Source organism: Cervus elaphus, chromosome 26 (assembly GCF_910594005.1).
Source record: "Cervus elaphus chromosome 26, mCerEla1.1, whole genome shotgun sequence".
NCBI classification, from domain to species: Eukaryota; Metazoa; Chordata; class Mammalia; order Artiodactyla; family Cervidae; genus Cervus; species Cervus elaphus.
Window position 1 is genome coordinate 17,957,235 of NC_057840.1, and position 288,358 is coordinate 18,245,592.

General features: G+C 39.3%; 10 protein-coding genes, 3 non-coding genes and 3 pseudogenes across 22 annotated transcripts; 4 read left to right on the top strand and 12 right to left on the bottom strand.

Annotated features, from left to right (window-relative positions):
* Positions 1-527: 527 nt before the first annotated feature.
* On the bottom strand, positions 528-1,568 carry LOC122684399 (trace amine-associated receptor 7a-like). The gene has a single exon (XM_043888490.1). The coding sequence runs from the start codon at positions 1,557-1,559 to the stop codon at positions 528-530; it is 1,032 nt and encodes a 343-aa protein (XP_043744425.1). The 5' UTR covers positions 1,560-1,568.
* A 6,828-nt stretch (positions 1,569-8,396) lies between these two features.
* On the bottom strand, positions 8,397-9,439 carry LOC122684393 (annotated as a pseudogene).
* A 3,748-nt stretch (positions 9,440-13,187) lies between these two features.
* Positions 13,188-14,234, bottom strand: TAAR5 (trace amine associated receptor 5). Its single transcript, XM_043888633.1, has one exon. The coding sequence runs from the start codon at positions 14,199-14,201 to the stop codon at positions 13,188-13,190; it is 1,014 nt and encodes a 337-aa protein (XP_043744568.1). The 5' UTR covers positions 14,202-14,234.
* A 9,068-nt stretch (positions 14,235-23,302) lies between these two features.
* Positions 23,303-26,011, bottom strand: LOC122684288 (trace amine-associated receptor 4-like). The gene has a single exon (XM_043888295.1). The coding sequence runs from the start codon at positions 24,429-24,431 to the stop codon at positions 23,388-23,390; it is 1,044 nt and encodes a 347-aa protein (XP_043744230.1). The 5' UTR covers positions 24,432-26,011; the 3' UTR covers positions 23,303-23,387.
* Positions 26,012-32,194: 6,183 nt separating this feature from the next.
* Positions 32,195-33,259, bottom strand: LOC122684289 (trace amine-associated receptor 3). The gene has a single exon (XM_043888296.1). The coding sequence runs from the start codon at positions 33,231-33,233 to the stop codon at positions 32,202-32,204; it is 1,032 nt and encodes a 343-aa protein (XP_043744231.1). The 5' UTR covers positions 33,234-33,259; the 3' UTR covers positions 32,195-32,201.
* Positions 33,260-41,451: 8,192 nt separating this feature from the next.
* On the bottom strand, positions 41,452-43,197 carry LOC122684290 (trace amine-associated receptor 2). Its single transcript, XM_043888297.1, has one exon. The coding sequence runs from the start codon at positions 43,116-43,118 to the stop codon at positions 42,198-42,200; it is 921 nt and encodes a 306-aa protein (XP_043744232.1). The 5' UTR covers positions 43,119-43,197; the 3' UTR covers positions 41,452-42,197.
* Positions 43,198-61,002: 17,805 nt separating this feature from the next.
* TAAR1 (trace amine associated receptor 1) lies at positions 61,003-62,188 on the bottom strand. The gene has a single exon (XM_043888376.1). The coding sequence runs from the start codon at positions 62,186-62,188 to the stop codon at positions 61,178-61,180; it is 1,011 nt and encodes a 336-aa protein (XP_043744311.1). The 3' UTR covers positions 61,003-61,177.
* Positions 62,175-107,504, bottom strand: VNN1 (vanin 1). Of its 6 annotated transcripts, none has more exons than XM_043888374.1 (10): positions 103,257-103,366; positions 102,640-102,819; positions 99,865-100,095; positions 98,443-98,573; positions 93,592-93,784; positions 92,342-92,633; positions 91,545-91,906; positions 86,429-86,599; positions 85,107-85,241; positions 62,175-62,305 (listed from the first exon to the last, which is right to left on the bottom strand). In XM_043888374.1, the coding sequence occupies exons 3-10, from the start codon at positions 100,075-100,077 to the stop codon at positions 62,297-62,299; spliced, it is 1,506 nt and encodes a 501-aa protein (XP_043744309.1). In that variant the 5' UTR covers positions 100,078-100,095; positions 102,640-102,819; positions 103,257-103,366; the 3' UTR covers positions 62,175-62,296. The 6 variants fall into 6 exon arrangements, with proteins under 6 accessions (XP_043744309.1, XP_043744310.1, XP_043744307.1 ...); XM_043888375.1 differs by lacking the exon at positions 62,175-62,305 and adding an exon at positions 83,220-83,391 and having other exon boundaries at positions 99,865-100,021; XM_043888372.1 differs by lacking the exon at positions 62,175-62,305 and adding an exon at positions 83,220-83,391.
* LOC122684555 lies at positions 94,564-94,661 on the bottom strand (annotated as a pseudogene).
* A 2,716-nt stretch (positions 107,505-110,220) lies between the features above and the next one.
* LOC122684319 lies at positions 110,221-116,654 on the bottom strand (annotated as a pseudogene).
* A 9,275-nt stretch (positions 116,655-125,929) lies between these two features.
* Positions 125,930-146,006, bottom strand: LOC122684316 (vascular non-inflammatory molecule 2-like). Of its 3 annotated transcripts, XM_043888367.1 has the most exons (8): positions 145,773-146,000; positions 145,522-145,652; positions 139,497-139,689; positions 135,546-135,834; positions 133,453-133,826; positions 131,789-131,959; positions 131,376-131,444; positions 126,515-126,540 (listed from the first exon to the last, which is right to left on the bottom strand). In XM_043888367.1, exons 1-7 carry the CDS (start codon positions 145,983-145,985, stop codon positions 131,415-131,417), a joined length of 1,401 nt encoding a protein of 466 aa, XP_043744302.1. In that variant the 5' UTR covers positions 145,986-146,000; the 3' UTR covers positions 126,515-126,540; positions 131,376-131,414. The 3 variants fall into 3 exon arrangements, with proteins under 3 accessions (XP_043744301.1, XP_043744303.1, XP_043744302.1); XM_043888366.1 differs by lacking the exon at positions 131,376-131,444 and having other exon boundaries at positions 125,930-126,540; positions 145,773-146,006; XM_043888368.1 differs by lacking the exon at positions 131,376-131,444 and having other exon boundaries at positions 125,930-126,540; positions 145,844-145,929.
* Positions 146,007-162,338: 16,332 nt separating this feature from the next.
* SLC18B1 (solute carrier family 18 member B1) lies at positions 162,339-193,242 on the bottom strand. Of its 3 annotated transcripts, none has more exons than XM_043888422.1 (14): positions 193,025-193,242; positions 191,287-191,426; positions 180,970-181,065; positions 180,580-180,653; positions 179,708-179,855; positions 177,996-178,152; positions 171,586-171,722; positions 169,532-169,633; positions 168,152-168,243; positions 166,785-166,880; positions 165,015-165,089; positions 163,457-163,550; positions 163,309-163,361; positions 162,339-163,081 (listed from the first exon to the last, which is right to left on the bottom strand). In XM_043888422.1, the coding sequence occupies exons 1-14, from the start codon at positions 193,065-193,067 to the stop codon at positions 163,015-163,017; spliced, it is 1,374 nt and encodes a 457-aa protein (XP_043744357.1). In that variant the 5' UTR covers positions 193,068-193,242; the 3' UTR covers positions 162,339-163,014. The 3 variants fall into 3 exon arrangements, 2 of the variants coding, with proteins under 2 accessions (XP_043744357.1, XP_043744358.1); XM_043888423.1 differs by having other exon boundaries at positions 191,287-191,442; XR_006338009.1 differs by lacking the exons at positions 162,339-163,081; positions 163,309-163,361 and adding an exon at positions 166,244-166,350 and having other exon boundaries at positions 163,491-163,550.
* A 10,028-nt stretch (positions 193,243-203,270) lies between these two features.
* RPS12 (ribosomal protein S12) lies at positions 203,271-206,314 on the top strand. Its single transcript, XM_043888086.1, has 6 exons — positions 203,271-203,363; positions 203,489-203,539; positions 203,713-203,829; positions 204,561-204,663; positions 205,105-205,206; positions 206,222-206,314. The coding sequence occupies exons 2-6, from the start codon at positions 203,526-203,528 to the stop codon at positions 206,282-206,284; spliced, it is 399 nt and encodes a 132-aa protein (XP_043744021.1). The 5' UTR covers positions 203,271-203,363; positions 203,489-203,525; the 3' UTR covers positions 206,285-206,314.
* On the top strand, positions 204,051-204,123 carry LOC122684561. The gene has a single exon (XR_006338099.1). It is a non-coding gene; the product is annotated as a small nucleolar RNA SNORD101 (small nucleolar RNA).
* LOC122684567 lies at positions 204,948-205,024 on the top strand. Its single transcript, XR_006338104.1, has one exon. It is a non-coding gene; the product is annotated as a small nucleolar RNA SNORD100 (small nucleolar RNA).
* On the top strand, positions 205,953-206,082 carry LOC122684565. The gene has a single exon (XR_006338103.1). It is a non-coding gene; the product is annotated as a small nucleolar RNA SNORA33 (small nucleolar RNA).
* Positions 206,315-288,358: the final 82,044 nt, after the last annotated feature.

The following is a 288,358-nucleotide window of genomic DNA, read 5'->3' on the forward strand; positions in this document are numbered from 1 at the left end:
CACCTAACAGAGCAGACCCGCTGCTTTGCCCTCCCTGGGCAAGGAGGCACCACGTCACTAAGTGGCTGTATTTACATTTTAATAGAAAAATAATGCAAAGGAAGAAGCAGAAGATTTAGGCAGAGGTTGAACTAATATAAGGTAACTGAAAGAAGGATTTATATTAACAAATATGTATTAGGTCCTTCACTTGTATTCTCCTAAATTTGGTTGTGACTACTACGAGGGGGCAGAGAAATACCATGAATTTCAGAAAGAGCCAAGATCACCCAAGTGTTCCAATGGCAGAATGGGTATTGCCTTCCAGGCATTTCTGGCTCCAAAGCTGTGTTGTCCCCATTACAAATAGGTTTTGATGTTATATTTACCAAAGAATTACGAACTTGAATTTAAGCATATGAGTCAGGGTTGAACTACAATTTAGTTATTTTATATTACAAAAATTTCACTTTTACTATCAGCTTTTTTCTCCTCATTATCTGTCCAACGTGAGTCTATTTTCAGTTCTCCCAAACTAAGAACAGAACCTACTCAGAAAACAAACTTATTGTTGAGGAATTCTCTCTTAAGACTTTGCCTGTGACGATGAGGTTGATGGCTTTTCGAAACCAGGGATAAAAGAAAGCATAAATCAAGGGGTTCATAGCTGAGTTATAATAAGCAATCCAAACCAGTATTTCATAAACATACGTGGGAGTGATGAAACCTAGGAAGGCATCAATGATGGAGTCTAGGAAGTAAGGCAGCCAGGAGACCAGAAACGCCAGCGCCACGACGCCCAACGTTCTTGCAGCCTTTCTCTCCCTCTTGGCCACTCTGTCCTGGTAGCTGTCTGAGCATTGCCCAGTCTCATTGCTCAGACTCTCAATTTGTCTAGCCTGCTGTTTAGCAATGAGGAAAATCTTGGAGTACAGAACTACCATCACAAGGGTGGGAATGAAAAATAATAGAAAATTCACCAATACCCAACTCTGATTGACTGCAATTTGACAGCCTCCCACACAGGTGAGAGCACTTACTAGATCCTCCAGGCCAGCTGCATTTGCTCCTGTGCCAAGAAGGGGAAAAGTGTAAATAATGGGAAAGAGCCAGGAGAAGGCAATACACAAGCCAGAAACAGACACAGTGACCCTGGCTGGATAGACCAGGGGGTCAGAGACGGCAGTGTACCTGTCCAGAGAGATAAAGCACAAGTGGTAGATGGATGCATAACAGAATGACCCATTGAAACAAGAGTGGAGTTGACAGTAACGCTCCCCAAAGTACCAGCAGCTCTCCACGGACCTCACTGTGCTGAAGGGCATCACGGTCACTCCCACCAAGAAGTCCGCACAGGCCAGGGAGGCGATCAAGAAGTTGGTAGGAGAATGCAGCTGCTTGAAGTGGAGAATGGAAATCATCACCAGGAGATTTCCAAATACAGTCAGCACAGATCCAAAGATGAACACGGTGTACAGGATGAGGCGGGGACCTGGCGAGTAGGGGGTTTTCACACAGGATCCGTTCAGGTGCTCGTAGCAGAGCGGCATAGCTGCGGCAGAAGGAGACGGACTGCTCATGATTCTCTTCTCATGATTTGATACCTGGAAACCTGTCACCCTCTATGGCCCAGGATGTCATTCCAGTTTTCAAAGTCCTTAAAAAAAAAGAGAGAGAAATACAATATGTTAGTAATTGCCAGCACATTCTGTCTCCATATCTTTGCAAGTGCCCGCCTTTATTTTCTTCTTTAATAAATATATTTATTTACTTGCTGTGAAGCGTCTTGGTTGCATCATGTGGGACTTTTTGTCGCAGTGCATGGACTCTCTGGTTGTGGCCTGAGGACTCAGCATTTGCAGTGCATGGGTTTAGTTGCCCTGAAGCATGTGGGATCTTAGTTCTCCCACGAGGGATCAAACCCGTATCTCCTGCATTGCAAGGCAGATTCATAACCACTAGAACACTAGCGAAGTCCTCAAATCCTTATTTTCATGTTTAGAGAGTGATTCATACCATCTTGTAAAATAATTCACTTCCAAATGCATAAACAGTTAACTTTCATCATTAAATTATTTAAGTTAAAAAAATGTATTCCTTTGCATTACCTGGTACTTTATGTCTGAGAAGTGCTGGTCTTCAAGAAGCTGTTATATGATGCTTATTCAAATGCTACTTTTTATAGGACTCTTTTCCTAATTTATCAGAGCAAGGATAATGCCCAAAACACTCTATCCCCTTAGGAAAGGAGCCAAATGATTCCAATACCCAAAGCACTTAAGAATGTATCCCCATAGTGAAAGGTGTAGAAAGAAAGGAAAATTTTAAATCATGATTGTGTTTATGCTAAAAATAATTTTATGCCCTACTAATTTCCTGATGACATTTGACCTTTTCATGAAATAGGAATGGGAATAGTCTCCTTAAAAACTTGCTCAAGATTTGAAAACCACGTTGTTTATTCTGACTAATTATGGGTGACTCAATTTTCATTTTGTAAGGACTACAGGTTGTTGATTCCTGTTTGTCACTAGAAGTCTTTCAAAGAAGTTCTTAAGCTCTTACATTTCTAGTTTTTATAAAGAGATTAAATACAGAATTATATTAAAATCTAGACTGTTTCAGGTTTAGTTTTAATAATTTTGATTTGGAAAACTGAGCGTGGAGAATCCAAAATGTTTCCTCATGAAATGTATGAAGGAAGAGTAAGTACACCTAAAAAGCAGTTCCTGCTAAGGTTTTTATTTTGGAGAGGGAGGGATTTTGTTGTTTCTAAATGGGAACTGTTAGGAATATATTAAAGAAATAATATGAAAAATGTATTTTTGGAATGTGAATATTCCTATGTTATACTCTGAATTTTACCGTTGACAAATTCTCCTCTTAGAGCTCTAGAACAGAACTCAGCTTAGACTTGGAAAAAAATTTTTTTCTGAAGAGTGACTTCTAGTCATTTTACAAAATCAGCTTTCTGAATCTGAGGTATATTTTATATTTGGAACTTTCACACTTTTAAAGTGAACAGGTTGTGGAATTATGGTAACTGTATCCACCCATGTAGCCACCCCTGCAATCAAGGTATTGAATAGACTGTTTCCAATGCCCCAGTTCATTGTCTGTGCAATATCCATCCGTTTATTGGCTATATTAGGAATGCATTCCCAATTATTTGCTAAGGAGTGATCTATTGTAGGAACATACCACAACTGTTTCATTTATATATATTTTGATGTTCATCTGGACTCTTGCTCACTTTAGGGCTGTTATTAGGTGTTGCTGAGAACACTCATATATAATTATTTGCATAGACATGTGTTTCATTTCTTTCAGGTAAATTGCTGGCCCTAATGGGAAATATACGTTTAACTGTACAAGAAAATACAAACTATCTTCTAAAGTAATTGTAGCCTTTTATACTCCCACCAGCAATCGATGAGTGTTCTTCAAGTCTTCTTCAACACTTGCTATTGACATGTTTTTAAATTTAACCATTCTAGATGGTGTATAGTCACATCTCATGTTTTTAATTTAATGAATGGTGGTATTGAGAATCTGTTCATGTTATTATTGGCTATTAATGTATCCACTTTTGGTGACATGTCCATTAAAAATTTTGCCTATTTTTACTTGAGTTCTAAAATTTCTTATTATTGAGTTTACTGGGTACAAGTTTGTTGGGGTCCAGCCCCATCAGGATCCAGGGGAACCCTCAGGATGAACGGCATCGGTGAGAGAGAGACACAGTGAGACAAAGCTCGGGCACTGAGTCTGAAGTTTATTTTTGCACTGCCCGTTTATGCCCTTAAAAACATCTTTTTTGGGGTGAGTGCATATTGCTTACACACAGGTCATCTCAAAACATTACAGCAACTTGACCTTAAACAGAAACAGGATGTCATCCACATATTTCTCGTTTACAAGAGTCTTCTTTATCATTTGGCCTTCAGGCCTGCTAACATTTTATGGCTTGCACCTGGTGTGACTTAAGAAATGTCTGTTTTTCTTGGAATTAATCTATTTTCTTTCTAATAGGCGTTATCTCCATGGGAACTAGATAGGATTACATTTTTACAGAACAGAAATGCAAAGGGCTGCAAAAACAGCAGATATAGCACAAAACAGGCTCTTAGTCTAAAAGTTAACTACCTGGAAGAAGTCACCAGCTAACCTCTATCTAAAGTATTTTCTATTAGGCACATTTGTGACTATTATTTGTGGAGCTTTTCTCACCCTGTGGAGGGACCTATGCTTAATAGTTTCTGTTGTTAGCGTACTGTGCTTAGGATGTCTAGAACAATCATGAACATTTTTTGCAATGGGAGCATACATTTATCAAACAAGCCAGAATGCCAGCAAAAGGGTTTGAATTGAAGCATCTCCTTCATCCCTGGCCCCTTCATAGGGTACCAGCATCTAGGAGATTTATTAATTAGGGTTTTAATTTGGTCTTTATTCAGTGAAAGAGGAGCAGAAGAGCTCTCGGCAGGCAACACAAGAATCTGCAACAGAGAGAACGAGAACAACAGCAGAAAAGCGGGGAGGATACAGGGTGGGGTAGAGGCTGGGGCCAGCCTGGAGGGTCCCTTGTATCCTGAACGGCGTTGCGTGTCAGGTCTTTTTATCATGACCTCGTCATGGGTGGGATCTCCCATAATGGCTCCCGGCACAAGTTCTTTTGGCATATGTCTTCTGAATATTTGACTTTTCAGTTTCCTGAGAGTGTCTTTTGAAGATTAGAAGGTTTTATTTTTAATGAAGTCCCACTTACTATTTTTTTATTTTTTTTTTTCCACTTACTATTTTTTTAATGGCTAGTGTTTTTTTTTTTCTAGTCTAAGAAAATTGTCTAACACAGTCACAACTATTTTCTTCTATGCTTCTTCTAGAATCTTTATAATTTTACTGCTAGTGTTTTATGACTCACATCATATTAATTTTAAATATGTTATGAGGAGGAGTCTGAGATTTATTGGGAGAATGAGTAGTAGTATAAGGATATTCAGTAGTTCCAGCAGCATTTCTTGAAATGACTATCTTTCTCCAGTGAATGACATTTGCTTGTGTCAAAAATCAATCAACCATATGTGTGCAGATTTATTTCTGGATTCTCTTCTATTCTGTTGATCTCTATTTCTATATTTAGGTCAATACACTTCTGTCTTGACTGAAACTTTACCTTAAATCTTAAAGCCAAGTTGTGTAAACCTTTTACTTTTTTGTCCTTTCCAAAATTGTTTTGGCCATCTTATGTCTTTATTTTTTATAAAACTTTTAAAACCACCTTGTCAAAAAAGAAAAAAAAAAAAAAACACCACACACACACACACACACAAAAACCCAAAAAACCCCCCAGCAGTGTTCATTGTTATAAAATTTGAGTCTTTAAAACAATTATGAAGAGGGGCACTGGAATATTTGACTGGGACAGTAAAATTTCTCATTTCCCCATTTAATTACATCATGTATGGTTTTCTGACTCATTGGAAAAGAGCCTGATACTGGGAAAGATTGAGGGCAGGAGGGGAGGGGGTGACAGAGGGTGAGATGGTTGGATGGCATCACTGACTCCATGGGTCATGGGTTTCAGCAAACTCCAGGAGATGGTGAAGGACAGGGAAGCCTGGTGTGCTGTGGTCCATGGGGTTGCAGAGAGTTGACATGATTTAGTGACTGAGCAACAGCCACCCCAACAATGATTTATGAATTTAGATGCTTTGCAAATAGCTGCAAAGCATCTAAACTTTAAATTGCTATGGTTTCCTCACATTGAAGGATCGTACATCTTAATAATATTGAGCCTACCTAGCCAAATGCATATTTTGTCTTTCCATGGTTAGAAAACCAAAAGGGGAAAAAAATGAAACTAAAAGTGTTATTTTAGCAAAAAGAAAGAAAGAATAGAGAAACAAAATATAAGGAGCACAGCTAGAAAGAAGTATCAAGAGAACAGAATCAGGTCAAATACGGAAAATCATTTATCCAAATTAGCATCTGTAGACACCTGTAATCAAGTGCCTACAGAAGAAAGGGCTCTGGGTGGCCAAAGGTTCTTGCTGCTTTAAACATTTTGGTAAAAATGAGCAGTATCTTGTGTTGATTAGTTTCTTTTAACTGCTCTGAAGAACTTGGGGGGAAAATTAGCTTAAAGGCTTTAAAGTGCCAGCTCAACATTTCTATAAGAGGCCTGAAAGCTTTGATGAAAACTCTGAAAGAACTCTTCATATCCTAGAGTCACAGAACTGAGTTTCTGAAAACCAAACTCCAAGCTGAAATCTGTAGGGCCCCGAATTACAAGGCAAACAGAATTCTCAAATTTCTAGAGCCTCTTTCACTAAAAGTCTGGCATTGATTAGCAAGGAAAGGGATTCTCGAAATTAGGATGGTGATATTAAGGCAGGTCCTAATGAAACTGGTTACCTCCATCCTCTGATTCTGCCAAGTCTTCTCTGGCAGAAGCAATAGCCCTCCCCTCACTGCCTCATGCATTCAGTTTTCCTTTGTCTGAAGGAGCGGTGGAGTCCTCCTCTGAGGTAATTGCCATAACAACGCACCTGGACCCTCCTCAGGGCGACCCCTCACACCTGTCCTCATCTTCTCCCCATCATCAGGACCCAGTCCTAGCAGGACCCAAAAGGAACGGTAGGAAGTGAGACTCATGAAGACATGCAACTCCAAACAGAAGCATGTAGGATTCTGCCCATCTATGTTGACAGAAACCCAAGGAATATATATGAGAATGGATCTCAAGTGTGTGATATCAGTGTGGAGGTTGAGTAAAGCAGGATCAGGCTTAATGTATTAATAAAGACCCACCATGCAACACATGATCTTTAGTGAAGGAAGAGTTGAGGAATCTTAAAGACATGCTCATGCTCAGTTATGTCCAACTCTTTGCAATCCCAGGGACTGTAGCCTGCCAGGCTCCTCTGTCCATGGGATTTTCCAGACAAGAATACTGGAGGGGATTGCCATTTCCTTCTCTGGGGGATCTTCGGAACCCAGGGGTGAAAATCATGTGTCTTGAGTCTTCTGCTTGGGCAGGTGGATTCTTTACCACTGAGCCACCTTGGAAGCTTTAAAGACATGCTGCAAAACAATATTAAACTACTTTAATACAGTAAGATATAATAATTCCTGAGATGTTTTAATCACTTTAAGAGGTAGTCCCCAAAATATTGGGCTTCCCAGGTGGCTCAGTGATAAAGAATCTGCCTGCCAAGGAGGGGGCGTGAGTTTGAACCCTGGTTCAGCAAGATTCCCTAGAGAAGGAAATGGCAACCCGCTCTAGTATTCTTGCCTGGAAAATTCCATTGATAAAGGAGTCAGTCAGGCTACAGTCTATGGGGTCGCAAAAGAGTTGGACACGGCTTAGAGACTAAACAACAACAACCCTAAAATGTACCAACACTGTTACATTTTATTTTCATTACGTAAGAAAAATATATACTAGGAATATGCACACAAAATGTATTTTTATTAAATTAAAAGAAGCAAACATCTTTTGAGATCAACACATACACACTGCTCTATTTTAAATGGATAACCAATAAGAACATATACAGTGTATGGAACTATAGTTATACATGCAAGAACATGTATAGTGCAGGGAACTCTGCTCAATGTCATATGGCAGCCTGGATGGGAGGGAACTTCAGGGGTGAATGAATACATGTATATGTGTGACTAAGTCACTTTGCCGTGAACCTGAAACTATCACAACATTGTTAACTGGCTGTACTCCAATATTATACTTTGGATAGTGTTTATAGAAAAAAATTGCCCTGTCATAACTGGAAGGTAAAATAACACACTTGATGGGATGAGAAAAATAATCACAAAAAGATAATCTCTCTTGTGGAAATAGCACCACCTGTTCATGGCTATTCCCACATTTACAGAAATCCCCAAATGATATAAGTCCAACCCTGAGTCCGAAATGGCTTATGCATATGACTCAGGGACCTCTTAAGGTCCCTGACTTGACTCAAGGACCAAAAGACCTTTCCCCAAGATACAAGCCTCTGAAAATGAGAACGAAGTTAACTGAGTTCAGAAAAAAAGACAGGGAACACAAGACTTTCATGGGACATGGAACTAAGAAACTTTTGAAAGTGAAGGAAAGGTCAGCCTGAAAGAGAGGCCCAGAAAAGGAAAACCATTAACAATGAAGCAAGGAAGCGTGCAGATTTGAGGAAACAAGAAAACATCAACTTGTGTCAAATATTTTTATTGAATATATTTCTGTTAGATGATTAAAAATGTTCACTCATCAGAAAAGTAAGAGCATGAAGGTAATGCTGCTGAAATTGAGGTATCGTTTCTCCTCCTCAGCTGAATGGAACACTTTTACACAATGTATTGTATGCCACGGTTACTGAGAAATTCCAAATAAATCATTAAATTCCTCGGTTTGAAAATTAGCTCTCTTTAGAAAATAAGTTAATGGTTGATGAGCTGTCTGTTAACACTTGGCCTGTTATGATAACTTTTATTGCTTTCCTAAACCAAGAGTAAAATAAAGCATAAATCAAAGGATTTAGAGCAGAACTATAAAACCAAACCAGCAAAATATCTCATAAACATATGAAGGCGTTGTAAACCTCCCCGCCAAAAAAATCAATAAATGAATCAATCATATATGGTAACCATGAGATCAAAAATGCTATCACCAAAAATGCTATACTTAGAGTTTTAGCAGCTTTTCTCTCTCTCTTAGTCACTCTGGTTTTGTATATGCCTGATAATCCTTCTACTTAGCTAGGAATATGTTCAATCTTTATAGCCTGTTGTCTAGCCACAAGAAATATATTACTATACAGAATTATCATGACAAAAGTAGGTACAAAAATAATATAAAGTCTATTAAAATCCAAAATTGATTTACAACAAGCTGACAAGGTCCAGTGCAGCTGAGGGCATTTACTAATTCCTCCATCCCGTTCTCGTGAACACCTGTGAGGAACACAGCTCTGCTGCACAGGAGGGCAGGATCCGGGAGATGCTGATGCAGACCCCTGACACAGACACCCTGAACTCGGTGGGAGAGACCAGGGGGTCAGTAACAGCAACAGACCTGTCGATGACGACGAAGGACAGTGGAAGAGAGAAGAGTAACAAATGCCACATCACAACACGTGTGAAAAGTGCAGAGAGTTCACCCAAAGTACCAGCAGCTCTCCACGGACCTGACCATGCTGAAGGGCATCACAGTCACTCCCACTAGAAAGTCTGCACAGGCCAGAGAGGTGATGAGAAAACTGGTTGGTGAGTGCAGCTGCTTAAAATGCAGGATGGCAGTCATCACCAGGAGGTTCCCAAACACGGCCAGCACGGCCCCAAAGCCAAACACCGTGTACAGAATCACCCAGGATGCGGGCGAGTAAGGGGTTTTCACACAGGATCCGTTCAGGTCCTCGTAGCAGAGCGGGACAGCTGTGGGGGTGGATGAACTGCTATTCATGATGCTGCTGTTAATAGCATGTAAACATCTGGAGATGTTCTGCCCTTTCCAATTACATAAAATAGAGCAGTTTTCTATCTCTTTAACTAAATACCCGTGTTACAGTTACCAGATATTATCATAATGCCCTGTCATATATCTATTTTAATTTTAAACTCAGAACATATAAAATAATAATATACGCAAGTTAAATTCTCAATAAATACCACTATTAATAATTACTTTTTTATTTTTATTCTTTAGAATATAGTTGAAAACAACTTTCCATATCCAATAAGAATTTAAGCAAATCTGTGGCAAATTTGCTTTTGCCACAATACATTTCTTGCATTGTAATTTATGAAAAAAATTTTTTACCTGGACTGGATATTGGATTTATTCCTCATTGTCAAAGTTAGTGAGATATATGTGATTTGTTATTTATTAGTTACCTTTACTACCCTCACCCTCACAAGAACGTCTGAGGAGTTAATGACAAAACCCCCCAGGAAACAGCCAGAGCCCATATCAAAATATCTACGGGGGAGTCCCTGTATTGCAAGGTGTGAGCAGAGAGAAGAAACTTATATTTAATAATCTCCAGTGAAAACGTATTGTTTGATGTAGAATGGCCTCACAGCAGGGGTGCAGAAAAATGAAAATGAGAGGATATCTCACTTGTATACAAAGATGCAAATATCCTAAACAGAATGCTTGTAAACCAAACATATCAACATATAAAAAGATGATGCGTTTGATTCAATCAATGCTAAGAATGGAAATTGCGTTAACATTAGGAAATCAATTAATATAATTCACCATATTATCAAACTAGGATTTGTGATTATTTGATTAAATGCAATAATAGCAGGCATTTTTTCCCCCACTCTTTTTCTGGCATAATTGCATCAGCATTCCAGGATGCTAAGCAGATGACCTGGTGAGTACATTGGGATTGTCTTTGTATGTTCTATCTGGTAGAGATAGACATTTCTCAAAATGGGAAAAAAGATGTCCACAGTACCCTCAGCTTGAATAACAATAATCCACTCCAGATCTGTGAGTCTGGTGACCCTCTGTATGTGCTTCAGACCATTCATGTGTGGCTCATGATGTAGTATGCTGCTTAGGCTTGTTTAGATTTCAGAGCTAATGTACCATAATCGGTTTTCCCTCTATCTGTGGGAAAAGGTTCCACTTTTCAAGAAACTATAGACTTATCAGGGAATCTAGTTCTGCTTTTGAAATCCCTTCCTTTTTAGTGTCTTCAGTCAGGATTTTAGTCAGTCAGGATTTTAGTTATGTCGGAGTACTTGGTCAGTTTTCTGTTTTCTTATCTTCCTTCTTCCATCTCTCCTTCTCTCCTAGTCTCTTACTAATTACCCCGTATCTGTCTGGAAATGTGAAAATATTCTGAAGTTCTTCTTCAAATTCTCTCATCACAGTCACGTACTTCCTGAACTGAATATAACTTCAGAAAGCCTACTGTACATCTTCACACCAGTTTTCTTAGAATTTGAGTCACAGCCCTTAGTTAATAACTTTTAATCAGTAGGCATACAGATGTGTGCATCCTAAAACATGATGGATATTCCAGACACACCCACAAGTATCTTCTGTGACTCACAGAGAATAGATTAAGGTGTGCAAGACATGTTACTTTAATGCAGCCATCGTTATAATGGTAGCAAGCAGCAAACAGTATATATAAGTGGTTTGGTTTACATGTATTAAGTCACAAAATGGTTATGTGCAAAAAAAACGAAGTCAGAAGTATTATTATCCTTATTTTATAATCCTAATGGATTGGGAATGGGTATGGATATATTCTAGGAAGGGAAGAGGAAAATGTGTTTTTAAAAATAATGACTGACATACTTTGCAAATTATATTTATTGCTACATCTAAGACACAGTGTTCCAAGCTCCTTAAAGTTTCAAAACTGTAGTACTAAGATAACTTGAATTTGTAATTCACTTGTAATTTATCTCATAATGCTTGAGCTAAATGCAAAAGAAAAAATAATTACTCTCAAAGAAGTATTAAGTGTTAAAAAATACATCGAATATAGCAGTGTGTACATGAACACTGCTATGGTTTAAATGGATAACCAACAAAAACCTATTGTATAGCACATGGAACTCTGCTCAATGTTATTTGCCAGCCTGGATGAGAAGGGGATTTGAGGGAGAATGGATACATGTGTGTGTATGGCTGAGTCCCTTCACTGTTCACCTGAAACTATCACAACATTGTTAATACAGTGTTGTTAATACATTATTGTTAATATTGTTAATACAATGATCAGCTATACCCCAATACAAAATGCTTTTGTTGTTAAAAAATAAAATAAAAACATTAAAAATATATTGGAAAATATTTTTACAACAAATGTATTTTTTAATTACGAAAGAGTGGGATCAATAAACGTTATCCTTCCATCAAAAATTAAAAGAAATAAATCCATTTTAGCTAACTTCATTGCCAAAATATGACTTTTACTTCTTTATTTATTGATTGCTATGTCTCCGTCTGTATCTGCATCTGTATATCATCTGTATATCTGTACTCCAGACACTTAAATTTAATTTACAAATAGTTTTCCAAGTAAGTAATTATTAATCTGAAAAAGTCACTAAGAAATATGGAATTAGACTGACTAGAGACCTGTAGGGAAAGATTTAGGAAGAAAACAGGAACAATATGTACTTAAAAGACACATCCTTCCTAGTAATAGCTCCTGTAAAGAATGATTCAATTCTGAGCAAGCATGTGGCATAAATAACTTATTTTTTGGAAGAAAATCCACACACCAGTGTCTCTGGAAAAATAGGTCTAACTTGTATGATTTTTTAAAAGGAGAAAATATTAAAATGATGAGATGTGGAGCATCATTAATTTACAAACATGCCACACATTTTCATTTTTCAATTATTAAAGAAAAAAGAAGAAAACATTCACCCAAGAATATAATACATTTACTCAATGAGCATTGAAACAAACCTGACTTATCATCGACCTGTTTAGCAACTGGGTTTCAGAGAGACAGCATTTTTAAAGGGACCATTTTTAAAAAGAGACAGTCTGAACACTTGATCTGATTATGAAAAGTGATGCAAAATTAGGATGCAAACAATATTTCCCAAAGTTCAATTATACAAAGCTCAAATATTTGAACTTAAGGACATCTTAGAGAGCGAAGAGTATAAACCCCTGATTTTTTTTGATGGGGAAACTGATGAGGGGAGGGGTAAGATATTGTCAAAATAGCTTGACCTGGTGCTACCAGCTTACAGGACCAGGTCAGGATCTCAGAAAACTGCCCTCTGGGTTTCTTTCCCTCACCTCTGCATCTTAATTGTCTCAGGGAAGTAATACATGAGGAGATCAATATTTGCACAGAGTTTTGAATTATCCAATAAACATTTAGAGGATGGCACGCTCTCCTTTCCCTACATTCTGTAGAAACCTGGAAGGAGAAGAATGTTGTATCTCTTCCCAGAATAAGAGGTTTGTCTTTTTCCCCCCTGCTCAAACCCTGGAAGCCTGCCACAAACTTCCAGCACAACACAGCCCACCCTCACAGTTCCACTCCTGCTTTTTGCAAAACCCTATCCCTAGATGGTTAGATGGCATCGCCGACTCAATGAACATGAGTTTGAGTAAAGTGTGTGAGATAATCGAGGACAGGGAGGCCTGGGGTGCTGCAGTTCATGGGGTCACAAAGAGTCAGACATGACTTAGTGACTGAAAACAAGCTTGCATTCAGTCAGTCTTGGTACAAATCAATTGCGGGAGTCCGTGGTGAGAAGATCTCCCGACTCAGGAGAAGTTTCAGCGCCTTCCTGAACCACCGGTAGGAAAAGACATAGATGATGGGGTTGCAGGCCGAGTTGAAGTAAGCAAGCCAGATAAACGTGTCGAAGACCAGCGGTGGCGTGATGAAGCTAAGGAGGCTGTCGACCATCGTGTCGACGGTGAAGGGAAGCCAGCACAAGAGGTACACACCCACGGCGATGCCCAGGGTCTTGGCAGCTTTTCTTTCACGCTTGGCAGCTCCAGCCAGGCTTTTGCTTAAGTTGTTGATCTGCTGAGCCTGCCTGGTTGCAACCACAAAGATCTTCACGTATAAGCTGATCATGATGAAGCAGGGGAAAAAGAACACAGGGAAGTTTAGCCAGCCCCAAAACTTATTGAACAGCAGCTGGCAACTGCCCACACATGGCATCTGTGCCAGCCACGGGTGGAGCCCTCTCTCTACCACGTCTGTGTAGAGCAAGAAGGCAGTGTAAGCTGCTGGCACCCCCCAGCCTGCCAGGATGTACCCGAGGGCCACCCTGACCGTGAACTTAGACGGATAGAGCAGGGGCTCACAGATAGCACAGTGGCGGTCGATGGAAATGAAACAGAGATGGAAGATGGAGGTGAGGCAGAAGAGGGTGTCCAGGTAGGTGTGCAGGCGGCAGAGAGGGTCTCCGAAGAACCAGCAGCTCTCCACGGAGCGGACAGCGCTGAGGGGCAGCACCAGCAGACCCAGGGACATGTCGGCCAGGGCCAGCGAGAGCAGCAAGAGGTTGGTGGGAGTGTGAAGCGCTCTGAAGTAGGTCACAGCGAACACCACAAACAAATTTCCTAGGACCGTGATCAGCACGCCTGCCGCACAGGACAGGTAGATGGTGAGCCGGATGCCCAGGGGATGGACTGTCCTGGGGCAAGACCCATTCACCTGGTAACAGAATGTCTCGGGGCGCTCTTCAGCATCTTGGTTGAGGACCACACTCATTTATGGTTTCTCTTCCTCTTCTCTTTCTGGGAAGGGTTGCCTGTCCCCAACAACAACAACAACAAAATTTATCTGATAGACGACTAGACAGTGAGATCTATAGGAAGAACTAGAGGAAGATTTAAAACTGTGCCTTGAAAATCAACTACAGCATGGGACTCAAGGTCCCAGAAGAGCTACTTCTGTTAGCCCTGGTTTTTCTGACTAAGCACTCTTAAAAGTACTGGAGACAACATCCTTAAGGAAAGAGAAGAAGGATGTAAGTACATATTTCCTCAAAGAAAAAGCTAGTTATATCACAATAAGTAAGTAAGTAAGTAAGTAGGTAAAGTCGCTTGGTCGTGTTCGACTCTTTGCGACCTCACACCTACCAGGCTCCTCTGTCCATGGGATTTTCCAGGCAAGAGTACTGGAGTGGGTTGCCATTTATGTCACAGTCGGGAGTATAAAATTATTAAGAAGTGTCTCTTCCATTTTGAAAACGTACCTGCTGTCAAATGTAAACTGAGATATAAGTGATGAGGGGGAATTGGATGAAAATAATCAAAAAGATACAAGCTTTCAGTTATAAGATGAATAAGTACCTGGGATATAAAATAGAACATAATAAATGTAATGAACACTGCTGTATGTTATACATGGAAATTCTTAGGAGAGCAAATCCTAAGAGTTCTCCTCACAAGGAAAAAATTTTAAATTATACAGTACTTCAACCTATACAGCACTGTAAGTCAATTATATCTCAATAAAACTGGAGAAAAAACAAAATTATTTTTGAGTCTGAACCAGGGAAGAATTAATTCTTGTTAATAAATCATTACTTGGGGAGATGTAACTTCTGGCTCCACCTTCTAAGAATTAAATAAGCCGACAGTAAAATCAACTGAGTAAGCTGTTTTTAATTTATTTACTTATATTGAGGTATCATGACATATGGGACTTCCCTGGTTGCTCAGTCAGTAAAGAATCTGCCTGCAGTGCAGGAGACCCAGGTTCGATCCCCCTGGGTCAGGAAGATCCCCTGGAAAAGGAAATGACAAACCACTCCAGTATCTTTGCCTGAAAATCCCATGGACAGAGGAGCCTGGTGGGCTGCAGTCCATGGGGTCACAAAGAGCCGGGCACGATGGAGCGACTAACATGCACATAATGACATGTAACCTTAACCTAGTTTCAAGAACAACATAATGTTTTGATATTTATATATATTTATGTTATGAAATGATCTGCACACTAAGTTTAGTTAGCATTCAACACTGCACAATTTTTCTTATGATGAAAACTTTTAAGATCTACTCTCTTAGCAACTTTCAGATATGCAGTACAGTAATATTAACTTCAGTCATCATCCCCATGACTTAATTATTTTATAAACAGATGTGTGAATCTTTTGACACCCTTCACCCATTCACTCAATTCCAGTCTCTGGCAGCTTCCAGTCTGTTCTCTGTATCTGTGGGCTTGTTTTTTTAAATTCTACATATAAAAAGTGAGATCACACAGTATTTATTTTTCTCTGTCTGATTTATTTCACTTAGCATAATGCCCTCAAGGTCCATCAATATCGTCTCAGATTGCAAGATTAAATTTTTTATGACTAAAATATATTCCATTCAATTTATTATTTATTTTTTAATTGGAGGGTAACTACTGCTTTACAATTTTGCACTGGTTTCTGCTGCCCAACACCACAAACCAGTCATAAGTATAACTCCCTCCCTCTTGAACCTTCCTTATGCCTGCCCACCTTCCTGCCTGTCTAGGTCATCACAGAACACCAGGCTGGGCTCCCTGTGTTATATGGCAACTTCCCACTGGTTATGATAGTGGGTATATGTCAATGATGCTTTCTCAATTTGTCCCATCCTCACCATCCCCTGCTACATCCACAAGTCTGTTATCTCCATCTGTGTCTCCATCCCTTCCCTGCAAAGAGTAAGCTTTTTGAATTACATGTCAACCCTCCTCAGGAAAAGAATTCAGCATACAAATAATTAAATGAATAGAATTGCCCTATTTTACTTTTGTGAGCTACACAATTTCTAAAGATAACACAATGTTTACACACCCTGGGGGAACTGTCACAAATAAAAAAAGCATTTTATCTATCTAGTCTAGTCACTAGTCTGTGAAATTTTAAACAAAGTCTGATAAAATTGTATTCTGAGCTTTTAAGCTACTTACAGAAGAGTCAGAATCACTTCATGGAAAGGAGTTCTTCTTTTAGCAGGTGACATAAGGTACATAGCATTCACTTCCTTTAGCAAAGATGGCAGATGTACAAGCAGGTAATGATTTTATACTCCAAGTAGAAACTGCTCCTCTATTTTGGGATGTGAAACAAATTAGTACTGAAGGAATACCCAGGGACCTAGTTTGCACAGTTCACAAGTCTCAGTAGTTTAAGGCTCATTCTCAATATAGGATCACTTATCCTGCTAATTAATTAGAGATGAAATTTAAAGACACTGGATTTACATTTTATTTTGCTTAATTTTACTTTAAGTGTGTTCCATATATCCCTTCTGCTTTAAGATTGTGTATTTTTCTCCCAGCATGAGAAATAATTGAGAATAATCGATCATAAGCCCTTTGGTTTGTGACTCCTACATGGGATTCATCATGGATTCTTTTTAAGCTCTACATTTTGTGCTGGTTAAAGAAATCACAGAAGGTGAAACAGTTCACCTGGACATAGCAAAGTTAGATTCTTGTTCTGCCACTTCCTAGGTCATCACTGATCCTCTTCCTCCCTTTGTTTCCCCATTAATAAGATGACCTATGATTAGACTCATATGCTGTATATCACAGAGATAATATCGAGGAAAATAACGTGTTCAATCATACTCTGCTTGTTCTGTTTCTTGGTACCAAACCTCCAGAGGATGGAATGTGTCTTTTCAGCCTTGGAGAAATCATTCCACAGTGCAAATTAAACTGATGTCACAAAAATGACAGAATTCTAAAGGGAACAATAGATTACATCTAGCAGCAGGGGTGTAGGGCAAGGTGGGAAGTCCAAAAAGAAAGGAAGGAATTTGGCATGTACCTCCCCCTTCTCTGCAAAGTCAGGGACACACCCAGTGTTGACTGTCAGAAACTTGCCTTGTGCATGGTTTTAAAGTGACGGACTAAGACAGAAAAGACAAGCACAAGAAGATACACAATCCATTTGTTTTGCGAATTGGAGGTTCAACTATTAACATCATATGAATACACTCACCTCTAAAACAATGCACATTAAAAAAAAAATAAGCTTTTCCTAGTCAATACAGATTTAAGGACAAGTGTAGGCTATTTCCATGAAGTAGATCCTATAATTTCTCCTGAACCGAGGCCACAAAACAGACTGTTCAGGAATACCAGCTCCTAGTTTTACATCTTTTCTTCCATCTCCTTCTTCTAAACAAGCCACATCTGGTATCCCAAAGGCCATTCAAGAGTCCACATGGATTATTTTGACTAGTGTGTAATGAGAGACAGGAGTAGCTAAGACAGCTTATATGTAACCACTTCCTAGCTCAGCAATAATCCTGGAAAGGTGGTATTATATATAATATTTATCCTGAATTGTCTCTAATTTGCATCCTTTCATTCCTATATATATTAAAACCAAAACATAATATGATGCGGAGTAAACAGTTAAAATCTAGTATTGGAAATTTCAATCTATTTCAATGCCTCCCCCTCACCTAAAGGGTGAAATTCACCCTTTATCCGGCGTAGAAGGTCCTCCCAGTTCACTCCCAACATCTCTGCAGTTTCATCTCCCTATATCACGTGGCCAAACTGGTTTTCACACAAATATCTGGCTGCTTTTTTCTTTTGCTTGTTTTATTCCTCGTGATGAATTATGCTCTGCCAGCCTGAGAAATGTGTTTCCCAGAATCTCTTTATGTATATGATTCCAAGTTAGAGGAACTTTGGGGAGATTTGGAAAGCAGAAATGAAGCTGCAGTCATTATTCTGCTGGTTTTTCCTGGCAGACACAGAAGTTGAGATGTTTGGATGGCATCACTGGCTCAATGGACACAAGTCTAAGCAAACTTCGGGAGCTGGTGAAGGACAGGGGAGCCTGGCATGCTGCAGTCCACAGGGTCACAAAGAGTTGGACACGACTTAGTGACTAAACAACAACAGTGGTAGACAGACAGAGGTAAGAGGTTCCAGCTTGGCCTCACTCCTGTCTGCTGGCACCGCTGACCAACGGTAGCCTCAGATATCCCACCAAATTCCTGCAAAATGCACCAAGGCAGCAGTCAGCCAGAGACAACAGCTAACCATCGACTTCTCTATAAGCGCTGACTTTGCAGTCCTGAGTCTGACTGGTGGAGAAGGAGATGGCAGCCCTCTCCAGTGTTCTTGCCTGGAGAATCCCTGGGACAGAGGAGCCTGGTGGGCTGCCGTCTATGGGGTCACACAGAGTCAGACACGACTGAAGCAACTTAGCAGCAGCAGCAGTGATTGGAAGTGAGTTCTTTAATGAACCTGATGATACAATCCTTTGGCCTAAAACACAGGCTGCTGCTCCTGCTGCTAAGTCACTTCAGTCGTGTCCAACTCTTTGTGGCCCTATGGACTGTAGCCCAGAAGGCTCCTCTGTCCATGAGATTCTCCAGGCAAGAATGCTGGAGTGGGTTGCCATTTCCTTCTCCAAAATGCAGGCCATCTTCTCTAAATCCCAAACCTGGCTAAATTTTCCTCCTTCATGCTGCCTTAGCTTCCTGCAGTAGAACTGAGTGGTTACGGATCACAAGCTTCTTAAGGCCAGGATTTGTTTTATTCATCTCGGATCCACACGCACTCAGAGCAGATCTCGGCACACAGCAGATGGCCAATAAATGTTTAATGAACTGAGTGGTTTTTAGTAAAGAGAACAAAGTGTCCATGGTAGTCACCATGCTCTTGAGAAAATGACTACTCTGTTCATCCTAGATAATACCTAGATAGAAGATCTATTTTGGATTAGAAATAAGGATGGGATGATTCACTTTTTCTATGGACTGGCCTGGGAAGAGCATGTGGAGCTGTTTTGTGAAACAACTGAACTAACATCCATGGACACCCTTTGAAAACTACAAAAGTCCTCCATTGAGGTAAGAAGAGATTGTGACTGTGGTAGAAGCTTCTACCTTCTCCTTAATTTCTTCTCTATTTAGCTCAGCTCCTAGTGGGCAAAAAAAAAAAAAAAGCTAGGTGGTATGGAAAAAGGACCACCCCATGGCCTCAGACCCCACTTTCTTGATGTTAGGTAACACATTTTATGTGATCTTAATAAGAAAAGAACTATGTGCTGAACGAATGGCTCCCCATCCTACTCAGTCCCTCAGATTCAGCAACCCAAACATCTGTGCTGAATTCCCAAAGAGGAACAGAGGCTCATCATGGGATGTGGATTATAAAGTGCTCCTGTCCTCATAAAGTGGTCTATTGCCCATCAGGCCCTGGAAGGAGGTCTAACTTGGCCTGAAGTCTGAGGAACTATTCCTGTTCTTTTGATTTTCCAAAACAAGTGCCTTTCCCTCCAAATACTGCCTTCAGGATTATGGGTGGAGAAAATGTCCTCCTGAAGGACTACATTACTGCTCTCAGAACAGAATAAACTAATTCTCTATTAAGCATCTTAATGCCCAGTTTTGATTTCATATACCGTACTGTGATAACAGTAATTTGCTGAAACATCTCAGTACTTAAATATGCTGTATTCAAACTACTGAATTATAAGTACTAACTTTGGGAAGCTATGAATGTTCAGCAGAACACAGATCAAGAGGGTCTTGAGGATTTCCAACTGAATAGAGATGTTGTTAAAGGTGTTTTAAAATAATGAGTAGTTTTCTCAATAGATACACTGAAGCAAGGATAGATTTTTTTAAAAAGCAAAAAGTTTCATGAAAGCCTTGGGATTTACCTATATGAATATTGGAAACCTTAGGATTAGCTGTGCTGCATAGATGTGTGATGTTATTTTACCAGGTCAGAGAATCAGATATTCTGATATCACTGTAAGAATTACTACAATCAAATACACACTTATTTGTAGCAAATACATACATGCTAAAGGTAACTAGTTTTCTTTTTGCAATTTGCCAGTGACTTTTGGTTATTGTTATGAAAAACAACCTTACTTTCTGCAAAAAAACACTAAGGTTGATGAATATGTTGCTCTAGCTACATGTGAACAGATTCTAAGTTTGTGACTATATTCCATTTGGGCTGGAAGAATGAGCCTATTAATGATTTACATTTTTTAAAAAAATCTCAGTCTGCTGTGGTTGATTCATGTTGATGTATGTTAAAAACCAACACAGTATGGTAAAGCAATTATCCTTCAATTAAAAATAAATTTTAAAACCTCAACCTGTTAATACATAGAGTAGTGAACAATATTTCTGTACAACCACACTTTTCTATAAAGCACTTGTACTACTGAGACATTAGGAAAGGAGAGACTTAATTTCTATCCTCAGGAAGTTCACCGTGTGAGCATGAAAATTGTAGTCTGAATGTTGCACGTGTTCTGAGCTGGTCAGTCATTTTCCACCGTGTGCCTCTTCTGGCCTTGTCCTCAAGTTTCCCAGCACAACTTTGTACACATATGACCAAAGCCCATTAGAACATGTTTCAAATTCAGTTCAATTCCTTCTTTACAAGTGGACTTTCCCCCCATCTTCCTTGCCAAGAGAATGAGCCCCCAATGTCCAATATCTTTTATCATTGTTTCTTTCTGTGAATTTGAGGAACTCCCTCCCACTGTCCTCAAAGTTTCTGTTTTGGTTATCCAGTGAATGCCTCCAGTGATTTTTATTGGAAAAGAACTATATCAATCACTGTGGGATACAAAGATGAATAATATAAAGAGTCTTGCACACAAGAAACTCATGATCTACATGAGCAACCAACACATTTGTGCATACTTAACTCCAGTACTGGTGGCTCAGATGGTAAAGAATCCACCTCCGGTGCAAGAGACCCAGGTTTGATCCCTGGGTCAAGAAGATCCCCTAGAGAAAGAAAAGGCTACCCTCTCCAGTACTCTTGCCTGGAAAACCCCATGGACAGAGATGCATGGCAAGCTACAGTCCCTGGGGTCGCAAAGAGTTGGACGCAACTGAATGAATTAAAAAGCAGAGACATTACTTTGCCAACAAAGGTCCATCTTGTCAAAGCTATGGTTTTTCCAGGGGTCATGTATGGATGTCAGAGTTGGACTATAAAGAAAGCTGAGCGCCAAAGAATTGATGCTTCTGAACTGTGGTGTTGGAGAAGACTCTTGAGAGTCCCTTGGACTGCAAGGAGATCCAACCAGTCCATCCTAAAGGAGATCAGTCCTGGGTGTTCATTGGAAGTACAGATGTTGAAGCTGAAACTCCAATACTTTGGCCACCTGATGTGAATGAGTGACTCATTTGAAAAGACCCTGATGATGGGAAAGATTGAAGGCAGGAGAAGAAGGGGATGACAGAGGATGAGATGGTTGGATGGCATCACTGACTCAGTGGACATGAGTTTGGGTGGACTCTGGGAGTTGGTGATGGACAGGGAGGCCTGGCGTGCTGCGGTTCATGGGGTTGCAAAGAGCCGGACACAGCTGAGTGACTGAACTGAACTGAACTGAACTGAATGACTAATCATGCAACTCTAGCACAAAGCCGGAGGCAGAAGAGACAGGATTGGGGTGGTGAAGGGGGGCAGGGAACACAGAAGGAAGATGTCAGTTATATCGAATTTAAGATCTTATTGGGGCACCAAAAAGATCCTCCTCTGGTAGTAAGAAATAAGAAGCTCAAATTTGGGGGAAATAATAGGACTGAAAATAAATACATTTGAGAGAAATACATGGAGACTGTGAGGCTAAATAAGGTTAGAGCAGAATTTCTCAACCATGGCGCTATTGAAGTTTGGGGCCAGATAATCCTTTGTTGTCAGGGAGGCTGTTCCATGCACTGTATGATTTTTGTCAGTATCCTTTACCTCTGCCCTTGAAATGTCAGTAGAACTCCCTCCCTGGCTATAAGAACCCAAAATGTCTCTAGACTTTGCCAAATGCACTCAAGGGGCAAAACTGTGCCAGGCTAAAGACCACTGGGTGAGAGAGACAGAGTAACCGTGTGAAGGGTGAAAAGATCATAAAGGACGCAGTTTGGTGAAATAGGTTTCTAGGGCAGGAGAAGGAGGAGAAAAGCAAAACACGGAGAAGAGACAATCACTGAGGAAGTAAATATCAACCAAAACACTAGGGAGGGAAAGAACTGCAGTTCTGTGAATGAAGCTTAATCTTGGTGAATAAAATGTGCACACACAGCCAAAGAGATGTTCACAGCACTTGCATGTATACACGTAGGCCATGTGACTCTATAGATCAAAAACATATGTTAGAGAAAGAATACATTCCTAAAAATCCATTCTGCTTATTTAATGAGACAGTCCGATTTTATCAAACTATTGCAAAAGTCACTTGAATTCTTTTTTAAGAGATTAATCAGCAACCGCAGCTGCTTCCTTCTCCCTTCCCGTGTCCTCACATGCTCTGTAATTCAGCCTCACAGTGTTCTCAAGTTCTCCCCACGCTCCCAAAATGTAGTAATCTCAGGGAAGACTTAGATAAACTCTACATGGCTATTAAAAGTGTGAAGTCCAACTGTCTCCTCTTTTGATGTTTACAGGATAAAAAGAAGATCCCCATCTGACATGCCAAAGGTGTGAAAAGCTAAATCTCTCATTTTGGAAATTTGGGAATCAACAAGTCTTGGGAGAGAGTTTCTTTTTACCGGAGGTATCTCCCCCAGAACCCCAGAAATTGACCACTTTGGGAACTCTGGTATAACCAGAGGCTAGATCTATTGATTCCACCTAGGTGTCTATTACACCAGCTGGTGGCTCAGATGGTAAAGAATCGACTTGCAATGCAGGGTTTGATTCCTGGGTCAGGAAGATCTCCTGGAGAAGGGAATGGCAACCCACTCCAGTATCCTTGCCTGGAGAATTCCATGGACAGAGGAGTCTGGTGGGCTATAATCTATGGTGTCACAAGGAGTCTGACACAACTGGGTGACTAATACACAGGTGTCTATTACACCAACTGGAAGAATATCCTTGTCTAGTCAATCCACTCCTTCACCTCTAGAGGGAAAGAGCATCCAGTTTCCTTAGCAGGAAAGAATTGTAGAGAATGGAGAGCATTCCCTAAGCACATGCAGGAAATATGTTTAGGCTGGAAGAGTCAGGGTGGAAGATTGTTCCTGAGACAATTGTCCTCAATGCTTTGCGAAACCAAGGATAAAACATACCATATATAATGGGATTGAAAGTGGAATTAAAATAGCCCAACCAGAGAAAGACATTGTACAAATCTTCAGGCGTTGTAAAATTAATGAAAGGGTCTGTGATTGTCAAGACAAAAAAGGGCAGCCAACACAACACAAATACTCCCATGACGATGCTCAAAGTCTTGGTGGCCTTGCTTTCTGTTTTGGTTGATGCCTTCATTTTGCTTTCTGACCCAATGTGTTTCATCATAGAACCTGTGCCAATTTGCTTAGCGTGCTTCCTGGCTACTGTGAAAATATGTATGTAAATTCCCACCATTACTGTCCCAGGGAGAAAGAAGGCTATAAAGGAGGCCAGCACCCCCCAGAGCTTGTTAAATATTAGCACACATAAACCTGTACAGTCAATGGCTGCCACAAAGTCTTCTGCACCAATTATGTTTAATTCTGAGAATACCAGGCCGAAAGCAAAAAAGATGGGAATGGACCAACTGATGAGTAGAAAGACTCCTACGAGAGAGACGGTAATTTTGGTGACATAATGTAAAGGGTCACAGACAGCATAGTAGCGGTCCACTGAGATGAAGCAGAGGTGGAAGATGGAGGTGGTACAGAGCATGATGTCACAGCAGCTGTGGACTTTGCAAAAGAGATCTCCAAAGTACCAGCAGGACTCAATGGACCGGATCATACTGAAGGGCATGAACACACAGCTCAGCAAGAAGTCAGTGGTGGCCATGGAGAGGATCAGGAAGTTGGTGGGGGAGTGGAGCTGCTTGAAGTGGGCAATGGAAATGATCACAACCAGGTTGCCCAGCATGGTCATTACTATGGCACCGATCATGACCACATACATGGCACAGGCACTCAGCCTAGACCTCATGTTTTTAGGGCATGAATTGTTCACCAGAGCAAAGCAGGATTGTGCTTCTGAAGGGTTCCAAAGATTCAGTGCATTCATTGTCTTTGTCTTGTGGGTACTATGAGTCTTTTGCAGAAATACTGTGTTTTTCTCTTTCCTGTGAAAGAAAGAGGAAAAACAATAAAAATAGTGCAGCTTTTAAGAGAGGCCCAACTAACTGCACTTTTGATCCTGGAATAAGCTCCCTACTGACCGTGAGTGATGCTTCATAACTTTAATGTGCATATGAATCAGTTAGAGATCTTTTCAAAACACAGATTCTAGTTCTGGGGTGGGGACTAAGAATCTGCTTTTCTCACCCGCTCTTGGGAAATGCCAGTGCTATTAGTCAAAAGACCATCCCTTGATTAGAAAGGGACTAAATGCAACTAAATGAATATTGTCACCCAACATCTAAATAACCCAGTTAAAACCATCTAAATAATCCAGGTAAATGCATGTTCTGATTGTACCAATATGTTGTCCTTACTCAGGATTCTGAAAACATGGGCAGATCAGGAGTTTTCCCTGTCCCACTTTTATTAATCAATTTGATTTACTGGATAATTCCTCTCAAGAATTATCAGGACCTCAGGAACTATTGTTTAATGCTGAGTTTAAACAAGAATTGTGATCTAAAGATTGTGCATCTTCTTTTTTTTAAATTTCTCTTGTGAATATTTGCAAATGTTTTGGATCTTGCCATTTAATACATACTATTCAATTAAGAAAATATTTTTCTCTTCAGAGTGGTCAATTTAGATTTCAGAGTTTAGAACTACATACATAACTAAAAATACTCTAAATCCTACAAGATTATACAGGAATTGCCTCAAAAGAGGGGTCGGAAATATCTCAAATGATAGATTGTGAAATTCTCTGGGTTGTCTCCTTCCATTTGGCAGCCACATTCATTCATAAGCTCACATTCAAATTGACGTCATCTTGTCCACAGATTTTAAGTCTCGCATTGGTAATGAATTTGACAGATAGGGTGCTCATTTATTTTATATGTAATTTACGCTGTTGTACTTAAAATGTGAAAATAATGGGACTGACTCATCTGGAGTATGACAAGGGTTTGACTTGTTTTTCCTTGTTTGACTTGCGCTAGGACTGGATGTGTAACTCTGATGACAAATGACAAGCATTCATGAGATCTAAGGCCAAGTTGGAGAATGGAGCTTAGCCTGAGAATAGATTAACATTCACTGGTCCATTGGGAAAATGAACCCACCAGCAAGTCCTTGCCAGGTTTACTTGGAAAAAATGCTAGTGAGAATACATGTAACTTTGAAAATAATATTTACATTTACAATACTTGCTGCCATAGCTTAACAAAATTTTTGCAATGTGCATTATTTGAAACCTTAACATTATGGCACATTTTATTTGCTCTGGGTATACTGAATTAATTTCTTAGACTAGTATTTTTTTTAAGATATATTTTAACTAAACTGTTCCAATATTATGCAACTGAGTTGAACTTGAGAAACCAAAATGTAGAGAGTAAAATATGAGAGACAAAGATTTATTCAACTGTTTTTTAAACTGCAGAGTATCCAGCACTAATTATTTGATTACTTATCATTTTGGTTCCTAAACTCTGATACTGGATATAATAAAATCTTAAATGTCTAATCACCTTCTTTAATAAATGAACTTTTAAAAAATTATTTTTATCCTTTTTACTCTTGTGAATTAAAGTTTTTTCTTTAATTATTTTAAAAATTATCTTGAAAGATATCTAATAATTACTGCAAAATAACTTATACATTTGTCACTAATGGGCTTCCCTACAGGTAAAGGATGGCAACCCATTCCAGTATTCTTGCCTGGAAAATTCCGTGAACAAAGGATTGATATAGTTTAACCTCATAGGTTTGTAAAGTGAATTTTGTTTCTTTTATTTTGGAAGACAAGTTATGAAACAGCTGCTAGAAATTAATAGTATTATTTCATGTTTCTGATGAATGGTTGTGTATATTAGAGAAATATTTCAACATTTAAGTTATCATATAAAAGGATAGAATAAGACACATTTATTTTCAAAGGTAATACATGGAAGATTTGTTAAGATAATATCAAAGATAATTAAACCTTCATCTTAAGTTCTGAGTTAAAAGTTGCAAAATGAGTAAGCAAATGCAAGTGTAACTACTACTAGTCTACTGCTTTGTTAAAAAATAAAATAGTCCAAAAAAAAAAAGGAAATTATTAAGCGCATGGGATTTTGTTTAAAAACTTAACAAAGTAAAGATTCCTTTTCATTGAAGAGTTACCTCCAGAAAAGAATTTTTTAATAACAGTAATTTTTAACAATGTAAAGTTAAATCCTCTATGGCATCTGACTTCTATCATAGGACATTGTTGTTACACCTATTTTTTTTTTTTATTACTGACATTTCAAAAAAGGATCAAATTAATGACAACACTGCAAAGAATGGCCTAAGGAAAGTATAGAACATTGTTAATTTTACCAGGAGGTAAAAAGAAATATTTACTAGCAGTTCTGGAGAGAAGCAAAAACTGTATTACTTTTTAGTTCAAATTTCTTTCTTTCAGGGAAAAAATTACCGAATGGATAAACAGACTCAAGGACACTGAAATAATAATTTTGAAAAATGTAAAAGTTCCTCAGAATTTTAAGGAAAATATGAAAAAGAAATTATATAATAATTTCCCTCAAGTATTGAATATTTAAAATTCTATTAATATATATGTATCTTCCTCAAATAAGAAGGAAAATATTCAGCAAGCTCAATAATATATTGCAAATGAAATGGAAGAAATAAAAAGAGAACTTATATTTGCTTTATCAGGAATGATTTTTCTCCTCTTACTGGTTATGAGGCTTAAACACTCCACCTCTGAGACTGTTTTTCTGAAAACAATGATTTTATCTTGCTTTGCTCTATCTCACTCAAACAATAATTTCCTAGGTAAGAGAGAGTACTTGTGAATTAGATGTGAGAAATGACTGCTGTGGGTCTTTAGAATTGCCTCTTTAGAATTCCAGTGATTTTTAAAAATGATCCAAATTTATTTTTATAGATCTTATGCTTTGTAGAATTTATTGATTAATATTTTAAGTTTGGTTCTTTGAACTTGAAATAAATAAACACATACATACATACACATATCTGATCTTTTCTCTCTCTTAGGATACTCCTCTTTTGCTTATAAGAATTTGTTTGGCTAAGTGATTTATTTGTTGTGCGAAGCTGTCTTACCATGCAAATGAGCCTTATGCTTCACCACTCTCTTCCTTACTGATTTTCCCCCAGAAAAGACCCTTAGGCCTGAGATATTGGTAGGCTCCTGGCAGTCTGTGTTGTCATCAGTATTTATACACAAAATATGCCTCCTGTGGCTGCGTTACCCGGATTCTGCTTTTAACAGGAGTGTTCTTTAACAACTTCGGCGTGTTGTCAGCAGAAATGCTATACTGAGTCACCAGAGAATTGGCTGGCTCTGGGAGAATAAAAGTTTTGTGCTATCATCTCCATGACTCCGAAGGGGCACCAAGAACTAGCCTCACACAGGGCAAAAGTGGAGAAGATTGAAAGGGGGAGGGGAAAGGTGGGAAGGAGGAAGGAAGGAAGGAGTTAAAATCCAACAAATGTTCACTCTACTTATTACCAAATGCTACATGTTTTCAAATGGTGAGTTTTTTAATTCCTGTGAAAATTTGACTAAGTTATATATCTTTTCCTTTTGCTGCCATGTACAGATCAGTGATACTCATTCACCCTGCAGTGCTTTGTCTATAATTTTCTGAGCCCAAACAAAAGGCAATAAGAACCATGCTTCAAACCAACCAAGTGGAAAGGGGAAACTTCCATCATCATGTGGGTATTTTCATACTCACTGGGAGAAGGTGTATCCATTAGTGCACCATAATTCCAATGGTACACTAAGCTTCAGGGAGTTTATGATGGCAATTTTATTACCCATCAAACCACAGAATTGTTATATTTCAAATACTCAATGCTTAGAGGGTATTAAAGCTTATTTATAAAAAATAGAATCAAATTATCTATGTTTAAATTAATTGATCAAAATTAACTTTTACAGCCTCTAAGGATTTTCATCATAAAATGAATAGGAATGATCGGAAAATACTGTTTTTCTTTACATGTTCATCTGGGTTTACAAAACTTCTCTTTAGAAATTTCTTCCCAGGTACATGACGCAAATCAATCACATAGTATTAATATAGTTTGTGCTCAGTTTAAAAGTAATCTTTGTACATTTGTCATTTTCAGTATTTGTAATGTTTAAAGGAATTTAGCATTTACTACAATAGCTTTATGATTCCCACTTAAAAATATGTCATTAAATCATTGATCTAGCTATGATTTTTAAGTTGAGAGCTGGAAGCCAAGTTTGCTAGGTTTACTAAAGTTATTATAATTGTTAAGAGTTTTAAATTTACCATATTTGTAAGTCATAAAATTTGCAAGAGTTAGGTACTGGGGAATGTTTCATGTATATTCGAGAATTAAATTTTCAAAAAGTGACCTTGAAATTTTAATTTGATAAAAGTAAATAAAATATTGAAGGAATTCAATTACCTAAGTCTCTAACTGCTTCTTAAAAGATGTTGTTAAAATTTACTAAGTGTAGAATAACTTATATTCTAAGTTAAATAAAGTTCAATAGAAATTATAAGTTAAATAAATTTTAAAAGAAGAGCTAATTTCTTCAATATTGTTTTCTAATTGAAATATTAATTCTAAAAGCCAAAATTATCTTAAATAGTCTTTTTTATACACAAAAGGACACCAGAAGTCTCAAGATGACAACTGATCTTCAAAAGAAAATAAGTTTGCCAAGTGGAGGAGGGTGAATCGCCCCCAGGGAGGGCCAACGCAGGGGGAATGACTTATTAGGGGGCCAGGGATTCCTTTAGAGGAGGGTAGACTTCAGAAGAGTGACTAAGTGTAGTTTCTACACAGAGAGTTAATTTTTGTAGAAACACAAAGAAAGGCCCAGTCAGGCTTATACAGACCTGATGTCTTTGAGGAGAATTTCAAAATTTTATTTCAGAACAATGAAAAGCTACATTTGTTCTTGGTTCAGCAGGAAACAGATGGTGCAATCAGCCTGTATGATTGAGGAGAGTTTAATTAAAAAAACAGAAACAAAAAAACAAAGAAAGAAACTATTTACAAAGACGTGGGCAGTGCTTAAGGAAACCAGGCAGAAAATTCTAGCACCCAGGGACAGCAATAGCAGGAAAATCCTATGGACAGAGGAGCCTCGTGGGCTATAGTCCATCAGGTCGCAAAGAGGCAGACATGATGAGCACGGGAGCATTACCTTGGCTGGGCCCAAACTGATAGAAGATGAGGATGGTTCCAGGAGTACTAGAGGATGGCTCTACGGAAAAGGAGTCTGAATGGCCTTTCCTGAAGGACTCAGCCAGCCCCAGGGTAACTGGGCAGGGAGGTGGCCTGTGTTAAGCACCCTGATTGCCCCTCCTTCCATCCTCACATCTCCTGCAGGTGTTTCTGTTGGTAAAATGCCATCCATCAGACACTCCAGGGCAAGAGACCTTGTAAATCCTAATCCGAATCTGTGCTTTCTACACAGAGTTCGTGGAGAAGGCTTGGACAAACAGAAGGGATTTAGCTTGGAAACCATGTAAGATATTTAAGAGGAAAGTGTCAACTTGGGATAATTGTGCAGAGTAGATTGCAAAGCTGTGAAATGGGAGGCAAGAACACTAGCTAACATGGTGGGAGAAGAGGCGTGTGCTGAGGATCAATTCTAAGTAAATATTCTTATCCCTTACTGAGTATGCAACATCTACCTCAGTGAATGTAGACAATTTTCCTGTAGCCTCTTGGCTATATTTGCTCAGTCATGTCCGACTCTTTGAGACCCTGTGGACTGTAGCCCACCGGGCTCTCTGTCCATGGGATTCTCCAGGCAAGAAGACTGGAGTGGGTTGCCATTTCCTTCTCCAGTATATTTCATACAGCCAGCTAAGTCCATTCTAATAGATTGTCCCATTTATATTTAGATAGATTTATATGTTCTGTCTAATAATCACATGCTAATGTTCCACATACTAAAGCTGGCCATCCCTACACTGCTCCCTTCCCACTTTGAAAATTCCTAATCCTGCTTCCGTGAGAAGCACATGGGCATAAACATACAGACACAGACACACACACACACAGACACACAAACAGAGGACAAAGACTCTCTCCTTTGATCAAATTTTAATCAAGCTCCTATGATTCCTCTGCTTGCCTAAGCCAAACTTGGACTTCCCTCTTTGCCGTGGTAGACTCTAGATTGAGCAAGAATCCTGCTAAGTCAGTTTATCAAAAATCCCCCACTCTTGGTATCTGACTAGCCTCACTATCTTATCACTCTGCCCTGCGTTCAGCAAGAATTCTGATGAGTCAGTCTAGCAAGAATGCTCCTTGATATTTCCTCTTAATAATTTTCCATCCACTACTCACAACCCAGTCCCATGGGAGCAAATCCCCACTGCACCTTGTTAGAGTTAAATTCTCTCTATTTTACTATAAAAACCCTATTGTAGAAGCTGTCCTTGAATAAAGTCTGCCTTACAGTCTTTAACAAATGTCATGAATAATTTTTTTTTTCTCTAACACACAGAACATGAAGCTTTTAAGAGTAAAGAAATTGTTCAGAAATAGAGAAACAGATGAGAATTTTAAAAGTTGAAGGAAGCCAAACAGAGCAGACCCATCACTGGATGTGAAGTGTATGTACTCCTGAAGGGGTGTAAGTCTATTTTAATGTCCTCATCTGTGAAGGGAGTGGCATAATAGGATCATGTTCATGGTCACGTGAGACTCTCAGGAAGAAGGATCCTGGCCTTGCCCTCACAACCTAATATGGCTTTTCCTGGACAAAGCTTAAAATGTTCACCTTAAGACCAGCAGTCAGATTGGGTTAATAAATGCTCTTTGGTAAACATAAAAACATTCACTGGCTACCAATTATACATTTATTATGCACATTTGCTTTTCTACCAAGAAGTTGTTGTTCAGCTGCTAAGTTGTGTCCAACTCTTTGCGACCCCACGGACAGCAGCACACCAGGCTCCTCTGTCCTCCACTATCTCCCAGAGTTTGCTCAAATTCATGTCCATTGTGTCGTTGATGCTATCTAACCATCTCATCCTCTGCCAACCCTTCTCCTCCTGCCCCCTCAATCTTTCCCAGCATCAGGGTCTTTTCTAATGAGTGCAATGAGTCAGCTCTTCCCCTAAGGCAGCCAAAGTATGGGAGCTTCAGTTTCAGCACAAGTCCTTCTGATGAATATTCAGGATTGATTTCTTTCAGGATGGACTGGTTGGATCTCCTTGCAGTCCAAGGGACTCTCAAGAGTCTTCTCTAACACCACAGTTCAAAAATATCAACTCTTCAGCATTCAGCTTTCTTTATGATTCAACTCTCACATCCATACATGATTACTGGAAAAACCATAGCTTTGACTATACGGATTTTTGTCACCAAAGTGATGTCTCTGCTTTTTAATATGCTATCTAGGTTTGTCATAGCTTTCCTTCAAAGAGCAAATGTCTTAATTTCATGGTGCATGTAACAAGTACAGGGAATAAAAACTGTAATGAATGAAGTAGTCCTTACTGAATATTATGCTTTAAGACACAAGTTGAACCTATATATTTGAATTATATTATTAAATTATTCTTGGATCTAGAATTATTGAAATTTAATAAAATAATATTTGCAGTGACCTGGGGATGTAATGTACATGCTTCAGGTCGAAATAATAATCATCTCACTTTCAATACTCTGTTCACTTGTAATGGCCTTTTTCTTAATGTGCTTCAGGAAACAGATTTGCACTTTCTGAATGGGAGCTAAATATTTTTCCCGACACTATGTATTTAAGAGCTTTCCGAAACCATGGATAAAAGAAGCCATGAATGAGAGGATTGCAAGTGGAATTGAAGTACCCAAGCCACACTAAAAGATCAAGTACTATCATGGGAGTGGAGTAGCCTAGATATGGGTCAATCAAAACAGCAAAAAAACAAGGCAACCAGCAAGCTAGAAACACTCCCATTACTATGCCCAGGGTCTTGGCTGCTTTGCGATCCTTTTTCTTGGATAAGTTTTTTCTCACTTCCCCCTTTGTGTTTTCAGGCATGTTGTCCATAACTCTAGCATGCCGTTTGGAAACAATAAAGATTTTGCCATAAATACCAACCATAATGGAGCCAGGAGTAAAAAAACATGTAGTGAATAATATCGTCCCCCAAAATTTGTTGAAAGCAAGGGCACAGAAATTGAAGCAAGCAACGAGAATCTCATAGTTCTGCATACCAGAAACATTGGCCTTGGATAGAACTAAACCAAAAGAAAAAAGAGCAGGGGCTGACCAGCAGAAAGCCAGCAGCCACTTTATCATGGAGATGGTCATTGTGGTTGTGTAGTGTAGAGGGTAACACACAGCATAAAATCTGTCAATAGCAATGGAGCAGAGGTGGAAAATGGAGGCCAGACTTAGCATCATGTCAAAGCTTGTGTGGAATTTACAAAAGCCATCCCCAAAATACCAGCAGCTCTCTACTGATCGCACCATGCTATACGGCATGATGACCAAACCCAGCAGAAAGTCTGTGGTTGCCATGGAGAGGATCAGAAAGTTTGTGGGAGAGTGAAGCTGCTTGAAATGAGATATGGAAATGATTATGACCAAGTTTCCAAAGATAGTGATGAACATGGCTCCGATCATAATTGAGTACATTATTACTCGAATATGAAAATGGCGGTTGGTGGGAGGACAGGACTTATTTCCAAATTTTGGACAACTGGATAAATCTTCAGGAATATGAGTTAGATCCATGGTGCTTTATCTCTTTAAGCTCCTTTTTTGGAAGGTAAGTCAACGTTTCTTCTCCTCTTAAAACGATTCCAGGAAATTTCAGCCCTGAAAGTACAATGAAGTCACCTGTCATTAATTCAATTATAATATATTTAAATATTTAAAATTACATCAGTGGTGCTTACTTTCTGAGTTGCTGGCTGCTCGCTCTTTCCTGTTCTAGTCCATTTTCTTCTATTTCATCCTTCTCTTTATTCATTCAAGGTGGGCTTATCTATTGGCTGTTTTATTCCCCATAATATATCGGAAGCTTTTTAAAGATTTACTCCACTTACACGAGACATCTAAAATAGTCAGATTCGTGAAGTAGATAATACAGCAGTGGTTACTGGGAGAATTGGGTGGTGGTTGTTCAATGTGTTTAAAGTTTCAGTTATGCTAGATGATTAAGGTCTAGAAGTCTGCAAGCCATAATGCCTATAATTAATAAGATGAAATTGTGCACTTGAAAATTCATTAAGATGGTGTATCTCATGGTAAGTGTACCACAAAGAAACAAGCAAATCAGAGAAACACAAGAAAACCTTGGGACATGTTGGATATGCCCAGTACCTTGATTGTGGTGATGGTGTCACAGGTATTTGCGTATGTTCAAACTCATCAAATTCTGTAGTTCTCAGCATATTAATTATACTGCAGTGAAGCTGTTTTTTTAGAAAAAAGGGTCAACTTTCACCTTAAACAGTCACTTCCCTGGAAACTCCTTTGAATTGCAATATAAAAATACTTAATCCACAAAAGCTAAGTGAAATCACAATGTTTTTGCTTCTGCATTCTTTCAATAATTTGAAATCTTTTGTAAAAAGTCTACAGATGTTTCAAGAGTTGTAAGTGGCATGTGGTTACTGAAATGCACAGAAGACCAGGCACCTCCTATGGGTTAAACCATAGCTTCTATAGTCTGCTCCCTTCCTCTCCTCTGCTGTCTTCTACTCTTCATTTCCCTTCCTTGTCTTCCTTGAGTCTTCTTTCTTATCTGAGATTCTAACTGGTGCAGCCGTGTCACATCTTGCATCACTGACTGACTCAGTACAGTCACAGATTTCCCACTCACAGACTTTGGCCAATCAAATCTCACATGACTCATATTGATCATAGGCATGCCTTTCTCTCATTCTACTGAAGGCAAAGAACTAGTCTGTCTTGTTTTCCCTGAAATCTCGGTACTTAGGTTAATGCTTGTAGCAGGCACTAGATGCATATTTATGAATAAGTATACACATAAATGTGAAATTATGGCTGTTTTAAAATACTTGCACTGTTCCAATAAAAGCAACTGTTTCAATACACTTATAACTTTGCTGGAAAGAATCAAATAATTTCAGGAGCTCAGTTCATGAAAGTATCTTTCTATATTAAATTGCTTCTGATACTGCTATAAAAGAATCACTCCCAGAGTAGCATTAGAGAGGCACACGTCAGAGATTTTCTCTAAACATATTTTACTGATCCTTTAGGCTAGTGAGATAAGACCTAAGGATTCTGAGTCCAGATATGGATATGAAGGTATTAGTAAAAGGAAAACAAACAAACAAACAAAAAATGCTGCAGGACTTTCAGCTAAGTGCCTTTGGGAGATGGTGGCAGGGGTGGCATAAGAACCCACTCAGTGCTCCATGACCCTGTTAGGATGGAGTGATATGTGTGCTCAGTCATATCCAACTCTTTGCAAACCTATGGACTGTAGCCCGCCAGGCTACTCTGTTCATGAGATTTTCCAGGCAAGAATACTGGAGTGAGTTGCCATTTCCTGCTCCAGGGGATCATCCCGACCTGGGGAACGAACTTACATCTGCTGTGTCTTCTGCATTGCTGGTGGATTCCTTACCCGCTAAGTCATCGGGGAAGCCAGGATGGGGTTATGCTGGCTTTAATGTCCCTTATGCATTGTTTGGTGCCTTACCTTTGCAGAGTTGGAAGTGTTCTTCTTGCTGACTCACATACTCTGAAAAATTAAAGAAAATACTGTGTTGGAGACTTACAGCTTACAACTACACTTACATACTTCTAAGTTCATGAACATGCAGGCAAAGTACACTATTATCCAAATTTAGTTTTTCCTCCTTTTTATCTGCTGAAAAAAATCAGACGGATTAGCAAAGGAAAATAAACATTAGTGTTGTTAGTTCTTTAATATACTAACTCAAATTAAATGTTTTAATTTTTTATTTGTTTGATAAGGTTGATAAATAATGTGCTTTCTCTTTCTCCTTTAACTTTTGATTGTTCCATGCTTCCTGGCATCTAAGGCTGAAGCCTAAAGTATTTCAGCTGTTAGAAAACTGCTTAAGAGAACTATATAAAGTTTCAAATCCACTTCTCAAAATGTAGACTTTTCTGAATGTCTCTGCTTATGTCTTTCAGTTAGGAGAAAGAGACTTTTACTGAAAGTAGGACCAACTTAAAGACCTGGAACTAACACCAATAATAACTGTTTCACTTCTCTCTCCATTGGTCAGAAAGTAATGTCAATGTTTATAGTATCTATTAAAAAAAAAAAGATCTTAAACTCCAAGTCTCAAATATAAATTCTATTTTTTAAAGCTCCAAAATCATTCTAAATTATTCTAAATAAATAATTCATCTAAATAATAAATCATTCTAAATTAGCCTAAAAAGCAGATGCCATTCAAATAACAGATTTCTGTTAATTTTTTAATTAAATAAAGATAAAAGTATGATTTTATGAGTAATTTCAAAATTTGAACTAGTATCTATAGTGCAACAGTGTAAATGGTATATGTAGTATAACAGGAAAGATAAGCAAAGGTTTGAAATTTATGAAAATCCATGATGTTGGATCTTTTCTGTAAGTTCTCTAACATCTTACATAGACCATAATGAATATTTGAAGACTACAATAACAGAAACTGCTTGGAAACCGTCCCAGGGATGACAATAAGTAGACTGCATTCAAATGCTGTGCTGAAAAGTAAGATTAAGAGAAGAAAAAAATTTTTTTTCTGTGACTGATTTCTATGACAAATGATTAATTTATTCCAAATAAATGGAATCACAGTCTGTAAGCAAGCTTCATAAAACCATATGGCAGTTGGCAATGGGCAGAGACAACCCCTTGAAAACAGTCTTCTTAAAAACATCTGGGAGCAGGAAAAACATTTTAACTGATAGTAAATACGTACCAGAAACAGGCAGAGAGAACTCCATGTCAGAGAGCGGGGAGAGAAAGGAGAGTGAAAATTAAAACCATAGTAAATATCTTTCTCATAAATAGCCATAAACTACAGCATTATTGAAAAACAAACAGAAGAGAGAAATCTTTACTACAACTATCAAAGAAGTATGAGGTCCAAAGGAAATTGATCTAAATAAATGTTTTATCAAATATATGTGTACTTTTTTTGGTGGATACCTGAAAACGGTCTGGAAAAACATGCCTTGGCTAGAACATCAGAGCACTAGTTTGCCTGTGATAAATGATAAATCTTTTCAGCATCTGTTGGCATGGAAACCCCGGTTGTAATCCTTCCTCCCTTCAATCTATAATACTCCAGCAAACTTTGGTCATGTAGTCTCTATGTTCCCTGCAAACACCTGTGGTTTGGGCAATCCCCTTTTCTCCAGCTGACCCTTCATCTCTTGAAAATCTCAAGGCTCAGCTCAAATATCATTTCCTTCTAGAAACCTTTTTTCACTCTCCCAGTTGGACTACTAGGATGACTAAAGGTCTTAGAGTTATGTTGTCTTCCTCGTTTTTCCAGCTGACTTTGATTTCAAATGCCTTTTATTTCCTTTTCCTAGCACAACACTTAAAAAATATGCCTTATGCTAATTTACAATTCAAATTTTTGAGAAATTTACAGTTAATGAGATAAAATTAACCATCTAAGGCTGGCAACACTTAGTACAGAGCCGTGTTCATCTCAGGCAAGCAGGAATGGCTTGCTGAATTAAATGGAAAGAAATCAATTCCAACACATTAAGAAACCTACAGAATAGGCACTTTGTCTCATGGTATTAGAGACATTTGGTTTGAGAAAGATTAAATCACTAGGGAAAAAATAAATTTTGTTTAAATATTTAAAAAAAAAATTTTATGATGTTGTGTTGGCTTCTGCCATACAACAGCTCAGATCAGCCATAATTATCCATACATCCCCTCCCTCACTAACCTCCCTCCCCTCCCCTCGTCCCATCCCTCCAGGTCATCACAGAGCCGCAGGCTGGGGGCCAGGTGCTACCCAGGAACTTCCCACCAGCTACCCATCTTACATCCGATAGTGTGTATATGCTGATACTACTTTCTCCATTCGTCCACACTCTCCCTCCCACACTGTGTCCGCAAGTCCAATCTCTACATCTGCATCTCCAGTCCTTCCCTGCAAATAGGTTCATCAATATAATTTTTCATATATATGCATTAATACACTATATTTGTTTTTCTCCTTCTGACTTACTTCATCCACCTCACTAGAGCTTACTCAGATTTGTTCTTTTTTACGGCTTATTTAGAAAGTACCTAATAAATCCTCTCCCTAGACATACTGAACTGAACTAAACATACAATATTCCAAATGAAACCCAGTCAACAAAAATTCTGGATATTTTAAAGTTTTTGAATTACTTGAAAGGCACATTTCCACTGCCTTTCCCCAACTTTTTCATGTATAGAATGTAACTAAGGTCTTGAGGGAGAGTTGCTACTAAATGCTGTAACTAACATTACAATCCAGGTCTTTTGGTTCCTGCTGCAATAAGCTTCCCATGATTGCTTACTATCTAAGAATGGGAAATAATAATAATATCAATAAGAAAGTCTCTGGCTTCATCTGTTCATATTTCTTTCATACAGTCCTTGCTTATTAAATTATGGCTCATAATCGGCTATGGATGACATCATCTCCTGGGAACATTCTTGGAAATGAAAAATCTCAGACCCCTCCCCAAATGCACTTTTGGCAGGATATTTTCTTTTGGCATGGTTATTTACATAACCATTGGATTCTGGAAAAATTGTTCTAGATAGGAAAGAAACTGTATTTTAGTTTGAATATGAAATGAGTGGATAATCTTGAGGAATAAAGAGTGACAGACTAACTTAAGTAAATGTTGCTTGCAAGAGAAAAAATACCAAAAGTGAAATGTATAGTGTCTGGCAGTGAATTAAATAGTATATATCAAGAATTTTTTTATATTATCAAAGAGGAGAGTGCATTTTAACATTATTAAAATACATATGTAACATATTTACTATAAATTATGTCTTATATGGTTCCTGTTATCTGCAAAAACATTTTAAAAATGCCACTACATAGACTTTAAACCTTGCCATTTTGATGGAAAATTTAAGGCATTTTTTAATAATAATTTTTTTGCAGCTAGAAAAAAATGCTGCCTTTCCTCTTGCATGCTATTGGTAACAATTTTTGGTTCTTTATAAAATTTAACTACTGTTATTCAGTTATTTTGGAGAAGAGAATAAATCAGGTTTTAAAAAAACAGGATAGTACATTTCTAATTCTTTTTATTGACTCAGTACCTTCCCTCTCTTGATAAGTTAGTTGTGAATCATTGTGTCTCTTCTGCTGGCTTTGCAGGCATCGGGTCAGGATCGTAGAGAGTGTAGTGTCAAGGACTGAGATATCTGACTCATATAAGTTTACCTCTTCCCTCCAGAGGACTGGAGTGAAGAACACAGATTCAGGAGTTCCTAGAGGGAAACTAAGTGCACAGTCCTGGTGGAATTGCTCTTTTAACTCTCTTTCCTGAGGGATATTGATCTATTCTGTCTATTTTTAATATCCCAGATAGTTTTCAGTGCTTTTTTTTTTTCCAAATAAAAGATGACAACTTCATATCAATTTCTTGATCATTTGGGCTTCATTCTGGCAAAATAGGGTAGCAAAATTTCTATATCTTAAAAACATATAGACTTATGATGCTAAATTAAGTGTTGGCTGATATCCAAAGTAGAAATAATTATCTGAATCATAAAAGGCCTCAGTTTACACTTTGATTCCTGGATGAAATAAGAAGATATTGGGATGGGAGAAAAGTTTTTATTTTTGCTTCAGTGATTTGCACCAGTTTAATAGAATCCTTAGTTAAAAAAGCAAAAGTAGACAATCCCATTAAATCTTGATAAAAACTAGTGTAGTAAATCAGGAACACTGAACAAGAAGTCCAGAAAGCTAAGTTCTAGTTCTGCTTCTACAGAAAATTGTATCAGTTCAGTTCCATTCAGCTGCTCAGTCATATTTGACTCTTTGCAACCCTACGGACTGCAGCACGCCAGGCTTCCCTCTCCATCACCAACTCCCAGAGCCTGCTCAAACCCATGTTCATCGTGTTGGTGATGCCATTCAACCATCTCATTCTCTGTTGTCCCCTTCTCCTCCTGCTTTCAATCTTTCCCAGCATCAGAGTCTTTTCCAATGAGTCAGTTCTTCGCATCAGGTGGCCAAAGTATTGGAGTTTCAGCTTCAATACAATAGAAAATTGTATAATCTGGGGCAAATAATTCAATCTCCCTGGGTTCAGCTTTCTCATCTATAATGATCTATAAAATTTGAGTGTGAGGGGAAACAGTACTGACTTTGGGAATGAATGGAGGATGAACAGTGGAAGAAGAAAGGTAGATGGGATGCTTTCAACTAGTAAACAAGCCAGGATGACCACATTCTGAAACTGAAAAGTGCCTCATAGAGTCACAGAGAACAAATGTGCGGATACCAAGGCGGGATGGAGGAGTGGGATGCATTGGGAGATAGGATTGACATGTGTACCCTACTATGTATGAAGTAGATGGCTGGTGAGGGCCTGTTGCATATGATTCCACTTCTCTGAGATCCTAGAATAGTCGAATTCATAGAGTTCCAAAGTACTTTGGTAGCTGCCAGGGGTTGGGGAGTAGAGGGTAGTAGGGTGGGGAAGGGGCATAGGGAGTTTTTAACGGGAACACAGTCTAGTTGAGGAAGGTGAAAAGTTTGAGGGATGGATATTGGTCAGAGGTGCACAACGATGTGAATGTACTTACTGCCTCTGCACCGCACAGTTAAATATGATTAAAATAATTTTTAAAAAGTGCAAAGAAAATTATGTTTCAGTGAAAAGGGGAATAAATTAGAATGTTTAGCTACTTGAATGATTTTTAAAATATGAGGAGGATTCTCTTAAAGACGAAGCATCATGAGAAACTTTTGGACCACATAGGACCGACGAATTGTGACTTCATCCGTAAATACCAGAATAAACCACCACCACCATCACAAACACTATCATTCTGTAAAAAGAACACTATTGCAAAGACGCTGCACTGTTCCACCTCAACCTTACCAGCTAGAGGGTGAGACCCACCTATCATTAGGACAGCAAGGATGGAAGAGACATAGAAGGTCTGGAGAACATGGGTCAGCCCATCTTCAGGCAGCCAGGCAAGACTACCACTTAAGCTGGCTGCTGGGCATCACTATTCCCTTGTCATCTGTGCGATGAACTAAGATCAAAGCACATTTGTGGGGAGTTATGTAAACATTTCCAAAAAGAGAAAAAATTTGCTCATTGATACAATGTAATGGAAAAATCAAACAAACAAAAATTTCAGTGAAACACAGTGTCCTCACACACACACAAAACACATATACAGACATCCTTGTATATATACAACTAAAATGAAGACTTCATAAGGCAATCTTTACCCTCAATGCAGGTCATGTATTCTGAAACTATCTACTTCCTTCTATTCTGGTTTGCTTTTCATTAAAAATGTTTTTTGCAGTCAGTGGTAAACTAGAACCTCTCATGTCCACGTGCAGGAGTAGGTTAACTTTTGAGGAATTTTAGAACCTGTTGACATTACATTCATAGCTTGAAATCAGCTCAATGGGGAAAAAAAATCAGATTCTACAAATCTTGGCTTTTTTCTTTCTTTTCAGAGCCAGATGTTAAACATTTTCTAGCACACCACTGGTTATAGACTTCTAAGTGGATTTTACAAATTACTAATGGGTCACAGCTTATAGTTTAAAAGTCATTGAATAGCAAATGCTGTATAAAGTTTGTTGTACCCACCACCATAAATAGAAGCTTTCTTCTTTGCTTCCTCCTCCTGCTACTCTATTATTCAAAGATATATGTACACGTGTTAAGCAAAAAGGAGTGATTGAGTCAAAACACAACCTTTTTTTGGTATGTACTTCACATTTATTAAAAACCAGAACACCAAATAGCCATACAAAGTATGAATGAGCCTGAGAAAGAAAGGAAGGTGCTGGCTGGAATTCTCTGGCTAGTAAAATAGAAAAATAGAAAAAAAAAAAAAAGAAAAAACACCAACTGTATGATTAAGATGATATTTGGATGGAAATGTGGAGGGAATCTGGGACCTCAGTTACACCGTGTCCATTTCTTATTTTATTAAAAAAAAAAGTTCAATCTCACAACTGTAAAATCTAGTAAAGGCTTACATTTCAGCTATCAATTGACTGACTCTTGACAGCATATGGTTTCTTGAAATTGTTATTTCCATATTTACTTACCTATAATTTTTAGTGGTTGATGTTTCAAAATACCTCTGATCAGACTCTGAGGAAGAAAATGTAAATGAAATATCACACAAGATGCGTGTGATGGTGAGGATGGGGAGAGCCATAGTTGAGCTCAGCTTGCGTTCTGCTTCCTTCCAAATGGTACAAAACTGTGTGTGTGTTCTCTTCTTCCCCTTTCTGGCTTTTCCAACCTTCTCTTCACCTCTCTGAGTTTCTGTCTTCTCTAACTGTAAGCAGTAAGAACTATTCTGAAAAGACAGGATTTGGGGTTCAAAGAAAAAGTTCTTTTTTCCTCTCAAGTTTTAGAAACTAAAAACTTTCCATGGTAGCCAAAGTCACACACGCATGCACACAGTTTAAGTAACTTCATTCTTCTAGATTCCAGTCCTTTGCTTCTATCCACTCACACAGAATAAGTCTAATCAGTTTCTTTTTCTGTAAACAAATTAGCATTATGAAAATGTGAGCTGAAAATTTTACCCAGGAAAATGTACTTCAGGGCTCTGCGAAACCAGGGATAGAAGAAACCATATATTAAGGGATTACATGTGGAGTTAAAATAGCCAAACCATGTCAAAGCATCAAACAAAACCACAGGAGTAGAGAAGCTCAGAAAGGGATCCAATAAAATCGTGAAAAAACAGGGAAACCAACATAATAGAAAAACACCCATCACTATCCCTAAAGTCTTGGCTGCTTTCTTGTCTTTCCTCATTTGATTATTTTGATTTTCTGGTAAGTTATTGATTGCACGAGCATGCTTTCTAGACACTGCAAAAATCTTGCCGTAAATCCCGACCATCACAGACCCAGGAGCGAAGAAACCTGCCATAAACAAGGTGGTCCCCCATAGCTTGTTGAACATCACCGGGCAGGAGCTAGAGCAAGCAACCAGGATATCATAGCCTTCTATTCCATCCGCGTAGGCCTCAGAGAAGACCAGTCCGAAGGCAAATGTCCCGGGGACTGACCAGCAGAGAACCAGCAACTGTTTAATGACTGGAATCGTCATTTTGGTTGAATACTGTAAAGGGTAACAGATAGCATAAAATCTATCAATGGCCACCGAGCAAAGATGGAAAATGGATGTTATGCTGAGCATCAGATCAAAGCTATAATGAATCTTGCAAAACGTCAGCCCAAAATACCAGCAGTTCTCCACTGATCTTATCATACTGTATGGCATGATGGTGAATCCCAGCAGGAAATCAGTGACCGCCATGGAGAGGATGAGGAAGTTGGTTGGTGTGTGAAGCTGCTTGAAGTAGGAAATGGAGAGGATCACGGCGAGATTACCAAACACTGTGAGGAATATGGCTCCAGCCATGAAGGAATACATGGCAGCTCGCACGCCTACCGGCCTTTCGTTTTCTGGGCAAGACCCACTTCCATATTCAGAGCAATTCAGTAGTTTCTTAGGAAAAAGCAAGAACATATGGGATTGTGTCAGTTAATAGATAATATATCATATTTTTAATATACTTTCATAGAAAAATTCAAAAAAGACTTAAAGAAGATCATTTATGATGAATTATTATAATCTTTCTTATCTTAATCTGTATTTTATCTTAACCTGTAAATTTGCAATTCATAGAATTCTAGCTTAAAGAATTTAAGTGATCATTGTTTACTTTACTCTTGCCTTTATTCAAATTAAGGCTTCCCTGCTAGCTCAGTTGGTAAAGAATCCACCTGCAATGCAGGAGACCCTGATTCAATTCCTGGGTCGGGAAGATCTGCTGGAGAAGGGAAAGGCTACCCACTCTGACTTGGAATGTTCTGACCTGGAGAATTCCATGGACTGTATAGTCCACGGGGTGGCAAAGAGTCGGACATGACTGAGCGATTTTCACTTTTCACTTATTCAAATTATACCACTGACATTCAGTAAGCTCTTAATTTAGGCCAGGGCCTGAAATCAGAAGGAGGAGGAGGAGGAGGGGAGTCAGGAAAAGATTGAGGGGAGGAAGAAAAGAGGAGGGGGTAGATGGAAAAAAGGAGAAGAAGAAAAGTTTATTATTGAACTTAATATAATTGTTCTTCCCTGGGTACACAGGAAGAATAGATACTGATACTTATTAGACAATACATTCACTTCTTCCTCAAATGAGTCAGGAACATGTAACCAGACTTTGTTTGATTGGAATCTATTGGCTTATGGGACCAGGAGTTTACTAAGCGAAAAACAGATTTCTGTATATGTTCTATCACTCTCACTGTGCTTCTATTTCTTTCATGCCAAGCTCATTTGAAAGAGGAAGAATCACTTAAGGAAGTCTAATGATCTGGAAAAATCATCCTCTTCAGCTAGTCATGGAACTTTGATAAGCATCTCACCATCAGAGCAGCTAAATCAGAGGAGGGCAAAGGCCAAAGCCAACCATCCCCACTTCTTTATGAAGAGTAAGGGATCCGCTGCAGTACGTCTCCTCAAGCCCCGTGCAATGATAACAGTCTGGCAAGTTTCAGCGTGTGGGTCACACAGAGAGCGAGGAGCTGGGCATTAGCGAGTTTTAGGAAAGAAAGCCAGTTCTAAGCTGTACATGCTCTCCATGCAAGGACCCAGCATCTTTATTTCGCATATAAAAATCTGCATGTTACCATTTACATGTATACTTCGGATGGAACATGTTTATGAATTAAGATAACTTTTTTCTTTTTTCTAATATATACTATTTATTTATTTTGCTTTGCTGGATCTTAGTTGCAGTGTGGAATCTAGTTCCCCATCAGGGATCCAGCCTGGGCCCCCTGCATTGGACATGTGGATTCTCAGGCATAGAACCACCAGAGAAGTCTTAGGATAACTTTCTTCTTTAAATGTACATTAGGGGGAAAAAAAAACACTATCTAAATACAAATACATGCCCACAATCCATGAGACACAATGAAAGGAACGAGAAAGCATGAACTAATCCCTGGCAGTGGACAGTCTATAAAACAGCTAAAAAGACAAAACACATCAATGCTTAAAACCCAAATGATTTTGGACCACAGATTAAAAGCAACTGTGGTGATGAGCTGACCAAAGAAAAGTCTAAGTGATATGTGCATTCAAAGATCAAAAGTGGACAAGAGGCTTTCAGGCTGGGTCAACAAGATGCCCCAGTGAGGATAAGACTTTTGCTTGGTTCTCACTGGGTGCATAATATTTGAACAGAAAAACAAAAACTCTATTTTAAGCAGGAAGAGTGAAGAAATGGCATAAGGTTATCCAGAGACCGTTGAAAGTCATTCTCAGGGTCTCTGAAACACGACATAGAAAACTGGGTGTGGAGGAGAGGATGGAACGGGAGAAGGGAGAATTTCTAGTGTCAAGTTCCCTCAAGCCGCTGTTCTTAGTCTGCATTCAGTCAAAGGAGCTTTCCCACCCTGTTCTCATATTTAGGCAGTTATATCTGAACTGTCTTCTACTCAAGTGTTAAAAGTGATTGCTGCATTCCCTAAGAAAGTGATTAAACTGTAGGAGCAGACCATAATAATAAAGAATTTTCTGATTATTCTAATATGATCTCATTTCTTTTTATCTTGTCATTAAATTTTTGTGCTTCCATTTTAAATATTCCACTGCTTTAGAAGGCACTCTTTAAGGGTTTTAAGAGGCTTTTAAAAGTACTTTGTTCTGATAATCATTCTTTCTACTTTCGTTGAATTATTCTGACCTTACCCAAGCAATTGTTTCCTTTCAGTTGCTTAATTTCTATCAGAAACTCATGTTAATGAATCTTAACATATTAAATAATACATGTGAACAGTCTTATCACAATGCCTGATGTATAAAGAACACTATCAAAGGTGACTGCTCTCTTGTTATTCTTCCTTTCCTTCCTTCCCTCTTTCCTGGTTGGGATGAACACCACATTCAACATTCAAGGATACATTTCACCAGAAAAGATGCCTCCCAAGAAAGCAAAGGAATGGGACTGTATGTAAAAACCCAGGTAACTGCCTTAACCCTCTGCCTCACACAGGTGAACACTTGTGGTAAATGATTTGCTCAGCAGCTTATAAACAAATAACCCTTTCCATGATTCTATCTTCTTCCTAGGAAACACACTGCACTGCCAAAAGGCAGCACATTTTCCTGTTAGCATAGTTGAAAACCTCTGCATTTTATTACAAATTTATATTAAGTCCTGCATCTGTAATCTTCTGCATTCCTACATATCTCTTTATACTGGACCAAAATTTAAAAAAAAATCAATCTGCTAGTAATACCACTGTATTATTAGAGTGACAATTTGCTTCTTGAGAAAACCCAAGGAAAAGAAAGTGCAGATCTGTCCTTCTCAATCTCTTCTCCACATACCTGTTGTACTGCAGAAGATGACATTGCTAATTAAACTCCTTACTAGAGGAACTGTATTTCTTTGTTTCTTTTCCATCTAAGTGAATGCTTTTATGGAACTGAACAAGCTGAACTATGTACGTTGCTCTGTTCTGCAACTTAACAATTAGTCTCAAGGGAATTGGGTCTGAAAATTAAAAAAAAAAAGCAGAGCAAAACCTTGCCTTTCTAAAGTTTAACAGCTAAATGAGCTTAAACCGTTCTCCATCCTCCCAGGACTCTGCTTTCCGAAGTTTTCATCACCTCCAGCACTGGCAGCTCTAAATCCACTATTTTATGACAAATGCAAAAGTAACTCTAAACCTTCCAGTTATGGGTGACCCTAAGGAACCTGATTCAATTACACATGAATGAGATTGGTAGTTGGAGTAGAAGGATGATTATATGTCCTCCATCTCTTTAGGAAAATCCAACTGTCACAGTCCATGCATTGTTTCACATTTCAGTCACTAAGAAGGGCTCTTACCACCTAACATTTTTGTCTTTTTCCTTTGTTTAAAGGTGACTAAAAGAGCAAGTCTTATCAACCCTCTTAGATCTGGAGGAACGGAGCATAATTATTATCTCTTTAAGGAACTCAAGTAATGATGCCAAAATCTCAGATGTTACCGATCTAAATCTGTTCACATGTTGAAGAACCTACCTTTTCGTTTTATCCTTTTAAAATGTGAAAGCTCCTTTTGCACTACTGGGGACAATGTTGGGAGGCAACACATTCTAGATGTAGAGAAACTATAATATTGGTCACTAAAAAGCATCAGGGTCTGTCAACAAGGACCTATTGTCCTTGTTGGAACTCTGCTCAATGCTATGTGGCAGCCTGGATGGGAGGGGAGTTTGGGGGAGAATGGGTACATATATTAATGTATGTACGGCTGAGTCCCTTCACTGTTCACCTAAAACTATCATGGTATTGTTAACTGGCTATACCTCAATGCAAAATAAAAACTTCAAAAGAAGACAGAAAAAAATCAGGGTCTGCTTGCCTGAATTAAAATTATAGCTATTCTGTGATTTGTCAGCTCATCGTAGGGCTGTTGCTTAGATATGCCACTGTGCAGTCGCATGGGGTCACATGAAGTCCTGAGCTTCAGAGGGTCCACGCTTGGCTCAATGGCTCCGCTAATGCCCTTTTGGAATGCTTAATACATTTTAGGAAAGAAACTGCAGGGCTTCCCTGGTGGTCCAGTGGGTCAAGAATCTGCTTGCCAATGCAGTATTCTTGCCTGGAGAATCCCATGGACAGAGGAGCCTGGCGGGCTAAGATCCATCGAATTGCAGAGTCGGACACGACTGAAGAGACTTAGTGTAGCACAGTGCAGGGGAGATGGGTTCAATCCCAGGTCCGGGAGGATTCCACATGTCATGCGGCAACTACGCCCGTGCGGGGCAGCTGCTGAGCGGGCGCGCCAGAGCCTGCGTGCCGCAGTGACTGAGCCCTCGTTCTGCACCCACAGAGCCCACACATCCGGAGCACATGCTCCACAAGAGAAGCCACTGCAATGAGAGGCCTGCACATCACAACTAGAGAGTAGCCTTCCCTCCCTGAAAGGAGAGAGAGCCCATGTGCAGCATCAAAGAGCCAGCACAAAAAAAATAAAGGAACAACAACAACAAAAAAAAAAACCCTGCATTTTCAGTTTGCTGTGGGTTCCCTAAATTACATATCTGGTCCTGCTTAATCTCTCTTGGGAGCTCTTCTTGAAGAGAAATAAGAAAAAATAAAAATCTCTTATTTCAGAATTATGAAAGAATAAATTCAGAATATGAATTTATATTCATATTTATGATAGTTGAGAAAATGTATATGAAGGTATTTTTTAAAGAAAACTTTACAATGAGCATAGTTCTTGCCAAGAAGGTAGGACTTATTTTAAAAGCAGAAGGCATTACTACTCCAAGGTTGCCAGCAACTACTCTGTCTTCTGGGGGAAGACAGTAAGTCATTTTAGATAAATCTTCCTGGTTCTGTAAAGAATTAGTTAAACATTCTCTTTTAATTATGTAGATGGGAGACATTTAGCAGAGGTAGGTTAGAATGTAAATTGTTGCTTTTAAAGAGCTAAGGAGCCAAAGGAATGAGTTTTGTCCTCTTCTTTTCCAAGGTTCACTGCCATAGAATATATCTAATAAACTAAAATATATCATCTTGATACACACTAGCTTAATAAACGAGCCTCATATCCCAGCTGGCAAGAAAGAACTCTAGGACTTTCCTGAGCAGGACTGACCGTGACGGAGGGCAGATAGACAATCGACCCTTGAAAACTCCTCTGAACCAGCATCTTTAATCCCAATGAAAAGATTTGAAAGTAAGAGAACTCTTTGGTGAACGTAAGTGCAGCGAGCGTCAGCTCAGGCCTCTCCTTTCTAAGCCCCTGGAATCTAGAGTGTCCCCTCTCAGCCCCGTTATCACATCACTGCAGACGGAGTACCACCAGCCCGGGGGCTCCCTGGCGATGCTTTCGACAGTGACGCCTTGTGGCAACTTGGGAGAACTGAGCCTTCGGATTCAGTCCTTCGAGAACGTATCAAAAGATCAGAAAGAATATAAGAAAGGTGGTTAATTTAAGTAAAACAAAGGCATATGATCTTGTTTGGTACCTCAAGCTGGAGAAAATGGATGTATCACTCATATAACTGTTCACATTTTTAATGAAACCCAGACGTGCAGAATTAATTACAAGGAATCAGGCCATAGGGCTTCCCAGGTGGTGCTAATGGTAAAAAACTCCGCCAGTGCAGTCAGGCATAAGAGACACCGGTTTGATTCCTGGGTCCCGAAGATCCCCTGGAGAAGGGAATGGCTACCCACTCCAGTGTTCTTGCCTGGAGAATCCCATGGACAGAGGAGCCTGGCGGGCTACAGTCCATGGGGTCGCAAAGAGTCGGACACGGCTAAAGGAACTTAAGGACGACCCGGTCACAATCATGCCAGACGTCTTGCTTTATTGCTTCGTTTGTAACATAATGAGCACCCATGACTGTGAACTAGCCTGACAATAGTGTCCTTATTTCTGTATTCTGCTATCACCTCAGATAATTGCTACACTGAATTTTGTGTTTATCAGTTTTTGTGTTCTTTTAATAGATTTATCATGTTATGGTTCATGATGAAATCAAAGTGTTGATGAGTGTCGTTTTTCAAATTTCTTATAAAATGGGTATCATGCAATTTGTCTTTTAGAATTAGTTTTGCTCTTATTTTTTCACTTAATTTTATACTATATGTAACTGTAGTTCATTCATTTTTATTGCTATGTAATAATCTTTTCTCCTATCAAAAGATATTTGAATTATTTCTAATTCCTTTGCTAGTAAGAATGGTGCTATTTTGAATATTCTTGTGTAAGTTTCTTGATACTAATAGTCAAAAGATTTTCTTGTAAATATACATGAGAAAGTAATTACGGAGTAAAAGAATGTGAATATTCAGTTTCACATCACTAAACAAATTTTATTCCAAAGTGGCTGTACTATTCTACATTCTCACAATCAATATGTAGAAATTCTATTGACTTATAATACAGGCAACACATGATATTAACACAGTTAAATGTTTAACAATTTAATGAGTGAAGAGTTGTATTTTATTGTAGACTTGATTTGCATTTTCCTGATTTCCAATGAGGGACAGCATTTATTTGTGTGTTTATTGTTGTTTCCCTTCTGTGAAATCCTATCATTTCTTTTTATTTACATTTTCCTTTTCTTCTTGATTTATACAAGCTATTTTTATATCCTTAATAATAACCTTTAATCAGTTATTATATATGTAGCAAATATATTCTCCCCATGGATAACTTGCCCTTTCCTTTCAGGTAGGTTTTTGATAAATGAAAGTTCTTTCATATAGCTAAATTTATCAATCATTTATGTTTTGTAACTTTATTTTTAAAAAAATCCTTCCCTAGTTCCAAGTGAGAAAAATTGCCGTCTAAATTTTCTAGTGAAAATTTAAGCATTTTGCCTTTAATATTTGTTTTTAATTTATCTTTAATTGTGTATGATGTGAAGTAAGAAAAAACTTTTTTTTTCACATAAACCATCTTTTTCCAGCTCCAATTACTGAGTAGAATTTCCTTTCCCCAACGCAGATGTCATGTATCAAAGTCCACACATATCTCTGAGCTCTGCATACAATTCCATCCACTCACTCATTTAATGCTGCACAAATACCACATTGGCCTAGTTACCATGGCTTGTGATGACTCTTGATATTTAATAGAATAAGTCCTTTCCCCCTCCTCTTCCCCTCCTCCTCCTCCTCCTTCTTCCTTCCTTCAAAGATGTTAATTATCTTTCCAAGATCCGTAAAAATTATGTTGGATTTTGAGGGAATAACATTAATATCGCCTCACTATTATATCTCATTCATGAGCATGGGGTAGATCCACATTTATTTGGCCTTCTGTAATGCTCTATTAAGTAAACTTTCTTAATAGTCTACAAATGTGTCGTGCACACCTGATAATTTCATTCCTGAGTAACTCAGTTTTAAATTGGTGTATTTTTAAATCCATAGTTTCATTGTTGCTTATTACTGGTGCACACATTCAACTGAATTTTGTATTCAGGCAACTTGCTCAATTTTCCTATTATTTGAAAAATTTTCTCTGTAGACTCTTGGATTTTCTATGTGGTTAATAATACTACCTGCAAATTATTATGGTTCTATTTCCTCCTCTAATCCTTGAGGCCTTCAATTTCTGATTCTTAATATACTGTACTAAGATCTTTAGGACAATGTTGATTGAGGCATTGTTATAAAATGATTAAGCTACTTTTAAAATGAAACAGTTGCTTCTTATGACATTTAAAAAGTCTATTAGGCAATGTATGGCAAAAACCACTACAATATTGTAAAGTAATTAGCCTCCAACTAATAAAAAATAAAGGAAAAAAAAAGCCTCTATTAGGGACTTCCTTGGAAGTCCAGCGGTTAAGACTCCATGCTTCCATTACAGGTTGCTCGGGTTTGATTCATGGTAGGGGAACTAAGATCCCACCTGCCTTATGGCCAAAAACAAAAGTCTTTTAAAGATGACATAGTTCAAAATCTTTGGGGGCTCCTTTCTGCCAATTTTAAATTCAGCACACAAAATTTATCTTTTTATTGTAAGCTTATGTCCATTTCTAGAAAATAAGGACCACAGCTTATCACCCAATCAAAACATTGAGATTTTGCTTGAAATGTTTCTTATTGTTTCTGAAAATTCAATTCACATTAAGGGTTTTTTAAGTCACTTTAATCTGAAAAAAAACAAAAAAACAGTACTGGTTCTACCTGAGTCTGATAATGACTGCTTATTCATCTGAATCACTAAAGCTTCCACTGTGGTGGCTCTCGTTGACACTCAGATGCTTCCCATTGAGATTTTCAGTTTACACTGCACTGCTATTACCCTGTTCCTACTTTGTGTTTACCCCTATCCTCCCCTACCCCATGAAAAAAATCTATTTTAAACAAGTAATTTTTGCACTGCAAGAAAGAGAGAAACTAAGGAAGGAAAGAAAGATGGGAGGGAGGAACACATGCATGATGATTTGCTGTATCGGCTAAACAGAAAGAGTGATGCAATGCTGTGATCTAAGCTTAAAATTGATAGTCTGAGTTGTATTTTTAAATTTCGTCTCTGCACCTATGAACCAGGTTGACAATGGCAATGTTAACTATAAATAATAATAATTTGAATTTCTTGATCTTGTACTATCTCATTTTCAAAAACCTCATTTCATTTCCATGAAAATTTCAGAGAGGTTGAGAACATATTGATATTATTCAGTGCCGGGAGCCAGCACATGAGATCCCACCCATGACAAGGTCACGAGGAGAAGACCTGACAAGCAAGGCAGATCAGGACCTCAGGAATTTTGAAAAGCTGCCCCGGCGCTCACCTTAAAGATGATCTCTGTCTTTCTGATGCTTGCTATATTAGACTACTCCCTAATTTCTGTGACACAGGTAGACGGCCTTCCCCGATCTCTCTCCAAACAGAATCAGCTTAGAACTTTAATCAGTATGTCCCCCGGCCGGTGGTATCCTATAAGATTATCCAGGATGAAAGGAGTGTTTCAGTTTAGACCCCTTTGCTGGCATTCTAGCCTGCTTGGCAAATGCCTACTAATGCACATGGCTGCTCACAACACCTTAATCATGAACAGCATAAAGAACCTGATCACATAAAGGCCCTAATAGGCACAGAGCCCTTCGGGGGTGAGGAAGCCCTATTAGAGAACACAAAAATATTATTCTAAAAGTGGTTATACTTAAAGATTTAGAAAAATAAGAGTTTAGAATTGTTCATTTTAACCAGGAATGCTAAACAGGGGCTGCCTCACCTGCGCTGCAGAGTCTTTGTGTGGTAAACCTTTTAGATAAATTTAACTGATAACTTCTGCAAAAGGACTGACCTTTGTGTTCATTAAAGAATAGATTACGAAAAACAGCTTTCCATTCACCTAGGTCATAAAATGTCAATAGGCCCCAAGGCCAGAAGATTATGTATAAGACTCTCACAATGAAGTATGCAGAAAACACCCTGGTTTCGTGAAAGATAAGCCAATGGAATATTAAACTATCTTCCCCTTGAAAATGTACTAACTTAGAAAAAAAAGCTACAGTGAAAAATAAAGATTTGCCAGACTCTGCTGCACACCCCCAGTCTGGTCTCTCTCTCTTTCTCGCCGACGCCGTTCATCCTGAGGGTACCCCTGGATCCTGCTGAGGCTGGAACCCAGCAATTCAGGTCTCTATCCTTAGCTTTTAGCTGACACAAAGACTGTTATATGTCAGGTGCTCAATAAATTTGTTATGTGAGTGAATAAATGATTTAATGAATGAGTCAGTCTTCACTACAACTCTGAAAGTTACATGTTACCCATTTACAAACAAGGAAACTGAAATTTAAGGTTTGGTTAATTGCTTTCTGTTGTCAAACATGGCTGAATAGCTACTAATAACCCATGTTTAAGTATAAACTCAAGCCGAAATATTTCCAGGGTTCATCCCAGCAATGATTCTGGTTTCTTTTGTTTGTAGTCTTATTTGATGGTTGTTACAGGGGTGGGAAGAAGAGAATTTAGATGACTCAATTACCTGGGTAATGACTACCATTTTTCACTTCTTTTTTAATTAGAACAAACATTAATCTAGTTATACATATTCAAATTTAGCATTGTGGTAATTGCCTCTCTAGTCTACTACATGTAAAGCAGGTGTTAGTATGGTATTTTGTTGTATTATATTTTGTTTTATTGTTCTTGCAACATGAACCATGGAAGAAAAATCAATGGATTATCTGTGTGTTTTTCCTTATTCTCCCAACTTTTAATAATTTTCTGCACTTGGGAGAATATACAGACAAAATGAAACTGCTAGGCCACTTAAAAATAAAGTTATTAGCACATTTCAAACTTATGATATCACTGTTTTCAAACTCTTCTGTTTATTAAAAGTAAAGTCTTATGAGAATTGCTAATAACAGTAATTAAATGTGTTGATTGGATATTTACCAATGTCCACAGTACTTCATTTACAGTTTGACACTTGGAACCTGCAATTGGAGCTCATAGTCCAAAGAAACCAGCATAAGCAGCATTTCTCTCTTTACTCTCATTTGCTAAACTTTTGAGTAAATGGAGACCAGAGGGCATCATTAACACATTGGCTGTTCTGCCTTGATTGTGATGGGAAATAATTTCACACTATTATTCATTGGGGAAGTAGTTGTACTTAGTGGAGACAGGAAAACATTTATCACAGAACTCTATTTGAAGAACCAAATGTTTGGGGAATTCTACAGATTATTAAGCAAAGTGCAAATCTGAGAAAGAAAACTTCAGCTGATGCAAGAGAGGCAAAATAGTGACCTCTGTCTAGTCTATCTTCTTATTTGATGTAAATGTGTTTACAGAGATGGTATGAACAAAAAACAAAGAATCACTTATCTGGAAGATTTCAGAAATTTCAGAAAAACCATTCAGCTAACATTACATTTCAACTCTGGTTGGAGATAAAAGAAAACTCTTAACTATATACTCATTTTGTTTGTCCCTTAATGATTTTAGATTTGTCCCTTAATGATTCCAGATTTTAGAATTGTTAAGTAAATTACATGCATTGAGTAAATTAAGATTCTGTGTCAAAAAAGGGTATAACATGACAAAGACAACTTTTGTCTCAGTAGCAAGAATTTTTTTGCTTGTGTTTGGTTGTGGCCTTTGTCATCTATTTTCACTGAATTTTAAGCATAGGTTATAAGTGGTCCTTACAACTTTAATTTCTTCAATGATTGGAGCTAACCTGATGCCTCCATGGTATGCTGCAGGCTCACCATCAACTCTTATTGCCAAAACACCTTTCTTGCTTCAAGGGATACTAACAATAGTGGAATAGTTAACAGAATAGTGGGTTTGGGGATTTCATAAAAAGAAAGTTTTAAACGTGGGCAAACATGCTGCCGCGCTGCGCTATGCTGTCGCTTCTGTTGTGTCTGACTCTGTGCGACCCCATGGACTGTATGTAGCCCACCAGGATCCTCTGTCCAGAGGGGTTCTCCAGGCAAGACTACTGAGTGGGTTGCCATGCCCTCCTCCAAGGGATCTTCCCAACCCAGGGATCAAACATAAGCTTGTCAAATAAGATCCTTGTCAAAATCTTTTGTCTGTTATTACCACATTTTCTTTCATGAAAAGAACATCCTAATCCTGGAAATTTAGTAAGGGATGCTCTTAGACAAGAGACAGTCTATTCAATTCAATGCATATTCCATAATGAAAAAGTCTTAGACTGTGTTGATTTTCTCACTTCATAACGACCAGTAAAAAGTGTGTCCCAGCCAACACTAGTCTTCAGACTGGGAAAATTTGAGAATCCCTGAGTTAGATGGTCAAGGCATCATTCGTTTGACAAAATAACATTAAAAGGCTTAAATTTCAAAACATAACTTCAGAAATAGTTTTCCCCAAAAGGCACTCTACTTGATGCCCTGAGGTGACCTCAATGGGGGAGGAGGGGATACATGTATCAGTGTAGCCCATTAACTCTGCTAGGCAGCAGAGACTAGCAACACTGTGGAGCAAGCATGCTCCACCGAAAATTAATTTAATAAATAAATACTTACTTAAAATTAAAAAAATTAAAATGTTGCCCTTAAATCAGTTAGTCATCTTTCTTTTCTCCCTTCCTTGGACAAATATTCCTGGAGCAACTATTCTGGCCCAGGCCCTGTGGCAGATGCTGGAGAAAACTGAGTCCCTACTCACAGGAGCTCATAGCCAGGGCTTTGAGCTCATTTTTAAATACATTGTGCTGTTCATTATTCCCCTAAATTTTCACTGTACAATATAAACATTTTTTTTTTCATTCCTTTTCCTTAACATCCAAGGAAATGGTGCTTAGAAGAAATGTGATCCAAGGAGCATGGTCTGCTGTTTGAAACTGCAGATTTCTGAATCTCAGTCCAATCAACCCTAAATAATTCCAAGCAGTTAGGAATCCAACATCAGCCTTGGTAGTAGCTCATACGCTAAATCTAGTTAGCAGTTTCAGAACCAGTTTTTTTAAATAATTTAACCATTAAAATCTTTTTCTATACATAAATAATACATATTTATTGCCAAAATTAAAGCCATACAGGCACATCTGCTTAAACTTGACTGGAGATAAAACTATGAGTCCCCATAGTTGCTTCATATTTGCCCTGAAGTAGGAGAGAGGGTGGAGTTTGTGGCCGGACAGACTTGGACTCCAATCTGTCTAACTTTCATTAACATTATCCCCTTGGATTTCTTATTTCCCCTGATTCATCTATTCCCCTTAAAAATGTGCTTTGAGTGACTTCACTGTCCCAGGTGTGGTGCTGAGTACGGACTACAAGAAAGAATAAGAAACAGTCTTTAACCTCTGCAGTTCACACTCCAGTGGGGACAGAGGGCATTTGAAAAATAACCAGGGAGTGTACTGATGACGGACTTCCCCAGTGGCTCCGGGCTTAAAGAATCCACCTGCAATGCAGGAGATGTAGGTTCGATCCCTGGCTCGGGAAGATCCCCTGGAGCAGGGCATGGCAACCCACTCCACTGCTCTTGCCTGGAGAATCCCATGGACAGAGGAGCCTGGTGAGCTGCAGTCCATGGGATCACACAGAGTCTGAAGTGACTGAGCGTGCACATACAGATGAGAACTGCAGGGCACATTGGGAGGCTTTTTGGTTTTGTTTTTGTATTTTTTCTTTTGATGTGGACCATTTTTAAAGTCTCTATTGAATTTGTTACAATATTGCTCCTGTTTTCTGTTTGGGTTTTTAGGTTGTGCAGCATGTGGGATCTTAGCTCCCTGATCAGGAATTGATTGCATTGGAAGTCGAAGTCTTAACCACTGGATCACCAAGGAAGTCCCCACATTGCGGGGTTTAGAGAAGATCCCTACCTGATCTTAGAGAATGTAGATGGATTCCTGGAGAGGTAATCCTCAAGATGAGTTTTTTAAAATGAGTAAAATCAGGGAGGTGGAAGAGGGGAAGGAGGCATTTCAGGCATGGAGGCTACGGGAGCAAAGACATAAGTAGGGAAAGCATAGGAACCATGAGGAAAATGGACTTGACCTCAGACTTGTCTGGTTTCAAAGCCTGAGGCCATCCCTCTGTGCGGGGAACTTCAGAAATCTGGTTCTACACCAGCAAGCTTCAGAGCTTATACAAGGTGTTCATCCAAATTCATTAACTAGGTGGACAATAAGTAGGTATTTTGCAGGTAAATATCAATACTATATATGTAGATAGAAATATAGTTATTTTCATATATGTCTTCTATAGAAATCATTTTTAAAAAAATAAAAATTCCCAATATGCCGAACTGTCACAGACTAATGCAGAAATGTATCACCAGGTTAACTTTCTTCTGCATAGAACTTGGAATAAATCTGATATTCTTTTCCATAATTTTAATTGTGGAATTTATTGGGAAACAGGATGATGTAACGCTGCTCTAGTCTTTAAAAAAAAAAAGATATGTAATATCTGCCAGGTCAATGCTCCATGTGTACTAAGCATATTCTGAATGAACACCAGCATAGCACATACCAATAAAATGACAGAGAATAATGCTAATAAAATGTATTTGCTGAGTATTTTTATGTGCAAGGCCCCATGCTAGGCAGTATCTCTCATGTAATGATTAGTGGTCTAGTGAGACAATATTATTGTCCTTATTTTGCAGGTGAGTAATTCACTGGGAGCTTACAGACTTCATAAAGGGATATTAGGAGGAGGAGGAATATGGAACAGAAGGTCAGGACCTGTCAAAGACAAATTTACCTTCTCTAAATGCTTGTTTACAGTTGGCCATATACTCAATGACCTGTTTGGAACACTTTGGGAAATGCATATATACTTTATCTTAAAAAAAAAATCTTCAATTTGATTCTTACATTACTTAGATTATTTGAGTGCAACACTCAAAATATCTCTCAATACTTTTTTTGTATACTTTATAGTTTGCTAAATTTAAAAACATAAATCACTGTTCATGAATCTTTAAACATTTAAGTTAATATTCACACTCTGGTTGACAGTATACGACAAACTGATTCACCAAAATCCACAATTTATGGGAGTTTATATGGTTTGCTTTACTTTTTTGGCAAAAATTATAACTCTCCAAAAATTGGATTATTGACTTCAAGAACCAAGTTGAAAATCAGGCTGGAACTTCCATTGCACTGATCTCTTAAGATGGCAATATTATTATTACAAAAAAAATCAGTTCCAAAAAGTTCCTTGCTAGTACATTTTAATTTTTATCTCTTCTTGAGTGGAAACTTATTTGAATACTTCTTTTTGAGAAGGGAGTGGAATATGACACTTTTTTGAATGGACATTTTCTGGACTAGGAAAGGAGTGTTATATTGTGTTGTTACAACTGCTTTCTTTATGTTTACCATAATATTGTATGTCAAGTTCAAGTTCTTCTCTTGCATGCAACCAAAAGTTATGCCTACTGTGAATTGATTAGAAGACTATCTGGGAGTCATGAAATTCATGAGAGAATGGAGAACTCAGTTTGGAAATGAATACTTGGGTATCTCTGGAATCTAGGAGGCATGAACTCCAACAACACCAAGCGCAGTCAGGTCACAGTCTTACCATATGAACAGAATGGAAATCCACATTTTATTGTTTTCTGCTAATGATTCTGGTAAAAATAATTGTCTTTTTCCCTTCTTTTAAGGTTCAGTTTCTAAAGAAAGACCTTCTGAAATTTTTAGTGTAGGTTTTCCACCCATCTGTTTAGTTAAGGGAAAAGGCAGAAGACCACTCTCTTCATTACAGTTCCAATAAATTGTATCTAGTTGGGATGAGAAATTTCCCAAAGCTAATTGAATTCCAGTTGAGAAGCAGATTCTGGACAACCAAAAGACTAAATACCTCTGCATAGAGGAATGGAAACTAGAATAAAGCTGCCAATAGGGAAAGACGAGGTGAGCCTTTCTTCTTGTTTGCTGAAAGGATGGGTTACTGGTTGTTTTTTTTCATTAAGAGTTTTAAAAACAGAGGCTACAAAGAGAAATAGGCTATAGGGGATTTAGTACTAAGTCTAAAAGGTAGAATTATCTGAGTCATAAACTTGTCCCAAGAAAAACGTGATCTCAATAGCCATTTAAAATAGATGTAAGACAAAGATGACTTATATCAACATTATCAATGCTTAGTTGCTTAGTTGTGTCCGACTCTTCGTGACCCACTGGACTATAGCATATTACTCTAGAAATTCTGACTAATGAAGTACAGCAAAGACTGTAGATAAGAATAACTATTAAAAAAGAGATAAAGTTTAGGATTTTTTGAGGATAATATGACTGCATAATGAAAATCCAAGCAAGTCAACTGAAAAGCTGGAATAAGTTTTACTATACACAAGCAATAATAATTATATAGAAAATATAATGACTTTAAAAAAGATATATTCATAACCATCAAGACACACAAACACAAAAGTATAAAACATCTGAGAATGTGTGGGAGCAAATGAAGAAAACCACAGAAACGCTATAAGGTACAGAAAACTATCTAAATTATTTTGTTCCCTTTTTAAAATTTAACAAAAATAGTTTCACAAGTAGAAAAGTTAAGATAGTTTATGAAACCAGGAGTGATTAGGGGCAACTTTCTTACCATATACTAAATGAAAAAGGTTTTAAAACTGCTTTTAAAATCTACGAGAGCAAAATCTAGTCGGAGCAAGGAAACTAAATATACAGTCCTGAAAGAGACTGCAATAGATAGAAGGGTGTGAACAGAAATGTATATACAGGAACATGCATTTAAAAATTTTATTTAAAATTAACTACTGCCTCACCCTAACTTACCCATGAGAGTAAATCACAATTATGAAACAAATAAATTCAAATCCGTGGTGCTGCTTAACATGATACAAAGTACATGAAGTCTAGATTAGAAACAGTTCAAATGCAAATTGATATTTATGATTAAGAATGCTTTCCCACTTCTACTAGGGGATCTTACTTGAAACCACTATTTCTCCTTATTTTTCTTTTGTAAATGCCATCGTAATAGACATGGGATATACTGTATCCGATTATATATCTTCTTTACCTCATGTTTAGCTGCTCTGATGAATACCTGCTTCTCTTTCAGTGTAGCCTGGCACCCAACAAGTGAATTTGCTTTACTTCCTACAGCTTGCATTTTGAGTCCTATCACACCAGGCATGACCTTGAAATAGGATGAAATCCTCCCAGACATCTTTGTGAGCTTCAGTAACAGGTGCTGTGTGCTTAGTTATGTGTCTGACTCTTTGCCACCCCATGGTCTTTAGCCCACCAGGCTCCTCTGTCCATGGACAAGAATACTGGAGTGGGTTGCCATGCCCTCCTTCAGGGGATCTTCCTAACCTGGGGGTCGAACCAAGGTCTCCTGCATTGCAGGCAGAATCTTTACTGTCTGAGCCACTAGGGAAGCCCCGGTAACAGGCATTTAATTTAGGCTGCTCAAAAAAAAAAAAAAAAGAAAGAAAGAAACAAAATGAACTAAGTGGTCAACAATGGGAAAATGGTTAGAAAAATATTTGTGCATCCATACAATTTAACATTTTGCAGTCATTACAAAATGATGTTTTTAAGAACTTTGAGTGATATGGTTCTTAAGTGAGCTATGAATGAGATTTTAATTTTTATTTTGTTTCTATACATTATTTTTATTTTCCTTTTCCAAATTTCCTACAAGTATGAAAATAAAAAAATTTTTTTAATGTAAACATTAATAGATTTAAAAATCAGAATATGTATTAATAATTAGTAACAAATAGCAAATTATGTGTAAACAATAGTAATATTTAATGCACACTTTTAATTGACTTTTTAAAAAGGCATATATATTCTAGCAAATGAATGACAAAGTCCTTCTAATTTCCATCTCCAAATGTAGCCTGTTAGTTTCCACCACTGAACGACTGAGTAAGGTACCACTGTCAATTTCATGGCAGTTCATGTAAGGGTAGGAAGTGTTCTTTAAAATTTTAAGTTCTTAATTTCTGGACTTGTAAAACTTCAACATACATAATATAAATGGCAAATAAGAAGCAAGATGTAAGCATCATCTCTCACTATACAATCTTTGACCCAAATATTTGATAAAAGTCCCTGCAATTGGTGCATGTGGTTGATATTATGCATGTTCATAAATATGATCACCAACTGTTTTCTAAAACACTAGAAATCAGTCCTGAATATTCATTGGAATGACTGATGCTAAAGCTGAAACGCCGATATTTTGGCTACCTGATACGAAGAACTGACTCACTAGAAAAGACCCTGATGCTGGGAAAGATTGAAGGCAGGGGGAGAAGGGGACAACAGAGGATGAGATAGTTGGATGGAATCACTGACTCGATGGACATGAGTCTGAGTAAGCTCCAGGAGTTGGTGATGGACAGGGAAGCCTGGCGTGCTGCAGTCCATGGGGTCGCAGAGAGTTGAACATAAGTAAGCAACTGAACTGACTGATTGAAAGCATAATATTTCTATGGATTTATTCTGAAAATAATTTACTCCTAGATGAATCTTTTTGGAAAATTTTACCAACTAAAATCATCTTTAGTGCTCTTCTGAACCAGGGATAGAAAAATGCGTAAACCATTGGATTAAAAGTAGAATTCAAATAGCCAAACCAAATCAATGCATCGTTCAAAGTGGGTGGGATAGCATAGTCCAGGAAAGGGTCCATGACCATGCAGACAAAGAAAGGACACCAGCATGTTAGGAAAACTCCCATCACAATCCCTAAAGTCTTCGCAGCTTTCCTTTCTCTGCTTCGTGGAATTCCATTTCTCTCTTTCAGCCCTATTTGAACCTTCTGCTTTGCATCGTGAATTGATCTTGCCTGGCCTTTTGCTATGAAATATATTCTACAATAGATGCACAACATAATAGAGCCAGGTATATAGAAAGAAGTCATAAAGGCCAGAACCCCAGATGTTTTGCTGAAGAAGACAGAGCAACTCGCTAGGCAGTGACTGTGTTTGTAATACATCTCTTCAGCTCCTTTGAAGTTTAGCTCCAGAAAGATCATCCCAAATGCAAAAAGAGCAGGAATACTCCAACTAATGAAGATCATCAGAGAAATAACCAAGATGTTGATCTTGGTTTTGTATCTCAGTGGGTCACACACAGCATAGTAGCGATCAACAGAAATGAAGGACAAGTGAAAAATGGATGCTGAACTCAGCATAATGTCAGTGCTGGTGTGAATTTTACAGAAGACTTCTCCAAAAGACCAGCGGTGCTCAACGGATCTCACCATGCTATAAGGCATGACCAGGCACCCCAGAAGAAAGTCCACAGTAGCCATGGACTGGATGAGCCAATTATTTAGGGTATGCAGTTGCTTGAAGTGTGATATGGAAATAATAACTAGCAGATTGCCAACCACGGTGGTCAGAATTATGAGCACCATTAAACTATACAGGGAAGCCCGGATGTCGTTGGACCAGCTGCTTTTCACACAGGAAATATTAATTTTATTGTGGCAAAAGGACATCATTTCTAAGGACTATGCCCTGGTTGTTATCTTCTCCTTAGTGTGTTGAAGAGTCTCTCTTCGAAATCCATGATCAGGTTAGAGTTCCTTCTCTTACTTCCATATATATATTCAAGAAACCTGTGGGGTGGGGGGGGAAAGGAAATTATTAACAATTTGATTCTTCTCACTTTTAATGCATTTACCTATTACTTCTTGCTGAAAAATGATTATTATGGAAAGAGATTTTATTTCCAAGTTCAGTTCAGTAAATTCAGTTCCTATAAGTTTTTTTAACATCTACTTCATGTTAGTCATTGTGTTGGAGATGTAAAGCTGAATTATTAGTTTGAAATATATGATTCCATAATTCTGTAATACTCAGCTAAATTGTGGGGAACTTGCAAAACATTTTGCAATATATGTTTAACATATATTATGTGTAATATTTAACATTATGTTATATAGTTATATATTATAAAGATAAAAAGATGAGGGGAGAGAGTTCAGAGGAACAAAGTAAATTCTGGTGAATAAGCTGTCATTATATTGGGAAAATGCTAGAAAATAGCAACAAGTCTTAGAATTCTAGGAAACTACCCTCCTTTTGAAGAAAGTAGGGAAAACCACTAGACCATTCAGGTATGACCTAAATGAAATCCCTTATGACTATATAGTGGAAGTGAGAAATAGATTTAAGGGACTAGATCTTATAGACAGAGTGCCTGATGAACTATGGATGGAGGTTCGTGACATTGTACAGGAGACAGGGATCAAGACCATCCCCATGGAAAAGAAATGCAAAAAGGCAAAATGGATGCCTGAGGAGGCCTTACAAATAGCTGTGAAAAGAAGAGAAGCGAAAAGCAAAGGAGAAAAGGAAAGATATTCCCATTTGAATGCAGAGTTCCAAAGAATAGCAAGGAGACATAAGAAAGCCTTCCTCAGTGATCAATGCAAAGAAATAGAGGAAAACAATAGAATGGGAAAGACTAGAGATCTTTTCAAGAAAATTAGAGATACCAAGGGAACATTTCATGCAAAGATGGGTTCGATAAAGGACAGAAATGGTATGGACCTAACAGAAGCAGAAGATATTAAGAAGAGGCGGCAAGAATATACAGAAGAACTATACAAAAAAGATCTTCATGATCCAGATAATCACGATGGTGTGATCACTCACCTAGAGCCAGACATCCTGGAATGTGAAGTCAAGTGGGCCTTAGGAAGCATCACTACGAACAAAGCTAGTGGATGTGATGAATTCCAGTTGAGCTATTTCAAATCCTAAAAGATGATGCTGTGAAAGTGCTGCACACAATATGCCAGCAAATTTGGAGAACTCAGCAGTGGCCACAGGACTGGAAAAGGTCAGTTTTCATTCCTATCCTTACTAAAGGCAATCCCAAAGAATGCTCAGACTACCGCACAACTGCACTCATCTCACAGGCTAGTAAAGTAATGCTCAAAATTCTCCAAGCCAGGCTTCAGAAATATGTGAACCGTGAACTTCCAGATGTTCAAGCTGGTTTTAGAAAAGGCAGAGGAACCAGAGATCAAATTGCCAACATCCATTGGATCATCGAAAAAGCAAAAGAGTTCTAGAAAAACATCTATTTCTGCTTTATTGAGTATGCCAAAGCCTTTGACTGTGTGGATCACAATAAACTGTGGAAAATTCTGAAAGAGATGGACATACCAGACAACCTGACCTGCCTCTAGAGAAATCTGTATGCAGGTCAGGAAGTAACAGTTAGAACTGGACATGGAACAACAGACTGGTTCCAAATAGGAAAAGGAGTACGTCAAGGCTGTATATTGTCACCCTGCTTATTTAACTTATATGCAGAGTACATCATGAGAAACGCTGGGCTGGATGAAGCACAAGCTGGAATCAAGATTGCTGGGAGAAATATCAATAACCTCAGATATGCAGATGACACCACCCTTATGGCAGAGAGTGAAGAAGAACTAAAAAGCCTCTTGAAGAAAGTGAAAGAAGAGAGTGAAAAAGTTGGCTTAAAGCTCAACATTCAGAAAACTAAGATCATGGCATGAAGTCCCATCACTTCATGGGAAATAGATGGGGAAACAGTGGAAACAGTGGCTGACTTTACTTTTTTGGGCTCTAAAATCACTGCAGATGGTGATTGCAGCCATTAAATTAAAATATGCTTACTCCTTGGAAGGAAAGTTATGATCAACCTAGAGAGCATATTAAAAAGCAGAGACATTACTTTGCCAACAAAGGTCCATCTAGTCAAGGCTATAATTTTTCCAGTAATCACGTATGGATGTGAGAGTTGGATGGTGAAGAAAGCTGAGCACCAAAGAATTGATGCTTTTGAACTATGGTGTTGGAGAAGACTCTTGAGAGTCCCTTGGACCTCAAGGAGATCCAACCAGTCCATCCTAAAGGAGATCAGTCCTGGGTGTTCATTGGAAGGACAGATGTTGTAGCTGAAACTCCAATACTTTGGCCACCTGATGCGAAGTGTTGACTCATTGGAAAAGACCCTGATGCTGGGAGGGATTGGGGGCAGGAGGAGAAGGGGACGACAGAGGGTGAGATGGCTGGATGGCATCACCGACTCGATGGACATGGGTTTGGATAAACTCCAGGAGTTTGTGATGGACAGGGAGGCCTGGCGTGCTGAGATTCATGAGGTCGCAAAGAGTCAGACACGACTGAGTGACCGAACTGAACTGACTGACCCTCCTTTTTATCTCTTCTCATTCCCTCTGGGCTGACAGTTTAGATCAAGACCACATAGGAATCAAAATTTATCCAATTTCTCGAATTGGAGGAACAAAATATTTAGCAATTAAAATGCATATTTTAATAAACTTGAAACATCTCTGCCCCTAGTCCCTTTCAGCCTTCTATTCCCAGGAGGAAACATATCAAATGCATCTGTAAGATTTATTTTAGTAGACACCCTGTCCCACTTTATGACAGAACAAACAGCAGACTAAATATATTTATATTACTTGAATTGTGTAATGTTTGAATTATAATTGAAACTTCACTAAACAAATGATGGATTTTTTTTACTACAAAATTTATGTGCTCTCAACTAAACTAAAATTTAAAGTTTTTTTTCTCACCATTGCCCCCTTTTCCTTCTTTCTTTTACTTTTGTTGTTGATATATTAAAGGAATCAAACAGTGTTTAGAAGTGTTTGCTAATAATTTCTACCGATCAAGAAAATATCCCTGGCTGGTATCACATTGAGCAGCTTCACTCAGCAGGAACTAGGGTCCAAATATAAGTAAGTGAAGGTGGGGGGGAAAAACTGATTGCTCAGTTTCAGAAGACTATATTAATAGATGATGAAAACGTTATCTGACAATTCTGTATGCCTTGTGCTTGGTTACCAGATAAAAACCCAATGGCTTCCTCCTCATAATGATACATCTTGTTATCAGAGAAATAAAGCCTGAAGCATTGTATCCAAGAAATTATTGATAATATCAATGACACTTCAGACGAATAATCTGTCTGGTCAACTTTAGAACTTTACACATAATTTTTGTGCAAGCATTTTTAAATGTTATAATTTATTTTTTAAATAGATTTACTTAAATAAATGTTCTATGATGATATTATGAGTTGAACACTTATCTAAGAACATGACATAATAGTGGTTTCTTTCCTTCCAGCTTTAAGAATTTTGCTAACTAGTAATGATTACTCTGAGTTTACAAATTACCAAGTTGAACATACTATAGCAATACAGAGGGTTAATAAATATCTATGATATCTAGCTAGGCTTCCCAGGTGGCGCTAATGGTAAAGAATGTGCCTGCCAGTTGAGGAAACATAAGAGACTCTGGCTGGATCACTGGGTCAGGAAGATCTCCTGGAGGAGGGCATGGCCACCCACTCCAGTATTCTTGCCTGGAGAATCCCAGGGACAGAGGAGCCTGGTGGGCTCTTTACAACCATGGGGTTGTAAAGAGTCAGACACTACTGAAGTGACTTAGCATGAATGCTCTGATACCTAGTTAAGTCAACAGTTCTGTGTAAATGATCTAATTACCTAATGTCTGAAAATGACACTTGATTTAAAAATATATTGTTAGGCATTATAGTTTGAAGTAGATCTGTCTAGCAGGACAAGACTTCCCTGGTAGAGTGTCCCCAACTTCCCAATAAAAGGCCATCAGTGCTCATTTCACCATGCCATTTGTCCCTGGTTCCTTCAACTACCCAAGTCTAATGGCTCTGACTTTCAATCCCATACTAGTCCGTACAGTTACTGACGTGAACCTATCTCCTAATCGACTCACCCACTACCCACCCACAAACCCTTCCATGTGTTCCCTCTGGAGCTCAGGGTCATCACCCTACTTCCTCAGGCTCTTTTTAAAACTTCCCTCTCTTTGTTCCAAATGCAACTTTCTTTCCCCTGAGGTTATCTCTTTCCCTACAGCCTTATCAAAGGTAATTGTTTCCTCTCCTGCATCCTTGGCTATCCTTTCTATTGCAGGACTTGGAGGAAGAACGTGTCCTCTTGTGCTTATTGACAGTGCAAATCATTGTCCCTTCTTCCTTCCTAACCTTCCATCCCTTGCAAACTTTGAAGCTCTGTGTTCAGACTATACCTCCTTTTGCTGCAGACTTCAGACTTCAAGTCATTTTTCTATATCTTAAAGATGGCCTACTCTCACTTTCTCCAAAGCTACTTCTGCCAAAATTCTTCATAATTTTCTTGTCCACATAAATGATTCAGTAATGGACTTTCAGCTCCTTACTCCTCTGTCCTCCAACAAGCATGTCCTCCACATGTTTGCTCTGCATGGCTATCTCACTTTCTTCTTTAACTAAAGACACTAGATATGTACTTACCTTCACGTTAATACAATGCAGAGTTTAACTTTACATTAGACATAATTTGGTCTCTTCCTATAAATCCAAAACCTCAAATTAACTTAAGAATCTCTTAGTTTTGATGAGCTAAATCTGATGCACTATTATATTCTATGTAACATAGCAGAGACACTCTCAGATATAGAGTGTTTACCTTATCATAATATTGCTGGAGATGATTTTCTCTCTTATCTATCAGTCTATTCTGATGTCTCCACAAACAAATGGATTTTTCCATGCTTCCTATTACTTAAAGATGGAAACAATTTGCTTGCAAGGATGTCCCATCTGGACATTCCATGCTGCATCTGCTAAGTCACTTCAGTCGTGTCTGACTCTTTGTGACCCCATGGACTGTAGCCCACCAGGCTCCTCTGTCCATGGAATTCTCCAAGCAAGAGTACTGGAGTGGGTGGCCATGCCCTTCTCCAGATGATCTTCTCGACCCAGGGATCGAACTCAGGTCTCCTGTGTTGCTGGCGGATTCTTTACCATCTGAGGCACCAGGGAAGCCCAATGAGTCATAATTTAAATATTTGGAAATTATGTCCATGACTAAAGACTGAATCACTGACCTTGTGAATCAAGCAGAGGAATATTACATACACTAAGCTAAAAGACAGACAGAAAGGCAGTCAATCTTTTTCAAGATATTTCAGTTGAATGCCTTCCTCCTGTTAGGCACTATGTGCTGGGGCAAGAGTGGTGAGCAGACACAATGAAACTCCCTGCTCTTCTGGAACTTACATTCCAGTTGAAGGGTAGTGGTAGGCAATGCTAAAATTTGGGCTTCCCTGGTGGCTCAGTTGGTAAAGTTTCTGCAGTGAAGAAAGCTCGGGTTCAATCTCTGGGTCAGGAAGATCCTCTGAAGAAGGAAAATTCCATGAACAGACTAGCCTGGCAGGCTCCAGTCCATGGGGTCACAAGAGTCAGACACAACTTTAGCAACCAAACCACCGTCACCAAGAATAAAAGCAAAAATAGTGAATAATATTATCTAAATTAAGATTAGGTTATATCAAAAAGAATTATGATAATGTGACACAATATAATGTTTTCTAAAAAAATTGAAATAGAAAAAAGTAAATTTCAAGAAAACACTTAATATTGAAATTCAAATTTTCAACTATTTCAGTAATCTATAGTTGTAATCAGAGTTAGTGAGTAGCTGACACTTCTTGACTGGATCTTAAGATGCAAAATTAATCATTTAATTTTGGAAAATGTCTCCAGCTGCATGTTTTAAATTTTAAAGTTTCAAATTGCTTTACCCAGCAAATGTTCAATGTGATAGTTTTCATAACAGCAACAAAAGTAAAAAGTGAAATTGTCTAAACTTATATTAGACACATAATGTTCATACATGTTCATTACATGTACATATACATACATGTTCAAAAAGATGTCAAATTGGAGGAGCTGACTCTTTTTATAAGACATAGAGAGATGTTCATGAGATCTTGTCAAGTAAAGGAAAAAATGCAGAGTGTTTTAAAGTACCATGTACATGAACACAAACATATCTATAAAAGCATGAAGAACGGGTAAGGAATAATAGCTCCAACTGCTCAAAGATGGTAACTTTGAAATTCATTAAATAAATAACAAAAAGGGAAATAATATCAATTTTAGCATTAATTTTTACTAGGTGAAACAATGGATGAGTTTTATTTTCTTCCCTATAATTTTTACATATTCCAAGTTTTCTACTATGAAAATGTTTCATTTCCATTTTCAGAAAAAAATATTTAATAAAATTAAGTAGGTTGTGAATTGTTTCAAATGAAACTTTAGATGAAACTTTCAAAAATCTATTGATAAATGATTATTAATAAATTATATTATTTGTGCTTCATGTGTTTGTATAATTCTTCACCTGAGTAAAGAATTTATCATGAAAAATCACACTTTTGCTAAATTTCTTAACTGACCCATATGCTGTTCTTGTTCTATTATACAAAATTTGGACTCAAAATTAGAAATGGACTTGATAATAATGTTACTCACAAATATGTTTGCAGCTCTGTAATTTATTTAGTGTTTTTTTAAATAATGGAAGTATTTTTGAAAAATATTTATTTTAAAAGAGGGAAAGAGATAAAGGACAGGATTTCCAAATATTTAAGTCATAACTAATGGGATGTTCAGGTGGAACATCCCTGGAAGCAAATTGTTTCTTTCTTTAAGTGACAAGAAACATGGCAAAATCCATTTGTTTGCTTAAGCATCAGCATAGACCAATAGATAAGACAGAAAACAATCTCCGCGATATTATGATAAGGTAAACACACTATACCTAAGAGCGTCTCTGCTATGTTACACAAAAGATGATAGTGCATCAGATTCAGGTCATCAAAACTAAGAGATTCTTAAGCTAATGGATCTAATATATGGTACATATAAACACACACACACAGGCACACATATTAAAACACATCATTCAGAAATGCACCGCTATTTTTCCCACCAAGCAATATTTACCACAAATAAGATTTTAGTTCTGTAGTTTCATATATAGTAACAATAAGATACAATTTAATTTCTAAACCTGAAAAATTTCCATGAAGACTCCATTATTACATTAAGACTAGCCAAACACAACATGGAATTTCCTTCATTTTACAAGGAAAGAACATTAAAAAAAAACTTGTTTTGAATTTTCTAGCCACCCACAGGTGAATTTTTAATCAAGGTGAAATATTTTGAAAAGCTCACATAAAGTAAGCTATTTAAAAGATATATAACTATTTTTATCCTCTCCTACTAAAATGACAGAAGCCTTGTGAATCTTCCCATCATATAACCCTAAATGTTAGCATATTTGTAAGTACCAAACCATTGATAACTCTTACTCCCTTGAGCATTCTCCCTGTAAAAGATCACCCGGGCCTCCTGGCTAATCTCTGTGGTTTGCAAGGCTATTCATTGTGTTCAGACCTACCTTCTCAGGAAGGGGTCACAGAGCAAGTGGATAAGCAGAAACACTACCTTTGGGAGGAGGCCGTCCTCACTCGTGTCCTATACCCTTGCTGCTGGCTCGAGCCACTGCTGATCAATGATAGACGGCAGTTAATGCAGACAGAATGACGCAAATATTAACATCTGGAAAAGATAAGCTGGTAATAAATCTTTCTGGAACAAGATAACAGTGTACGATCAAGAAAAATAGGTGAGAGGTGTGTTTATTCTAAATGAGCACCAGGAAGCTAGCAGTGAGCAAACTAAATAGAGAAGGTAAAAGCACTGTTACTTTAAAAATAATCTCAAGCGTGAGCCACCAGCAACCACAGTCATGGGTGTTAACAGCATATAAATGAAAACAAATGTCCATTAAGACTGACTTAATTGTTGATTGATTTGAAAGAAAAATACTCCTGTATTAGGCATCAGTACAAAGAAGATAACTAGAACTAAAAAGCAAAAACAAAACCCCTCACTTTCAAAATTGATGACTTGTACTTGATAAAGGGATATTTTTAAAGATTAGACTCTTTTTAAACCTAATAACATAGCTAGAAAATAATTTGATTTTTGAATCATGGTAGGAAAAAATGCATTTTAGCTCATGACTCAATACATATATAAATATGCATTCATAACAGAAACAATGTTGTCATTCAAAATACCCTTACCTCATTCAATTCACTCTAATATTCTATTTTATTCGATTTCACTTTTTTAGATGAGTAGGGTTTGTACCTCAATAATGTTACTAATCACAATTTTAAGAAAACTGCTTTAGAGATGATATGCATTTAGCCCACCAATTTTTAAATTCTTATATATAAAACTTCCTTCTTTCAAAACAAGGAGCCAGTGCCTTCAACGTGGCAAAATAAATGGGTGAACAAGTGTAGTTTCTCATCTATTTCTATCAGTCTGTTATTCTGCCATAGGAAATCATAGAATCATTATGACAGCTTGATTGTTGGTTCCAATTCTCATTCTCCTTGCATCTACACCTTTGTCTGTGCTTCATTGGGAGTGGAAGGTGCTTCCTTGTCCTCTGAACTTGAACTTTGCCATTTAGCTTGTTTTGGCCAAAAGAACGTAGGCCGAAATAAAAGGGCGCCGGTTCCCAGCCTAGTCATTAAGGGGCCTCAGCTGTTTCTGAGTGCCCTCTGCGTCATCCCCATGAGGAGAACATACCCCAGCAGAGGCCACTTGTCCAAGGAGGTTGAGGGGCATGTAGAGCAAACTGGGACATGCAGCTACCCAGCATTTGCAGAGCCATCCTTGCTGACCCTACTGATTCATGCACTTAAGTGGCTATTATTTTAAGCTACTGAGTTTGGGGGTTGTTTTTCCCACAGCATTGTCATAGGAATAACTGAGTTAAGTTGTATTTCTGAAAGAAGCTACTGAGATCTATTACCCATTCTCTTGCCGGGAGAAACACGGACACCAGAGAAGTATACTGACATCATGCAATGGGCCACCTGTGACCTAAACAGCCATTAACAAAAGCTGCAACCACACCAAGAAAGAAAGCGTAAAATGAAAATTACCCTTTACTAGATGAAGACGGCCTTTTACTAAGTAAATGTAACTCCATCTTCAGAAATTCCTGTATATTAAAGGTTAGTTTAGGAAATAACAAGTTTACTTCTTATTAACAGTACACAGAAAATATTATTCGTAGTTCCAAAACTATGGTCAGTGTGTGCCTAACTCACATATATACCTGTCATTTTGTGAATAAGCAAGAAAGTACAATGTCTCATGTATTGGAATTTATTAACTTCCAGGAAATTAAAGATCTTATCTGCTTTGTTCATTATGGTCTCTACATTGTCTAAAATAGTGCCTTCACACCATAAACACTCAATGCACATTTGTTCTGTGAATATCAGCTTCCTAATTTTAAAACGAAGGGTTGGTTGATTGCAGTTCCACCACTGAATGACTCACAGGGAAGACACGATCCGAGTCTTTGGACCCGCAGACTGTCTGCTGATCTTTCGAGTGGGGCATTCCTAGAGGATTCATGAGCTCCCTGAAGACAGGGAACATACATGCTCTTTTCACTGCTTTATCCTTAGGACCCAGCACACAGTAGGTGCTCAATAATTACTGATCAGTTGACTGTCTGAGATTTCTAGCAGATTAGATGAATATTCACACTGATAGCACTAGAAAAGTCAGAGCATGTGATATTGCTTTGGAAGGCATCAACCCAGTGGTAATAGTTGAAGCTGAATCTGTGGTGGAGGATTAAAAGGAGAGACAGAGAGGAAGAGGGAGGAAATGAGCTGGAAATAAGGTGATAGGTTAAAGAATGTGCCATTCGTGATTTTGAAGCAATACCAGTGGATTATTGTGGACTAGAGGGAGGAGGTCAAAGGAAAGCTAGATGCATGAGATTAGAAAGATAGTGCATAACTGTTTATAATAGCCAGGACATGGAAGCAACCTAGATGCCCATCAGCAGATGAATGGATAAGGAAGCTGTGGTACATATACACCATGGAATATTACTCAGCCGTTAAAAAGAATTCATTTGAACCAGTTCTAATGAGATGGATGAAACTGGAGCCCCTTATACTGAGTGAAGTAAGCCAGAAAGATAAAGAACATTACAGCATACTAATACATATATATGGAATTTAGAAAGATGGTAACGACAACCCTTTATGCAAAACAGAAAAAGAGACACAGAAGTACAGAACAGACTTTTGAACTCTGTGGGAGAAGGTGAGGGTGGGATGTTGTGAAAGAACAGCATGCATATTATCTATGGTGAAACAGGTCACCAGCCCAGGTGGGGTGCATGAGACAAGTGCTCGGGCCTGGTGCACTGGGAAGACCCAGAGGAATCGGGTGGAGAGGGAGGTGGGAGGGGGGATCGGGATGGGGAATACGTGTAAATCTATTGCTGATTCATGTCAATGTATGACAAAACCCACTGAAAAAATAAATAAATAAATAAATAAATAAAAGAAAGTGCATAGTGAAAAAATAGAAGTAGCTGGGTTAAAATTTTTTTTGAGACATATGACAGTGAAAAGAAGATGAAATAGAATATTACTTTGAAGAATGAAAAGTTCAGGGAAGTATAAGGGCAACTACAAATTCAAAATAAAAGACTTAATTCTCCTTTTTGAAAATCAGGGAAGAGGCTCCCTTCTCTCCATTTTCTTAGAGCACTTACTTTAGAAAATGTTTAAGTTCTTTCTCTGTCTCTATGAAATATATGTAAATCTTTCTAAAAACAAAATAAGCTGACTCTTGCCAGCTTTATGTCCCAAGAATGCCTTGCCCAAGGACCTAGGAATCACTCTTTGAAACATAATTAAAGAAGATGATGCCACTGGCCCTTAGTTTCTGTGGACTGGTAGGAGCCTAACCTCAACGAACACTTCACTCTGAAGATGTAGAACTAACTTTTGTCATAAAGAAGAGTTTATAATTCCTCTGGATAAAGCCAATTAGTTAGCACAGATGGTCACCCCAACCACCAAGTGAATTTGAATAAACTATGCATGACAAAGGTCTGCCTGGTCAAGGCTATGGTTTTTCCAGTGGTCATGTGTGGATGTGAGACTTGGACTATAAAGAAAGCTGAGCACCGAAGAATTGATGCTTTTGAACTGTGGTGTTGGAGAAGACTCTTGATAGTCCCTTGGACTGCAAGGAGATCCAACCAGTCCATCCTAAAGGAGATCAGTCCTGAGTGTTCATTGGAAGGATTGATACTGAAGCTGAAACTAAAATACTTTGGCCACCTGATGTGAAGAGGTGACTCATTGGAAAAGACCCTGATGCTGGGAGGGATTGGGAGCAGGAGGAAAAGGGGATGACAGAGGATGAGATGGTTGAAGGGCATCACCGACTTAATGGACATGGGTTTGGGTGGACTCCGGGAGTTGGTGATGGACAGGGAGGCCTGGTGTGCTGCGGTTCATGGGGTCGCAAAGAGTGGGACACGACTGAGCGATTGAACTGCCTGACTGATGCATGGCAAATGATGCTTTCAGTCCTCTTTCTTGAGGACTGTTATTGTTATCTTGAGAACATGTATGTATTAGTCAGTGTTCTCAGAAAAACCAAAGCAGCAGGTTGTATATACATATACGGACAGATTTATCATACAGCATGTGTGCGCTTAGTCACTCAGTCATGTCCAACTCTTCGCGACCCCATGTACTGCAGCCCGCCAGGTTCCTCTGTCCATGGGGATTCTCCAGGCAAGAATACCGGAGTGGGTTGCCATTTTCTCCTCCAGGGATTATATAGCATTCACTCCTGTAATTATGGATACTGACAAGTCTCTGGATCTGCAGGGTGAGTTGGAAATTTGGAGACTGAGGAGAGTCAGTAGGGTAGTTCTAGTCCGAAGGATGACAGGCTTGAGACCCAAAAAGGGTCAATACTGCAGTTTGAATCCAAAGGCAGAAAAAAGCCACTGTCCTAGTTCAAAACCAGCCAGGCAGGAGGAATTCTCTCTTACTTAATAAAGGTTAACTTTTTGATTTTGTTTAGTCCCTCGACAGATTTGTGGTTACCAAGGTTGGGGGAGGGGAATTGGATGAAAGTGGTCAAAACTAAAAAACTTACAGTTATAAAATAAGTAAGTTCTTGGGATATAATGGACAATGTGATAAATATAATTAACACTGCTGTAGGTATGGGCTTACCAGGTGGCTCAGATGTAAAAAATCTGCCTGCCAATGCATGAGACACAGGAGGTACCGGTTCAATCCCTGAGTCAGGAAGATCCCCTGGAGCAGGAAATGGCACCCCACTACAGTATTCTTGACTGGAGGATCCCATTGACAGAAGAGCTTGGTGGGCTACAGTCCATGGAATTGCAAAGAGTTGGACATGACTGAGCACCCATGCATGTGTGTTATATATGAAAATTGAGAAAATCCTAAGAGTTCTCACCTCAAGAAAAAAAAATTAATTCTATTTCTTTAATTTTGTACCTATATGAGATGATGAATATGTACGAAATTTATGGTGAAAAGCACTTCATAATATATGTAAGTCATATGATTATGTTGTACATCTTAAACTTACAGTACTGTGTGTCAGTTATATCTCGACAAAACTGGAGTTAAAAAATAAAGTCAGTTCATCATACACACACACACACAAATAATGTGGAGGCTGAGGAACAAAGTGGTAATTCAAACACATATCAGTTCAGAGCCTTGAGGATAGACCAAATGTTAGCAGGTTTCATAAATATCTTAAAACTCCATTCAGACAATAGATTGACTCATAAATAAAATTATTCTGATGCAACTAACTGAATATCTTCATGAACATTGTAGGAAGGATCTTTGGAGGGTTGTTAGGATATATATTCTTTGGCTACCACAAATAGAAGAATGAAAATATAATGGGGCATGTGGCTTATACACTTTAGAAAGGATACTTTCTCTTTCTTAACTGACCTTAAGACACTACACCTTGAGTGTTCATTTCTTACTAAACTTGAATTTCTGACCCAGATATTATATTCACATGGACCTATAGAGGGCAGCCTTTTGCAAATTTTTGTAGGATATAGGTTTTTTATACTGAATCCTTCCTCTTGCTTCCCAAAGACCCTAGAATAGAGTGACCCAGTATGAAACAATTTCAACCTTCTCATTTTTCCCTCTCAGAGGAGAGGGGAGGAGGAATAAACTAGGACCCTGTGGATTTCCCACGTAATAGTGGATTTCCCACAGTGTGCTGCTCTGGACTTTCCCTTGCATCTTAGGACCTCTTGAAGACAAACCATAAACATATTGCTTCTGTGGGCACAGCCTAAGCTTGGTCACTCTCAATAATAATAATAATAATAAAAAGGAAATAATAAGAAGAGGAGGAGCAAGAAGAGAGATGAAGAAGGAAGAGGAGAAAATGACAGTGGAAGAAGAGGAGAAAAAAAGAGTCACAGGAGGGAGCGAAGAAAGAACGGGGAGGAGAAACAACATTTGCTGAAACAGTACCAGTCAATGGGTGAAGAGCCTTATGAGAAAGCTCTAGTTTATTTCCATAACAACTCTACAGTAATAGATACTATCTTAATAATTGCTTCACAAAGGAAGGTAATGAGAATTAGATACTTTAATTTAATACTAAGGGGCAGCAGAGGATTTTGATTCCAGATTTGTCTGACTCCAGAGTTTCAGCTGCTAATCACTATGAAGAATTTCGAGGGAAAAAAGTTTGAGTGAAAGGATCTCTTATCTATAGCTGATTTCTCCTTCAGGCCCTTCAAACAGCTAGATAGCAAAAACTGAGATAACTACCCTATTGAGAACTTTGCTTAACATTCATAAGTGTTATGAATAAGTGGGCAAGAGAATCATATTATTTACAAGTTAGGAGAGCTTATGTTGCAACAAGTTCAATAAAGACTTTAAAAATGATCATCATAAAAAAAATGTTAGGTGAGATGATAACACACTAACAGTAATTTCAGGGCTTCCCTGGTAGATCAGACAGTAAAGAATCTGCCTGCAATGTGTGACACTTGAGTTTGATCCCTGGGCTGGGAAGATCCCCTGGAGAAGGGACTAGCAACCTACTCCAGTAGTCTTGCCTGGAGAATCAGTCCATCCTACAGGAAATCAACCCTGAATATTCATTGGAAGGACTGATGTTGAAGCTGAAGTTCCAATACTTTGGCCACCTGATGCGAAGAGCTGACTCATTGGAAAAGACCCTGATGCTGGGAAAGACTGAGGGCAGGAGGAGAAGGGGTGATAGAGGATGAGATGGTTGGATGGCATCACCGACTCGATGGACATGAGTCCATTTGTGCAAACTCCTGAAAATAGTGAGGTCCATGGGTGACAGAGTCAGACATGACTGAGCAACTAAACAATAGTAATAGTATAGTAACAATAGTAATTTCAAAATATTTTCAAAATACTATTTGTAATTTTTTTAGTCACTAAAATTATTATATTTTTCTCAGAAGTCTCTATAGATAACTTTCACATATTTCAGGTAAAATTGAATTATAAATATTTTTAGGCTAATAGTTTTATTTTCTTGCTATAATGCTTTTATAATTTATCTCTACAACAACTAGTTTCCTAGTACTAAGTACACACAATATCAGGCATTTCAAATTTTTTTTTTTTTTTTTTTACTCATACTGCTCTGGCAATAAATCCTCAGTTGTCTTTGACAGAGCAAGATGAAATTTTATCATAGACAGGAAGAAAAGAAATCAACTGGTTCATAAATTCAGCTAAATCAACATCATAACCCATTAAAACAGTATTTTTGATACTAATATGTTCATAACTCAAAGTTCATCCTGTCTACAAAGCATATTGCCCAAATATTAACTATTTATCAGATAATCTACCACTATGCTGACAGGTGGCTTTTCTTTGCTTTGGCAGGAGTTCAAAGTTTCTAGAATATATTGATGGCTAAATAGCTATTAACACTGATAAGAGCTCTTGCTATATTTCTGCAACTGGACAACCATACAGAGCTGATTTCAAAACAGAAAGATTAAAAGAGCTCACTCTTAACACACATAAGGGAGCACAATGAACACATTGTCACTTATCCTTCTAAATTTACCTCCCAAGTCCAAAAAACTTCCACTCTTAATGTTGGCAGTCCTCTCTCAGTGTCTCAAGGAAAATGTATATTCTCTATGCCATGTTAGCAGAGATGATCAACTGAGTTCAATCTTTCCTCAGGGTAGGTATATATATTTAATATTAGTTGTGTACCTCCACCTGAGCCCTCTACCTACGATCTACCAAACTCTGCGATCTACCAAACTGATCTACCAAACTCTGCGATCTACCAAACTCTGCGGCTATAAAAGCTACAAAATGGACTGTGAGGAATGTAGTGTGTGTGTTGCTCTTATAAAGGTAGTGAAAGTGTGAGAAAGTTAGTCTCTCAGTCATGTCCGAATCTTAGTGACCACATGGACTGTAGGTCACTACAGTCCTCTGTCCACGAGGCTCCTCTGTCCATGAAAGTCTCCAGGCAATAACACTGGAGTGGATTGCCATTCCCTTCTCCAAGGCATCTTCCCAACCCAGGAGTTGAACCTGGGTCTCCTGCACTGCAGGTGGACCCTTAAAAATGCAATTAAAATCTAGCTTTAATAATCATTAAGTAAAACATCAGTACCCACCACTTTAATCAAACAGGATTAACAGTGAGTCCCTCAGGAAGCTGCAGTCTAGCATGGCTATCTAAGAAAACACTGATAACCCAGAAAGCTAAAGAATACATTGGACATGAAGCTCAACGATTCATTTTTGAGAATCTGATACACCCGAGTTAGGAGATATGAACACAACACTTTGTGAAATAAAAGAAAATGTACATTAAAATGTTTTTTAAACTACAAAATGCTGTACACAAAACATCAGTGATGCCTTTTACATACTCCTGGCAAGTACAGGTAAAATTGCCTTTAGATCAATGAAAGATCAATGGAAAGTTTGAGCAACTGTTGGTATTGGCTTGCAATTAGCATGTTCATGGGATTAACAACAAAGTAATGGGGCAAGAGGCAAGTATAGTGTAACTATAGGTTAAAAAATAAAAGAAGGGTTTAAAACTCAACGTTCAAAAATGAAGATCATGGCATCCAGTCCCTTCACTTCATGGCAAATAGATGGGGAAACAGTGGAAACAGTGACAGCCTTTATTTTCTTGGGCTCCAAAATCACTGGAGATGGTGACTGCAGCCATGAAGTTAAAAGACGCTTGCTCCTTGGAAGAAAAGCTATGACCAACCTAGACAGCATATTAAAAAGCAGAGACATTACTTTGCCAAAAAAGGTCCATCTTAGTCAAAGCTATGGTTTTTCCAGTAGTCATGTATGGAAGTGAGAGTTGGACTATAAAGAAAGCTGAGCACTGACGAATTGATGCTTTTGAACTGTGGTATTGGAGAAGACTCTTGAGAGTCCCTTGTACTGCGAGGAGATCAAACCAGTAAATCCTAAAGGAAATCAGTCCTGAATATTCATTGAAAGGACTGATGCTAAAGCTGAAACTCTAATACTTTGGCCACCTGATGCAAAGAACTAACTCATTGGAAAGCACGTTGATGCTAGGGAAGATTTAAGGCAGGAGAAGGGGATGACAGAGAATAAGATGGTTGGATGGCATTACCGACTTGATGGACATGAGTTTGAACAAGTTCCAGGAGTTGGTTATGGACAGGGAAGCCTAGCATACTGCAATCCAGAGTCCGAGAAGACTGAGTGACTGAACTGAACTGAACTAGCAGCTCTGGTGACTCACGGCAGACATTAATCATTTATTAAGTGATGTTTATATGCTCAAGTTGAAGAAGAATGTAAGACACACCTTTTTGAAGATCTTATATTCAATGAGTGATATTACTAGTGTTAGCCAATATTTATAAATCTCTTCCCTTTCCTGAACATGCAGGGGAATTACACTGCTTATTTATTTAAATTTGGCACGGCCATATGACTTTCTCTGGTCAATAAAATATGGAGGAAATGGCATTTTTCATGCTGGGTGAAAGCATTTATAAGGCATTGTACAATTTTTTCATATTCTTTTCTCATGCTCTAGAAATTATGGGAGCACAGTTGATAAGGAAATGATACAAGGTGAAAAGAGCCCAGAGTTCTGATCTATGACATAAAGGCTAGCTTCCCTAGAATAGACTCTAAATGAATAAGAAATAAACTTTTGCTTTAATGAGCCAGGATGTTTTTGATATTATTTACTACTGTACCATTCCCTAGCCTTTCCTGACTAAAATGCATTCTAAAGAGAGAGAAAGTGTAACATCATGAAAGAGTAAACCTCTTCCTCAGTATCCAAGGGGGATTGATCTCAGGACCTCCTGTGGATACTAAACTTCTCAAATGCTCAAGCCCCTTACACAAAATGGTATAGTATTTGAATATAACCTATGCACATCCTCTAGTGCACTTTAAATCATCTGTAAATTGCTTATAATACCTTTATAATACCTAATACAATATAAGTGGATTTCCCAGGTGGTGCTAGTGGTAAAGAACGCTCCTGCCAATGCAGGAGATGCAGGAGACTCAGGTTTGATCCCTGGATAGGGAAGATCCCCTGGAGAAGGGAATGACAACCCACTCCAGTATTCTTGCTTAGAGAAGCTCAAGGACAGAGGAGGCTGGCAGGCTACAATCCATAGGGTTGCAAAGAATTGGACACAACTAAAGCAATTTAGCATGCACACACGATGTACATGTTACATAAACAGTGGCCAGAACATAGAAAATTCTGAACTTCTGAACTTTCTGAATTTTTTTTCCAAATATTTTCAATCTGCAGTTGGTTGAGTCTGTGGGAGCACTAACCACAGATATGAAGGGCCAACGGTACATATATTTGAGGCAAAAGGAGCTAGATGTTTTAGATTATCTTAACTACTTATTTTTGGTTGACTTTGAATACATTATCCTCTCCAAGCCTCAATGTTACCTTGTAGAATGAAGGCAATAATGCTTATTTAAAGGATTGTTTCATGTGAGAAAGTGCCCATGTTTAGTAGTAAGTTAATTTAAACAGGGAAACCATTAGACTTAGGTGGTTCTAATACCTTAGAAACCTATGTGAGCAAATCAGAACCTAAGCCTGTAAATGCCTCAAAGTTAAGAAATCAAAATCTAAGCACAACCAATTACAAACAGCCCACTAGACTTTCCCAAATAAGCCAGTTACTTAAGCTATTGCCAATCAAATAATTTCTTGCTTTAGACCTCCATCTTTCCTATAAAAGTCTTGTCCCGAACTCCCATCAGAGGACTCTCCCAACCACTTTTGGTTTGGTGCTGCCCTATTCAAACTCGTTTTTGCTCAAATTAACTCTTAGAATGTTTAACATGCCTCAGTTTATCTTTTAAAAGTTCATGCTTGAAAACGTTCATTATTATTGTCATTGTTGCTCAGTCCTCAGCAATAATAAAATACAGCTGAAATATTTTAAAAATAAACACAGTTCTTGTTGGTTCTGCTACACATGGATGTCCCAATGCAATGGATGCTAAAGAGCTCTTAAGGGCTGGAATATAGTGATTATCCTTTGAGAGTGTGAGGGGTGGGATATTCCCTGGCTCCAGAAAATAAGGGTGAGGGGCCATGCATTCCTGCTGGGGTATTTTTATTTTGCATTTGTTTATTTCTTCCCCTTTTGCAACTTTGAATTTTTGGGGAGACCAGAGATCAAGACAACGTGGGACTATCCTTATCACAGTGAATAGACCACAGGTATTTTGAACCTTCTCCAAGGACTGACTACTCTTGGAATCTAGAAGTTCTGTTTTATTTATGTTTTTATTTCTTTTAATTTTTATACAGCTATATTCCTAGATCTAAGGAACTTTTCTCCTTTAGTATCTTCTCCACCAATTTGAAAGTGAATACTTACAGTAAAGAAAGAAAAAAATACTATGGCAACATTTGACAGTTTTTTTATGGAAAAAAAAGAATGAATTGAGATGGAGAAAATGTCCCTACCTTAAGCCCACACTCATCACTCTCTCCCAGCTCCACTGGCTTCATTAAGCCACTGAAGCAGCTCTCCCATCATCACAAAGATGCATTTAGTAAGGAATAAAGAAAAAGAGTTGGATGAGGAGAGCGACAGTCCATTGGTTCCTCCAGTCAGCGTTCCACAGCAGTTAGAACGTGTCTTCGTGATCACGGCCTTCACATTCCAGAGCTACAGCCAGCTGCTTAGCTGGCCCAGACCCTGCTTCTGGCATCTGGGTTCTATTCACCCAGCATCCTGTCTCAAACCTGTATGAAGAATCGCATCAGTCCAGGTCAACTGTTGTCAGCACGCCACCAGACACGGAGTCCCGTTAACCCTAACACGATTCATGTCCCCACCGGGTATGAACCAGACCAGGGAGCTCTTGCTTTCTCCAGCATCCATGCCCAGGAAATGTTTTACTGTAGCAAATCTAAGTTTTCTAAGGTTGAGCCAAAACCACAGTCCACAGTTAGGAAAGCTCATGAAGTCTTTAACCCTGGTCACTGAAATTTACCAAGTCCTGAACTAGGACTACAAAGAGCAGCAAGAGCAGCAGCCAAGAGCTCCTGCCATGCCTGGAGGCTGGAGGAGCATGAGCCTGGAGGCCGGGGTAGCCTGAGCCTGGAGGCCGGGGGAGCATGAGCCTGGAGGCCGGGGGAGCATGAGCCTGGAGGCCGGGGGAGCCTGAGCCTGGAGGCTGGGGGAGCATGAGCCTGGAGGCTGGAGGAGCATGGAGGCTGGGGGAACATGAGCCTGGATGCTGGAGGAGCCTGAGCCTGGAGGCTGGGGAAACATGAGCCTGGAGGCTGGGGGAACATGAGCCTGGAGGCCAGAGGAGCAGGAGCCTGGAGACTGGAGGAGCCTGAGCCTGGAGGCCAGAGGAGCCTGAGCTTGGAGGCCGGAGGAGCATGAGCCTGGAGCTGGGGGAGCGTGAGCCTGGAGGCCGGGGGAGCCTGAGCCTGGAGGCTGGAGGAGCCTGAGCCTGGAGGCCGGGGGAGCACGAGCCTGGAGGCCGGGGGATCACGAGCCTGGAGGCCGGGGGAGCACGAGCCTGGAGGCCGGGGGATCACGAGCCTGGAGGCCGGGGGAGCACGAGCCTGGAGGCCGGGGGATCACGAGCCTGGAGGCCGGGGGATCACGAGCCTGGAGGCCGGGGGAGCACGAGCCTGGAGGCCGGGGGAGCACGAGCCTGGAGGCCGGGGGATCACGAGCCTGGAGGCCGGGGGATCACGAGCCTGGAGGCCGGGGGAGCACGAGCCTGGAGGCCGGGGGATCATGAGCCTGGAGGCCGGGGGAGCCTGAGCCTGGAGGCTGGGGGAACATGAGCCTGGAGGCTGGGGAAGCATGAGCCTGGAGGCTGGGGGAACATGAGCCTGGAGGCTGGGGGAGCATGAGGCTGTAGAGCAGGACTCAGACCTCCAAGTGCAAGCAGGCTCATTTACCTGTAGGATGCATTTTTGACTGTTGGCTTTTGAAGAGATGCATAGTGCTTCCTGTTTGAGATCACTATACCCAAACAAACCTTTCTCTCATAAGCACTTTTCTAGAAGTACAAACAACACTGACTCACATTTTAATCTGCACCTGTGTCCAACTAGGTGCCCCTTCATAAGTGCTAAGGCCTCAGAGTATAGTCATTGGGGTATATCTGTGTGTGTGCATGCGAATGTATGAATGAACACGTGTCTTTTGCATTATCTTCCATTTTAAGAACCTTCATTTTTAGTTTTTAAAGAAAGTGCCATATTTTTATTAGATTGTGGAGAATCCTCATGGTTTTCCTCTGCTGCTTTTTTCTTTCCTCCTTTCCATTCAGCATTGTTTCACGTTAGACCTTATTTACTTTTCCATGCTTCTGTCTTTGGATTGAGCTGTTGGTATCAAGTGAGCATCACAATTACGTTAAGCAGAAGAAATAAAAATTACAGTTAAAAAGCACATCAAAACTATCATTAAAAAATCTATATGCATAAAAGAAATCCAGAGTGAAAATAACCAGAGCTGGGTATGAATGTAGTAAATGCCATTTTTTAGAGTAAATTCACTGCTGCAATGTTTAATTAAAAAAAAAAAATCATTTTAAGACAATGTAGCAAATTTGTCACAGGAAAAAATATCAGATAGTATATTAATATGAGCAGTTCTTAAATGATCTCCAGGAAAATTTAAAAACTAGAAACTAGAAACTAACACAACATTGTAAAGCAATTATACTTTCATTAAAATTTTTAAATTAAAAATAAAATAAAAAATGTTATTTCTTTCAGAAATGTCAGTAAATACCAAATGCAACAAGACTATGATGTGGTATCTTGGAATGATTAAATATTAATCATGTTTATAAAATTATATTCACTTGTTTGGGGTAATAGCCTATTAGACATATTTGGTCATAAGTTAATCAAGGTAATCTTCTTGTGATGTTAATATAACAGAAAGCAAATGAAAATATTTTATTTCTCTTTGAGTGGAAGAATAAGAAAGACACTCAAGGATAATTTGCCCTTACTTGTTTTCAATACTAAGATGCATTGTTCTTTAATACTTTAGAGCAGGAGATGGCAATATTTCTCTGTAAAGGTAGTAAATATTTTCAGCTTCTTTGGCCATTTAGTCTCTACAGTCTCCATCACAGCTACTCAATTCCACAACTGCAGCATGAAAAACACCATCAACACTAATGAACAAATGAACATGGCTTTCTTCAATAACACTTTAGGTATGGAGACTGAAATTTGAATTCCAAATGATTTTCATGTGTCACAAAATACTAGTCTTCTTTTAATTATCTTTTTCAAATCTTCATAAACCTAAAAACCTTTCTTAGCTCACAGGCCATTAAGAAGCCAGATTTGATAAACGTCTACTTTAGTCACCCTATTAATTTGCTTACAGGTTGACAAGACAGGCAAAGCTCTAAATAGGCAGTCAATCACCACTGAAAAGCACATAAAAAGTCTTCAGGCTCTTGAGTAGATTTCTAGATGTAAGCTCAGCTGCTCTCTGGGAAACATTAGTGCTAGCCATCAAGCCACACCCAATTGGCTTTTGAGTTTACTGACTTTTTAATCAAAATATACAGAGTGGCTGAACCGTTAGAAAATACATGCACTTTGAACAATCAGGGATGATAGGATTTTAGCAATAAATACATCACAATTGGTTTTCCTGTGAGAGTCCCATATCACTGTAAAAGTTAACGTATATACAATACTTACCATGAGCTGGGAAGTTGTCTAAGCACTTTAACTCTAGTGACTTATTTCATTCTCACTTAAAAAAAAAAAAAAAACCTAACAGATGGGTATAATTGTTGCTCTTTTTCAAAATTTTGTCACTTTATCTACTTTATATCGTCTGGTGTGTGTGTGTGTGTGTGTGTGTGCGTGTGTGTGTTTCTAAACAAGAGAAAAAATGTGTTAGCAATTCATTGATATGAATGATCATGAGCACTATTATCAAAATCCCAGATCCATTCTTCTTTTCATATTCATTATTTTTTAAATCATCCAAAGTAAAGATAGAAAGTGTAAATATTCTACCAATCTAATGAGTACACAATAGGTATTATAACTATGAACATTACCCTTAGCACTTGTGTGGTGAGGTCTGGTAAAGCATTTGGCGCACTATCCTTCTCATATAACCTTCCAAAGAGAGTCACCGTCAGAACAGGTCCAGATGTTGGCTTCAGGCTGAACAAGCGTCCGTCACTTGATACCTAATTAAAACACAGGGAAGCTGAGAATAACTTTCAGTTGTACAACCTCACAACACACTCTTAAAATTCGGTACAACTGGATGAAGAAACAATGAAAGTAATGGCCATATTCTACTCCATCTGAAAAACTTGAAAAAGTACAGAGAAAAATCGGAGCTATAGAATTGGCAGTTACTGAAATGGCTGTATTCTACATCTTATAATTTACTCATCTGAGAGGGCATCCCATGAGTTAATAAACACAAAACAATGGATTTGAGAATATATGAGAGAACTCTTGTTCTCTCAGGCAAGAAAGACTCCTCCAAAGGATCAGGAGGGCTTGACCAAGGTGGGGTTGAGCTGAGCTTGTATCATCCCTCACACTCACTCATCACAGACTCCCTATCCACCCACTGTCCTCAGCTCCCCACAGTAACTGTTTGGACCAAGAAAGGGGAGTAAGATTGGCACCTGCAGGCAGTCAGTGGGAGAATGTGGCTGAACAGAACACTTGAGCAGGAAGAAATTATTTCTGGCATATTCTTTTTAAAAGGGTTGCTTCTTGCCAGTTCAGCTGCTATCCAATTCTCCTTCAGCTTTTCTTTCTTTCCTTTTCTAGATGGCCACCCAGGGCCTTCGAACACACCACGAAAAGAATTCTTTTCAACTGTCCTAGGCCATCCAACGCCCCCCCCACCCCCCCACCCCCCCCCCCACCCCCCCCCCCCCCGCCAAACAAGGAGGCTTCCTCTGGTAGGACTGGTCCTGCAATTCTTCTCTAGTCTTCTTTCTACCTGACAGTCCTTAAACCGTCCAGCCCACCCCCTGAAGTCCCCACAGTAAGATATACTTCTTTACACTAGCTATTCTCTAAAATAGGGGTCCCCAACCTCCAGGATTTAATGCCTGATGATCTGAGGTGGAAATGATGTAACAATAAAAGAAATAAAAGGCACAATAAGTGTCATGTGCTTTTTTGTTGTTGTTCAGTAGCATCCCAAAACCATTCTCCCTGATGGTCCGTGGAAAAATTGTTTCCCAAAGAGGTTCCATGTGCCCCATGTCCTCGATGAGCCCTAAGGCCAATTTTACTCTCTCCAAATGAAGACTTTCATGATATCTGCAAGCACTTGGGCAGGTTTTCTACTCAAAAGATGCTTCTTCTTACATAAAATGATTTATCAATATTAAGCAGAGATTTGTACCTGAAATTCTCCGGGTGCAAGCTGAATTTCACTCAGCAGCACCTCAGGAAAGACATACTGGGTTCCGAATGTGCCACTGAGGGAGAACATTTCAAACCTGGTGGAAGCAGTCTCAACTGAGTCACCACAAGTGTCTAAGTCTGTTGTTCTACACTTCAGCAGAGTACAAATCTAGGAACAAAATAACAGGACAATACGTTTAAAGACAGTTAAGTCTTAGGAAAGCCAATTGAAACACTCTCTTGATCTAGCAAAAAATGTCTATGTCCTTTTGTTTATAATGTTTGCTATAATATTGCTTCCTCATTAGACTAATCTGCTTTCTTGCTGAAAACTACTGCAATTAGCAAAAAAAAAAAAAAGACTTCAGGCCCTAGTGTTTTCTGTGTACATGCCAAGCAAGTCACTTCAGTTGTGTCCGACTCTTTGTGACCCTATGGACCATAAGCCCATCAGGCTCCTCTGTCCATGGGATTTTCCAAGCAAGAATACTGGAGTGGATTGCTGTGCCCTCCTCCAGGGGATCTTCCTAACCCAGGGATCAAACCTGCATCTCTTACATCTATTTCTGCAATTCACTGTAAAAAGATTAAACCACATAAAGAAATAATAGGTCCTTGGTCTATAGCCATGAACAATTATACCTTATTGTTTTCAAGTTAGCCATGCTTTTAGTCATCAAGAGTGTTCAATTATCTTTAAAAAGTTTAGACACTAGTTTAATTTCTATCTTATCATCCATTTGTAACAATGAAGGAACTTTGAGGTTGTAGAGAACTCTAGAGTTGATCTAGAGACAATTTGTGAACTGGAAGAATCACATACCCTACACCTGAGCAAGGGCTGAAAGCGTTTTCCTTATCCTGCATAGTTACACTATACTACACTATGTTACAAAGTTATGTGTGTGAAAATTTCAGTGTATGAACCATCTCACCATGTGGATGCAAAGCCCCCAAAAGGAAGAACCTTCTTCACTTATCTCCATCTATACTGCATCTTCAAAATTTTACTCCAAGCCACCTTCTTTTATTGCCTGACTAACGCAATGGCCCTTAGCTGGTCTTCCTCCTTCCACATTTGAAGTTGGAGAGCAAGTGTTTTTGGGCAAGTGTGTCAAGACGGGATGCAAACAACTTTCACATAAAGGTACAGTGAATACATGCTTCTATTTTGTTCCCTTGCAATCCTACTAAAACAAGCATTATTATTATTGTGGAAGATGTGAACCCACAAGATTAGGAGAACAGGAGGAGGATAGACTAGAGCACAAGTTTAGAAGTTTGGGTGTTGACACAAAAATGGTGACTGAGGAAGCAACCCACATGCCTATCAATAGACTATTGGATTAAAATGATGTGGTACATATGTACAAAGGAGTCTTTGGAAGCTTTGTTGCTAAGTTGTGTCCAACTCTTCTGCAATCCCACGGACTGTAGCCTGCCGGTCTCTTCTGTCCATGGGATTTCCCAGGCAAGAATACTGGAGCGGGTTGCCATACCCTTCTCAAGGAGATCTTCCCAGCCCAGGTATCGAAACAGAGTCTCCTGAATTAGCATGGGGAAAGCCTAGAATCAACCTGTCTACATTGCAGAATGGGCTTCCTGGTGGTTCAGATGGTAAAGAGTCTGCTTGCAGTGCAGGAGACCTGGGTTGGATCCCTGGGTCAGGAAGATGCCTTGGAGAAGGGAATAGTTACCCACTCCAGTTTTCTTGCCTGGATAATTCCATGGACGGAGGAGCCTGGTGGGCTACAACCCATGAGGTCACAAGGAATTGGACATGACTGGGTGACTTTCATTTTTGCTTTCACACTGCAGAATACTCAAAAGATTCCATCCCTGGGAGCACTAGGTACCTCAGTAACTGAGAGTAAGTTGGGGTGCTTAACGAAAGGAAAACTGGTAGGAAGTTGTAAAGGGTGCCTCAATGCTGAGTCCCCAGACACGGATGGGCAACTACCCTTCCCCAGTTCCAATAAAAGATGGAACCTTTATTTCCAGAGAGGGTGTTTAGATGGAGACTCTGAAAGACTTAGTAAGGAGAGTTTTTGAATGAGTCATGCTGAATAGTGATACCATGCCCTTCTACCTTGCATTTCCCCAACTTGACTGTCTTGTTGTTCAGTCACCCAGTCATTTCCAACTGTTTGTGACCCCATGGGCTGCAGCATGCCAGGCCTCTCTGTCCTTCACCATCTCCCGAAGTTTGCCCAAGTTCAGGTCTGTTGCACTTGGTGATGCCATCTAGCCATCTTATCCTCTGACACCCTCTTCTCCTTCTGCCCTCAATCTTTCCCAGCTTCAGGGACTTTTACAATGAGTCAGCTGCTGACTCTCTACATTCTGTTAAAACAGTGTTTTTCCTTCAGGAATAGGGTTTCCTAATACATTACAGGACAGGAATCCCAGTTAAATCTGAAGTTTATGTAAACTAAAAATACCCAAACCAGTTTTTAATATCAATATTTCCCAACTATTACCTGGACATATTTGTTTTTAATCTGTATTTATCTGAATTTTGAATTTACTGGGGCACCCTGTATTTTTATTTGCTAAATTAAGCAAACTTATTCAGTAAAGGAATTAGAAGAATTTTGAAATATGGGAAACTGAATCATCCCCAAAGGAAGTCTCTAAAGACACTTGCCTCAGGGATTCTTCTAGTAAAAAGCCCAGCTAGACTGTCCCCCCATGAAGCTTAAAGTTGGCAAGTTATCAACCACATGCTCAGAGTTTTCAATCAGTTTCGGTTGAAAAAAAAAAAACAAAACAAGAAAAGGGTCATCATATATGTGAAGAAATTTTCTAAATTTAGAATTTTAAATTTAAAAACCTGTCTGGCACCGGTGGCTTAGCTGAAGGATCACTGTCCGGCAATAAAAACAGAGAGCGTCTTGGATTTACTTGGAGCAGTAAGCAACCTCCCAACACTAAGAAGAGACCTAGCGCTGATCCCCTCAAGTGGAGTCAAGACTCTGGGGCAGGCAGAGAGGCAGATAAGACTGCGAGGGAAGGCGGGAAAAGAGAGGAAGAATTGAAAGAATGCTATCTTGTTTTATGATCATTTCTTTAAACTTAAAAGTAGATCACAAATAATAAAAAATAATATATCACATTTTTTTAATTTTAAAAAGCAGTATGGAAATAAAATACCATACATATGTACCACATATATAATGCAATATATGTCAATATGTCAATATGCCATGTAATATATGATAATATTCATGTGGCAATAGATACTCTTCTACAACATAATTTTAAAAACTTATTTCCAATCATTGGACTTTTTCTACCTGTGTTCCTGATAGCATTTTTTCCCCTTTCTTCTAGCACCTCAGAGCTCTGAGAAGGAATATTGATTCCTCCCACATTTTCATCCTTTCCTTTTTTGTTGCTCTTTCTCTTAGGCCTATAAAGATAATCAAGTTTCTTTCATCTATTGGAAAAACAGAAACAGCATTACCATGAGTCTCTGTCTAGCTCCTATCTCGTTTCCCTTCTTCCTGAATCAGATATGCTTTTTGAAGAAGAAATATTCACTCATTCTTTGAATATCCCCACTTACCTCTCACTTTTCAACCCACTGTAATCTGTCTTTCACGCTATCATTCTGAGCCCAGGAGATTCCAACAAAATTATATATTATTCATGCAATAATGGTAAACCTATTGCATAATTACACTTCACAGTTTCCTCCTTCTGAGAGTCTCTACTTACCTTACCTTTAATAAGAGTTCTCTTTAAATGCTCCTTTATTTCTCAATCATAATTGCAGGTTCCTATTCTTCTGTTTATTTCCTGCCCAAACACAGGAGCTTCAAAAGATTCCACCTTTAGCTCACTATTCTTTACCATTAGTCAGCTTTTGCAATTCACTCTTTGTTGTGGGTTTATCACAACTTTTTTCCTGCTGATTTTCCAAACTGTATTTCTAAATATAATATCTCCCTTAAGTGTCATATTACATTCAATAGCCTACTGGATACAACTGAATGTCCCCAAAGTAATGAAAAGCCCACACATCCAAAGCTGAATTTACCATCTCCCCCACTACCGTCCAATTTGCTCCTCCTCTCTAATCCTGATCCGTCAAAGCATCCCATTCATCCAGCCATTCTTGCCAGAAACCTGGTACATTCTAGACCCTTTATTCTGTTTTCCTGTTCCATCTCAAATCAGCTACTAAGATTAGTTTTCTAAATATTTCTTGACTCCATATCCTGATTTTATTCATATGAACATAATCTTGATTGAAACCCTTGCAGGACTATTTTAATAGTACAACTAGTCATTTTGCCCTATGTTTCATGATCCACAGTGCAACCAAAATGATTTACTCATAAACAGTTGTGACAGCATCATTCCCTTGCTGAACACCTTCTGGCAGAAACCATCAATGATAGAACAAAGTCCACGTCTTAGGAATGACAGGTAAGGTCCTGCAGGGTGTGATCCTGGCTCTATGCTCATTTTCCATCCATCCTCACTTCCTATGCTAACACTTTAGTGACTCAGCTGTTTGTTCATTTCTGTATACCCTGCTTTTTGACACATCCACCCCTTGCTCAGGCTCTTCACCCTATCTTGAATTCCCTCCCACTTTTTTTCTCCTGGATAAAACAGCATAAACTCAAGCATCACGTCTTCAGAAATTTTCCTGGATCTCCAAATTAGACTAAATGTAGCTCTTTATTATTCTTACAGCAAAATGCACCTTCTTTGTTCAATCACACGCCAACCTGTGCTGAAGCTATGGTCATCTATCTTTCTCTGCTACGAAATTCCTCAAGAGGCAGGTCCATGCCTACTCGTCTTCATCTCATTAGTGCTGAATATATATCTGGTATGTGTTTGGCATTCAAGAAATGTCTGCCAAAACGAGCAAACATTGGACTGACATCTAAGATCAAAAGTTTTAGCAAATAAAAATTTAGGATACCCAACTAAAGAGAAATTTTAAGTAAACAGCTAATTTTCTTAGTATACACATAAACACCAAAGTAGGACATACTCATAATAAAAGTAATCCATTGTTTTTTTTTGAAATTCATGTTTAACTGGGTGTCCTGTGTTTTATCCACTAATTCCCCTGCCATCAAAACAATCATTACCTGTAAGTAATAGGTCCCTTCGACAGTGTGTAGTCCATCAAATGCCCCCAGGGCATAAACTTCATCTGATCTTTTCTCAGACATCTTGTAACTTAGATGACAACAGAGATCTTTCTGGCAAACTGTGTAATTTCCTCCAATTCCTTTGAGCTCCAAGAAGCTGAATTCATCAAAAAAAATGATGCCTGTAAATTCCTGGTTTCCCATTGAGTGGGCTTTCACACCACTGGCATAGGAAGTCCAATTCACCACTGGTCTGGGGTGTGGGTGGGAGTCCAGTTGTGCAAGGAGGAGTTTGCCCTTCTCTGTCTTCATATCATAGTGAAACGCTCGTGGAGAATCAGGTGCATAGATGCCACTCCCTGGAAATGACAAGTTGGAAATGACACTTAAAACAGAAAACAAAAAGGAGTTGCATGGGTGTTACAGTTATTCTAAACTCATATGAACATTTAACTTCTTCTAAGCTATATCTTTCACTAATTTCAGTAAAATATGCTGATAAAGTCAGACAGATGAAGTGAAATCCAGTAAAGTATGACATGAAGAAGCCAAGAAGAGAATTTCATGTAAAAAGTAGTGAATTTTGAAAAATAGAAAGAGAGTGTATATTCAAGTTGAATAAAACTAAACCAGTTTATGAAATAATTTGGGTTGAGGTTGATTGTACTTCATGTCACCAGCTAGATATGCAAACATTAACAGCTGGAGAAATTTTGTAAAGGAGTACATGTTAGCTAGAAAAAAATATTTTTTTCCTTTTTGATTACATCAAAATCTTAAAGGCTACACATTACCTGTCATTTTCTTCAAGGGGTAATGTAGATTGGATGCTAGGAAGTTGACTTTCATGCCCATTGCCCAAGCTGAGTGGAATTCAATAGCTGACAAATGTGGCAAAACATTCATCCAAGCTGTTGGGAAGAGTATGGTGTCCACACGGGAATCTCTCACCAGAGTCACAGCAGGATCATGGAAGAGAATATCAAAGCACGTGAAAATGCCAAACTTTCCAAAGGTGGTGTTGAAAGTCACGACCTCGGGTTCCTTGGGTGCATTGAATTGATCTTCATTCAAGAAAAGGTTTTGCTGCAATAAACAGAAGATGATGGGGGGAAATCTCTTAAAAGAAGTTGGTCCAGATGTCACAGCATCTAAAAAAGCTCAAGCACACATTTATTAAAGTGTGCCAACCTCATCTACGACCACTGTCTCCATTGGGAAAGAACGTTAGAGAATCAGAGATGATTATGCTGATAGGAACCTTTGGTTCAGGTTCCACATTCGATAGATATGTATAAGGAAGTCCTTATCTATTGACACCTTCTTGAATATTATTATACAAGACATAAAAGGGAAATGATAGCTTCTATTTGCCAAGAGCACTTAACAATTTTCTGCAGACAAAGAACTTTGTTTGCTCCTTTTCTCTTTGAAAACAAGACTGTCTGGTAAGTTTTTCATTCTAGCTATAGCCTTTGCCAGGTCATGTCATTAAAAGCTCAAGATGCAGGGCTTCTCTGCTGGTTCAATCCCTGGTCCAGGAAGACTCCACATGCCACAGGGCAACCAAGCCCATGCCCCACAGGTGCGGATCCAGTGCTCTAGAAGCCACTGCAATGAGAAGCCGGCACACTGCAGCAGGAGTGACCTCCCCTCACCGTAACTGGGAAAAAACCCACACGCAGCAACGAAGACCCAGTGCAGTCAAAAATAAATAAATAAATATCTTTTTTAAAAAAGGAAAATGACCATCCATCATTAAAAAAAAAAAAAAAAGGACAAAGTCCAAAAGGCAACATTTTATTTCAAGGCAGGTCACTCCTACTGACTCCCACACACTTCTAATGACACACTCCTGTGTTCCTAAATGTACAGGAAATATACTTTTTCTAGGACCTTGCCACAAATAGTCACTAGTTTCTATGCTTTGTTTAGACTCTGTCTCTAAAATGAGCTTATTGTCAGCAATAATGATTGTTTCCCTTCTTGTTCACTTTATCTTACTAAGCATTCAGTAACTGAATTATTTGCAAATAAATTCTACCTTATGGTAGCGTGCCACCAGTTTTCCCTTAGAATCAAACACCACATCAGTATTGTATTGGTAACGACCGTCAGGGGGACACTGAGGGTCACTGGCATTGCATGACTTCTTGTCCCCGATATTTGCCACAACGTAGATGGAGTTGTCCTTGGCCAGACAGCTGAGTCTTTGTTGCACTGGGGTACGGCCAAATCTGTTACATATTCATCGGAAGAGGAAAAAAAAAAATAAAGCTTAGCTTTTAATAAAATTCAGAATGATAGTTTCTTGAATATATATGTAGACACAAAAATCAATTCTAAATAGCATAGATAGAAGGGAAAGATTAAAACAAGAAACTTCAGAGGAAGTACATGTTTGTGGCAATTTGGTTGTAGAAAACTATTCTATGATGAGATTCTTGGCTATGTATTTTTTTCATAGCATTTATCATCATCTGTTAATTATTATATTTATTTATATGCTCATCTTAGGCCTCCCTGGTCACACAGCTGGTAAAGAACCTGCCTGCAATGCAGGGGAGCTGGGTTTGATCCCTGGGTCAGGAAGATCCCCTGGAGAAGTGAATGGCTACCCACTCCAGAACTCTTGCCAGGAGAATTCCATGGACAGAGGATCCTGGCGGGCTACAGCCTGTGGTGTCGCAGAGTCGGACACGACTGAGTGACTTCCACTTTATAACGTATATCACATCTCATAGATATTATGGGACAAAGACCCATATCTCCTGTTCGCTGAACCCATGCCTGAAAGAAAAATGGCATTAAAAACATTCTGAATGAAAGAACAACATCTTGGAAGTAAGATGATTCTGGGAAGATGGCACCGGGAATCCCATCTTTCTACCTAATTCTAGGACTTCATCCGTTTCTTCCAAGCTGTCCAATTTGTTGCATATAATTGTTCATAGTAGTTTCTTATGATCCCTTGTGTTCCTGTGGTATCGGTTATAAAGTCCCCCCTTTCATTTCCAAAAATATGAAAGGTTTCAGGGATTTTCACACCATCCTTGCTTGGGGGACAATGCTCATCTTCTCTGTCTTGTTCCACTTTTAGTGTATGTGTTGCACAAGAGGAGTTCCTGCCTAATGGGTATAGAGTTTGAGTTTTGCTTGATGTTCTGGAGAAGGAGAATACGATGGCTGCACAACAAGGTATATGTACTTAATACCACTGACTACATTTAAGGGTGGCTAAGATTCTAAATCTTATGTAATGTGTATTTTACCTCACTTTTTTTTTTTAAGTGGGAAAAAAGCCTTGGCAGTAGAAAGGGAAATCTTGTTCAGGAAATTAGCCACTCTCTCTGGAGCAATAGCAACTTTAGGGGAAAAAAAGGGAATTTTAAAGATGCATTTTGGGTCATAGGAGAAGAGCTCTGCACAAGAGGTTAAGAAATATTTTCCAAATGTAATAGACAAAGAGGTACCATTAGATGTTTTGAGAACAGAAGTCACATGATATGAATTTTCTTCAAGGTTAATAGGGCATCAGAACATAGAATGTACTAGAATATCAGAGTATAAATGTGGGGAATCATTAGAAAGCTGTTATCATAGTTCGGTTTAGAAGAAATAAGGGTAGGACTAGAGCAGTGCCAGCCTGTATGGAAAAACAGAAATACTGAAATATTTGTTAATGCTTGATTTCTTTATTTCTTATCATGTTACCAGTAGTTGTCCCAGTAAAGCAATTAAAACACAATTTTGAACAGTAAGACCTCAGAGTATATAACATATAGCCATATTTATTCTTTACTGGCATAACACTGAAATAATAAATGGCTAATAGAAGGTAATTGAAGAATATCTGAGAAAGCTGTGATAACTATTGGAAGAATGAAAATTTGGTGCCATCTGCTGGCAATATAATCAAAACCATAGCAATGACCCACAAAACATATCCTTGAAAAAACCAACAAGGATAGGAAACATCTTTTAAAAATTATTATTTTAATGCATCTATATAAGTGACCATTTAATAACATTTCCCTTCATTTGCTTAAATTAATATCTGAAATGCACAGATATAAATATGAGACATTAAGCCATTTGAAGCATATTTATCTCAAATCTTTTCAAAGACTCTAAGTGGTAGAATAGGCACATGAAGTAGAACCCTACTGTTCTGGATTTCTAAAACAGCCCTTATTGCATATTTTCCTTTGTCTATATTAATTTTGAAAGTGTACCATATATTCTAATCTATTTCCATCTAAACTAATTGTTCAAACTCTTTGCTATACCCAGAAAGGCTCCCAAATTCTTTGTTAGACCACAAGTTTTGATTTGGAGTTTCAAAATGCATTTGGTTTATGTTAGCGTGAATCTGTTTCTCACTTAATCCATAATATTTTCTGAGCCCTTAATAAATGCAGAGCTCTGTCCTAGGTCTACTGGGAACAGAAAAAGGAGGTGAAATGGAAGAATTAAAGTGTATTTCCTAAGACAAAGCATTCAGTCTCAAAATATAATAAAAACTGTTGGTAATGGAAGACAACTTTTCCTAACTTTTAAGAAGTGCACATGAAACATTCAGCAAATATTTGTTGGGTCCTACCACTACACGGAGGTGTCCCTGGTGGCCCAGTGGCAAAGATTCTGCCTGCAATGTGGGAACCGCAGAAGACACAGGTTTGATCCCTGGGTTGGGAAGATCCCCTGGAGGAGGGCATGGTAACCCACTCCAGTATTCTTGCCTGGAGAATCCCAAGGACAGAGCAGCTGGGCAGACTATAGTCCATAGGGTTGCACAGAGTCAAACACAACTGATGCGCGCACAGGCATGCACCACTACAGGAAACACCATGCTAGACACGTGGGCTTCTGGGGAAAGGCATTCTACGCAGAGCTGTCCACATGCACAGGGTGGGAGATACGGGGGAAAGCAGGGCTGGTGCCCTTCAAAATCCTCTTCAGACTTCTACCGTCTTCATCCCAACACCAGCATCTCTTTGCCTAGGTTACCATCATAGCTTTTAAACTATCTCCTGCATTTTTACTGATCTTTCTGGACTCTTGTCTTCATGAGGACACAGGAATGATCCTTACAAAACTGAAGCCAGAGCATGTCACTTCTCTGCGCAAAACTCACCAGTGGCTGCTTTTTCACCTAAGTACCAAAGTCATTAGTATGGCCCATGGACCCTTATACTATCGGGGCCCTCCAAGCTGTTTGCCTTTCTGCCTCCATCTCCTACTTTTTTCCCACTTCTTCACATCATTTCATCCACACTAATTTTGTTGCTGTTCCTAATATGCCAGACATGCACTCTGACCACGGAACCTTGGTGTTTAGAATTCCCTTGGCCTGGAAGGTTCTTTTCTCAGATACCCATATGACTTCCTCCCTCACTTCCTTTAAGTCTTGCTTAGATACCACCATGAAGCCCTCTGATAACATAAAAATTTAAACCTCATACTTTCCACCATATTCACCTCTCCTGTTTTATTTTTTCCTATAATATTTATTTCTACTCCATACTGTAGATAGGTTGACAGGTGATAGATAACTAAACAAATATCTTTTTTTAAAATTTCAATTGGCTGTTTTCACACTTAAATATAAGCTCCAAAGGACAAAGTTTTTTAGTTCTTTTTGTTCACTCCATTGTCTGGAACTGTGCTTGGACATAATAGGTATTAAAAAACTGTGTTAAGTAAAAGCAAGGACAGAGATGTTATTGGTTGATGGAAAAAAAAGAAAGACTACCAAACTTCCTGAAGTGGAACAAATGCAACACCCTGGTGGGAATTCTCAGATAGGCCCTAGGAAATTTGGTTCTAGGGAAAGGTCATTCAGAAAGAAAGAAAGGCAATTCCTAATGGAAGTAAGAACGGAAGGCTTGTCATTTAGAACTGAACCTTGAGCATAGGACATGGTTAAATAAGAAATAATTATGCTGCAATGAAATGAAATTAAAATAGTTTGTTAATATTAAGGTAAATAATAGTGAACTTTGTCAAAAATCAAGGTGTCCCTATATGCAGACACAGTTGTTAGTTTGTGTGGTTTTGAGAGCTTTTCCAAAAAAGGAATTCCTACAATTTTAGCAATGGTGCATTTGGAAATGTGAGTCAACTGACATGATTCTCTTAAATGTATAGTTCATATGTTTTCCTTATAAGTAATAGTGTAGTTTTATCAGACTTCATATTTCTTATTCTAGATTTGACTTAAACCACTTATATGGGACTTCCCTGGTGGTCCAGTGGCTAAGACTCCAGGGTCCCAATGCAAGGGGCCCAGGTCCAATCCCTGGTCAGGGAACTTTACCCCACATGCAGCAACTAAGCTCCAGCAGAGCCATATAAATTAAAAACAGAAAATAACTACTGACACAATTCTGCTCTATCCACCTCCTAGGTCCTCATCTTAAGCTTTAAGAATTTCATATACTTCCGTGTCATCCAACTATCTTATTGATGAGAAAGGGAAAATTTTAATATATTAAACTGACATGTGACTCTGTTTCACTATTTTCTCACACCGTTTTAAAAGTACAGACCTACACAGGAAAGCAATTTTCTGCTCACCAGTAAGGAGTCAGAAGAGTAGAGTCTGGATATGGTTCTTCCTCTAACCAAAAACCCTGTGACCCTAAGTAAGTTACACTATCATCTCTCCATATTCTTTCCCTCAGTGGAAATTCACATTGGAATTCGATTCTGATGCCATCTTATAGCACTAACTTCACATTCACGTTCCTAATACACATATTTGTAGGAGATGAAAAATTTTAAAACTATCATGAAACTTACAGCTGATAGTGAAGCTTATACAATGATCTACAAAGTTTTCTCAGATAAGGTTAATGTTCATGGTTAAATTCTCCATAATGCATTTCTTTACCTGTCAGGATTATCACAAGGGATCCAGTTCACTTGAGGGTCTGGGATATCCTCCAAGTATGGGTAGATAGATTCCCTGGTGAAGTTAAAACCGTAAATGCCATCTTCTGGGGTCACAATGATATGTGCACCCTGTTACAAATGAAGCAGAATCAATATATTTTTCAAATAAGTGAGCGATCAAAGAGGCGACCTCCAAGAGGACCTGAGTGGCTGAGAAACAAAATTTTCTTTTTTTCCCTATCTTATTCTTCTGTTTTTTATATATTTATAATTTATTTTCTTTGCCCAACCACTTTCATTTCCTAATCCCACAGTTATCATTTCTATGTCACTTTTTCATTGTTTCATAGCTGCTAATAGTTTTCCAGGCTACTCACAGGCTTGCTACTTGCTGCGGTTGTTAACTATAAACCTAACTCTTCCCTGAAGAAACACCCTCCCTGACCTTTGGCCAGTTATCTTGCCTGAGTATGTCAGGATACTTATCACTCACTCTTCTGCTCCAGCCTTCCCCACCTCATACCCTACAAATGCAATCCCCACTTCTCAGAAAGGAGCTCTGACATGGTTATCTGAAGGGTGCCAGGCCTAGAGGTCCAACCTGAGCTCACCTGGGCAACTCTGGTGGAAGAGTCACCCTGAAAGCTGCTGTGTGTGTGTGGCCTTTAAGGAAGCAGTTGAACTAAAGGTGAAAAAAAACCTCGGAACTCTTAATAACCTTTTAAATCTTTGTATGTACAAGAATGTATGTTGATAAATACATGCTATATGTATACATTCATGACTCTCATCAGACTTTATATATCCCTTGTCTTTACCTGCTCTACACATAGCTTATTTCAACCACATTCATTCAAGCCACACAAGCAGACTTAACCCTTCATTCAATTCAAGAAGTTACTAAGCACTAACATACGTACTTTTGTAATTTAGTATGAAGTATATAATACACACTGGTAAGTAATTTGCAACTTAAGTTAGTTCTGGTGTTACAAACTAACATAATAACCTACAAACTCTGAAGATCACAAAAGTACACTATTACTCTAAGAATAGCTACTGATGCCTGACCCATTCATCCTCCAACCCTCCACCTGACCCATTCATCCTCCAACCCTCCAACAGAAAAGAGCAACAAAATCAACAAAACAGTTGAATTCACAGCAAGTTCCTCTAAGATTTGTTGTCAATAATACCCAAGTTGTGTTTTCTAAATGTTGCTCTCACTGTTAGGGAAGCATGTAATAGTGTCCTTGCCCTAAAAACTAGGAGCGGGGAGGACTCTGATTGCAAAACAAGGTCTTGGCTACCCTGAGACATCTGTCATTCCAAAGTGTAACTGACCCTGACAGCGATTCTATCTACGGGGACGCCACCCTTTCTCTACATGGCAGTCAGGAGCACACTTGAGAAATGGTACCTGCTTTGATGCTGACGTCACGGCTCCCTCCAGAAGATCCAAATTCCGGTTCATTACTGCCAAGGCCTCTTCAGGAGACACGGGCACGGGGGTGGCATTAGGCAGTATAACTGCGTGCTCATAAACAGCTGCAATAAAGGTATCCAGGGAGCTGGCTCTGGAGACGCAGAGAAACAAAACGGCCACAGAGCTCAGTATCTGAGACACAGTCATGCTGAAGTCCAGCGGCTGCTGAAAAGCAGAGTGAGCCCTGTTATTTATAGACAGACAGAACACAGGGAGCCACGTGGCTCCTGGAACTTAGTACTTTCAAAATAAATGGCAAAAGCTAGCTTTAAGAAAGCCCTGTGATTTTTACATTGCAGACATAGATGTAAACAGATCTTACATAACAAATGACCTTCCCTTCTTACAGGGCTCGGTGAGGATCAAATAAGAAAATGCATGTACGTTTCCATCTGCTAGGGTTGTCATAACAAAGTACCATACCCTAGGTGATTTAAACACCAGAAATGTATTGTCTTGCATTTCTGGGGGATAGAAGTCTCAGAGGAAGGGGTTAGCCGAATTGGCTCCCCCTGAGGGCTGTGAGGGACAGATTTGTTCCTGCCTCTTTCCTTGTATTTAGCTGTCTCCTCCCTGTGTGTCGTCACCCAGTATTCTCTCTGTGGGCACGTCTGAGTCCCCCAAACTTTTACTTTTTTTACAAGGCCACCAGTCAATGGCTTTAGTGCCCATTCTACTCCAGTATGACATCATCTTAACTGATTACATCTGAAATGATCATATTTCCAAATAAAGTCACATGCCGAGGGGCAGAGGGTTAGAACTTAAGCATATGAATTTCTGGAATTCATACATCCTAGAACTTCAACACCTAGCAGTTTATGCAAATCACTTGAAGAATAAACGGCTTTTCAATTGTGAATTATTATTACTATCACCTTGTGAATATTTGAATTTCATATTTTGTTCACTTTCGTTGCCTCAAAATGGTGAAGACTCGGGACAAAGAGGAATATTCATTGTCTATATGACATATCACCCCCCGAAAGTAATGGCTTCTAAGAGCAAGCTTGTATGATCTCACATTTTCTGTGGGTCAGGAGACCTAGGGCAGCTTGGCTGGGTGCCTCTGTCCCACGATCACCAAAGCTGGACTGGGAAAAGAGTCAGCTCTAAGTTCTCGGCTCACGTGGCTCCAGGCAGGCCTCGGGTCCACACTGGCTGTGGCCCAAAGCGTTCCTTGCGATGAAGGCCCCTGGTCGCACTAAAAGGAAACTCACATGCTGGCATCCAGCTTCCCTCAAACCCAGGTCACACGAGAACCCACCATCCAAGATAGAAGCCACAGTCTTTAGTAATGTCATCTACAAAGTGACAGCCCGTCAATTGTGTTGTATTATATTCATTAAAAGTACGGTGCAGGGACCCCAAAGCTGGTGCTCTGTGACAAGCTAGGGGGGTGGGATGGGGTAGGAGATGGGAAGGGGATTCAAGAAGGAGGGGACACATGTATACCTATGGTCAATTCATGTTGATAGATGGCAAAAACCATCACAATATTGCAAAGCAATTATCCTCTAATTAAAAAGAAATGTAAAAAAAAAAAAAAAACAAACACCCAGTCAGCACACTTGTTGGGAGGGGCTTACTTACCCAAGGGCATATATGAGGCACAGATTACTCTGGACCATCTTAGAGACTGCAAACCACACAAGTCGTAGAGGGTGAGTATAAAGAATGAGAGGGAGAATAAGAAGGTGATAGAGGGAGAGAGAAGAGGGGGAAAATAAGGTAAAATAGAAAAAAGCTTAGAAATTTTGGTATGGAATTAGAAGGCAAATTTAGTTGTGAATTAAGGAAAACTTTATGTTTACAGAATTAGTGCTTATGATTATTTATTTTAATTTTAGATTTCGCTTTGGATGGTGTTTTTATTATTCAGTTTGCAGAAGAGTATGTATTAATTTTTTTTAACTTCAGTACTATCGTAACTTTATTCTGTGACTGCCAAAGCAGCCAAGAGGTTGTGTTTACTAGGTACTCTTAAGTCTGTAGCAAATACCAGCTCCCTCTGCTTGCCGATCTTGGGGTTTTCCCTTCCCAGGTGGGTAGAAATACATGTACTTCAGTACTTCACAAGGGTGTTGACCCAAAACAGACTATGGGATACTTCTCCAGCAAAGATGGGTTTATTCAGGATCAGCAGAGAATTGCAATTCGGGATCTGCCACCATGGGGAGCAAGGCAAGAGAAAGAGAATGCTTTTATAGAGAGAAAAAGGAAGTTGAGAGAACTAGGGTAAACAAAAAGTCCCTGGTTTTTCCTTGGCTGAGTTCTTGCCACAAAAATTCCTTGCCAGGAAAGAAGAGTGGTCTTCTTCCTGCTTGCTCTGCTCTTGTCACGGGACATAAGAACTTCCCCTTCTTCTCCCAACTCTATTTAATGGAGGTTTGCGTTTATCCATTTTTTTTCACAAAGAGATTGCAATCATTCCATAAGAATTTATAAAGGAAGCTCTAAAAGAAAAGTTAAAACTGGAATGAGTCACCTAGAGATTTAAAAAGTATACTGCTTTGATCTTATTAGAATTAAAATTTAAATAAGAATCTCCCATTGTGTTTCCAGTTTGACGTAACAAGAGCTTCGAAGTCCTCTCATTTTCTCAACCAAAAAACAACAACAACAACTGAAAAGCAGCAACTTTTTTAGATGTCATAAAACTGAAGTCAGCACACATCACTACCCCCAAAATTAGAGAGACAGGCTTACCTGGAGTAGAAGTCCACTCAGGCAGCCAGTCCTGGTATGATCACTCCAGCTGTGTTTGCCAAATTACTGGACAGGCTTGTGAGATAAACACGGAGTGGGAGGGAGGGTGTGGAGGAGGTTTCAGTATTAGGAGGGTCCTCACATTTTTCTGACTTTTCTCCAGAAGCCCAACCGGGTTCTCTGAGGGAATAATGAGGAAGTAAAATATCCTGTGCTGCTTGTTATAGGAGAAGGAAAAATGCACCTACTTTGAAATACATCCAGAGCATTCTGTTCTCTTAACCAAACCCGTCTTCAATGGAAACAATTTACTAGAGCCTAGCCTTTCTGGGGGACAGTAAAACCCCATCTCTAACCCCCTTTAACCTGCCTGTCCCAAGTAAAGGAGGAAAGAAAACAGCTGAAAAACACTTGTGAAGGTCACAGCCCAGGGACACAATCCTATTATAAGACAGAGATTTAATAGGGCTATTAAATAGCCCTACTTAAGCTGATGGATGGAATTCTATTGCAAGAACAACAAAAAATAAATAGATTTAATAGACAGAGGGCTAGATAACTCCTCCCCTTCCCCACATTTACTACTACATCAAGATTCCAGTCTACCTGACACATACCATTTGGGAGAAATCCTTACGTGGATGATTGTTGTTCTGGGAGCTTAAACCGGGACTGGTGACACCAATAGCCTCTCTTATGATGCCTCAGTTAAATTTCTGATCCTTAATATTACCTAAAAACTGGGTTTGCCTCTTGGTGTGTATATCTTGAGCCAGAAGATATAATCAACCCAAAGTGCAGAAGGAAGGATTTTTTTTTTTTAACTTGCAACAAGTTAGAACACTGAGGATATTGCAAAATGGGGGAAGGTTTACTCTAAGGGTGAATTGGTATTCATGAAGGGCCTTGAGCAAAGAAGAATTCAGCATAGACTTGGGGCCAAGGTTGGCAGACTCCAGGCTCTAGTTGGCTGAAGTTAGGAGGGTCATCATCTTTTCTTAGATTCCAGTCAGCCTGGTGGTTGGTGAGTGAGTCCTCGGTGGGTGTTTGGATCCTACAAAACAGCTCAAGAATGTGCTTCAGACTGATCTTTACCTTCAGAATTGAACTGGGAGTCTTTACAACTGATATATTGTCTCCAAGACAGTCAAGTCATATTTCTGGCCTCGATACAGCTGTTTGTTTTTTAATTTTTTTAATTGGAATATAATCCTTTTACAATGTTGTGTTAGTTCGCACTATACAATGAAGTAAATTGAAGTAGCCATATGCATACATATTCCCCTCCCTCTTGGACCTTCCTTCCACCCCCGCTCCATCCAGCCCCGAGGTCATCACAGAGCTCTGAGCTGAGGTCCCAGTGCTTCCCAGCAGCACACACAGCAGGGCATATATGTCAATCCCAATCTCCCGGCTTGATCTCAGAGGTTCCTTTAAAAAAAACTTTAGTTCTCTTGTTCCCTTAAAATCATTTTCTATGGAGACCTATTCTGCAAAGACAAGCATTGTAGCCAGGCTTACATCACAAAATGGCTTAGGTCTAAACTGGCTTCTCATGTCAAAAAAGCCATGTCTGATTCTTTTCCTCTGGGAGGCCCCCCTATCCTATCTGTCTACAAGTATCTGTCTACGGGGAAAACAAAGGAAACAATGAATGTGGCGGTTTAAGGGATTAGACTGATTCTTGCCCCAGCACTGCCACTAGCTTGTTGTGGGGCCTTGGGGAGTTCATTTCCCTTATCAGCGATCTCCTCAGTTTTGACCCAGCTAATCTAGTTGATTTAGCTGATCCAGCTAATTTAAGGGAGATCAACAAAATGCTGATCTCACAGGGTGACATTGAGGATGAGATAAGACGAGCATCTGAGAACACCTGCATGTATACCTATGCACACGTGTTTTATGTGCAATATTGTGACTTATAATAAGAAATATATATTTGATCTTTATTCTCATAGACAGAGGAGCATCGCAGGCTACAGGTCATGGGATTGCAAAGCGACTAAGTGACTGAGTGACTAACACTTGATATTTTTTCCTCCACAGAGCGTTTGAAATCCTTGGAATTTTTTGTGATGAGAGAAATAAAGATGTCTTTTGTTTTGTTAATAAAGTGACTTTTGGAAAATACCTAAGGCTGAGAGCTGGTTGATAGGAGAACCAGCCAAGGGTTTAGAAGATTGGAACTTTCAGTCCCATCCCCCTGACCTCCAGAGAGGGAGGAGGAGCTAACCTATAGTCAATAGTTTAATCAGTCATACCTATGTCATGATGGGGTTCAGACAGCTTTCTGGTTTGTAAACGGGAAGACATGTGGGAAGAATCGCATGCTCCAGAGGACAGGGAAGCTCAGAGTCCCTCCCCCATACCTCACCTTCTGCACCTCTTCCATCTGGCTGTTCTTCAGTAACATCCTTTTGTCATAAACTGGTAATCAAGTAAGTAAACTGTTCCTCTGAGTTCTGTGACCACTCTGGGAAACTCATCAAACCTAAGGAGAAGGTCCATGAAACTTCTAATCTATAGCCAGCTGGTCAGAAGGATAGGAGAATACTGGGTTCACAACCAGAGTCTGACAGGGGGAGAAGGCAGTCTTATGGCATCCAACACCATCTGCAGTTAGATGAGGTCAGAATTGCACTGAACTGTTGGACTCCAAGCTGGAGTTGGAAAATTTCTTGATGGTGTGGGGGAAAAATTCACACATCAAAATCAGGTGTCAGAATCATAGCTGGTAATCAGAAGTGGTATTAGAGTCAGAATTCTAGTGTGTGTGATAAAAGATTAGATCTCTGTTTCTCTACAGTTTCTAAGTATACTCTGGGTCTCAGTCACCCAGTTGCAGGGACTCTGTGAGCCTATGGACTGTAGCCTGCCAGGCTCCTCTGTCCATGGGATTGTACAAGCAAGAATACTAGAGTGAGTTCATTCCCTTCTCCAGGGGATCTTCCTGGCCCAGAGACTGAATCCACATCTCTTGTGTCTCCTGCATTGGCAAACAGATTCTTTACCATTAGCATCACTTGGGAAGTCCTCTAAGTACATTCACCTACATATTAATATTTAATGGCTAGAATACTGTCAATTTCCTACTGACATTAATCTAATTGATAATGTTGTTTATATTGTAAGACTATATATGTTTACCATAGGACTTAATACACCTTTTCTTTTTTTAATAGTCTCTAATCATTATTATATCACTTAAACTAACTCTCATGAAAAAATTTTTTTTTCCTTCCAATGAATTATATACATTGTTGCCTCAGAAACAGTAGCTGAAGCCAGGAGAGTGGCTTCACTTTGCAAAGAAAAAATTTCAATGAGGAAGACACAGCTGTGAGGGTTGAGTCTAGCAAGGTCCTTATTAATGAGTCATGGTAAATAAAATGAGAATTAGGGAGAAGGGGGAGAGACAAAAATAGAGCTCAAAGAAATAAAAGACATGGGATGTTAAAAGATAAGGGCCAAAACAACATGGGATATAAAAAGAGGGACACTAGGTTGTTTACTCACGGTAAGAGCTGAGAACACCCATGGGATGCAGTGATTTTGCAGTTCCTGGGACTGGAGAAGGGGCAGAGGTTGGCTATATAAGACGCATGGGGTGAGGGATGGTAAGGAAGCTGGGGCCACTAGATACTAAGGCAAGCTCCAAACAACTGTCTAGAAGAGAAAGAAGAAGCCTAGAAAAAACCAACACGAGGCCATCATGGGGAAGAAGCCTCCATCCTGCACAGAGGAGTCCAGAGCACAGGTTCCACCCTAGCCCCCGGAGAGAGATTCCAGGTATGATGGAAGCAGAGAGACCACAGGCATTTTCTGCTGCCTAGAATGTCTCCAGCTTCCTGGAACTGGATTGAATTAAATGAAGTGGAAATAAACACGTGGGAAAAATCTAGAAAAGCAGTTGTCATATCTTTTAGGGGAGGGGAAATGTGTCCCCAAACTCGGAGAGATCCTCAGCCTCTCCCACATATCCTAGACAGCTCCTCTTCTCTCACATACGTGTATCTCTTCCCAGAGTTAATAAGTGACCAACCAGGAGAAGGACTCAGGATGCCAGGGTCAAGGGGCCGAAGGTAACTGGGGAAAAGGTGACAAGGTGGCCTTTTCTAGGGAAGACGCTGTCTAGCACAGGTTCCAACAAACTCCAGAGGATGAGAGGGTTTAACCAGGATTGGGTACATTCTAAGACAATACTTTCAGAAGGAAACACTGTGTGTTCTGAAGTAGATCATTTATTCATTTATCTCTTTTTAAATTTTCGTTCACAAGTATCTAACTCCCATACAGCTGTTCCATAAAAGTAGAATAAAGAGATAATGGAAGGATTTCAACTTGTTAAAAAGTTATTTAAAATATATCTGTGTTTTTAACTTTCTGTATCCTAACTGACCAGGACCAAATACTCTCCACATTCTCCACACAAACCCTGTGCATTTACAAATGAGAGATACAGTATTTGCATACATTACAGCAGTTACCACACAAGGACTCTTCATGGCTCTCCTCCCATAGACACAGGTTGCCCCATACTTGGACATAGTGACAGATACTTACGTGCACCCACACAGAAGATGACTGCAACTCCCAGAGTGAGTATGCAAAACGTGTGCACTCATCCATTTCTTTTTAAGTCTTCTTAAGTTGGCTGTTTCAGCAAAGTCATGACACATCTTCTAAACAGATACTATGGGCTGGGCTCTCTCTTTCCCCCCCCTCTCTTTGCCAAGCTAATCCTGAAAGGATGGCAGTGAATGAGGATCACTGTAGTTACCCAGGGCCCTGCCCTAAGCATGGAAGATCCCTCTCAAACACTCTTCCATAAAGGCCTAGAACCAAGATAGGCAAAGGGGCTCCACCTCAGCTCCGCAGACATCCGTCTCTTGAAACCTAATCAAAGAAAGCAAAGGATTAACTTCAGTGCAGATTTGGTTTCCAGTCCAGAGGCCTTCTCTGACAATGTCACTCTAAAAGCAGCATGAAGTAGTCAAAGCCCACAAACTTTGGAATCAGAAGCTCCCTGTTTCAGATCTACATATGTAGTAATATCAGAAGGACCTTGGATGAACATGCAGTAAATAAATCTACTGCCCTGGTGATCTTTGCAAATAAAGAAAACATTAGCTGCTGGCTATCATTGGCAATCAATATTTTTATTTTAATTCCTCCATAATCTTGTTCCTTTGATTCTCAAAATCACATTTATGTAACAAAATAAAACCCCAAATTCTCCATCACAGCCTAAAGACAGTCTAGAACTACAACTTGCCTTCATATCATAGTGTCTTTGTATAAGTTGTTTACATAAGGTGAACCTCAGTGTTACAATGCTGTCTCATTATTTCAAATTTTCATTATGCAATCTACTCCATCTGTTCAATTTAAAAGAATAGAGCAATACTTTTTAGCTTGCCTCTTAAGTCCTTTCTTCCCCAATTGCAGCTCATAATCTGTTAGCCAACCCTAAAATTAATTTAGTGAGTCAAGATTAGCCCTTTTCTTTCAATGCAGCAAAATGGAGTAGACTGCAGCTAAGTTGCTCTGTGTGATCCCATAGACAGCAGCCCACCAGGCTCCTCTGTCCCTGGGATTCTCCAGGCAAGAATACTGGAGTGGGATGCCATTTCCTTCTCTAACGCATGAAAATGAAAAGTGAAAGTGAAGTCTCTCAGTCATGCCCAACTCTTTGCGATCCCATGGACTGCAGCCTACCAGGCTCCTCCATCCATGGGATTTTCCAGGCAAGAGTACTGGAGTGGGTTGCCATTTCCTTCTCCAATGGAGTAGACTAGAATTTTCAAAATTAGACTGTGTTGGGTATAATTATAGCTATGTCTAATTTTGGTTCGAATTATTTTATAAAATGTTTGTTTCACTAAGTATCTCTTTGAGATACGTCTTAATGGCACTGGGTTATGATGTGCAATGGACTTCTTGCTCTGCATTCTAGTTGAAAATAGTTTCCAAAACACAGCCCTAAAGTAACCTGACAGAAAAAGAAAATACATGGGGATTTTTAAACTTTAACCCTGCCTGCTGAGAACTAATCAATATGTTTTATGTTTTTACCTTGCAGCTCTAATTCTGTTCTTGCCAAGACTAAACAAAGTATTCTAGGGAGAAAAGTTCAATGACAAATGTAACACTATTCCAATTAACTGAATCCAGCACAATTCTTAAAGAAATGCAATGATGACCTAGAAGACAAACTAGTAACAAAGCCATTCTTACATACTTGAGTGTTTCTACCTATAAGTAATATTGGCCTTCTATCGCGTGCAATCCATCAAAGGCACCGCGTGCATACACTTCATCAGTTCATTTCTCAGACATCTCGTAAGTTAAGTGACAGCACAGGTCTTTCTGTCAAACTGTGTAATTTCCTGCGTTTCTCTTAAGCTTGGTGAAGGTGAACTCACCAAAATAAATCATCCCTGGAAAATTCAACTGCTCAAATGAGAATGGCTTGACACCTCTAGCCTAAGAACTCCAGTCAACAGCTGCAGGGTAACTGGGTTCTCATTGAGGTCGAGACTTCGATTCTGAGAGCATCAGCTAGCCACTCTCTGTCTCTCTTTCCAGGTTCTAGTGATACACCTTTGACAGCCTCCGGTGCGTAGATTTCACTGCCTATGGGTTACATGAAGAAACACGAATACTGGTTTCAAATTTTGCATGGTCACAAACTAATAGAATCATTTCATAAGAAATGAAATATAAAGTTAAGAAGGTATAAGCATTTTCAAGATAAGGAAGGAAATACCTATTACACTGACCTGAGTTCAATTTGAATCTGTGTCTTCCATAAGAATCTGCTTACACTGAAACTATCATTTGACTTGGATGAATTTTTTTATTTTTTTAATTTAAGCTCCCCTTTCTTTAGCCAACTTGACAACAAACCAAAAAGTTTCTCAGACATGAAGAGCGATTTTAAGTATCCACCAACCTATCTAATTTATTTGTGTTTGAGATTCTTCACCTGGATCAACAAACAAAACAATCAAGAGAGGAGCCTTTCCTTAAACATGGATTTTCAAAGGATAAACTCTGAAAACCTGATTAAGTCTAAAGTGATTTTATCACCCCAACAGCAGGATTTATTTCAATATTACTAATGGATGGTGGCTGCAACTTTAACTCTGCTTTTGCTTTTTTTAATGTGACTTGAATTCTGTCTAACTCCAATTTCCCCTCATGTGAAATTGACAATGTATTCTTTGCTTCCTTCTTCATTCCCAGGAATAACGTTCTTTAAATAATGTTGGTATAGAAACCCATAGTCTTATTAATTTTGTGACATTAAAGTTAATTAAAAAATCATTAAAGAACTTTTCCGGTGGTACAGTGGGTAAGAGTGCACCTGCCAAAGCAGGGGACACGGGTTTGATCCCTGGTCTGGGAAGATGCCACATGCCTCAGAGCAACTAAACATACGCACCACAACTAATGAAGCCCGTACGCCTCACAACAAAAGCAGCCACTGCAATGAGAAGCTTGTGCGCCCCAGGGAAGAGTAACCCCTGCTGGCGGCAACTAGAGAAAGCCTGCTCACAGCAAGGAAGACCCAGCCAATCAAAAATAAATAAATATTTAATTAATAAATTTGGGGGGGGGGGGAAGAATCATTAAAGCAATGCATGGCTTGAAAGTGAAGGCGTCCCAAGACTGTGGCTGCCCTTTGGGGCAGGACTCAGGGGAGGTACTAGTCCTGTGCATCTGGTGTTGTGGGTTCGGCAGCAAGCAGGTTGCCTCGCAGGGCGCGGGCCCATGCTGAACAGAAGGGGGAACGGAAGGGCCCACACTGAGAGGCTGGGCAAGGTATTGTACAGGCCTTGGGGCAGAAGATGCTGTCAACCCGGAACTCTTCCACCACCACCGCAGCCGGGCCATGACAGAGAATGTCAAAACAATTGAAAATGCCCAGCGTCCCAAAGGGAGTGTTGGGAGTCACATGTTCCGAATCCTTGGGAAAATCAAACTGAACTTCAGGTGCAAATAGATTGAACTGTTAATGAAAAGCAAAGAAGGGGAAGATTGGTAAGAAAACTGGCAAATAAAAGTGATGAATATTTGCAAAATCTTTTCTTGCGTGTATTCTAGTGTGCATATTTAAAACTATTACACATAAATTAGTGTAAATTATGCCCACTATACCACTGTCTTGTGAGTTTTCTCACAGGCCCCTCAGCTTGTCCCCTGGACTCGATCGATATCCCGGCTCCATTGACCACTCTCTCAGGCATCATTCTGAGAGCCGCCCGTGACCTTGGAGGCCACGACCCCAACTTACCTTGCTAGTGAAGGTCTTGCTCCTCCCATAGCCCCGCCCCTGGGAGGTCTCACCCCCTCTCGACCCCGCCCCCATCAGCCCCGCCCCTATCTTACCCCACCCCCGCACTGGTCCGACCACCATAAACCCCCCGAAACATTTCATTTTTCTCACAACCAGTGAATCAACCAATGAGATCATATCTACAAATGATATTTAAAAGATGAATATTTGTCTTAAAGTCACTTGAAATTTCGAACCTCACAAATTTCTGATGGTTTTCCACTCAGTTCTTTAAGGACTAACATCACCGCCCATGTGAAGTTTAACACGTGTTAATAAACTAAACGTTGTCATGTCTCCCCATGGTATGGCTAGGTTTATATAAGTGAGGTGAAGTAAACTGGAACTTGGGCAATGTAATAGCTAAACCTTGTTAACTAGTAAGCCATTAGAAATTTTTCTACAGCTTGATTATTGCTCCCAAACGCCATCTACCCAGGGCTCAAGAGTGCAGCCTTATGTTCTGCTCAGGTTTTTGTTTTTGTTTTTGTTTTTATTTTATTTTTTTTTGCTCAGGTTTTTATTTGGCCTGATGTGTGCATGTGTGCTCAGGGCTCACCCCATCCCACCCCCACCACTGAGGTTCCCAAACTCTTCTGTCCTCTGCTCAGGTGGAAGCCCCTCCTTCATTCCCAGGAGATTGACTCAAGCAAGGCATGTGGCCCCTGGGTGGACTGAAGGAATAATAAGGTTTCTGTGGGGTTTTTAGGAAAGAGAAACTCAGTCTTCCTCTGGATTTTGTCCCTATTAGGATATGTGCTTTGTAACCAGCAGCCATGTGGCTTCTGAAAGGATAGTCAGCCGAGAGAAAGTTGGAACTTTTTTACAAGGAACTGAGAGAACTAGAGGGTGACTTTCCCTGGCGGTCCAGAGGTCCACACTCCCAACGCGAGGGACATAGGTTCGATCCCTAGTCAGAGAACTGAGATCCTGCCTGCAGTATGGCATGGCCTGAGAGGATAAAAAAACACACCATAAAAAAAAGAGAGAGCAAGCCGGGGGGATGGCTGACATCTTCCAGGCCTTAAGATACAGACCATGTCAGAAACTAGACCTATCCTTTCTATGATTTATATTTTCTCAGGTACCTGAGCAAGGGCATTCCATTGCTTTTGGTGTTGTTTCAAATCAATTTCAGTTGGGGGGTTTTTCTATCATTTCAATCAAAAAGATCCTAATGGAATGAATGACTAAAGCTTAATACCAAACACTAACAAACTGGCTCAAAAAACTTACTCTAGTATTAAATCATGTGATGAAACAGAATTTCTCCATCTTTCTCAGAGAATATTAAAATCCTGTGAGGCTGTTAGCACATCTGCTTTAATATTCTGCCAGATTCTATTTTATGACTAATTCAAATTCAGAGCCCTTATATAAAAGTCAAAGTAAGTTAAATCCCCTTTTCAACTAAATGTAATAATTAAGGAATGCGTTTATAACAGTCTCCTCGCCAACATTCAACAGACAAGTCTATATAGATATCACAAACAAAAATAAGTCAAGATCAGCTAGGGCACAAGTAATTCACACCTTATGATAGCGGGCCATAAGCCTGCCCTCAGAATTAAACACCACATCAGTGTTGTATTGGTAATGACCATCAGGGGGACACTGAGGATCACTGGCATTAAACGGATTTTTGTCCCCGATATTTGCCACAATGTAGATGGAGTTGTCCTTGGCCAGACAGCTGAGTTTTTGTTGCAAAGGGGTCCAGCCAAGCCTAATTCAATAAATACTGCCTTAAACTTAACAGTGTGTTAATGATTTTTGAACATCCAAACTGATACATTATTTGCCTGTCATTATAACACACAACTCTAGGTTAAGAATCAACAGAAAAGATTTAAAAACTCGTATGCAATATAATGTCTTCCCAGGTGGTGCAGTGATAAAGCATCTGCTTGCAATGCAGGAGACACGGGTTGGATCCCTGGATCAGGAAGATCCCATAGAGTAGGAAACAGCAATCCACTCCAGTATTCTTGCCTGGAGAATCCCATGGACAGAGGAGGCTGGCAGGCTACAGTCTGCGGGGTTGCAAAGGGTCAGAGAGCACACACATGCAATACAATCTTCTTCTTTATGAAAACTAACCTATTCTAGTTGCCAGATTCACAACAGCAGTGCAAGACCAAAGCAGGGAACAGATGGAAGAGGAAGAGGAGGAAGAGAAGCAACAGATTTTCTTATGAAGTTCTCCCAGGAAGACAAATGAAGGGCTTTTCTAATGGAGAGAATCTTTTCCATAATGCAAGCTACATTCCTACTAGGAGGCAGTAAACAGTTGGTCCCAGGCCAATCATCCTCTACAAATGCAGCTTTAGGGACTAGAAATATTTTTTAAAAGGAAGGAAAAGAAAAGGAAATAAAAAGATTTCACCCTTTTGTCTGTGTCCTTACATGTCAAGGTAGCATAATAGCTTCCCTTCTACCTTAGAGGACCCTTGTGTGAAACCTTGGGATAAATGCACACTATGAAATTGCTTTTCAAAGTAATGCCCAAACCTTCCAGATTGGAGATGTTTATCCTAGAAGTAAAAAGGGATGAGTAAATAGGTAAGACTACAGCTGGCTTCAAATGCTTAAAAGACTCTAATCTGAAGATGAGTCACATATTTGAACATGCTATAGAGGCAGTATGGACACCAAAAGAAGTTATGAGAGATTTCGGTGGAAAATAAAATCCAAATTTCTGCAACTAGAATGCGCTAAGAAGTGGATTTACTAGTCATGGAGATTTCAAGTATTAGACGATTCTTCCAGGCACTCAGAGCCCTTTCTGTTAGCGTGACTCAGTGGAAATGGCCGTGCTTGAATTCCAGCGAGGCTAATTACCAATTGTAAGACCTTAAGCCCCCTTCTTTTCCTCATATTTAAAGTGGGAGATACTTCCCTGGTGGTGTAGTGGCTAAGATTATGTACTGCTGATGCGGGCGCCCAGGGTTCAATCCCTGGTCAAGGGACTAGATCCCACATGCCCCAACTAAAGGTCCTGCCTGCTGCAACAAAGATTGAAGATCATGTGTGCTGCAAGTAAGACCTGGCGCAGCCAAATAAATAAAAATAATAAAATAAATGTATATTTTTTATAAAATGAATAAGTAAACTACTTAAACTGAAGTAGACAATGTGCTTAGTGTACCAAGTGCAGATTCAGGAACCAAGTAGGTGCTCAATAAATAAATAATGGCCATTATGGACTTTGTAACAACAAGAACACCGCCCAGGGATGCTGATGACTTGATTGCTTGTAGAGGCCATTCAGACTCACCATGGTTTCTCAGGCCCCCTACAATTGATGTTGAACTAATCTTTGAATAGAAAGGACAGATTTGTGACTATTATTTCAGACCATTTCTTTTCTCTTGCCTTCAGGAAAAACAGAGTGATACTGTCAACGTGCATATTCATTAAGGAAGGCCTTAATAAAACAATTATACATCTTATTTTGGTTTTCTTTTTTTGGCTAGATAATTAGGGCACTTTAATGTTTCCTATTAGTTCCCCATGGGGCAATCTCCAGGAAGCATGAAATGTGTCAGTGTTCTAAATGATAGTATTTAAATACACAAGGATGACTATGTGGACTTGAAATATCCCTTTTAGAGATGAGTGTGACTAGGGAAGAAATGGTGGCTTTCTTTACCAATATTAGCATTTTCTTAAATACTGGATTTTTCCTTTCTACAACACAGAGCTGAAGGCTTGCCATTTGAATGTCTGCAAGACTGCAAGACTAAATAATATTAAAGTTTCATCTGTCACCTACTTTCCCTACTTAAAATATTTCACCAGAGACTTTTTTTTAGGACATCTTTCCCCTAGGAAAGTCAGTTTTGTCAGCCCAGGCAAATAGAGTGTATTTCAGTCTAAACCTCTTGAGTTATTGCAAATAATGAGTCCTTCCTGCTCTGGGAAAAGCCCCATGAACAAGCAAACAATGAATCATAATTACATGGTTACTGTAAACACAGACTGTGCAACATTTTGAGAATATTTTTCCAAAGGTGAAAATCCCAGAGTGAGACCTGACTCACATATAAGAACTCTTATGTTGCAACATTGGACTTGGCTTTCCAATTAATGTCAGATGGTCAGAATTATTAAAGAAGTTTCTCTTTTTGTGCACTTGATAAGAGCTTTAAGCAGATGCCTGTAAATTTAAAATTAGCACATTAAATAACTTTTTAATGCATTGATTTTGCCATCATGTATGATCTATTTTAAAAAGTAAGTACACCTAAAATGATTTATTTTCATAATCTTCCTTATATTTTATGCAGATTTTCTTTCAGAAAGTTATGCTTAAACTACAGCTATAAACAATTGTTACACTTTCTTGAAGGACAAGAAAGCAAAATTTCAGAGCCAGCTCCTGTTTAAAAAAAAAAAAAGTAATAGTTTTTTTTAAGTAATAATTAACACTCAAGAGGGCACCATACTGTACAGATTCTATGCATTATTTCACTTTCCATTCATTTTGTGGGGGTGGGGTGAGGTCGGGGGTGGGATTTGGCCATGCTGCATGGCTTGTGGAATTGTAGTTCCCCTATCAGTGATGGCGAGGGCCCCAGAGGGCCCCAGTCAGGCCCTCGGTAGTGAAAGCTGAGAGTCCTAATCATTGGACCACCAGGAAATTCCCTACACATACATCTACTCTATAAAGTGAAGTAGGAAAGGAAATTATATTATCTCTATTTTACTTCAAGAGTTTACGTTTTCTTTCCCACATCACTCAGCCAAGAGGTGGTAGGATATAGTCTCAGAAAAAACACCTCGTTTTCAAGCCCTGTGCAATTTCCACTCACCATACTGATGACATTGCATGCCGATATCAAAGCCTTTTGGAACATAAATGCACTCATCTTTTTACCATTCCTGCAAAGGAGGCATGTATTCATGGGTGAACCCTTACTTACATCTGAGAACATAAGTCCTAGATTTCGCAACTTTCTCACTTTGTTGAAAACCAGTTAATCACATCTATTATGAAATGTGTGTACACATATTATTCATCCATAAATAACCAACCAGACATCATCACAAATCATTTACCAAACAGGAGACATGCCAGATGGTGCACAATACGAAGAATTGAGAAGTCAACGTCCAATGCCACAGACTGTTTGTCAGCAACAATACTAGTCAAGCTTACTGTATTTGCTGTGTTACAATATCACAACTTTTTGTTTAAAGGTCAAAAGGTAATGACTTTACCTCTGGGGTCTCTGCCTGGAATCCAGTTTGCTTCAGGGTCTGGGATATCCTCCAGATAGGGATAAATGGTCTCCCTTGTGAGGACCCAGCCATAAATTCCATCTTCTGGGGTCACAATGATAGGTGCGCCCTGCTCAAAACAAGTAGGAGCAAAAAAATTTCTACTGAATTCAAAACACTCACAGTCTTATGAAGTTTCAGATTTTCTTTCCAATATCCCAGCCAGTGTATCTGGGGCAATACCTACCTGGCTGCCAGTTTAAGTGCTTTCTCTAAAACATCTATATTCTTGTTCATCAGGAGCAAAGCTGCTTCTTTTAGCGCAGGTGTTTCTGTTCTGTTTGGTAATATAACAGCATGCTCAAACACTGCAGCAAGAAAAGTGTCCAGTGCACCAACTCTCAGGACAAAGAGCACCAAAATGGCCACATATTTTGGAGAATATGATATAATCAAAGATTAAAATTTAGTGTGCTTTGTTAAGCTCAGATTCTTGTACTTTGTATCGCTGGAAGAGCTTTTATGTTAAAGACCTGCCTATCTGCTACCACTATTTATACTATCTCAGGAATAGATTTTACAACACAGCGTTGAGAAAGAACATTTTGCAAGAAGTACATAATCAGATTGACTCTAGTGCATGATGCTACCCTTGGCACTGTTAAGAGGTCCAACCAAATCTAGAATTGGAAGTAGTGAGCCAAGCAGACGAGTCCACCCCATTCCAAAACACATTTAGGGTTGAACTCTTTTCTTTTAATAAAATGTTTCATGAAACTATTTCAATACTTTCAATCAAAATATTTTATTAAATGGCTCAATATCTCCATTAATAGGACCAATGTGGAATCATTGTAGTAGGAACTATCATAGCAACAATTTGTGAAAACTTACATAGTTAGCTATGACAGACACAAAACAGAGTCTGAGGCAAGCCTCAGTTTTAAAATAACAGGAGAGAGCATTTGCATACTTGCTAATGACTGAACTCAATGTTTATGACCAGTGGCCCTAAGTGTTTGCACTATAAGAAGCTATCAGCAGAAACCACAGTTGCCAGTTTCTCTTGGAAAGCCTGCCGAACAGTCTGAAATATTGGAACTTTACCTGAACACTGTGTAAAACATAGATAGATGACAAAATGGTCAGTGATGGTGAGTGCCCACCTGGCTGAGTCTCTGGTCCTCTCTGGAACCCAGCCAATGCTGTGAAGTTTATGTGCAGAAACCAAAGAGCTAGGCTTTGGAGGCATACAATTTATTCATCTTTATAGGATCTGCTCACTTTTCAAGGGAGGCCCCCTTCCCTAAATACTTATACATGACTCAAAATCTAATCTTCAGGAGGTTTTTTCCTTGTGCTTCATCTGATGTAGGGAAACTGGCGAGTTTTGGATATTTGTGTCTTTTTTGTTTCTTTGGTTGCTTCAGTTCTATCGTAAACCCTTTTAATTGGAGTAAACTTTTTTCATTATCGGAATATGCCTTCATTTCTCCAGATCCCCTACTGAGTTTCCATGTGACTTTATGTCCTGAAATAATAATATCAATCAGGTGCAAATTCATTTCAGAAAAAAAAATTGAGGACAGTATTAGAATTACATAAGACAGATGAATTGCTTTATAATGAGAAGGAACTTATTTTCATGTCAGGTTGAAATTCTACTTGTTGCTTCGCGTGACCTGACTTTCTGAATAGAGTCAAAAAGAAACAAAGAAATTTCCCTTCACACTCCCTAATTCCAGAAAGTATATAAACTTTTTATTATTTTGAAATCAATAGAAACATGTTTCAGATAGTTTTTTACCAAGTATGGCTAGTAATGTCTTGCCTCATATATATATATGAGGAGTAGGAAGTGATTATGGATACAAGTTGTTTAAACAAGGTTTGAACTTAAATATTCAAGTACCTAACTTGAATGACAGTTCAAAATTATTATGGCATTAGGATATTTAGAATCTAAAGTTCTGTATTAAAATAAATATAATTATGCTTTTATTAATAAATATGTAAGTCACAAAATTTTAAAATAGAGAAGGACCCCTGGAAGAATGTCTCTAAGAGTTCATTGGCTCTCCCCAGGTCTTTAGTTCCAACATCCGTTACAAACCTGCTCTCCATTTTTATTGTCAGAAACCTGATTCTGTGGCCAACCGTTACTCTACCAGGCTCACCATCAGCCCTTCTGATTTCACTCCTAGTAACCTAACCTTCAATCAATACTGCAAACCATAAACTTTCCTTAACCCTTGCTTTCATTAAGTAAAATGTTTCTCATGTGTATGTCAAATCAAGGCAGACAATCAGAGTCTTCTCCCACTCTGTCCCATTTTATCTTTCCTGGTCTTAGCCAAGACCACCTTTCTTTTTATATTTTAATACATATACTACCACTCTGATCCTGGATTGATTCCTCGCTAACTCCTGCCCCTCCAACTCAAGTTTCTCACCTCTCACCTTGGTTGTTCACTTCTCTGAACTCTGAATGCACTCATGGTCAATAGCCACAGTGTTTGTTTCCATTCCTTATTCTAGCATCTAGCCCCTACAGCAGATCCTTTTCTACTTCATACCTTTAACTTCCCTATATGAACTGATAACTACTGCCTCTATCTTTAGCTCAAACTTCTTTCCTGAACTCCAGGATTGTTTATCCAACTAAATAGACTTCCACAAGCCCCTACAAAGCATCAGTCCACTTGCCAGCATCCATACCTATCATTCCATCTCCTATCCTCTCACTATCAATGACTGCTTGTGCCCCTCTCTAAGTCCATTTCCTATCTTTGTCCACCAGATCCCAAACACAGTGCTTTGTAAATTCTCTCTTCCTCCCCATCATGAATTTTTCCTTGTCTATTGGGTTAATTATCCTGTTGTATCCCCTACCCTAAAAAAAAAAATCTACCCTCTCTTGATCTGACATCACCTTCTAGTTCCTGCCTCATTTTTTGGCTCCATTGTACAACAAAATTTTTTACATGGTTGTGTCTCTGTCTTAATTCCTTCCCTCCTATCAGGATTTTGCCTCTGACTTAATCACCTTGTCAAGGTCACCATTGACCTCTCCTTTACTAGATCAGTTGGTCAGTTCTCATTCCCAACTTCATTGCCTTGTTGGCTACCTCATTCTTAGAACACTTTCTTCCCCCACAATCTCCTGGTTTTCCCTTCTTCTCCATCCTCCAAACCACTAGCAAAGTAATTTTTTATTGAAGTATAGTTGATTTACAATGTTGTGTTAATTACTGCAGTACTGCAAATTGATTCAGTTACATACATATATACATTCTTTTTCATATTCTTTTCCATTATGCTTTATTATAGGATAGTGAATATAGTTCTCTGTGCTTTACAGTAGGACTTTGTTGCTTATCCATTCTACATAAAAAAGTGCAAAGTAATTTTTAAATTACTTTAGTAATTTTAGTTCATCATGATACTCTAAAATCCCTTGATGGGTCTTTTAGCTTCAGGATAAAGTCCAGACTTCATTTGTTCTTCAATGATCTGATCCTTGCCTATCTTTCTGGCCTCATATGTTTTCATTATCTCTCCTTTCTCTTCCTCCTTTTACCCTCCCCTGCCTCAATATATTGGTCTCTGCTTGCAGCATGCCATTCTTCCTCGTCTTTGCTGACATGACTAACTCTGCCTAGAATGTCATGATTGACTTACCTAGCTGGTAGCTGACAACTCTCTTGTCTCCCAAGGCAAAATTAATCCATCGTTACATTCTGTACCTTTCATCATATGTGTTAAATAAGATGCTTGAATGCATGACACAGTGTGAGGTGTGAGGCATATTCCACTTGCTCAATATTTGATTATTATGATGAGTGATAAAGATGACGCTCTGTCTCCTCTTCTAGACTGATTCTTGGAAAAGTAGCTTTTATTTTATTCCTTATCACCATCCAGCACAGGATCTTCCCAGTCAGCTGTAGGAATCTAAAAAAACATTTTTGGACCTCTTAAGGGGCACAGGGAGACACCCACAAGAATGATCAGAGAACCTTTATTTATAATGTGAAATAATATTCAGTTCAGTTCAGTCACTCAGTTGTGTCTGACTCTTTGTGACCCCATGAACTGCAGCACGCCAGGCCTCCCTGTCCATCACCAACTCCTGCAGTTCATCCAAACTCATGTCCATTGAGTCGGTGATGCCATCCAAACATCTCATCCTCTGTCGCCCCCTTCTCCTCCTGCCCTCAATCTTTCCCAGCATCAGGGTCTTTTCAAATGAGTCAACACTTCGCATCAGGTGGCCAAAGTATTGGAGTTTCAGCTTCAGCATCAGTCCTTCCAATGAACACCCAGGACTGATCTCCTTTAGGATGGACTGGTTGGATCTCCTTGCAGTCCAAGGGACTCTCGAGAATCTTCTCCAGCACCACAGTTCAAAAGCATTAATTCTTCTGCACTCAGCTTTCTTTCTAGTCCAACTCTCACATCCATACATGACCACTGGGAAAACCATAGCCTTGACTAGATGGACCTTTGTTGGCAAAGTAATGTCTCTGCGTTTTAATATGCTGTCTAGGTTGGTCATAACTTTCCTTTCAAGGAGTAAGCGTCTTTCAATTTCATGGCTGAAATAATATTAATGATAAGTATAAGTCTACATCCCCAAAGTAAAAAACCTAAGCAAAACCACACACACACACAAAAAACTGTAGGGACAAAGCCTGTTGAAACTGATGATTCAGTCAGCTGACCTTACCTTCTGACTCAGTTCTTCACTGAGAAATCACATAAGTCCCCAAAAAGCATATACTCAAGGTCAAAGATATGTGGCCACGAAGCCTGTGTTCTCACATGGGGGCACCCAAAGTTTATCGTTTCAGCAGCCCTCCTGCAAGTGAAGCGCATGGCAGCTCAGAAGCAGCCCGAGGATGGGCCCGCTACTGTTTTTACTGAGGTCTGGGTGAGAGGCCATGAGAACGTGCCTGGGACGACCACTGTATCACCACTGACTGCGTCCACGTTTTGTCCTTTACTACATTATCCCAGGGGGCATCCGCAGTTAAGAACCCACCCACCTGCCAGTGCAGGAGACGGAACGAAACTCGGATTCGATCCCTGGGTCCAGAAGATCCCCTGGAGGGGGGCACGGCAACCTTCTCCAGTATTCTTGCCTGGAGAATCCCATGAACAGAGGAGCCTGGCGGGCTACAGTCCAAGGGGTCGCAGAGAGTCGGACACGACTTGAAGCGACTTAGCACATACGCACATGATCAAACTTAGCCAAGATTTCAGGGTAGCAGGTTTGCCACGCCCACCATATTCATCAGTAGGAAAGAAGACAAATGAATATTGCCTTATCTGCTGTATCAGACAAGATGCAACCAAGAAAATTAAAATTTTAGGAGAAAATTAAATTTTAGGAGAATTTAATGTAGGGATTTGGTTACACAGGTATTTGATGACTGAAAGACAAAAAGGAACACAGGGGTAGCACAGGCAGTAACTGCCATTCCTGGCATTCATGAACAAAAGGAAAAGGGGGGAGTAGGAGCTAGAAGCTTTCCGGGGAAGCCTGCGGAGCTGAGGCTCAGACCCCTAGGGTGAGGCGCTCTCCAGCTGGTGTAAGAAGCCAGCTCCCCAGGGGAGGGCCCCAACAGAGCTGGGACTCGTCTCTTAAGGAGACATTGGTTGCCGCTGTTATTTTTGAAGGAGGGCAATGACATCAGTTCTCGGCATGGGGAAGAAAAGCAGAACTAAAAACTAGAACCAGCTGGTGTTGGAAGAAACGACTGCCGGCAGGCGCAGGCGCGTGGTCCTGGCAAGTGGGCCAACGGGAGTCCCTCCGCTCCTGGTGCCTGTTGTGCGGTGTCCCTCTAGCGCCCTCTATTGGCAGACCCTCCCAGGGAGCCGGGGGGCAAAGGAGACATGCGTTTGCCTACCCTCAACCTCATCATCACAAGGAAGAATACAGCCGTGGGTTTGGAGCTGAGACAATAGCCGAATAACCAGCACACTACTATAATTGGACAGCAGACACTGTGAAAATGCATGAAGTAAACTGATGCTCACTTGCATAGATTAAACTCATAATTCCTTATGCAAAAATAAGAAATACGCAGAATATGTGTAATTTGATGCCATATATACAAAGTTTAAAAAGATGAAAAATAGTACTCAAATACTTTTATGCATATGTAATCAACTGCCAAGAAGTCATAAGAATGATCAAAAATAATCTTAGGATAATGACTTCCTCTAATAAAAGCAGAAAACAAAAGGAGAAGAATGCATTTGGAAGGAAATACAAAAAGTATCCACTCTGTTTGCAACATCTTATTCCATAAACTGGGCAGACGGTACATATTCTTTCATTTGATGTCTTGTACTGTCCCTTTATCATTTTTTCTAGTATATTTGGATTTCTTTCTTTTACATTAGTGAGGTATTTAATTGATGAATACGTTCCTAGCTATGAGGCATGAGTTAGGACTGACTAGTAAGGCATACATCTACCCTCCAGCTACACACTTCCTATTTTTATTTTCATGGGTCAAGAGCATATTTATACTAGATGTCTCCCAGTAAGAGTAGATAATAAGCAATTGCTTTTACATCATGTCCAAATGACAGTCCTCTCACTAATTCACTAATATGTTCTATACATCCCTCAGATACGTAAATCTGAATTCATATATGGTCATATTGGAAGTAGGGTCTGGCCAATGAAAGATTTATATCTCATACAGTAGGATCTACAGAAGTATGTCCCAAATACAAACAGACATCCATTCTGGGCATCCATTCTCTCTGTTCTTAGTAATTTAATTTTTTTTTTCAGTTCATTCAGCAGCTTTGTTTCAGGCATTGCGCTACAGGTTAGAAATACATTATGGACAGTAAGCATGATTTCTTCCCTGAGAAACTCATTTCAGTGGTAATTATATAAAATGTGATAATTTTTATAACATGATATGTTACAAGTACTTACCAATGCTTGAGGCTTGAAAGAACTTAGAATGGATGTAAAATCTTGTAGAAATAATTTATTTTAGGCCTTATATTCTGTGCTTTAAAATCTACCATTCCTTATATTTTTAATTCTTAAAATTTATAATCTTTGGTGTTTTTGAATTCTAGCAAATGGAGCCTTACTTTTAATCCTGAAGTTGCTATAGTGGATCTCCTAATTATAAATAAGAGAAAGGCAAACTATATGCAGGTGGGCGGGCGATGAAAATCAAACAATAAAGCCACCTGAAATGTGTTTTATGTGAGGTCTGATGCCAAAAACATTAAATTCCTGTCCTATGGTAACTATGTGAGAGTCCTTATAAATTGTCTGTGAAAACACCCATTTTAGCCCTCTGGAATTCAAATATTTTATAAGTCTGTTTTACCTGCCCTTAACTTACAAAGCTTTTTGGCTCGTTAGTCATCCTGGGTAACTGTTTTCAAATTTGACCTTCTGATTCTAGAAGATATATAAACTGTTATATTCTTTATCATAAAAAAAGAATATTGGCCTCTTTTTCAGTTTCTTTTCTCTTTATTCATGAAGGGTTAAAAAAAATCAGACTCTTGGAAAGCTAATCTTTAAACAGCATTATGAAAAACTCAAAATTATCAATATCCTAGAATGTTTTCATCATTTGATATTTCTTTATTTAAAAGATTAGAACCATAGTATAAAATGATCTAAGTATAAGAATTTCTGAGTCTCCAGCCAGCAGACCGAATTTCAAGAGTCTGACAGGAGTAACTGAAGGGTGTTTTCTTTTTAATTAATATCTGAGATAAAAAAACGAAAAGTACATAAGAGGAGCAGGGGAACAGGGCTTATAAGTCTTACAGTTGATCAAAGCTATCACCAGGGTTATTCAACTCATATTTATATGAGATGTCACAAGTCTCTTGAGGACAAGTAAGTTAATATCACTCAGTTTATCCCTACTATTTTTCTCCTTTTATCTTCAAGGGGCCTGGAAATTCTCTGGGAAGATTGTCAAAATATCTTCTTTCCTCCTCCAAATACTACTCCATGTCTCCAGATCCTGTTAACTAAAGGAATCCTCTTCACAGTTGTTACTGTTTTCATATCCAAGTATCTTCCCAAGAATGACTTTGTTAGAGGTATCTGTGTGTGCCTGTGTGTTTGTGTGTGTGTGGTATGACCAAATTTACATAAGCAGTCCTCAGCTCTAAGATTTTTTTCATAACACTTATCTATGAAATACCTAGGAGATACGGTCAGAATGGAGTTAGAGAATGTGAATGGACTTTTAAAAAGAGGTCAAAACAGGAAAAAAAAAATTACCACTGGAGATCACTCATGTAGATGAAAGAGCTGACACCATGACAATGGGTCAAAATGCAAAGATGGACTAAAAAAGGCAGAAAGTAGAGGTAATGATCATTGCAGAGAAGGCTGTGAATATATGTTAGAAATTACTGGTCTAGATTGTATAAGGTCACCGGGGCAAAGTCACAGAGTGGCAAAGAGATCAGAGAGAATATATAGACCATGTCCCAGTACTTGGTACCTGGAACATAGTATGAAATCAACAAATGCTGTCTGAATGAAGGACAAAAGATGGAGGGTGAGCGCTGAGGGGAAGTGGAAGCTGAAGAGAGAGAAACTGGGAAGCTTGCTGTCTGTAACAGAGCATTTCAGGAAAAAAGGATGAGTGGAAACGAGTACCTTGGTTATTCCCTCCAGAACCACAGGAGACTCAAGAACGAACATGAGATTTTAAGGTGAGACAGAAAGATGTTTATCAGAGAAACTGGACTCTGACCTTAGATTCTTTAGAAACTAAAGAGCTACTCCTTCAGGTGCATTTCCCTGAATCAAGGCCAAATGAAACTACACTTAAGCTGTTTGGTAAATAAAATGTGTGTGTGAAAATCACTGATGCGACATTGTAAGGCAAACAATTTTACAGTCAAGTACTGTTAGTTTTCCTGGGGACTGGTGCTATTTGTTTTTCCTTCTTGCTTTTGCTTTTTGTTTTGTTTTGTTTTGTTTTTGTTTTTTTTTTGTTTTTTTTTGTTGTTTTGTTTTGTTTTGTTTTTTTGTTTTTTTGTTTGTTTTTTTTTTGTTTGTTTGTTTGTTTTGTTTTTTTTTGCTTTTGCTTTTAACGAATTCTAGTATAGCTGACAACTCTAAATGTGAATCAGGGGAAGCACTGTCCCTTAGAATCTGTGAGGAAATCCTTGTTTATATCTTTCTCAAACCAGTGAGTTTAACTTCAGAGGCTGACTACCAGTCAACACTGAAACTCCTGAAAGTGAGATATGATTGCGCATGCATCATAAAACACGCCACAAAACCATTGCATAATGTCTAACTTCCTCAAGCAAAATTGACAAATCTGAAATGTTCTGTATTTTATGAAAAGATAAAAGAGCATACAGTTTTGATGATTTTGGAATATTACATACATGTACATTCCCCATCACTAAAAACAGACTACTCAGTGTTGAAAACAGTGTTACTATTAACAGTCATGGTCTCTGTGTTATGGTATTTGTGACTGTTAAATTATACCACAGCCATTAAGTAGGACTATTTGGAGCTATGACTCCCCAAGAAACTGGACTAGGTGTTAGTTTTTCTAGAACATCTCAAAACAACTTGTTTTGTTAAGATAAACCTAAACATTGGAGTTTACGTTTCCAATGGAATTCCAATGGGTTTGTTTCCATCTGATTAGAAAGCAAATCCCCCCACAATCATTAGCACAGAAAACTGAATGAATTCAAGTTGTCTTTAATGTCAAATGGAATTCAGTCATAAATCTCAGTTCCCCTCATTCCCATCATTACTGCTCTCTTTCAAGGCCATCACTGCATTTAAAATGTCCCTGAATCTCTTCACTCTGCTCCTGCTAACACACACATAAGTAGACACAATGTTATATGGCAGATAAGGCTGGAGCCAGGATTTGATCCTCGTCTATCTGGCCCAAACATCAATCATACCATTATACCATACTGTGATATTTCAGCATAGGCAAAAAAAGAGGCAAAATTCCTGTAGCCCTTAAAAATAATCCTTGATTATTTCCTTGAGGAAAAAATATTTGGAAATCATTGGTTTATACTAGTGAGCTAGTCATTCAATATTTCTTAGTAAATCTGAGATGAATCAATGACTATGATAAAGTGATGTTCTATGCCATCACAGTATACTGCAAGGTTATGATCATTAATAATGTGGGTAGCATCAGGTACGTTGTTGCTGAGTTGCTGGTCCCGCCTGAGATGGAATGTGCGTCTTTGGTGTACCATCTCCCAAAGAGCGACACTGTTAGGACAGGCTCAGATGATCCGTTCTTGTTTACCAAACGCCCATCTTCTAGTACCTAAAGGAAAAGTGGGAAGAGTATAGCCAACTTAATTCAAATATACATTACATGCAGACTCATGATTTTGAAACCACCCTAGATATCACAGTTGATCAAGTAGGTTACTAGGAAAGGGGTCTGGGGCCAGGCCTTGGGGAACTGGTGGGAAGGGTAGGGGACAGCTATTTTATATGTAAGGAAGACTAGAGCCATTCTATAAGGTTCAATAATTGAGTTTACACAATCAAATGTAACCTTTAACAGAAAGTCAGAAATCATCAGTAGCAAAAATTTATTGAGTCCAATTATATGCAGGATAACCAGGAGCCAGAAGAGTACAAATAGCACTCTTCCCTCAAGAAGCTTAAAAGTTAGTGCTAAAAACTGAGCAGATTCCAAATATAAAGAGAGAAATCAGTATAATAGTATCTTGGCAAGAGAAACAGGTATGTGCTTAGGAAGTCTGAGAAGGAATAGCTGATCTGATCAGCTTCCCAGAGTGGGAAACAACCTGCTACAAGGAGAAGAATTTCTCCCTGGGGTTGTATGACGGAAGACTCTGTACCAAGTGGAGATCAAGCCGCAAAGGCTCATTCTAAGACAAATATGTGTGTGGCGGGGGCTGGCGGGGCGCTGTGGGTGGCCTTCCCCAGACTCACAGTGTGCTAGGCAATGTGCGTGCTTGCTCATTCCCATTTGGTTAGAACCAGTGAGATATTCGCCCCCATTTTATAGGTAGGAAATTCAGAGGTTCACTGACGCACTAACTTGCATAATTAGTTTCAGAGACCAGTGCCGTGGTATGTAAGCTCACAACAACAGACTGTTAAATCTCCAGGAACTTTGACAGCTGGTTGTTAAGCATGGCTGTTCTTGAAATTGATCGTGGTGAGAGTATTTACACCATGATAATCGGCAAATGCCACACATCAGAGCTTTGCTTCTCCCTTAGAGAGTGGCTTGTTACAATTTATGGTGCATTACTAGTTGAAGATTAGTGAAGAGAAGACTAAGGAATATGGTCAAAAAGAAGAGCAAGGGTTAGATATGCAAAAATTGTGAATGATCGGATCTCTCCTGAAGTCACAGAAGCTTCTCTGTAAGGGAGTAATGTATGCAAAATAATGAAACAAGAAGAAACACAAATAGACAACAGAACAAGAAAAGAAAATGAATTTATAGAAAGAAACACAAATAGAGAGACAAGAGAACAAGAAATAAAGAAAATGAATTTATCAGTTGTGGAAAGGACAATTTGGATGGGGGAAGAACTTAGAGGGTAAGAAATTAGATGCTTCATAACTAGAAGTAGAAAATAGCTAAATATCCTCAAAGATAATTATTCTGGTGACACATAAACATAAAAACACAGCTCACTAACAAGTCGTAAAATGCACAACCTGTTGGTAGTTAGTTAAGTGTTCATTGTTTCTAAATTGTTCCTTGTTTACTAAACTGTTCGTTAAAGGAACAAAAATGAAATACCAGAGGTATATTTCAAATTATAGTTGGGTGAAAGTTTGAAACAAGTTAAACACAAATATTTCGTTTTCTTATGACTTTTCATTAATATAGTAAAATCGAGTCTATGTTAACTTCCTTGGGATTAACTTTTCCATATCAGTGATTGTATCTTAGGTTCTAGCTAGAACTTAGCATTTTTACTAGTTTCCTGTTACAAATTTTCCTAAAATATACTGTATAATTAATTGACCTCCTAAATAGCATATACTCAATATAATTTGATCTTTTTGATTATTCTCTTACACTGGGAATTCTTACCCACAAAAATCAAATCAATCAATCAACCCACCAAAATGTGGGACTATGGAAAAATACAGGTCTCACCCCCAGAGACTCTGATTTACTGATCTACAATGGGACCTGGTCTCTTACTCTTCCAGTCCGTCTGCACATTGACCTATACTTAGATGATGTTCAGTACATGTGGCCTAATTCTGGCAACATTTTCCTCCAGTTGTTGATAAACGGTTAACTAGGGACACCTTCTGAGGTAACTAACTAAAAATACATCCTGATACTTGTACAATGCTTCACTATACAAGTGCTTTCACATGCCTTCCCAAATCAGTGAGGAAGATATTCTCCCCCATTTTATAGGTAGCAAATTCAGAGGTTAACTGACTTGCACAAACTTACATAATTAGTTTCAGAGACCAGACTTCTGATAATATACCAGAGTTAACTTCAAATAGTAAAGTAATGTTTCCCAGAGTTGTGGTCAATAACACTTCATACTCTTAGCTTGAACTAAGGGTGGGGAAAAGATAAGAAGTAAACATACTGAAATCTTTGCAGAAGGGATCTTAAAAGATAATGTGTAAATATATGTTGATGGAGAGTCCATAACCAGGGAAACTGGGGAAACACTCAGGAAAACACGGTTGGTGTGACTCTTGTAAAACACTTGTCATCTATGGTATTAGAACTGATATCTCTAGAAATAGCAAGTTAACAGATCAGCAAGTTAACATGATCTGCAAAGTTTCTAGAGAAAGAATAACTAAAAGATAAAATTCTTGATCGTTGATTTTTTTTTTTTTTTATTGTTCATTTGGTTAGTTGGTTCTTCCTTTTGTCTTTCTTATGAGTTTACTTGGTGTCCGTTCCTTAGAACCTGATGAACTTCAGGGAAAGTCATGCCACAGAGAATCTACACTTGTAAAATGAAAACCAGTACCCTAACTAGGAAACATCCTCCAAGGAACTGTTATACCAAAACCCCTGCTTGCCAGCAGACAAATGCCTCTTTTATAGCTCTGAGGAGTCAACACACAGTGTATCCCATTTCTTCTTTTTGCAAAAGAGCTGGAGTAGATGCTGCTGCTGCTGCTAAGTCACTTCAGTCGTGTCCGACTCTCTGTGACCCCATAGACGGCAGCCCATCAGGCTCCCCGTCCCTGGGATTCTCAGGCAAGAACACTGGAGTGGGTAGATGAGATATGGCCCAAATGATAAATATAATGCAAGTGCCTAATTTATTTATCTATTATCATTTTTGGCCATACCATGCAGCATGCAAGATCTTACTTCCCTGATCAGGGATCAAACCCATGCCGCCTTCATTGGAAGTGCAAAGTCTTAACCACTGGACTGCCAGGGAAGTCTCTGTAAGTGCTAAATTTAAAGGGTAGATACGATCCCTCCCTCTCCTCCCTCTTTCTATCCAAAAATAAAGGGCCAGTGTTCAAGGACAGGAGGTAGCATGACTAATTCTGGGAATTTTGAGTTGAGATCAACAAATTAAGTTAAGTGCTTAACCAGTTACTATTTTGTTTTATTCTCTCATTGTTTCCTACTGCCTAAAACCATTTGTGATGAAAAGTTTAAAATCTTCATCAACTAGCACCACCAACTTCTTCAAGTATATTGATGTGGTTCAGAGTGATAGTCACATGGCATCTCGGACTTTGGAATTTTAATGTGATCTGGAAAACTCCAACTGTTTTTTGTCTTTCTCCCATGGATGAGACTCTTTTGTGAGATAAATGTTCTGTCCTATTTTGGAGCAAATCCTCAAAGAGATACAAGTCTAAGAGTACATGGCATGGGGAAAATTTTTCAAAACAGTACCCAGAAAATTAGATTGTGTGCTCAGTTGAAATGGCAAGGCTTAGCTAGGTGGGATGCGTGGTGACAAACGAGATCCAAGAGGGAGGGCATGTATGTATACATATAGCTGATTCACTTCATTGCTCAGCAGCAACTAACACACCATTGTAAACTAATTATACTGTAATTAAAAAATAAAATGAATGGCAAGGCTTACAAGACACAGTGCACACACACCACTAGACCCCATGTCTTCCTAAGCTTACCTGAGTGAACCCTACCCTCCTTTCTTTCACTTCCTTGAATTCGCAGATAATTTCAACTTATCGACACATGTTTGTGCCAGGCTATCAACTTTTAACTATTGGATTTCAGTTCCAGATCTCTTACTTCAGATCTGATCATGGTTTTCTGTAGTTGGCACCAAAGGTTTTATTCCAGCCTCAATGTGCTCCCGAGATTCTCTGCCTTTACTGGGTTCTATGGCAGCCAAGGATTCCAGTTCTCTGAGTTTCCCAGCCTTAAGGCTGCACTGTATGTTAAATTGTTGGTGTCACAGAATCAAACATTTTTACAGATGTGACATATTCCAATCTGATAATACAAGCAGACACAGATATATAACCATAAGCAGTCTGCAGTTTTAAAGATTCCCTTGCTTGATGCTTTGGATTAATTAGCTTAGATTCTATTTTTCTTTTGTAAAAACAAAAAATGCAGTGATTTCATTTAGGTTTCTAAAAGTCTGCCACCATTTGTCACAGTTCAATGAAGATATTAAATTCCAAACTTGTGGAGTGTGTGTATGTACGTGTGTGTATATGCACCATGTACTAAGTAGCAGATATAAACCTGCAGAATCTTAATTTTAATTTGAGACCAGCTTAATTTGTGGATGAACTAGCTATGACCACTGTGGTTTATGAAATAAATATTTGATTTTCTATTTGTCTTCACATGTTCGAAAAAAGAAATTAAAACTCTGTAAGCAAATATTCTGCAATGAATGGTTCCTCAGACTCATAGGCCTTAGGTATCTTGTGTTGTTCCAACAAAGTGTCATCACATAAGAATTAGTTGCTGTAAGTTACAAATATGGTCACAAACCCACTTCCCCTTCTTATCCATACCCTTTGCAATATGATTTCACAGCTCTTCCCATTGAGAGTTCTGCATCATTTTTTTCTTCACCCTTTGAATCTACATTGGTCATGTGACTTGCTTATGGTAGATGAAATATTTGCAAACACGGTCCAAGCAGAGACTTGAAAAGAACTTGCCTATTGTGTTTCTTTCTCTATTTATGCTCTTGGACTCTTTCATTTAACATGTGGACAAGCCCAGGCTTTCTGGAAGATAAGGGACCACAGAACATGCCTCCAGTCATTCCAGCTGTTCAAGACATGGCCATCACCAACCAACCAACCCCAGCCAGCTCACTTGCTAGCAGCAGATGCATGAATGAGCCCAGCCAAGATCAGCTGAGCCCCTTCTAGTCCAGAAGAACAGCTTAGTCACACCCAGTTCACAGCACCAACCACAATATCAGGCTAAAGATACGGTTATTGTGCAAAGCCATGAAATTTTGAGGAAGTTTGTTACACAGCAAAGGTTAACAGAAACTGTTTTCTTAGCCTGTTTTGTTTGACTTCAGAAGACAGATAAAACGAAGACACTCTTAAAATTCTCCTACCTCAAATTTTTCAGGTGCCAGCTTGATTTTAGAAAGTAGCACTTCAGGAAAAACATACTCTGTTCCAAATGTGCCGCTTAGGGAGAACATTTCAAATCTCGTCAGAGCAGTTTCTACTGGCTGTCCACACGTTGTCAAATTAGTAGATCCGCATTTCAGCATTGTGCATACCTGTGTAGAAGAGATGCATATAAATTCCAACACCTTGAATCTAAGTTACTTGTACTAGAACTCTTGACTCAGTTTATAGCAAAGAAAATATTTTCTCCATTTGCTAAAGGGATTGGATCATATAATTACTTGATTCATTGGAAATGGCAAATGATTAAGAGCCAACCCACACATCCTGGGCAACCAGTGGATTGAAAGAAAGAAGCCAGTTTTCATAATAGGAAAGAACAAATCTGACTCCATATTGGATCTGGTTCTATTACTTTAACCTTTGTATTCTAGTGCTTTTGCTACAAGTTAATCACTGAATGGAGACCGGTGCGCTCAGTTGCTCAGTCATGTCCAGCTCTTTGCAATTCCTTGGACTGTAGCCTGCCAGGCTTTTCTGTCCATGGAATTTTCCAGGCAAGATTACTGAAGTGGGTTGCCAGTTCCTCCTCCAGGGGATCTTCCTGAGTCTCTGACATCTCCTGCATTGGCAGGTGGATACTTTACCACTGTGTCACCTGGAAGCCTAAATGGAGGTTGCCTATAAGCTTAAATTATACATAATGAACTGTCTCTGAGAATCGTGCCTTTCATGTAATAAGCTAAAATACCTCTGTTTAGCTCATAGGGAATATCTAGACTAGGTCCACTTATGAATGACTACAAGAAGAAACATTTTACATTTCCCTTCCAGAGTCTGACCGGAACCAGGACTTTACCTTTTTCCCTTTCAGTATAAAAGAAGCCTGACTTCTACCTCAGGAAAGACGGTTCTTTGGGACACTAGTCCGCCACTTCAGTCTGCTGGCTTTCCAAATGAGGTCACTGTTCCTTGCCACAACAACTCATATCTCAATTTATTGGTCTGTCCCACAGTGAGCTGTACAAGCTTGAATTTGGTATCAGATATAAACCATTCATCTGGCATGTCAGATGATGGCATTTGGTCCAAGAAAGTGGAACTCTTTGGGCAACAGAAGTACTAAAGTCAAAAGAATGATTAAAATTTTGACCATCTCTTTTTTTTTTTCCCTATCTGTTTCCTTAGAAGAAAGCAATGAGGCACAGAGTGTAAAAATAAAATGCAAATGCATAGCCAACACTATACAAAAAGCTTGCACTTTAAAAATTTGTCATTGGAAGGGCAGGAAATGACTAGGACATATGGTTACAAGAGCAGTTAAAATAAAAATGATATCCCTACTTATTGTTAGTTTTAAAAGTTAAAGTAAGACTTTATATTTAGATATGTCAACAAAATTACTTAAGGAAGCCACTTAAATATGTAAGCTAGTTCATTAGTCAATTAGAAAATGAGGTTAATATTTTTTTAATGTGTTCAAAGCAAGCAATCAGATGATACTTAGCTCCCCTGCAAATATCATAGGATTAATCCCAAATCGTGAAACCATGAAAAAGCACTGGATTCCCCGGAACAAATATGAAAAGTTGACCCTGGAGTTTACTCACACCCAAACACTCGTCTTCACTTGAGTTGAGATTACCTGCCAATATTCTCTTCTCCTTCGCCCATGAAGTCCTGTGAAAGCTCCTAGAACATACACTTCACTCCCCTCCTGTCCTAACATCCTGTAGCTTAGATGACAGCAGAGCTCTTTTTGACACACGGTAAGGTTTCCTGCCCTTTCAGAGAGCTTTGTGAAGTTGAACTCATCGTGGGAAATAAATCCCCTGAAGGAATTTTTAGCTCCTGGAAAGGGTGTGATGGAGGTGGCGTAGGCACTCCAATTCATGGCTGGTGGGTAGGTCGGGGAGTTCCGGGGATGGGAATCCACCTCCGCAAAGAGGATCTTTCCTGACTCTGTTTGCATATCATGATGGTAGACTTTGGGAGAGTGTGGTGCATAGATACCACTGCCTGTGAATGGAAGACAAGTCTTTTAAAAACAAACAAACAAACAAACCCAACACCCCCAGTTTCCCCATCAGAACTGAGCATATGGTCATGTCACAAGACTAGTCATGAGACGGCACAAGGCATTGAACACCCAGGTACTTCTCCTATTCTCCACTGGAGGAGATTAAAAATGGAATGATCAGTGGTCTCATTTAATAAACTTTGAACATAATTTATTACCACAACAGAAAATTGAGCCAAATATTAAAACCACTGAATCATTGAAGTTTCTGAGATGTGCATGCTAAGTCACTACAGTCGTGTCTGATCCTCTGTGATCCTGTGGGCTATAGGCCACCAGGCTCCTCTGTCCATGGGGTTCTCCAGGCAAGAATACTGCAATGGGTTGCCATTTCCTCCTCCAGAGGATCTCCCCAACCCAGGGATAGAGCTGGCATCTCCTATGTCTCCTGCATTGGCAGGCGGGTTCTTTGCCACGGGCCCTTTGAGAGGTAGGGAAGGTAACATAAAAGAACAGTCCCTCCTGTTCTCCATTGTGGTGGTTTTCAAATATGTCCAAAAATTCTTCATTATTCCTCTCTCCAACAGGTGGATCTAATTTGTTTTACCTTGAGTGCGGGCTTGACTTAGTGACATACTCCTAATGAATATAATGAGGTAGAAATAATGGCTTATGACAAGTCATAAAAAGCTGTTCAGCTTTCCCCTATCTCTCTCCATCTTTCTCTCCTTACTAGCTCTGGAGAAAGTCAACTGCTATATCATGAGGATATATCACACAGCCCTATGGAGAGGCCCATGCGACAAGAAATGAAAGTCTCCTGTCAACAGCCACTGAGAAAGAGAGGAACCCTACCAAGAGCCATATGAGTGAGCCATCCTGAACGCAGACCTGCCAGCCCCAGTCAAGTCTTCAAGTGACTCCTAGCCCAGGCAAAGGCTTGATGTAACCCAAGAGATGGCCTGAGCCAGGACCACCCAAGCTACTCCCAAGCTCCTGACCAACACAAACTGTGAGATAGCAGATGTTTGTGGTTTTACGCCACTTCCGCTTTTTACTTTTTGAGTAATTTATTACACAGCAACACATCAATAACACGCTCCTCTGCCTTCACCAGTTTTAGAGCATATCTTGTTTAGTTTCCTGCTTTGCTACATACTGCTGCTGCTGGATAGTGACTTCAGTCCTGGCTGACTCTGTGAGACGCCATGGACTGTAGCCCCCCAGGCTCCTCTGTCCATGGAATTCTCCAGGCAAGAGTACTGGAGTGGGTTGCTATGCCCTCCTCCAGGGGATCTTTCCAACCCAGGTATCGAACCCAGGTCTCTGCACTGTAGGCAGATTACCACTGAACTACCAGGGAAGCTCTTGCTACTTACTAGCTGATGCCTTTGGCAGGTTACTTGTATTTTTGTGTGTCTCAGTTTTCTAATCCACAAAACCAGACTGATAATCCTCAGCCCACACATAAAGTTGTGAGGATAAATGAAATAATACACATAAAAGTCTTAACACAGACATAGCTATTATATGTAGCTGTTATTATAACAGTAGCTCTTCTTTTCTTCTTCTTCTTCTTTTTTTTTTTGTGAACAGATACAAGCTTAGTGAGAAGTTCCAACAAAGAACTAAAAAAAATTACAACAGGTCATATCCAAAGCATGAGTTTCTCTCCATTTAGAAATATAATCTGCAAACCACATCTAGTCATGGATTACCTGTCATTTTTAGGTTGATATTATGTGTGTTTGCTGCAAGAAGATTAACTCTCATTCCCATTGCCCATGCTGAATGAAATTCAATAGCTGTCAAAAGGGGCAAAACGTTCATCCAAGCTGTGGGAAACAATATGGTGTCCACGTGGAAATCTTTCACCAGGGTCACAGCAGGATCATGGAAGAGAATATCAAAGCACGTGAAAATGCCAAACTTTCCAAAGGTGGTGTTGAAAGTCACTAACTCCGGCTTTTCGGGGACATCAAACTGAAGCTCACGGTAGAGGTGGTACTGTAATAAACACCCAGGATAAAATCAGAAAAGCCTTGTTTATTGAAGAGATGACACATGAAGACCTTCCAAGTTAGTAATTACCTGCTCAACAGTGGGAAATCTATAGAAGGTGAATGCCACTGGTGATTGGAAGCTAACTTTCAAAGAAAAATAAGGAGAAATATAGTTTCTCTGTGTCTCTCTCTGTCTCTGTCTCTCTTGCTCTCCTTTTCTTTCTCTCTCTCCCTCCTCTTGTCTCTCCTTACCTGCCTCCCTCTCTCAATCAGGGCCAAGTATCTCCCCATGAATTGCAAACACTATGTGCTTCTTGAAAGATGAAGATTTACATCATTTTTCTTTGAGTCCCTGGTACCTAAAAATACAATTGTTGTTGTTGCTTAGTTGCTGAGTTGTGTCCAGTTCTTTGTGACCCCATGGACTATAGCCCGCCAGGCTCCTCTGTCCATGGGATTTCCCAGAAAAGAATACTGGAGCTGGTTGTCATTTCCTTCTCCAGGGGATCTTCCTGACCCAGGGATTGAACCCGAGTCTCCTGCATTGGCAGGTGGATTCTTTACCACTGAGTCACCAGAGAAGTAGAAATATAATAGATACACAATAAATATCTGTTAAGCAGGTGAGGGAGGCCCCATCCCTGTTTACCATGTCCCTTCCAAAGTAATCTCAGGGACTGTTATCCAGTTTTGAAAATTGTTGTTAAACACAAATGTTTTATTTCATTCTGATTCCTTCCAAGTAAGGTTGAGAAACAAACCTAGTCTAATTTGCTAATCAGGGTCAATAGCTTAATAAAATGATTTGCAAAGTAGGAAAAGCTGAGAGTTAGAAGCAAGACTATTAAAACTCCTCTCAACGTTTATTTTCTATCTAAAAAATTTTTAATTGAAATTTACTAGCATTTTAAGAATCAATCGACAAAAGTACTCTTATCAGATCCATATGTCAGAGGACATCGGTCACGAACTGTTCTGAGGTGCCCTGCCAGGAGAGTAGGAGCTTCTCACTTTAGGATGACTCAGGTCCTCACTAGCTGCCCACATCCTGTACACTGCACCATCCTGCCATTTACTGGGTCTGGTTAAGTGGATTGATCAACTATGTTATCAGTTTAACTAGGTCAACACTTACAGAATAGAAGAGTAACTGCAAAAAATAGCCTTTAAAATGATACTAACGATGCAAACACGGTCTCCAAAATAACAAAAATGGCATTTCTATTCCTAATTTGAGACACATTTTTGAGAACATGAAAGTTTAATTACATTTGAAAACAAGTTGACAGACCCACAAGATTACATAGAAAGCTTTTGGAAAGTTTTGGGTCTTATTTATAAATGCACAAATAAGTGCATAAATAAATATAAACATATTTTTAAGGACTTGTGTTAAATTCTTTTTCATAAAGATATATGATCAAAAACATTTGAAAATCTTTGATAATATATCTTTCTTCTTGACTAAAATTTATTTTTTACCTAGGACTTCCAGGAGATAATTTCTCCACTCAGAAGATTCTGAGGTTCCAATATAAGATGATTAGAAAAAAGAATATGAGACAGGAAACGGGACATTCACATGGACCTGCACACCCCATATTCATGTAAAAGTTCAGTCTCTCTCCATGCCCAATTTGGTACAAAATTATGGCTTTATGTTATTTTATTCCTTCAGGTTATTTTACTCAGATTTTAAAGTAAAAATTTTATAATTTGACCTTAAATCAATAAAAGGATAATTAAATCAACTGGTATAGAAACTAAAAAATAAAGATCATTTTTGTAACTTGATAGAAAACAAAGAAATTAGCTTCTATGAAACTGATTCATACAATATGAAAACACCTTTTATCATTTTAGTGTTAAATGGCATCCAAGTCAGAAAACAACAGTTAGAACTGGACATGGAACAACAAACTGGTTCCAAATAGGAAAAGGAGTATGTCAAGGCTGTGTATTGTCACCCTGCTTATTTAACTTATATGCAGAGTACATCATGAGAAACGCTGGGCTGGATGAAGCACAAGCTGGAATCAAGGTTGCCAGGGGAAATATTAATAACTTCAGACATGCAGATGACACCACCCTTATGGCAGAAAGTGAAGAAGAACTAAAGAGCCTCTTGATGAAAGTGAAAGAGGAGAGTGAAAAAGTTGGCTTAAAGCTCAACAATCAGAAAACTAAGACCATAGCATCTGAACCCATCACTTCACGGCAAATAAATGGGGAAACAGTGGTTGACTTTATTTTTTTGGGCTCCAAATCACTGCAGATGGTGACTGCAGCCATGAAACTAAAAGATGCTTACTCCTTGGAAGAAAAGTTATGACCAACCTAGACAGCATATTAAAAAGCAGAGACATTACTTTGCCAACAAAAGTCCGCCTAGTCAAGGCTGTGGTTTTTTCAGTAGTGATGTATGGATGTGAGAGTTGGACTATAAAGAAAGCTGAGTGCTGAAGAATTGATGCTTTTGAACTATGGTGTTGGAGAAGACTCTTGAGAGTCCCTTGGACTGCAAAGAGATCCAACCAGTCAATCCTAAAGGGAATCAGTCCTGAATATTCATTGGAAGGACTGATGTTGAAGCTAAATTCTAATATTTTAACCACCTGATGTGAAGAACTGACTCATTTGAAAAGACCCTGATGCTGGGAAAGATTGAGGGCAGGAGGAGAAGGGGATGACAGAGGATGAGATGGTTGGATGACATCACCGACTCAATGGACATGAGTTTGAGTAAACTCTGGGAGTTGGTGATAGACAGGGAGGCCTGGCGTGCTGCAGTCCGTGGGTTCACAAAGAGTCGGACATGACTGAGCGACTGAGCTGAACTGACTGGTATCCAGATGACAGTCATCTCAGTATCCTTTGTATCAATATTAAAATTATTTGCATATATAAAACAGGGCCTTTTCCAATGACTTGTCTCTTCACATCAAATGGCAAAGTATTGTTTTATATATGCAAAAGTATTGGAGCTTCAGTTTCAGCATCAGTACTTCCAATGAATATTCAGGGTTGATTTTCTTTAGGATTGATGTGTTTGGTCTCCTTGGTATCCAAGGGACTCTCAAGTCTTCTCTAGCACCACAGTGCAAAAGCATCAATTCTTTGGCTTTCAGCCTTCTTTATGGTCCAACTATCACATCCATACATGACTACTGGAAAAACCATATCTTTGACTAGATGGACCTTTGTCAGCAAAGTAATGTCTCTGCTTTTTAATACATTGTCAAGGTTTTTCATCTAGGTTTGTCAATACGATGTTACCAATATTTTTTAAAAGAGAGCAAAAAAAAAAAGACATTTTAGAAATGTGGATTAAATGGTAGACTGAGATCTGTAAGAAAGGTTTTGTAAGTCCAGGCCCTGATGCTGGAAAAGTTTGAAGGCAAAAGGAGAAGAGGGTGGCAGAGGATGAGGTGGTTAGATAGCACCACCGACTCAATGGACATGAATTTGAACAAATTCCAAGAGCTAGTGAAGGACAGAGAAGCCTGGCAAGCTGCAGTCTGTGGGGTTGCAAAGCGTCGGACATGACTTAATGATTGAACAACGACAATAAAACATCGTATTATAAGGAAATGAAGCTCTATCCCCTAAACACAGAACACACCCTTCTCAAAGGAGGCTCCATTTTACACACTCACCCCGTCTTACCTTATGGTAACGTGCCACCAGCTTTCCCGTTTTATCATACACCACGTTGGTGTTGTATTGATAATGGCCATTAGAAGGACACTTGGTATGACTAGAATTACATGGTTTTTTGTCACCCATATTTGCCACGACATAGATAGAGTTGTTCTCGGCCAGGCAGCTGAGTCTTGCTTGTACTGGTGTATGACCAAATCTAAAGCAAATTTTAATTAAGACATTTCAATGTCAAAGAGAGAAAGGCCAATACTGTATGATATCACTCATACATGGAATTTTTAAAAGTCAAACTTGTAGAAACAGAAAATAAAATGGTGGATATCGGAAGTTGGATTGTGGGAAATTGGGGACATGTAGTTTAAGGGTACAAACTTGTAACTTATAAATAGATAAATCCCAGAGACTGAATGCATAACATAATGCTTATATTCATATATACGCATGTATGATAAACTTTAAAGTCACTATGAAACTAGGTCTGAATTTTCTCACATACACACAAAAAAATACTAATTATGTGACATGATAGAGATCATATTTAGAAGTCACAAGTTATACTTGGTGAATTTTTTCCACATTGTATCTATTAGTCCAGCAATTCATTATTCACTCTCCTGTAGAAACGGTTTTCACCTCTTCAAGAGATCACTCCATCAACACACACATATACACTAGTACCTCTCATCTGTGGAAAAAAATAAAATAGAAACATCTCTTGACCCCCACATGCCCTTCTAGTTTATTTTTTCCTTAGGTCCCTAGGTTCATAGGTCCCTCTTAAAATAAAACTCCCTGAAATAGCTGGCCCTCTTTCTGGATCAGCCCATCTTCTCCCATTCTCTTTGGAAGTGCTCAGATCAGGCTTCATTGCTCTCGTTCCACCTGACAACCCCTACTAATGCAAGTGATGACAGCCACATCTTATCTTATCTTGTACCACTTCTGCATCGGCTGATGGAGTTACACCCCCCTCCTGGAAACACTTCACCCCACCTATTGGACCCCATTCTCTCGTCCTCCTACTCACTGGCGGCTTTTCTCCATCTCCTTTTCTGGTTCCTCCTCTTCTGCCCTGACTCTAAACATTGAAGTTTCCTGTGGCTCAAGCAATAGATTACTTCTCTTCTCTGACTCATTCCATAGGTGAACCCATCTTGGTGTTAAATATTGTCTATTAGAGATAAGTTTCTCTTCTTTTTCAAAGGGAATTTTATTCTTTTATTATTTCCAACAATAATCCAGCTCCTAAAGTCTTGAATTTAAGATGTATTGGGGAGTTTGGTTCTTAGTAGTTTGGGAATAGTTAAATGAGCTCTCCTTCTGGGTCGTGGTGGCAAGGGTGTCTCAGTTTGTTAGCGGTGCAATCCAAAGTTACATGTGTTATTCTGGTGGTGGAATCCACTGGAACCCCCTGGAAATAGTAGCACTGTTAGCCACTGGACCAAGGCCAGCCGTGAGGGCCATGACCTTTGGACTCTGGAGATTCCAAGACAATAAAGTGACAAACAGCAGAATAAAAAAGAAGGGACATGATCCTTCCATCTGTGCCTTTCTTTTTAGCTGTGACTCTGTGGCCTTACGTAGCAGTCATGCAAAATAGTCTATAATTCTTATCTTTGGATTTGAAATGAGTGTAAAAAAGAATGTTTGCACGGCTTATTGAAAAATCTGACTACTGTGTCTTTACAATGAACAGAATAACTTTATATGATGAAAGTAATGTTTTTGTTCTTACTGTAGAAATATTTCTTTTCAAAGTTTGTACATGATTAAGGACATAAAAAATGTGCTTGACAGGTCTCTTGTTTTACCCAGAATAAAGAATATGCAGACCTGTGGTTACATCTGTGAATAGATCATTCTTTGAGACAGTTCTTCCTCCTCTGAGGACCAAGATTTTTGCTCTTTAACAGTACCGACCAGTGTGGAGTTGGCCTACCTTTGTGTCTGCTCAGACAGTCAGTTGTGTCTGACTCTTAGTGACCCCATAGACTGTAGCCTGACAGGCTCCTCTGTCTCTGGGGCTCTTCAGGCAAGAGTACTGGAGTGGGGAGCTGTTTCCTCCTCCAGGGGATCTTCCCAGTTCAGGGATGGAACCCATGTCTTTTAAGTCTCCTGCATTGGCAGGCAGATTCTTTACCACTAGGGCCACCTGGGAAGCCCAGCATAGCTTTACTGATAAATTATTAATATTATTTGAGAATAGTCACACTAAATGTGAAAGGAATAGAGTGAGCGCCATGTCAGGATATCTTTTTTAAACTAAGTATGACTATCAGTATTTAAAAATTCAACTACTATTCTTGTGTAGATGATAGATATTGTGTTTTATTTCCTAAAGCTTAATAGGTTTGAGTATGGACTTTATTTGTAGACAGCAAATAAGAGGAAATCTATAAAAGCATGTCTCAAAATAATTATCTATTTATCCATCCTATAAACTACATTATGACATGTGTTTCATTGAGAGCAATGTGATTTGAAAAAAAATGAGATTACGGGGGACCCAGATTTACTTAGATATTTATAGATGGTTCCTGATTTGAACTGCCACTGGCAAAGTACATTCATGACCTCACCAATAAGAATCTGATAAGATTCACTTTTGATTTTTAAAGCACAATTAAGTGTTCTGGAGCTTGCATTTAACAGGCAGTTTAAATTCAAACCCCCAGATGACCCTTTCTCATGACTACATTTCTGCTTCCTTACCGTAGATCTCTAGACATTTGCTGGTTACATGGGTGAATGAGTGAATGAATAAATGAAAAAGAATGGATTGATAAGTACTCTTATCCATGTTAGTAAATCTGATTTGAAAATGTTTTTCTCCCTGATTTTCTACCTCGAACCCTGACCTTGTATTTCATGCCAGACTCAAATATATATCTGCCAGGGTTACATCTCCACTTGGATGTCTATTAAGTTACAGCTCAAACTTCAGATGCACAAAATTGATTTCCTAAGTTCCATCCCAGACTTGCTATTCCTTCATTGCTCCTGTAACTGACCAGGACCCTAGGGGACCTAACCAGGACAGCCTCCCCCACCCCACCCCCACCCTGCCCTGTCTTCTATCTGCCTCTTTTTTGTAGAAAAACTTTAGTCTCCCAGGCCTCCCCTGAGTCACAAAAATTTAGCTCAAGAATTAATGACTGGAAGAATGTAAAGACATAGGAACAAAAAAATAGCAGTTGGGCCAGGAGGACTGGGAACAATTTAAAGAATAGATCAGCCATACAGGAGCACAGAATGTTAGGTCTTCCCCTGAGGACATAAAAATCAGTTTCTGACACCCATTCCTAGTTGTTTTGCAGACATAAAACCCTCACCAGATGGAAAAAGCTAAGTGCATGAAGGCCATGAGCATGTAGCCCCCAGTCTGGCTGGAATCTGAGGACTGATGATGTTAACCCCTGTGACATCACCCTATTACCTCTCCATCAGCTAACCAGAGAATTGTGCATGAGCTGATCACACACCCTGCAACTCTCTCCCTTACCTTGCCTTTAAAAACCCTTCTCTAAAGACCCAGAGGGATGGGATGGAGAGGGAGGTGGGAGGGGGGATTGGGAAGGGGAACACATGTAAATCCATGGCTGATTCATGTCAATAAATATTATTTAAAAAAATAAAATAAAATAAAAACCCTTCCCTAAAATCCATCGGGGGTTTGGTTCTTTTGAGCATTAGCCACTGGTACTCCTGGCTTGACACTGAACTTTCCTTCACCACGACCTTGTATCAGTAGATTGTCTTTCCAATGCCTGGACAAGAGAAACCAAACTTGGTTCATGAACAATCCCTATGTCCATAAATGGCAAGTTTGTGTCTCCAACTGCTTAGGCCAATCATTTGGGAGTCACTCTTTTGTTTGTTTGTTTGGAGAATTTTGTTTTGGCTGTAAGGCATGTCTTGTGGGATCTTAGTTCCCTGGCCAGGGATTGATCCTAGCCCCCTAAAGTAGAAGTTCGTAGTCCTAACCATTAGCAGTAATCTTTTGATGTTGGACTACTTTGTTTACTTTTATTTGTTTGGTTTTTTCTTGGAGGTGGGGGGTGTTGCAGAAACCCCTATAAATCTTGGCTCCTCCCTTACCTCTTTGGACCAGTCCAAAGAAGTATCTGAGCGACTGAACCCCAGGCTTAAGGCCTTGGTAAAGTCCCAAATAAAACATAACTGTCAAATTTTAGATTGTATTTGTTTTTTTCAGTCAACACCCCTATTATTATCTCCAAATGACATTCTATATGATAAATGAGTTTGTTTGCATCTATCTTCCCCCACAAGAATACTCATAAGCCATGGGGAGGGCAAAGACTTTGCTTTAATAAGTGCTATATCCCCTCTTCTTAAAATAGTATCTGGTACATAGCAGGTGCTCAATAAGTAATCATTAAATGAATTAAATGTGACTACATTGGATGACAATGCAAACCCATTTTCTTTTAAAATTTCTTTTTTGTAGCATAGAACTATGAAAGAGGTATTTACTAACCACCTGGAATAGACCTGTCCTCCAGCCTTCACCATGTGGCTCTAGTGGTAAAGAACGAGCCTGCCAATGTAAGAGACATAAGAGACGTGGGTTTGATCAGGAAGATCCCCTGGAGGAGGGCATGCCAAACCACTCCAGTATTCTTGCCTGGAGTATCCCATGGACAGAGGAGGTGGGCTAATGTCCACGGGGTCAGAAAGAGTTGGATACAACTGAGGCAACTTAGCATGCCAAGCATCACCAGTTTTCATAGCTACTGTGATCTCTGACTGGCCCATAAATTGGCCAAATATGTTGTTTGTTTGTTTGTTTTTTTAACTAAGGAATCCATCTCGCAATCCTACTGTGAGATGAAAAACAAATGGGTTGTCCTCTTCTCAAGACTTCTAGGCAGAAAGACTGTCCAGCTATTGCCCCTTTTCTTCCACAGCAAACACCATGGGAAGCATCAGCTCAGAACAAGAAGAACAGGAAAGTGGGGCTGCTGACTGTCATGGAACCCAGTGGTCTCCTCGTTGTGTGGCTAAGCCCTTTAGAGCTGAGGAAAGCCATTTTCTGATAACCCTTACATAAGCTTCAGACTTAACAGTAGTGCCTCAAAAAGCATGGTACCCATAATCCCCAGCAAAAGCGTGGCAGAGGAATGTTTAATAAGCTTAATTTGAGGTACCAGAGTGAAAAAAAGTATAAAAGGGTAAGATGGTGAGAGGATCTGAGAGTTGAGAAAGAATGAGTATGAAGTATAGAAGTGTTCAACCTGTACCTCAATAATTCAAGCCTTAGTAGGTAGTAGAAGTTATATATTAATAGACATATATATTAAATATTTTATATTGGAAAGTTTCTAAATTAATTTTTCCCAGGAAAATTAGCTTTACGAGCCTAGGAAACTGCAAAATGTCAAAGCATAAAGTCTTATGATTCAGATCTTTCTGCATGGGAAACAGATTCTAGAGCAGAGAGACGAAGAAACTGAAGTCTGATACCATCAACAGAGACCTTGGAATATTTTCCGAACACAACCCACGGTCCACTTCAGAAATTAATTTACTATTTATATTCATGAGATTGCCTTCCCCTTAGTTTCTAATCCCAATGATAAATATCTTATTTATATATTTCTCCAAATTTGATAAGCATATTAGATTACAAATTGTTAAATGGTATCTAAGTACAGTTTTAAAAATCAGATGAATGTCTACATATATATAAAACTTATACTACATATATGAACAGTTAGGATTTATCATTTTCTGTAGTAAGCATATACATTTTAGAGACTCACAGTACTTTGTACAAACAACTATGACCGGGACTTCCCTCATGGTCCAGTGATTAAGAATTCGCCTTCCAGTGTAGGGGAGGCAGGTTCTATCACTGGTCAGGGATCTAAGGAACTAAGACTCCACATGCTCTGGGGCAATGAAGCCCAGGTGTCACAACTGGAGAAGTCTGCATACTTCAACAAAGACCCAGCATAGCCTAAATAAATAAGTAAATATGTTTTTAAAAATAGGATACTTCAAATACCTGCGGGGGTCTTGACATGGAATCCAGTTCACCTGAGGATCTGGGATATTCTCCAGATAAGGGAAAATGGTTTCCCTGGTAAATTTCCATCCATAAAGCGCATCTTCTGGGGTCACGATGATCTGAGCACCCTGCTCAAAACAAGTTAAATCAGAATTATTTCTCTATGTATGTAGACAATTCAACACTCCAGTTTTCATCAGCTCTCATGCCTGTCTTACGAATTATGATTTGCAGAAATAAAAGAATACCTGCTCAGCTGCCTGCTTAATTGCCTTCTCCAGAATATCTATGTTCTTGTTCATGAGGAACAAGGCCTCACCTGGAGAAACAGGTGTTTTTGTATCACTTGGCAGTATGACAGCATGTTCATACACTGCAGCTTTAAAAGTATCCAGAGCACTGACATGCAGAATTATTAGGGCAAACACTGCCACGGAGGTTTGTAAAGAGGAAGTGATCATGGCTAAGGGATCCTGAGTTCTGCAAGTGAAAGTAACATTCATGCAGTATTTATAGAGGAAGGAACATTTATGTAACATGTGACTGCCAGTTCTTATTTTATAATCTCATGAATATTATGTCTCATCATTTCGGAGGAAACAAATTTCAGTTCCATGAATACAATCAAAAAGTATTACAAGGACTGTACAACATGTACTGTTGATAAAGTGTAATGACAAATTTCAAAAGAAGAATTCAAATATAACACAATTCTAAAAAAAAAAAAAAAAAAACAAATATAACACAATTGTACCCTTTTATTAATAGAAAGAAAATAGTTTACTAAATTAACTCTCATATGAAAACTATGACACAATAAATTTCATTTTTAAAAATTACAAAAACCAGATAATAATTTTTTTTTTCTGTTCTGTTGAAGGATCTACTTTGTGTTTATTTTCAGAAGATGAGAAAACTTTTAAAATATTTACTACTAGGAGAATGCAGTACAGGGTGATGTTGGGGGCAGAATTCACCCAGATCAACACTCTGACTTACTTATTAAAGACTGAATGTGCACTCCACAAAAACAAGATTTTGTGTTTGGTTTGCTCCTTGCTGCAACCTTAGTGCCCAAAGCACTGATCCTCCAGGAGCTGGTCCCTGGTGTTTGGCCAGCAGAGAAATCAAGAAACTCTCCTTAGGGAGCCTCTGTCCTTAGGGAGCTAAGCCTCCTTCCTCCCCCACTCATTTCCTTCCTTCCTTTCTCTCTTTGGAAATAGATGCAAGGGAAGGGGAAGTATCTCACTTGGGCTAGTGACTACAAAGATCATCTCTGTTGTAAACTCAGATAATTGGAAATTTCATTTTTTTAGGGGCAAATGACCACAAAAATGAGCTTTAAAACACACATGCACATACATTATGTGACCACTGATAACCTCCTGAAAGAAGTGAAAGTGTTAGTCGCTCAGTCGTGTCCGACTCTTCGCGACCCTTGGACTGTTGCCCACCGGGCTCCTCTGTCCATGGGATTCTCCAGGCAAGAGTACTGGAGTGGGTTCCCATTTCCTTCTCCAGGGGTCTTCCTGACCCAGAGATTGAATCCAGGTCTCCTGCATTGCAGGCAGGGTCTTTACCATCTGAGCTACGAGGGAAGCTGGCCCTTCCTAGGACATCCATACTCTCCCTTCTCCAGTCCAATTCTATCACACAAGCACTTAGTGCATTTTGTTTATTTGTCTGTTTGATTTTGTTTTTTAATCTGAGTCTTTCTTTCAAATACTTTTAAACAGCATAAAAGAGTAGAAACAAATAAATACAATTCTTGATATAGGTGAGGTCTAAAGGTTATAAACCAGGTCTGCTCAAATGTTCTTCATTGAATAGAAATTTTTAGTAAAGAAATAACTTATTAACCTATATAGAATAGAAAACTGAAAATAATTTTTTAGAAGAATGTTCAAGTCTTTAGTGGATAATGTGAAGATATTTTTTATCATCTATTTTCATACAGTAAATCATGAGTGCCTTTAGAGTCTAGAGAGTGTGTAACACAAACAACTCTTTATAGGACAGGAATTGGAGGCATAGAGAGACAGAGTGATTAGAAACAGGGTGTAGAACTTCTCACTGTTTATTCCAGAATCTTTTCCTGATACCTAAGACATCATGCGTGCGTCTGTACTCTAGTTTAACATCTGTATCCAGGTGTCTGAATATTCAGTTGCATCTTTTAAGGAATCCTATTCAAAATGACCATCTTAGGAAGATGACAGGTAAATCTAAATATGAACAAATACTTGATGTAGCTGTTGGAAATAGCATGTACAGTCATTGATGGTATTTCCTCATAGGTAGCAAGGATGACGCATCAAAAAGAAGGAAGCAAAACAGAAAAACCAGGCCCTTCTTTTAAAATTGTTTTCTCTTGATACTATATACCAAAAAAAAAAAAAATGTGTAGTTGAGGCCTTTAAGCTCTTGCATTTCTACCAGTATAATTTGGGTCATGATCTGCTACCTTGTCATTTAATCTCACCAACTGGTAATACTTCATTATCTCTTTTGCTTAGTAGTATTTAGGTAAGCTGGTGAAAATACACAAACAATCTTTACTTTTGGAGGGTAAGGACAGAAACAGTCTTATCTGTCTTTCGAATCTCAGTGTCTCCAAATTTCCTGGATGTTTTTCTCTCTTTGTTGCCATACACAAGAGATATAGTGTTTTGTTTATTAGAGGTTTTTGGCTGGAGGGCAAAAGGGGAAATGGTTTCTGATGCAAAGTCAAGGTGATGAAGTTTCCTTTTTTCTCTGTAGCATTTCAAAATTGTCTCATGAAAATTGAGAATTTGAATAACAAAACATTGGAAGAGTCAGAAACTAGTAAATGAAACAGCAATTTAAATATGGAAAGAGCTATAAAATATAAGAAAAAGAGAATGAGTTTTACAAACATTTGCCATAGAATAACTGATATACTTTTAAATCTTCACCAAATTCAGGACAGAGAACTTTAAGAGTTTACATTTTCATGTTCATAAATGTGATTGTTTAAGTAAGGCTAAATTAACGTCTTCAGTTTATAACTCAGCTATAAAATAGTGTTACCTAGCCACAGGAAAGACTGAATAATTATAATTTATTGCTAATAAGATCTATTTCCTAATTTACCAGTTTTGATTACGGAATTCATTACGAGGGTGAAAAGTTCCAATCAATTCAAAGTTTTGAATGAAGAGTCACTATAAAAACTTGACAAGAGTTCAAATATTTGTTTCTAACTGGGATCTGATCATCTCAAAAACAGTACTCAACTGAACTTGGTTTTCTGGCTCTAATAAGTAAGAAGAGTAGAAATGCAGTTTCTTTTTTTTTTTTTCCTTTTTCTCATTTTTGACAGTACCACACAGCTTGTGAGATCTTAGTTCCCCAACCAGAGATTGAACCCAGACTCACTGCAGCGAAAGCACCAATTCTTAACCACACAACCACCAGGGAATTCCCTAGAAATGTAGTTTCTGCTTTGTATTCCACTTCTCTGAACCTCTATTTCTCACCTAAAAGTTCAGGTAATCATACGTGCTCTATCATTTTCACAGAGTTGTCCTGAGAGTCAGAGACACATGAAAGTCGTCTGCAAGATTATGATGGAATGACAGTAGTTAACAAAAAGGGGGAGACAATTTACGTTAGGTCCACAGAACCACTATTTTTCAATTGAACAGATCTAGTCCATTTGGGGCTCTGTGCTGAGGATGAAGTCAGGAACATAGCACCTGGGCACCAGCTCCCGGAGCATGCACAGCTGGGCCTGGCAGACACACATCCATGCGGCAGCAACAGCGCAATAAGAATGCCAAGGCCTCAGAAAGGCAAGGAGTGGCTCCTGGCTCTGACTCAAGCCTCAGCACTTCCTGGTTTCCAAGGTTGAAATAACATTAACAAAGACTCAGAAATAGCATGTACAGTCATTGATGGCATTTCCTCATAGGTAGCAAGGATGACATCAAAAATAAGTAAACAAAACAGAAAAACCAGATCCTTGATGGGATGGTGAGGGAGGCGGGAGGGGGGCCCGGGATGGGGAACACATGTAAATCCATGGCTGATTCATGTCAATGTATGGCAAAAACCACTACAATATTGTAAAGTAATTAGCCTCCAACTAAGAAAAAAAAAGAAAAAAAAAAAAAGAAAATTGCTTTCGATACTATATACCAAAAAAAAAAAAAAAGATAACACTGTACCCCCAAAAAGTACTTAGTGGTAAAGGACAATGTTTTGTCCCCATTTGGGTTGTGCTTTGGTCTTCAGCGTGCCTCTCTGATTCAGTCTCTGAGAAATAAAATGCTTCTTGAGCCAAATCAGGCTGAACTTGAGCAGAACCTGCCTGAACTTTAACGATGTTTTGGAGTCATGTCCCACCCAAACGAGGTGCTCCTCCAGCTCTGGACTTGAATGGGTGTTCAACTCTTCAGACAGTTCAAGCAACTCAAACCAAGAGAGACTCTTAGAGAGTAAGGATTCCAGCCTGCTTCTCCTAGAATGGATGGAAGGGTTGGGCATAGGAAGTTGCTAATCGCCACCTGTTTTTGACCTCCGGCAACAGCAATTTCACATGGTTCAAACTACCCTTCTGTTTTCTTGCTCTCAAAAGTTTAGGACCGTGGTAAGACAAACTACAGAAGCCTCTTTGATCTGGCTTCTATCAGTATGCTCCCACACTGTCCTCAAAAGAAAAAGAGTTTATTTTGTTCTAATCCAACGCTGCCAGGAGTTCATTGACTTCACCAACAGGAACTTCTGAAATGTCTCTTAGTTGGTGCTATAGACTGAATGTTTGTGTTTCCCCCACAAACAGATTCACAAATTCATATGTTGAAATCTAAACCCCAGTGTGATTGTATTAGGAGGTGAAGCCCTTGAGAGGTGATTAGACCATAAGGGTGAAGCTCTCATGAATGTAATCCCTGCCTTTATAATGGAAACCCCAGAGAGCCACTTTGCCTCTTCTACCACATGAGGACACAGTAAGAAGATCACCATCTATGAACCAGGAAGTGGGTCCTACCAGACCGGAATCTGCCAGCACCTTGTTCTTGAACTTAGTCTTCAGAAGTGTGACAAAGAAATTTCTGTTGTTTTAAAATACCCAGTTGATGGTATTCTCTTGTAGCAGCCTGAACTAAGACAGTTGGATTCAATGCTTTGGGTAAGGTCAGGACTGCCACATATGACACGAATCCCTAGGACCTGGATCAAAGTCGCTTGTTTATTTATGTAGGCAGATGTAGAAGCCTGCATTTGAAAGGGTTGTTGTTTAGTTGCTAAATCATGTCTGACTCTTTGCAACCCCATGGACTACAAAATGCCAAGCTGAAATACAGGTCCATTGAGTTGGTGATGCCATCCAACCACCTCATTCTCTGTCACCCTCGTCTCCTGTTGCCCTCAATCTTTCCCAGCACCAGGGTCTTTTCCAATGAGTTTGTTCTTTGCATTGAGTGGCTAGGGTATTGGAGCTTCAGCTTCAGCATCAGTCCTTCCAATGAATATTCAAGATTGATTTCCTTTAGGATTGACAGGTTTGATCTCCTTGATGTCCAAGGGACTCTCAAGAGTCTTCAGCACTACAATTTAAAAGCATCAGTTCATCCATGCTCAGCCTTTTTTTATGGTCAAACTCTCACATATGTACATGAAAATCCATAACTACTGGAAAAACCATAGCTTTGACTATACAGACTTTGGTCAGCAAGGTGATGTGTCTGCTTTTTAATACGCCATCTAGGTTTGTGCTGTCTAGCTTTTATTCCAAGGAGCAAGCGTCTTTTAATTTCATGGCTGCAGTCACCATCCGCAATGATTTTGGAGTCCAAGAAAATAAAATCTGTCACTGTTTCCACTTTTTATTCTTCTGTTTGTCATGAAGTGATGGGACTGGATGCTGTGATCTGTTTTCTGAATGTTGAGTTTTAAGCAGATTTTCACTCTCCTCTTTCACCCTCCTCAGGAGCCTCTCTAGTTTCTCTTCACTTTCTGCCATTAGAGTGGTATTATCTACATATCTGAGGTTGTTGATATTTCTCCTGGCAATCTTCACTTCAGCTTGTGATTCATCCAGCCCAGCATGTCGCATGATGTACTCTGCATGTAAGTTAAATAAGCAGGCTGACAATATACAGCCTTTTGTATTCTTTTCCCAATTTTGACCAGTCCGCTGTTTCATGTCTGCTTTTAAATGTTGTTTCTTGGAGTGCATACAGGTTTCTCAGGAGATTGGTATGGTGGTCTGGTAACTCCATCTCTTGAAGAATTTTCCACAATTTGTGATCCACACAGTCATGGCAACCCACTCCAGGATTCTTGCCTGGAGAATCCCACAGACAGAGGAGACTGGTGGGCTACAGTTCATAGGGTCACAAAGAGTCGCTCACAACTGAAGCAAATGAACACACACACACACAATCAAAGGCTTCAGTATAGTCAATGAAGCAGAAGTAGATTTTTTCTGGAATTCCCTTGCTTTTTCTATGATCCAATGGATGTTGACAATTTGATCTCTGGATCCTCTGCCTTTTCTAAATCCAGCTTGAAAATCTGGAAGTTCTCGGTTCATGTACTGTTGAAGCTTGGCTTGATGGATTTTGAGAACTACCTTACTGGCATGTGAAATGAGTATAATTGTATGCTAATTTGAATATTCCTTGTCATTGCCTTTCTTTAGGATTGGAATGAAACTGACCTTTTGCAGATCTGTAGCCACTGCTGAGTGTTCCAAATTTGCTGGCATATTGGGTGCAACACTTTAACAGCATCATCTTTTAGGAATTTAAATAGCTCAGCTGGAATTCTATCACCTCCATTAGCTTTGTTCATGGTAATGCTTCCTAAGGCCCACTTAACTTCACACTCCAGATTGTCTGGGTCTAGGTGAGTGACCTTGCCATTGTGGCTATCTGGGTCATTAAGACCTTTTTTGTATTTGAAAGGGTACATATGATATAAAAATAAAACTGAAATCTCAGGTACTTACATGGGGAAAAAAATGAAAAGATAGGTTAAAAATAGAAAAGCATCAAGCAGTGGTACATTTACTGTTTTGTTGAGCAATATGAGGGCACCACAATAATTCACCAATACTTTACCTTGTTCTTCATGGGCAAGGATGTGAAAAAGCATGTTTGTTACATGAAGTAACTACTTACAAGCTTGGTCTACATGAAATCCTCCACCCACCCCTGGCTGGATCCCATCTGCTTTCTTCTTTCCATGGCCTGTAGCTCCTTCAGTCACCTCTGAGTTTCCGTTTTGGCTTACTTTCTGTACAGAGAGCAGGTGGCCAGGGGAGGCTGACACCATAGGCACCAGAAGGAGTGTGTATATTATTCTAGCCTGGCAACTATGATTACTGGGTTTTTCTTTCAAGCAGTCGTAGAGGCCAGATGGAACTATAGGGTTGGTCAAAAAGTTCATTTGAGTTTTTTCCATAAGATGTTACTGAAAAAAAACCCAAATGAATTTTTTTGTCAACTCAATACATGATTTCTACTGAGCAATGACAAAAATAGCCAGGAGAAGTAATAGAACGATAGAAGCTGGGCACTTCCTAGCCTTCAAGGCCTAACTAAAGTTGACTCTTACATTTATTCCATATTCTTTCTTTTTAGCATATTTTTCTTCTATTGTAAAACATATCCACTCTTGATCTTCCCTCCAGGTAGAGATAACTAAATTCTGCATGGTCTTGCATCTAATTACTATTTGCTTACATGGCATGAATTTTTCCCCACTATATTGATGAGTGTCATGATCATATTGGGTAATGGTTAAAGTATGGACCCTGAAGACAGAATTCCTGGGTTTGAACCACTCCCTGTGTGTACGGCCATGAGCCAGTCACACATCCTCTCCTTACATTTCTCTCACCTGGAAAGTGTTGATAAATGGGCTGAATAGCTTTTGCTGTTATTATCATCTCACACCCAAAACGTGGAGGCCCTTTGGTGAGAGGGATGCCCAGTACAGCTTTGACACAGGTCTTTAAATCTCTCAGGTCAGATGCCTACCTGTTTTTGGCCACTAATTTGCTAAAAGAATGTCAATTAGTTCACATTCTCTATTTTCTCATTTCCACAAAATTGTTCATGTTTCCTTTCTTCTAATGTCAGCCTGACCTGAATGGCTTCCCTTGGAATTATTAACTTAAAGTCCATTTCTATGAGCTCATCTGGATGATTTTTCCTCTTAGCAGTCCCACAGATTTGCTCTCTAATCAATAACTCTCCATATTTCATGCATCACTCTATTATTTTATTTTATTTTATCTTATTTAAACCTATTTATTTAAACATACACACACACAAAACTTACTGAGAAACTGGGTTAGTCATACGTTACTGTTGAGAAGATTGCGCAATGGTAAAACTGCTTTGGAAAACTGCTTGGGGGTTGCTTTAAAAACTAATCACAGCCGCACCCCTCCTGAGTGACAGTCATGCTTGGAGGGAGGGCAGGGTCACAGTACCTCCCACAGCCTCTTGTTCTTTGTTCTAGAAGAGGTCAGGCAAATGTTTGTAGAGAATTTAGAAGTTTCAGTGAGGGAAGAATTTCTTTATGAGCAGCATCTTCCATTTCTTGTAAGCTGGGTCATTCACCAAAGTGACTATATTCAAAGACAGAGAAGAAAAGCTGAAGTCTGTGTTTGTCTGCTTTGACCCACCCAGAATCCAAATCTTAGGCTTTGCTAAGTGAAATTTGTTTATATGGAAGATCAATTAATATGCTGTATCTGTTTGGGAGTTCTTGCTCCTCTGTGTACTGAGAACAAATCAAGACACATTCAGGAATGAAAAAGTGTGGGAGGATCTTTCTTTCTTGTGCAGTTAATTTTTTCCAATTAACAACATGTTTGACCTCAAGTATATTTTTTCTTTCAGAGAGTTTGCAGTGGCATTCATGTAATTTTTTTTTCCATTTATTAGTTGGAGGCTAATTACTTTACAATATTGTAGTGGTTTTTGCCATACATTGACATGAATCAGCCATGGATTTACATGTGTTCCCCATCCTGAACCCCCCTTCCACCTCCCTCCCCATCCCATCCCTCTGGGTCATCCCAGTACTGGTAGCCCCGAGCACTTGTCTCATGCATCCAACCTGGGCTGGTGATCTGTTTCACACTTGATAATATACATGTTTCAATGCTGTTCTCAGATCATCCCACCCTCACCTTCTCCCACAGAGTCCAAAAGTCAGAGAAATGCAAATCGAAACCTCAGTGAGGTACCATTACACGCCAGTCAGAATGGCTGCTATCCAAAAGTCTACAAGCAATAAATGCTGGAGAGGGTGTGGAGAAAAGGGAACCCTCTTACACTGTTGGTGGGAATGCAAACTAGTACAGCCACTATGGAGAACAGTGTGGAGATTCCTTAAAAAACTGGAAATAGAACTGCCATATGACCCAGCAATCCCACTCCTGGGCATACACACCGAGGAAACCAGATCTGAAAGAGACACGTGCACCCCAATGTTCATCGCAGCACTGTTTATAATTGCCAGGACATGGAAGCAACCTAGATGCCCATCAGCAGACGAATGGATAAGGAAGCTATGGTACATATACACCATGGAATATTACTCAGCCATTAAAAAGAATTCATTTGAATCAGTTCTAATAAGATGGATGAAACTGGAGCCCATTACACAGAGTGAAGTAAGCCAGAAAGATAAAGACCAATATAGTATACTAACGCATATATATGGAATTTAAAAAGATGGTAAGGATAACCCTATATGCAAAACAGAAAAAGAGACACAGATGCATTTATGTAATTAAATCTTGCAACTTCCTTACTACCAGATGGCAGTGGCAGGACATGCACATCCTTGTCCTCATACTATTCGTGTTCCAGATCTGCAAGCTGGACCCAGCTCTCAGGAATGGGCACACCGACAACCAGGTAACTCTGATCGTCATCAGATACATAAATAAAAGAGGCAACAGCAAACCAGTAATAGCAATAGAAAACAACAGAGGAAATGAATATAACCATTCATTTCACTTAAGTTCTGAAAATGTTTGAAGGAAAAGTATTAATATGATGTTTTCAAACATTCAGTAAACAGAAATCTCAATAAAATAGAGTTGGGAGATCAGAGGGGAAGCTCTCATACGCTGCGAGGATAGCAGAGCCCAATAGGGGAAAGAAAAATCCATCTTCTTTCCTGGCAGGGACTCTGCCAATGAAATGCCAAGGCCTGTTTGTTTACCAGTGCCCTTCCAACTTGCTTTTCCCTTTATAGAAGTATTCTCCTTCCCTGGCTGTGTGGGGACTTGTGCATGGCTCACCATGGCTACGAACCCTGAACTGCAGTTCTCTGTTGATTCCAAATAAACCCATCTTTGTTGAGGAACTATCTGGCCATCTATTTGTTTCGGGTCAATGTGTTCAAATAAAATATTTACCTACACTGGCTTTAATTCTCTTAAAAGAAAAAAAAAACTCTTTTCAAATTCTGATTTGAAACTGATTTCATGCCAACAAGAAACTGAAATCAGCCAACAACTGATTTCATGGCTGTGACTTTTGAAACATATAACGATGCGACTTAACTGATTTGGTTTTCAAACTTATCTTGAATGACAAAAACCTAAAAATGATAATAATACTGCATTTTGTATTAGTTGTGCTATTGACCACAATCAGTAAGAAATACACTCCAGATTATTTTAGTACTGCTGATGCAATTGCACTAGATTATAAACCACAAGCTATTCCTGAACATCATGTTTCTTAGATTGTCACCTACAAATAAACTGGGATTCAAAGTGGATCTGTCGATTTTCTGAAAGAAAGGTCAACTTAAGAAAAGGCACAACATGGAAGTTGCCAGTTAAGTTTTATTTTGGGCAAAATGAGGACTGCAGCCTGGGAGACAGCACTTCAGATAGCTCTGAGAGACTGCTTCAAAGAGACAGATGGAGGAAGGTCAGTATATACACGATTTTGGTGAAGGGGGAAATACATGCAATCAAGCACATATGTTTCCAGAAGGTTTCTGCTAGTCAGGAGGAAAAGTTTCCACCATGAAGGATTTTTGTGCTTTTCTAGATATGAGGAAATACAAGAACTGGCCTCATAAAATAGGCTCCTGAAAATGTCCAACTATCTGAAGACCTATCCTGCCAGTGTTTTCCCCCTGAGCACAGAGTGCCTCACTTTTGCTCTCCACACTGAACTCCTTTCAGAGGATGTTGAAACTCAGTAGAAGTGTCAGCAAATAATTTAATCCTTATTGAGATACAGGGTAAGTGCCCATGGCAACTGCCAATTTGTTGCTGACAGGAAATAGTGCAAATATTTTAAGAGTTGCAAGTTGTTCTTAACGAAAAACTGAATATGTAAAATTTTGTTTCATTTGTTAATGCTTTAGATAACATTTTACTTTTTCTAAGTATGCTGTTTCAGAGTCTTACTCTCCTGCATGTTTATTTCATAACTTGAGGACATATGATACTGATACCAAAGGAAAGAAGCCCATCATAACTAGTCTCTAGATCATTCCCTGTTGCAATGATTGTATATAAATAAAAGATACCAACTCTTTACTTCTCACTTACTAATTGTACTTAATGAAAATCAGTTGGCAGTTCAGTATTTGTTATCCACCTCTCTTGCCAGCTAGATATGAGAGGTATGTTTAATAAATTTAAATCTGGATAACTTAATAAGCAAGTAAATAGAATATTTCATTGATGTATAATATTTAATATTTATTGTCCAAAACTAATTTCCTATGTAAAATATACGGGTTATTTGGGGAAAAAACTAATCATGCAATTACCTTACAACTCAATAGTTGTACTCCTGGGCATTTATCCCAGAGAAGACATTTTCACATAAATACCTGTACATGAATGTTAGTAGCAGCTTTGTTTTAGCTATAAACTGAAAACAATCCAAATGTTCTTCAATGGATGAATAATCAAGCTGTATGCCCATCATGACGGAGATGGCAATGGCACCCCACTTCAGTGCTCTTGCCTGGAAAATTCCATGGATGGAGGAGCCTGGTGGGCTGCCATCTATGGGGTCGCTAAGAGTCAGACACGACTGAAGCGACTTAGCAGCAGCAGCATACCCATCACATAACACTCTTCAGTGAGAAATGAGCTACTGACACATGCAACAATGTGGATGGGTTTCAAGAATCTTATGCTGAATGAAATAAGGCAATTTCAGAAGATAACATATTATATGATTTTATTTGTGCAGCATTCTTGGCATGGCAAAATTACAGAAATGGAGAACAGATTAGTGATTGCCAGAGATTAAGGAAGGAGTAAGTGTAGCAGAGAGAGATAAGGAAAAAAGCCTTCCTCAGTGATCAATGCAAAGAAATAGAGGAAAACAACAGAATGGGAAAGACTAGAGATCTCTTCAAGAAAATCAGAGATACCAAGGGAACATTTCATGCAAAGATGGGCACAATAAAGGACAGAAATGGTATGGGCCTAACAGAAGCAGAAGATATTAAGAAGAGGTGGCAAGAATACACAGAAGAACTGTACAAAAAAGATCTTCACGATCCAGATAATCACGATGGTGTGATCACTCACCTAGAGCCAGACATCCTGGAATGCGAAGTCAAGTGGGCCTTAGGAAGCATCACTATGAACAAAGCTAGTGGAGGTGATGGAATTCCAGTTGAACTATTTCAAATCCTGAAAGATGATGCTCTGAAAGTGCTGCATTCAATATGTCAGCAAATTTGGAAAACTCAGCAGTGGCCACAGGACTGGAAAAGGTCAGTTTTCATTCCAATCCCAAAGAAAGGCAATGCCAAAGAATGCTCAGACTACCACACAATTGCACTCATCTCACATGCTAGTAAAGTAATGCTCAAAATTCTCCAAGCCAGTCTTCAGCAATACGTGAACCGTGAACTTCCAGATATTCAAGCTGGTTTTAGAAAAGGCAGAGGAACCAGAGATCAAATTGCAAACATCTGCTGGATCATAAAAAAAGCAAGAGAGTTCCGAAAAACATCTATTTCTGCTTTATTGACTACGCCAAAGCCTTCAACTGTGTGGATCACAGTAAACTGTGGAAAATTCTTAAAGAGATGGGAATACCAGACCATCTGACCTGTCTCTTGAGAAACCTGTATGCAGGTCAGGAAGCAACAGTTAGAACTGGACATGGAACAACAGACTGGTTCCAAATAGGAAAAGGAGTACGTCAAGGCTGTATATTGTCACCCTGCTTATTTAACTTATATGCAGAGTACATCATGAGAAACGCTGGGCTGGAAGAAGCACAAGCTGGAATCAAGATTGCCAGGAGAAATATCAGCAACCTCAGATATGCAGACAACACCACCCTTATGGCAGACAGTGAAGAGGAACTAAAAAGCCTCTCGAAGAAAGTGAAAGAGGAGAGTGAAAAAGTTGGCTTAAAGCTCAACATTCAGAAAACTAAGATCATGGCATCTGGTCCCATCACTTCATGGGAAATAGATGGAGAAACAGTGGAAACAGTGTCAGACTTTATTTTTGGGGGGCTCCAAAATCACTGCAGATGGTGATTGCAGCCATGAAATTAAAAGACGCTTACTCCTTGAAAGTTATGACCAACCTAGACAACATATTTAAAAGCAGAGACATTACTTTGCCAACAAAGGTCCATCTAGTCAAGGCTATGGTTTTTCCAGTAGTCACGTATGGATGTGAGAGTTGGATGGTGAAGAAAGCTGAGTGCCGAAAAATTGATGCTTTTGAACTGTTGTGTTGGAGAAGACTCTTGAGAGTCCTTTGGACTGCAAGGAGATCCACCCAGTCCATCCTAAAGGAGATCAGTCCTGGGTGTTCATTGGAAGGACTGATGCTGAAGCTGAAACTCCAATACTTTGGCCACCTGATGCGAAGAGTTAACTCATTGGAAAAGCCCTGATGCTGGGAGGGATTGGGGGCAGGAGGAGAAGGGGACGACAGAAGATGAGATGGCTGGATGGCATCACCGACCTGATGGACATGGGCTTGGGGGGACTCCGGGAGTTGGTGATGGACAGGGAGGCCTGGCGTGCTGCGGTTCATGGGGTCACAAAGAGTCGGACTCTCACTCTGAGTGAGTGAACTGAACTGAAGTGTGAAAGAAAAGTGGCAGCTTGGGTCAACGTGAAGATTATGAATCTTTCTTTATCTTGACTCTACCAATATGATGCTGCTGCTGCTGCTAAGTCGCTTCAGTCGTGTCCAACTCTGTGCGACCCCATAGACGGCAGCCCACCAGACTCCCCCGTCCCCGGGATTCTCCAGGCAAGAACACTGGAGTGGGTTGCCATTTCCTTCTCCAATGCATGAAAGTGGAAAGTGAAAGTGAAGTCGCTCAGTCATGTCCAACTCTTAGCGACCCCATGGACTGCAGTCCACCAGCCTCCTCATCCATGGGATTTTCCAGGTGAGAGTACTGGAGTGGGTTGCCATTGCCTTCTCTCCTACCAGTATAACCTGGTTATAATATTGTTCTACAGGTGTTACAAGCTGTTACCATTGGGGTATCTGGGTAAAGAATAAGATGATCTCTGGGTATTATTTCTTATAACTACATAGGAATCAACAATTATCACAAATTTTTTTAAGTTTAATTTTTTTTAATCTGTGATTTTACTTGTCCTGTTTATTTTTTCTTTGACTTAGTTTGTATGTTATATATGCATAGGATGCAATGTGATCTTAACATAAAAGATAGTTTTTAGTTATTCTACATTCAGCCTCATTTTAAAAAAAAAAGGAGTTTTTTTAAACTGGGCACTTACCTACATTTTGTTACATTTAGAAGACCACAACTCAGTCGGTAAATCATCTGCCTCAATGGAGGAGACCTGGGTTCGATTCCTGGGTCGGGAAGATCCCTTGGAGAAGGAAGTGGCAACTCACTCCAATATTCTTGCCTGGAGAATCCCAGGGACAGAGGAGCCGCACAGGCTACAGTTCGTGGGGTCGCAAGAGTTGGACACGATTCAGCCACTAAACCAAACAACCATAAACACAAACAAAGATTTCCCTTGATAGTTTTGACCTACTTCTTGGTTTCATTGTTCAAAGTTCTGCTATCATTTCTCCTACTTTTAACCTTTCTTTTATTTAATATTTCAAAATCATCACGAGGAAAGTGCAAAGTTGGTTTGGTACAAAGTGGCTTTAGATACACCAGTACCCACAGCACGTATGGACAGCGGTGTTTGGGGAGTGGGAACAAAAACTTCTCTCGACAGACAGCGTGGCATCTTTGCGCTTTCTTTGAACTTCTCTCCAACAGTCAGCAGCGCGCTGAGGGTTGTAACAGGCCGACAGTCCCGAGTGACGTCTGGACGCCAGGTCGGGGCGGCGCGAGTCCCTGCACTGAGCCGCCGAAGGGTCCCGGCGGTGCTTTAATAGCGGCCCCACGTGGCAGAATTGGGAACTGCAGGCCCTCGGCGGCATCCTTGACCCCTGCGCGGAGGAGGGGTATTTTCCTCTAACCTTCGCCCAGAGAAGAAAAGCACTGGAACGCAGCCAGGATGCACAGGAGTGCAGCGGGCCGGGCTCACACTCGTCCTAGTGCCGCTCCAGCAAGCGGGGGAGGAGTGATAGGCCATTTGCGCTTGGCTTGGCACGCCCTGGACCACCCTGTGGCGTTCTCAGGGTTATGGGGCTTGGAGGGAGGGGGGGAATGAAGAGTTCATGAGGTTTGTGAATCTTCAGTTTGGGGAATTAATGCCAAGCAGCCTTCTGAAATGGTCCTTAGGTCCAGTTTCTGTCCGTATTATCCAATCTGGGTATTGTGATTTTTTTTTTCCCCCCTTCTAGTGGTGTGAAAGGGCAAGGTTTAATTTGCTTCTTCAGGACCTGCTTTGCTCCCATTCTTCCCCATTTTACTAAGAGGCATCGCTGCCCACCCATACCCTCAAGCCAGATCCCAGGAGTCGTCCTGAATTTCCCTCTCCTCTCTCCATATCAACAAGCCCTGTTGCTTCCACTTCCAAAACATCCTTTTCTCTCTACTTCATCACCTTCTTGCTTGGAACTATTAATGACTGTCTCAAGGCTTCCGAAGATCCCCCTCTACCCCGAGTATGCAAACACAGCAAGCTTCCTGAAATATGAATCAAATTCTGGCATCCTCCATTCAAAAGCCAGTCCCTCCCCACCTCTCCAAATTCCTCTGTTTACTGGTCTGCAGCCTTGAGGACCATGGCCGCCTTCTCTTTGACCATGCCAAGCCTTTTTGCGCAAACTGAGGAGGGCTCTCCCCTCTCAACGGCTGCCTCATTGTCATCCTTCAGATCTCGGTTCAAAAGCCCCTCCACAGACAGGCCTTATCTAAAGGAGGACCCTCACACCTAATCAACTCCAGCCAATTACTCTTTCATATCACCAGGTTATTTCTATCATAGATAATCAGAGATTCTGCCATTTATTTATTCTTTATCCCTTCCACTGAAATATTAGTTCCATAAAGGCTAGACTGTTTATCTTGATCACAGCTAACTCTGTAATACCAAGCACAATGTCTGCTTAGAGAAGGCATTTAATATGTTTGAATTACTAAATAGAATAAAAACCATTTAGTCTACTAAAAAATTGGGGGTGGTGGTAAATGTGGCTACTAAACTATGAAAATGGATCAGGAGGTATGAGAGTTGCACATTAGAGATTCACTCAAAACAATGACATGGATTTTACATGAAGTCAGAGGAACCCCTTCCCTAACATAGAACAAGTATTCCTGTGGACTCACTTGCTCTGGAAATGGGATACATCTATTGGAAATATTTAATTTTTTTAATGATAGAACTAAAACAGAGACATTAAGAGAAATGAATAATATTAAACCAAGCATTATTTATAAATCAAGATCCTAATTCACAGTATGTTACAATATTGGAAGTGCTAAGTAATATTATTCTTGTATTTTTCACACAAACAAAATTTTTGGAAGAGCTGATGGCCAGGATATACAATAGAGTTTTTATACCATAGGCTGGAAATATTTTTTTGAACGAAAACAAACAAACAAAAACTCAGGGCACAGAGAAAGCAACTATTTTAAAAACTGATTTCACAGTAATTATTCTGTATATTTTGAGTTATCTTTACATTATTTATAGGCATGTCAAATCAATTCTTTTCCTGTTAATAAAAAAGGTACATTCACAGAATCAGTGCACTCAATAAAAAGTAAACAGATGCAACAGGACACCTAGAGTCAACCACATCTTCAAGGCCAAGTCTAGTCACTCAAGACCACAAACTTCTGTTCATTTTCAATGACTCCTCTCATATTTAAGATTTCAGATATGACTGGTTCAGTCGGCCAGTTCTTCAGGACAGCAGGATGTACAGCCCAACACAGGATCCCCCAAAACTATGTTAACATTTCCAGGATGCTCGTGTGGAGTCCACGGAGGTTTGTGCGTAAAAATTAAGAAAGTCCAACACTGATGTTCAAGGCCAGGAGCATCCATCTTCCAGCCCTGTATTGGTTGAAATTCCTAAGGCTACCTTTCTTCAGACAAGAGAGCAGTCCGTTCCTCCTCTGTGCCAAGGATATTTTGAAGTTCAGATCTATATTGAAGGAAAAAAGAGGCCAACCTCAATATTTCTCACCTTAAAAAAAAACCTCAGTACCTACATCGCTACCCAACTATTTCCATATGTGTGTCTATCAAGTGATGAGGCACAGAGAGCCCAGAGAGCTTCAGACTGGAAGAATGGGTGTAAAATGGTGTTTGTTTTCCACTCCCACAAGCCAAATTTTAAAGGCAGGGGAAAAGCTCCAGAGTTGACCATACCTCCTCCTTCTCCTCAAGTGCTCCAACAGATAAAACAAGCCCATCACTAGTCCCTTTAACATAATGAAAGATATGGTTAGCGTCAATTATCCAAGTCATGTTTCTCCATAAACATAAGAAAAATGAAAGTAAAAGACTAATTACTCACGCTGGTCAGAGCCCAGAGACCCTGTAGAGCAGCTGCCCATTCGAAACCGATTTTCTCATAGAGAAATCCCCCCAGCGTTGGTCCTACAAAAGCACTAACGGTGGAAAGAAGAAAGAAGATTAAAAAGAGCCAAAAGAAAGCTACCGCTTATGGGCTACATGACCTCTTCAATTCATTATACTGAAACTACGTGTGCGTGCATGCTAAGCCACTTCAATCCTGTCCAACTCTTTGTGACCCCATGGACTGTAGCCCGCCAGGCTCCTGTGTCCATGGGATTCTCCAGGCAAGAATACTGGAGTGGGTTGCCATGCCCTCCTCCAGGGGATCTTCCCAGTCCAGGGACCAAACCCTCATCTTATCTCCTGCTTTGTTGACGGATCCGTTACCACTAGCGCCACCTGGGAAGCCCTGAACAGGGCATCAGGTGTAAGAACATAGAAAGTGAAAGTCGCTCAGACATGTCTGACTCTTTTCGACCCCATGGACTGTACAGTTCATGGAATTCTCTAGGCCAGAATACTGGAGTGGGTAGCCTTTCTCTTCTCCAGGGTATCTTCCCAAGCCAGGGATTGAACCCAGGTCTCCCGCATTGCAGGCGGATTCTTTACCAGCTGAGCCACAAGGGAAGTAAGAAAATAATTCTACCTGAAAAGGATGATGTTTGAAATGTTTAAACAATCCTAAGATTATGATTGCTTCTGAAAAGTTGGTGCCTTATATGAGAATTTTTAAAAGATGGCATGCATTCAAAAGAGTCTTTATTATATTCTCTCCAGGTATTTGTGTTTAAAATAACTCAGTACATACTGATTGATGCTAGCTACACAGCTAGCATATAATTCTCTCTCTGGCATAGTACAGAGTGGGCTTCCCTGCTGACTCAAAGGAAAAGAATCCACCTGCCCATGCAGAAGAGGCAGTAGATGTGGGTCTGAGTCGGGAAGATCCCCTGGAGGAGGGCATAGCAACCCACTCCAGTAATCTTGCCTGGGAAATTCCATGGACAGAGGAGCCTGGAGTGCTACAGTCTATGGGGTCACAAAGAGTCAGACACGACTTAGCAACTGAACAACAACATGAAGTGAAGTGAAGTGAAGTGAAGTCGCTCAGTCATGTCCGACTCTTTGCGACCCGGTGGACTGTAGCCTACTAGGCTCCTCCATCCGCGGGATTTTCGAGGCAAGAATGCTGGAGTGGGTTGCCATTAGTACAGAGTAAAAAATAAATACAAAAATGAATGAATAAATGAATACATCTTTAAACCTGAGACATGGTCCTGTTAAAAGAACTTTAAAATATCACTTAAATAAGACAAAGTATATGAGGCCATTGTGGTTATCTTATGAAAACTGTTGGTATAACCACTGATCTTTTTTTTTTTTAACCACTGATCTTGAAGTCAGATAGCATGGGTCAAAACTGCAGCATTGCCCGAAGAGAATTATGTGCATTCTGGCAGCTCCTCTGATCTCTCAGTGTCTGAATTTCTCCATCTGTAAAATGGGAATAGGAGTCTCCAATTTACAAGTGTGAATTAAATTCCAAAGCTACTCACCCAACTGACCACATTGCACCAAAGAGGCCCGACACAAGCCCCAGGGTACTTAATCCTTCTTCAAATCCGTTTTCGCTGCAAAAAGGAACAAGAGTATATTCATGATTAAAAGGGAGACTTTCATGAAACGAAGGAACAGCGTATGGTAGATAAACTAAACCAAACCAGGGATTATCTGGACAAACCCAACAGCAAGAACACTCCATTTCTAAAATAAAAAGTTAACCTAATTTGAAGCTATTCTCCTAGTTATGACTACTCCAGGGTTTTCTAGAAATGCTTCTACTGTATATATATAGGATACAATATTAAGAATCCTGACCCACTTGCATTACATGTTAAAGTATACAATTAAGAAATCTTAAAATGAAACGAACATGTAAAGAGAACAATGGGCAACTTTCAGAAAGTACAGAAGCAGCTCCTAATTCCTATGAGGACTGTTGAATTGGCACATCAGAACCAACAGTTATTTTCCTGCTCAAGTTCACTTTGTGTTCTTCATCATCACATCTACTAAAGACTGACGGCCAAGTGACAAATGCCTGGTGTGGTATAGTACTTCACAATAAAAAGATACATTTGGTCTTCTTCCCCATTCCTGGCACAGAGATCCTAAAATTTGTGGAATTTCTTAAAAGATGAAAGCCATTTTAAAAAAAGTGTCTTTTGTTGTACTGATGAGATGATTTTGGGACCAGCACCCACGTTGCACGGAGAATCAATATGGATTAGAGGGTTGGAAATTTCAGCCCCGCAAACCCCTTCCCCATAGGGATGGGAATGGGGCTAGAGATTAAATCAATTGCCAATTGGCCGATGATTTAATCAGCCGTGCCTACGTAATGAAGCTTTCATAAACATCCAAAGGGACTGAGCTCAGAATGCTCCCAGCTTGGGAAGCCAGAATGCTTCCTCGTGCCCCAGTGCTGGGCCCGGAGAGAGGCCCCGTTGCTGGGACCTCACTGCCCTTGGTATCTTGTCATCTGACTGTTGACGAGTGAACTGGTTTCCTGAGATCTGTGAGCTACTCCAGTAAATTAACCAAATCCAAGTCATGGGAACTGCCGATTTACAGCCAGTGGGTCAGAAGCACAGGTAACAATCTGCACTTGAAATTGGCTTCTGCAGCAGAGAGCGGTCTTGTGGGACTGAGCCCTTAACCTGGGGGACCTGCTGCCATCTCCAGCTAAATGGTTTCAGAATTAACTGAACTGCAGGACACTCACCTGGTTTCAGAGAAGTGCTTGGTGGTGTGAGGGGGGAAAATGCACACGTTGGAATTGGAGCTAAAATCATTTCACCTGGTCACTCTGTGTCCTTGTATGGACCTCTGCTGTGAGAGGGAAATGATGCTGAGGGCTTTCCACTGTGCTTGGGCTTTATTTTAAAATTTATTGAAGGATAATTGATTTACAATGTTGTATTAATTCCTATTGTAAGCAAAGGGCTTCAGTTATGCATATACATATACACATATATATATGCTTTGACTTTTTAAAAGTATATCTGTACCAAGGTGTAAACCAAGCCAAGCTTCTACCCACAACCCATTTTACCTATCACATTTTACCTATAATACTACTCTATATCATTTATATTATTGTATTGTTGCTTATAGTATTTATAACAATATTGTGTGACATGAAATCATGAAGATTTAGTAATGTAAAAAAAATATCCAACATCCTACAAAATTGAGAAATTCAAGAAAGCTTGTGATGTTTACCATTAATTATAACAACAGTTCAAGCAACAGAAGTAACTTACTGTGCACAAGTGAGAATCTCTGGGAAAATTGGAATTAAGCTCATTCCGGCAGAGATACCATTTATGACCAATATCAGCACCAGCAACCAGAGCTGACTGCAAAAAAGTTTTGGAGAAAAAAAAAATTAACATTGCAAGAGACAACAAAGCTTCATGCCCAAAAGGGCAAGGAACTTGGGAGAAGTTCCTTTCACAGATTACAAAACTAGTCTGATTCTTATTCCCATCTGATCTTTATATTTTGATGGAAAAAAAATCAGTTCATTCTGCTATCCCCAGGTCTTTGGCCATACATGTTAAATGCCTGGAGTCATCCTGCCTAATCACCATATAAAACCCTTCCAAAGTTGATTAAAATGTCAATGTTAATGTCACTCCTTCAAGCACTTAGTTTTAAAATTCCATTGACTGGAAAAGGGCACAGAAGGGGCGTGGTGAAGGCGGTGGCAGGAACCTGCTATTTCATGCCAGGCCCACGTCAGTTACTTCATATCCTCTGCTCTTTAGAATCCTTGCAGCGACCCTGCCATGGGGGTCTGTGAAAACAATTAAAGAAGACAATCTAGGTGACAGAAGCAAACCTGACTTAACACTTCATGAGGTGGATGGTCTCCTCTCAGAGGACCGCAAGATGGGATGGGAGGCAGGAAGCTTTTACGGGGTAAAGAGTAAAGAACAAGGAAGGGAAAATCAGAAAATATCTGATTGGCCAGGGCCACACCGTCTGTCTTGGCTGGGGTGAGAAAGCCAGGGCAGGGTTGGCCATCTGGGGGGGGACGGGCTGACTGGATACACTGCTTTCTGGCCAGGAGGAGCATTTACAGGGACATGAAAGTTTTCTAAGCTTCAGTTTGCTGATATGGAACCCTGGGCTGGAGTCACTCCACCCTGAGCCTAGAAAGTTATCCCAGTGGTACTATTATCACCTGTTTCGTGTGTGTGTGTGGATAAGAAAACCTAGGCTCTTGGAAGTTAAATGAGTTATCCAAGTTCACATACCAAAGAAGGTACAAGGCCCAAATACAAACCCAAACATGAAGGACTCTGAGATCCTTGCTTTTTTCCATGTCATGCTTTGTCCCAGAGGTACCTAAAAAGCTCTAAGTAGCTCACTTTATTTTAGCAAAGAAATTACAACAAACAAGCTTTAGTAAGCAGCTATCACATACTAAGGATGACACAGAAGCTAGACCATTGCTAGCATCCAGTAATACTGTCAGTAAAACATATTTCAATATAGTCCTAAATCCGATCATTATTTAAATAATAAGATTCAGATACTAAGCATATCAGAGTTACACCAAAATTTTTAAAAAATAATTCTTAATAATACTTGGCCAAAAATTTGAAAGAAGAAAAAAAATTACCTCTTAATGTGCAAGAATGGGGCAGGTCCTAAGACCATGTAGCAACCTGCTAAGGTTAAGTTTCCGAAAACCAGAAGCCATTTCCTCAGGTGCTGAGAAAGAAAGTCCAAAGAAACTTAGAGGTAAAAACCTCCCATAATCCAAGAATATAAAGAAATCATCAAGGAACACAAGTCATGATATTTAAAAAAAAAATTAATACATTGAAAACAAAACTTTACATATAAGAGAAAACAGGGTAGATGGTAAACACAAAACAAGTGCAATCAGTCTACCCCAAGACAGGGTGTGGGCAAAGGACAGGATCCCTTGGAAAGGGAGTATTTGTAGATTTTGCAAATGATGAACTGTTTCAGATATAACAACTTTAAAGAAGCAGTCACCACAAGAAACAACCAAGTAGATGCATTATCTAGAAAAATTCACATTTTAAGAAGTATCAAATAAATGTTTTCTTATAAACTACTGAAATGCAGGCTAAACATTACAAGGGGATGATATCCATTCAGTTATATATATGACTACATCTTAAAACTAAGCTCCAAACCCTTTAAGACACTTGCTTTTTCTCACCTGGATTACCAACCGCCACATAACCAGTCTTCATAAATACATACACACGTGCAAGAAAGAGGGGAAACATGAAAATAAGCACTAGGATCACAGAAGCTTGAGACTTGGTTAATAGTACTAAGCTCTCTATACTAGTCATTTAGACTGAATCATTTAAACCTAGTTAAAGGAGAACAGAAGAAATTTTCTTTCAGGATGGCTCTGGGATAACCATGCACATTGACATGACCAGTCCTTTCACTCTCGTAGAAAAACTACATTTTATCCTTTCAAGTTGGTCAAGTCCTAAGTACCTTGGAGCTCTGTCCTCATTATTAAGGTCAATCCACTTTTTTTGCATCAAGGGAACCTTTTCCTTTAGAAAGTCTAATCCAGGAGTTTATCAACAGTTTTGGCATAAGCTTCCCCTTTTACCAGCTGAAGCAATTAAAAAGTGAATCTGCTCAGGGTGATGACAAGTTGGAAGATCCTGAAACCTCTCCATCAGCTCAAAAAAATGAGTATATTCGAATTTAAATGTTCTCCCTGCTTCCTCTCCCCCCAGAGATAACTGTGGTGATGGATATATTAATTAACTAGATGGAGTGAATCCTTTCACAATGTATAGATATACCAAATCACCATGATGTATACTTCAAATATCTTAAAGTTTTCTTTGTCACCTATACTTCAATAAAGATAACTTTTTAAAAAATTTGAATATGTTCATTCTAATCAGTAGCCCTGCAGAACTCCAGAAGTACAGTTGGACAACCACCAGTCTAGACATACAAAAGTCATTCTTAAATATTAATGAAGTGTACTTACTGGCATTTTATCACTGAGCAGGCCCACCAGTGGTGAAGAAATGGCATAGGACAGTGCCAAACCCAGGAATACCAGTCCCACATATCCAGCTGGTAAGTTAAACTGTAAAAGAAATCCCGTGTTAAAGTGACATGGTTAAGTCATTTTTTAAAAATAAATATCTATCTTTTCCTTCTACCATCTCTTCAGCTCTTATCACCTGCCATGAGGCTACCACTAACACTTAGCATCCTTTGTGATTTTTGTCTTATGCTTGTAAATGGATTATTTTTCACTGTGGGAGAAGAAACCTAACCAGAGCTCACAAATCCAGGATGCTTTTGCTTTGTTAGCATTTGATAGTAAATATTGTATAATTATCCTTCTATGAACCACAGCATATTTACATGTCAACCTGTGCTTTGCAAGTGTTAGTATACACAAAAAAATTACCTGGAGAACTTGTTATGAGAGGTTCGGGAACCCCAGCCCAAGAATTTCTAATTCAAAAAGTCTGGGAGGAGGCCTGAGAATCTGCATGTCAAACAACAATCCCAGGTATGCTGTCTGTCCACAGACTAAAGTGCATTTCTGTAAAAAGCACTGACAATAATACCTGTTCTGTCCATCTCAAAGGGATATTAATCTCTAATTAAAGAATTAGATGGTATGACACTTCTTATAAGGCTTTTATAATAGTAAGCTACCTCATAACTCTGTTACTATTACCAACATGATATAAATGCCTTTCTTGGTTATCTGAGTCATTCTTATTTTCCTTAATTTCCTTAACTACTCTTTAATTAAGCACATGGGATCTACTTAGGTCAGTTTATGTTTTAACAATTTTTATGACATAATTCAAGCTAAAAATTAGCCCTTTAAAGACAGTAGCAAGATATAAAAGCCAGAAATATCCTCTTCTGATTTTACAGCTAGGCGGAGACAGGGTGGACCCCTTCCTTCCCTAAAAGACTGGTCGATCAATGATGGGACAGTAAAAAGCCAATTGAAACAACAGATAAGGCAGAAGAAGGGCAACAGGAAAAAAAAAAATGTGATAGAAAAACAGAGGAGTACATTTCTAAAGATTTTTATAAGTTAGACATGAGCAACCTGGGTTTATGAAAGATTGTTACACTTTTTTCTAGATTTGGACAGAGTTCTTAAAAGGAAGAAAAATGACTCGTAAGCAGACTCGTTGTTGATAATGTGAATGGAATGTGTCATCAAAAACACAAGATATTTTTCTTATGCATTACCTCATAGATGCTCACTGCTTAATTGTGATATTATATTATTTTCCAACACTTGGGCCTGGCACTAAAATTACAGTCCCCAAGTTTACCTGTGGAATACCCCAAACTGTTGAGTGACTTCAAGGGATTGTGTTTCTGATAATGGTGCTTTCTTCATTCTAGGGCCTCAAGGTGAACTTGGGCTGCAGCTAGTAGATTTCTGTCTTTATAAACTCAGATTAACTCTCTAGTATAATTAACTGTCACACTCAGTAATATACTCTATTGCATTATTTCTTAATAATTTTTTTCAAAAATATCAAAGAACAAATTGCTATGACATCAAACTTTAAAATTCAGTCATTTTCAGCATTAAAAAGATAGAGACTCCTGGTTCCTTTCTCCCATTTCAGATCAATATAGTTCATAGTCTTTCAAATAGACTAAAAGTAAATGGACCCAGAGGGGATCAGGGAAGTCCAGAAAGAAGGACACCTCACATTAAATGAGCCACTCAGAACCTCAAATGCCTCAGTGGAATTAAAACAGAGGAAAGTATCCTTGTTAAGCAGTCAGGATGCTGCCCAAGCCAGATCTATGATGACTAGAGCGAGGCCTAGGAGAAAGAGACCAGATGAAAGTCTTCTTTCATTTACACAAATCAGACCGCTAGTTAAAGGGACATCACAGAGGGAAGGTACGGGCTATCTTGATGTATGGATTTCATTCTGCCTCCTCCTTGCAGCCACACCCAGGACTTTCTAGCAAGCAGGGCCTGAGAACAAACAATTATGTGCACCTACCACAATGGGGAGTCTTCATCACCAGGCTACTCACCTTCTCCAAAACAAAGAGGGACAGTGTAGGATCAAGGAAGCCAAAACAGGAGCTGAAGGAGGTGATGACAAAGGATAAAAAGGCAACCTTGGGTAAAGCGATGAGTTTCCAGAATGAGTGTTTCCCTTTATCAGACTCTTTGGGGTAAAAATTTAAAAAGAAATTAGAGTAATTAAAACTGCTGAACTTAATCTTTCAGTCTATTTTCAAAAGTAAAATCGGTAATGCCATCTTTATCCAGTAATCAAAAAAACCACGCCTCTGAGTTAGCCTAAAATTGCACATTATCAACAGTTGCATATAAGTTATTCAAACCTAGAGGCCATTTCCAGGTACTTAAAAAATAATTTCTCAGATTAAAAAAAAAAATCAACTGGAATCAGCGTATGAGGAGAAGAAGTGGTCTTGGTTATAGGTCATCATCGAGAAGGCTTTCCCCAGATGGAATAGAGAACACATAAAGTTGCACTTGGTGGTAGGGAAAACCAGACGCTTTATCAAGCAATGATGTGTGTGTGCTGAGGAAGAATCTGAGTCAGTCAAAGAACACAAGACAATTTTTTTCTGCTACGGAAAAACACTGGATTGAAAGGGATGCTAGTGAATCATGAGTACATTCGATTTGGCATCAAGGTCAGCTGAGAGCCAACCTCATGTTAGTCGCTTAGTCGTGTCTGACTCTTTGCAGCCCCACAGACTGCGGTCCGCCAGGCTCCTGTGTCCATGGGATTCTCCAGGCAAGAATACTGGAGTGGCTTGCCATTCCCTTCTCCAGAGGATCTTCTCAACTTGAGGATCGAACCCCGGTCTTCTGCATTGCAAGCAGATTCCTTACCGTTTGAGCTACAGGAAAGTCCTTTGAGCTATAGGAAAGCACCAACCTCGGGTACTGCTATTTGCTCAATAGCAACACAACTTCTGCACTGTCCCAAGTACCAGGTTTGGTTGTTCCCAAGCCTCCAGTCATATCCAATGACTCCCTTCTTTTTCTCCTGCTAATTTTTCAATCTCTAGCCACTCTGTAAAGCCTCGTTCTGGTCCTAAGCATCCTGCAAATTTTACCTCCATTACCATGTAATGGAGCAACCCAAACTGCGTTTCATCTTACATGGTTTATTGTTTGATGACTTTCCTATCTTCCAAGTAATGTGCTCAACAAAATCTCTGCTGAATCAATACCATGCCACATCCCTGGGTACACAAAGCCAAAGAAGACGAACTCAGATCCTGACCTCACGGAGAAGTTACAAAAAGGTGTGGTGAGAGGCAGGATGGAGCCAGGAGGGTACCAATTGGAGCATATGAGACGGTTGCCTAAAAGAAGAGCGAAAGCTGTTTAGGAGAGAATTTATGAAAGTAGTAATGTCCAAATTACTGCCTCAAGGATGAGCTTGAGATGAGCAAGCAAAGATGGAGGAAGGAAGAACCCAGGCATACTATCCAGGAATGGCTCACTGTGAAACTCAAAACTGAGGGGAAAATATTCTGTTTGAGGAAATGGAAGAGCAGAAGTAAAGAAGGAGGGTGGGGATTGGAGTGTCGGGAGGAGAGATCACACTGCAGAAGGATGTGGTGATAAGATGATGCAGGACTTTCTAAAGTAGGCTAGGGAGCCCAGGAAATCACTAGAGGTTTCAAACAAGAAGTGAGAATCAGATTTTCAGTTCAAAGAGCTACCTCTGTGGTCTCCTGGGAAACAGAGACAGGAGGCGAGTTAGGAAACTGCAGGGCGCTAGGCCAGGACGCCCTGAGGGCCAGATCAGCACTGACATAGCCTCATTTCTCCAAGAGCACCCAACAGAACTCATTATGTAATAAATTCTTGGTGAATAATGATCCAGTAGGAAGCAAAGTACAAAAGAAGCATCAAGTGTGGTCCAGCTATATTTGTCAGGATAAGAGGGATACAGTTAAACTGTGTTGTTGCTTTCTTAATTAGCCAAATAGTCAATGATGAACCAAATGTGAGCCCAGCCCATTTCACTGCAGATTTGACTTAGAAAAGGGCTAAGCCCACCATGTGTCTCAGTGAGGCAGGCCAGCAGGGAGACTTCACTGGTTATGGATTTTATGGATTGTATATTACCAATGCTCAAATAACAATGATAAAGGATCAACTTTAATCAATTACATTTATTGTGTATATAGAGGTATTATGGGTCTATGGCATAAGACAAACTATTATGAAATAAATGGTCCCTTTCTCTGAATGCAGAGTGGGAAAGGGGATTATCACCATAAGAACATACAGGAACATCCGTGAAAATAACACATGAGTTTAGCTAAGCTGTTCATTCAAGAAGCCCAAGTAATGAAAACTTAGGGTGATACCTGTTTCCAGAGACACATAGCAGAATCACCCAGGGAGCTTTTCCAACCTCCTTAAGTAATCTCTCTGCTTCCTCCAATTCTGATACATCCTTCTTGGAGGACATGACTCCATGGTGGACAATGCCTGCCACAGAAAGCTGCTCTGAGCGGTGGGGAAGCAGAAAGGCCTTCAGGTGTGAAGGGATAGGAAAAACGTGGAGCACTGTGGCACTATTGAACAGCATTTAGATCAGTGATTCAGAGGGTTCAGGGAAACTTTCCAGAGGAGGTCATACAATTAAGTTTTGAAGGATGAGTCTGAGGTAGAGCGGAAGTGGGAGACAGTCCAGCTCATATGACTTGCCCGAAACCTCTAACAACAGCTTCTAGTGGCTTTCAAGGTAAAGCTCACAATTCAGGGATTCAGGCATTTTTATTGAGAGAATTGTCATCCCTACAGGGGGCTTCCCAGTGGCTCAGTGGTATTAAAAAAAAAAAAATCCACCGGCAATGCAGGAGACGCAGGAGATGTGGGTTCGATCCCTGGGTGGGGCAGATCCCCTGGAGGAGAGCTTGACAACCCACTCCAGTATTCCTGCCTGGAGTATCCCATGGACAGGGGAGCCTGGCGGGCTACTATCCACAGGGTCTCAAAGCGTGAGACAGGACTGAAGTGACTGAGCACCACACTCAGGCATCCCTAGAGGGGTGGGAGGAGGGAGTGGTGGGAGGAGGGAGACTCAGGAGGGAGGACACGTGTATACTAATGACTAATTCACATTTTTGTACAGCAGAAATCAGCACAACATTCTAAAGCAATTATCCTCCGATTAAAAACATAAATTAAAAAAAATTAAATTTAAAAAAAGAAGACTGTCACGTACATGCCTGTGTTTTAAAAATATTTCTTTAGGGACTTCCCTGGCAGTCCAATGATTAAGATTCCCCATTGCCACTGCAGGGGGCATGGGTTCATCCCTGGTCCCCAGGTCAGGGAACTAAGATCCCACATGCCAAATAGCATGGCCAGGGGGGAAAAATTTTTCTTTAGCACAATAAAGAAGAGGAGACTTGGCAAGCAAATATAAAGGATGAGGAACAGTGAGGGACTGAAATTGACTCTTAGTAATCCAAATCCACAGTGTTCATGGGTTTAAAAGGAAGTAAACTAGTGGAGTAGAACTTATAGACACAAAATTCTGCCAATATCATCAAAATAAAAGGAAATTTAACTTTCCAGCTTTACCTATAAGCTTTCCTAAAACAATAATTTTTAAAGGCACTCCTTAATGGGAACATCTAAATCTATATTTATAGTTTTAACATTATAAATTGTGAGATTTAAAAAAATATATATCGGTTTTTCCCATTCAATCTAAATACAAAATCCTTACTTAGATAAACAGAAAGTTTGCCAAACCATTTTGTTCATAAAAACATAGTGGGCCTTAGGAAGCAAAACAAAGCATAGTGGAGGTGATGCAATTTCAGCTGAGCTATTTTAAACCCTAAAAGATGATGCTGTGAAAATGCTGCACTCAATATGCCAGCAAATATGGAAAACTCAGCAGTGGCCACAGGACTGGAAAATGTCAGTTTTCATTCCACTCCCAAAGGCAATGCCAAAGAATGTTCAAACTACTGCACATTTGTACTCGTCTCACATGCTAGCAAAGTATTGCTCAAAATTCTCCAAGCCAGGCTTCGATAGTACGTGAATCGAGAAATTCCAGATGTTCAAGCTGGACTTAGAAAAGGCAGAGGAACCAGAGATCAAATAGTCAACATCTGTTGGAACATAGAAAGAGCAAGAGAATTCCAGAAAAAAACATCTACTTCTGCTTCACTGACTACACTAAAGCCTTTAACTGTGTGGATGACAAAAAACTGTGGAAAATTCTTCAAGAGATGGGAATATCAGACTGCCTTACCTGCCTCCTGAGAAATCTGTACGCAGGTCAGGAAGCAACAGTTAGAACAGGACATGGAAAAACTGACTGGTTCCAAATTGGGAAAGAAGAACGTCAAGGCTGTATATTGTCACCCTGCCTATTTAACTTATATGCAGAGTACATCATGGGAAACGCTGGGCTGGAGGAAGCACAAGCTAGAATCAAGGTTGCATGAGAAATATCAATAACCTCAGATACACAGATGATACAACCCTAATGGCAGAAAGTAAAGAGGATCTAAAGAATCTCTTGATGAAAGTGAAAGAGGAGAGTTGAGAAAACTGGCTTAAAATTCAACATTCAAAAAACGAAGATCTTGGCATCTGGTCCCATCACTGCATGGCAAATAGATAGAGAAACAATGGAAACAGTGACAGACTTTATTTTTTGGGGCTCCAAAATCACTGCAGATGGTGACTGTGGCCATGAAATTAAAAGATGCTTGCTCCTTGGAAGAAAAGCTATGACCAACCTAGACAACATATTAAAAAGCAGAGGCATTATTTTACCGACAAAGGTCCACCTAGTCAAAGCTGTGGTTTTTCCAGTAGTCATGTATGGATGTGAGAGTTGGACCATAAAGAAGGCTGAACGATGAAAAATTGATGCTTTTGAGCTGTGGTGTTGGAGAAGATTCTTGAGAGTCCCCTGGACTGCAAGGAGATCAAACCAGTCAATCTTAAAGGAAATCAATCCTGAATATTCATTCAAAGGACTGTTGTTGAAGCTGAAGCTCCAATACTTTGGCCACCTGATTCGAAGAGCTGACTCATTAGAAAAGACTCTTATGCTGGGAAAGATTGAAGTCAGGAGGAGAAGGGAACGACAGAGGATGAAATGATTGGAAGGCATTGCTGACTCAATAGACATGAGTTTGAGCAAGCTCCGGGAGATAGTGAAGGACAGGGAAGCCTGACATATTGCAGTCCATGGGGTTGCAAAGAGTCTGATACGACTGAGCAACTGAACAACAACTGGAGCTTTAAGTTAATTGAAGATGTAGGAAAATTTTAATTGAGGAATAACAGGAATGAAGAGAAATAAGTACCAAATAACTAGGCTGACAGTGATTAGAGGGGCTTCAAAAGATACCATGTGGTAGGAGTGAGGGGCAGAGATGAGGAGAACATGCCAGGACTCAAAGAATTACTGATGCTGGGGTCAGTCCAGCACCTAATCACAGAAGCTCTAAATACCACATCCCACAATTAACTAGTAAGCCATCGTTTCTCCCTATATGGTGTTATTGATAAAGAGTAAACAGAACTCTTTCTCCTGTTGCCAGAGAATCTGACCTGGTGTCAGTTTCTTAGTTAATAGCCAAGTGTTCACCTGTGAGCCCCATCGGAGGCCAGTCCGGGATGCCTGCCTACAGAAATAACTATCACTATACACAGAGAGACGACAGGCTCTCCTCCAGCTCTCGAGCTAACTCGGCGGCTCTGTCGCAGTGGTCATCTGATACTGGTAAAATGCCAACTCCGTTACTAGGCAATCTGGCTTATAATGAGAACGACCCCTGACTGGTGAATTTCATCTGCACAGAAGGAACTATAAACAAGCCATCAATACCCGAGGCTTCGTGCCTCCCTGAGCCTGGGGACTCTTGCACCCAGAACGTGTCTCATGGAGACCCCGGCAGCTGTGACTATGGAGTTGTTACGGGACAGGTTGACTCCTACGGGGCATGAAGCTTCGGAGCCAAGATGATTCCCATTACTGCCTGATGTGGCCCTGGGTCTCACACTTGAGTCGTGCTGTGAGCACAGCTACAAGAAGCCTGGGGGAGGAAGGTCTAACTGTCCTCCTGTCACAGTGCCTTGTAATGGAAAGATTCTTTATATTAAAAGATGTAAAGAATCTTTAATTTAGAACCCAAGAAGACATCTGGTGGGCATTGCATATGTTTTATGATAAGGAATTTAATATTTGCTAGTTCTATAGGTCAGAAAGAATTTATGACAATTTATGTAAGCTAATTGCCTACCACAACATTTCTGAAAAGAGAATTGATTCTTTCAGCATGCACTACAAATCTATTAGTGATTATATAAAATGAAAGTGTGCATATGTTAAATTGGTCTCCTACAAAGGCATAAAAATATTTAAATTTAAGATTCTTAAAATGAGCAATAAATGAGGTCTTACCATAATTGGGTAAAATACACATGTTGAGGGGAACCATCAGCAGAACTATGCATCCCAGAAAAATGAAAGGCACCTCATATCCAAAGGATTGGTACAAAAAGCCACCCAGAGGAGGCCCCAGCACGAGCCCCAGGCCAGAGAAAGTCTCAAGACTTCCCTAAGGATGGGAAAACAAAAGAAGATTGAGTTAATATGTTTCGTTTGAAAAATGAACAAAGATTTAATGGAAAGTTCAGGAAAAATTCTATCTACTTTACAATTTATACACACACCACCTACACACATCCAAGATAGACTAAAAATTTAAACATGCACCCTGAAATTATAAAAGTACTAGAAAAATAAAATATGAGAGTTTTTTCCTAATCCTTACAGTGAAGTAAATTTTCTAATTATGACATAAAAACTCAGAAGACACAAAAGAAGACTGATAACTCTGATTACACAAAAGAATGAAAAACTATGGACAGCAAAAAAGAAAAAAAAAAAAAAGACAAATGAAGAATGGGGAAAAAGTACTGACAAAAGACTAATTTCCCAAAAGCACCATGATAGCTGCTATTAATGAATGAGACAAATCAGCAGTACTGTGGTAAAACGGGCAAATGTTATAGCCTGTTCACACATAGAATGAAAACAACTCACACTAATGTGAACTGACCACCTCTAATTTGCAGGACAGCAAAGCCCTACTCCAAACATCTTCAGCCACAAAACCTTGTTTTACAGAGCATGTCAACTGACTAGCATCTTCCTGAACCCCTTCTGAAAAATATACTTTTTGGAAATGGAAATAGTGTATCTGTTACAGTGGCCACCATGGCCTGACAAATTGCTGTAGAACCTAAAGTGAATTTATCCAGATATACAACACATATACAGATATGTGTACTTACATTAAGGGTATAAATACATATGGGTATATACTTAATAAAAGTGTGAATATTTATATTTATACAGCAAGCAGTTTACCTGATGGTCAAAACTTTCAAACTGTAGTATTAATATGGGTAAATGAGGAAATGTGGTACTGAGCTGATTAGACCTGAGGTCTCTGAGGGTAGTGCCTATTCTCATATACAAACCAGGAGTCCTTCAGGAATGCCTGGGTCTGGAGGAGAGAGATATGGGAAAGTCTCACTGGGATCAGGGAGGCAGCAGCCAAGAGCTGGGACAAGAATCCGCTATGTCACTAATGCTCTGTGTCAAGGCATTTGGGCAATATATGAGAATGTATGTCAATACAATGCTACCAGACTCTGGATTTTTATGGTAAAGTAAGTCCGTCCTCAGACCCACTGCACAGAAGCACATATGGACTTCAAGACAATCTCCAAGATCCTTTCCATGACTCTGGGGAAAATGGAAGCAGGACTCTAGTATAAATCTGCTTCAGGCAGCCCAGCCACAATCTAGGCTACAGAGAGATAGCAAATACTACTACCGAGGCTTTTTTTTTTAAGAGGTAAAAAAAAGTATTTGGTTTTGCCCATTTAGGGGCTTCTGAGCCCAGGAAAAGCACCTAAGTAAGACTAAGGGTATGTTTATGGACAGCCTGCTGCTGAAAGTAGAAACTGGGGTAAGAGCTAACAAATACACAGAGAGTAGGAAAAAAGCAGGTCTAGAAGAATGGGCCCCAGCTTTGGCTTGAAAGGTCAAGCAAATATTTTAGCTTACACTAAAAGGAAAACAGGAAAAGTATATAAACTCACCAATACTGTAGCCACATTGTTTGGAAAAGCCTTTGCAAGGATAGAAGAAGACGCAGTTATTGCTGCCTCGAAACTTACTGCATCAGTTATTCTCAGTAGAAAACACATAGCAATAAACACTGGTCCTTCTGGAACTTGGTCCAAGAGACTAAAAAAGAATAAGACAATCCTCAAATACCAAATTGATTTTACTTTTTTTAACTGTACTCACTGAAAACAGTAATACCTCAATCACAGTTATTAAAATGAGTCAGTTTAGAATACGAATTTTTAAGAGTTTCTTTGTTACATTTTTAGTAGGAGGAATTTGAGTCATACTAACAGCCTAATTGTCCTTTTCTACTGACATATTTGATGTCTTAAATAATAATACTAAATAGACCTTTTGAAAAATATAGAGTCAATCTAACAAGAACCTATGTAGAAAGACTTCGATTTAGGTCTTCCCCAAGCAAAAAAAAAAAAAAAAAAAAGCAAAATCAGGAACCTGAGAAAGACTTCTGATAACATTATCTTAACATCTGTATTCTGATTTTTAGCTGATTGTTTAGACAAGAAACTCACATTTTTGCTTAAGCCAGAAAAATCTATGACTCAGAAAACTGAGTTAAGTTTCTGTCACTCAAGTCACAGAAGTCCTAAAGAACAGATTCAGCAGCCAACTTAATGGTGATCCCCTAGAGGAGTTTTTTCTTAAGATCAATGTCATTCATTTCATTCTCCACACCATCCAACTCCCTTCACCATTAGTCATATGCCAGGCATTTGATAATCAATGGTAATGATTGATTTAAAGAAACCATTAACAGTTTAAACTGAAGATAAATTAGAAAATCTGTTCAGGCTCCCAAACATATCAGAACATGACTTACCCAAAGAGAACTGTAACTGCTCCTGAGACAAACATTCCTGCTACAAACATAAATTTTGCTCCAATATGTACAAGCTATAATAAACGTCAAAGAAAAGTGGTAAATTGATGACTGCTACAAGTCTATAGTGACATAAACAAATCCACTGTATCAGGAAACAGAAGATGTGGGGAAGATATATACAGTTAACAAAACATAATTCTTCAGTGGAATGATAACATGCATTCTTGCAAACATGGAAGAAGTTAAACATCAATCAACCGTAAGAATGGAACTGTCAGCTGAAGCACAGTTCATAACATACGATGCTGGTTATTTCTGCATCAGTGGAAATTTTAGACTTGTAAGTTAGAATAACTCATTACACCATTTTAAAAAATTAATACTTACATATTTTCCAAATACCAAAGATGCCAGAAAGTCAAATAAAGCATAACATCCAAAGATCATACCAATAACTGTATTGCTGGTTCCTTTCTTTTCAGCCTTTAAAGAAACAGAAAAGAAAAAGTTTGAAAGATAAATTAGCAACAGTATGGGGAAAAAATGGAGCTATTAGATCAGAGGACCATCCTCCTGTAACCTTTGTCCGTAAAGCAATTTCAGAGATTATTATTTCAGAATAAAGGCTAAGAAAGGAAAGAGAGCTATAGTAAAACCCAGTTCTCTGACATGAAAATAATTCACTCACCAAGCCTAAAACAAACTGTTAACTTTATGATCTTGAGGAAAAAAGAGCAAAACTGGAGGTATCACACCTCTTAATTTCAGAATAGATTACAAAAGTGTAGTAACTAAAACAGTACAATACTGGCCTAAAGACAGACATATGGATCAATGGAATAGAGGAGAGAGCTCAGAAATAAAGCTAAACAAACCCGATCAATTCATCTTCCACAAGGGTGCCAAGGAGAAACAATGGGGAAGAGATATTCTCTTCAACAAATGATGTCGGAAAAACTGGATATCCACATGCTAAAGAATGAAAGTGGATCCCTATCTTATACCACTCACCAACTAAACTCAAAGCAAACTAGACTTAAACATAAAATCTGGAACTGTTAAACTTCTTGAAGAAAATGGAGGATGGGGGACTTTTTAAAAATTATTTTTATTGGAGTATAGTTGATTTACAGTGCTGTGTTAGTTCACTGTACAGCAAAGTAAATCAGTTATACATATACACATGTCTACTCTTATTTAGATTCTTTTCCCATATAGGTCATGACATTGATCTTGGCAATGATTTCTTGTATTTGACACCAAAAACCTAAGCAACAAGACAAATCAAACAAGTGGAATTACACTGAACTAAAAATCTTCACAGCAAAGGAAACAATCAACAGAGTGAAAAGGCAATCTACAGAATGGGAGAAAGCAATTTGTAAACCATCTCTATATAAGTAGCTAATATCCAAAATATGTAAGACTCTCCTACAATTCAATAATCTATTAATAAAAAACCACCACAAAGAACATGACTTAAAAATGAGAAAAGGATTTCAACAGACATTTCTCTAAAAAAGATATATACAAATGGCCACCAGGTGTTAGAAAAGCTGCTCAACACTGTTTATAACAGCCAGGACATGGAAGCAACCTAGATGCCCATCAGCAGACAAATGGATAAAGAAGCTGTGGTACATATACACCATGGAATATTACTCAGCCATTAAAAAGAATTCATTTGAATCAGTTCTAATGAGATGGATGAAACTGGAGCCCATTATACAGAGTGAAGTAAGTCAGAAAGATAAAGACCATTACAGTATACTAACGCATATATATGGAATTTAGAAAGATGGTAATGATAACCCTAAATGCAAAACAGAAAAAGAGACACAGATGTACAGAACAGACTTTTGGACTCTGTGGGAGAAGGCAAGGGTGGGATGTTTTGAGAGAACAGTATCGAAACATGTATATTATCTAGGGTGAAACAGATCACCAGCCCAGGCTGGATGCATGAGACAAGTGCTCGGGCCTGGTGCACTGGGAAGACCCAGAGGAATCGGGTGGAGAGGGAGGTGGGAGGAGGGATCGGGATGGGGAATACATGTAACTCCATGGCTGATTCATGTCAATGTATGACAAAACCCACTGCAATGTTGTGAAGTAATTAGCCTCCAACTAATAAAGATAAATGAAAAAATTAAAAATAAATAAATAAATAAATAAAAAGAAAAGCTGCTCAAGATTACTAATCATCAGGGAAATGCAAATTAAAATCATAATGGGATATCATCTCACACCAGTTAGGATGGATAGCAATAACTGAAAACACAGAAGATAACAACTGTTGGTGAGGAGGTGAAGAAATCAGAACGCTTATACACTGTTGGCAGGAATGCAGAATGGTGCAGCCACTATGGAAACAATATGGAGGATCCCCAAAACATTACAAACAGAATTACCATATCACCCAACAATCCCTCTTCTGTGTATATACCCAAAGGAATTGAGAGCAGCATCTCAGAGATATTTGCAATCCCATGCTCACTGTGGCACTAGCTAAGATAATACAGAAGCAACTAAGAAATAACTAAGATAATATAGAAATAACCCAAATGTCCATCGACAGATGGATGGACAAAGAAAATGTGGTATATACATAACACAGAATATCATTCACCTCAAAAATAAGGAAATCTTGGCATCTGCAAGAATATGGATGAATCTTGAGGAAATGATGCTAAACGAAGTAAGCCCTCATAGATGAACAAACACTGCATGATTCCGCTTGTATCAAGTATCTACAATAGCCAAATTCATAGAAGCAGAGTTTAGAATGGTGGTTGTCAGGGACTTTGGGAAGGGGGCAGTGGGGAAGTATAGCTCTTTGGATATAAATTTTCTGTTAAGTGAGATAAGCTCATGTTATGTTCTCACCACAAAAAGAAGAAGAAGAAGAAGAAGAAGAAGAAGAAGAAGAAGAAGAAGAAGAAAGAAAAAGTCCACAAGAAAACTCAAGGGATATTTTGGAGGTGCTGAATAAGTTTAGTATTTTGGTTGCAGTGATGACGTCATAGATGGTGTGCATATGTCCAAACTCATCAAGATGGACATATTAAATGAGTGTAAAATTTTGTATAACAATTATACCTCAATAAAGTCTGCCCCCAACCAAAATAAGAATTGTTAGCTTTAGCAGGCCAAAATCAGAACTAGAGTATAAACAAAACAAAAAGCCTTGGTTGAGGAAATGTAAGCTCAGCTTCTCTTGTAGAACTAAGCCAACAGTTGATCTTGAAATGCTTTCTTTTTGGTATCTTTGAGTTCATAGAAAATATACTTATTGGTCTCTGCCCCCAGTTCTTGGCACAGAACCCTGACCATCCTTGTAACCTCCTTAGTGATAAGAGCCCCAGGAGTAATAATGTTCTAATATTCGGTCTTTGACCCTGGTTCCCAACACCAAGCTCCTAGTCCCTTGGTAGCTCCTGGGTGACTCTTGGTGATTCCTGTTTGGGGATTAGTCACCAGAAAGACCAAGCCATGATTAGAAGCTTAGAACTTTTGGTCCCACACCCCATTCTCCAGAGAAGGGCTGGAAACTGAGTTAATGATTGATCATGCCTATGTGATTAAGTCCCCATAAAAATCCCTAAGGTGTGGGACTGGGGTTGGTGAACGCATGGAGGATCTGGGAATGTCGCTCACCTGCAGGGACATGGGAGCTACATACCCCTGCCACATACCTCGCCCTCTGTATCGCTTCCATCTACATGCTCAGCTGTATACTTTATCACATCCTTTTATAATAGTGTTAAGCAAGAGTTTCCCTTGAGTTCTGGAAGCCATTCCAGCAAGTAACTGAATCCTAGGTGGAGAAGTAGGGGGTCATTGTGTCTTGCCTAAGGTTTTACCTATAAGTTCAAAGGATTTGTTAACAAAAGAAACCATTCATTACACACAAATAAACAATTTCAATTTTTATAGGTTTGACTTAATTTCAATATGCAGTCATTAAAGAAAAAAAAGAAATAGAAACAAGAGAGAGAACTAACAGACAATAAACCACCAAACTGAGCCAACAACCTACATCCAGACTCGAACAGGGCTGGGAAGTCCCTCGTTAATAGCAATCTGGAGTCACAATGGGACAGGGTCCCGAGTGGTGTGTCCACCCCATGGGTGAGACTTCAAATTGTGGTTAGGGGGCTCCCACTTATAATCCCAGGCCTCAGACTGATATCATCAGCAGTTTGCATGCAAAAATGCAGCTCTGGTTTTGGGGTTCTTTTTTAACTTTTACACTGCATTTTGTTTCACTTTGTGAGTCATAGGATTTTGTTAGACCCCAGGGATTGGCCAGACCTTCAGAGGCTCGAGAATTCCAAGAGCCACTCCTTTTCTTATCTAAGCACTTGTGGTGCTTGCAGGCAGGATCCTCGGTGTCCAGGCAGGTCAGAAGTAGGTCAGAGGCCCACTCTCCTGCTTCCAAAGTCTGAACAGGGTTTCCTCCATTTTAATTTCCCTAACACATGGGAGGGCTTCCCAAGTGGTGCTACTGGTAAAGAATTCACCTGCTAATGCAGGAGACATAAGAGGCACAGGTTCCATCCCTGGGCCAGGAAGATCCCTGGAGAAGGGCATGGCAACCCACTCCAGTATTCTTGCCTGGAGAATCTCATGGACAGAGGAGCCTGGCGGGCTACAGCTCATAGGGTCCCAAAGAGTCGGACATGACTGAAGAAGCTTCACACACACACACACACACACACACTACATGGGAACCTGTGACTTGTAGCCAAGTTGGACAGAAGTTGGGGGTAACTTGGAGACCTACTACTTGCAACTAGCATCTGAAGCGGAGGGCAGTCTTGTGGGACTGAGTTCTTAACTTGTGGGGTCTGGGCTAACACATTTCAGTGTCAGAACTGAACTGAATGGTAGGACATTCAACTGGTGTCACAGAGAATTGCTTGGTGTGGGGGAAAAACCTACACATCTGGTATCAAATGTGTTGTGAGTGTGCTAGCAGCATGAGCATAAAGGTGAAACACACTGGAAGAAGGTTTTCCAACTCAATATCACATTTAGTCATAGGATCAAATGTCAATAAAAATACACAATCCCCCCCCCCGCCCCAAACAACCACTTTACTTTGCTGGTCAAAAAATCTAAGGACAGAAAGTTCCTTAAACTGGTACAGGAGTCATCCCAAGGACCGATCAGACCATTCAGTTCTCTATTTCTGATACCAACTACCTAACAGTTCACAGAAGATCAAGTTTCCTTTCCTGACATCAATGACACAGATGAAAGAAGCTCCCTCTCTTCCCAACATGCTGCTGAAACATTTGGCGTAATTTATCACCCATCAATGATTCCTATGATTGTTTATAGACTACTCTACCAGTGGCTCCTAAATTTGCTACAGATGGTGGTGGTGGTTTAGTTACTAAGTCGTGTCCGCCTCTTATGACCCCATGGACTGTAGCCTGCCAGGCTCCTCTCTCTATGGGATTCTCCAGGCAAGAGTACTGGAGTGGGTTGCCATTACATTCTCCAATTGCTATAGATGATATAGTGTTCATTCTAAAACTACTTCTTTCAAACTTCAAATGCTACTATTAGTTGTGTTGTACAACTGAATAGACAGAGGTTTGAAAACCTTTCTAAGACCCTGGAATTATGGTGGATCCTTAGATCAGGTTCTAGCTATAACCATTTAAGGGGTTAAAATAGGAGTAATTTTTTAAGATAAGATTGGCAACTTGGCACACCATGAAGCACTAAGTCTGAAACACACATCTGTCCTCTCGGGCAGTCAGTGGTCATTTATCCAGCACCTTCTATGCATCACACAGGAGCCAGCAGTGAATATTTATAGTTAGAAGATGTGCCTTAGATTCATCCTTTGCCAGAGCTTCAGATCTTCCACTAATCACTCTACTCTAAATAAAGGAATGTGTGTGCGCACACATACTCCCTTTAAAATCTGTCATCCACAACAGCCTTAATTCTATTTATCTTTTCACCTTAATTATAATTCCAAGATAAAAAATTAGTTTATCACTTCCTACAGGAAGTTACGAGAATCATTCAATCCTTGTCTTTAAAAATATATATTCTTACCTTGTGTTTCTAAATAAATCCTACCTTTCTCAAAGCATCATACCACAGGAAACCAGATGGGTGAACTCCATTTTTTCTAATTTTGGCCCCATCACATGGCTTGTGAAACTTCCAGACCAGGGATTGAACCTGTACCCCCTGCAGTGGAAGCACAGTCTTAACTCTTAGACCCCCAGGGAAGCCCAGGTGAGCTCTACTTTTCATTGCTAAATACAGGAAGCAAAGGCCCTCTCACTCTGGGAAGCACTTGCTAGCCCTGAAGTGCGGTCCCTAAGTGCCTGGTGGTGGGAGAGAGTGGAGAAGTTGAACCTAGAGCATTCTAGAAACTGCTTGGGTGGGATGGTGGGATTTCAGCCCATAATTTGATGAGACTCAGGATTAACCACTCCTTTTCCATCACTAATCATCATACGAGATAACGGTATAGAGAAAAGAGAGCTCTCACTATGAAAAATGCCTTCACTGGCATCCTAGCCAAAGGTTATGCTATATGTAGACAGGAATGTGGAGTCCATGTTTCTACCACACCAAGTGTCAGGGGGTGCCAGGGGGCTGTGTCCCTCAAATTCCTTATGCTGATGTCCTGACTCTCAGCACTTCAGTTGTTGTTGTTGAGTCACTCAGTCATGTCCGCCTCTTTGTGACCCCCATGGACTGCAACATGCCAGGCTTCCCTGTCCTTCACTATTTCCTGGAGTTTGCTCAAACTCATGTCCATTGAGACAGTGATGCCATCCAACCATCTCATCCTCTGTCATCCCCTTCTCCTCCCGCCTTCAATCTTTCCCAGCATCAAGGTCTTTTCCAATGAGTCAGTTCTTTGCATCAGGTGGCCAAAGTATTGGAGCTTCAGCTTCAGCATCAGTTCTTCCAATGAATATTCAGGATTGATTTCCTTTAGGATTGACTGGTTTGATCTTCTTGCAGTCCAAGGGACTCTCAAGAGTCTTCTCCAACACCACAGTTCAAAAGCATCAATTCTTTGGCACTCAGCATTCTTTATGGTCTAAATTTCACATCTGCATGTGACTACTGGAAAAGCCATAGCTTTGACTATATGGACCTTTGTTGGCAAAGTGGTATCTCTGCTTTTGAATACACTGTCTAGGTTTCTCATAGCAACTTAGAAGGTGACTTTATTTGGAGAGAAAGTCTTTGCGGGAGTAACCAGTTGAAAGAGGTCACGGAGGGTGGAGTCTAACCCAGTATTACTCATATCTTTGTAAAAATGGGAAGTGTCCTCAGAGAGACAGGTGCAGAGGGAAGATAACATGAGAAGACACACGGAGAAGTTGCCCACCCACAAGCCAAAGAGAGAGGCCTGGGACAGATCCTCCCCTTGCAGCCCTCAGAAGGAACCGACCCTACCAACGACACCTTGGTTTTGGACTTCTGAGCTGTGAGACAATACACTTCTGTTGTCCGCAGTCTATGGTACTTTGTTATAGCAGCCCTAGTCACATAGAACAGGTAACTCAAAGAGAAGGTGTTATCAAAGGGATCAATTAAGATGTGGAAACAAGAACTTTGCTGGTGGTCCAGTGGTTAAGACTCCATGTTCCCAATGCAGGAGGCACAGGTATGATCCCTGGTCGGGGAACTAAGATCCCAATGGCTGAGACGTGGCCAAAAAAAAAAACAACAAGATGTAGAAAGAACATTCATTGGTCAAGTTATATCCATGTTGTTTGCTTAATAGATCTGAAAGTTATTTAGTTCTCAAGTCTGGCTGAAAATATATAGTAGTTACAGCAACTAACATTTATTGGCCCCTCATTATGAGCCATGCTGATCTATATGGTTTCAAACAACACGTAAGGGATGTACTTTTAGCTGGCCCCTTTCCATAGATGACACAGACTTGCAAGTTACTTGTGTCAGGGTCATAGAAGTCCTATCAGTTTCCATCTTGCACAGGTTCCCACATTCTCTGTGAAAATGGGATGGAGACTTAGCATGTTCTAGAATCACACACCACAGGAGCAACTGGATATTGCTTTTGACATGCAGATCCTGCTGCATGTTAGGATGGCAAGAACGGTTATCAAAAGCAATAGTTTATTCATTATCCTCTGCCAAAGAAGGAGGGGGCCAGAAAAAGGATGAGTAGAAACATTAATTCTACACCACAAGTTAAGAAGAAGGACCTTGTTTTTCCTTGACCTAATTAGTTCATTAATAAGAAGCATGATGGGGCTTCCCCAGTGGCTCAGTGGTAAAGAAACGGTCTGCCAGTGCAGGAGATGAGGGTTCAATCCCTGGGTCAGGAAGATTCCCTGGAGGAGGAAATGGCAACCCACTCCAGTATTCTTGCTTGGGAAATCCCATGGACAGAGGAGCCTGGTGGGCTACAATACATGGGATTGCCCTGAGTCGGGCACAACTTAGCAACTAAACACCAACAAAACAGGAAAGAATAACAGAATACAGAGAGGGAAGAGAAAGTTTTGCCAGTGTTTCTCAACCCTAATGCTTTTATTAAAAATGAAAAAGAGCCCACTCTTCATGTCTATACCTTTTAAAGTTAGAATGCTCTCTCTCCTGCCTCTTGCAAGCAAAAAACTAAATCAAATACTTAAGAAGAAAGCAAGCAAGCACATACCCACAGCCTGCTTTTCTTCTGGCTGTATTTCACTGCTGCTGCTGCTAAGTCGCTTCAGTCGTGTCCGACTCTGTGCGACCCCATAGACGGCAGCCCACCAGGCTCCCCCATCCCTGGGATTCTCCAGGCAAGAACACTGGAATGGGCTGCCATTTCCTTCTCCAATACATGAAAGTGAAAAGCAAAAGTAAAGTCACTCAGTCGTGTCCGACTCCTAGTGACCCCATGCCGCAGCCCACCAGGCTCCTCCGTCCATGGGGTTTTCCAGGCAAGAGGACTGGAGTGGGCTGCCATTGCCTTCTCCGCTGTATTTCACTAAGAAGAATCTAACACTAGTTACTCACGCTGAGTTCCAGCTGAATCGGACATGCCCTTCTATCTAGTTGGCCACTACTCCTGTTCTCCTCTGTCTTAATTCCACAGCTTCCATTCCTCATTTTCTTTTCCCCAAATCCATATCTGCCCAGTCTAACCTGTCTTCCCCAAACATCTCTGATGACCTCTCACTGATGATATCTTTGATCTGCATGGAAGGACCCTCGCATTTGAGCACCAACATGCCTTTTCAGATCCTCGGCTCCCACGGACCTTACTGCACCCAGACCCAAGTCCCACCACTGTCCCTGGTTCCCTAAGAACATGCTATTTCCTTTGCTCATCTCGTGACTGTCTCCTGTGAGTTTCTAACCTAGAGGACCCTTGCCTCTCTTGTTCACCTTGGGAACTACCATTTCTCAAGACTCACCTTGGGGTTACCCTGCCAAGTCCCTTTTAGTATTACTCCTTCTCTCCTTCCCTCCCACACATGCCAGCCTCACTCATCGCAAAATTAACCATTCCCTTCCCGAGAGTCTCCTTACACTTTGGACATCCTCTTCAAGAAGATTCAAATACTCTGCAACTTTCTTTTCATATTTTTTCCCTGCCAATGGACAGATGAGACAGGGACATTTTCCTAATTTTTTTCCAGCCCTAATACATCCAATACCTAGCACGCTCTAGGGTGGGAAATGGTTAAACATCCCACTCCCATTCAGTAAACAGAACTGAACTGGGCCAGTCACTTAACTTTGGGATCTGTTTCTTCATTTGCAACAGGATGGGATTCTGTCTACTCTGCCTATCTTACAGAGTTGCTCCAGAAACCACATGGGATAAACATGTTGGGAGTACACTGAAAACTAAAAGGAACTTAATGGGTACAGGGTTGTACCACTGTTCTTTGAGCAGAGAAGCCATGTTTATTGTCTTTTGTAGCACACAGAAGGAAGGACCACATGCTATCAAAGAAGTCAGAAGACTGGGAAGGACCCCTTCATCATGAGCTGAGGCTTTCGAAGAGGGCATGAAGCAGAACACACAGGCATATTGTCTACACCCAGCCAAGACTGTGTCATTTCCTCCATACTACACCTCACCAACGTCCAGATTCCAGGTGGATTCCCTAGGGGTTATTCCTTCATGTCTGTGCCATTATCCATAGACCCGAACATCACATAAAATGCTATGATTAGAAGGACCTAATCAATAATAATCAGAATACCTCCTTGGCACAAATATTGCAACTAGATTCCCTACACAATTTCATATGAAATTCAACTCAGAAAAGGGAGTGGACCATGCCTTCCTAATTCCAAAATATTCATAAACCCAACTTCAGGAAACTGTTACTGTCTTAATACAGATCTTTTGCAATAACACTGAAATCTTAGTTATTCAGTGCACTTCCTTTTTTTGTTATCAGCTGCAGAAACCAAACAGATGAATCAAACTTCATGGTAAGCAAAGCAATCTTCAGAAGGTCAATTATATTTAGGTGAATTACTTCTCAAGATGATGTTATTATGATTGATTTTTTTTTTCCTTCTGGGATCAAATATTCTATAAGAATTCTTCTGTTTGCTTAAGTTCTATACATCATCTTTGCTATATGCAGGTTTTTACATTTTCCATACTGTCAAGTGAAGTTTGTCAAAGGCTTTTTAATAACATTAAGAGTTCATATGAATATCAAAATGTCCTACCTCCTTGGGGAAAAAGGGTCCAAGGATAGAATAGCACATCATGGAACCTAAGTTAATGGAAGCTGCTGATATCAGTACAAAAATCTGTTCTCTTGAAAGCCGCCTGGATGTCTCCATTGCAACTCCTGGAGTGCCATCACCTTGAAAGCAAATAGGCTGCAATTAAAGAAATGTAATTGGGGCTACTGATCAAAGTACAGAAATGTCATTTCTGTGTGCAGACAATGCACTCTGAAGGTAATATCTGCTGAGCTAAAGGCTATTTTGAATATAGCATATTTGGTCCAGTGTAACACAATCCTTGTATATCACTGCAATTTTCAAAGCATGTCACTTTCACTTACATTACTGTGCCCTATGAGAATTTCAGTGCAGAATTTATCAAACCATCTGCTTCGTTTTGCCTTCACCTTAAGGCTTATCTGTTTCACCTTTAACAGATTCTTTCAAGAATGATGAGGCCACAGGGTGCTCTCCAAATGGTTCTGTCCTCTGAAGTAATGTACTTTCTCAGGTTGAAAAGTGAAAGTGTTAGTCACTCAGTTGTGTCCAATTCTTTGGGACCCCTTGGACTGTAGCCCGCCAGGTTCCTCTGTCCACGGAGTTCTCCAGGCAAGAATACTGGAGTGGATAGCCACTCTCTTCTCCAAGGGGATCTTCCCGACCCAGGGATCAAACCTGGGTCTACTTCATTGCAGGTGACCCTTTAATATCAGAGCTGCCGGGGAACCCCACTTTCTCAGGTTACTAGCTTTGTATGCTACGTGGACTCAGTCATGTTTTAACCACTTCATGTTAGTGGTTTATTAAGGTGGCTCAGTGGCAAAGAAGCTGCCTGCCAAGCAGGGGATGTGGTTCGATCCCTGGCTCAGGACGATCACCTGGAGAAGGAAATGGCAACCACTCCAGTATTCCTGCCTGGAGAATCCCATGGACGGAGGAGCCTGGCCGGCTACAGTCCATGGAATCTGAAACAGTCAGACATGACTTATTGACTGAACAGCAGAAAAACTACTGAAGTCAAGTGAAGTGTAAGTAGGAAAAAACAAACTAAATCATTCAACTGGAGAAGTGGTACTTACAATGGCAGCTCCTGGAAAAACAAGTGTCATAAATCTATAAATCAGTAGTGTTTTACAGTAATTACTGGTCTTCTGCATCAATTAATTTAATATTTATTCCCAGGGCTAAATTACCATTTAATTTAAAGATATCAGGTCACTTACTCAGTTCCAAACACCCAGTAAATCTATTTGCAATTTTTAAATTATAAATGGTTTTGAGAGAAAAGAAATCTAAGAAAATATATTTGAATGGCTCTGTGTTTTCAGAGGTTGCCATTGCTGTCTAGAAAAAGAAATCTGCGAAACAGAAGGAAGTCTCAAGAAGTTTAAAAAATTTTGGTAGTGGAGGAGGAAAGGAACTGAAAGAGTTAAAGGGGTTGGGGGAAAACCGGCTGGAAATGTCACCATTTGCGTTTTCCTAAAGGGCATACTTATTTGAATGCATTCTTAAACACACACGATACTTAAAAGTAGAACCACGAAAGTCATCGGAGACCACATCCTGTCACGCCAGTGTTCAAACTTTAACCCTTTCCAGGGAGAAAAAAACCCACTGCCAGGACCCTGCCTTCTCCAATCTCTCTAAAACAAACCAAGCTAAAGGCAATTCAATCGCTGGTAAAGACACAGAAGCCAAGCCACAGAGGTGCAGCTGGCCTCGGGCTCTCCGTCACCTCCCGGGGGGCGTGGGCCTTCGGGGTCTCCCGGTGAGTCCATAGGCGGTGCGCGGTCTCGCCTCGGCTCCCGGGTCCAAGCCCCTGGGACTCGGCCTCGAACGAGCAGAAGCGCAGACGGCCACCGCTCAGCGCGGCCTAGACATCCCGGATTGCCTACGGACCGCGCGGCTCCGAATTCCACGCAGACCTGGACGAGAGGGAAGAGCTCCCGGAGGCGGGGCGGGGGCGGGGCGGGGGCGGGGCGGGGGCGGAGCAATGGCTTTTTTTTTTTTTTTTTAAGGCTCAGCCGGTTATCCAGCTACAGCCAGGACCTGTCCTGTCCAGAAACACTCATGTCTTGTCCATTTTCTTTCTGTATGCGAAAGAAAAAAAAAAAAAAAAAAGAGTCAGCATTTCATATAACTGAACCCCCATCTTAAAATGAGTAAAATTTAGGAATACCAAGAGTAAGAAAGGAAGCTTGTGTAGACACAGAAAAATAGGTAGTACATAAAATTGAAAATTGGCTTTCCTGGCGGTTGAGTGATAAAGAATGCACCTGCAATGCAGGAGACGTGGGATCCGTCCCTGGGTGGGGAAGGTCCCCTGGAGAAGAAAATGGCAACCAACTCCAGTATTCTTGCCTGAGAAATCCCATGGACAGAGGAGCCGGCGGGCTACAGTCCATGGTCGCAAAGAGTCGGACACGACTGAGAAACTTAAAAATGCCTATATGAATTAGAAAATTGGGTTTATAACGACTCTTTTTTTTTTTTTTTACAGTAAAATCAAATTTGTTTAGAGAGATGCACATTCCATAGGCAGAATGCAGCCCATCTCAGAAGGGGATAGTAGCCAGGACATTTTTATTGAGTGAATTATTCTTTATAATGGGTGAAGGGCATAGTGTTTGTAACCACTGAAGCCAGACATTAGTAACCTGGAAATGAACTAACTAATGTGAAGTACTTTGAGTTAAAAAAAAATGCAAGAATTATAATGAATGTTGAAGACACGTGGTGGAGTGTGTGGGAGAACCACTTCTGGAAGGAGAGGCTTGAGGCACTGGTCCTCAGGCACAAGTTCAGGCACTTGTCCTCAGCGGGACATACCCTCTTTCTGCATTCCTGGAATTCAGATAAGGAGGAAGGAAATTGAAAATATTTTTTAAATTTTTTTCTAGAAATTTCCAAAAAGCGAAACTTGAATTTGCCAAGCAGGAACAACTATTTGTAAATTATTTAAATTTCATTTATAACATTTACATTGCATTGGGTATTGTAAATCATCTAGAAATGATTTAAAGCACGTAGAAGGATGTGCTGTAGGTTATATGCAAAGGCTATGCCATTATATATAGGGGACTTAAGCATCTGTGTTGGGGTGTTGGGGGTCCTGAAACTGATACCCTTGGATATCCAGGGATGACTGTACTAGCTGATTGTGACCCTGCATCACAGGTCAGTTTCTCTATCTGTGTGACTGGGATTATAACGCCTGTCATGGAGAGTGGCTGTGAGCAGTGGTGATAAAGTATGTGAAGGGCTTGGCTCTGGAAAGTGAAGGCTGCTATGTTATTCTCACCCTCACAATTTTCTGGCACAAAAAAATAGAGGCTTCACTTATCTTCAACTGATTTACTGTTTGGGAAGGGTTAAAGTTTAAGGGCTGGAAAATTCTTAATTTGGGGCCAAGGTAAAGTACAGTAACGTAGGACTATTGAGTTACTATCCTGTGCCAAGCATTGTGAATTCAAAAATAAGTGAGCCCCATCCAGTCTCTGCCTTTAGGTAACATACATACTCCCTTCAGAGTATGAAGTATGTTAATCAGACACTGATTAACAATTTATTATAATGCAATGAGGTCTGTAAGAGAAACACATTGGAAGAACTGTTTACTTATATTACAGTGTGTCTTGAAGATTATGAAAATATTTCTGGGAAATCAAGTAGGTAAGGAGAGCCTGTTGAGACATTCTAAACAGGATTAGCTCTAGCAAAGTTTTCTTAAAGTGGACTCCAGAATCTTTCTGATCTATCCCTGCCAGTTTCTCCAATCTTATTTTACTCTACATTCTTGCTCCAATCTAACATCAAACCATAGAAGAGAATTTTCTTGAATTACTTCTTTGATGACTGCATTCTCTTTTTTTTTTTTTGTTCTTCCTTTCCAGACTGTTCTTTATGCAGCTATTGGGTTGCTAGACTGGTCCTCTTACTTATTACTCTACTTTTCATCTCTTTCTCTTTTTGCTCCATCTTATAAGAAGTTTCCTTAACTTCATCTTCCAATCCTTCAACTGAATTTTTCATTTGCTGTCATCTCTTTCTCTGTATCCCTCTATTCCCATTCTCTCCCCATCAACAATCATTCTTGCATGTTTAATACAAAATTTGTTTGTATATATTTTATATTCTTATCTTGCAACTATTTTTAATTTACATGAAGATTTTGTGGTACATATATTCATACTCCTATCTTCCTCTCACATCTAACCTCTCCCTCCAATCCTCTTTCCAGATCCTTAGTGTTATCATGGAAAATATTATCACATTATTAGTTTTCTGCATCCACTGTAACAAATAACCATGAATTTGGCAGCTTAAAATAACACAGCCATGCAGGTCAATAGTTCAAGATCAATTTCACTGAGACAAAATCCAAAATAACCTCTTAATCTCAAGATCTTTAACTTATTCACATCTGGACCCTTTTTGTCAAAAGGTAACATTTATAACTTGCAGGGATTTAGAATGTGGATGTATCTTTGGGATCCATTATCAGCCTACCACAACTATCTATTCATATTTTTATATGTTCATCTAGACATACATACACATATGAAGCATTTTTTTTCTTTACAAACTAAAATGGAATACTAGTATGGTCTCTGTTTAAACGTCACCTCCTCTGAGTTCAGTCTTATCTCTCTATCCAAAATACAGCCCCATAACCCTTTGTCCCTTCATCCTTCTTTATTTTTCTCCCTAGTATCTGTATCAATCAGGGTTCCCTGTTTCTATTAAAATAGCTGACTTTTGTTCATTTGAGCAGCAAATGAACTTATCATAAGTTATTTGGTAACACATCAGGAGGGCTGTACACACCACTCAGGGACTACGTGCCTAAAATCACATCCTGTGTTTATTGGTTGCGTGGTATATATCTTTTTCCATCCTCTTACTCTTAACCTATTCATGTCTTGGACATTAAAAATGTATCTCTACTAGAATATAGTTGATTTTTTAAAATTCCTTTCTAATGATCTCTATTTTTTAATTTGAGCAAATATTTTTTAATTTGAGTTTATTTACATTTAAGATGAGTATTGACATGGTTGGATTTAAGTACTATTTTTTAAAATTTTATTTACTTATTTATTTTTGGTTGCGCTGGGTCTTCACTGCTGCTTCTGCTGTCCTCCAGTTGTGGCAAGTGGGACTACTCTTCTTTGCAGAGCACAGGCTCTAGGCGTGGGGGCTTTAGTGGTTGTGATGCGTGGGTTCAGTAGTTGCGGATTGGGTACAGGCTCAATAGTTGTGGCACGTAGGTTTAGCTGCTCTGTGGCATGTGGGATCCTCCTGGACCAGGGATCAAACCCATATCTCTCCTGCATTGGCAGGCGAATTCTTTACCACTAAACCACCAGGGAAGTCCCCTAAGTCTACTATTTTATTATTTGTTTCATATCTTCCCATCTGTTTTTTTTTTTTAATTAGCTTCTTCTTTCTTATGGTCTTTTTGTTTAATTGAAAACAAATTTTGGAATTACATTGGAATTTATCTATTGTGTTTTTAGCTATGTTATTTGGTATTATTTTTTAGTGGTTGCTTCGTGTTTTCAAAACACATTCCTAACATTTCTGGTCTATTTTGAGTTAATATTGCAGCACTTCATGCAAAGCATGAAAACGTTACCACCATATAGGTCCAGTTATCCAGTGTCAGCTGCCAATTATTTATGTTCTAGTCTTCATTAAGCATTTCATAAGCATTTTTTGCTTTAAATAGTTGTATGTATTTTTAATTAATAGTTGTATTTTTAATTAATAAGAGAAAAATAATGTATCATGAATAATACATTGTGGAAACTCTGGATTCTCTTGTGTTCTTTCAAAGAATATTGATTGGTTTTTCTTTTCTAATTTCTGCAGAGTTAAGCTACGTTGACTCAAACTTTATGATTAGATAGCATCACCGACTCAATAGACATGAGTCTGAGCAAATTCTGGGAAACAGTGAAGGACAGGGGAGCTTGGTGTGCTGCAGGCCAGGGCGTCACAGAGAGCTGGACAGGACGTCGTGACTGAACAACAACGACGATGAACAATACGGCCGATTAGAGATTTAGCTGAGTATTCAAAGGTCCATCTGGTCAAGGCTGTGGTTTTTCCAGTGGTCATGTATGGATGTGAGAGTTGGACTATAAAGAAAGCTGAGTGCTGAAGAATTGATGCTTTTGAACTGTGGTGTTGGAGAAGACCCTTGAGAGTCCCTTGGACAGCAAGGAGATCCAACCAGTCCATCCTAAAGGAGATCAGTCCTAGGTGTTCATTGGAAGGACTGATGTTGAAGCTGAAGCTCCAATACTTTGGCCACCTCATGTGAAGAGTTGACTCATTGGAAAAGACCCTGATGCTGGGAGGGATTGGAGCCAGGAGGAGAAGGGGATGACAGAGGATGAGATGGCTGGATGGCATCACCGACTCGATGGACATGAGTTTGAGTAAACTCTGGGAATTGGTGATGGACAGGGAGGCCTGGCGTGCTGCAATTCATGGGGTCGCAAAGAGTGGGACACGACTGAGCAACTGAGCTGACTACAGAGAACCCTACACGGAATGCTGGTCCCCACCTTTTTGGCTCGCTCCTTTCTGGAACTGCCCCTCCCCTCCATTTTCAGCAGCTGTGTCTGCTCTAAACTCTGTCCTCTGGTTTTCAAGGCAGTCAAATCGAGGACCTCTGACTGTGAGCTGTGACCGGGGCCCCTCACACTAAAAACCATAAACACGGGAATGCAGCCGGGGCCATGCCTTCTCCCAGCATCCGTCTCCAGCCCCATCCTCCACTCCGGTCTGCTTTTGGCCATCCTCCAGTATCTTCAGGTAGTTGTTTCTAAAATTCTTACACTTACATTTCTTATCTGCAAGAGGGTTAGTCTTGCAAAACCACTAGTAATTAATATTTGTTGTATTTTGTTAAACTATTTGACTGTGATGGGTTGGGTGAAAGATCTTCATTTAGTCATATAGTTAGCCAGATAGTTTGAGAAGCACTAACTTAAAATAATTTGTAAAAGTTCCTGTAACCAAAATCTCTGGAGTTACCCTGTTTCTATCCTTCCCTAAACCTGATTGCTCAGCAAACCCTTTTATTCTCTGAGCCAACTAGTTGCTTTCTGTAGTATATTCATTTTGCAGTGGTGGGGGGGGGGTGGCTGGTGGTTTATGTAGACCATAGGTTACTTTGTTGCATGCAATGAACTATAATTAATACACTATTATCCAAATTTTCTATACTGAACATGCTTACTTGTTCTAATGGAAAAAAGGAACAGCTGTCATTTACAAATAAAGAAACCACTTGTAATCCGGAGACACAGGAAGGAAGCTGACAGCAACTACAGCTAAGTGTCCTGTGGCTGAAGTCTTACAATATCGCAAAATGACTATGGCAGACCACATAGATGCTCAACATTTACTAAAAGATAAAACTAGTGTTTAAATGTTGACACAGAACGTCCAAACCATGTGCTTAAGAGCATCTCATCAATTCTCCACTTCATTTTACAGCCGAAGCACTTTTGAGACCCAGAGACTAGAAGAAGTACTTTGACCAAGACTACAGAGTCAGAAAATAGTGGAATCTATATGAAGAACTCTTAACCACCAGTCTGCCTTTTAACTTCTCTGCTGGGGTTAAACTGGTTGTGTAAGAAGCACTTTTCTCCCCCCTTTCAAGTGTGTGCTTATGCACTCAGTCGTGTCAGAGTCTTTGCGACTCCGTGGACTGTAGCCCACCAGGCTCCTCTGCCCACGGGGATTCTCCAGGCAAGAATACTGGAGTGCGTTGCCATGCCCTCCTCCAGGGGATCTTCCCAACACAGAAATAGAACTCGGGTCTCTCGCATTGCAGGCAGATTCTTTACTGTCTGCGTCACCAGGGAAGCTGCCCCCCCCCCCAACCACCACCCCCGCCCTTTAATATAGCTCTAGTTTTAAGCACGGCAGCGGACCTGGCTTCATTCCAGTGATTCTCCAATAAAAACCGCAGGTGTCAAGTACACGTTAGAGCATCAGGACCCATTAAAAAAAAAAAAAAAGTTACACAGATAACAGCAGAGCTGGTCCATAGGAAGCAGTGTTGGGAGCTGAAATTTTGCACTCAGGTCCTCCTTGTTGGCCAAGTGAATAAATTCAGTGTGAATGTAGGGTGTGCTCCATTAGCCATTATTTACTTGGCCTATAAATTGCCCATGTTGCTGGTTTATAATTAGTTTATTCATGAGCATTAAGTATTGCCTCTAATTGTTTCGTCCCTGCCAGTCCTGAACCAGGCCTGTGGTGAGCTGCCACAGCAGCCAGACAGCTCTGGGTAGCATCTGGTAGCAAGAAAAACAAGGGCTGAGGGAACATGTTTAGTAAGACTTCAGAAAATGTACACATTATTTTTACAAACTGCTACTTAGGGACTTCATTAATCTATTCCACGCCACTCTCATTCATCTATTTTATTCTTTTTTATGCTGTTTCCTCTCACCAACTTCTTTCTCTTTTGATTCATCCTTTGATATAATAGGATTCAGCTACAGCTGTTTTTCAGCTACAATTATTTTTCTTCAATATGTTTAAAACCACATGCTACAGAAGCCGAGGCTAGACCTATGTTCTGAAGCTTTAGCGGGATAACAGTTTTGTGTTGTTTTCATGTTTTTAGCTTCCGTTTCCATCCATTATATTTATTTCTACTCTCCAAAGTGGAAACATTTAAAAGTTTTCAAATTAAAAGTGGTTTTCTGGGATTCCCACAGCCTCCAACTAGCTCACATTAATTTGTCACAGAAGTTGTCAACATGGCTTTCTTTTTGGTGTGTTGACTACCCAGATGCTTCTTTAATCTTATTTCATTCCATGAATTCATTTAGTACACATTGGTTTAGTGATTCCAATATGTAAGTCACTGTACTAAATGCTAGATGCTTTAGGACAAGATAAAGGTTATATTAAGAACCCTTCCATGTATTCTCCTATGAAGTTCTTTATAAGTTAAGTAACTACTTCACTGTAGAAGACTCTTGACAGTCCCTCAGATAGCAAGATGATCAAACCAGTCAATCCTGAGGGAAATCAACCCTGAATACTCACTGAAAGGACTGACGCTGAAACTGAAGCTCCAATACTTCGGCCACCTGATGTGAAGAGCTGACTCACTGGAAAGGACCCTGATGCTGGGAGGGATTGGGGGCAGGAGAAGGGGACGACAGAGGATGAGATGGTTGGAGGGCATCACCAACTCGACGGACTTGAGTTTGAGCAAGCTCTGGGAGATGGTGATGGACAGGGAAGCCTGGCGTGCTGCAGTCCATGGGGTTGCAAAGAGTCGAACATGACTGATACTGAACAACAGCTACTACTTCACAGGCAGCGGTGAACACTTTAAACAATTATCTCTTTTTACTCCTCACAATATTCTAGTATTATCACCACTTTACTGACTCAGAAAAAAAAAAAAAAGCCATTCGCCAAAGGCCACAGAGTTAGCCAGAATTTGAACTCAGCTCAGCTAGGCCCTACCACTCCATGATATAAAATCCTTCCAGTGCACTGGTTTAGCTTCTGTTCCCAGCTTTGGTCTTCCAAGTAAAGCTTTTTGCAGTTCAACACAAAGATCTTTCCTATTATTTAAACTGTTCTTCATTCCGTTCTTTTTTGACATCTGTCATGGGTTGAATTCTGTCTCCACAAAATACATAGGTCAAAGTCCCAACCCCAGAACCCCATATCAAGACCTTATTTGGAAATAGAATTATTCTATATATAATTAATTTGGACACAGAGACAGATATGCATACAGGGAGAACATCATGTCGATTGGAGTTATGGTGTCACAAACAAAGGAACATCAAGATTGCTGGCAAACCTCAGAAGTTAAGAGAAAGGCATTGACAAGATTCCCCCCCTTAGCAGTAACCAGTCCTGCTGATACCTTGATTTCAAACTTCCTGTCTTCATAACTATGAGAAAATAACTTTGTTGTTTAAGCTAACAGTTTGCCATACTTTGTTAAGGCAGCCCTAGCAAACTAATACATCTACACTTAGATGATTCAGAAACTCAGATTTCTACTGCGGTCTCTTTTTCTGCCTGACACTGCAATATTCCCTTTCTCTATGTGACTTTTTACATGATGAAGGTAGAACCAGTGGTATCATTGCCAAATGTGAGATGTCAGGAGTTATCTTTGAAATCTTGACCTCCCTCCCACATTTGGGCAATCATCCAAATGGCTGACGGGTTAGAAGCATCAGCTTTGAAGTCAACTGGGCTCAAACACCAGTTGCCACATTTACTAGCTGTGTAGCTTGGGAACTCCTTATGCCTAAGTTTCTTTCCCTATTAAAAGGGCTAACACCACCACTACCACCTGAAGTTTCAATGATACTTAAGGGAGAAAACATAATAATTAGTACATAAACTGACATCTAAACCAAATTACCTATTATCATTAATGTTTCTAAAACACACAAACTTTAGAATTTATTTTTCATAGGTATTTCAGACACATATTTGTGTACATTATTCAAGCCAGGTATAATCTGCTGGTATGAGCGTGACTCTAGCTATTAACTCCCCTGAGGCCTTCAGATGTCACCAACTTTGGCTCAAATCTTAATCTTACCACAGATATGAGAGCAGCAGGAATAAATATACTCATCTTTATAAACTGTTCCCCCCCCCCCCAAAAGCTCAATAATTAAGTGAGTAAGTGAACAATTTTTTAGGATGAGCTATGGATGGAAATAAGTAGGTTCAACATTTATACAACAAAGCTTGAAAGTTAATACTGAACAACAGGTATTAAAATTCCAGTATATCACTATTCTGGCTAACTCTACCTCACACTCTGAACATGTTACTCATTTTTTTTTTTTTTCACAGTAGTCAAGAATTTAATGTTATCTGTCTGTTCTTCGTTGTTCGCTAGATGCATTAATGCTAGCACCTATCAAACGCTTAATAACTGCTGTCTGGGCTACTTGTTAGAAGAGGAATTTAGAACACAAGAAAAAGGACTGTACTGATGACATGAGGCTGTATTTCATGTATTAGCGTTGGAAGTGCCGGTGGGGGAATGGTCAGTCAACGCAAAATTCAGAATATTGCTTTCCGAGAAAGTCAAAGTTAAAACTGACTTCTCAGAGAAGATTCCACTAACTCCGCCAGTCCTGGGAGGCGAAATTAACGCCGGATTTAACAAAGACTACGTTTTCTTCCCTGTATTCCCAGACCCCGTCCCTATGTTTGGTACACTGTGTTTCAAATGCACCTGCTGAATCCCGATTTGGGCGGGATTACGAATCCACGGGGCAATTCAGTGTTAAAAAAAACCCAAAAACAAACCCAAATCCTAAAAACAACCCCCCCCAAACCAAAACTTCTTTTAGAACCAACTACATTAGGAAACCGTAACCAATCACTAGGCTGGCCAGGGTTTTCACTTAACACTGGTCAGGACAGTGGAATTTGCGATGTGCTTCAGAAGCAGCGAAAACGTGTTGGCTGTCGTTTCATAAAAACACACAGACACACACGCACGCGCGCGATCACCCACAGACTGACAAATTCACGAACATTCAGAGTGACTCAGAAACGAAGCGAGAGAGGGTGCCGCTCGGGGAGGCCCAGTTAGCGGGTCGACAGGAAATTACACCTAGGGCGTAGAAAGGGTTAAAATTAGTCTTCAGTCTCAGCCGGGGCTGCAGGGGCTCCGGGAGCTTTACAAGATCGCGCGGACAGGAGCGCCTGGCCCTTCTCGCGCTCCGTAGAGGCTCTCGGGGCCTCTGCAGGCCGCGCCTCCGGCGGGAAATGACGTTAAGAAGCTGCCCGCGTTAGTGCCTGTTTCGTGAGCCAATGACCGGCCGAGCAGCGTCAGAAAGTTAGCAGGAGTCCTGTCTCAGGACCGCCTCAATCCGGAAACAGAAATTCTCCAGGCCCGGCATTGCCAGAGCCAGCTCTTCCATAGAAGGGAGTGCGCGTGCGCCCAGGGGTCCTGGGAAACCCTTAAATACCGTCATGCGGGCGCGTTCGTTCTCTTTCCCTGCCGCCGCGGAGCCGCGCGGAGGCGGAGGCTCGGGGTGAGTTAGGCAAAGTAGAGGTGTTGGTTATGCAGCGTGGCTGCATTTTATTTGGAGTTGGCGTTGAGTATGTGGGGCTAATCGGGGTCGTTTCTTTACCTAACTTATTGCTGTTTGTTTTGCAGTGCATTCAAGATTCGGCTCCACCCGTAACCCACCGCCATGGCCGAGGAAGGGTGAGCCCAGGGCTGGGTGGTGGGGCGGGCAAGGCGTGGGCCTGGACCCGGTAGCGTGGTTTCTAGTTGTGCCGTCAAGTCGTAAGCTCACCTGGCTTACCTTGCTGATGACTGCCGTATCCAAGGCGTTAGATGGTGGGCGAGAATTAAAATTTTAAATTTCTGTCTTTTAGCATTGCTGCTGGAGGTGTAATGGACGTTAATACTGCTCTGCAAGAGGTGCTGAAGACCGCCCTCATCCACGATGGCTTAGCACGTGGAATTCGCGAAGCCGCGAAAGCTTTAGACAAGTACGTGTATCAGTCTCAATACTGTGGGGTGTTGGAACCGGAACAAAACTGCAGCCGAGGGAAGAAAGCGTGAAGTTTCATGGTGTTAGCACAAAAGTTCTGAATGACATCCGTTCTACAGGAAACATAGGAAAAGGTATCAATTCAGAACTCTAATGGCCCGCTGAGTGTGTGGGTTTTGAATGGGGATGAACGTTTGATTCTTGAAGTAAAACTACAGTGTTTGAATGATGACTTAAGCTGTCGGATACCCCTTCACTCCTTCTATGAGTGAAATCTCATAGTCTGACAAACCTGTAGCTTTGGGGGCTAATTTCACTGTTAGTTACGGAAGAGATGGGAACCTTCATTTTGCACTTTGGAGACTTAAACCACTAAAGTACTGTGGCAGAAACATTTAGGTTTAGCATGAAGTTAGTAAGAGCAGCAGCTGTAGAGGTCAGTGTGGATGAGAAATACTTGTAAATTTACTCAGTGAGGTCTTTGGGGTGGTTAAAACAGTTGCTATATGTGAAATTTAGAATTTTACAAGTTATTGAAGATTAGGTGGTGGTTCTATCGATGGGAGTAAGGAAATAATATGCTTTCTGGCAGCTATGTCAAACTGAAGTTGTGTTCTCCAATGCCTGGTTAGGTTTTTGCCAGTATCCAGTGCAAAGAGAATTCTCTTAGAGATTGCAGGTAGATTTAGACCCAGGTTTCAGCTTCTGCTGTTGGGTTTTGCATTTCAGGCGCCAGGCCCATCTGTGTGTGCTTGCATCCAACTGTGATGAGCCTATGTATGTCAAGTTGGTGGAGGCCCTTTGTGCTGAGCATCAGATCAACCTGATTAAGGTAAGTTACTCCTTGGATTTAGCTTTTGTGAAAGCCAAATTAGCTTATTGTAAATTAGGCCAGTTACAGACCTGTGTCCACATAAAGGCTATCCATAATGATTTTTGTCATACCAGAGAAAGTTTGTAAAGACCTTTTCTGCAGGTCTGAAAAGCATCACAAACTTGGCGTTTGTTGGCTATGCTAAAGCTAGTTAGGGAAGCATTTTTATTCCTGCAGATTTAAATGCTGCTTTTACGTTGATACAGAATAACCTGCATTAGGGTATTGATAGGTTTCTTGGGGCTGTACATGATGACAACTGGCTCCCTCTACTGAACCGCGGTGAGGAAACTGCCATGTCACCCTATCTGACTCCAGCCGCCTTTCAGCTAGTGTATTGTCAGTAGTATTAGTGCCTACTAGTGTGGTGATTTGTTTTCGTTATTATTCCCCTAACAGGTTGATGACAACAAGAAACTAGGGGAATGGGTAGGCCTCTGTAAAATTGACAGAGAGGGAAAACCCCGTAAAGTGGTCGGTTGCAGTTGTGTGGTAGTTAAGGTAAGTTGATATTTATGTCTGGGATAAATGGACTGGGTAACCATGCCTAACACGGGATATGTATTAATGTGTATTGGGATTTTACATTACCATGCAAAACTTTTAGATCTTAAAAGTGATCGAGGGTTCATTTACAAAGTATGACTATTATATTTTGTGGTTATATTTTTTGTCCCATCCTTGTGTATATTACAAACACAAACATGGTAAAATTGTCAGAAATGACACATGTGGAATTTTGTGTGAATTTTTGGATGAGTTTTATGTAGCTACCTTCTGTTCAAGTGACATTAGTGTCTCAGAGATGATTGTTTTTCAGTGTGTTAAGTCATGCAGTTAGCCTACCAGGCTCCTCTGTCCATGGCATTCTCCAGGCAAGAATACTGGAGTGGCTAGCCATTCCCTTTCGGGGGTAATCCTGACCCAGGGATCAAACCCGGGTCTCCAGTGTCATGGTCAGATTCAAAACAAGCAAAAACATCTTAGAGATTGATTCTGATATTGAAAATGAAAATCATGGTGCTGGATAATACAATTGTATCAGATATAAATATTGAATGTAATAGTTTTCAGAGTGTAAATGAAATGACAATTTTTGGTCAGGCCACAGGCGTTAGTTTCAGCAAAAATCCCCTGGTCAATAATGAGTTAACCCTGTAATGAGTCAAAAATCACTTAAAAGCAAATGGTGTAATTCTCAACAGATGTAGAGTCTTTCTTACAGGAAAAGGAAATAAGCCATAATTAAGCCAGCCAAAGAATCTGCTTACCTGAATGTGTTTCTGCAGAAATCTAGAAAATGCTGGCAATAGGAAAGCCATGTTACGAGCCTTAAAGACATTGAGGTCATTAAGGTCCCTGAAAATGGCTACAAGGCATTTGAATGGTGGGGAATACTTCTGCTGTTTTTTTTTTTTTGGTTTTGTTTTTTTTTTTTTTTAAAGCTTCACTGTAACTAGTAGTGCTAACAACTTGGGAGTTTGTAAATTTTAGTAAAATCACATTTGTTTTTTAGGACTATGGCAAAGAATCTCAGGCCAAGGATGTCATCGAGGAGTACTTCAAATGCAAGAAATGATGAAATAAAAAACTGAGCTCTTGTTTTTCATCTCTGGCTTTTTATTTGGGGCAGTAAAATTGGTGTGTTAATGAAGGACAAAAGATTCATTGCAAAATAACTGGATGCATCCTGTTTGTCCTGGTTTCTAAGTGAAAGCATTTTTCCCGACCAGTAAGTAATTTCAGTTGGCAAGTAGAAGAGCCCAAGTGAAGATAGGCTTGGTGATGGTCAGGGTTTTCTTGAGTGGATATTTATGACTGATAAGCCAAACTGTAACCTAGAAAAGTGAACTGGACAAATCAGCAAAGTGCAAAGGGGACTGGATAGGATTTAGGCTGTGGGGCTTTTGTACATGCCCGTTAGGGTAGATCAGGGTTTCTTTAAATATCAGGCACAGAAACATGCTTCCAGGTACTCAAGTCCCCAAAATTCTCAGAGGTAATGGTGACTGTGCTTGAAGCCTGAGTCAAGTTGAGATAGGAGGAATATGAAATTCTCTCACAGATAACCAAGTGGGGTACTTTGAACTTGCCTTAATTTACCAGTCTATGCAGTGACAGGGCACATGGGAAAAGTAATTGTAGTTTACATGTCTTAATAAATTCTCTGCATTTGGTGCCATTTGAGTGTGTTTATGCAGTGGGAAAGCCATATTTCTATTTGATCTTTTATGGGAAGTAGTTTAGTTCAGGCTCGGAAAAATTGAACTACTGCAGTGTGCATTTTCATACTGACTCACTGGCCCATCTTGAAATTAGTGCTAGGAAGGCTTTGTTGGCTTTCGAACTCAGCTCATTCAGTTGTGTCTGACTGCAGTCCCATGGACCGCAGCACACTAGGCTTCCCTGTCCATCACCAGCTGTCCGTCCATCCCTTGCTCAAGGGACCAGAGTTTGAGCAAACACCATGATGGTCAGAAGCCTGGCGAGCTGCAGTAGACGGTGTCGCAGAGTTGGACAGGACTCAGTGACTGAACAACTGAATTTTGTCCCTTTGTGTAAGAGTAAGGGGCTTCCCTGGTGGCTGAGCTATAAAGAGTCTACCTACCTTGTGGGAGACCTGGGTTAGATCCCTGAATTGGGAAGATTCCCTGGAGAAGGGAAGGGCTACCCACTCCAGTCTTCTGGCCTGGAGAATTCCATAGTCTGAGCAAGGCAGGCTAGTCCACGGGGTTGCAGAGTTGGACATGACCATGACTTTGAAGAGCTAGAGGAAGGGCTATTGATCCAGACTGAGTAGCTTTACTAGGCTCTGCACCAAGCAACCAGCTTGTGTCCCCAAGCCGGAGCCCTGAGGTTCCTCTGCTTCCCTCTGCCTTGTTGCACGGCCCATAGACTCCAGGTTTCAATGGCCCCAGTGTTGGATCCACACTGCCCGGTTGCAGAGGAATGATGTTCTTTATAACCTGTTTTCTCTCTCCTGAAGTGCATCCTTTAAAACCCAGCTCTAAGAATTGGAACTTGTGACTTCTGGTTGTGACATGTCTGTAGTTGATATGAAAATGAAGTCCTTCAGTCGTGTCCGACTCTGTAACCCCATGGACTGTATGTAGCCCATCAGGCTCCTCTGTCTGTGGGGTTTTCCAGGCAAGAGTACTGGAGTGGGCTGCCATTTCCTTCTCCAGGGGATCTTCTCAACCCGGGGATTGAACCTGGGTCTCCTGCATTGCAGACGGGAAACTTTACCGTCTGAGCCACCATGGAAGTCCGGTTTTACGTGAGGGAGCTCATCCATCCTAAAATGTCAGGGCAGAAGCAGTGTCTTCAGTGGGGAAGATGGCATTACCAAAGGAATTCAGGCCAGTCCATTACACAATGCTGTTTTTATCTCCCAGGGACAGTGAGACTCCCAGTTGACTTGAGCTGCAAGAAAACCTCCATACCGGTTTTTTTCCTGTTCTAATTTTTTTGGTCTGGTCCTGATTTTATTAAAATATCTAGCATGTGTGTTTTTGGTAAGCCACTTCAAATTCTTACCAAAGAACCACAAGGACATCCATAGAAAAACTGTAAAAACACTATCAGGTTGATACCTCTTGAGGCAATGAAACCACTAGATAGGCAGAGGTGTTACAAACCCTGGAAACGTGGAAATATCTGTTAGTCTTACTGAAGACTAATACGGTGCTTGAATTTGCTTTATTTTTTTTTTTTTGTAGATGAGTACAAAGAGCTGGGCTCTAGGAAAATGTTAGGCACAAGCAGGATTTGAATGCACCCTACACTTGATCGATAGTGGGAAGAGGTATTTTAACCAAGGAGGGGAAATAAGATCTTGGTCTTCATTCTAGGCTGAGGATGGGGCAGGATGATGGCACAGGGGTAGGGCATTGTCCCAGCTGGGGTCCTCGTGAAGCTCAATCTGCAAGGCGGAGTTTGCAGCAGTGATACCCAAGCGCAATGGAGGTGTCATGGCTGGGCTGTAGAGGTGCCCCAAAGGCCACCACATCTTCCCATCCTCCCGCGAGAACCTGTTGGGTGAAGTCTGAATCGATTCAGGTGGCCAGGTGCTGGGGGTAGAGGGGTAGTTGGCGATCAAAGTCGAAGGTGATTTTCCCAGAAGGTGATCAGAGTTTGGGCTACATAAAATATCAGTGTTCAGAAGGACTGGTGGTGCTGTTGCTCTCGGCAAAAATTTCAACCCTTTTAAAAAAGCACGGCTAACACTTCAGATGGCATGCTGCTAAGTCGCTTCAGTCGTGTCCGACTCTGTGCGACCCCGTAGACGGCAGCCCACCAGGCTCCCCCATCCCTGGGATCCTCCAGGCAAGAACACGAGTGGGTTGCCATTTCCTTCTCCAATGCGTGAAAGTGAAAATGAAGTCGCTCAGTCGTGTCCGACTCTTGGCGACCCCATGGACTGCAGCCCACCAGGCTCCTTCGTCCATGGGATTCTCCAGGCAAGAGGACTGGCGTGGGGCGCCAGTGCCTTCAGATGGCATAGGCACACCTAAATTAATGCGTTATCACGTGTGAGATACTTAAGCTTGTTACCCAAAACCTACAAGGCCGAGTCACAGTCTGCTGATTCGAATTTCATTGCAACCTGGGTTTTGCTTGAAAAGTCTTAGAAATGAGGGAGGTGGGTTACCCTGAGTTTTTAAGACCTGCACTAAAATGGAGAGTTTTCTAAGCTCTCTCCTAGTTTGTATGAAGCGTACCTTCCTTAAGAGTGTTGACTTATGTTCAGTGACTACCTTCATCACATACATCCCTAATTTGTTTTCAGTGGCACATTGGCTTTGGGAAGGGAGTGGACAGGAGAAGAAACTGAAGTGTTTTTGTAGGTAGAAGCTGAGCCTCAAATTTACTGTCAGGGAACTAAACTGGGTTGTGAAACGTGAAGATAGAGACTGGTGGTTATTCTGTGGCTCCGCCAACCTGGAAGATTCTGTTAACCTTGCATTTTCTGATGATAAAGGGTACATCTTCTTAGTGCGATTTTACTGTGCTATAAGGACAGAATGGAAGGGCATTTGTCAGTATATTTTTAAGCAATATTCAGAAAATGTACAGTAAGAGCACATTTTGTAAAAATTAAAAAAAAGAAAGGATTATAAGGGCACATCCCCGCAGAAGAGTTATACATCAAGGTTTTAATGGTTGTTTCTGGAAAGATGGGTGTTTTGCTTCTTTTGCTTTTTTTTCCCTTTAATGTGCATTGCATTTTTAGTAAGAAAAAATTCTTGAAGAAATGAAAGAATGGTACAAGACTTTCTTAGGGTTAATTTTAAGTAGCATTAATATAAAGCTTTAGCGATTTTTTTATGTTTTGTGAACACGTGGTTTCTAATAGTAAAAATAGCACTTGGATGCATCAGGACAGGTTTAAAAGACTGAATTCAGACCTGGCCAGCAGAGGGCGCTAAGAAGCTAGTGTCAGAGCGACCTATCCGTGTGAAGATAAGCAGAGACTATACTGCAAGCTCCAGGTAGAAAAAGAGTCTTCTCCCACCCCTGTAAAATTGTTGGGCTTCAGTGTACTATTTCTGGTTGCGCTTGCTTTTTTGTCTTGATATTGCAGAATCCACACTCCCTAGCTGGGGAGGTCAATAGTGGTGACTAACTACAACTAAGAAATTGAAACTCTACTTGTTCCTAGAGGAAGAGGTTTTGCTCTATGATAGTCGATTGTATATTAAGCCTCTTTCTCTGCCACTATACCAAGAATTTATCTGAAGCCACCTGAAAGCCACAAGGTTTCAGAGCAGGCCTATTCTTAGAAATGGGCATAATTTCGAAAGCATCAAAGTCACAGCTGTACTCTGGATTATAATAGAAGGTATAGCTCCATGGAAGCACTGACTTTGCTCTGAACTGTATCTCTGGTGCCTAGAATAGTGCTTGGTGTGGTAGGCACTCAAATATTTTCTGAGTAGATTTGAACTGCCAATTTATGTTTAGTTAATTTGAGGGTTCTCTTCATAGGCTTAAACTCCTCAACTTAACTTAAACTCCTCATTTTTGACACTTTAGTTTCTTATGTTTTTTTTTTTTTTTTTCTGGTAACAGAAATGACTCCCGAGTTGGGCCTCTTCTAGACTAGGATGGTGCCAAATTGTCTGAACTTCCCCTGTCTCCAACTCTCCTGTAGGGAGCAGGGCAGAGAAACATATCCTATCACAATATGGGGTACATGGCTCTAAGAGTCTGAAAAAATAATATTAAAAGCTATTATGAGACCCGGGAACAGTAAAAAGCACATGAGTTCAGGGAAACTATTTTTACACTGCAGTAATTTCTTTTTGAAGCCTGTTTATTGAGACACATGCCAACAGCACAGTATTGTACAACTGATGTGAATTAAACCGTACACAAATGTAGTATTTGTCTTTTTATTTTTCCTTCTCTCAACTGCCCCCAACTAAAATTTACAAACAGATGTAAAAATCCCGTTTGAACCTGGTTGGCTTGTTAGAGAAATACGGGGTCAAAGGCTTGTGATATTTTGCAGGGCTAACACCAGGTTAAAAAGAGCAAAATGCACATAAAAAAATAAATATGAGATCCGTAAGGGGAAAATAAAGTATTAACATACAAAACGCTGCAAATTAAAAATCCTGTCTTCTCTTTTAGATTTGATGCTTGGATATACTTTAGTGAGTTCCAGGGGTCAGCAGATGTGTGGCTAAATGGGTGTGTGTTGTGTCTTGCTGGGAGGTACCTACCCACACATGGATCATAAAGCGATACAGTTATGCCATTATTTTAGTAGGGAGTATACAGGTATAATTTTAAAGAAGAAATAAAACCTTTTCTACCCCCATCCACAAGCTGCATTTTGAAATAAAATAATCCAGTTCAAAATTTGATTCCAGATTTCTGTCATGTAAAGAGTCTAGAAATTTTATTTTCAAGAAAATATGAAAATGATAATGCAGATGACGTGAATGTGCAGAAGCAAAGTTCAAAGCCCTATGTAGAGAGGAAACTGAGGTTTTTTTAGATTTTTAAATAACTGGTCAAGGCATAAAACTTGTGCTTGTTATTACCTTTATTATTGGCTGCCTAGCGTTGCTGTGTAAAGTGAGGCTCATTCAAAGTGTCCCAGGCTGTATTATTGCCCCGTGGAGTCTTGCTAATAGACTGCAGGGCAGATGGAGGTTTAGCTGACATTCGGTTACAGTTTGAAACTATCCTTTTGGGTGGTAGTAAAAATAAGACAGGTTAAGAAATGAGCTGCTCTCCAAAGAAACTAATGTGTTTTGGTAAAACTGCTGAGGACCTTTCTCTTATCAGGCTAGTAGAACAGTGGACAACAGCATTTTCTTTAATGAAGCAGAAACCTGCCTGTTGGATGAATCTCAGGACTCTCCATTTTCAAGTAAGAGTACAGGTTATTTGTGGCAAGTGAAGGTAACATTTTTAAAGCAAGCCGTATTTCTGAGGGATGCAGGAGAGAAGAAGGCAGAGAAAGACAAGACTGGAGAGGAGTGATGGGCGGGTGGAGAAGAAGACAGAAAGGAAGAGAGATGGAAGGAGGGAGATCTGGGGAGGGGAGAGGGAGAGAGAGAGAAATGATGCATATTCGGGTTATTATGAACTAGTTAAAAAGATTTATTTATTCTACACATTTTCTTCAGTTAAAAAAGTGAGAATGTCAACATTCACCTTTGATTTTAGAAGGTCAGCATTCACTTAACATTAGAAATCATTAGTTGAAAATAAATATAATTTCGTTACGTATTAACTGAGCAGTCACACTTCCATTGCATCGGGTAGAGCCCCAGTAGTTACTTTCCCTGGTGAGTCTCAGCTGAAATGGTATCTGTGCCCTTTAATCATTGCCAGTCCCCAGACTTGTCCTTATATGTTGAAATTTTTTCTCAGCAGCAAAGTAAAATATTTTGCTCTACTTAGACAGTTCAACTCTGCCTTCCTAGTAAGGCATTCACAGTTGGTGATTATCAACCAGTTTGGATAAGAGATGCAAAGTCTTATTTATTGCTTTATCTAAACTGGGAAATAACCAAAGAAAAATTTCCCCAACATATAAACAACATGTAACAAAAGCAAAACCCCTATGTAGCATTGAGTGGAGCAGCATGTAAACTGTTCCTTACCCCTGTAATTCTATGATTCCTTGATTTCTGCTTTGGTATTTTGATAAAGTTAAACAACTGTGAAAAAATACAGACATTTCTTTTATCTTGACATTTTGCTATCCTAGGCAATTCCCAAACTGCTTCATGTTTCATTTTAGTCCTTTGAAGAGGGTCTAACAGGAAAGGGTTCTTATGTAATTCTGGGTTCTGGATTCTATTTAAGATGAATCATTTAGTGTAAAAAAACATATTTCTATAATATCTATCATGATTACCTCTCAGCTTATTTCTAAATGATACAAAATTTAGGGAATTAGACAAAGTCTTCTATTTAATGGCACAAGTGATATCCTTTAATATGATCATCTAAACTAATCATTAATGGTGACTGTGGTAAATTATTCTCTAGAGTTAGTAGCATCATTACTGGCTGTGTTATTTTCTAGAAGTAACTGTGTATGCTCACCAAAATGTGGCCTTGCTACTTTCTTCCTGTATTTCTGGAGAAGATGCTCTGTCTTGACCAGAGAGAACTGAGCTGGGAATTTAGGCCTGAAGTCTCCCACTGCAGACTCTACTTGCAGTTAGAACCTGAATTTTTTCAGTTGGAAAGGCCTGAAAAATGATCTCATTTGGTTCCCTCATTTTCCATCTGAGAGGACAGAGCCCCATATCCCAGGATATGCTCCAAGAAGCCTTTGGAGATGTGGCTAAACTGATGATAGGAATTGTCATTTTGTTGAAGATTAAAATATTCTCTATTTAATATATGTGGAAGGAATATACTTTGTAAATTGATACAGTTGTATTGGTGAAGACTATCAGGGATGAGGACCATAAACATACTATGAGTCCAGAAACTCTGTTTAGTGCCTGAAAAATAAGCTACAAGGGCAATTTGTTAGCTTCCACGGAGGTGTGTACGAATGTGGAAGAATGTCTTTTACAAAACCAATATGTACAAGCATCATCTCCCTCAGGCCACCATTTGCACTCTGCACTTCAAGTCTGTGCAGTACTTTCCTGATCTGCACTTGTTTAGGCCACCAGCAGTGATATAGAACAATGGAGTCTCCTGAATTAGGGGCTTAACAACAGAATCCTTGTTAGGCCCTTAATACACAGGTGAACTAGCAGATTCAAGGATGTGCCTTTAAAGAGAAGGAAAGACAAGGGGAGCCATTTGTCCAGAAATGAGTGATGTGAAGACCTGCCTGAAGGTGAAATCGTGAGACAGTATTTTGCAAAAGATTACAGCTAGTTCTTTGCCATCAAATAAAGTAAAAAATTAATGTAATTTTTGAAAGCAGTTATAAATAAAGGAATATTGCTATCTATAATTGGTTGTTAGGGGAATTGGACTTTTAAAAAATAATCCAGGATTAGATATCCATTCTATAGTGTTGACAGAATGTTGCTAATGTTTACAGAGAAGAAACTGCTTTTTAAAGATATGTAAGATGAATGAGCATAAGACATGGATTCTCATGCTAGACTAACATGCAGTTCCTGTCCACAAAAATCTGGAGAGACAACTGCATTAACATGCCAGTTATTGATTTGTAGTGATAACAAGAGCAGAAGAAAAACTATTTTTTTGAGATATGGAATTCTAGTGGATATGTTTTCAGGTTCTGAAAATTAGAGACAAAAAGAACCTTTTGAAAAGTGCCTTTATTTTCTTGTATATGTGCTTTGGTGAAATTCCAGTGTAAATTCTGTCGTTGTTAGCTTTTGTCTTTCACTTCCTTGCTTCCCTTTGAGTGTTGCTAAATTTGGATTCATTGGAGAGAAATAGAATGCCTTAGCCAATATTCCAATTTACCATACATGATTGTTATTCTTAATATTTTAAAATGTTTTATTTATGTTTACATTGTACAAAATAGATCATTAAAATTTAGGTAATATGAAAACCATATTCAAAAAAATCAGAGCTATTAATTTAATGTTTAGATAAAGACTTCAAAACTTCTCAGGAATAGCTTCTATATAAAACACACCAAATTTAAAATTATGATAGCGTTGCCATCTTGAATAAGATTGGTTTTAATTTACTGGCTGAAAAACACTTTATAAAGGAGCCAACAATCTCTAGCTCTCCACTTTGCATTCCTTTCGAGGGTCATTTCAGGACATTCTGCGCAGTGACCAGAAGGGGGCAGCATGACCTCGGCTGTGGGAAAAGCTGCGCAAACAGCGCTTTCTGAACCGAGAAGGCGGGGAGCTGACGAGGAGCAGAGTTACAGCAGCAGGTGCTGCGGGGTGTCTATCAAGCAGGATACACAGGAAACAAATGTGAAATAAAACTGTTTAATGCCTCTGAATGCTGCGGATTTTTACGCATATTTTCCAGAGCAATCGCCCCTTCCCTTGTAAAAATGAAATGGGTCAGATGTTGAGATTTTTATGGGATTTAGAAAGCTGTACATGCCTAACTAAGACCTTGTCTCCCCAGCTGGGGGATTTCTAATCTCTATTTTTTTTTTTCTTATGGAATCGTAATTTTCTAAGAGCAGTAGACTCATCTGCCTTATTTCTTCTCAAATTTCTAAAGTGATCTTAATAATAAGGAATAAGAAACCCAGATCTCAGGCTGAAAAAATTACATATTTGCATATAAACTATTACTGTCTGTTTTGTTGCAATATTAGTACAGGAGAGAAAAGATTAGATTGATAAATCTCTGGACCTCAAGATCTTAAGACCTCAGCTTCTATTTAGTATTTAGTATCCAGCTGCCCTTGAGGGGACAGCTTCCAGGGAATACAAGCCTGCAGTGTGCAACTGGGATATATTTTGCCAAAATACATATATATCAATATCTATTTCTCCGTATATCTATATCTATCTATCTATATACATAAATTTGCATGTGTGTAAAGAACTTGTATACTTTCTTAGCTTCTTTTAGGAAATTTAACCACAGCTAATTACCATGTATTGGTTTTCAGAAAAAGAGGAGAAAATGAGGGCTGAAATTGAGAAATTTTCTTGCTACTTATGTTAGGTCTTTACTCTGGTTAGAAAAGAAAAGATTCAAAGGATTATTTTACATTGGTGAGTTGCATCCCAGCCTCAACTTTCATTTAAAAATTCTATATTCTTTAAAGTTTCAGTTAGGAGATATTTCCCAAAAACCTTACCTCTGAAATATGGATTTCTGTTGCTCATTTTCATTTTTAATTTCCTTTTGTCTGCATATAATCTGCTTTGGGTAGTGCTTGCCTTTCCCCCACCCCGGCCCCATTTTGAGAAAGCAACCCTTCCTTAATGGCATAAATTTGACTTGGGTGTTCTCAATAGAATATTTTAATAATATGTTCATTTTTTCCATTAAAATCTTGGGTTAACAAATGCATAAATATTGTATTTATGGATTCAACAGGTGAACTTGAAATCTAGTTTACCGCTTGGCAGCTAATATCATTGGCAGGATTACTTTATCAGAAATGATGACTTGAGTGTGAATTTGAATAAATGAAAACCATAGACATTTAATCATAATGCGGTCAGAGGTTTATCCTGGCTTCCACACTTAGTGTGTGTGCTCTGAGCTGTGTCTGACTCTTTGCACCCATGGACTGTAGCCCTCCAGACTCCTCTGTCCATGAGATTTCTCAGTCCAGAATGCTGGAATCGGTTGCCATTTCTTCCTTCCGGGGCTCCTTCTGAGCCAGGGATCAAACCTTCGTCTCCTGCATTGGCGGACGGATTCTTTACCACTGAGCCTATACTTAGTAGGGAGGGAATATCTGATTTTAAAACCCATTCCACCTTTCTTTTTCAATATGCTGGGTCTCCTCATTAAATAATTGTAAACAAAGTCCCTGGTACTAATTTTCATCCCTTCTGACATATGAAGAATTTAAAAATGGGATTTGACAGGTTTTTGGTGTTTTTGTAAGGCTGATGTCTGGGCATCAGATTGGTTAGTACAGGCTGTTATAGTGTTCCTACCAATCCACTTGATAAGGGTATTGCAGTGAGCGCGTGTGCACACACACACACACACACACACATACACACAGTGATTGCTTAGCCCACACTGGCTTTATGGTCAGTGGTTGGGGTGGAGGCTTGGGGGTGAATCCTGGTTTCGCTGGTTAGTTATTACGAGATGCTAGAAAAGTCATTTAGTTTATTTAAATCCCAATTTTTTCCTCTAAAATAGAAATACTATTACTGTTTCATAGTTTTGTGTGTACGTGTGAGTGTGAAGATTAACTGAGAAAGTACACGTAAAGTGCTTAGTTTAGTGTCTAGAAGATAAATGATGGTGGTTATTATGATGATAAAGAATTATCACAGCAGATTTGAATACATATAAAAGGTATAATCAGACTACTTTTTCCTTGCAAATCCCTAACCTACATAAAGATAGCTTTAAGATCTGTTAAAAACTTGGATATCCTCTAAGGAATAGGTTATAACTTATCGTTACACAGTGCTTGAGACAATATATTTGTGTAACCTTCTCAGAAAAGTTTTATAAATAGCTTTCATAGGCCATGGATTTTATTAGGGTCCTGTTCCTAAGGGATTCATAGAAGCTGGTCTGAAGACTGTTTAAAAAGATTATAGAAAACTGTTCTGCCCAGTGGGAGTTTATGTCTGTTCAGGCTTCTATTCTTGGCTTCAGCTCCCAACTGGCTTTGTACCTCCATAGACAACATGCGTGTTGAGTTAAGAGCGTTGGTTGTGGTCATTTGGAACTTTTATTCTGAACAGTATTTCCCAAACAAGAAAATTTTGCTCGTACTAACATACTGGATGTTTAACACAACGTGTTCACTTTATTTCTGTGGAATTACTCTGTTGTTGTTTTTGCCTAAGAAACAAAATAAGTATTTTGAAAATCTTGGTCTTTTCCTTGAAAACCCTTTGACTTTGGGTCCTTTGTTTGTTTGTTTGTTTTCAGTTACAGTTTAGGTCTTTGAGCAGAGAGGTCAGATAATCATGCTTCTTTCCCTGTCTTTCCTTCTGGTTGCCCCATTGTGCTGCCCACATTAGCTTATAAATTGCAGACTTGAGTAAGAGTTTTTTGAAGGTAGCAAACACTCTTCTTATGTACCTTCCCTAATGCCTGGTAAGATATTTTGTTCAAACGGTGCTTAAAAATGAAGATGTGACAGTGAACTGCAGTCATATTTTGTGTATTAGGGATATAAACACTGCCAAGAATGATTAGGCTGAAATGGAGGCTCTTTATTCTGGAAGGATGACAATTGAATACTATGATGGGGAATGCGTATGGTATAGATTAACCAACAGTCTTCCCATTATAATTTAGGCTAACTTAGAAAAGAAATAAAACAGAAAGCTACTTTATGTACTGAGTAGGTAATACGTAACTGCAAGTGGTGATATGGGCTGAGAAGAGTAAGTTTCGTTAAGTGTAGAGGCAAGTGTAGAAGGAATGGTTAACAGAGGCGGCAGCTCTTAACAAATCTCTGGGCTTTAAAGCTACCGTGAACTGCTGCCATCTTGGCAGTTCTACCAGGATTCAGTTCAGTCCAGTCGCTCAGTCGTGTCCAACTCTTCGTGGTCCCATGGCCGGCAGCACGCCAGGCTTCCTTGTCCATCACCAACTCCCAGAAAAGCATCAAAAGCATCAATTCTTTGGTGCTCAGCTTTTTTTATAGTTCAGCTCTCAATCCATACGTGACTACTAGAAAAACCATAGCCTTGACTAGACGGACCTTTGTTGGCAAAGTATGTCTCTGCTTTTTAATATGCTGTAAGGTTGGTTGTAGCTTTTCTGCCAAGGAACAAGTGTCTTTTACTTTCATGGCTGCAGTCACCATCTGCAGTGATTTTGGAGCCCCCCAAAATAAAATCTCTCACCGTTTCCATTGTTTACCCATCCATTTGCCATGCAGTGATAGGACTGGATGCCATGATCTTAGTTTTCTGAATGTTGAATTTTAAGCCAAAATTTTCACTCCCCTCTTTCACTTTCATCAAGAGACTCTTTAGTCTTTCTGCGAAAGACTAAAGTTCTTCTTTCTTCGAAGAAAGAAAGTTCTTCACTTTCTGCTGTAAGGGTGTTGTCATCTGTGTATCTGAGTTATTGGTATTTCTCCCAGCAATCTTGATTCCAGCTTGTGCTTCATCCAGCTTGGCATTTCTCATGATGTACTCTGCTTATAAGTTAAATAAGCAGGGTGACAATATACAGCCTTGATGTACTCCTTTCCCTATTTGGAACCAGTCTGTTGTTCCGTGTCCAGTTCTAACTGTTGCTTCTTGACCTGCATACAGGTTTCTCAGGAGGAGGTCAGATGGTATTCCCATCTCTTTAAGATTTCCACAGTTTGCTGTGATCCACACAGTCAAAGGCTTTGTTGTAGTCAGTGAAGCAGAAGTAGATGTTTTTCTGGAACCCTCTTGCTTTTTTGATGATCCAACGGATGTTGACAATTTGATCTCTGATTCCTCTGCCTTTTCTAAATCCAGCCTGAGCATGTAGAAGTTCACGGTTCATGTACCTTTGAACCTGTCTTGGAGAATTTTGAGCATTACTTTGCTAGCATGTGAGATGAGTGCAATTGTGCGGAGGTTTGAACATTCTTTGGAATTGCCTTTCTTTGGGATTGGAATGAAAACTGACCTTTTCCAGTCCTGTGGCCACTGCTGAATTTTCCAAATTTGCTGGTGTATTGAGTGCAGCACTTTGACAGCATCATTTTTTAGGATTTGAAATAGCTCAGCTGGAATTCCATCACCTCCACTAGCTTTGTTCATAGTGAGGCTTCCTAGGGTCTACTTGACTTCACATCCCAGGATGTCTGGCTCTAGGTGAGTGATCACACCATTGTGGTTATCTGGGTCATGAAGATCTTTTTTGTATAGTTCTTCTGCGTATTCTTATCGCGTCTTCTTAATATTTTCTGCTTCTGTTAGGCCCATATGATTTCTGTCCTTTATTGTGCCTATTTTCGCATGAAATGTTCCTTTGGTATCTCTAATTTTCTTGAAGAGACCTCTAGTCTTTCCTATTCTATTGTTTTCCTCTATTTATGTGCATTGAATGCTAAGGAAAACTCTATTATTTCTCTTTGCTAGTCTTTGGCACTCTGCATTCAAATGGGTATATCTTTCCTTTTTCCTTTGCCTTTAGCTTCTCTTCTTTTCTCCGCTATTTGTAAGGCCTCCTCAGACAACCATTTCACCTTTTTCCACTTATTTCTCTTGGGGCTGGCCTTGATCACTGCTTCCTGTACAATGTCACGGATCCATAGTTCTTCAGGCTCTCTGTCTGTCAGTTCTAATCCCTTGAATCTATTTGCTACTTTCACTGTATAATCACAAGGGATTTGATTTAGGTCAAACCTGAATGGTCTAGTGATTTTCCCTGCTTTCTTTAATTTAAGAGCAAGAATCCCTTAGAAGAAATGGAGTAGCCATCGTAGTCAACAAAAGAGCCCAAAATGCAGTACTTGGATGTGATCTCAAAAATGACAGAATGATCTCTGTTTGTTTTCAAGGCAAACCATTCAATATCACAGTAATCCAAGTCTATGCCCCAACCAGTAATGCTGAAGAATCTGGACTTAATGGTTTATGAAGACCTACAAGACCTTCTAGAACTAACACCCCAAAAAGATGTCCTTTTAATTATAGGGGACTGGAATGCAAAAGGAGGAAGTCAAGAGATACCGGGAGTAACAGGCAAATTTGGCCTTGGAGTATAAACTGAACCAGGTCAAAGGCTAACAGAGTTCTGCCAAGAGAACGCACTGGTCATAGCAAACACCCTCTTCCAACAACACAAAAGAAGACTCTACACATGGACATCACCAGATGGTCAATATAAAAATCAGATCGATTATATTCCTTGCAGCCAAAAATGGGGTAGCTCTATACAGTGAGCAAAAACAAGACTGAGAGCTGACTGTAGCTCAGATCATGAACTCCTTGTTGCCAAATTCTACCAGGATTGAGTCATTCTATTATGGGACTGGCAGGACCCTGACTTTGACAATGGTGTCATTTGGTTGCTAAGTCATGTCCAGCTCTTTTGAGATCCCATGGACTCTAGCCCTCCAGGCTCCTCTGTCACTGGGATTTCCCAGGCAAGAATACTACAGTGGGTTTCTATTTCTTTTCCAGAGATCTTCCCAACCCAGGGATCGAACCCACATATCTTGTGTCTCCTGCATTGGCAGGCGGATGCTTTACCATTGAGCTACCAGGGAAGCCTGACTTTGATAATCAGGCTGTCTTATATTTTTTAGGACTCAAAAAGAACGGAATGTATGAGTTATAATTATTTTATTCACATCCCTGGCACCCTCATCATCCCCACCTAGCACACCTATAACCCTGGTTAATATAGTACTTCTCCCAGTCCATCCGTGAACCACATGGGCAAACACCACTGCAGAAAAGCGTGCAACCAAACCAACTGGTTCCATGTTGAATATATAAGAATGCAGGTAGGAGGTTAAAATTGTGGTGGCAACTTGATGTTTCTTCCTGACTGTTTCTATTTCTTTCTCACTGAAAAAAGCAAGGTCACCAGCCAGAATCAGCATGCAGGATGAGGTGAAGATCTGAGGTGAGAGGAGAGTGACAAAGTCCATGGGCAAAGCATCTGATCCCAAATCCCCTTCAGATATCATCCTTGTTACTCAGTTCTCATTTAGAGCAGAACTACCCACAAGAGGTGCCTATATTCCCTGTCTTCAGTTCTTCTTCCATTTCATCTTCAAATCGCTCCAGTCATGTATTCACTCAGAATTTCTCTGAAACTTCTCAGGGTCACTGGTGAGTTCAGTTCAGCCACTCAGTCATGTCCAACTCTTTGGGACCCCGTGGACTCTAGCACGCCAGGCTTCCCTGTCCATCACTGAGTCCCAGAACTTGCTCAAACTCATGCCCATGTTGTTAAATGTAATGGTCACGTCTCAGCCCTTACCTTTTTTTGACTTCTCAGTAGCATTTGCCAGTTGACCGCCCCCTCCTCTTTGAAATACTTTCTAGTCTTCTGTTTTTGCTACTTCATTGGCTTCTTTTTCTTGGTCTGTATCACCAATTCTTCATCCTGTCTCTGACCCAATGTTGGAGAATGCAAGTTTCATCCCCCGAATCTCTTCTCTGTCCACGCACACTCTTTTAGTGGTCTCATCCACACAGATGTGGAGGGCTTCCAATTTATATGTCTGTTGCAGACCTTTTCCCTGAACTCCGGAAGCATCCTCGCACTGCTTACTTAACATCTCTGGTTGAATATGTAACAGGCTTCTCAAACGTCTGGTATTTCCTCGAAAAACTTCCTTCCTTCCTGATTCCTCCCCATTGCAAAAAATTACAACTTTAGCCTCTTAATTGCTCGGGCTAAAAAGTTGGGAGTCAGACTTGCCTCCTTTCTTTCCTATATACTCCACGTTCAGTTCTGGTAGAATATTCTGTTGCTTTCAAGATACAGACAACATGTGGTCACCTCTTAGTCCCTGCAGAGAATAGAACAGTCTGATGTCACATGGTTCAAGTCCATGGTGAGCATCACAAAAGTAGGAACATGAGTAAGGATACATTTTGGAGAAGTTTATAGACCGATGTTGCTTTTTCTTCACTACCAAACTCCAGCCAAATGTTCATGGAGAGGTGATGATAATAACTCATTTTTTCTATTTTCTTGGCATCTATACCCTCCAACCTTAATATTGCCTTCATTGTTAAATTTATTTAGCATGTCCTGTGATTCTTACATGATACTGATTGCAAAATAGGATTAACAAACAGGCTACCACAAGTTCACCTGTGCCACAATAGCTCTAAAGGAGAAACAATCTATGGAGGATAAATAAGAGGCACTTACATGGTCAGAGGAACCAGAACAGAAGGAAAAAAAGTCAGATGCTGCAGAACTTGGGAGCAAGTTTTTATATCAGTTCTACATGGGTAGAGAGAAATTCAGGAGAAAATCTCATATTCACCTGTGATGGGGAAAGCAGGAGGCTGGGCACTCAGGGGATCATAGGCATAGTTTTTCAACTGTGTGTGTATTGGCCTTGTGTTTGTATTTGCAAGTATGGACAGAGCTCATAGACTGAACGTAAAGAACAAATTGTTCTTTATTATGGGACTTTCCTGGGGTCCAGCAGTTAAGATTCTGTGCTTCCATTGCAGGGGGCATGGGTTCAATCCCTGGTCAGGGAACCAAGATCCTGCATGCCATAAATAAAACAATTTTTAGAAATTAAAAAAAGAGCAATGTGTTCTTTATTATAATTTTAACTTAGTGAAGCACATAACAAAGGGCTTTGCATGTTAAAAATACAAGCACTAGTTGAATGAGTAAATAAAAATCTACTGAAAAATGAGCACTAACTACAGTATATTAAGGTTGGGTTGGTCAAACTGTTCATATGGGTTTTCCTGTTACATCATATGGAAGATCCTGAAAGAACTTTCAGACCAACCCAGTAAGTTAACCCTTGGTCTCAGTGTAAGGTTTTGCTTATTTAATGCTGTCTTGATTAGACTCTGTTAATTGAAAATAGTCAATTATTAAATCTACCCAAGAGATACATTGAGAGACATATCTGTTTACTTTGCTAAAAGTTAATTGCTGTGATTTTATACATCTTTTGAATCTACCGCTAAAGGAGTTACAGAAAAATCTATATTAATCTGTTAATCATTAATATACAGCCATTGTGACTTATGTGTATAAATTTATAAACTAGATGCTCATGTTGTCAAGTTACTGCTTATTTATAATTTGCATCCTGTATTTCCTTGGCTACTTCTAACCTGATCAAAAGTATAGATTACAGAGCAGTGAAAATCCTGTGCCTATATTGGGTGAACAAATAAAAGATGTGTCTGCAAATGGAGGATCAGTAGCATCATTTTATGCATTTATGAATCATAAATCAAAGAGTTCAGTTTTAAATCAAGTTATTAGAATTTTATCAATGCTTCTATAGTTACTTCAAAAGCTGGTTTTGTGCCATTGAAAGTCACTAGGTAAGGGGAAAATGAAAAAAATGCAGTTTATATGTTAGATTCACATATAAATTGAGGTGCAGTTTTAGGCTTCAGATGAAACACGGGGCTCCTACAGAATTTTTTACATACTGTATAATAAGCGTCTGCAATCTGATACTTCACACATCTCTATTAACCTTTGACATTGAATTTGTTCTATTCTGATTGTTTTTTCAATGATACAAGTGTTTGGTGAGGAATTAAGGAGCTTTCCTTCACAAATGTTTTGTTTGATTTATAGCATTTTTCGCTGTGATATTCCTGGTTAGAATACTTTACTGTTGAAATCTTAAAAAAAAAATTAAATTCCCAAAGGATAATGTGCATCAGTTCTATGTTAAGCTCTTTGTTCAGACTTATTATTTCAGCCTCCAAAATGTGTTTTCCCTAACGTTACAGTGCGATAAATGAAAAAAGTGTGTGCACAGCTTAAAACATTTGGAAAAGCTTCTGTAAGTTGCTTTTATCCTGGGTAGTTTACTTTTTCCATAAAGATATTTCTTTTTTTTAAAAAGTTTATTTGTTTATGGCTTTTGGCAGTGCTGAGTCTTTGTACAGGCTTTTATCTAGTTGCGGTGCGCAGGCTTCTCGTTGTGGAGGCTTCTCTTGGTGCCGAGTGCTGACTCTAGGGAACGCAAGCTTCAGTGGTTGTGGCCTGCGGGCTCAGCAGTTGTGTTTCCCGGATTCCAGAGCACAGGCTCAGGAGTTGAGGCTCACAACTGCTAGTTGCTCCCAGCATGTGGGATTTTCCTGGACGGGGGATTGAACTCATGTCTCCTGCATTGGCAGGTGGATTCTTATCCACTGAACTACCAGGGAAACCTCCATAAAGATATTTCTATTCCATTTTTTACTATCTCACTGGTTTCTGAAAGGTGAGCATGAACTCTGTAGGAATTTTATTTTTGGACTCAAAAACTCAGCACTGCCAAGATTTTATTTTGGACTCAAAAACTGTATGGTAGACAGTTTTTGTTTAATAGAATTCTCCAACTTTCCCCCTTCTTCCTTACATAGATGTTAGTTTTATTTTTTTTTTTTTGAATATTTATGTTCTCTTCCTTAACTTATGGAACAAAAAACTTCCAGTTAACAAAGAGCTAAGTATCATATTCATCCTTCATTTTCCGTGCTATTTCATTCTCCTTTTTGACCTTTCTAATCACCTTCTTGCCTCAAGCACTTAGTAGTTGTGAACCATCAAAATAAAGTACCACCACCAAGACAGTCTTATATCACTGAGATGATTTACCCCGTTACACTTCAGATCTGCTCTTCCCAATATGGCAACCAGCTATGGGAGGTTGTTGAGTACTTTCAGGGGGGGCTCGTCCAAATTGAGATGTGCTGTGACACTCGATTTCAAAGACTTAGTACAAGTAAAAAGGATGTAAAATATCTTGTTAATAATTTTTATGTTGATTACATGTTGAAATGGCAATATTTTGAGTTTATTGATTCAAAGAAAATGTCTTAGTAAGAAATTTTTTTTCAAATGAGGCCACTAGAAAATCCTTTTGAAATGTAGCTACCAGAAAATGTGGCTTGCATTATATTTAGATTAGACAGTACTGCTCAACACTAGTCTTCCTCAAACCTGGTTACCCATTAGAAGCATCTAGGAAACTTTAAAAAAAACCTCACAGTTTCCTAGGTCTTACCCAGACCGACTATGTCCAAATAATGGACGTGGGTCTTAGGAATCTGTACTTTTAGAAAGCTCTCCTGATAATTTTGAGGATGTCAGTTAGGAGAACAATGCTTGGGAACTTCTGCTCCAAACGCCCCTCTTGTGCTACCTCATGGCAACACTTTTTGGCCTAAATCTCATGTATTACAGGAAATAGTATTTTATGTGACCGACTACAGTTGTGGGTAAAACACAAGAACAAGTCCCTATCTTCTTACTAAAGTAGTTCCCTTTCCTTAACCTATTTAAATTTAGAACTTTAAAAACCAACTTAGTGAGTTAAGTATTTGAATAATGCTATGTCTAATTTGGGCTTCCCAGGTAATGCTAGTGGTAAAGAACCCACCTGCCAATGCAGGAGACATAAGAGACTTAGGTTTGATTCCTGGGTTGGGAAGATCCTTTGGAGGAGGGCATGGCGATCCACTCCAGTATTCTTGCCTGGAGAATCCCGTGGACAGAGGAGCCTGGCAAGCTACAGTTCAAAGGGCCACAAAGAATTGGACACGACTGAAGTGACTTAGCACACACGCATATCAAATTCAGTTGGGACCAGCAATGGTCATTTACCTAACCTTTTCTTAAAGACATTTTACTTACTTTTTTAGGAAGAGTTTTAGGCACACAGCAAAACTGAGAGGGAGGTACATAAATGTCCCATATACTTTCTGCCCCCACACATGCATAGCTTCCCCAATATCAACATCCCTCATCAGAGTGATGCATTTGTTACAATTAATTGATGAACCTACTATGAGACATTATCATCACCCAAAGTCTATAGTTTACATTAGAGTTCATTCTTGGAGTATTGTTTGCTTTCAAAAATACCAATGGAGTCAGGGGGAACAATGTATTCATATACCAAACATTTTAACTTAAAAAATATGTGCAGACATTCCATTGTCAATCTTTTGATTTAGGGCCATAAGGTTTTCTTGACATATTGGTCTGCTGATTAGAGATCTCTAGTATCTTTCTTTCAATAAGCAACATCCAAAATGCCTTCTTTACAATTTCCACTTCTGTTTCTTTAAAATGCAGAATGATCTTAAATATACATATGAAGCAATTTACATACATAACTTTCTAGATTATTGTGATCTTTCTCCCTAACCTTCTGTAGTTTTGTCACTTAATTTGGCAGAAATAACTTTTCTCCTTATCTTTCCAAAGCATTTCACTTAGCTTCCACAGTGATAAAGACTCTTTGTTTTTGCTTTATAAGTTTATAAAATATTTTTTAAGTTACAAAATTTCAATAAGAATTATAGTGGTCACAATCAAGTTTGGGAATAAATTTATTTGGCTTTTATTAAGCATAAAACTCAATGTACAGGCTTCTCAGATGTACATTGCTGTTGAGGGCATTCAGAATTCCCTGGGCATCAGTCTATATGCTTAACAGTAGGAATGAATAATTAATTAATGGGATAGATAATAAATTAAATAATTAATGGATAATTAATATGGTGAATTAATCTGACAAATGAGTTAATGGACAGTCATTGGTAGAAGCTTGACTATAAAAAATAAGGATATAAATAAGAGTAATAATAACTGATATTTATTGAACACTTACTATGTGCCAGACATGAACACTTTATATATATATCATACCTCATTTTCACTCACAAACATCCTTTGAGGCATGATTTATAGTTAGTCTCCTTTTATGCTGGAGAGAATTGAGACTTCCAGAGGTTAAGTCACTTAAGGTCATACAATTTTAAGTTTGGAGATAAAGTTCAAACCCAAGTCAGTCTGATCCCGGAATCAGGGACCAACTTTTAGCTTCAAAAGCCTAACCTTGGCGAGAGGGTTCATGCTATCCCTTGCTGGACATCTCACTTGGCCTGACATTGATCTATAGGATCGGGTCAAGGGCAGAGACCCTGCAAAGCGAGCAATCACCATAACAAATAACTTGCATGTGTGTCTTAGATCAGAGGACAACTCTATAAAGCTTTTTAGAATATGATGGAGCATCATGTAATGAATATATCTAATGTCTTAAACCAATGAATAGATGGGGCATTTTAAAGCAAATTTTGCTGAGACTTTTTTTGAGCTAGAGCCCAGGCTTGAAGGAAATAAATAAATTCTTATCCTCATTTCTGGACACTCTATCCTGGGATCCCCAAACCAGGTATTTATCATGCTGTCTCCTTTGTGGTGCTATTCTTTGGTGTGATAAATGTGGCTTCTTGGAAAGCCTGCTTTACTCCAGCCTTGAGGCAGAATCCTTTTAGCTCAAAGAAAAATAAATTGGCTTCAGAAAAAAAGGATCATTGTCAACTTTTTAATCCTTCCTTTTCCATCTTCTTTTTCCTGCTCTGGCACCATGCATAGTTCAGTCTTCAGGGATACATTGTTCATTTCCGGAAGAGCATCAGGTGACCCAGATGTGCACTTTGAGTGCCTTTTAAATGCTTTGTCACACCCATATTTGTATGCGGTAATTAATCACCCATGGATCAATCACCTGTAACATTGCCCCAGGCTCTCTCTGCCCCCACCACAATTTTCCTCCCACAGGAAAGTGGGGTGGCTAACTTTGCCAAGGTGTCATTTGGTAATAAAATATTTTTCCAAGACATTTTCCAGTGAGCTATGGAGCACTTACAGCGATTTGCACCTATTTTCTTGTCTTTTCAAGTGAATAATAGCATTTACTTTCTTTGAAGTATAATTATGTCCAAAGAAGTCATTCTATTTATTTGGTGGTTCTAGATTTTCTGAGACTTTACTTTTGCCACTTCTGCCACATTGAAAATGTGTTTTTTCTAGTGATAATTTTTATCTGAGTGTTAAAAAAATCAAGCTGTGTAGCTTCTTTTTTTTTTGCACTGTTAAGAGCAATCAAAATTATTCTGTGAAGTTTTCAGTTCATAAAAACTTGCCAGGGAAGTGAGCAACTTTGTGAGTGTCTTAAACTCCGTTGGACATAGACTGGCCGTGCTGTGTCATTTGAAGTTAAAAATTTCTGAATGCCGGAAAATAAGCAGCTGCCACAAGTAGGTCCAAAGGGAATAAAAATACTGAAATTTCTCTTCTGTCAAGGCTGTCTCTGGGTTTCTGTGAGACAATATTGAACATGAGTTTCATCTCATTTCAAAAACATTAGCTTTATGGTTAAAGAGGCATCACATTGAAAAGAAATTCTGTCATTGTTTTTCACATTTCAGGGTTGGAAATTAAACTGAGTATCAGAAGTAGATGGGAAGCTTGCACATGTCTTCATAGATGGACAAACTCCAAAGGGCACTGGAATTTGGATAACGGCTCACGTGTGTTTTGTAGAAGAGGTACTGCTTTCGTAGTAGATCAGCAGTCCTTGCTCTGTGGCCCTGGGACCAGCCTACTAGCATCACCTTCATCTTCAGAGGGCAAATTTTCAATCATTACCCAGATCTTCTTCAATCAAAAACTCTGGGGAGTTCCCTAGTGGTCCAGTGATTAGGACTCAGCTCTTTTACTTTCAGGGCTGAGTTTGATCCAGCTGTGTGGTGCCACCAAAAACAAAACAAAATGAAACAAAACAAAAACACGCTGAGAAGTGGAGTCCAGTATCTGAGTTTAAACATCCCTCCAAGTGACTCTGTATACAAATGTTTGAGAGCCACCACCGCATACAACTGTTTTATTTAGAAGGACATTTTGCCATTCTCTCTCCATTTCATAGGTGAAGGTTGGAGGCTCAGAGAAGTTATGTAGTTCATCTAAGGTATTTTCAAGTTGCAAGGAACAATGTCAAACAATAGCGCTTTAGTTAATGGACATTTTGTATGGTATCACTGATCCCAAGTCTTAGTCTATTGTGTGGACTCTTTCCCACTGTCTGTTATTTCTAACACTTCTGACCAAAGAATGACGGTCTCTCCTCTGTTTCTAGCTCATGGCTTCTGCTCATGTCTGTTGTTGCCTAACTGCTTTTGCTTAATGCCTTCCATTGACAGTTTTGTGTTGATTTGTCTTGTCTTGGTTTTCCAGTTCCTTATAGCCCACCGCCTGTATCCCATTCCGTGTATTACTATTTAAAGTCTTTAAGAGAGAGAATCTGGTATAAATTATGGAGTTCTTCCATGAGGCAGAACTCTAGTGCCAGACCATCTCATTCATTCATTCATTCACTCAACAACTGTTTATTGAGATTTTGTGTCTTTATTCTGGACTTTGGTGATACAAGGAAAAAGATAAACAGAATATTCAGGTCTCCACATCTCTTAAATCTTGGTTGGGAGGCTGGATAGAAAATAGACCAAGAATAAATATTTACAATTCCACAATCTTTTATCTGTGATTCTGAAATTCAAAACGTTCTTCAAACTGAAAGGTATTTCCTAACTCAGTTGGCAGCAAAACCTGACCTGACTTGAACTCCTCTGGCAGCAGAACATGACCTGGGGAAAGGTGAAGCTATTTGTAGTCTTTGTTTATCCCTCTTGGTATGAATGCCCATGCACTGCATTGAAGGAATGTTAGTGTTTGATTATGAGGATTCATCACAAAACCTGATGGGAGTATGCCATAAAACCTTCATAAAAAGTCTAAAAATATAAATTTGGAAGTTCAAGTGGTACCAAGGATTTTGGATAAAGGTTACAACTCTGTAATCAGGATTGTGAAAGTGCTATGAAGAAAAATTATCAAGGAAAAAGGATAGAGATAAACGGGCAATGCTCTGTGGATCCTAAACATTAATGATTGTTATCGTTCTCAGAATGCATCCAACTCTGGGAGCAGTCACTAAAGTGTGGAGATGAAGAAATGCAATGACCAGACAGAGGAGCTGTTGCAGATAAGTTATGCAAAAAGAACGTGCTAATTTCAGAACTTCTAATCCATTCCCACCAGGTAATTCCTTAAATGTAGTGGAAAATATTATTAAAATTATAGCCTGTTCTAGTTGAACATTAAGCCTTTTAAAGCATTTAGAGTCCAAGGAGATGGATTTAAATGATGCCCTTCTATAGTGAAAGCATACATATGTTTAGAGAAATGATGAGTAAGTGGATTAATTAGTGACATGGACAAGAGAGTATGAAGAGCAAGAGGATTTGAATGATCCCTCTGTGTGTGTGGCCCAACCTAAGCAAACAAGTGACCCTGTTTTTCACATGCAGAAACAGCATATGGAAATCTAGGCAATGTTAGTGATAGCATCAGTCGTGCCAACTTCAAATTCTGTGCCACTGTTTATATATAAATTTTTTCTCCTCTTATACTGCATGCAATATAGTCTTCACCTGCTAGAAGTATTATTACTAAGCTGTTATCAACATGTTTCAAAATATAAGTGCTGTCTGACTCTGTTGCCTTTCCCTATTATTTTAGTGTATAACTTGTAACAGTATTTAATGTACACTGAAACTTTTAAGTGATTCTGGCTTTTTGATCTCTAAAAATTTTAAATAAAAAGTTATGTTTGGCAAAGGATCATGCATTGAGATCCACAAAATCATAGTGCTGGATGAAAAGTTAAGAATTTCTTCATCGTCCCCCTTGGCACATGATCATAGGATCTCTGCTTGGATGCTCAAAGTAATAATAGTCAGCCACCTCTATTTCTTTTTATCACTTTATTTCTGCACTATGTGGAGTAAAACATTGTATTAGCAAAAGTGCCTGCTTGTGTTTTTTGAAGTTACAGAGACTGATCTACTCTTCCAGTTTTTGACATATATCATCATAGTCTATCCTCATCTTTCTTTTGCCAAGTTGTCACAAAAATTAATTTGTGCAGCTTTTCCTCATAGCTCATGGTTCCTAAACCATTTGGTCTCCAGTAGACATTTATTTTGTATTGTTCATCTAAAGTTGTAATGCCCAGATCCAAGCATTTAGTGTTGTTTTGATCCATAGAGAATAGAATGACACTAAAAGTTTCCTAAACCCAGAACCATACTGTTATTTCACATTCCTGTCATATATTTTCTTATTTATGTTCTTACTTCGAGCTGTCATCTTTGGCACTTTCCTGGCACCTCACTTGGGCTGCTCTGTACCTTAGATCATGGTTGATGGTGTAACTGCTTGACAGAAATCAGTCGGTTTACTAGTAAGTTGGTAGGTTGATGTGATGCTACACATAGGCACAGTTCCAGATAACTGGAAAAAATGATTACATTCACTGAAACTTTAAAATCAAGGTTTTCATTCTGTTTTAAATGTTGAGGAGTAGTAAGATTGTTAACCCTGTGCCCTACATGTATTGATTTTAGAAAGCTAAAATAGTAATGGCTTCAAGCAGTGTTGATGTATAAAAAGTTTTCTGAGAAAAAAAACCCTATCTTATCTTTGTACTTGTTTTCTAGAATTGGCCATAAGGATTATGGTTAGAGGATTTTTTTTTTTTTTAAACTTCTGTGGTTAGAAGAATGAGTTGCAGTGTTGATTACAGATCTTCATTGCAGACCCTCAGCTTATGAGGTTAGGGAGTGATTTATAATGTTGACTATAGGTCAAATTGTCTTTGAGAAAGCTGTGCTTTCAACACCACAGGATTAAACGGAAAAGCCAAAAGGAAAAACAGTATATTAAAAACAACCGTCCTCCCAGCTCCTATTCTCAGCCCCCCTCTCCCCAATATCCTGGTTTATAAACCAGTGTAAAATTGATGCTGGTGACTGAAGGTCTTTGCCTGCAAGCATGGACTTCCTTCCCTACCGTTTCACTTCTCCCAAATTTCTCTGTCTGTGCTCATTACTTTCACTCACTCTGGTTCTATCAGGATTATTAAAGTGGTTGGGTCCTGCTTTGTGGTCTCTTCGAAAAGAAACTCACAGCTGCCGCCAAAGATAATGGAGGAAACGTCACTTTCCTGGTTTTAGTACCACATTGCTAAGGGAGTTACACTGTGTCATGAAAAATTCGTTGGTTACCAGATTTCCAAGACCTCACTCATGGATGTAACCCTTATGAAATATCAATAAACTCAAGAATCCAAGAAAGGCATATTAAACTCCCCTTTGGGTGTTATATTTTCAAGATAGTAAACTTTGAAATGTATTACGTATGATCCTTTTAAATGTTATAACTGATGTCCTGATTATAGAGAGTGAAGTGGCCAAAAACACAAGTAAAAATATAAAAAGTAATAGTTTGGAAAAACTGCCATTTAAATATTCAAACAGACTGGTTGTGACAATGATGTATACTGCGTATTTTTTTTTTTTTTACAAATGAATTAAGCATTTATTTTAAATGGTCTTACATTTTATATTTTATTCCAACCTCTTCCCTCATTCCGGAATTTTCAAATTTTCAAATTGACAAAACTCTCTTAATTGTACCTCTATCTAATGTGGATAATTTAGAAATTAGAAATTCTAATTCATCTGATATAGAGCCAAGTTAAGGCTTCCCTGGTGGCTCAAATGGTAAAGAATCTGCCTGCAATGCAGGACACCTGGGTTCGATTGCTGGGTCGGGAAGATCTCCTGGAGAAGGGAATGGCAACCCACTCTAATATTCCATGGACAGAGGACCTGGTGGGCTACAGTCCTCAGGACTGCAAAGAGTCGGACATGACTGAATGACTAACGAACACACACACACACCTAGCTAAGTTACCAAAAGTAGATGTGTGATATGACTCTTCAGAAAGATTATTCTCTTGGGAAAAAATTATTGACAATGATAAAGTGCCCAGATTTTGTTCTTATGGCAGGTAATATAATCAGAAGACTTTTGGGAGTCAAGTCCTTAACAAATGTAAAATATTTCTTTGGAGGAGTCTAATTATTGACAAATTATAAGGGTCTTCAAATGTGCACCACTGTACAAATAGACTGTATTTCCACTGAACTTGTTTAATGATCTTGTAAGCTAAAAGAAAACCAAAGTCGAGTGGTTTATCAATGTCAACAACACTAGCTGGATGAAACTTGAGTCACATAAGAACTCCTTAAGTGTATATATGTTTCTCATTATCAGGTCAGTTCAGTTGCTCAGTCATGTCCAACTCTTTCTAACACCATGGACTGCAGCATACCAGGCTTCCCTGTCCATCACCGACTCCCAGAGCTTGCTCAAACTCATGTCCATCGAGTCGGTGATGCCATCCAACCATCTCATCTCATATTCTCATTATAATAATTTGCTTTTAAAAAGGCATGTCTATATTAAATGTATGTGGGAAACAGAATTGCCTTCTGGAAAGAAATAACCAAACACTGAAGTGTAGGCCAGAGATGATCTTCAGGTATGAACTCTGGATGGTAGAGGACATTACCAAGAAGGCCAACCACCAGAGAGCTAGACTGGTATTTCGAATTATTGCTAATTGTCCTTCCTACCAGTTTTTAGTTTCTCTGGTTCATTAGCTAAGAGAGTAAAATTTTTTATTAGATCAGGGATAAAAGATTTGTGACAATTCAAATATGAGCTAGGTTTCAGTTAATCTTTGCTCTATGAACAAGTAACTCATTAAAAGCAGTGAACAGTATTACAATAAAAATGTGTGCTTTAGCATCAGACTAGAAATCTTGTAGCTATCGAAGCAAATCTTTCCAGATAGCCACTGTGCTACTTACAAGTCTTCCCTAGTCTCTTCATCCAATTGGAATGATTCACTTAAAACTTGACACTTGCTCTCTTCCCAGTTCTAAAAGCAAAAAAAAAAAAAAGCAATGCAACCTATTTTTAAAAACAAGCCTTCAAAATCTTCTATAGTTTTTCCCTTATAATTTTATTGAAGTGTAGTATAAAAGAAAATTGAAGCAGAAAAAGTTTTTTTTTAATTCTAAAGATAATTGATAGCATTACCTCCAAGTAATCTTTTGACTCCAATAATCTCTTCCAGGTTTACATTGCCACTGTGGTCTGACCAGGTTGTTCTATCTCAGCTTTCTTGTTGTGGCTGTTCAGTTGCTTTTGACTGAACTTTTTGCGATCCCATGAACTGCAGCATGCTAGGCTTTACTGTCCTTCACTATCTCCCTGAGTTTGCTCAAACTTATGTCCACTGTGTCGTGATGCCATCCAACCATTTCATCCTCTGTTGTCCCCTTCTCCTCCTGCCCTCAGTATTTCCTAGCCTCAGAATCTTTTCCAATGAGTTGGCTCTTTGCAGCAAGTGGCCAAAATACTGGAGCTTCAGCTTCAGCATCAGTCATTCCAAAGAATATTCAGGGCTGATTTCCTTTAGGATTGACTAGTTTAATCTCCTTGCTGTTCAAGGGACTTTCAAGAGTCTTCATAGCACCACAATTTGAAAGCATCAATTTGGTGTTCATCCTTCATGGTCCAACTCTCACATCCATACATGACCACTGGCAAAACCATAGCTTTGACTACATGGACCTTTGTCAGTAAAGTAATGTCAGTAATGTCAGTAAAGTAATGTTTGTCATACATAGCTTTTCTCCCAAGAAGCAAGTGCTTTTCAATTTTGTGGTTGCAGTCACTGTGAACAGTGATTTTGGAACCCAAGGAAATAAAATCTGCCACGGGTTCCACTTTTTCTCCATCTATTTGTCATGAAGTGATGGGACTGGTTGCCATGATCTTAGTTTTATGAATGTTGAGTTTTAAGCCAGCTTTTTCACTCTCTTATTTCACCTTCATCAAGAGGTTCTTTAGTTTCTTTTCACTTTCTGCCATAAGGGTGGTGTCATCTGCATATCTGAGGTTATCGGTATTTCTCCCGGCAATCTTGATTCCAGCTTGTGCTTCATCCAGCCTGGCATTTTGTATGATGTACTCTGCATACCAGTTAAATAAGCAGGGTGACAATACACAGCCTTGATGTACTCCTTTCCCAATTTGGAACTAGTCTGTTGTTCCATGTCCAGTTCTAACTGTTGCTTCTTGACCTGCATACAGGTTTCTCAGGAGGCAGGTCAGGTGGTCTGGTACTCTTATCTCTTTTAAGAATTTTCCACAGTTTATTGCGATCCACATAGTCAAAGGTTTTAGCGTAGTCAGTGAAGCAGAAGTAGATGTTTTTCTGGAATTCTCTTGCTTTTTCTATGATCCAGCAGATGTTGGCAATTTGATCTCTTGTTCCTTTGCCTTTTCTAAATCCTGCTTGTACATCTGGCTGTTCTTGGTTCACATACTGTTGAAGCCTGGCTTGAAGGATTTTAAGGATTACCTTGCTAGCATGTGAAATGAGTGCAATTGTACCACAGTTTGAACATTCTTTAGCATTGCCTTTCTTTGGGATTGAAATGAAAACTTACCTTTTCCAGTCCTGTGGCCACTGCTGAGTTTTCCAAATTTGCTGGCATATCAAGTGTAACACTTTAATAGCATTATAAATTAAATTGTATTATTACTGCTTTTTAACAACCAATATTTACTTAGAATTGCCAACATCTGGAGAAAAGGGAATCCTCCTACACTGTTGGTGGGAATGTAAATTAATGCAGCCCCTATGGAAAACAATATGGAGGTTCTTAAAAAAAAAAACGGAAAAATTCTACAGTTTTGGTACTTGCTAATGACAGTTTAATGTACTAATTTGTTATTCCTAACATTCATGGTCTCTGTTTAGATCAGCTGTGCTCCTTTCCATCATTTTCTTAGATCCCAGTTCTGGGTGGCATAGGCACCAACGTTTGGTGTGAGCGAATGGTGGGGGCTGGGGGTAGGGAGTGGTGGTGGGCAAGGGAGGTTCAGAAATCAGCTAGCCAGGAGCTAATAGACTCTCAGATCAAAGCGACGTTAAGAAATTGGATCCTCTAGCTCCTGTGTCCTCAAAGCTCTATTCCTAGTTGTTTCCCCACCCTTGGAGAGGGCCAGTTATGAGACTGAATCCAAGTAGGGACAACACACTATGGTGCAGGTCCCGTCCAGTGTGGAAGACAGTGGGCGCTTTCAGAGGACTAGGATGGAAGCTGTCCAGGATTAAGTGTAGGAGCACTCAGTGCAGATGCAGAGCTAGATCCTTCAAGCACTTCTTTTGGAAACTGAGTTTGGAAAAACAAAGGGAATAGGGCCTAATCCCAAAGATTGGCAATGCAAGAACCATGAGGATGTTTGGATGGATTAGGAAAGAATGTGGCTTCCCTGGGTATCTGGAAGAATGTGCAATAATTTCTGAACACTCTCAAAACTTCTCTGCTCATGGTTAATTCCTCTCCTTCCATGTCTTACTGCAGCCCTAGGGGTCTACCTAAGAAATGACGCTTTTGAGCTGTGGTGTTGGAGAAGACTCTTTGAAAGCCCCTTGGACTGCAAGGAGATCAAACCAGTCCATCCTAAAGGAAATCAGTCCTGAATATTCATTGGAAGGACTGATGTTGAAGCTGAAACACTAATACTTTGGCCACCTGATGCAAAGAACTGACTCATTTGAAAAGACCCTGATGCTGGGAAAGATTGAAGGCAGGAGGAAAAGGGGACGACAAATGATGAGATGGTTGGAGGACATCACCGACTCAATGGACACGAGTCTGAGTAAACTCTGGGAGTTGGTAATGGACAGGGAGGCCTGGCATGCTGCAATCCATGGGGTCACAAAGAGTTGGACATGACTGAGCGACTGAGCTGATCTGAGGGGTCTACCAGATATTCTTCTGGGCACTGATTTCTGGACTTCTTCTTTGACATGGATACCTAGATGCTGATTTTTATTAAAAGAATTACAGTAAAGAAACACTGTCAGATTTCCCCCAAATATCTGAATAATTTTAAGGTAGCAAGAAGTCACTAAGAGGATGCTTTTAGACTCATTACAAGTTGAATTACACCCACCAAGTGTTGTAGTCCTTGAGCCCCACTGAATTGAGCACTGTGGGCTGAGTGGAACAGTTCAACTGCAAATCAGCACAGACTATGATCAATGTCAAAATGGATTGGTTCAAAGAGTGAGTGTGCTGGAAGTTTAGAAAAGAGAACGGACTACACGGATTTGAGTGACCAAGGGCCCTGAATGGAAAAGGTGTCACTAGTTGGACCTTAGGATATTCAGAGAGAAGATCAGGGGTACTTATATACATTCTCTGATGACAGGGAAGTTATATTAACGGAGATGGTGAGGAACTTTGCCTAAAACAGGGGTAAAATTATATTTGGGTTTGAAAGTTAGTCTGAGGAGTATAAACTTTATACTGATGGTAATGATGAACTATTGATTTATGGACCAAATTTTAAAGCATAGCATCCTGATAAATTAAGGGTTTTAGGAAAGTTATTTGTCTAGCAGAAATGCAGTTTGGCTTGGAGAGTGAAGACCTGGAGTCAGGGAAGGCATTAAGCAGAAATCTCAGTAAGGCTGGCAAAGGCCTAGAAAAGGTAAGAAGGGGAAGAGGATGAAGTGAAGTATCGCTTTCTTTGTGTTGCAGAAATTATGAAGAGTGAACATGGGACCTCAATTAAGAATGACCAGAGCTTTGGGAAGTGACAATCACGGTGTTCCATCCTGGGAGAAGAAACCAACGTTATACATGGAGAAAATGACTCAGTGCCTTGATTTTGTGTGACGAATCTTCATGACACAACTAGCTTAATTACTGAGGCTTTGAGCTCTGACTGGCTCCACTAACAGGCATTCTGGAAAGGTTTTGCTAAGAAATTAACTCCATGGTGATTTGAGGCCTGTAGCATCTATATTGGTTCTAATCTTTCTGACATGGTTGTACTTGGCAAACTATGCATGTCAGTTTTATATTCATCACTTTGGCCGAGAATATTTGGATCGGGATAGTCAATTCCATGGTGGGAGTTTTCTGCGTCCGTGGATTTCAGTGCCCTTAGATGGTTGCCTTAACTTAATTCCTGCAAGCTGCCAAGCTCCTTGTCCTTCAAGTTCTTTAAAAGCAAGTTTCAGAACCCTAGGAGATAATGCAAGCAATTGGTTAGCCTTCTACTGTCCACTCTTCTTGATCCTAAACTAAATCATTATGATTTCATTATTCTCCAAATACTTATTGACAGCCTATTATGTATCAGGTTTGCCCCCATGGAGATCACAAGGTAGTGAGAAGGTCAGATAACCAGACTGGCAGTAAAATGAAGCGTTGGACATACCATGAAAGGTGTGGTGTGAGATAGGACTCTGAAGCCAGACTGCATTCACACTCCAGCCCTGCTACTTACTAGCTGTGTGACATTGGCCAGGTGACTTCACATCTCTGTGTCTCAATTTTGCTATCTGTAAATGAACATAATAATAGCATCTAATTTATAGGATTATGTTGAAAGTTAATTGAAGTGATGTAAGAAAAGTGTTTAGAAGAACATTTAGAACAAAGCAAGTGCTCAGTGACTATCAGCCAATATATTTCAGTCCAGAGGAAAGACAGGGTGCAGTCCAGAGGAAAGATGGGTAACAGAGCATGGGGCAGCTGGTTCTTGTTGGCACAGGCTAGTACATACGAGAGCTTGGTAGCCGGAGTCCACTTTGACTATCATGGCGTCTGTCTTGATTGGTCACTATGTCCATTTTGATTGATGGGGAATTGTGTTGTAAGGGTTGTTTATTTTTACTTGTAGCATCTCAGAGTCAAAGTCATTGGTCCTAAAACATGAGTAAGTAGAATGCTTGCAAAAAATGTAGTTTCCTGGACCCCAGCCCAGTGACATTTGATTCAGTTAACATGGAGTGGACCTAGAAATATTTTAAATAAGCACTGCTGCCCTCTGAGAAACTCTTAATTTGGAGGGTCAGGGAAGGTCATCTAGAAGAAGTACCGTTTAAACCAAGACCTGAAATTCTAATATCTGTAGGCAAGCAGGTGGGAAGAGCAGGATGGAGTAGGTGATGATTCTTCTCTGAGGGACCCTCCTGGGCAAAGGCTCAGAAGCTGACAGAAGTTCAGAATGGCTGTAGTGCTGAGTACAAGGGTGGAAGCAGCGGGAAGGCTCTGATCACAAGAGCACTGTAAGCCATGGAGGTTTAGTTTATCCTGGGTGAGGAACAGACAGTCACTCACAGAGTTTAAGGAGCAGTGACAGGACTGTATGCACACACTTGAAGAGCTCTGGTTTCTGCATAGGGAAGAAGGATAGGCAAGTCAGAGGCGAGAGGCCAGCCCGTGGGTTTTCTAGAGAGCACTGTCTCCTTGGTGGACCATCTCTGTGCTCACTCTTGCACTCGGCTCTCTCCCGGACTCCTCTTTCCTTGACCTTGGGATTGCTCTTGGCTCACTCAAGCGCTCGAGTCTTCCTGACTTTCTCCGCGTCAGTGTGGCCTCCCTGCTTCAGTCCCTTGCAAGACAGACGCTCTGGCCTCAGCGCTTGGTCACACAGGTGCCTGAAAAAGAGGGAAAGGAGGAGGGAGAGGCTGGAGGTGACGCCAGTGAGCGGTGTGGGAAGGCACTTCATGTCCATCTCTCTGTGGCCACAGAAGTGGCAGAGTGTAGGGCCTCGGAGAGTAGGGTGCAATATGTGTGTGAGTGGCTCAGTCCTGTCTGACTCTTTGCAAGCCCATGGACGATAGCCTGCCAGGCTCCTCTGTTCATGGAATTCTCCAGGCAGGAATACTGGAGTGGATTGCCATTCCCTTCTCCAGCGGATCTTCCCTACCCAGGGATCAAAACCCGGGTCTCCCGAATTGCAGGCAGATTCTTTACCTTCTGGGCCACCAAGGAATCCCAGTGTGCAGTAAGTGCTCGTTCAATACTTGCTTGAAAGAAGAAGAACTCTGTCTCAGACAGTGGACACATCCATAGATACCCGAGGGCGATTCTTCCTGCTACACTTGTCACTGTCTATTAGCAGTCATTTTAATTCATCCATTTGATCATACTTTCTTCTCTTTTTTTCCTCCTTATTCTCTGTGTATTCCCTAACATGTAAAGACAATTGGACATCATTTTTTTCATTCGGGAGTCAGTCTCAAAATATTGTATTTTAGAGATGCTTGTTATCCTCTGCTGTATCTTTGGCTTTTTGGAATTACTTTGCCAAAGCAGAGATCGTCCAAATCCTAGAAACCTGTTCCTCTCTAAACTCACTTCATAAACCAGTCCCGAGTCATTTTCCACAATACAACTGAAAAAGCAAGAGGAACAGTTGGTAATAACATATAGCACTTACTAGCTTACCCTTTAGATCCCGTCCTTCAGCCAGCACTTTGGTGCGGGGTCCCAGAAGAGCAAGCAGTGCAGAATGGGGGTTAAATAAACTGCTAGATTTTCCAAGGGCCATGTTTTAAAACCCTGGGATTAGTCCCTGGAAAACCATTTATTTAAAGAATTATTAAAACAAAGTTATAGATGATCATTTTCCCTCTACCTGACCGGATGTTTGCTAGAGCTGGGCTGTACCCATGGACAATAGGGATTAGGAAGGCTTTGCTACTAAGGACCAATTGTGTGTTTAATTGTTACTGCAAGAAAAATGAAATTTACTGGTAAACTGTGCAGAATTTGAAACAAAGTACCCTTTTTTCTTTTGTAGGAATGTGGATGCTAACCAAATGTGTCCGCATGGTTTCAATTAAGCAGAGGAATGTTAAATGTAAAGCTAAATTGATGAAAATAACCAAACTTTCTGACAAACCAATAAATTGGAGTCTAGAACTCTTTGCCCATACTGTATGGCAGCCAGAGAAACATTGCTAGATCATCAATTTTTACTTAATTTTTTGAGTTAGTTTATACTTGAAAAGAAGAAAGGAATGCTAGGCAAGTAATTTAAATTCTTCCCAGCTATAAACAGAGAATATGCACACTGGATGTGGGCCTTACCCTTCACTGTATGCAATTGAATGGATTGTTTATTCTTTTAGCAATTTCCTCAGTGAAATTTTTGGAAACCTAAGACAAAGTTTTCAGGGAACTCTCATGTCAACATTTTGGCAAATGATCTGGCAAAATGCTAGTCACTGGACTATTTTTCTAAACTCCTCAGACTGCTCCATAGCAATCCTTAATCTTTTAAGATGATGTTTTAATTTTCCTGCCCTCAAATTTTTTTTACTCCTTCAAGCTGCTGTCGTGTTGAGATGACAATATTTTAAAAGAAAGTACGAGTTTGGAGAAAATTCTAAATTTCTTGCTGAAGACAGAGGATAAAATTACATAGTCAGAATCTAACTCTTTGCACATTTCTGCATATGTCAGAAATTTCTAGGACATAAATTTACCTCTGAATAGGTCTTTTTATTTTGTGGGAAATGGCAGGAAATAAACTGTTTAAATAAAAAATAAATGTGGAAGCTGGAGCCATCATCTTTACTACTGTGATAATTGTGTGACGTGAAATGGGCACCCTTTGCTGAATCACGGCCGGGAAGCCCAGACGCCATGTCTTGGTCCCCACCACCCTACAGGTTCAAAAGTCTCCCGAGATCCTCATGCTTAGAAAGTAGAACTGCTGCCAAGTGTAAGGTGGAGTCTCCTGGTTTTCATGACAATTTTCAGTGTTCTAATTTTTAACATTCCTAGCCAAAGGCCTATCAAAGTCTATTTTTTGCTATAATTTTAACAACATTGGAGAACAATCAGTTTTTTTAAATTAGATGATCATCCAGCACATTTTGTTTGGTGATTGCTCAATAAATGTTGTTTCTGCCAAATTATTTTTTTTTTTTGCACTGTCATGAAATAGTCTCTTTATGTTCTTTAAGATCAAGTTTTCAAGCCCTTTTTCAATGTTTTTATAATTCACCTAAAATTTAAAATCAGGTATGATTAAATATATTACATCTTTACTTAGACTCTACCTAAACTTCACCACCTATTTAATTTCACTGCCTATTTAAATGGTTTCTAGAGGGGGGAAACAAGCTTGTTTGAGAGGAGGTAACTCAGTTTTGCTTAAATTTACCTTTGGATATTGTTTCGAATGGTTCTGATTTCACTCACTTAATATTGCTGCTGCTGTAGCCTGTTAACTGCTATATTTAATATATATTAAGATGCTGTATTGATTATAAAGTATTCATAGCATTTTATGTGTTAATAATCATTCAGATGTTTTATCATCTGCACATTTAAACTTTATACCTTAACCTCTAAGGTATTCATTCACGTCATAGATAAAAATGTTGAAAATCTGAGTTTTATGATAAGTCACTAAATATCTCCTTCCAAGTCCAGTAGGTCTGAAAATATTTATTGTGCATCCTTTGGTCAGCCTCAGGAGTCAAAGATAAAGATTATTACATGGTCTTTGCCCTATTTAGAATTCAATAGAAGTTATAGTGGCTTAGTGATAAAGAATCTGCTTGTCAATGCAGGAGTGGCAGGTTTAATCCCTGGGTTGAGAAGATCTCCCAGAGGAGGGCATGGCAACCCACTCCGTATTCTTGCCTGGAGAATGCCATGGACAGAGGAACTTGGTGGACTAGCGTTCATAGGGTCGCAAAGAGTCATATACAACTGAAGTGACTTAGAGTGCAAACAGGCAGAAAGTTCTTTGTATTTATTTTCCACAATAATCGTGTGAAAATTTCCCATATTCCAGAATCTTAGACACAATCTTAGAACAACAAGAAAGAAAAATGAGAAACTTTTATGATTGGAATATTGTTATTTTTATTTGATTTTCTCAACAGAATGCAGAACAAAGTAAAGATCTTGTTTTGGGGAAATATATACATTTTTCCTTTTTTTTTCCTGCTTGAAATTCACAACAATGCACAGAGAATATAAACATACAACATATTTAATAAATCTGTATTTTATATGAATTTTGATGTAAATATTCAAATTCAAACAATAGTTTGGGTGAATCCAATTCATATATGAATGACATAATTTTGGTCACCAGGAAACTTGTGTAACCCACTTGCTAGTGGATTCCTTTATATTCTCTTTTGAGTTGTCAGTGTTAATTAAATTGTAAAAAGAGATTAGCATGGAACTCAGAATAGGCTCAGAATTCAGATAAAATACCTTGTTCCTAGTTCTTATTTAGGCTGTGACGTTAGCTGTATTCTTTTGCTTCTCCATATTTGGAATTGGTAAATTTCTATTAAATAACAATCTATAGGGATTCACTAAAAATAATTTTAATTGTAAGAAGTTTAAAATAATAATGATAACAGCAACATCAATAACAGTAGCTAACATTTATAAGGCTGTTTTAAATACACCTTTTTTTAATCCTTATAATACGTTATGGTTGCAGGTTATCAAAATTATGTCATCTGAAAAACTGAAGTTTCGAGAAGTTAAAAGTCTGCTATGTTCTTAATGTATATTTTATTGAGCCTCCTTTGGATTTTTTCTCAGCATTTTGTTTGTCTTATATAAATATTTATGGTGATAATAGGTATATCTGAAAACCCAAAGCCAATTCTCATCACCACTGTTTGACAGATTGTATGTAAATATGTGTGTGTGTGTTCATATAAATGCTTCCCTAAATAGTGTATACAATCTGGTATAATATATAAAATTACTAAAGAAATGCTAAATTTGAAATTTTAGACTAAAAATAGGATGTTCAATTATTAGTAGCAATGAAGAAACATTTGAAAAGAGTATAGATGGTTAAACAAATGGGAGAGGGGTTACGCTCTTGGGCGGTCCTTGAGATTTAGTGAGAAACCACTGGGGTCCTTGGAACAGTCTTTAGAAAATGCTTCTACACTGGATGACCTTTCTTTCCCCTTCAGACTATAACAAAGGGCATTTTGTTAAAAGAGCAATTTATATCAAATTCTTTTCTGAGCCCAAGAAGACCAGATTTTTGCTCCTAGGTTAGATTTCTCTCATTCTTCCAAGGCCAAGTTTTGGAAAAAAAAAAATCTCTAAAAGCAAGATGCAATAAATACATGAACTTGCTAGGAATATTTAGTCACCTAGCCTTGTGACTGTGGCAAATCATTCATTTGAGCAGAACCCAAAGGGCTTTTATTTCCCGTTATGGGAAATACAATCTGGCTGAGATGGAGGAGGTTCTTTAAGAGGAGAGGTTTGTGGGTCACGTCAAAGATACACGTGCTTACCCAGGGCTCTCTCCTTGAGGAAAGTCTGTTAGAATCAGCATCCACATTTCTGGCTTTAGTTTTGAATGCATTTTTTTCTCCTCCGCACTCAGCCCTCCCTTCCTGTTGTTGTTGTTTTTTTTTTTCCTGGTTGTTTTCCAGTCCCCAGACACCTCTCTCAAGACACAGTGTAGATGGAGGTTTGGGATGCGATGCTGAACCATCAGCCATGATTTAGAGCAATCAAGGCCCCCTGGAGGTATTTTTCTACTTCACTAGCAGTTTGATAACTAAGGACTATAAACTTTGAATAGTGATTACAAATCCCTGTAGACTGTCTGGCTTAAAATTCACATTCCATGCTGTTTTATAGAGAATGACATTAGCTTCTGCCTTTTTTTAAAAAAAATTCTGGTTCTTTAGAAATATTGAAACATGGTATTTTATAAATGCTGAGAAACTATGGTGGTTGATGGTATTCTTGTATAAATTTCTTGTTTTGGATGATGTTTCCTTATTTTTTTACTCATAGTAGTAGCAAATCATCAACCCAAATGAGTTATTTGAATGTACAGACCCATCACATAAAACCCATTATAAATACTCATCACATCCTTGATGATACAGTGAGAATGTCTTTTCTCATGCAAAAAATGGATTCTATCTTGAATTTTTAAAATTTAGCAAACATTCGCTGAGAACTGTCTCAATATCTTGTGCTGTGCTAAGGTTGGAGAGTGAAAAACAATGGCTCCTGTATTCAAGTAGCTTCCAGGTTAGAATATTTAATTCCCACAAAAGAGTGCTATGCTATGGTTTACTGTGCTTATTAAGAATACATTAAATATTATAACCAAAAAAAGGCAGTGATTTTTAAGATATGTTCTTGGTGGAACTACTGTTTAAACTGCATTGTATTAGTAGACAATATTGCTAGGAGGTGTTCTGCAGTCAAATAAATTTGGAAAATGCTGATTAGGCAAAGTTCAACAGGATTCTTTTTATGCTCTGCTCCAGGAGATGTGATGGTGTGTGAGGTGTGTGTACGTGTGTGTGTGTGTGTGTGTGTGCTCAGTCGTGTCTGACTCTTTGGGACCCCGTGGATTTAGCCTGCCAGTCTCCTCTATCCATGGAATTTTCCAGGCAAGAATACTGGAGAGGGTTGCCGTTTCCTACTCCAGGGGATCTTCTCGACCCAGGGATCGAACCCGAGTCTCCAGCATCTTCTGCATTAGCAGGCAGATTCTTTACCACCGGGCCAGCCACCTGGGAAACCCAGGGTGGTGTGCAACATTCCCAATTTACCTGAGCCCAGAATCCTTTTTTCTTAAACATCTCCAGGAGCAGGGTCTTGTAGAACACAACTTTTAGCAATGGAATGTTCTTTTTTAATGACTTTAAGCCTTTCATTAAAGGAGGCTTGCTGGCTAGAAACTTCCAAGTGACAATCCTCAGGGGACTGAAGGATTGGCTGTGAGACTGTCTGCTTTCATTGGGGGAGAGCACTCCAAACCTGTCAACCTTTTACTGACAAGCTACTGCTCAGAAAAGCCTCCCTCAGCCATCCCACAGTCTGCTGATAAGAGATGGGAGGCACGGAAAGGAAGTAACCACGAATGTCACAGGGCAGCGGCAGGCGTACTGACACGATGGCAAATTCCTTGGCTTGATCTGGGGAGCAGCTGGGTCAGATATCACCCCATGAATCTCCTGGGATAACCCAGCTCCATGACATATTCATAGACCTGAGTGTCTGTTTTACCAAGTGGGATGCTTCCTGAGGCTTTGTGTATACACAGGGCTCGTGAAGGCAGCTGCGAGGGATGTGGCCAAGACACTCCAGACACCAGCCCTGGCCCCTTGGATTTTCCTTGTATGCAAACGCCCGTTTTAGGTGAGACTTCTAATGACACTCTATAGATTTCAAAGTGCTTTCACATAATTCATTGCCTTTGATCCTTTAATCAGTCCTCTGAATTAGTGTGGCGGGGACCCTTTCCACATTGGAGATGAGCAATTTAGGTTTAGGGATTAAGAGAGTTGCCTAGAGTTACATGCTAAGGAAATAACCAAATCAGCATTAGGACACAGACATAGTGCTCCCTAAGAATCACCTTGAGATTTAGGGGGCCTGTGATATGGCCAAAGGTTCTGCCTTTCTAATAATCTTGCAGGGGATTTTGATATGGCTGATTCCCATGAGATTATACTTTGAAAAACAAGGTTCTAGACTAATTGCTTTACATAAATAAAAATTAATTGAAAAGATACAGGCAATTTAATTCATTCCTTTGTTCAAAAATTTCCAGTGACTTCCTATTGCACTCAGAGTGAAAAAGCCAATCCCTTCCTGATGGCCTATGTGCTGTGCTATGCTAAGATGCTCAGTCGTGTCTGACTCTTTGTGACCCCATGGAGTGTAGACCGCCAGGCTCCTCCGTCCATGGGATTCTCCAGGCAAGAACACTGGAGTGGGTTGCCATGCCCTCCTCCAGGGAATCTTCCTGACCCAGGGATTGAACCCACGTATCTTGAGTCTCCTGTATTGGCAGGTGGGTACTTTACCACTAGCGCTGCCTGGGAAGCCCACGATGACCCATGAAAGTGAAAGTGAAAGTCGCTCAGTCATGTGGGACTCTTTGTGACCCCATGGACTATGCAGTCCTTGAAATTCTCCAGGCCAGAACACTGGAGTGGGTAGCCTTTCCCTTCTCCAGGGGATCTTCCACCCCAGGGATTGAACCCAGGTCTCCCACATTGCAGGCAGATTCTTGACCAACTGAGCCATCAGGGACGCCCACAGAGTCTGGTGCCTGCTACTTCTCCCATCCTGACGCTCCTGAGAGCTCTGATGCACCCGTGTTGGGGATGTTGAGCTCCTGTACTTTGCTTGAGTCTCCCTGTGGCTCCCCCTCTCAGTTTCTTTAGGAATTTGTTCACTTCTCATCTTTTCAGTGAAGCCTTCCTTGACTTGCCTGTTTAAAACTGTAAGTCCTAGTCCCTTATACGCCCAACCTTCTTCCATGCTTTATTTTTCTTTACTGAACTTTCTACCTTATGACAAAATATATATTTCATGTGGATGCCATCAGAGTAGGAATTTTTTTCCGATTGCTGCTGTATCCCAGCACCTAGAACATGTTCTTGCACACTATATACTGTGTACATTCTGTACACTATATACACTGTACATTCATATACAAATGAATCAAATTAATAGTGGTACACTGTGTATATATATATGAATGAATCAAACTAAAAATAAATTTGGTTTAATAAAATTATGTGCATTCATCTTATATTGAACATCTGGGATGCTATTTATATTGATGGTAGTGTATTTCAGATTCCAATCCAGTGATAATCCAATGATAAATTTCAAAGTTTGTTATTTTAGGAAACATTGGTTTCAATGGGAGCATTACTTTATGGGAAGTAATCTACATTTGTAGTAAATGCATCAAGGAACTAATATATGTGAGAAGGTCTTGGCATGGATTATCAGTGATTATCAGCTTCTCAACAGTGTTCCCCCGGCTATAAATATGACTCACTTTCCATAGTCAATGATTTAATGAGAGACTGTAGTCAAATGGAAAGAGTCTGAGATTTTGAGAAGCCTAGGCTATACTTCATCTGTTGTGTGACCTTGGGCAAATTATTTAACCTCATTGGGTCTTAAAAAATGGTAACAACAGCAGGTTAATTGTGATGATTAAATGAAGCCTGAAATTTCTTTTGAGAGCAGGGACTTTTTCTTCAGTTAAGTATCACATATGAACAGTGTGTATACTACAATATATTCAATAAAACAAATACTTGTTGAATGAATGAATAATGTGTGTAAAATAACTAGACCAGTACAGGCAACCAATAAATGGTATCTAAATAATAATTATTAGCAAATTAGCTATATATCTTTAGTTATATAGAACACATAGAAATTTGAGAGCGTATAGTAGATCCTAGCTGACTTTAACTGTTTGCTTTTTATTGGACAAGACTGAAGATGTTTGACTGAGTTTGCTGATCAGAATTTTTTTTTCTCTTATCATTTGTTTTTTCTTTTTGTTTTGTTTTGTTTTTGGCCATGCCTCTTGGCATGTGGGATCTTAGTTCCCTGACCAAAGATGAAACCGTCACCTCCAGCATTGGAAGTACATAGTCCTAATCATTGGACTGCCAGGGAAGTCTGAGATCAGAATTTTAAATGCTAGAGTTGGAAAGTGTTTTTATTTGCTTTTCTTTTGATGACAAAAATCATTCAATACTGAAACTGTAGGTGGGGTTAAAATAGAAGCTGTAATACATTTTGGTTAACAGTAATATCAAAGTAAAATTTCCTTGGTTTTTTCTATGAATTTGATGGTGGACCTAGAAGTTAATGGTCCTGAAGCTTTTAACTGAGCTGATCACCCATAGTCTCCCCACACGGTGCTACTATAGCAGAACCGAGATGTAGCACTTATTCAGTTATACCACTGTTAGGCAGATTTCTGCTGATGTGTTCAATGGCTGCCACCTCAGCATCAGCCGTCTTTACTTCTAAACACAGAAGAGTTAATATCAGAGGAACTGGGATTGAAATAACCCTAATATAGGGTTACAGTAACAGATGGGGAAACAATGGAAACAGTGTCAGACTTTATTTTCTGGGGGCTCCAAAATCACTGCAGATGGTGATTGCAGTCATGAAATTAAAAGACGCTTACTCCTTGGAAGGAAAGTTATGACCAACCTAGACAGCATATTAAAAAGCAGAGACATTACTTTGCCAACAAAGGTCCGTCTAGTCAAGGCTATGGTTTTTCCAATAGTCATGGATGTGAGAGTTGGACTATAAAGAAAGCTGAGCACCAAAGAATTGATGCTTTTGAACTGTGGTGTTGGAGAAGATTCTTGAGAGTCCCTTGGACTGCAAGGAGATCCAACCAGTCCATCCTAAAGGAGATCAGTCCTGGGTGTTCATTGGAAGGACTGATGCTGAAGCTGAAACCCCAGTACTTTCGCCATCTCATGAGAAGAGTTGACTCATTGGAAAAAGCCCTGAGGCTGGCAGGGATTGGGGGCAGGAGGAGAAGGGGACGACAGAGGATGAGATGGTTGGATGTTATCACCGACTTGATGGACATGAGTTTGGGTAAACTCCGGGAGTTGATGGTGGACAGGGAGGCCTGGCGTGCTGCGATTCATGGGGTTGCAAAGAGTTGGACACGACTGAGTGACTGAACTGACCTGAACTGAAGTGATCACATACTGTTAAGTTATTTGACTCAGTTCCTGATCTGTTAGTGAAGTCGCTCAGTCATGTCCAACTCTTTGCAACCCCATGGAGCCTACCAGGCTCCTCCATCCATGGGATTCTCCAGGCAAGAATACTGGAGTGGGTTGCCATTTCCTTCTCCACCGACACATGGATTGAACCCGGGTCTCCAGCATTGTAGGCAGACGCTTTATCGTCTGAGCCACCAGGGAAGGCAGTCTGTTAAAGGTGGATAAAAAGCATATGCCTTATTCATTTTTAATGTAATTTAGAAAGGACAAGGACTTATTTACCCAGGGATGCTTTGATTGCAAGCAACAAAATAACACCTGAAGTTTGTTTAAATAAAGAGAGACTTTTAATAAGATATCCAGCCACATCTCATGAAACCAAAGGTGCGATGTGTCTCTAGGCATGAGTGAGGTTTTGGAACAGAGAACTGGAAAGCCCTCAGAAGCCACCGCTCCTTAATCAACTGTCTCGCCTCTGTAACAATTATGTTCATTATGTTGCTTTATGTTTCTGATTCATTTTTTAGGTTTCCCCCATAGATTGACTTTGTTGTTTGGCTCATTAACAGACCAAGTCTTTAGTTGGTAGTCTCTAATCTAGTAACCGGACAGGTAGAGTACTCTCAGAAAACCAATTCCATCTCTCTGTGTTTCAACTATAAATCCCCAGAAAAGGGAATCTTAGAGACCTTGTTTGGGTTAGGTGTCCCCCTGGTCTGATCAGCTATGGATCATTCATTTCTTGCTGCTCATTCAGTGAGTTCTGAGGGAACACACTCTTTGAGATGGGATATAGACAGACTCTTTAAAAGAGTGTCAATGTGCAAACAAAATGATTGGCTTTCCCAGTTCATGTCTTTAAACTTAATTGGAGATTAAAATGTAATATATGAAAAATTTAAATTGATCATCTGTTTTTACCAGCAAACTGATTTTTGATGTAAGACATTTCTATTGTTAAGATAATTGACTTGATTATCTATGACTTGAAAAGGTTAATTTACTCTGAGAAGTATGAAGTGATGCAGCGAGGGAGTATATGTTCAGAGTGCTTCACTTGAGTTTTAATATCACAACTTCCTTCTCCCAAAACCTCAGTGACACCCGTTCACTTAACTTTCAGCTTCTTCTATCTGAAGTTAAACACAAAATTAAACAGAACAAACAAGGAAACAAAATTTTAGGAAATATTCAGACCGTTATAAAAACACAGAAAGAAAGAGCTTGCCTGAAAAGTTTTCAAAAAGTTATATCTCTGAGGTGTATGATCTATTTCAAATGATTTACTTCTTTTTCATTTTATGTAAACACCTATATAAATGTTAACCATATTAGCATTGACTGGACTTCAGTATGTTTTTTTGGTTACCTGAATACACTGGAGACTCTCTTCTTTCTCTTTAGAGAAAGACATTAATAAAATGTCTTTTCAAAGACTTCTAAATAAATTTTACTCATATTGCGCTCACAGTATATGTGGATATAGAGAAAAGTTTGGGTCGTATGAACTACTATAAAAAATAGAAAAAACATAGATAATAGTACTACTTAAAGGTAACAGTTGTTCATATTTTATCATATTTCAGTATTTTTCATTAGTTTTTATGATTTTTTTTTCAGACTGCATATGTGGCTTGATATTCTGTTTTTTCCACTCACTATTTTATTATATGACATTTCTGTGTCATTAAAATCTTCATAAACATCTTTAATAGTGTCATAATGTTTTGCCAAATGGATGTGCCATATAGTAAAGAGTTGTGTTTCCTTTTACCCTGACAGTGGATATTGAGGTTGTTTTATATTTTCCTTTATTAGAACTCCCATATGTGACCTTTTTTTAGGACACAATTTCCTAATTTTTTTATTACCATAAGGAAAATTGCCCCCAAATAATTACTTGATCAAAGTTTGTCTTTATTCATGCTTCTGAAACCATTGCCAGATTTCTTCCAGACTCTTTATACTATTTTATAGATCCATCAACAATGAAAAGATGTCTCTCCTTGCACCCTTATAATATTATGTAGAATCATTAAAAGTAAAACAAAAAACCAAAACCCTCTGTTATTTTTAATAGGGAAAAATAGTATTCTATTTTCTTGGACAACTAGTGAGGTTGACCTATTTATTTATTTATTTATTTTTCATATTTAGTCACTTGGATTTCTTCTGAGGAGCATCTGTTTGTATCTTTTGCTCATTTTTTCTCTCCTTTCAGAGTCCTAGTGTTTTGCTTAACAACTTTCATGAACCTTCTTTTTATTAAGTGTATAACATTTGCCATATAATTTAAAAGTATCATATTTTACATACAGATGCTTTACATTTTTAATTCATTAAATCTATTTTTCTTACTAAAAAATTTTCCTTCTGAGCTTTATTTTAAAAATTCAAACTTAGAGAAAAAAATGAAAGAATAATCCAGTAAGCCCGATATACTCTTCAGTTAGATTCACTAGCCAGCAGTGTTTCGTCAGTTTTATCCCCTATTCTTTCTACCTCATATAAATGATACATACATATATATGTATTTGTGTAAATGTACATTTGGGTACGTGTATGTGTCCCTCATGGCTCAGACAGTAAAGAATCCACCTGCAAAGCAGGAGACCTGGGTTTGACCCCTGGGTTGGGAAGATCCCCTGGAGGAGGACATGACAACCCACTCCAGTCCAGCAGTCTTGCCTGGAGAATCCCCATGGACAGAGGGATTCTATAGTCCATGGGGTCACAAAGAGTCGGACAAGACTGAATGCACACACACATGCATATACACATGCAGTGAAACAGATTTATTTATTATTGTTGAACTATTTGAAAGTAAGCTTCAGACACTTGATTGACAAATTTTTTATTGTCCATATTTTAAGAATAATAATTCTTAAGATAAGGATATTCTCCAACATAACTACAATACTATTAATACAATTAAGACAATAACAATTCCATGATATCTAATATCCAGTTCATATTTCAATTTTCTCTATCTCGCAAATAAATTGGGAGATATAATTATATAAATTTATATAAATTATATAAATTATAAATTATTTAAAATTATATTATATAAAATATAAATTATAAATTTATAAATATATAAATTCTATATCTCCTTCTTATATTCTTTTATTTTTGTGCAAAATCCATATTTCATACATTGCATCTATCGTATGTCTCTTTCATTTACTAAATAGTTTTTAAAGAAACTGTTCTCCTAAAAAGAGATTAAACAGGTTTCACCTATACATTCTAATAATTTTTTAATTCTTTTTTTTTACAACAAATTTTCATATCCAATTGCAATTTATTTGGGCTATGGTGACTGTTGAATATCTCAGATTATTTTTTCTTTCTAAATAGCTTATTTTTTTCCAGCAAAATTTATAGATATTTCTTGAAATTCTCACTTATTTCTGAAATCTTATTTCTAAGACCTTATTCAGCATTTATGAAGTTCATATTCTTATTGAGTAGAATCTGTTTCAGATAATTTCTCTACTCCATTGATCTTGCACCAGCACAATATAAATATAATTATAGATTGGCAATGGATTTTAATACATGGTTACTCTAATCATTAGTAATCTCATTTTCCAATAACTTTAAAAATTATTACGTAAGTTTTGTTCCTTAAATGTTAAGATTTTTTAAATTTCTCCCTCCATTATATAAAGAATATCACATTGATATTTTCATTGTGACTCCAATATTCTCTAGAATTATCTTTCATTAAAGTTGCATATTACTCTGACTTGATAACTCTTGGTACATACAGGAATGTTAATCTTTATATTAGTATCACTCCATAGCCCTTGAAAGCTTAGGTGATTATGTATGGAATATTGCTTGAAATATATGCTATTTACCCAGTCCTAGATGTTCTAAATTCTATCCCAAGATGAAACCACAGAACGCTGCAATTCTGTACAACATTTATTATTACCTCTCTCTTCTGCCCAGATTCACCCTTACTGGGCTTATGAAATTGTACATCAGGTGAAGCCTTTAACACAGACTATTAAAAAGATGCCTGTACTAAATTTGTTGATATGTCAACATTAAGGATGCTGTTTGTGACATTATGCAGGGTCTTACTTGTGAGATGCTGTGGGAAAGTTTTCTCTCTAGTCTCACTATAAGGAGTACTTTTCCCAAATAGATATAATGTTTTAATTTTATGGATACTAAATCTTATAGTTCACTATGTTTGAATTTGTACTTTTGCTGTTTGAAATCATAGAGCAAAATTTGTGAACCTCATTCTTTCATTTATTCCTTCAGGTCTCTGACCATTAATGAATGATTTTTTAAAATTCCTAATTTCTCTACTTTTCTTCTAGGAGTACATACTTGGATTTAAAGGGTGTTTGTGCTACCTGTTCAAACTGCTGCTTTAACTGGTTTATTTGTGATTTTTTTTTTTTTGCCTTTCTTTTTAAAATATTGCACACTTACTTATAAACCCAAGGAATGATTTCAGGGAGCAGTAAAAGAATGGAGAAAATACCCACTATGGTAATAATGAGCTAGAGTCTCATGTTTTAAAGAGACTGTAAGTTTCAGCTTTGCTCTGTCACTGGAGCAGGAGTGTTGTAAACACTTGAAAATCTCTGCATCCAGGCCTAGACGTCCTTTGCTCCATTCATCCTATTAACCTTCACTCACGCCCTTCAAAATATGAGAGTATTGACCTCATTAGTATTTATGGAGATTTTACTTCCACACACGCTCAAGGCTCTTCAGGGGCTCTTAATGTTAGAGCACCGACTGCAACAATTTAAATCAGTGCAGTTATATATTCCAAAATGTTCTTGTAAAGACGTGCACAGGGACCACAGTCCCTCTTCCCCAATTCATGGAGGGAAAACAGTTCTGATCCCACATTTAAACAGCTTCCCTTGTGACTCAGCTGGTTAAGAATCTGCCTGCAATGCCGGAGACCTGGGTTCGATCCCAGGATTGGGAAGATCCCCTGGAGAAGGGATCCACTCCAGTATTCTGGCCTGGAGAATTCCATGGACAGTCCATGGGGTTGCAAAGAGTCAGATACAACTGAACGACTTTCACTTCGCTTCATGAAAGGAAAGGATATTTTAATCACAGTGGGGCAAAGTCTTGTGACGTGTTCCAGAACATTCTGCCATCAGACAGAATAAGGTGATGAGAGACTATTTACACATATGTATCAGAGGAAAGGACTGTATACTCCTTTCCCCTTCCTGCAGCTTTCTCTTTTGATGAATGGTTTTCTTAACAAGTTAATATCCTCATTGTAATATAAGGTGCTAAAATATATGTATATGAACACATGTATGTATACCTCTACTTTCTCTTGGTATTTTGTAACAAGCCCAAAGTTATATTTATCATGACATCCCTTTATGTAGAACAAAGAATCTAGGAAAAAAATTTTAAACCATTATCTTGTACTTGGCCGCATGGCCCATGGGATTTTACTTCCCTGACCGGGGATTGAACCTGGGCTCTAGGCAATGAGGATGCTGAGTCCTAACCACTAGATGGTCAGGAAATTTCCTAGAATTTTTTTTGTTGTGATTGTTAATAAATAGTATTGCTATAGGGGCTTCCCTGATGGTCAGACAGTGAAGAATCTGCCTGCAATGCAAGAGACCTGGGTTGGATCCCTGGTTCAGGGGAGATCCCCTGGAGAAGGGAATGGCAACTCACTCCAGTGTTCTTGCCTGGAGAATTCCATGGACAGAGGAGCCTGGCAGGCAGGCTGCAGTATATGGGGTCACAAAGAGTCAGACAGGACTGCGCAACTAACGCTGTCACTTTTTTTTTCAGTATAGCTATAGGGAATAAAAAGATTACCTTTTCACAAACTGAAGTAATAGGCAGATAAAATCAGGACCAGAAGTCATGGAAACAAATAATTGGTTTTGTTTCTAAAAGGACAAATAAGGTTATCCAACCTTGTTCCATTGCATAAGAGGTTAACTAGTCCTTCTGAAGAGCTGGCAAACATTTTACTGGGGGTTAGGCCTCCATCTGAAGTGTTTGTTCCTTGTATGCTTTAGATTTTGCATGGTACATAGCCAAGTTTGAAGAAGTTCACTCAAGATAATTATGTCTCTGAAATTATAGAATATTTTGTATTTAAGTCATAATTATTCGGTTGCCTAGCTTTTCTGCCAATAAAAATGGCAACTACCAAACTGATAAGATGCAGTAGTTTCTGAAAAGCATGTGGCTGATTGACATACTATTTTCAGCTTTTAAATAAGGAAACCATTCATAGAAACATAAGAGAAGTCTTTTTAGCAGACCAGCTTTAGATATAGATGATATTTTACTACTTTGCTGTCAATTCTGGGTTCCACACTGAGGTCCTTGCTTTATTCTGCTTAAGGATCTATTATTGTTTTAAACTGATACTGTGTAGAATTATGGATTCATTTCCTTGAAGAGACACCAAAGCTGAAGGGGTCAGGGTAGAATTTTCATTAGACTTTATGATCAAAGAGCTGTATTTTATACTATTCAATAAAATTAAACTTTAACTTCATCATAGATTTTTCACACTAACAGCCAAGTGTTGTTGCTTTTGATTATCTCTGTAATGCCCTTTTCAGCCTTGTGATTGTCACCATTGCCAGTAGGAATTCCCCATTAACCCCCTGGGGTCCCTTCTTGGATGCTACTATGCTGTGCTGCGCTTAGTCAGATCCAACTCTTTGTGACCCCATGGACTGTAGCCCACCAGGCTCCCCTGTCCATGGACTTTTCCAGGCAAGGATACAGGAGCAGTTTGGCATTTCCTGCTCCAGGGAATCTTCCAGTCCCAGGGACTGAACCCACCTCTGTTGCATCTCCGGTATTGCAAGCAGATTCTTTACCACTGTGCCACCTGGGAAGGACCTTATTGGATGACAATGCCAAATCTGGAAGTGCCTGCTCTAGCTCCAGAAAATGGCATTTTGTATTTATTGAATATTCTTGTAGCTCATATTTTTGAAATTGGGTGATATAAAAATAGTGTATGAATCACTGATAGCTTTTCTTTAACCTAAATGTTTGATGATCACATGTACATTTCCCCAAATCATCTGGGTAGGCATTTGGTGTAATTTTCTGGGAATCATTTCCACATACGTGTCCAGCCTTGACAAAGCAAAAGAATGAACAGTGGCCAGACTTTTTCTGAGCCAGTATCTGACCTGATTGCTTTCTCTCAAGGAATTACCTATCAATCAGGCTTGATTTCTAAGAATCGCTTTGTTATGTTTGAAGCATAGTTATTTATTACTTTTAACAGAAAAACACAGGAACTGAAGAATAGTTTTTTAAATAGAGCCAGCCCATGTAACTTCTTTTTATAAAATATTACAAAAATCCCTCCTTCTAACTTTTGCATTCCAATTGAGCCTAATCACTTTGCAGGTTTCGATGATCCAGCAGGTATGAAGCACTATACATTAAACGCAGTGTTGATGAAGGAAATTCACAAGCAAGGGTTTCATTAACTGAGGATTAAGCTAAAACCCTTTCCCAGAATTGCCAATAAATGAGACGCTAATCTAAAATTTCACATTAAGTTTAGTACAACTAAAATGTGTGTGTTCGCACATGTGTGTGTACTTGCTGAATGAGTGTGTATATGAGTAAGGGCAAATCCTAAAATGAGTTTCTTTTTTTTTTTAGTTGAACTGGAAAAGTACAAACTTTTCTGGTTATTTTGTAAGTTCAATGTACTAAGCGAGAAGAAATTCTACAGCCTAAAGCAAGCTCTGTAGATCCGTCTAAGTAGATGCAGAAATACATAATTGAGAGATTCAAAAGATGAGCTCTTTACTACATTATATGGGTGGATTTAGGTCTGATTTGAAAGAATATTTTTAATATTCATTTTAACAGAATTCATTTTAAAAAACAGGCTGCTTGTAAAGTTGATACTGAAAATGTCATTCTGAAAGAATACTTCTATTATATTTGGATTTGGTTATGATTATTAAACTAACCTAAAATTAGAATGAAAATATCTCAGATCTTATTGACTTTTTTCAATACTGATTTAAGTAAAGATTTTAGAAACAATAATTGATTGTAATTGCACATATCAGTGGAAACATAATTTTATGATTACAATAGTTGGTTATTTATTAGCTGTGTTTTTCAGTTAACAGTATGAGTTTTACCAATCTTAGATTTGAATAATTTGAACTGACACTGAACTCAATAGAGAATTGGCTTATTAAACTTCAGTGTGTTCTGTTGTGATCTAATTTCAATCACGGAGGTTGTGACAAGTTTGAAGATGTTTATCAAATAATTGTCCTGAGGGCTTCATATCAAATCCATAGAAAATTTGGTTTAGTTTTCTTGTTCTGAGGTTAATATGTTTTATCTGACCTCTGCAAATGAGTCAACAAATCTTTGAGAAGTTAAATGACTTGTCTTGTTTGTATATTGTAAATGCAGGGGGACTAGAATGCAGGTAGGTTTCCCATCAACCTGTTCAGGATTTCCTTCATTGCATCACACTACATTTTAATTAATTTATTAATTTTCACTTTAAAAAGGTAGACTAATTCCAAATGTATAGAAACTTCAGATTATACTCATACTCAACCTACAGATTAAACAAATAATTGTCAACTCCTAACCAGTCTTTTTTTCATCTACACCCTGATTTGGAAGCCCTAGAAGAGCCTGCCTGCCAATGCAGGAGACCTAAGAGATGCAGGTTTGATCCCTCGGTTGGGAACATCCCCTGGAGAAGGAAATGGCAACCCACTCCAGTATTCTTGCCTGGAGAATTCCAAGGACAGAGGAGATTGGCAGGCTACAGTCCATGCTGTTGCAGAGTCAGACGTGATTGAAGTCAAACCAGTCAAACCCACAAACCAGTCTTTTTTCCTCCTATATCCCAATGTACTTTCTTTCTCCCATATTATTTTGAAGTAAATCCTAGATATTACCTATAATACACACATATGTAAAAGAAAATTTGTTTATAATAGAATTATACTGGTGTTCTGTGGGATGACAGGATTTTAGCCTTTCTGATAAATGTGTGCCTGTTTTCTCACAGGTGGAAATTCCTAGTTCTCAAGAGTTTGTTAGAATTAGAATATGATCTAATTTGCTAATTACTAATTTGCTTTTATATAGTGCCAACATAACAGCTTCTGAATAACAATGCCAACCATATCACTAGCAATATTATTGCTGAGAATTGTTTAATTTATGTGTGTGTATATGTGTGTTATGTGTCTTTTTATTCTTGGGCTATACACTATTTAGTTTAATTCCTCTTCAGTTACTTGGAGATGACAATAACCTACTACAAAATAAAACTAGGGAATTTTCAAGCAGAGGAGAAAATTCTCTAGAGAGCTACAGAAGTGTATATATGGTTACACAGTTAAGCACAATGGGAGGAATTGGGTAGGTAATAAAAAGCAATTCCTCTATATTTTGCACTGGTCCATTGTGGTGAAATCATAACCAGAACACTATGCATACTCTCCAGTTCTTTCCCAATGAGACAAGTGAAGCCATTATCAGAAATTAAAAAAAAAAATTCTTAGAGACTAGGAAAATACAAGTAGGAAGGACTCTGAGGGGAAAAAAATCAGAATTACTCAAAATGGAGAAGCAGATGTTAAGGGAATAATTAAACCACAGTCCTCAAGTATGAAATATTTCCTTTGCTGATGAAAATTAAAATCAACCAACCAGATTTGAGTATTTTTATAACCCCCAAACGGCTATGACTTCTAAGAGAGGCAAGAATATATGAGACCCAGATTCTATTTTTAGAGTTAATGCTGTAATAGACATTCTTAGATTATCCTTCAGGTTCCTCTTCTCTGGCACTGGTCTCAAAGCAGGTGTCCCTGAACAGAGCTTATTTGTTCAGGGGTTGTTACATGAACTTAAGCTGGGGTCATAATATTGTGTCTCTGAGGAAATATCGAGACTAAAAGAGTTAGTGTACATCTGAGTTAGCCTTTCGAACAGAGGAGATATATAAGTCTAGTATGTATGGTGTGGTCATTTTTTGTTAGGTGGATAGAACTGCAACAAAAAAGAAGAAGAAAATAGAAGGAAGTAGATGTATTAAGAGAAAAAGTGAGAAGAGCTGGAAAGAACAGTCCCTTAACTCCCAAGAGTCTCCCAGTTTCCACTTTGATTCTTTCTGGAGGCTTAGCTATTAATATGTTTCTGCCATTGGATTCTGTGAGATACTTTGCACACTTTATTTGCTGTTATCTGTTTATTTTATACTTTCATTAGTCACTACTGTATATGAAGAACATGTTAAGCTAATATTCTAAGATTCACATGGAGTTATGTCCAAATTGACTATATAATACTTGGCAATTACGCAGCCACTGGTGGGACTTCTTGAATTCCCTGTGATGTTTCATACTTTTCACCTAACAAAAGATGAGAATGGATGCTAAGTGAAAAGGACATAGTGTGCTGGATATCTTCTCTTTGCTCCTCCAAATCTGCCACCTACTCTTCCTTATTGTTTGATGTCTGCATAGACATCAACGTTCTCATTGTACAGATTTTCTTCCTTTCAGATTTCATTATTTCAGTAACTTTTCCTCCCCTCATTCCTTTGGCCCAGGATGTTAAACTGTGTTACTGGACAGTTTTTGTTGGTTCCCCTTTAGCAACATAAAGTTTGTCGCAGTATCTTCATAATCAACTCTCCTTAAATTATCTTATGTCAAGTGCATCAGCAGTTTCCTTGGGGACCCTAACTGCTGAAGACGTAATAGTTCGGGATGTGTTGAATCTGAGGTCTTGGAGATTCACACTGAGGAAAGTTTCAAAGAGAAGAGATGAGGAAAGGTTGAATTGGTGACTTCCATTTGGAAATCAGTAGCAGATAAGTATTAACAGAAAATGAGATCACCCCTGTAGAACACTACGAGGAAGGTAGATTACTGGGAATACAGGCATTTATGGGGCAGGCGTAGGCTGGAGATCTCATAAAGGAGGACAAGATGCACAGGTGTCAAATTATGAAAAGAACCCAGACTGTGCAGCATAAGGGTGATAAACGGGGCGGAGGGTTTTAAAAAGGACTGTCATTCTCAGGGTGTATGTATAGCAGAGAGAGCTAGTAAGATAATAATTTAAAAAAGAAAACTCTCTTGTATGTGGCAATTGGAAAATTGGAAAATTTCCAATTGGAAAAGCAATACAGATCCAGTAGGGGACAGAAGCTAGATTGGAGCAATGGGTTGGAAAATGAGAAGTAGAGCCACCTTCAAAAAAATATTTGTTAAGAAAGGAAGATAAGTGACTGGACCCAGTGACATGGCAAAAAGCCTTAGAAGAGACTATGCTTTCTAGGGAAAGGAGTCCTTCAGTCCTCCTGAACTTTCCTGTAACACAATTTTCCCTCCTCTTTCCCTTTCTCTCTCTTTTTTTCGTTATCATGTTAAATTAGTCTCTGTTGTTTGCAAACAAAAGAACTCTAATTAAAACAAACATCTTCTTTGGAAATAAAACTAATTACTACTTCCTACTAGATTCAAAGGAGCTTAAGAAAAATTTCAGAATAAAGCAACCAATGTGAAACAACAATAAGAGCGACTTGGATTTATTAAGAGTTTATCACATTGCTGGTACTGAACTCTTTAAAAACATCCCATATAATCCTCACACAGCCCTGTGAGGGGACACAATGACCAATGGCCCCTAGGATCTGAGTAATGTAGAGCTTAAGAAGCTTAGCTTTTATGCCCAAGATCACACAGTTAACATGGGACCTCAGAGCCTGAGCACTTAGCCACCATGCATTGACTTTGGAGCTAAATATGAATACTGCGTATAGAATTGGCTAATTTGAAAACCCCAAAGAGACATTTAAACAGTGACCTGTAGATAGGGGAACATACAGTCAAACTTGAATCATTTTACCTAGTTAACAAATTGTTAATATGCAATAACCTGGACTGTACCAGATTAAACTTTTGAGAGTCATTATTGATTAGATGAAAGAAAATGTGAATACATTTGAAGAACATATTACATAGTGACACTTAAATACTGCTCTTGTACAAACCTTTGGAAATAAAATGATATTTAAACTAAGAAGAGGGAAATTTCCAAAATGTTTGAGTAGCAGATCCAGTCTACTACTCTATATAATTTGAAAAATCACAAGCTTTATTTTACTGTTTCTTCCCAGTTCTCAGTACAAGTATCTCTTTTTAATGTTTGGTGGGAAACAGAAGTATATGAATTTTTACTTTGACTTTTTTTTCAAGGTAGCCAGTGGAATTAAAACTCTTTGGGACTAAAAATACATAAAGCAAGTGTACATGAACAGTACTTTAAAATGCATTCAAGTTCATTAGAGTCATCCACCACTCGTGTGTGTCAAATAGAAAGATGATATGGCTTAAAAAAATAAACATTTTTTTTTTTCCCCTCTCAACAAAAAGCTCTATTTTCTACCTCAGATAAGGGTGGTCTCAAGTCATCAATGGCTGAACTGACAGAGTAAATCTGAAAGAAATTGCTGCCACAGTAATCCGTCTTTGGTGTGACATGCTGATCGGGGAAGAAATCACAAGTATCTCAGAAATGAGCTGATTTCATTAGTGAACAATACATTCATTATCATCCAATGAGATGAATGTGATCTTTTTTATCTTTACACATTAAAATAAAGTACTTTTTAAGGAACAGACATGTTTATCTGGATAAAAGAAAGGATCACCTAATTATCTTTAATAATTTTGAATCTGATATGGATAATTTAAAAGAAATACATTTTGTTTAGTCTTTTATTTATTTAAGTTGCTATAGTCTGTATGGAAATATTATTAAATACTAGTCATGTGAAACAACAGTAAGGCTCAATTAATGTATAAGTCTACCAAAAAAAAGAAGCATCATTGTTCAAATGTTTCTTGGGGTGAAAATGGAAAACAGTAAATTTTTCATGCCCAAGTTTGGTTCTCATTTTTTATTTTGTACCTAATGACCACCCTCCTTGCCCTCTAGAATCATGTTTTATATAACATTTCAGGGATCCCATAAAAAATACCATAATTACTGACCAAACCACAGGTCTAGTTGTTGAGATGGGTCAAAAGGCTTGATCTGGAGAATAGAACTGAGGCCTCTTTTTTTTTTTTTTTCCATCTATACAAAGAGAGTTACAGAAGGGCTGTTTCAGGTAGATTAAAATATGATACTTGTAATATATGTTAAATAACTTATGATAAAACTATTTGATGTGATAAACAATTTTTCAAAAAATATGAGAAATGTTTTAAATATGGTTCAGATTTGAAAAGTACTATGTTAAAACCTCAGAAACTTTTTTTTTTTTAATTCTAGGATTTAGAAAACTCTTCAATAGCGAACAATTAGAAAATATAACTTTTTCTGTTTAATTGTTACAGGTAAAAATCCAAATGTACCAAAAAATGGTACTTAGATTTCCTTGCAGACCAATTCATGTAAAGTTTTAGATCTAGCAAGGAAGACCCAAGTGTGTTTTTTATTAAAGCTTAAACAACCAGCTAGTGTAATGTTCCTGAAGTTTCATCCATCATGCTACCAATTTCTTCATGCTAGGGAAACATTATATTCTCTTGTTATGTCTCAAAGACAAGAAATACATTCAAGAAGTTTTGCTAGTGACAGATGAATAATTGAGAGAATGAAAGTCATAGGCAGCATTGTGCTTGCTAGAAGGGGCTTAGAAAGGAGGGCAGAGATTTCCAAAGCATTTTACTGTAGTGTGAACCATGCCCAGTTGATCCTTAAGTGGTGAAATCTGTAGACTTTTGCATTTTTGCTGGTCCCACAGAATTCAGAGCTCATTCAATAGTTAGTAGTGGAAAAAGTCCCAGAAATCACCATGTTTTTAGGTAAGGAAAACATGTCATTATGCAGAACGTGTAACACAATTAGGACAAAGTTTCTGATAGAAATGATAACATGATGCAAGTTTTGTAAGAGAGCTCATTGCTCTCATATTGTTGGTAGAATAACAGAATTTGGAAGCTCTTTAAAGTGAGGAAATATTTATAAAATTAAAAATCAGACAAATGAGATGAGTTTTGCTGCTGGAGAAATTACTCATGGTTAGTAGAGCAAAGCAGGCTGCTATTCCAGACATGTTCAAGAAAGCTCACATGTTTCCCACTGGTGCTGACCCTGCTCTGGATGCCTCAAGTGAAGCGGAAAGTTGTGATCTCAACATTTTAAGACTGTTCTACTCTGCCATTTGGACTCGGAAGACATCTCAATAAGAAGTTAATAAGAATAAAATGAAGATCTAATCTGCACACAATTCTTTTCCTAATCCAAATTTAGATGTACAAAATGGGATGAAAGGGCATTTTTCTCGGACAAAGAACACAACATAATATAAAACCAAAAAACCCACAGTGGCTTTGGTAAAAATTGATATGAATAAAACAAAGTAGCTAAATCTTCATTTATAATTTATATTGTAAAATTATTTTGAAAATAAGTTCAGTAAATGAAAAAAATTAAAAGTGGAAATGGTTAACTGTACCACTTTGAAAATTATCAAAAATTAAACTGACAATGAATTTTCTAAAAAAAAAATCAGTGTATATCAAGGTTGATCACTAAAGGTAAAATCCTGATTAGAAAGTTTATTTTCATAAACGTGGATTCAGATTGCACTCAAATGCAATATAGGAGATCCAAATGTCCATAAGTTTTAACATCTTATATTCAGTTTTATGAATTACTCACTTGCTGACAATTTTTTCACTTAATACCAGTTTAATGATTACTTATGAGGATAAGACCAACTAGTTATTTCAATGTTTCACCCAAAAGAGTTACGTTCTATAAGTTCACTGAAAACTTGGCACAATAAATATTTAATGCTTTCTGATATGGTCACTCTCATCCAGCTTTGATTTGGTGACGTGTCACAATGGTTTCACAGTCATGGCATTCTGCCACTGTTTGGTTTTAAAAACAAGAATAATTTGTGCCAAACCAATAGTCTATTTTGCTAGAGTTCATAATAAATCCAAAGATTTTTCTGCATTTATTTTAGTATTTAATACTGAAAACATGGAACTAGAAAATTTAATTTCAGAAGTCCAGGACAAGTCTCATGTTTAATGACTAAATTCTTACCAATAAGCCCATTTATGGTATAATATTTTTAAAATATTTAGGACTTGGGTTTTTTTTTTTTCAGCTGGCTTTTCATGATTTTCATGGTTATCCAGGCTTGAAAATTTAGTCATCTTTCTCTCCCTTATTTTTAATATCCTATCTGTTATCAATCTCTTTATGTATCATGAATATCTGTTTTCCTCCCTTATTTCACAGCCATAATCAGCCTGTACAGAGAGCATTTCCTGCCTGGACCACAATGGTTTGCCTGCCTTTCCATTTCTCACTCCTCACTATTGTTTATACTGATTCTTTACAGCCTGGATTTCCTTCAAGTATCTAAAATGACTTCTTTCATATCAGACTCAAATTTCTGATTCTAATATTCAAGCTGTCCAAAGTCTGGCTCATTTTACCATCCAACATTCTCTTCCCCACATAAGCAGTCTTCTTTAATTAGATCACTGCTCTCAGAATTTGGTGCGGGTGTCACATCCTCACTTTGTTCACACACTGTCTGCCTCTCTCCAGCTAGAGTTCCTCAGTCTTGTTATTACCTCTCTATTATTCCTCAGCAAGCCACCTTTGAACAGACATTTCAGTTTCTGTCTCCCCCTTCGAGTTTTTCTGGACAGCCCCAGCTTACGCTGCAACTCTGCACATACCTGTCTCTCCCACATAGCAGCAGTCCCCCACTTATTTGGTACCAGGGATCAGTTTTGTGGAAAACAATTTTTCCATAGACTGGGTGAGGGGGCCGATCATTTCAGGATGTTTCAAGCATATTATATTTACTGAGTTCATGGAGCAGGAGGCCCCTCTCAGGCTGTGTCTTTGTAGCTGGGCAGGCTTTTACCTAGTTGCAGAGAGTGAGGGCTTCTCTCTAATTGCGGCGCTCAGGCTGCTTATTGCAGAGTCCAGGCTCTAGCCCTAGAGCACAGGCTCAGTACTTGTGGTATAGTGGCTTAGTGCTCCATGGCGTATGGGATCTTCCAAGATCAGGGATGGAACCCGAGTACTGAGTCACCAGTGAAGCCCCCGGATTATTATTATTATTTCCTCAGTGGCATATCAAGGCCAAGGTGCTAACAGCAGTCTGCCTAGAGAGAAAGCAGAAAAAGATGTGCTGCCCATAGAGAATTTAAAAACAATACAACCAACTTTTAATCAATCTGTTCTTAAAATAATCGAATGTTTATGATTATTTGTCACACTTAGCCTTATGGTTAAGAATTTTCCTATTTGTATATTTGTTTGAAATCATAAAAATTCCATTTCACAATAAATTTCTGAAACTGTAATCTGCATTTATTTCTTTGGAATCAGGTCTAGGGACTTGCAAATGTCTCCACAGTTTGAAAAGTTTGAAATATAAATACAAACTCTAAGTGAATACACAGAATGGCAGAATTAAAGTAATTCAAGTTCTGTTTCTTCCTCTTAGTGATCATCAGCCTCTCATCATGTATTTCCAAGCCAGTACTTTACAAACAAGACTGCTAGAGTATCACAGGAATTGTGAACACAAACTGTGCCCAAAGTGAGCTAGAAGGAGCTAGCAGGATCTAGAACCTTTAAGGACTTGTTCTAAAAATGAATGTGTGTAGCTGAGTCTCCGTGTCTTGTGATCAGACTATAAAACTGGAAGTTTTCTGAAGGAGCTTTTACATAGAAAATAATGTTTATTAAAGAATAAATAATTAAAATGTGCTAATTTGAAGCTCACACACGTATGTAATTACAGCTGAACAGTAACCATATCAACTTGTGAGGGCTTCCCTGGTGGCTCAGATGGTAAAAGCATCTGCCTGCAATGCAGGAGACCCAGGTTCAATCCCTGGATCGGGAAGATCCCCTGGAAAAGGAAATGGCAACCCACTCCAGTACTCTTGCCTGGAAAATTCCATGGATGGGGGAGTCTGGTAGGCTACAGTCCTTGGGCTCACAAAGAGTCGGACACGACTGAGCAACTTCACTTTTCTTTATGAGAAAGGCACTTTTTAAAGTTAAAATGAATAAAAATGTTCTTTAATCAACTACAAGTAAAGATAGATTAAAAAAATCTAACTACATTGCCTATGATTACACAAAGGTTGATTTTGATAAAATTATTTACAAGTTTACATAAGTTAAGCTTCCAAAACAGAAAATGTGTCGTTGTCTATTATTCACTATTGTAAGTGACTAATATGTGGGTGTAAACTTTTTCTCTTTCAAAAAAATACATTTAAATTTTAAGTATATATTTAATGTACAAAATATTAATTCATTACATTTTCCCATTTTAGTTTTTTACTAACATGAATATCTGCTGGATCATTGAAAAAGCAAGAGAGTTCCAGAAAAATATCTATTTCTGCTTTATTGAGTATGCCAAAGGCTTTGACTGTGTGGATCACAATAAACTGTGGAAAATTCTGAAAGAATACCAGACCACCTGACCTGCCTCTTGAGAAACCTGTATGCAGGTCAGGAAGCAACAGTTAGAACTGGACATGGAACAACAGACTGGTTCCAAATAGGAAAAGGAGTAGGTCAAGGCTGTATATTGTCACCCTGCTTATTTAACTTATATGCAGAGTACATCATGAGAAATGCTGGGCTGGAGGAAGCAGAGGCTACAGTCAAGATAGCTGGGAGAAATATCAATAACCTCAGATATGCAGATGACACCACCCTTATGGCAGAAAGTGAAGAAGAACTAAAGAGCCTCTTGATGAAAGTGAAAGAGGAGAGTGAAAAAGTTGGTATAAAGCTCAACATGCAGAAAACTAAGATCATGGCATCTGGTCCCATCACTTCATGGCAAATAGATGGGGAAACAGTGGAAACAATGGCTGACTTTATTTTTCTGGGCTCCAAAATCACTGCAGATGGTGGTTGCAGCCATGAAAACAAAAGACGCTTACTCCTTAGAAGGAAAGTTATGACCAACCTAGACAGCATATTAAAAAGCAGAGATGTTACTTTGCCAACAAAGGTCTGTCTAGTCAAGGCTATGGTTTTTCCAATAGTCATATATGGATGTGAGAGTTGGACTACAAAGAGAGCTGAGCACCAAAGAATTGATGCTTTTGAACTGTGGTGTTGGAGAAGACTCTTGAGAGTCCCTTGGACTGCAAGGAGATCCAACCAGTCCATCCTAAAGGAGATCAGTCCTGGTGTTCATTGGAAGGACTGATGTTGAAGCCGAGACTCCAATACTTTGGCCACCTGATTCGAAGAGTTGACTCATTTGAAAAGACCCTGATGCTGGGAAAGACTGAGGGCAGGAGAAGAAGGGGACAACAGAGGATGAGATGGCTGGATGGCATCGCCGACTCGATGGACATGGGTTTGGGTAAACTCCCGTAGTTGGTGATGGACAGGGAGGTCTGGCGTGCTGCAGTTCATGGGGTTGCAAAGAGTCATACATGACTGAGCAAAAGAACTGAATGTGAATATATGAATAAAAGTTCAGTAAAAGAAAAATTCACTGCTTACATTTTTTTCTCTGGTCATATTATTATTTGCTTCATTACGTGGTTTCATTACATGATTACAACTGGGGATAATTTTGTTGATGGGAGAGGTGTTAAAAATAATTTGCTCCAAGTATGCCGCTGGTTCTTCATTAATAGTTTAGAAACCTAAAAGCAAATGAAAAAAGTAAATAAAAATTTTCAACTTCACTCCAGCAAATGCTAAGGAACTAAGGAAGAAACCCTGCTCTTAAAAAAAAAAAAGTTTAAACGAAACACATAGACAAAGGTAGACATTGTTATTTTAAAAATTATTTTCTTATTGAAAGACAAGAAAGAAATAAGCATAGAGTTCCTTGAGATAATCACCAACACTGGAATGGCTAATTGTCATTAAAATAATTCCAGGACTTGTTAGGTAGCATAATTTCTTGTGTGTGCCTGTGGTGGCATGCACGTACTCAGTCGTGTCTGACTCTTTGGGACCCCATGGACTGCTGTAGCCTGCCAGGCTCCTCTGTCCATGGGATTTCGCAGGCAAGAATACTGGAGTGGTTTGCCACTTCCTTCTTCCGGTGATCTTTCTGACCCAGGAACTGAACCTGCATCTCTTGCATCTCCTTCATTGGCAGACAGATTCTTTACCCCTGAACCACCTGGGAAGCCCAGCGTAATTGGTGCCACAAAACTTCCCCCCATATTTAGGAGATGCCAGTAAAATGATTGACTCTGGAAATTTCTAAAGAATATTTTAAAGTTGTTTTTAAAAATTTGTGTTTAACCCAGGTTATAAAGTCCAAATAGTAGTCACTCAATTGTGTCTGACTCTTGCGACCCCCAAGCCCACCAGGCTCCTCTGTCCATGGGATTTTCCAAGCAAGAATACAGGAGTGGGTTGCCTTCCCTTTCTCCAGAGGATCTTCCCAACCTAGGGATTGAACCCAGGTTTCCTGGATTGCGGGCAAATTCTTTTCTGTCTGAGCTACAGGGAAGTCCCTAAGAAGTCCAAAGCAGACACTAATAACATCTGTTTCCCTTAATAGATGTTATGATTAAAACAAATCAGAAAACTTTATTTTTATTGAAGTATAATTGATTTACAACTTTTTTGTAACAAAAATTGTAATTTAAAAAAAATTTCTGCTGTACAGCTAAGTGATTCAGTTTTATATGTGTGTGTGTGTGTGTGTATGTATATATATATATACATACACACACACATTCTTTTTTTATATAAAAAACCTTTCCAAACGTGGTTTAGATTCTTACTTTCAATTTCCCTTTCTCTAACCACCTCCCGTAATCAGGGGACTAGACTAAACTAGATTAAATTTTTTTTTTTTGATCTCTCTAAACCAGAGTGCTCTTTCACATGATTTACTTTGGTGAGGCTATTTGATACACGAGGAATCCAAAGCAACAGAGAGAACTGAGAGATAATTGCAAGCCTTTGTATTGCAAGTGAGAACCCTAGGCCTAGATTTATAGCTTCCTAAGGTAGACAGATCTGTCTTCAGGTTGATTATACTGCTGTTTTTATTTTCAAGTCTAGAAATCTTTCTTAAGTGATAAATTACCCAAGTAACATGTCCTGTCTCATCAGGACATACAGATTTTTCTTAAATGTTTGAATATCCCAGATAACACAACCTGTGCCACCAAGGGCATGAGGAAGACTTCCAGGTAAAAACAAGACTAACTCCTCCCAAAATGCTTGGAACTTCTTTAATGAGAAATAAAACTTTCACTCTAGAATTAAAATAAGCCTTAAAAACTAAGGGATAAGTGTTTGTATCAGATCCTCTCAGATGCTTTTTCTGATTAGGCAAAAGGTGAAGGAAGACTTAGCCTTCATAAACTAGGCTGGTTTATGGTCTCTTCAGCACATCTGTTCACACCTCTCTGAGATACCTGATCTCAAGCTACTCATTGCGTTTTGACTACCTTTCATTTCCTTATATTTTGCTGGAACATTTCAAGCCTTAGAATGTTCATGACCTCCTCCTAGCATCAAATTGACTTCTGCATCTGGCTACTTAAAACCTTGAGGAATAAGAAATGGCTAATATGAAAAATGAATCTCTGCCAGGATAACGATTTAGGGACATTATCCCTTCCCAGCCAAATGAGTCTATGTATCTCAAAGTTCTTAATCCAGGGTCATTCCAATGGCCAAGTAGGAAGGTAATTTGGTTGGAGTAGAGGCAATTCCTCAAACAATTCTGAACAAGCAGTTTCTTACTCTGCCCTTGGATGGGGCCGGTCCTGTGTCTAGATATTCTGTAATAGTATGGAGAAACCTCTACCAGACTCGAATTTTGTAGCCACGGTGAAGCCTTTCCCAAAAAGGGAGACTCTTCGGTATGGATCTAGTAGCCTAGTGTCTCAGCAGAGACTTAGAACATTATTAGATCTACATATGTTTTCATGGACCAGTGACTAGGGCTCTTCAGTAAATAAAACAAAGGGAAAAATAGAACTAAAAGGAGAACCTATAGATTTTTAAATGACACAAGTGATGAGTCAGAAAAGTATTTTGTATGGATCCTTACAAACAAGCTGAAACCAAACCAAACCAAACATTTAAGAAACAATTGGGGAAGTTTGAATAGTAATAGGACATTCAGTAATATTAAGGAAACGTTAAGGACTATGGTGAATTTTTTTTAGAGTGAAAGTGGTATTGTCATGTTTTAGAAAGAATTACTGTCTTTTAAAGACACACTCTGAGGTATTTAAAAATGAAATAATATGACATCTTGAATTTGCTTTAGAATTCATGGTGGATTTACTGTGAGTTTATAATTATTCAAGCTAGGTCTTGGATACATGCATGGTGGATAGACACATGTCACTATTTTTTTTGTATGGTTTAAACTTTTCTAGAATAAAAGGTTAAAATTACATTTTTAAAGCAAAATAGCTTCTAAGTTTAGTACGATTTTCTTATATGAAAACTTGGTTTTGAATTGAACACTTGTCATTCATTAGTCAATTACCTGCTCTATCAGTCACATGTGTTGTTTCCCAAACCACTCCCAAATTTAGATGCTTAAAATAAAAACAGTCATTTATTTTTATCCTGAATTTGTAATGTGGGCTAGGTTAGCAAGCACAACTCATCTTTGTTCCATGTAGTATCTGATGATGAAGTTACCTGAGGAGATCTGGAGGATTTACTTTGAAGATGACATTCATAAATGATGGTAAGGCAAAGTTTTTTCAGGAGCATCACCATAAGAATAGGGACCACTGAAGTGAACTTTTGCAGAGAGGGAGAAAGATTGGGCTCAACTCTGATTACCAGCATAGGCAAGTGGAAATTTGTATCCAAGGAACACGGTTGAGGGGAATGGATGGAAATTTACTAAGTGGAAACATCAGCGGTAAGGGAGATTCTGGCTACACTCACCTAACAGGATTCTTACTGAAGACAGGCCAGGATGACCAGACATCATCTGGTGGATGATGGCAGATGAGAAACCTGATCAGATATCAAGGGTGATCAGATACCAAGGATAGGAGGACTCTGGTTAAACTGACTTAGTAGGGTTCTTGCTAAAACTAGATCTTACAAGGAAGTGCACAGACAGGCCTAGGAAAAATTTCAGAAGCCTGACCAAACTTCGTTCAAGAAAAGAATTTTTGTTGGTTGGCAAGATGGTGCTGGCTGCCAGCTTGAGAGCTCAGTCAAGGCTGTGAACTAGGGGCCTTGCTTCCCCTCTGCTTGAACTACTTGGCCTGCTTAGGGTCATGGTGGCTATGGTCCTACAGCAAGAGTCCCAAGAGACAGGAAGTAGAACTCCTGTTTCTTAAGATCTGAACACAAAGGCACAGCATCAGTTCATCTGGCTGTAGGTCAAAGAATTAGATGGCCTAGATTCAAGAGGAAGGAACATAGACCCACTTTTCAACAGGAGAGTGTGAATTTGGGGACCATGTTTCTTTTTCTTTTTTAATTAAAAAAATGTTTTTAAGCTGCACTCCATGGCTTGTGGGACCTTAATTCCCTGACCAGGGATTGAACACATGCCCTGTGCATTGGAAGGTAGAGTCTTAACCACTGGACTGCTGGGGAAGTCCTAAAGTAGAGTTTTAAAACTGACATACTAGCCTTCTTTACAATCAATCACAGAGCCTCAGGACGGGTGTCAAACTACAGAACTGTCTTATGAAAACGACTAGAATAAAAGTTACTGATGTTTAGGGAATGAGATAGAATCAGCTGGTAGGGCTGGCCTCTGGGTACAGATGAGTATATTCTTCACATAGCACTCAGGCTAAGATAAGAAAGGGTGAAACAAACGAGAGGAATTGGCATGGCTGGGTGTTAAATGTGGTAGCAAGGAAGGTAAACGAACTATTGCCAAAGCCCTGAGTGTGCCTGCCTCTGCATCCCAGCTGGGTCATCAGAATGTTCTCAGCTGCCTGGGCTCTCAGGAGCTGGTCTCGCATCCCTTTGTTTCTACTCCAGTTTTGTGATCGTGCCAAACAGTTACTGCCGCCCAGTTTTGCCCACGAATGTTGATAGAACCAAGGGATTCAGAAGTAGGGTAGAAAGGTGGACACATTTTGTGAATAAGATTGAAGACTAGGTAAGGGGTGGTTGGTGACTACTTGGTTTATAACAGACAATGAAAAACTTAGATTCCCCCCCAAAAGTCTGAATATAGTCATTCAGCTAAAAATGTTCTTACATCACAAGTAAGTAATGGTTTGAAGTAAAAATTTTTCTTCTGAGCCTTTTTATTTTTATTTTATTTTTTTTCCATTTACTTTTATTAGTTGGAGGCTAATTACTTGACAATATTGTAGTGGTTTTTGCCATACATTGACATGAATCAGCCATGGATTTACATGTGTTCCCCATCCCGATCCCCCCTCCCGCCTGAGCCTTTTAAAAGTTCATTTTTTTAACCTATGTTTTGTGCCAATCATATCTTCGGGGAGTCTTTTTCCACTTAACTGATTTTCATCTGTCTTTAAGGAATTATTTTAATTGATACATTTGCTTTGTTACCTGTCTCTGATGGAGCTGTCATGTTGGACACCTCTAGTTTCAATTGTCCGTGAGACATTCATTAAGTATATCCTGTGAATTGTGCTTGGCCCTGGAGATCCTAGCTATTGAGATTTTAAATGAAAAATATATTTCATGAGAGAGGTACAAAAATGCTATGGGAATGTAGTGAAGAGAAATAAACTTTGCCTTGGGTAGTTGGGGAAAGCTGCATAGAGCAGGTGATATTTGAGCTGAATCTTGATGGATGGGTGGGAGCCTGCTAGTTGGAGAGACAGGAAATAACATGTTCAAATGTCCAGAGTTGTGAAAAATTCATGATATGTCATGTGATAGAGAGGTTTGATGAACTGACTCAGGGGGAGTAATGTGATTGGTGAGGTGCTCTGGTCATTTTTTTTTTTTTTAATCTAGACTGAGGAGAAAAAAATTCCAGAGAACTAAAGCACTCTGCATCACAGACTAGCAAAACATCAGCCCCAGTAAGTAACCCCCATGCCCGTGTTGGGTACTGTAGAGAACCACATAGGCTGCACCAAGGAATTTGAATTTTCACTTACAGGTAAAGGAGAGCCAATGGGTGACTTTAAACAGGTGAAAGAAATGATCATGTGTCTTAGACAAGGTGGTGGTTGGGAGGGTGTGCCGATGTGAGAGGAATGAAGAGGCAGTGTCAGCAGGATTCACTGTTTTATTGCCAAAGACGTGGATGGAAACAAGAAAGGGCGGCATTGAGTTTGGGTACTTGGTACTATGGTGGTGTCATTTATGGACAAAGAGGAGTTTTTTGGAGGAGGGGACAGTGAAAGAGATGAGTTCACCACTTGGCTAGTGATATCTGAGGAGTCTGAAGTACACCCGGATATTGTTATGCGTCAGATGCTCAGGAGAGGTCACAATGAGGTTTGTGTGCAGTAGGAAAGTAGCTGTGGAAATCGTGGAAATAGATATCCTTTAACATTATTTTCTTTCCAAAACAGTTTGGACTTAACTCCTTCATTCTCTATAAGGTAATTCTTATGTACTTCATATATCTTTCTGGACTTAAAACTGAGCTTTAAAAGGATTCTGTACAGTTTGGTTAATTTGGCACTACATCAGTATTTTTTAGAACCTTACTTCCTAACAACTCTATTATTATTTAATGTGGTTTGGGGAAGTCACATCCTTTTAATGGTTGTATTCTCTCAATCCCCAGGTTCAATGGTTCTTCACTCACTCTTACCTCATTCCCTTGACAGACTTTTTTCTCCAATTTCTTCTTTCTCTTCATTCTCTTGACTCTTGTAAACGATTATTTTTAGTCTTAGGCTCTTCTCACGCTGCTGTATGTCTCAGAAACTAGTCATTCTTAGTCATCTGAAGGTTTCTTTCTAAGAAATACTTGTTTTCTTTCCCCATATTGGTGACCCGTCTACATTCCTCTGGTTATTACTACTTGTTTTGGAATTAAATGAGTTTACATTGTTAAATAATTCTCTGTCAACTATTGCCATTATTCAGCTCCTTCTAGAAATGATAGTGGAAGTTATAAGAAAGTTGTAGGTATTATGCACTGTGCTCCACTGGGCACATAGCAGCAGTGAACAGACTTCTATGTATGGCTAAGCACAAATTTAAGGGTGTTTTATATGTATATGTTTTATACATATTCATATGTAGTCTGGAGTAGGAAGTGGCAACCCACTCCAGTATTCTTGCCTGGAGAATTCCATGGACAGAGGAGCCTGGTGGGCTGCAGTCCATGGGGCGCAGAGTTGAACACGATTGAGCACCCACACACATATATGAAGTCACCTTACACTGCAGTACCCTCAGGGACGTGTGTGCTCAATCATTTCAGTCATGTCCGACTCTTTGCGACCCCATGGACTGTAGTCCCCCTGGTTCCTCTGCCCATGGGATGCTCCAGACAAGAGTACTGGAGTGGATTGCCATTCCCTCCGCCAGGGGATCTTCTGGACCCAGGGATCAAACCCGCATCTCTTTTGTCTCCTGCATTGGCAAGCAAGTTCTTTACCACTAGCCCCACTCGGGAAGCCCATAGATGCAGTAGATAGTTTCGTTTACTAAGGTCAAAATCACAAATCCTATGGCTGACTTGTCACAGCAAACAAGTCTGGAATTTGGCCTCTGAGCTCTGTTTGGGCTCCCCGGATGGCTCAGCAGGTGAAGAATCCACCTACAGTTCAGGAGATCAAGGAGACACGGGTTCAGTCCTTGGGTCGGGATGATCCCCTGGAGCAGGAAATGGCACTCCACTCCAGTTTTCTAGCCGGGAAAATCCTATGGGTAGAGGAGCCTGGCGGGCTACAGTCTATGAGGGCTACAGTCTATGAGGGCTACAGTCTATGAGGGCTACAGTCTATGAGCATGATCTCAGGGTATTCTTATCACCTGTGTCTTCTCCTAAAATGCCAATAAGGCTGAGGAACTCTGACTGGAACCCCATTCAGTGATTTATTTAATGGAGTCAGTGAGCACTTCTGGTTAAATTCTGCCCTCCCAGTGTCAAAAATAATCAAGATGACACTTCTTTCTGCTAGGAGGCCACAACCTGTTTTTTAAGCACTGGATTCATGTACAAGCATTATTTCCACCCTCTAAGTTTTGAGACTAGCCAATATCAGTAGACATAAAGTTGTGCATCCTGGTATCCCCAGAAGATACCAGGTTGGCCAGCTGCTTCACATGAAGAGTGGCAGTGAGACAGCTTATTGGATAAGCTACATTAGTAAGGCCAATCTACTTGAAATATATTCCCTGATGAATATTCATATTCTATCACTGTGCAGTCAAATGACATTTCTGTGTGAAAATTTGAAGATAGTAAATTTACTGTTTTTTTGGAGAGTCAGGTAATTAATGGACATGACTTATTTTATTTTTTTTGCAATGTCTATTATACTTAGTCATTTAAGAAAACTCTTTGCTTTTTAATGTCTTTTTTAACATCCATATAGAAAAATAAGCTTACTGTGGCAATATATTGCACTTGACCAATTTCAGTTACTGTTTATGACAGAAACCCTTTCAAGAGCAGTATCAAAATTGTATACATACTAAGTATTGTATTTATGATGGTGAAGGTTGAAAGGTACATGGTATAAAGATTTCTTCTATTTTTTTTATTCTATTAGTTCCTTTAAAGGCAAAAATCATGTTGTCTACTTTCTTATTATTATGGGAAACAAGATCATTTAGAATATTTCTCTTTCTCTCTTTTTAAATCTTGGGATTCTCCAAAGTCTGTTAAATCTTATTTTTCATTAAAAAAAAATTGCTGGGGGTTCTCATTCAATTTTGGTTAAACAATTCTTTGCTTGATTGCTTTATGTCAAATCCACATAGAATTTCTGAAGTGGGCTCCACTCTGTCTCCATACCTGAGAGAATACTAGATTTCCTATTTCCTCACTTAAATGAGTTCTCAAAGTCAGCATTTTGATAATGACTTATAATGAAAACGATCCTTTTAGAAGGAATGGCTTGCTATTGCTACAGGCAGGAGGCATTTTGGGTGACTGAATAGCTTAAGCCATCTTTCTATTTGAGAATAAATGATGAAGGGGAATTTGAATGGGTTACCAAGTTATAAATTAATCTTGAGGTACTCAACTGATTGTAAACCACCTGAGCTTTCCTCTCAGCTTTTAAATCATATGATATCAATCTTTGCTCATTTTCCTCTGGGTAATTTGTTATTATGCTTATGGTAACCAACTCCACGAGACATTAACTGGCAATCCACATCACCAGTGAGTATGCATTACAGCACTAAAGTAAAAATAAACTCATTGAAGAAATGGCTGGAGACCTCAGCCATGCTTTTCTGTTGGTAAAATGGCATGACAGTTTGGGGATTTGTAACTGAGAATAAATTTAATTATGTCACTACCTTGCTGCAGCTAATTAGTGCCTGAGATGTATATCAGGAGGGCAGCGCAGACCGGGCTGGGAAAAGAGGGATCATTACAAAGCCTGGGTGAAGAACTGGGCTGCCTCTCTCACTCCTAAACCATCTGAAGGGACACTTAAATCGGATCCTGGGAATTCCCTTTTTTGTTTACATTAGCAAGTTATTTTTCTCTTTTCTTTAGTGGAATAGGGAAGCAGCTTTATAACATTTTGCATCGTCGGCATGACGTGTTTTGCATACCTGTAACCTTTCAATTAATGTTATTTATGTTTCAATAAACCACCATGCTACTTTTCCAGATGTTCTAATCCTTCATGTAAATGAATTTATTAGATCCAGCCACCAGACTCAATGAAATCTGCCAAATTCACTGTCTGGGCCACACACCATGGCGTTTAAGCTATATTTGCATAAGCGTGTTCTGTAAGTGTAATCTTATGTATCATCTGCAGAGTTAAAGTTTCACTAATGTAAATCCCTGACAAATCAAATACAGATGTAGCTCTTTGCCCTCAGGGTTGAGCCTGTCAATTCTCTGCTCTCATATCTACCTCCTCCTCTTGGCTGCTGGGCCCCTCATTCTTGAATTTTTTTTTTTTTTTCCAAGAGGACTAATCTTTCAAAATTGTTTATATAAATACATTGCAGATACTAAACATGGTAGTGAACAATGGTTACCTTGATCTTCTTTTAATCATTCTGCTAGAGTGAAATGAGGTTGGCAAGGTAGAGAGGAGGTGGTTGTATCACCTAAAAAAATTTGTCCTGCCAATCAGTGGATGGCAGACAGATTGTTTCAGTTTGGTAGAGATGTTTTAGATAAGGAGGAGTCAAGCTCAATAAAAGGATTAATGTCAGCCGGCAAATTCCATATCGTGGCCAAGGTAAATTCAATAATGGACCAATAGAGAAAGAGAAAGGGGGGCTTGGCTTGAAAAGGTGGGGTGGGGTTGGGGGAATGGTCTATCTATTGATGCCCAGTCTTTATGCCTATTGTCACAACCTCAGTGAAAGGCAGGATTCTGCTTGAGTTTCCGTGATTAGCTTCAAAAACTCTTGACAGGTTTAAGCCCTGTATAAAAAGAGGGAAAATATGACTGCTGAATGTGGAGGGTGTTAGTGTTCCTTGGGCTTGTTTTTGATTATTTTAAAGTCTAAATATGTTTCCTCTGCTGGTGCCCAGTTGCTATTTATTTGGCTTTAGCCTTTGATCCCCTTTATGCTGGCACATCATAAAAAACATATTCCTGCTCAAGTCTTATATTATGTAGTTTGTTTCTGCTCAGGGTGTTCACCAGCAGGGCTGTACCCACTGAATAAACCTCTCTTTGTTTCTGATAGACTCCAGGTGTTTATCGCTATAAGGTAGTAATGGAGTTAACCGCAAGAAGCAAACTGGAAAAAGAACGAATTGAGGAAAATTCTGAGTTTGATAACTTAGGAGTCTGCCTTCTGGCAAAACCCCCAAGGGAATAAATACTCTAAGAAAAAGGGGCCTTGCTTCTGCTTTCTAATCTAATGGGAAGAAATTGAGGTTTTAGTAGGCATAGATGTTCATTCATTTCATTTCTTCTGTGAGTTTCTTTGAAAGGGGCCCACAGCCTTTTCCTCCCCCTTGCATTTTCATCATGGTACTGAAATGAATAACAGGGGTGATTCCAGAGGCGATTACTGATATCCATATTCTTGATCTCAGCTAGAGGGATTAATGCCAGAAGCAATTCTCTACCTTTGCTAACTTTTTCTTTCCTCTTTTGAGGCAGGGGGAGGGCAGAGGATGGCAATAATATTAGTATGAATATCTAACAACTAATGAAAGTAATCAGAAGAGTTCCTCTCTTTCCCTTTCACATTTCAATTGGAATTCTTATTTTTACATTCCTTTTCCATTCAAGCAGACATGATTTTAGGGAGTCAGAGACCAATTTAAGAGCATTTTGTGATTGTGAACAAGATTATTGATAAGTTTGCCTACTTGGAAATGTCTACTTTCTCTATTTATATAAATGTTTGTAGGTTCTCTCTGTATTGAGGATCAAAGCCAAATTTTGGACTCCTTCAGGACCCAAGAACTAAGGACAGGTCTTCTGGAAAATGAAGTTTTGCTATCAGTAAACTAAGAGTCCTGATTTTTCATAAATTATTTTTTATCTGCTCTAAGTATTACAGTCTTAGGCATAATAAAAATTTTTAGCCAAGTAACAAAATTGTGGGATTAAAAAGTATTCATACAAATATACTACAAAAAGATACAGTGTCTAAGATATGTGTCTATTATTACACATAATAAAATACTATTTTTATTTAAATAATGATAAAATAAAATAATTTATTTAAATAATACTATTTTTATTTTAATAGACACATAAAAGATATGTGTATTATTACACACAGTAAAATACTATTATGAAATAAGAAGTTACTATTTTAAGAAATTTTTGAGCAACTGCTAGACATTGATCTAATATATTATATGCATGAGTTAAAATGTTTAATTCTCCCACTGACTGGTCTATGAGGTAGTCACTAATATTATCTTTATCTATTAAGGATGAAACTGAGGCATAAAGAATTTAGCTTGTTTGCTCCTCTAGCAAGAGAATGGCATAGCTAGGGGAAAATTGTAGGCAGTTTGGCTCTAAAGTATTTGTTTTGTATCAGGTTTGTGTAAGATGCAAATAAGAGTGGGTTAAATTTCCTAACTTTCAGAAATGTATGCTGCTAAAACAAAATTTCTAGTTAACAATATTTTATTGGAAATGTTAAAGGGAAATAAGTTCCATAAAAAGGATAACTTAAAATGAAATGTTCTATTATCTTGCTTAACATTTTATACCACACAATATATAGTGGCCCTGACATGATACATCAATTCAAAAGCTAATATATTCACTGTCTCTGCAGAGAATTTTATAATATTTAAAAGCTTAATTTGGGATCCACTTTCCATGTCTAAACAGTGTGAACAATAAATGTGTATATTTCATCTTAATCAAAAATGGGACTTAAAAGACTACAATTTAAAGAGACAAAAATCTAATTTTTGGTCTTTCTGGAGCAACAAATTGTTTGTCTTTCCTTCCTTTCTCCTTCCTCCCCTCCCTCCTTTCTTTCTTCCCCTCTCTCTTTTTATCCCTGGGATACAGTGTTAATCCAATCAAAAGTTGTCAAACTCAAGTTGTATTTTTTAATTCCCTAAATAAAAAATTAAGAAATTCCTATTTGTTCTCTTAGAAAGTAAGTAGCTATTAAGTGAAAATTTAGAAGGAAAATCATACCCTAAGTAAACTCTCCCAATAGCTTTTTTAAAGGAAAAGGAATATTTAAGACACCGGCAATTGAGTTGGGCATTTGATCCCTCTGTTTAAGTGCCAATAAAAGGACTAGGTTGGCATTCGTGATAATTGCACTTCCATATTTATTGAAATTCCATTTCCCTGTTTGGAGCCATATGGCTGAGAGGGAAAGATTGAGAAGGTAGTAAAAAGTTTTGCTTTTAGGATGCACTATTTGGTAACTCCTTTTTCTTGGGCCCTCTTCACAGACATTTCTGGATCCATTTGTATTCTCTTTATAAAGACACATAGTCCTTTTTGGACACACTCTCATCTCTCTATGCTCCAACACACAAAACATTTAAGGGTGTATGTAAACAATGGCAGAATATAGCACATCTTCCTTTCCTCTTTATGTTTCTCAGGATATATATAGTGGTATTCAAATGTGTGTGGAGCAGGTCTTCAGGCATCTCTGCAAAACTCAATACATGGGGGTGGAATTGCCCCTGGAGAGTCGTACAAGATGCCCTTTTAGGTACCTTGCAGTTCCTGTGGTTTACATGGCAAAAATTCTTCCCAGGGAGTGGATTTGGGCTAAGCATGTAGGTGAACAGAAAATCTGCCATTTAATCAGCTGGAAAAAAAGATGTTCTTTCATCATAGGGGACTGGAATGCAAAAGTAGGAAGTCAAGAGATACCTGGAGTAATAGGCAAGTTTGGCCTTGGAGTACAGAATGAAGCAGGGCAAAGGCTAACAGAGTTTTGCCAAGAGAATACACTGGTCATAGAAAACACCCTCTTCCACCAACACAAGAGACGACTCTACACATGGACATCACCAGATGGTCAGCATCGAAATCACATTGATTATATTCTTTGTAGCCAAAGATGGGGAAGCTCTATACAGTCAACAAAAACATGACTGGGAGCTGACTGTGGCTCACATCATGAACTCCTTATTGCCAAGTTCAAACTTAAATTGAAGAAAGTAGGGAAAACCACTAGACCATTCAGGTATGACCTAAATCAAATCCCTTACGATTATACAATGGAAGTGACAAATAGATCCAGGGACTTAGATCTGATAGACAGAGTGCCTGAAGAACTATGGACAGAGGTTCATGACATTGTATAGGATACAGTGATCAAGACCATCCCCAAGAAAAAGACATGGAAGGAGGTAACATGGTTGTCTGAGGAGGTCTTACAAATAACTGAAAAAAGAAGAGAAGCTAAAGGCAAAGGAGAAAAGGAAAGATATACCCATCTGAATGCAGACTGCCAAAGAATAGCAAGGAGAGATAGAAAGCCTTCCTCAGTGATCAATGCAAAGAAATAGGAATGGGAAAGACTAGAGATCTCTTTAAGAAAATTAGAGATACCAAAGGAATATTTTATACAAAGAGAGGCACAATAAAGGACAGAAACAGTATGGACCTAACAGAGCAGAAGATATTAAGAAGAGGTGGCAAGAATACACAGAAGAACTATACAAAAAAGATCTGAATGACCATGATGGTGTGATCACTCATCTAGGGCTAGACATCCTGGAATGCAAAGTCAAGTGGGCCTTATGAAGCATCACTATGAACAAAGCTAGTGGAGGTGATGGAATTCCATTTGAACTATTTCAAATCCTAAAAGATGATGCTGTGAAAGTGCTGCACTCAATATACCAGCAAATTTGGAAAAGTCAGCAGTGGCCACAGGACTGGAAAAGGTCAGTTTTCATTCCAATCCCTAAGAAAGGTAATGCCAAAGAATGTTCCAACCTCTGCACAATTGCACTCATCTCACATGCTAGCAAAGTAATGCTCAAAATTCTTCAAGCCAGGCTTCAAAAGTACATGAACCATGAACTTCCAGATGTTCAAGCTGCATTTAGAAAAGGCAGAGGAACCAGAGACCAAATTGTCAACATCTGTTGGATCATCAAAAAAGCAAGGGAGTTCCAGAAAAACATCTACTTCTACATTATTGACTACACCAAAACCTTTAACTGTATGGATCACAGCAAACTGTGGAAATTCTTAAAGAGATGGGAATACCAGACCACCTGACCTGCCTCCTGAGAAACCTGTGTGCAGGTCAAGGAGCAACAGTTAGAACTGGACATGGAACAACAGACTTTCAAAATCAGGACAGGAGTACGTCCAGGCTGTATATTGTCACCCTGATTATTTAACTTCTATGCAGAGTACATCATGTGAAATGCTGGGCTGGATGAAGCACAAGCTGGAATCAAGATTGCCGGGAGAAATATCAATAACCTCAGATATGCAGATGACACCACTCTTATGTCAGAAAGTGAAGAGGAACTGAAGAGCCTCTTGATAAAAGTGAAAGAGGAGAGTGAAAAAGTTGGCTTAAAACTCAACATTCAAAAAAACTAAGATCATGGCATCCAGTCCCATAACCATGGCAAATAGATGGGGAGACAATGGAAACTGTGACAGACTTTATTTTCTTGGGCTCCAAAATCACTGCAGATGGTGACTGCAGCCATGAAATTAAAACATGTTTGCTCCTTGGAAGAAAAGCTATGACCAACCTGGATAGCATATTAAAAAGCAGAGACATTACTTTGATGACAAAGGTCAAAAGCTAGTTAAAGCTATGGCTTTTCTAGTAGTCATGTGTGGATGTGAGAGTTGGACCATAAAGAAAGCTGTGTGCTGAAGAATTGATGCTTTTGAGCTGTGCTGTTGGAGAAGACTCTTGAGAGTCCCTTGGACTGCAAGGAAATCCAACCAGTCCATCCTAAGGGAAATCAGTCCTGAATATTCATTGGAAGGACTGATGCTGAAGCTGAAACTCCAATACTTCGGCCACCTGATGAGAAGAACTGACTCATATCAAAAGACCCTGATGCTGGGAAAGATTGAGGGCAGGAGCAGAAGGGGATGACAGAGGATGAGATGCTTGGATGGCATCACTGAATCAACGGACAAGCTCCTGAAGTTGGTGATGGACAGGGAAGCCTGAAGTGCTTCTGTCCATGGGGTCGCAGAGTCAGACATGACTGAGCGATGAACTGAACTGAATCAGATAGAACCCTTTCATGCAGGCTTGAAACTAAACCCTTCTCCCATGGCAAATACACACAGCTGGTGCCAAAGACTCCAAACAATGCCAGGTTTGCCTGCTCATTTGCAAAATGATGACAAGTAGAGGAATAACTCACTTCTCCTTTCACTCCAAGCTGCTAACTATTGCTACACCTCCAGCAACAATGATGCCAACACCCACATCCAGGACAGTAGAACAGCAGGAAGGCGTCCACCCTCACTCTCTCACTGCGTTTATCACTGCCTCCCCTCTTCCTTTCCAGCTGCCCAAATCTTAGCATGGCTTCTTGTCACAGGAAATATGTCTCACATTTGGAGAGCCGAGCCAAAAGGATGGGCTTCCCAGGTGGCTCAGTGGGTGAAGAATATGCCTGCAATGCAGGAGGCGCAGGAGATGCGGGTTCAATCCCTGGGTCAGGAAGATAACTTGGAGGAGGACATGGCAACCCACTCCAGTATTCTTGCCTGGAAAATCCCATAAACAGAGGAGCCTGGTGTGATCTGTTTCCATGGGGCCTCAGAGTCAGACAGGACTAAAGCGGCTGAGCCTGAGAGCCGAAAGGATATGCATTTTACCTATGTCTCCAATTATTCTAATATTCTTCAGCCTACCACACAGTTACCACTGTGACCGAATTGCTTTGTTCCCGTGTTTAATTTACTGAGCTGCATTTGGCCTCCTGTCCTTAGTAAGCATTGAGGCAGGCAGGAAGAAACAGTCCTAGGAAATGATTGCAGTCTTTCTTGAAATGATCTTCTTAAGTGCACTGTTTATCGGTGTCTTCTCTATGAGTCCTCAGAGCGATATTTCTGTTAAGCCTAGGCCAGGAAAAGCTGTTCTGAGAAACTGGTATACTTCTACCTTACAGACACAAGGCATCTTGTAACTGCTAACTGAACAAATATTTAAGAAAATAAAATGCTAGGATTGTTGCCAGAATATGCAGTTTTCATGTTGCTGCCAATAATTTTGTTAAACAGACGAGCGCTAATTCATTTCAAATACAATTGTTCTATCACTAGTCATGAAATCTGCCAGTCTTTAAATGCTTTGGGGAAAATTGTCTGAGGTTCAGCATTTCCATTCACAAGAGATATCTGTGCTTTCAGGTAAATGAGAATGGTGATAAGGATGATTTGTTTTCAGGAGTTTTAGTTTTTTTGTTTGTTTGTTTTCTCCTTTTTTAAAAAAATTTAACCTACTCACATGATTCTGAGAATTTTTGAGTTGAGAAATTCTGTTTCCTTCTGTGGAAAGGCAGAGAAATTTATTGAAGTCAAGAAAGAAAAGAAATCCCAGGTCTACAAGTCTCCGGGCTTCCCCAGTGGCTCAGATAGTAAAGAATCTGCCTGCGATGCAGGAGACCTGGGTTGGGAAGATCACCCGGAGAAGGGCATGGCAACCTACTCTGGTATTGTTGCCTGAAGAATTCCATGCACAGAGGAGCCTGGTGGGCTACAGTCCATGGGGTCACAAAGAGTTGGACAGAACTGATCAGCTAAAACCCAAAAGTCTCCAGAGATTTTACTCTACATATTAAAATGTTAATTGGCTGCCTTATATCAATTTCAGCTACCCACTCCAGTATTCTGACCTGGAGAATTCCATGGACTGTATATATGGTCTTGGACCCACAGCCTCAGCATCACCATCACCTGAAATGCAAATTCTTCTGCTACAACAGAAATTCTGGGGATGGGGCCAATGATCTGTTTTAATAAAACCTGCTGGTTATTCTGATGCTCAATAAAAAGTGGGAGAACCTCTCCCCTAGAACGAGTCTCAAATTACTCTCTGGCGATGGCACTGGGTCAAACATTTTCTCACACCCAGGCTGATTGTTCATAAGCTTGATCTCTTAGAAGGAGTTGTTCCAGGCTATAGGATAAAAAATTACCAGATGAACAAAGTATCACTTATCAATTTTATATTTCCTCCTGCATTCCAAGGTATTGATTCAAACAAATAAATGGAAGTTATTCCAGTTTTAGGGCTTCCCAGCCGGCTCAGTGGTAAAGAATCCACCCACCAATGCAGGAGATACGAGAGACAAGGATTCGATCCCTGGGTCAGGAAGATCCCTTAGAGGAGGAAATGGCAACCCACTCCAGTATTCTTGCCTGAAGAATTCCATGGACAGAGGAGCCTGGTGGGGCACAGTCCATGGGGTCGCAGAGTTGGACGTGACTGAATTACTGAGCATGCACACATTCAAGTTTTATGAATCATCAGTACATTTTTCTCCATATGGTACTTTTTCTTCAGAGAGGGAACAGTTTTCTCTGATCTGGTGAGATTTTTACTGCAGATGTATTAGCTATGGCAGAAAAGGCTGAGTATTTATAAAAACAGAAGTGAATAACACAATATCTATTAATTCTGTCCTTTTCTGCAAGTTTTTGAAATTATAAAAATAATTATGCTCATTCTATAAAATGAAAACAAACATTATAATGGTTTTTTTCAAAGGACAACTAAAGTCTCTTATAGACCCCATCACTTCTTGCCATCTTGTCAAAGTCCTGCTTGCTTATTTATTCTTCAGAGGTAGTTACTGTGAAGTTCAGAAACATCTTTCTGAACTTTTCTGGCTGAGGAAAACAGAAATGTATCTTTTTTTAAAAAAAAAAAACACACAGATTAAAATATACATTCTATTCTGCTACTTGCTTTTTTCCATTGAAGTATATTGTGGGACAAGTTTCTGTAGCTAAAATTTACAGAAAATATAACTGTGAAAAAATCAATGTATGATAGCTTAAGTTGCTATGCTACAAAAGGATCAAATTATTTGCTTTCTATAGGTCTTATAGTGTGGTTAGGAAAAAAAGCACTAATTTAGTGAACCAGAACAATAAAGAGCTAAATTGCCAGAGATGACTTTATGTGTGGTTTGGTAATGAAGACATGGGAGAGATTTCAGTAAGGCTCAATTGCCAAAAGTTGTTTATATAATAAGAGGCAGTTAAAATGCAAAGAATCAAGATAAGTAAAACAGAAGTAGTGGTTGTAGGAAAGTCGCACTGAATGTTTCAGCTTTTCTCAAGTAGGCACAAAGTCATAATAATGGCAGAATTGAGCAAGGCATCTGGAAGGATAAATTAAAAGGCTGGTCTGGAGGGAAGAGGATTGTTTGGTATTAGCGGGAAATCCACTGGATTTGCGGGAGAGGGATAGTACATTTGACATGCAGGCAGTTGGAGCTAGACTTGAACTGAAATGTTTAAATGAAAGTAAAAGTAAAGACATTATGTAAGATGGCCAAGAAGAAACATCTTTCCTTTTCACATTTATCTAATAGATACCTCTTCCTTTTCAAACACACACACCCACACCCACCCCCCCCCCCCCCACACACAGCTCTTCCTTTTCAAGCAGTTTCATAAAAACAGTAATGTTTAATAGTACCTAATTTTGTAGGATGCATGTTTCAATAATTGAGATTGAGATTTGAATTAGCATGATTTTGTTATGTGATAATTGAGAAACTCAAGAATTGATTTGCATAAAAGTTGAACCCAGGGGAAGAGACATATGGATTTAGAAACTATTGCATGTATATGTTGAAGTATAGTTTGTATCTATGTTTTCTATTCAGAGGGTTCATTCTGAACCAGCCAACTCACCACTTGTCACTCATTAATTACTGTTTACGGGTAGTAGTTTTATTTTAAAAATACAAAAACGGAATAAAGCATGTATTTGATAATTTTCCAAGAAGAAATTTTTTCTGAAAAAATTATATATGTGTATTATATATTATATATGTGTAAATATATATGTGTATATATATTTCCCCCCACCCTTTGGCCTCCAGGATTCACTGACCATTATGGCATCAAAGTATAATCATCATTGCCTAAGACTCCAGCACTGAATAAGTAGGGAGTAAGCTGGTTTTGAAACAGACTGAACAGTTAGCAGGATTTGTTTACTTCTACTTCTTAGACGAAGATCGAATGAACAAATTCCAAGCGAGTGGTATAATAGAAGGAGACAAGGGGAAACGAGTAACAATATTCCCTCGCTGACCTTTTCCCCTATATTAAGATGTGATGTTCAAGATTTCAGTTTGTCTCATGCTCCTGATTCATGCATAGGATACATAAGATTTTCCCAAAGAAAGCAGCGGAGTGTCACGGTGTTACAAATGTATTTTTATGCCCTTAAGCCTTCTACAATGTGCTTGATTATCTTCATAAGAGAGACAGCACCACACTAAAGAACTTCTCCAGGCTTTAAATAATAATAAAAGATGTTGGGTGGGTTTTGTTCATGCCCTTTCTATGTGTTACACAAATGTAAATATGCAATTTGTTTAAAACAATCCTAAAAGGATAAATTAAATTATCTCCAATAGGATGTAAACACCTTAAAGGCAGAAATCTGGAAAGAGCCAAAGTCTCAATCTATGCACATTTCCCAATCTCCCTCTGCCTTGTTTTTCAAAATCCAGCTCTATTTTAGGATCTAAGAGTATTATATCTAAACCTTTCCTCTTTCCCATGTTTCTTACCATTTTTTTTTTTTTTTCAAGCTTTACACTGTTGAGAGTTTGGTCTAGAGTCTGGGGTGGTTTATGGGCACCATTTGTTTTAGTCTGCTAATCTTTCCCAGGCTCTCCCTACTTTTAAGATACATTCTAATTTGGGGTCACATGGATCATTTATAAGGAAATGCCTTTTTGTAATTCACTTGCCCCTACATATATTTTTATCTGTAATATTTACACAGCTAATTTGACCAGAGGAGAAACTGCTCTTGGAACATGAGTGATTTCTGCACAGAGAACAAATTTAGTTGCAATCAAGATCTGCATGATTAGGAACGGGTGTGCAGGGTAATTTGGAATTCAGGGCAGTTACCAGTGCGGCACATGCATAGATTTTT

What these genes read in the sequence shown, in the direction of transcription:
- LOC122684399 (XM_043888490.1), bottom strand. Translation starts at nt 1,559, where the DNA reads ATGAGCAGTCCGTCTCCTTCTGCCGCAGCTATGCCGCTCTGCTACGAG.
- TAAR5 (XM_043888633.1), bottom strand. Translation starts at nt 14,201, where the DNA reads ATGAGTGTGGTCCTCAACCAAGATGCTGAAGAGCGCCCCGAGACATTC.
- LOC122684288 (XM_043888295.1), bottom strand. Translation starts at nt 24,431, where the DNA reads ATGAATGCACTGAATCTTTGGAACCCTTCAGAAGCACAATCCTGCTTT.
- LOC122684289 (XM_043888296.1), bottom strand. Translation starts at nt 33,233, where the DNA reads ATGGATCTAACTCATATTCCTGAAGATTTATCCAGTTGTCCAAAATTT.
- LOC122684290 (XM_043888297.1), bottom strand. Translation starts at nt 43,118, where the DNA reads ATGTATTCCTTCATGGCTGGAGCCATATTCCTCACAGTGTTTGGTAAT.
- TAAR1 (XM_043888376.1), bottom strand. Translation starts at nt 62,188, where the DNA reads ATGATGTCCTTTTGCCACAATAAAATTAATATTTCCTGTGTGAAAAGC.
- VNN1 (XM_043888371.1), bottom strand. Translation starts at nt 100,077, where the DNA reads ATGACTGTGTCTCAGATACTGAGCTCTGTGGCCGTTTTGTTTCTCTGC. An exon ending in TGACGTCAGCATCAAAGCAG is followed by an intron (nt 98,574 to 99,864) that starts GTACCATTTCTC and finishes CATTTGTAACAG; the next exon opens with GGTGCACATATCATTGTGAC. An exon ending in TGGTGGCACGCTACCATAAG is followed by an intron (nt 92,634 to 93,591) that starts GTAGAATTTATT and finishes TGTTTATTGCAG; the next exon opens with CAAAACCTTTTCTTGAATGA.
- LOC122684316 (XM_043888366.1), bottom strand. Translation starts at nt 145,985, where the DNA reads ATGATCACTTCCTCTTTACAAACCTCCGTGGCAGTGTTTGCCCTAATA. An exon ending in CCATGTCAAGACCCCCGCAG is followed by an intron (nt 139,690 to 145,521) that starts GTATTTGAAGTA and finishes AATTTGCTTTAG; the next exon opens with ATTTGGTCATACACCAGTAC. An exon ending in TATCAACCTAAAAATGACAG is followed by an intron (nt 133,827 to 135,545) that starts GTAATCCATGAC and finishes TTCCATTCACAG; the next exon opens with GCAGTGGTATCTATGCACCA.
- SLC18B1 (XM_043888422.1), bottom strand. Translation starts at nt 193,067, where the DNA reads ATGGACTCACCGGGAGACCCCGAAGGCCCACGCCCCCCGGGAG. An exon ending in GCAGTTACAGTTCTCTTTGG is followed by an intron (nt 179,856 to 180,579) that starts GTAAGTCATGTT and finishes ATTCTTTTTTAG; the next exon opens with TCTCTTGGACCAAGTTCCAG. An exon ending in GGTGCAATGTGGTCAGTTGG is followed by an intron (nt 163,551 to 165,014) that starts GTGAGTAGCTTT and finishes TTCCACCGTTAG; the next exon opens with TGCTTTTGTAGGACCAACGC.
- RPS12 (XM_043888086.1), top strand. An exon ending in ATCAGATCAACCTGATTAAG is followed by an intron (nt 204,664 to 205,104) that starts GTAAGTTACTCC and finishes TTCCCCTAACAG; the next exon opens with GTTGATGACAACAAGAAACT. An exon ending in GCAGTTGTGTGGTAGTTAAG is followed by an intron (nt 205,207 to 206,221) that starts GTAAGTTGATAT and finishes TTTGTTTTTTAG; the next exon opens with GACTATGGCAAAGAATCTCA.